The sequence below is a fragment of the Convolutriloba macropyga genome, chromosome 9, assembly GCF_964194025.1.
Source record: "Convolutriloba macropyga chromosome 9, txConMacr16.3, whole genome shotgun sequence".
NCBI lineage: Eukaryota > Metazoa > Xenacoelomorpha > Acoela > Convolutidae > Convolutriloba > Convolutriloba macropyga.
The window spans coordinates 23,371,955-23,612,709 of NC_134476.1; the positions used below are offsets into that span (position 1 = coordinate 23,371,955).

Consider the following 240,755-nt stretch of genomic DNA (forward strand, 5'->3'; position numbering starts at 1 on the left):
CTCCAAACACACCCCATATACTTGTAAAGGCCATTATAATAGTTCCCCTGCTTGCGTATTATGTATATTTGATATTTGGAATTGTCTCGGAAACATCAATACTAATTGTATAATTTCCCTTTATTAAACTAACTTTTAAGTTAGTGCAAATCGCTCAGTTCCATTCTTTAGGCTGCACTCCGCTAACGCAGAGTGCATTCAAATAAAACTTATCAAATAGAGTTAATACTTACCTATTTAATAAGTTTATCACAACAATTAGGCTAAAAGCAACTCGCTACTGATTTTCCCAATTACCGGCCTAAACCCACTGAAGTCATACTTCCGGTTCAATGTCCGGTTATACAGGTTCCTCGTACCCAATTCATCTGTGCTTTGTTTTGCGGCCGTTCCACTGTATTGTGGATGGTTGGAAGCAAAAAGTTTGCGCGTTTGTCATAATACACTGTATGGCTACGAATTGCATAAATTATAACACAACCGTGGCTAAAATTGCATGTATTAAGTGACTATTTTGCAAACCGCAAGGCGGCGAGTTAAAGTGATCCTGTATATGAATATGAGACTACAATACAATACTGTTGTATATAAATTCGCTCCCGCTTACGCAAATGCCTACGACCATACCATGTTGAATGCACCGGTTCTCGTCCGATCACCGAAGTTAAGCAACATTGGGCCTGGTTAGTACTTGGATGGGTGACCGCTTGGGAACACCAGGTGTTGTAGGCTTTTTCTTTTGAGTATTCAAACCTCATAGAATACTTTTATTCGATATTTACACATTTTAGAGCCTCAAAAAGCCTCGGTGATCGAAAAAGTTAAGCCTCATCGAGCGCGGATACTTTTTTGGAAATCGGTAAAAACTTGTCCAAAATGGTTCGCGGTGCCAGTTTTTTTTATTTTATCCCAAACTATGGCTCAAGTGGAGCATGCCCACAAAAAATGAGCCAAATCGGACTAAAATTGACGATTTGGTGACCAAAACAAAGTTCGGTGATCGAAAAAGTTAAGCCTCATCGAGCGCGGATACTTTTTGTAAATGACAATTTCAGCAGTAACCATTGCTCCAAACACACCCCATATACTTGTAAAGGCCATTATAATAGTTCCCCTGCTTGCGTATTATGTATATTTGATATTTGGAATTGTCTCGGAAACATCAATACTAATTGTATAATTTCCCTTTATTAAACTAACTTTTAAGTTAGTGCAAATCGCTCAGTTCCATTCTTTAGGCTGCACTCCGCTAACGCAGAGTGCATTCAAATAAAACTTATCAAATAGAGTTAATACTTACCTATTTAATAAGTTTATCACAACAATTAGGCTAAAAGCAACTCGCTACTGATTTTCCCAATTACCGGCCTAAACCCACTGAAGTCATACTTCCGGTTCAATGTCCGGTTATACAGGTTCCTCGTACCCAATTCATCTGTGCTTTGTTTTGCGGCCGTTCCACTGTATTGTGGATGGTTGGAAGCAAAAAGTTTGCGCGTTTGTCATAATACACTGTATGGCTACGAATTGCATAAATTATAACACAACCGTGGCTAAAATTGCATGTATTAAGTGACTATTTTGCAAACCGCAAGGCGGCGAGTTAAAGTGATCCTGTATATGAATATGAGACTACAATACAATACTGTTGTATATAAATTCGCTCCCGCTTACGCAAATGCCTACGACCATACCATGTTGAATGCACCGGTTCTCGTCCGATCACCGAAGTTAAGCAACATTGGGCCTGGTTAGTACTTGGATGGGTGACCGCTTGGGAACACCAGGTGTTGTAGGCTTTTTCTTTTGAGTATTCAAACCTCATAGAATACTTTTATTCGATATTTACACATTTTAGAGCCTCAAAAAGCCTCGGTGATCGAAAAAGTTAAGCCTCATCGAGCGCGGATACTTTTTTGGAAATCGGTAAAAACTTGTCCAAAATGGTTCGCGGTGCCAGTTTTTTTTATTTTATCCCAAACTATGGCTCAAGTGGAGCATGCCCACAAAAAATGAGCCAAATCGGACTAAAATTGACGATTTGGTGACCAAAACAAAGTTCGGTGATCGAAAAAGTTAAGCCTCATCGAGCGCGGATACTTTTTTGGAAATCGGTAAAAACTTGTCCAAAATGGTTCGCGGTGCCAGTTTTTTTTATTTTATCCCAAACTATGGCTCAAGTGGAGCATGCCCACAAAAAATGAGCCAAATCGGACTAAAATTGACGATTTGGTGACCAAAACAAAGTTCGGTGATCGAAAAAGTTAAGCCTCATCGAGCGCGGATACTTTTTTGGAAATCGGTAAAAACTTGTCCAAAATGGTTCGCGGTGCCAGATTTTTTTATTTTATCCCAAACTATGGCTCAAGTGGAGCATGCCCACAAAAAATGAGCCAAATCGGACTAAAATTGACGATTTGGTGACCAAAACAAAGTTCGGTGATCGAAAAAGTTAAGCCTCATCGAGCGCGGATACTTTTTTGGAAATCGGTAAAAACTTGTCCAAAATGGTTCGCGGTGCCAGATTTTTTTATTTTATCCCAAACTATGGCTCAAGTGGAGCATGCCCACAAAAAATGAGCCAAATCGGACTAAAATTGACGATTTGGTGACTAAAACAAAGTTCGGTGATCGAAAAAGTTAAGCCTCATCGAGCGCGGATACTTTTTTGGAAATCGGTAAAAACTTGTCCAAAATGGTTCGCGGTGCCAGATTTTTTTATTTTATCCCAAACTATGGCTCAAGTGGAGCATGCCCACAAAAAATGAGCCAAATCGGACTAAAATTGACGATTTGGTGACCAAAACAAAGTTCGGTGATCGAAAAAGTTAAGCCTCATCGAGCGCGGATACTTTTTTGGAAATCGGTAAAAACTTGTCCAAAATGGTTCGCGGTGCCAGATTTTTTTATTTTATCCCAAACTATGGCTCAAGTGGAGCATGCCCACAAAAAATGAGCCAAATCGGACTAAAATTGACGATTTGGTGACTAAAACAAAGTTCGGTGATCGAAAAAGTTAAGCCTCATCGAGCGCGGATACTTTTTTGGAAATCGGTAAAAACTTGTCCAAAATGGTTCGCGGTGCCAGATTTTTTTATTTTATCCCAAACTATGGCTCAAGTGGAGCATGCCCACAAAAAATGAGCCAAATCGGACTAAAATTGACGATTTGGTGACCAAAACAAAGTTCGGTGATCGAAAAAGTTAAGCCTCATCGAGCGCGGATACTTTTTTGGAAATCGGTAAAAACTTGTCCAAAATGGTTCGCGGTGCCAGATTTTTTTATTTTATCCCAAACTATGGCTCAAGTGGAGCATGCCCACAAAAAATGAGCCAAATCGGACTAAAATTGACGATTTGGTGACCAAAACAAAGTTCGGTGATCGAAAAAGTTAAGCCTCATCGAGCGCGGATACTTTTTTGGAAATCGGTAAAAACTTGTCCAAAATGGTTCGCGGTGCCAGATTTTTTTATTTTATCCCAAACTATGGCTCAAGTGGAGCATGCCCACAAAAAATGAGCCAAATCGGACTAAAATTGACGATTTGGTGACTAAAACAAAGTTCGGTGATCGAAAAAGTTAAGCCTCATCGAGCGCGGATACTTTTTTGGAAATCGGTAAAAACTTGTCCAAAATGGTTCGCGGTGCCAGATTTTTTTATTTTATCCCAAACTATGGCTCAAGTGGAGCATGCCCACAAAAAATGAGCCAAATCGGACTAAAATTGACGATTTGGTGACCAAAACAAAGTTCGGTGATCGAAAAAGTTAAGCCTCATCGAGCGCGGATACTTTTTTGGAAATCGGTAAAAACTTGTCCAAAATGGTTCGCGGTGCCAGATTTTTTTATTTTATCCCAAACTATGGCTCAAGTGGAGCATGCCCACAAAAAATGAGCCAAATCGGACTAAAATTGACGATTTGGTGACTAAAACAAAGTTCGGTGATCGAAAAAGTTAAGCCTCATCGAGCGCGGATACTTTTTTGGAAATCGGTAAAAACTTGTCCAAAATGGTTCGCGGTGCCAGATTTTTTTATTTTATCCCAAACTATGGCTCAAGTGGAGCATGCCCACAAAAAATGAGCCAAATCGGACTAAAATTGACGATTTGGTGACCAAAACAAAGTTCGGTGATCGAAAAAGTTAAGCCTCATCGAGCGCGGATACTTTTTTGGAAATCGGTAAAAACTTGTCCAAAATGGTTCGCGGTGCCAGATTTTTTTATTTTATCCCAAACTATGGCTCAAGTGGAGCATGCCCACAAAAAATGAGCCAAATCGGACTAAAATTGACGATTTGGTGACCAAAACAAAGTTCGGTGATCGAAAAAGTTAAGCCTCATCGAGCGCGGATACTTTTTTGGAAATCGGTAAAAACTTGTCCAAAATGGTTCGCGGTGCCAGATTTTTTTATTTTATCCCAAACTATGGCTCAAGTGGAGCATGCCCACAAAAAATGAGCCAAATCGGACTAAAATTGACGATTTGGTGACCAAAACAAAGTTCGGTGATCGAAAAAGTTAAGCCTCATCGAGCGCGGATACTTTTTTGGAAATCGGTAAAAACTTGTCCAAAATGGTTCGCGGTGCCAGATTTTTTTATTTTATCCCAAACTATGGCTCAAGTGGAGCATGCCCACAAAAAATGAGCCAAATCGGACTAAAATTGACGATTTGGTGACTAAAACAAAGTTCGGTGATCGAAAAAGTTAAGCCTCATCGAGCGCGGATACTTTTTTGGAAATCGGTAAAAACTTGTCCAAAATGGTTCGCGGTGCCAGATTTTTTTATTTTATCCCAAACTATGGCTCAAGTGGAGCATGCCCACAAAAAATGAGCCAAATCGGACTAAAATTGACGATTTGGTGACCAAAACAAAGTTCGGTGATCGAAAAAGTTAAGCCTCATCGAGCGCGGATACTTTTTTGGAAATCGGTAAAAACTTGTCCAAAATGGTTCGCGGTGCCAGATTTTTTTATTTTATCCCAAACTATGGCTCAAGTGGAGCATGCCCACAAAAAATGAGCCAAATCGGACTAAAATTGACGATTTGGTGACTAAAACAAAGTTCGGTGATCGAAAAAGTTAAGCCTCATCGAGCGCGGATACTTTTTTGGAAATCGGTAAAAACTTGTCCAAAATGGTTCGCGGTGCCAGATTTTTTTATTTTATCCCAAACTATGGCTCAAGTGGAGCATGCCCACAAAAAATGAGCCAAATCGGACTAAAATTGACGATTTGGTGACCAAAACAAAGTTCGGTGATCGAAAAAGTTAAGCCTCATCGAGCGCGGATACTTTTTTGGAAATCGGTAAAAACTTGTCCAAAATGGTTCGCGGTGCCAGATTTTTTTAATTTATCCCAAACTATGGCTCAAGTGGAGCATGCCCACAAAAAATGAGCCAAATCGGACTAAAATTGACGATTTGGTGACTAAAACAAAGTTCGGTGATCGAAAAAGTTAAGCCTCATCGAGCGCGGATACTTTTTTGGAAATCGGTAAAAACTTGTCCAAAATGGTTCGCGGTGCCAGATTTTTTTATTTTATCCCAAACTATGGCTCAAGTGGAGCATGCCCACAAAAAATGAGCCAAATCGGACTAAAATTGACGATTTGGTGACCAAAACAAAGTTCGGTGATCGAAAAAGTTAAGCCTCATCGAGCGCGGATACTTTTTTGGAAATCGGTAAAAACTTGTCCAAAATGGTTCGCGGTGCCAGATTTTTTTATTTTATCCCAAACTATGGCTCAAGTGGAGCATGCCCACAAAAAATGAGCCAAATCGGACTAAAATTGACGATTTGGTGACTAAAACAAAGTTCGGTGATCGAAAAAGTTAAGCCTCATCGAGCGCGGATACTTTTTTGGAAATCGGTAAAAACTTGTCCAAAATGGTTCGCGGTGCCAGATTTTTTTATTTTATCCCAAACTATGGCTCAAGTGGAGCATGCCCACAAAAAATGAGCCAAATCGGACTAAAATTGACGATTTGGTGACCAAAACAAAGTTCGGTGATCGAAAAAGTTAAGCCTCATCGAGCGCGGATACTTTTTTGGAAATCGGTAAAAACTTGTCCAAAATGGTTCGCGGTGCCAGATTTTTTTATTGTATCCCAAACTATGGCTCAAGTGGAGCATGCCCACAAAAAATGAGCCAAATCGGACTAAAATTGACGATTTGGTGACTAAAACAAAGTTCGGTGATCGAAAAAGTTAAGCCTCATCGAGCGCGGATACTTTTTTGGAAATCGGTAAAAACTTGTCCAAAATGGTTCGAGGTGCCAGATTTTTTTATTTTATCCCAAACTATGGCTCAAGTGGAGCATGCCCACAAAAAATGAGCCAAATCGGACTAAAATTGACGATTTGGTGACCAAAACAAAGTTCGGTGATCGAAAAAGTTAAGCCTCATCGAGCGCGGATACTTTTTTGGAAATCGGTAAAAACTTGTCCAAAATGGTTCGCGGTGCCAGATTTTTTTATTTTATCCCAAACTATGGCTCAAGTGGAGCATGCCCACAAAAAATGAGCCAAATCGGACTAAAATTGACGATTTGGTGACCAAAACAAAGTTCGGTGATCGAAAAAGTTAAGCCTCATCGAGCGCGGATACTTTTTTGGAAATCGGTAAAAACTTGTCCAAAATGGTTCGCGGTGCCAGATTTTTTTATTTTATCCCAAACTATGGCTCAAGTGGAGCATGCCCACAAAAAATGAGCCAAATCGGACTAAAATTGACGATTTGGTGACTAAAACAAAGTTCGGTGATCGAAAAAGTTAAGCCTCATCGAGCGCGGATACTTTTTTGGAAATCGGTAAAAACTTGTCCAAAATGGTTCGCGGTGCCAGATTTTTTTATTTTATCCCAAACTATGGCTCAAGTGGAGCATGCCCACAAAAAATGAGCCAAATCGGACTAAAATTGACGATTTGGTGACCAAAACAAAGTTCGGTGATCGAAAAAGTTAAGCCTCATCGAGCGCGGATACTTTTTTGGAAATCGGTAAAAACTTGTCCAAAATGGTTCGCGGTGCCAGATTTTTTTATTTTATCCCAAACTATGGCTCAAGTGGAGCATGCCCACAAAAAATGAGCCAAATCGGACTAAAATTGACGATTTGGTGACTAAAACAAAGTTCGGTGATCGAAAAAGTTAAGCCTCATCGAGCGCGGATACTTTTTTGGAAATCGGTAAAAACTTGTCCAAAATGGTTCGCGGTGCCAGATTTTTTTATTTTATCCCAAACTATGGCTCAAGTGGAGCATGCCCACAAAAAATGAGCCAAATCGGACTAAAATTGACGATTTGGTGACCAAAACAAAGTTCGGTGATCGAAAAAGTTAAGCCTCATCGAGCGCGGATACTTTTTTGGAAATCGGTAAAAACTTGTCCAAAATGGTTCGCGGTGCCAGATTTTTTTAATTTATCCCAAACTATGGCTCAAGTGGAGCATGCCCACAAAAAATGAGCCAAATCGGACTAAAATTGACGATTTGGTGACTAAAACAAAGTTCGGTGATCGAAAAAGTTAAGCCTCATCGAGCGCGGATACTTTTTTGGAAATCGGTAAAAACTTGTCCAAAATGGTTCGCGGTGCCAGATTTTTTTATTTTATCCCAAACTATGGCTCAAGTGGAGCATGCCCACAAAAAATGAGCCAAATCGGACTAAAATTGACGATTTGGTGACCAAAACAAAGTTCGGTGATCGAAAAAGTTAAGCCTCATCGAGCGCGGATACTTTTTTGGAAATCGGTAAAAACTTGTCCAAAATGGTTCGCGGTGCCAGATTTTTTTATTTTATCCCAAACTATGGCTCAAGTGGAGCATGCCCACAAAAAATGAGCCAAATCGGACTAAAATTGACGATTTGGTGACTAAAACAAAGTTCGGTGATCGAAAAAGTTAAGCCTCATCGAGCGCGGATACTTTTTTGGAAATCGGTAAAAACTTGTCCAAAATGGTTCGCGGTGCCAGATTTTTTTATTTTATCCCAAACTATGGCTCAAGTGGAGCATGCCCACAAAAAATGAGCCAAATCGGACTAAAATTGACGATTTGGTGACCAAAACAAAGTTCGGTGATCGAAAAAGTTAAGCCTCATCGAGCGCGGATACTTTTTTGGAAATCGGTAAAAACTTGTCCAAAATGGTTCGCGGTGCCAGATTTTTTTAATTTATCCCAAACTATGGCTCAAGTGGAGCATGCCCACAAAAAATGAGCCAAATCGGACTAAAATTGACGATTTGGTGACTAAAACAAAGTTCGGTGATCGAAAAAGTTAAGCCTCATCGAGCGCGGATACTTTTTGTAAATGACAATTTCAGCGGTAACCATTGCTCCAAACACACCACATATACTTGTAAAGGCCATTATAATAGTTCCCCTGCTTGCGTGTTATGCATATTTGATATTTGGAACTGTCTCGGAAACATCAATACTAATTGTATAATTTCCCTTTATTAAACTAACTTTTAAGTTAGTGCAAATCGCTCAGTTCCATTCTTTAGGCTGCACTCCGCTAACGCAGAGTGCATTCAAATAAAACTTATCAAATAGAGTTAATACTTACCTATTTAATAAGTTTATCACAACAATTAGGCTAAAAGCAACTCGCTACGGATTTTCCCAATTACCGGCCTAAACCCACTGAAGTCATACTTCCGGTTCAATGTCCGGTTATACAGGTTCCTCGTACCCAATTCATCTGTGCTTTGTTCTGCGGCCGTTCCACTGTATTGTGGATGGTTGGAAGCAAAAAGTTTGCGCGTTTGTCATAATACACTGTATGGCTACGAATTGCATAAATTATAACACAACCGTGGCTAAAATTGCATGTATTAAGTGACTATTTTGCAAACCGCAAGGCGGCGAGTTAAAGTGATCCTGTATATGAATATGAGACTACAATACAATACTGTTGTATATAAATTCGCTCCCGCTTACGCAAATGCCTACGACCATACCATGTTGAATGCACCGGTTCTCGTCCGATCACCGAAGTTAAGCAACATTGGGCCTGGTTAGTACTTGGATGGGTGACCGCTTGGGAACACCAGGTGTTGTAGGCTTTTTCTTTTGAGTATTCAAACCTCATAGAATACTTTTATTCGATATTTACACATTTTAGAGCCTCAAAAAGCCTCGGTGATCGAAAAAGTTAAGCCTCATCGAGCGCGGATACTTTTTTGGAAATCGGTAAAAACTTGTCCAAAATGGTTCGCGGTGCCAGTTTTTTTTATTTTATCACAAACTATGGCTCAAGTGGAGCATGCCCACAAAAAATGAGCCAAATCGGACTAAAATTGACGATTTGGTGACCAAAACAAAGTTCGGTGATCGAAAAAGTTAAGCCTCATCGAGCGCGGATACTTTTTTGGAAATCGGTAAAAACTTGTCCAAAATGGTTCGCGGTGCCAGTTTTTTTTATTTTATCCCAAACTATGGCTCAAGTGGAGCATGCCCACAAAAAATGAGCCAAATCGGACTAAAATTGACGATTTGGTGACCAAAACAAAGTTCGGTGATCGAAAAAGTTAAGCCTCATCGAGCGCGGATACTTTTTTGGAAATCGGTAAAAACTTGTCCAAAATGGTTCGCGGTGCCAGTTTTTTTTATTTTATCCCAAACTATGGCTCAAGTGGAGCATGCCCACAAAAAATGAGCCAAATCGGACTAAAATTGACGATTTGGTGACCAAAACAAAGTTCGGTGATCGAAAAAGTTAAGCCTCATCGAGCGCGGATACTTTTTTGGAAATCGGTAAAAACTTGTCCAAAATGGTTCGCAGTGCCAGAGTTTTTTATTTTATCCCAAACTATGGCTCAAGTGGAGCATGCCCACAAAAAATGAGCCAAATCGGACTAAAATTGACGATTTGGTGACCAAAACAAAGTTCGGTGATCGAAAAAGTTAAGCCTCATCGAGCGCGGATACTTTTTTGGAAATCGGTAAAAACTTGTCCAAAATGGTTCGCGGTGCCAGATTTTTTTATTTTATCCCAAACTATGGCTCAAGTGGAGCATGCCCACAAAAAATGAGCCAAATCGGACTAAAATTGACGATTTGGTGACTAAAACAAAGTTCGGTGATCGAAAAAGTTAAGCCTCATCGAGCGCGGATACTTTTTTGGAAATCGGTAAAAACTTGTCCAAAATGGTTCGCGGTGCCAGTTTTTTTTATTTTATCACAAACTATGGCTCAAGTGGAGCATGCCCACAAAAAATGAGCCAAATCGGACTAAAATTGACGATTTGGTGACCAAAACAAAGTTCGGTGATCGAAAAAGTTAAGCCTCATCGAGCGCGGATACTTTTTTGGAAATCGGTAAAAACTTGTCCAAAATGGTTCGCGGTGCCAGTTTTTTTTATTTTATCCCAAACTATGGCTCAAGTGGAGCATGCCCACAAAAAATGAGCCAAATCGGACTAAAATTGACGATTTGGTGACCAAAACAAAGTTCGGTGATCGAAAAAGTTAAGCCTCATCGAGCGCGGATACTTTTTTGGAAATCGGTAAAAACTTGTCCAAAATGGTTCGCGGTGCCAGTTTTTTTTATTTTATCCCAAACTATGGCTCAAGTGGAGCATGCCCACAAAAAATGAGCCAAATCGGACTAAAATTGACGATTTGGTGACCAAAACAAAGTTCGGTGATCGAAAAAGTTAAGCCTCATCGAGCGCGGATACTTTTTTGGAAATCGGTAAAAACTTGTCCAAAATGGTTCGCGGTGCCAGATTTTTTTATTTTATCCCAAACTATGGCTCAAGTGGAGCATGCCCACAAAAAATGAGCCAAATCGGACTAAAATTGACGATTTGGTGACCAAAACAAAGTTCGGTGATCGAAAAAGTTAAGCCTCATCGAGCGCGGATACTTTTTTGGAAATCGGTAAAAACTTGTCCAAAATGGTTCGCGGTGCCAGATTTTTTTATTTTATCCCAAACTATGGCTCAAGTGGAGCATGCCCACAAAAAATGAGCCAAATCGGACTAAAATTGACGATTTGGTGACTAAAACAAAGTTCGGTGATCGAAAAAGTTAAGCCTCATCGAGCGCGGATACTTTTTTGGAAATCGGTAAAAACTTGTCCAAAATGGTTCGCGGTGCCAGTTTTTTTTATTTTATCCCAAGCTATGGCTCAAGTGGAGCATGCCCACAAAAAATGAGCCAAATCGGACTAAAATTGACGATTTGGTGACCAAAACAAAGTTCGGTGATCGAAAAAGTTAAGCCTCATCGAGCGCGGATACTTTTTTGGAAATCGGTAAAAACTTGTCCAAAATGGTTCGCGGTGCCAGATTTTTTTATTTTATCCCAAACTATGGCTCAAGTGGAGCATGCCCACAAAAAATGAGCCAAATCGGACTAAAATTGACGATTTGGTGACTAAAACAAAGTTCGGTGATCGAAAAAGTTAAGCCTCATCGAGCGCGGATACTTTTTTGGAAATCGGTAAAAACTTGTCCAAAATGGTTCGCGGTGCCAGTTTTTTTTATTTTATCCCAAGCTATGGCTCAAGTGGAGCATGCCCACAAAAAATGAGCCAAATCGGACTAAAATTGACGATTTGGTGACCAAAACAAAGTTCGGTGATCGAAAAAGTTAAGCCTCATCGAGCGCGGATACTTTTTTGGAAATCGGTAAAAACTTGTCCAAAATGGTTCGCGGTGCCAGTTTTTTTTATTTTATCCCAAGCTATGGCTCAAGTGGAGCATGCCCACAAAAAATGAGCCAAATCGGACTAAAATTGACGATTTGGTGACCAAAACAAAGTTCGGTGATCGAAAAAGTTAAGCCTCATCGAGCGCGGATACTTTTTTGGAAATCGGTAAAAACTTGTCCAAAATGGTTCGCGGTGCCAGATTTTTTTATTTTATCCCAAACTATGGCTCAAGTGGAGCATGCCCACAAAAAATGAGCCAAATCGGACTAAAATTGACGATTTGGTGACTAAAACAAAGTTCGGTGATCGAAAAAGTTAAGCCTCATCGAGCGCGGATACTTTTTTGGAAATCGGTAAAAACTTGTCCAAAATGGTTCGCGGTGCCAGTTTTTTTTATTTTATCCCAAGCTATGGCTCAAGTGGAGCATGCCCACAAAAAATGAGCCAAATCGGACTAAAATTGACGATTTGGTGACCAAAACAAAGTTCGGTGATCGAAAAAGTTAAGCCTCATCGAGCGCGGATACTTTTTTGGAAATCGGTAAAAACTTGTCCAAAATGGTTCGCGGTGCCAGATTTTTTTATTTTATCCCAAACTATGGCTCAAGTGGAGCATGCCCACAAAAAATGAGCCAAATCGGACTAAAATTGACGATTTGGTGACTAAAACAAAGTTCGGTGATCGAAAAAGTTAAGCCTCATCGAGCGCGGATACTTTTTTGGAAATCGGTAAAAACTTGTCCAAAATGGTTCGCGGTGCCAGTTTTTTTTATTTTATCCCAAGCTATGGCTCAAGTGGAGCATGCCCACAAAAAATGAGCCAAATCGGACTAAAATTGACGATTTGGTGACCAAAACAAAGTTCGGTGATCGAAAAAGTTAAGCCTCATCGAGCGCGGATACTTTTTTAGAAATCGGTAAAAACTTGTCCAAAATGGTTCGCGGTGCCAGATTTTTTTATTTTATCCCAAATTATGGCTCAAGTGGAGCATGCCCACAAAAAATGAGCCAAATCGGACTAAAATTGACGATTTGGTGACCAATACAAAGTTCGGTGATCGAAAAAGTTAAGCCTCATCGAGCGCGGATACTTTTTGTAAATGACAATTTCAGCAGTAACCATTGCTCCAAACACAACCCATATACTTGTAAAGGCCATTATAATAGTTCCCCTGCTTGCGTATTATGTATATTTGATATTTGGAATTGTCTCGGAAACATCAATACTAATTGTATAATTTCCCTTTATTAAACTAACTTTTAAGTTAGTGCAAATCGCTCAGTTCCATTCTTTAGGCTGCACTCCGCTAACGCAGAGTGCATTCAAATAAAACTTATCAAATAGAGTTAATACTTACCTATTTAATAAGTTTATCACAACAATTAGGCTAAAAGCAACTCGCTACTGATTTTCCCAATTACCGGCCTAAACCCACTGAAGTCATACTTCCGGTTCAATGTCCGGTTATACAGGTTCCTCGTACCCAATTCATCTGTGCTTTGTTTTGCGGCCGTTCCACTGTATTGTGGATGGTTGGAAGCAAAAAGTTTGCGCGTTTGTCATAATACACTGTATGGCTACGAATTGCATAAATTATAACACAACCGTGGCTAAAATTGCATGTATCAAGTGACTATTTTGCAAACCGCAAGGCGGCGAGTTAAAGTGATCCTGTATATGAATATGAGACTACAATACAATACTGTTGTATATAAATTCGCTCCCGCTTACGCAAATGCCTACGACCATACCATGTTGAATGCACCGGTTCTCGTCCGATCACCGAAGTTAAGCAACATTGGGCCTGGTTAGTACTTGGATGGGTGACCGCTTGGGAACACCAGGTGTTGTAGGCTTTTTCTTTTGAGTATTCAAACCTCATAGAATACTTTTATTCGATATTTACACATTTTAGAGCCTCAAAAAGCCTCGGTGATCGAAAAAGTTAAGCCTCATCGAGCGCGGATACTTTTTTGGAAATCGGTAAAAACTTGTCCAAAATGGTTCGCGGTGCCAGTTTTTTTTATTTTATCCCAAACTATGGCTCAAGTGGAGCATGCCCACAAAAAATGAGCCAAATCGGACTAAAATTGACGATTTGGTGACCAAAACAAAGTTCGGTGATCGAAAAAGTTAAGCCTCATCGAGCGCGGATACTTTTTTGGAAATCGGTAAAAACTTGTCCAAAATGGTTCGCGGTGCCAGATTTTTTTATTTTATCCCAAACTATGGCTCAAGTGGAGCATGCCCACAAAAAATGAGCCAAATCGGACTAAAATTGACGATTTGGTGACCAAAACAAAGTTCGGTGATCGAAAAAGTTAAGCCTCATCGAGCGCGGATACTTTTTTGGAAATCGGTAAAAACTTGTCCAAAATGGTTCGCGGTGCCAGATTTTTTTATTTTATCCCAAACTATGGCTCAAGTGGAGCATGCCCACAAAAAATGAGCCAAATCGGACTAAAATTGACGATTTGGTGACTAAAACAAAGTTCGGTGATCGAAAAAGTTAAGCCTCATCGAGCGCGGATACTTTTTTGGAAATCGGTAAAAACTTGTCCAAAATGGTTCGCGGTGCCAGTTTTTTTTATTTTATCCCAAGCTATGGCTCAAGTGGAGCATGCCCACAAAAAATGAGCCAAATCGGACTAAAATTGACGATTTGGTGACCAAAACAAGGTTCGGTGATCGAAAAAGTTAAGCCTCATCGAGCGCGGATACTTTTTTGGAAATCGGTAAAAACTTGTCCAAAATGGTTCGCGGTGCCAGATTTTTTTATTTTATCCCAAATTATGGCTCAAGTGGAGCATGCCCACAAAAAATGAGCCAAATCGGACTAAAATTGACGATTTGGTGACCAATACAAAGTTCGGTGATCGAAAAAGTTAAGCCTCATCGAGCGCGGATACTTTTTGTAAATGACAATTTCAGCAGTAACCATTGCTCCAAACACAACCCATATACTTGTAAAGGCCATTATAATAGTTCCCCTGCTTGCGTATTATGTATATTTGATATTTGGAATTGTCTCGGAAACATCAATACTAATTGTATAATTTCCCTTTATTAAACTAACTTTTAAGTTAGTGCAAATCGCTCAGTTCCATTCTTTAGGCTGCACTCCGCTAACGCAGAGTGCATTCAAATAAAACTTATCAAATAGAGTTAATACTTACCTATTTAATAAGTTTATCACAACAATTAGGCTAAAAGCAACTCGCTACTGATTTTCCCAATTACCGGCCTAAACCCACTGAAGTCATACTTCCGGTTCAATGTCCGGTTATACAGGTTCCTCGTACCCAATTCATCTGTGCTTTGTTTTGCGGCCGTTCCACTGTATTGTGGATGGTTGGAAGCAAAAAGTTTGCGCGTTTGTCATAATACACTGTATGGCTACGAATTGCATAAATTATAACACAACCGTGGCTAAAATTGCATGTATCAAGTGACTATTTTGCAAACCGCAAGGCGGCGAGTTAAAGTGATCCTGTATATGAATATGAGACTACAATACAATACTGTTGTATATAAATTCGCTCCCGCTTACGCAAATGCCTACGACCATACCATGTTGAATGCACCGGTTCTCGTCCGATCACCGAAGTTAAGCAACATTGGGCCTGGTTAGTACTTGGATGGGTGACCGCTTGGGAACACCAGGTGTTGTAGGCTTTTTCTTTTGAGTATTCAAACCTCATAGAATACTTTTATTCGATATTTACACATTTTAGAGCCTCAAAAAGCCTCGGTGATCGAAAAAGTTAAGCCTCATCGAGCGCGGATACTTTTTTGGAAATCGGTAAAAACTTGTCCAAAATGGTTCGCGGTGCCAGTTTTTTTTATTTTATCCCAAACTATGGCTCAAGTGGAGCATGCCCACAAAAAATGAGCCAAATCGGACTAAAATTGACGATTTGGTGACCAAAACAAAGTTCGGTGATCGAAAAAGTTAAGCCTCATCGAGCGCGGATACTTTTTTGGAAATCGGTAAAAACTTGTCCAAAATGGTTCGCGGTGCCAGATTTTTTTATTTTATCCCAAACTATGGCTCAAGTGGAGCATGCCCACAAAAAATGAGCCAAATCGGACTAAAATTGACGATTTGGTGACCAAAACAAAGTTCGGTGATCGAAAAAGTTAAGCCTCATCGAGCGCGGATACTTTTTTGGAAATCGGTAAAAACTTGTCCAAAATGGTTCGCGGTGCCAGATTTTTTTATTTTATCCCAAACTATGGCTCAAGTGGAGCATGCCCACAAAAAATGAGCCAAATCGGACTAAAATTGACGATTTGGTGACTAAAACAAAGTTCGGTGATCGAAAAAGTTAAGCCTCATCGAGCGCGGATACTTTTTTGGAAATCGGTAAAAACTTGTCCAAAATGGTTCGCGGTGCCAGTTTTTTTTATTTTATCCCAAGCTATGGCTCAAGTGGAGCATGCCCACAAAAAATGAGCCAAATCGGACTAAAATTGACGATTTGGTGACCAAAACAAAGTTCGGTGATCGAAAAAGTTAAGCCTCATCGAGCGCGGATACTTTTTTGGAAATCGGTAAAAACTTGTCCAAAATGGTTCGCGGTGCCAGATTTTTTTATTTTATCCCAAACTATGGCTCAAGTGGAGCATGCCCACAAAAAATGAGCCAAATCGGACTAAAATTGACGATTTGGTGACCAATACAAAGTTCGGTGATCGAAAAAGTTAAGCCTCATCGAGCGCGGATACTTTTTGTAAATGACAATTTCAGCAGTAACCATTGCTCCAAACACACCCCATATACTTGTAAAGGCCATTATAATAGTTCCCCTGCTTGCGTATTATGTATATTTGATATTTGGAATTGTCTCGGAAACATCAATACTAATTGTATAATTTCCCTTTATTAAACTAACTTTTAAGTTAGTGCAAATCGCTCAGTTCCATTCTTTAGGCTGCACTCCGCTAACGCAGAGTGCATTCAAATAAAACTTATCAAATAGAGTTAATACTTACCTATTTAATAAGTTTATCACAACAATTAGGCTAAAAGCAACTCGCTACTGATTTTCCCAATTACCGGCCTAAACCCACTGAAGTCATACTTCCGGTTCAATGTCCGGTTATACAGGTTCCTCGTACCCAATTCATCTGTGCTTTGTTTTGCGGCCGTTCCACTGTATTGTGGATGGTTGGAAGCAAAAAGTTTGCGCGTTTGTCATAATACACTGTATGGCTACGAATTGCATAAATTATAACACAACCGTGGCTAAAATTGCATGTATCAAGTGACTATTTTGCAAACCGCAAGGCGGCGAGTTAAAGTGATCCTGTATATGAATATGAGACTACAATACAATACTGTTGTATATAAATTCGCTCCCGCTTACGCAAATGCCTACGACCATACCATGTTGAATGCACCGGTTCTCGTCCGATCACCGAAGTTAAGCAACATTGGGCCTGGTTAGTACTTGGATGGGTGACCGCTTGGGAACACCAGGTGTTGTAGGCTTTTTCTTTTGAGTATTCAAACCTCATAGAATACTTTTATTCGATATTTACACATTTTAGAGCCTCAAAAAGCCTCGGTGATCGAAAAAGTTAAGCCTCATCGAGCGCGGATACTTTTTTGGAAATCGGTAAAAACTTGTCCAAAATGGTTCGCGGTGCCAGTTTTTTTTATTTTATCCCAAACTATGGCTCAAGTGGAGCATGCCCACAAAAAATGAGCCAAATCGGACTAAAATTGACGATTTGGTGACCAAAACAAAGTTCGGTGATCGAAAAAGTTAAGCCTCATCGAGCGCGGATACTTTTTTGGAAATCGGTAAAAACTTGTCCAAAATGGTTCGCGGTGCCAGATTTTTTTATTTTATCCCAAACTATGGCTCAAGTGGAGCATGCCCACAAAAAATGAGCCAAATCGGACTAAAATTGACGATTTGGTGACCAAAACAAAGTTCGGTGATCGAAAAAGTTAAGCCTCATCGAGCGCGGATACTTTTTTGGAAATCGGTAAAAACTTGTCCAAAATGGTTCGCGGTGCCAGATTTTTTTATTTTATCCCAAACTATGGCTCAAGTGGAGCATGCCCACAAAAAATGAGCCAAATCGGACTAAAATTGACGATTTGGTGACTAAAACAAAGTTCGGTGATCGAAAAAGTTAAGCCTCATCGAGCGCGGATACTTTTTTGGAAATCGGTAAAAACTTGTCCAAAATGGTTCGCGGTGCCAGTTTTTTTTATTTTATCCCAAGCTATGGCTCAAGTGGAGCATGCCCACAAAAAATGAGCCAAATCGGACTAAAATTGACGATTTGGTGACCAAAACAAAGTTCGGTGATCGAAAAAGTTAAGCCTCATCGAGCGCGGATACTTTTTTGGAAATCGGTAAAAACTTGTCCAAAATGGTTCGCGGTGCCAGATTTTTTTATTTTATCCCAAACTATGGCTCAAGTGGAGCATGCCCACAAAAAATGAGCCAAATCGGACTAAAATTGACGATTTGGTGACTAAAACAAAGTTCGGTGATCGAAAAAGTTAAGCCTCATCGAGCGCGGATACTTTTTTGGAAATCGGTAAAAACTTGTCCAAAATGGTTCGCGGTGCCAGTTTTTTTTATTTTATCCCAAGCTATGGCTCAAGTGGAGCATGCCCACAAAAAATGAGCCAAATCGGACTAAAATTGACGATTTGGTGACCAAAACAAAGTTCGGTGATCGAAAAAGTTAAGCCTCATCGAGCGCGGATACTTTTTTGGAAATCGGTAAAAACTTGTCCAAAATGGTTCGCGGTGCCAGATTTTTTTATTTTATCCCAAGCTATGGCTCAAGTGGAGCATGCCCACAAAAAATGAGCCAAATCGGACTAAAATTGACGATTTGGTGACCAAAACAAAGTTCGGTGATCGAAAAAGTTAAGCCTCATCGAGCGCGGATACTTTTTTGGAAATCGGTAAAAACTTGTCCAAAATGGTTCGCGGTGCCAGATTTTTTTATTTTATCCCAAACTATGGCTCAAGTGGAGCATGCCCACAAAAAATGAGCCAAATCGGACTAAAATTGACGATTTGGTGACCAAAACAAAGTTCGGTGATCGAAAAAGTTAAGCCTCATCGAGCGCGGATACTTTTTTGGAAATCGGTAAAAACTTGTCCAAAATGGTTCGCGGTGCCAGATTTTTTTATTTTATCCCAAACTATGGCTCAAGTGGAGCATGCCCACAAAAAATGAGCCAAATCGGACTAAAATTGACGATTTGGTGACTAAAACAAAGTTCGGTGATCGAAAAAGTTAAGCCTCATCGAGCGCGGATACTTTTTTGGAAATCGGTAAAAACTTGTCCAAAATGGTTCGCGGTGCCAGTTTTTTTTATTTTATCCCAAGCTATGGCTCAAGTGGAGCATGCCCACAAAAAATGAGCCAAATCGGACTAAAATTGACGATTTGGTGACCAAAACAAAGTTCGGTGATCGAAAAAGTTAAGCCTCATCGAGCGCGGATACTTTTTTGGAAATCGGTAAAAACTTGTCCAAAATGGTTCGCGGTGCCAGATTTTTTTATTTTATCCCAAACTATGGCTCAAGTGGAGCATGCCCACAAAAAATGAGCCAAATCGGACTAAAATTGACGATTTGGTGACTAAAACAAAGTTCGGTGATCGAAAAAGTTAAGCCTCATCGAGCGCGGATACTTTTTTGGAAATCGGTAAAAACTTGTCCAAAATGGTTCGCGGTGCCAGTTTTTTTTATTTTATCCCAAGCTATGGCTCAAGTGGAGCATGCCCACAAAAAATGAGCCAAATCGGACTAAAATTGACGATTTGGTGACCAAAACAAAGTTCGGTGATCGAAAAAGTTAAGCCTCATCGAGCGCGGATACTTTTTTGGAAATCGGTAAAAACTTGTCCAAAATGGTTCGCGGTGCCAGATTTTTTTATTTTATCCCAAATTATGGCTCAAGTGGAGCATGCCCACAAAAAATGAGCCAAATCGGACTAAAATTGACGATTTGGTGACCAATACAAAGTTCGGTGATCGAAAAAGTTAAGCCTCATCGAGCGCGGATACTTTTTGTAAATGACAATTTCAGCAGTAACCATTGCTCCAAACACAACCCATATACTTGTAAAGGCCATTATAATAGTTCCCCTGCTTGCGTATTATGTATATTTGATATTTGGAATTGTCTCGGAAACATCAATACTAATTGTATAATTTCCCTTTATTAAACTAACTTTTAAGTTAGTGCAAATCGCTCAGTTCCATTCTTTAGGCTGCACTCCGCTAACGCAGAGTGCATTCAAATAAAACTTATCAAATAGAGTTAATACTTACCTATTTAATAAGTTTATCACAACAATTAGGCTAAAAGCAACTCGCTACTGATTTTCCCAATTACCGGCCTAAACCCACTGAAGTCATACTTCCGGTTCAATGTCCGGTTATACAGGTTCCTCGTACCCAATTCATCTGTGCTTTGTTTTGCGGCCGTTCCACTGTATTGTGGATGGTTGGAAGCAAAAAGTTTGCGCGTTTGTCATAATACACTGTATGGCTACGAATTGCATAAATTATAACACAACCGTGGCTAAAATTGCATGTATCAAGTGACTATTTTGCAAACCGCAAGGCGGCGAGTTAAAGTGATCCTGTATATGAATATGAGACTACAATACAATACTGTTGTATATAAATTCGCTCCCGCTTACGCAAATGCCTACGACCATACCATGTTGAATGCACCGGTTCTCGTCCGATCACCGAAGTTAAGCAACATTGGGCCTGGTTAGTACTTGGATGGGTGACCGCTTGGGAACACCAGGTGTTGTAGGCTTTTTCTTTTGAGTATTCAAACCTCATAGAATACTTTTATTCGATATTTACACATTTTAGAGCCTCAAAAAGCCTCGGTGATCGAAAAAGTTAAGCCTCATCGAGCGCGGATACTTTTTTGGAAATCGGTAAAAACTTGTCCAAAATGGTTCGCGGTGCCAGTTTTTTTTATTTTATCCCAAACTATGGCTCAAGTGGAGCATGCCCACAAAAAATGAGCCAAATCGGACTAAAATTGACGATTTGGTGACCAAAACAAAGTTCGGTGATCGAAAAAGTTAAGCCTCATCGAGCGCGGATACTTTTTTGGAAATCGGTAAAAACTTGTCCAAAATGGTTCGCGGTGCCAGATTTTTTTATTTTATCCCAAACTATGGCTCAAGTGGAGCATGCCCACAAAAAATGAGCCAAATCGGACTAAAATTGACGATTTGGTGACCAAAACAAAGTTCGGTGATCGAAAAAGTTAAGCCTCATCGAGCGCGGATACTTTTTTGGAAATCGGTAAAAACTTGTCCAAAATGGTTCGCGGTGCCAGATTTTTTTATTTTATCCCAAACTATGGCTCAAGTGGAGCATGCCCACAAAAAATGAGCCAAATCGGACTAAAATTGACGATTTGGTGACTAAAACAAAGTTCGGTGATCGAAAAAGTTAAGCCTCATCGAGCGCGGATACTTTTTTGGAAATCGGTAAAAACTTGTCCAAAATGGTTCGCGGTGCCAGTTTTTTTTATTTTATCCCAAGCTATGGCTCAAGTGGAGCATGCCCACAAAAAATGAGCCAAATCGGACTAAAATTGACGATTTGGTGACCAAAACAAAGTTCGGTGATCGAAAAAGTTAAGCCTCATCGAGCGCGGATACTTTTTTGGAAATCGGTAAAAACTTGTCCAAAATGGTTCGCGGTGCCAGATTTTTTTATTTTATCCCAAACTATGGCTCAAGTGGAGCATGCCCACAAAAAATGAGCCAAATCGGACTAAAATTGACGATTTGGTGACTAAAACAAAGTTCGGTGATCGAAAAAGTTAAGCCTCATCGAGCGCGGATACTTTTTTGGAAATCGGTAAAAACTTGTCCAAAATGGTTCGCGGTGCCAGTTTTTTTTATTTTATCCCAAGCTATGGCTCAAGTGGAGCATGCCCACAAAAAATGAGCCAAATCGGACTAAAATTGACGATTTGGTGACCAAAACAAAGTTCGGTGATCGAAAAAGTTAAGCCTCATCGAGCGCGGATACTTTTTTGGAAATCGGTAAAAACTTGTCCAAAATGGTTCGCGGTGCCAGATTTTTTTATTTTATCCCAAGCTATGGCTCAAGTGGAGCATGCCCACAAAAAATGAGCCAAATCGGACTAAAATTGACGATTTGGTGACCAAAACAAAGTTCGGTGATCGAAAAAGTTAAGCCTCATCGAGCGCGGATACTTTTTTGGAAATCGGTAAAAACTTGTCCAAAATGGTTCGCGGTGCCAGATTTTTTTATTTTATCCCAAACTATGGCTCAAGTGGAGCATGCCCACAAAAAATGAGCCAAATCGGACTAAAATTGACGATTTGGTGACCAAAACAAAGTTCGGTGATCGAAAAAGTTAAGCCTCATCGAGCGCGGATACTTTTTTGGAAATCGGTAAAAACTTGTCCAAAATGGTTCGCGGTGCCAGATTTTTTTATTTTATCCCAAACTATGGCTCAAGTGGAGCATGCCCACAAAAAATGAGCCAAATCGGACTAAAATTGACGATTTGGTGACTAAAACAAAGTTCGGTGATCGAAAAAGTTAAGCCTCATCGAGCGCGGATACTTTTTTGGAAATCGGTAAAAACTTGTCCAAAATGGTTCGCGGTGCCAGTTTTTTTTATTTTATCCCAAGCTATGGCTCAAGTGGAGCATGCCCACAAAAAATGAGCCAAATCGGACTAAAATTGACGATTTGGTGACCAAAACAAAGTTCGGTGATCGAAAAAGTTAAGCCTCATCGAGCGCGGATACTTTTTTGGAAATCGGTAAAAACTTGTCCAAAATGGTTCGCGGTGCCAGATTTTTTTATTTTATCCCAAACTATGGCTCAAGTGGAGCATGCCCACAAAAAATGAGCCAAATCGGACTAAAATTGACGATTTGGTGACTAAAACAAAGTTCGGTGATCGAAAAAGTTAAGCCTCATCGAGCGCGGATACTTTTTTGGAAATCGGTAAAAACTTGTCCAAAATGGTTCGCGGTGCCAGTTTTTTTTATTTTATCCCAAGCTATGGCTCAAGTGGAGCATGCCCACAAAAAATGAGCCAAATCGGACTAAAATTGACGATTTGGTGACCAAAACAAAGTTCGGTGATCGAAAAAGTTAAGCCTCATCGAGCGCGGATACTTTTTTGGAAATCGGTAAAAACTTGTCCAAAATGGTTCGCGGTGCCAGATTTTTTTATTTTATCCCAAATTATGGCTCAAGTGGAGCATGCCCACAAAAAATGAGCCAAATCGGACTAAAATTGACGATTTGGTGACCAATACAAAGTTCGGTGATCGAAAAAGTTAAGCCTCATCGAGCGCGGATACTTTTTGTAAATGACAATTTCAGCAGTAACCATTGCTCCAAACACAACCCATATACTTGTAAAGGCCATTATAATAGTTCCCCTGCTTGCGTATTATGTATATTTGATATTTGGAATTGTCTCGGAAACATCAATACTAATTGTATAATTTCCCTTTATTAAACTAACTTTTAAGTTAGTGCAAATCGCTCAGTTCCATTCTTTAGGCTGCACTCCGCTAACGCAGAGTGCATTCAAATAAAACTTATCAAATAGAGTTAATACTTACCTATTTAATAAGTTTATCACAACAATTAGGCTAAAAGCAACTCGCTACTGATTTTCCCAATTACCGGCCTAAACCCACTGAAGTCATACTTCCGGTTCAATGTCCGGTTATACAGGTTCCTCGTACCCAATTCATCTGTGCTTTGTTTTGCGGCCGTTCCACTGTATTGTGGATGGTTGGAAGCAAAAAGTTTGCGCGTTTGTCATAATACACTGTATGGCTACGAATTGCATAAATTATAACACAACCGTGGCTAAAATTGCATGTATTAAGTGACTATTTTGCAAACCGCAAGGCGGCGAGTTAAAGTGATCCTGTATATGAATATGAGACTACAATACAATACTGTTGTATATAAATTCGCTCCCGCTTACGCAAATGCCTACGACCATACCATGTTGAATGCACCGGTTCTCGTCCGATCACCGAAGTTAAGCAACATTGGGCCTGGTTAGTACTTGGATGGGTGACCGCTTGGGAACACCAGGTGTTGTAGGCTTTTTCTTTTGAGTATTCAAACCTCATAGAATACTTTTATTCGATATTTACACATTTTAGAGCCTCAAAAAGCCTCGGTGATCGAAAAAGTTAAGCCTCATCGAGCGCGGATACTTTTTTGGAAATCGGTAAAAACTTGTCCAAAATGGTTCGCGGTGCCAGTTTTTTTTATTTTATCCCAAACTATGGCTCAAGTGGAGCATGCCCACAAAAAATGAGCCAAATCGGACTAAAATTGACGATTTGGTGACCAAAACAAAGTTCGGTGATCGAAGAAGTTAAGCCTCATCGAGCGCGGATACTTTTTTGGAAATCGGTAAAAACTTGTCCAAAATGGTTCGCGGTGCCAGTTTTTTTTATTTTATCCCAAACTATGGCTCAAGTGGAGCATGCCCACAAAAAATGAGCCAAATCGGACTAAAATTGACGATTTGGTGACCAAAACAAAGTTCGGTGATCGAAAAAGTTAAGCCTCATCGAGCGCGGATACTTTTTTGGAAATCGGTAAAAACTTGTCCAAAATGGTTCGCGGTGCCAGATTTTTTTATTTTATCCCAAATTATGGCTCAAGTGGAGCATGCCCACAAAAAATGAGCCAAATCGGACTAAAATTGACGATTTGGTGACCAATACAAAGTTCGGTGATCGAAAAAGTTAAGCCTCATCGAGCGCGGATACTTTTTTGGAAATCGGTAAAAACTTGTCCAAAATGGTTCGCGGTGCCAGTTTTTTTTATTTTATCCCAAACTATGGCTCAAGTGGAGCATGCCCACAAAAAATGAGCCAAATCGGACTAAAATTGACGATTTGGTGACCAAAACAAAGTTCGGTGATCGAAAAAGTTAAGCCTCATCGAGCGCGGATACTTTTTTGGAAATCGGTAAAAACTTGTCCAAAATGGTTCGCGGTGCCAGTTTTTTTTATTTTATCCCAAACTATCCCAAACTTTATTTTATCCCAAAAACTTGTCCAAAATGGTTCGCGGTGCCAGATTTTTTTATTTTATCCCAAATTATGGCTCAAGTGGAGCATGCCCACAAAAAATGAGCCAAATCGGACTAAAATTGACGATTTGGTGACCAAAACAAAGTTCGGTGATCGAAAAAGTTAAGCCTCATCGAGCGCGGATACTTTTTTGGAAATCGGTAAAAACTTGTCCAAAATGGTTCGCGGTGCCAGTTTTTTTTATTTTATCCCAAACTATGGCTCAAGTGGAGCATGCCCACAAAAAATGAGCCAAATCGGACTAAAATTGACGATTTGGTGACCAAAACAAAGTTCGGTGATCGAAAAAGTTAAGCCTCATCGAGCGCGGATACTTTTTTGGAAATCGGTAAAAACTTGTCCAAAATGGTTCGCGGTGCCAGATTTTTTTATTTTATCCCAAATTATGGCTCAAGTGGAGCATGCCCACAAAAAATGAGCCAAATCGGACTAAAATTGACGATTTGGTGACCAAAACAAAGTTCGGTGATCGAAAAAGTTAAGCCTCATCGAGCGCGGATACTTTTTTGGAAATCGGTAAAAACTTGTCCAAAATGGTTCGCGGTGCCAGTTTTTTTTATTTTATCCCAAACTATGGCTCAAGTGGAGCATGCCCACAAAAAATGAGCCAAATCGGACTAAAATTGACGATTTGGTGACCAAAACAAAGTTCGGTGATCGAAAAAGTTAAGCCTCATCGAGCGCGGATACTTTTTTGGAAATCGGTAAAAACTTGTCCAAAATGGTTCGCGGTGCCAGATTTTTTTATTTTATCCCAAATTATGGCTCAAGTGGAGCATGCCCACAAAAAATGAGCCAAATCGGACTAAAATTGACGATTTGGTGACCAATACAAAGTTCGGTGATCGAAAAAGTTAAGCCTCATCGAGCGCGGATACTTTTTGTAAATGACAATTTCAGCGGTAACCATTGCTCCAAACACACCCCATATACTTGTAAAGGCCATTATAATAGTTCCCCTGCTTGCGTGTTATGCATATTTGATATTTGGAACTGTCTCGGAAACATCAATACTAATTGTATAATTTCCCTTTATTAAACTAACTTTTAAGTTTGCGCGTTTGTCATAATACACTGTATGGCTACGAATTGCATAAATTATAACACAACCGTGGCTAAAATTGCATGTATTAAGTGACTATTTTGCAAACCGCAAGGCGGCGAGTTAAAGTGATCCTGTATATGAATATGAGACTACAATACAATACTGTTGTATATAAATTCGCTCCCGCTTACGCAAATGCCTACGACCATACCATGTTGAATGCACCGGTTCTCGTCCGATCACCGAAGTTAAGCAACATTGGGCCTGGTTAGTACTTGGATGGGTGACCGCTTGGGAACACCAGGTGTTGTAGGCTTTTTCTTTTGAGTATTCAAACCTCATAGAATACTTTTATTCGATATTTACACATTTTAGAGCCTCAAAAAGCCTCGGTGATCGAAAAAGTTAAGCCTCATCGAGCGCGGATACTTTTTTGGAAATCGGTAAAAACTTGTCCAAAATGGTTCGCGGTGCCAGTTTTTTTTATTTTATCCCAAACTATGGCTCAAGTGGAGCATGCCCACAAAAAATGAGCCAAATCGGACTAAAATTGACGATTTGGTGACCAAAACAAAGTTCGGTGATCGAAAAAGTTAAGCCTCATCGAGCGCGGATACTTTTTTGGAAATCGGTAAAAACTTGTCCAAAATGGTTCGCGGTGCCAGTTTTTTTTATTTTATCCCAAGCTATGGCTCAAGTGGAGCATGCCCACAAAAAATGAGCCAAATCGGACTAAAATTGACGATTTGGTGACCAAAACAAAGTTCGGTGATCGAAAAAGTTAAGCCTCATCGAGCGCGGATACTTTTTTGGAAATCGGTAAAAACTTGTCCAAAATGGTTCGCGGTGCCAGTTTTTTTTATTTTATCCCAAGCTATGGCTCAAGTGGAGCATGCCCACAAAAAATGAGCCAAATCGGACTAAAATTGACGATTTGGTGACCAAAACAAAGTTCGGTGATCGAAAAAGTTAAGCCTCATCGAGCGCGGATACTTTTTTGGAAATCGGTAAAAACTTGTCCAAAATGGTTCGCGGTGCCAGATTTTTTTATTTTATCCCAAATTATGGCTCAAGTGGAGCATGCCCACAAAAAATGAGCCAAATCGGACTAAAATTGACGATTTGGTGACCAATACAAAGTTCGGTGATCGAAAAAGTTAAGCCTCATCGAGCGCGGATACTTTTTGTAAATGACAATTTCAGCAGTAACCATTGCTCCAAACACACCCCATATACTTGTAAAGGCCATTATAATAGTTCCCCTGCTTGCGTATTATGTATATTTGATATTTGGAATTGTCTCGGAAACATCAATACTAATTGTATAATTTCCCTTTATTAAACTAACTTTTAAGTTAGTGCAAATCGCTCAGTTCCATTCTTTAGGCTGCACTCCGCTAACGCAGAGTGCATTCAAATAAAACTTATCAAATAGAGTTAATACTTACCTATTTAATAAGTTTATCACAACAATTAGGCTAAAAGCAACTCGCTACTGATTTTCCCAATTACCGGCCTAAACCCACTGAAGTCATACTTCCGGTTCAATGTCCGGTTATACAGGTTCCTCGTACCCAATTCATCTGTGCTTTGTTTTGCGGCCGTTCCACTGTATTGTGGATGGTTGGAAGCAAAAAGTTTGCGCGTTTGTCATAATACACTGTATGGCTACGAATTGCATAAATTATAACACAACCGTGGCTAAAATTGCATGTATTAAGTGACTATTTTGCAAACCGCAAGGCGGCGAGTTAAAGTGATCCTGTATATGAATATGAGACTACAATACAATACTGTTGTATATAAATTCGCTCCCGCTTACGCAAATGCCTACGACCATACCATGTTGAATGCACCGGTTCTCGTCCGATCACCGAAGTTAAGCAACATTGGGCCTGGTTAGTACTTGGATGGGTGACCGCTTGGGAACACCAGGTGTTGTAGGCTTTTTCTTTTGAGTATTCAAACCTCATAGAATACTTTTATTCGATATTTACACATTTTAGAGCCTCAAAAAGCCTCGGTGATCGAAAAAGTTAAGCCTCATCGAGCGCGGATACTTTTTTGGAAATCGGTAAAAACTTGTCCAAAATGGTTCGCGGTGCCAGTTTTTTTATTTTATCCCAAACTATGGCTCAAGTGGAGCATGCCCACAAAAAATGAGCCAAATCGGACTAAAATTGACGATTTGGTGACCAAAACAAAGTTCGGTGATCGAAAAAGTTAAGCCTCATCGAGCGCGGATACTTTTTTGGAAATCGGTAAAAACTTGTCCAAAATGGTTCGCGGTGCCAGTTTTTTTTATTTTATCCCAAGCTATGGCTCAAGTGGAGCATGCCCACAAAAAATGAGCCAAATCGGACTAAAATTGACGATTTGGTGACCAAAACAAAGTTCGGTGATCGAAAAAGTTAAGCCTCATCGAGCGCGGATACTTTTTTGGAAATCGGTAAAAACTTGTCCAAAATGGTTCGCGGTGCCAGTTTTTTTTATTTTATCCCAAGCTATGGCTCAAGTGGAGCATGCCCACAAAAAATGAGCCAAATCGGACTAAAATTGACGATTTGGTGACCAAAACAAAGTTCGGTGATCGAAAAAGTTAAGCCTCATCGAGCGCGGATACTTTTTTGGAAATCGGTAAAAACTTGTCCAAAATGGTTCGCGGTGCCAGTTTTTTTTATTTTATCCCAAGCTATGGCTCAAGTGGAGCATGCCCACAAAAAATGAGCCAAATCGGACTAAAATTGACGATTTGGTGACCAAAACAAAGTTCGGTGATCGAAAAAGTTAAGCCTCATCGAGCGCGGATACTTTTTTGGAAATCGGTAAAAACTTGTCCAAAATGGTTCGCGGTGCCAGTTTTTTTTATTTTATCCCAAGCTATGGCTCAAGTGGAGCATGCCCACAAAAAATGAGCCAAATCGGACTAAAATTGACGATTTGGTGACCAAAACAAAGTTCGGTGATCGAAAAAGTTAAGCCTCATCGAGCGCGGATACTTTTTTGGAAATCGGTAAAAACTTGTCCAAAATGGTTCGCGGTGCCAGATTTTTTTATTTTATCCCAAATTATGGCTCAAGTGGAGCATGCCCACAAAAAATGAGCCAAATCGGACTAAAATTGACGATTTGGTGACCAATACAAAGTTCGGTGATCGAAAAAGTTAAGCCTCATCGAGCGCGGATACTTTTTGTAAATGACAATTTCAGCAGTAACCATTGCTCCAAACACACCCCATATACTTGTAAAGGCCATTATAATAGTTCCCTTGCTTGCGTATTATGTATATTTGATATTTGGAATTGTCTCGGAAACATCAATACTAATTGTATAATTTCCCTTTATTAAACTAACTTTTAAGTTAGTGCAAATCGCTCAGTTCCATTCTTTAGGCTGCACTCCGCTAACGCAGAGTGCATTCAAATAAAACTTATCAAATAGAGTTAATACTTACCTATTTAATAAGTTTATCACAACAATTAGGCTAAAAGCAACTCGCTACTGATTTTCCCAATTACCGGCCTAAACCCACTGAAGTCATACTTCCGGTTCAATGTCCGGTTATACAGGTTCCTCGTACCCAATTCATCTGTGCTTTGTTTTGCGGCCGTTCCACTGTATTGTGGATGGTTGGAAGCAAAAAGTTTGCGCGTTTGTCATAATACACTGTATGGCTACGAATTGCATAAATTATAACACAACCGTGGCTAAAATTGCATGTATTAAGTGACTATTTTGCAAACCGCAAGGCGGCGAGTTAAAGTGATCCTGTATATGAATATGAGACTACAATACAATACTGTTGTATATAAATTCGCTCCCGCTTACGCAAATGCCTACGACCATACCATGTTGAATGCACCGGTTCTCGTCCGATCACCGAAGTTAAGCAACATTGGGCCTGGTTAGTACTTGGATGGGTGACCGCTTGGGAACACCAGGTGTTGTAGGCTTTTTCTTTTGAGTATTCAAACCTCATAGAATACTTTTATTCGATATTTACACATTTTAGAGCCTCAAAAAGCCTCGGTGATCGAAAAAGTTAAGCCTCATCGAGCGCGGATACTTTTTTGGAAATCGGTAAAAACTTGTCCAAAATGGTTCGCGGTGCCAGTTTTTTTTATTTTATCCCAAACTATGGCTCAAGTGGAGCATGCCCACAAAAAATGAGCCAAATCGGACTAAAATTGACGATTTGGTGACCAAAACAAAGTTCGGTGATCGAAAAAGTTAAGCCTCATCGAGCGCGGATACTTTTTTGGAAATCGGTAAAAACTTGTCCAAAATGGTTCGCGGTGCCAGTTTTTTTTATTTTATCCCAAGCTATGGCTCAAGTGGAGCATGCCCACAAAAAATGAGCCAAATCGGACTAAAATTGACGATTTGGTGACCAAAACAAAGTTCGGTGATCGAAAAAGTTAAGCCTCATCGAGCGCGGATACTTTTTTGGAAATCGGTAAAAACTTGTCCAAAATGGTTCGCGGTGCCAGATTTTTTTATTTTATCCCAAATTATGGCTCAAGTGGAGCATGCCCACAAAAAATGAGCCAAATCGGACTAAAATTGACGATTTGGTGACTAAAACAAAGTTCGGTGATCGAAAAAGTTAAGCCTCATCGAGCGCGGATACTTTTTGTAAATGACAATTTCAGCAGTAACCATTGCTCCAAACACACCCCATATACTTGTAAAGGCCATTATAATAGTTCCCCTGCTTGCGTATTATGTATATTTGATATTTGGAATTGTCTCGGAAACATCAATACTAATTGTATAATTTCCCTTTATTAAACTAACTTTTAAGTTAGTGCAAATCGCTCAGTTCCATTCTTTAGGCTGCACTCCGCTAACGCAGAGTGCATTCAAATAAAACTTATCAAATAGAGTTAATACTTACCTATTTAATAAGTTTATCACAACAATTAGGCTAAAAGCAACTCGCTACTGATTTTCCCAATTACCGGCCTAAACCCACTGAAGTCATACTTCCGGTTCAATGTCCGGTTATACAGGTTCCTCGTACCCAATTCATCTGTGCTTTGTTTTGCGGCCGTTCCACTGTATTGTGGATGGTTGGAAGCAAAAAGTTTGCGCGTTTGTCATAATACACTGTATGGCTACGAATTGCATAAATTATAACACAACCGTGGCTAAAATTGCATGTATTAAGTGACTATTTTGCAAACCGCAAGGCGGCGAGTTAAAGTGATCCTGTATATGAATATGAGACTACAATACAATACTGTTGTATATAAATTCGCTCCCGCTTACGCAAATGCCTACGACCATACCATGTTGAATGCACCGGTTCTCGTCCGATCACCGAAGTTAAGCAACATTGGGCCTGGTTAGTACTTGGATGGGTGACCGCTTGGGAACACCAGGTGTTGTAGGCTTTTTCTTTTGAGTATTCAAACCTCATAGAATACTTTTATTCGATATTTACACATTTTAGAGCCTCAAAAAGCCTCGGTGATCGAAAAAGTTAAGCCTCATCGAGCGCGGATACTTTTTTGGAAATCGGTAAAAACTTGTCCAAAATGGTTCGCGGTGCCAGTTTTTTTTATTTTATCCCAAACTATGGCTCAAGTGGAGCATGCCCACAAAAAATGAGCCAAATCGGACTAAAATTGACGATTTGGTGACCAAAACAAAGTTCGGTGATCGAAAAAGTCAAGCCTCATCGAGCGCGGATACTTTTTTGGAAATCGGTAAAAACTTGTCCAAAATGGTTCGCGGTGCCAGTTTTTTTTATTTTATCCCAAGCTATGGCTCAAGTGGAGCATGCCCACAAAAAATGAGCCAAATCGGACTAAAATTGACGATTTGGTGACCAAAACAAAGTTCGGTGATCGAAAAAGTTAAGCCTCATCGAGCGCGGATACTTTTTTGGAAATCGGTAAAAACTTGTCCAAAATGGTTCGCGGTGCCAGATTTTTTTATTTTATCCCAAATTATGGCTCAAGTGGAGCATGCCCACAAAAAATGAGCCAAATCGGACTAAAATTGACGATTTGGTGACTAAAACAAAGTTCGGTGATCGAAAAAGTTAAGCCTCATCGAGCGCGGATACTTTTTGTAAATGACAATTTCAGCGGTAACCATTGCTCCAAACACACCCCATATACTTGTAAAGGCCATTATAATAGTTCCCCTGCTTGCGTGTTATGCATATTTGATATTTGGAACTGTCTCGGAAACATCAATACTAATTGTATAATTTCCCTTTATTAAACTAACTTTTAAGTTAGTGCAAATCGCTCAGTTCCATTCTTTAGGCTGCACTCCGCTAACGCAGAGTGCATTCAAATAAAACTTATCAAATAGAGTTAATACTTACCTATTTAATAAGTTTATCACAACAATTAGGCTAAAAGCAACTGGCTACTGATTTTCCCAATTACCGGCCTAAACCCACTGAAGTCATACTTCCGGTTCAATGTCCGGTTATACAGGTTCTTCGTACCCAATTCATCTGTGCTTTGTTTTGCGGCCGTTCCACTGTATTGTGGATGGTTGGAAGCAAAAAGTTTGCGCGTTTGTCATAATACACTGTATGGCTACGAATTGCATAAATTATAACACAACCGTGGCTAAAATTGCATGTATTAAGTGACTATTTTGCAAACCGCAAGGCGGCGAGTTAAAGTGATCCTGTATATGAATATGAGACTACAATACAATACTGTTGTATATAAATTCGCTCCCGCTTACGCAAATGCCTACGACCATACCATGTTGAATGCACCGGTTCTCGTCCGATCACCGAAGTTAAGCAACATTGGGCCTGGTTAGTACTTGGATGGGTGACCGCTTGGGAACACCAGGTGTTGTAGGCTTTTTCTTTTGAGTATTCAAACCTCATAGAATACTTTTATTCGATATTTACACATTTTAGAGCCTCAAAAAGCCTCGGTGATCGAAAAAGTTAAGCCTCATCGAGCGCGGATACTTTTTTGGAAATCGGTAAAAACTTGTCCAAAATGGTTCGCGGTGCCAGTTTTTTTTATTTTATCCCAAACTATGGCTCAAGTGGAGCATGCCCACAAAAAATGAGCCAAATCGGACTAAAATTGACGATTTGGTGACCAAAACAAAGTTCGGTGATCGAAAAAGTTAAGCCTCATCGAGCGCGGATACTTTTTTGGAAATCGGTAAAAACTTGTCCAAAATGGTTCGCGGTGCCAGTTTTTTTTATTTTATCCCAAGCTATGGCTCAAGTGGAGCATGCCCACAAAAAATGAGCCAAATCGGACTAAAATTGACGATTTGGTGACCAAAACAAAGTTCGGTGATCGAAAAAGTTAAGCCTCATCGAGCGCGGATACTTTTTTGGAAATCGGTAAAAACTTGTCCAAAATGGTTCGCGGTGCCAGATTTTTTTATTTTATCCCAAATTATGGCTCAAGTGGAGCATGCCCACAAAAAATGAGCCAAATCGGACTAAAATTGACGATTTGGTGACCAAAACAAAGTTCGGTGATCGAAAAAGTTAAGCCTCATCGAGCGCGGATACTTTTTGTAAATGACAATTTCAGCAGTAACCATTGCTCCAAACACACCCCATATACTTGTAAAGGCCATTATAATAGTTCCCCTGCTTGCGTGTTATGCATATTTGATATTTGGAACTGTCTCGGAAACATCAATACTAATTGTATAATTTCCCTTTATTAAACTAACTTTTAAGTTAGTGCAAATCGCTCAGTTCCATTCTTTAGGCTGCACTCCGCTAACGCAGAGTGCATTCAAATAAAACTTATCAAATAGAGTTAATACTTACCTATTTAATAAGTTTATCACAACAATTAGGCTAAAAGCAACTGGCTACTGATTTTCCCAATTACCGGCCTAAACCCACTGAAGTCATACTTCCGGTTCAATGTCCGGTTATACAGGTTCTTCGTACCCAATTCATCTGTGCTTTGTTTTGCGGCCGTTCCACTGTATTGTGGATGGTTGGAAGCAAAAAGTTTGCGCGTTTGTCATAATACACTGTATGGCTACGAATTGCATAAATTATAACACAACCGTGGCTAAAATTGCATGTATTAAGTGACTATTTTGCAAACCGCAAGGCGGCGAGTTAAAGTGATCCTGTATATGAATATGAGACTACAATACAATACTGTTGTATATAAATTCGCTCCCGCTTACGCAAATGCCTACGACCATACCATGTTGAATGCACCGGTTCTCGTCCGATCACCGAAGTTAAGCAACATTGGGCCTGGTTAGTACTTGGATGGGTGACCGCTTGGGAACACCAGGTGTTGTAGGCTTTTTCTTTTGAGTATTCAAACCTCATAGAATACTTTTATTCGATATTTACACATTTTAGAGCCTCAAAAAGCCTCGGTGATCGAAAAAGTTAAGCCTCATCGAGCGCGGATACTTTTTTGGAAATCGGTAAAAACTTGTCCAAAATGGTTCGCGGTGCCAGTTTTTTTTATTTTATCCCAAACTATGGCTCAAGTGGAGCATGCCCACAAAAAATGAGCCAAATCGGACTAAAATTGACGATTTGGTGACCAAAACAAAGTTCGGTGATCGAAAAAGTCAAGCCTCATCGAGCGCGGATACTTTTTTGGAAATCGGTAAAAACTTGTCCAAAATGGTTCGCGGTGCCAGTTTTTTTTATTTTATCCCAAGCTATGGCTCAAGTGGAGCATGCCCACAAAAAATGAGCCAAATCGGACTAAAATTGACGATTTGGTGACCAAAACAAAGTTCGGTGATCGAAAAAGTTAAGCCTCATCGAGCGCGGATACTTTTTTGGAAATCGGTAAAAACTTGTCCAAAATGGTTCGCGGTGCCAGATTTTTTTATTTTATCCCAAATTATGGCTCAAGTGGAGCATGCCCACAAAAAATGAGCCAAATCGGACTAAAATTGACGATTTGGTGACTAAAACAAAGTTCGGTGATCGAAAAAGTTAAGCCTCATCGAGCGCGGATACTTTTTGTAAATGACAATTTCAGCGGTAACCATTGCTCCAAACACACCCCATATACTTGTAAAGGCCATTATAATAGTTCCCCTGCTTGCGTGTTATGCATATTTGATATTTGGAACTGTCTCGGAAACATCAATACTAATTGTATAATTTCCCTTTATTAAACTAACTTTTAAGTTAGTGCAAATCGCTCAGTTCCATTCTTTAGGCTGCACTCCGCTAACGCAGAGTGCATTCAAATAAAACTTATCAAATAGAGTTAATACTTACCTATTTAATAAGTTTATCACAACAATTAGGCTAAAAGCAACTGGCTACTGATTTTCCCAATTACCGGCCTAAACCCACTGAAGTCATACTTCCGGTTCAATGTCCGGTTATACAGGTTCTTCGTACCCAATTCATCTGTGCTTTGTTTTGCGGCCGTTCCACTGTATTGTGGATGGTTGGAAGCAAAAAGTTTGCGCGTTTGTCATAATACACTGTATGGCTACGAATTGCATAAATTATAACACAACCGTGGCTAAAATTGCATGTATTAAGTGACTATTTTGCAAACCGCAAGGCGGCGAGTTAAAGTGATCCTGTATATGAATATGAGACTACAATACAATACTGTTGTATATAAATTCGCTCCCGCTTACGCAAATGCCTACGACCATACCATGTTGAATGCACCGGTTCTCGTCCGATCACCGAAGTTAAGCAACATTGGGCCTGGTTAGTACTTGGATGGGTGACCGCTTGGGAACACCAGGTGTTGTAGGCTTTTTCTTTTGAGTATTCAAACCTCATAGAATACTTTTATTCGATATTTACACATTTTAGAGCCTCAAAAAGCCTCGGTGATCGAAAAAGTTAAGCCTCATCGAGCGCGGATACTTTTTTGGAAATCGGTAAAAACTTGTCCAAAATGGTTCGCGGTGCCAGTTTTTTTTATTTTATCCCAAACTATGGCTCAAGTGGAGCATGCCCACAAAAAATGAGCCAAATCGGACTAAAATTGACGATTTGGTGACCAAAACAAAGTTCGGTGATCGAAAAAGTTAAGCCTCATCGAGCGCGGATACTTTTTTGGAAATCGGTAAAAACTTGTCCAAAATGGTTCGCGGTGCCAGTTTTTTTTATTTTATCCCAAGCTATGGCTCAAGTGGAGCATGCCCACAAAAAATGAGCCAAATCGGACTAAAATTGACGATTTGGTGACCAAAACAAAGTTCGGTGATCGAAAAAGTTAAGCCTCATCGAGCGCGGATACTTTTTTGGAAATCGGTAAAAACTTGTCCAAAATGGTTCGCGGTGCCAGATTTTTTTATTTTATCCCAAATTATGGCTCAAGTGGAGCATGCCCACAAAAAATGAGCCAAATCGGACTAAAATTGACGATTTGGTGACCAAAACAAAGTTCGGTGATCGAAAAAGTTAAGCCTCATCGAGCGCGGATACTTTTTGTAAATGACAATTTCAGCAGTAACCATTGCTCCAAACACACCCCATATACTTGTAAAGGCCATTATAATAGTTCCCCTGCTTGCGTGTTATGCATATTTGATATTTGGAACTGTCTCGGAAACATCAATACTAATTGTATAATTTCCCTTTATTAAACTAACTTTTAAGTTAGTGCAAATCGCTCAGTTCCATTCTTTAGGCTGCACTCCGCTAACGCAGAGTGCATTCAAATAAAACTTATCAAATAGAGTTAATACTTACCTATTTAATAAGTTTATCACAACAATTAGGCTAAAAGCAACTGGCTACTGATTTTCCCAATTACCGGCCTAAACCCACTGAAGTCATACTTCCGGTTCAATGTCCGGTTATACAGGTTCTTCGTACCCAATTCATCTGTGCTTTGTTTTGCGGCCGTTCCACTGTATTGTGGATGGTTGGAAGCAAAAAGTTTGCGCGTTTGTCATAATACACTGTATGGCTACGAATTGCATAAATTATAACACAACCGTGGCTAAAATTGCATGTATTAAGTGACTATTTTGCAAACCGCAAGGCGGCGAGTTAAAGTGATCCTGTATATGAATATGAGACTACAATACAATACTGTTGTATATAAATTCGCTCCCGCTTACGCAAATGCCTACGACCATACCATGTTGAATGCACCGGTTCTCGTCCGATCACCGAAGTTAAGCAACATTGGGCCTGGTTAGTACTTGGATGGGTGACCGCTTGGGAACACCAGGTGTTGTAGGCTTTTTCTTTTGAGTATTCAAACCTCATAGAATACTTTTATTCGATATTTACACATTTTAGAGCCTCAAAAAGCCTCGGTGATCGAAAAAGTTAAGCCTCATCGAGCGCGGATACTTTTTTGGAAATCGGTAAAAACTTGTCCAAAATGGTTCGCGGTGCCAGTTTTTTTTATTTTATCCCAAACTATGGCTCAAGTGGAGCATGCCCACAAAAAATGAGCCAAATCGGACTAAAATTGACGATTTGGTGACCAAAACAAAGTTCGGTGATCGAAAAAGTTAAGCCTCATCGAGCGCGGATACTTTTTTGGAAATCGGTAAAAACTTGTCCAAAATGGTTCGCGGTGCCAGTTTTTTTTATTTTATCCCAAGCTATGGCTCAAGTGGAGCATGCCCACAAAAAATGAGCCAAATCGGACTAAAATTGACGATTTGGTGACCAAAACAAAGTTCGGTGATCGAAAAAGTTAAGCCTCATCGAGCGCGGATACTTTTTTGGAAATCGGTAAAAACTTGTCCAAAATGGTTCGCGGTGCCAGATTTTTTTATTTTATCCCAAATTATGGCTCAAGTGGAGCATGCCCACAAAAAATGAGCCAAATCGGACTAAAATTGACGATTTGGTGACCAAAACAAAGTTCGGTGATCGAAAAAGTTAAGCCTCATCGAGCGCGGATACTTTTTGTAAATGACAATTTCAGCAGTAACCATTGCTCCAAACACACCCCATATACTTGTAAAGGCCATTATAATAGTTCCCCTGCTTGCGTGTTATGCATATTTGATATTTGGAACTGTCTCGGAAACATCAATACTAATTGTATAATTTCCCTTTATTAAACTAACTTTTAAGTTAGTGCAAATCGCTCAGTTCCATTCTTTAGGCTGCACTCCGCTAACGCAGAGTGCATTCAAATAAAACTTATCAAATAGAGTTAATACTTACCTATTTAATAAGTTTATCACAACAATTAGGCTAAAAGCAACTGGCTACTGATTTTCCCAATTACCGGCCTAAACCCACTGAAGTCATACTTCCGGTTCAATGTCCGGTTATACAGGTTCTTCGTACCCAATTCATCTGTGCTTTGTTTTGCGGCCGTTCCACTGTATTGTGGATGGTTGGAAGCAAAAAGTTTGCGCGTTTGTCATAATACACTGTATGGCTACGAATTGCATAAATTATAACACAACCGTGGCTAAAATTGCATGTATTAAGTGACTATTTTGCAAACCGCAAGGCGGCGAGTTAAAGTGATCCTGTATATGAATATGAGACTACAATACAATACTGTTGTATATAAATTCGCTCCCGCTTACGCAAATGCCTACGACCATACCATGTTGAATGCACCGGTTCTCGTCCGATCACCGAAGTTAAGCAACATTGGGCCTGGTTAGTACTTGGATGGGTGACCGCTTGGGAACACCAGGTGTTGTAGGCTTTTTCTTTTGAGTATTCAAACCTCATAGAATACTTTTATTCGATATTTACACATTTTAGAGCCTCAAAAAGCCTCGGTGATCGAAAAAGTTAAGCCTCATCGAGCGCGGATACTTTTTTGGAAATCGGTAAAAACTTGTCCAAAATGGTTCGCGGTGCCAGTTTTTTTTATTTTATCCCAAACTATGGCTCAAGTGGAGCATGCCCACAAAAAATGAGCCAAATCGGACTAAAATTGACGATTTGGTGACCAAAACAAAGTTCGGTGATCGAAAAAGTTAAGCCTCATCGAGCGCGGATACTTTTTTGGAAATCGGTAAAAACTTGTCCAAAATGGTTCGCGGTGCCAGTTTTTTTTATTTTATCCCAAGCTATGGCTCAAGTGGAGCATGCCCACAAAAAATGAGCCAAATCGGACTAAAATTGACGATTTGGTGACCAAAACAAAGTTCGGTGATCGAAAAAGTTAAGCCTCATCGAGCGCGGATACTTTTTTGGAAATCGGTAAAAACTTGTCCAAAATGGTTCGCGGTGCCAGTTTTTTTTATTTTATCCCAAACTATGGCTCAAGTGGAGCATGCCCACAAAAAATGAGCCAAATCGGACTAAAATTGACGATTTGGTGACCAAAACAAAGTTCGGTGATCGAAAAAGTTAAGCCTCATCGAGCGCGGATACTTTTTTGGAAATCGGTAAAAACTTGTCCAAAATGGTTCGCGGTGCCAGTTTTTTTTATTTTATCCCAAGCTATGGCTCAAGTGGAGCATGCCCACAAAAAATGAGCCAAATCGGACTAAAATTGACGATTTGGTGACCAAAACAAAGTTCGGTGATCGAAAAAGTTAAGCCTCATCGAGCGCGGATACTTTTTTGGAAATCGGTAAAAACTTGTCCAAAATGGTTCGCGGTGCCAGTTTTTTTTATTTTATCCCAAGCTATGGCTCAAGTGGAGCATGCCCACAAAAAATGAGCCAAATCGGACTAAAATTGACGATTTGGTGACCAAAACAAAGTTCGGTGATCGAAAAAGTTAAGCCTCATCGAGCGCGGATACTTTTTTGGAAATCGGTAAAAACTTGTCCAAAATGGTTCGCGGTGCCAGATTTTTTTATTTTATCCCAAATTATGGCTCAAGTGGAGCATGCCCACAAAAAATGAGCCAAATCGGACTAAAATTGACGATTTGGTGACCAAAACAAAGTTCGGTGATCGAAAAAGTTAAGCCTCATCGAGCGCGGATACTTTTTGTAAATGACAATTTCAGCAGTAACCATTGCTCCAAACACACCCCATATACTTGTAAAGGCCATTATAATAGTTCCCCTGCTTGCGTGTTATGCATATTTGATATTTGGAACTGTCTCGGAAACATCAATACTAATTGTATAATTTCCCTTTATTAAACTAACTTTTAAGTTAGTGCAAATCGCTCAGTTCCATTCTTTAGGCTGCACTCCGCTAACGCAGAGTGCATTCAAATAAAACTTATCAAATAGAGTTAATACTTACCTATTTAATAAGTTTATCACAACAATTAGGCTAAAAGCAACTGGCTACTGATTTTCCCAATTACCGGCCTAAACCCACTGAAGTCATACTTCCGGTTCAATGTCCGGTTATACAGGTTCCTCGTACCCAATTCATCTGTGCTTTGTTTTGCGGCCGTTCCACTGTATTGTGGATGGTTGGAAGCAAAAAGTTTGCGCGTTTGTCATAATACACTGTATGGCTACGAATTGCATAAATTATAACACAACCGTGGCTAAAATTGCATGTATTAAGTGACTATTTTGCAAACCGCAAGGCGGCGAGTTAAAGTGATCCTGTATATGAATATGAGACTACAATACAATACTGTTGTATATAAATTCGCTCCCGCTTACGCAAATGCCTACGACCATACCATGTTGAATGCACCGGTTCTCGTCCGATCACCGAAGTTAAGCAACATTGGGCCTGGTTAGTACTTGGATGGGTGACCGCTTGGGAACACCAGGTGTTGTAGGCTTTTTCTTTTGAGTATTCAAACCTCATAGAATACTTTTATTCGATATTTACACATTTTAGAGCCTCAAAAAGCCTCGGTGATCGAAAAAGTTAAGCCTCATCGAGCGCGGATACTTTTTTGGAAATCGGTAAAAACTTGTCCAAAATGGTTCGCGGTGCCAGTTTTTTTTATTTTATCCCAAACTATGGCTCAAGTGGAGCATGCCCACAAAAAATGAGCCAAATCGGACTAAAATTGACGATTTGGTGACCAAAACAAAGTTCGGTGATCGAAAAAGTTAAGCCTCATCGAGCGCGGATACTTTTTTGGAAATCGGTAAAAACTTGTCCAAAATGGTTCGCGGTGCCAGATTTTTTTATTTTATCCCAAATTATGGCTCAAGTGGAGCATGCCCACAAAAAATGAGCCAAATCGGACTAAAATTGACGATTTGGTGACCAAAACAAAGTTCGGTGATCGAAAAAGTTAAGCCTCATCGAGCGCGGATACTTTTTGTAAATGACAATTTCAGCAGTAACCATTGCTCCAAACACACCCCATATACTTGTAAAGGCCATTATAATAGTTCCCCTGCTTGCGTGTTATGCATATTTGATATTTGGAACTGTCTCGGAAACATCAATACTAATTGTATAATTTCCCTTTATTAAACTAACTTTTAAGTTAGTGCAAATCGCTCAGTTCCATTCTTTAGGCTGCACTCCGCTAACGCAGAGTGCATTCAAATAAAACTTATCAAATAGAGTTAATACTTACCTATTTAATAAGTTTATCACAACAATTAGGCTAAAAGCAACTGGCTACTGATTTTCCCAATTACCGGCCTAAACCCACTGAAGTCATACTTCCGGTTCAATGTCCGGTTATACAGGTTCCTCGTACCCAATTCATCTGTGCTTTGTTTTGCGGCCGTTCCACTGTATTGTGGATGGTTGGAAGCAAAAAGTTTGCGCGTTTGTCATAATACACTGTATGGCTACGAATTGCATAAATTATAACACAACCGTGGCTAAAATTGCATGTATTAAGTGACTATTTTGCAAACCGCAAGGCGGCGAGTTAAAGTGATCCTGTATATGAATATGAGACTACAATACAATACTGTTGTATATAAATTCGCTCCCGCTTACGCAAATGCCTACGACCATACCATGTTGAATGCACCGGTTCTCGTCCGATCACCGAAGTTAAGCAACATTGGGCCTGGTTAGTACTTGGATGGGTGACCGCTTGGGAACACCAGGTGTTGTAGGCTTTTTCTTTTGAGTATTCAAACCTCATAGAATACTTTTATTCGATATTTACACATTTTAGAGCCTCAAAAAGCCTCGGTGATCGAAAAAGTTAAGCCTCATCGAGCGCGGATACTTTTTGTAAATGACAATTTCAGCAGTAACCATTGCTCCAAACACACCCCATATACTTGTAAAGGCCATTATAATAGTTCCCCTGCTTGCGTGTTATGCATATTTGATATTTGGAACTGTCTCGGAAACATCAATACTAATTGTATAATTTCCCTTTATTAAACTAACTTTTAAGTTAGTGCAAATCGCTCAGTTCCATTCTTTAGGCTGCACTCCGCTAACGCAGAGTGCATTCAAATAAAACTTATCAAATAGAGTTAATACTTACCTATTTAATAAGTTTATCACAACAATTAGGCTAAAAGCAACTGGCTACTGATTTTCCCAATTACCGGCCTAAACCCACTGAAGTCATACTTCCGGTTCAATGTCCGGTTATACAGGTTCCTCGTACCCAATTCATCTGTGCTTTGTTTTGCGGCCGTTCCACTGTATTGTGGATGGTTGGAAGCAAAAAGTTTGCGCGTTTGTCATAATACACTGTATGGCTACGAATTGCATAAATTATAACACAACCGTGGCTAAAATTGCATGTATTAAGTGACTATTTTGCAAACCGCAAGGCGGCGAGTTAAAGTGATCCTGTATATGAATATGAGACTACAATACAATACTGTTGTATATAAATTCGCTCCCGCTTACGCAAATGCCTACGACCATACCATGTTGAATGCACCGGTTCTCGTCCGATCACCGAAGTTAAGCAACATTGGGCCTGGTTAGTACTTGGATGGGTGACCGCTTGGGAACACCAGGTGTTGTAGGCTTTTTCTTTTGAGTATTCAAACCTCATAGAATACTTTTATTCGATATTTACACATTTTAGAGCCTCAAAAAGCCTCGGTGATCGAAAAAGTTAAGCCTCATCGAGCGCGGATACTTTTTTGGAAATCGGTAAAAACTTGTCCAAAATGGTTCGCGGTGCCAGTTTTTTTTATTTTATCCCAAACTATGGCTCAAGTGGAGCATGCCCACAAAAAATGAGCCAAATCGGACTAAAATTGACGATTTGGTGACCAAAACAAAGTTCGGTGATCGAAAAAGTTAAGCCTCATCGAGCGCGGATACTTTTTTGGAAATCGGTAAAAACTTGTCCAAAATGGTTCGCGGTGCCAGTTTTTTTTATTTTATCCCAAGCTATGGCTCAAGTGGAGCATGCCCACAAAAAATGAGCCAAATCGGACTAAAATTGACGATTTGGTGACCAAAACAAAGTTCGGTGATCGAAAAAGTTAAGCCTCATCGAGCGCGGATACTTTTTTGGAAATCGGTAAAAACTTGTCCAAAATGGTTCGCGGTGCCAGATTTTTTTATTTTATCCCAAATTATGGCTCAAGTGGAGCATGCCCACAAAAAATGAGCCAAATCGGACTAAAATTGACGATTTGGTGACCAAAACAAAGTTCGGTGATCGAAAAAGTTAAGCCTCATCGAGCGCGGATACTTTTTGTAAATGACAATTTCAGCAGTAACCATTGCTCCAAACACACCCCATATACTTGTAAAGGCCATTATAATAGTTCCCCTGCTTGCGTGTTATGCATATTTGATATTTGGAACTGTCTCGGAAACATCAATACTAATTGTATAATTTCCCTTTATTAAACTAACTTTTAAGTTAGTGCAAATCGCTCAGTTCCATTCTTTAGGCTGCACTCCGCTAACGCAGAGTGCATTCAAATAAAACTTATCAAATAGAGTTAATACTTACCTATTTAATAAGTTTATCACAACAATTAGGCTAAAAGCAACTGGCTACTGATTTTCCCAATTACCGGCCTAAACCCACTGAAGTCATACTTCCGGTTCAATGTCCGGTTATACAGGTTCCTCGTACCCAATTCATCTGTGCTTTGTTTTGCGGCCGTTCCACTGTATTGTGGATGGTTGGAAGCAAAAAGTTTGCGCGTTTGTCATAATACACTGTATGGCTACGAATTGCATAAATTATAACACAACCGTGGCTAAAATTGCATGTATTAAGTGACTATTTTGCAAACCGCAAGGCGGCGAGTTAAAGTGATCCTGTATATGAATATGAGACTACAATACAATACTGTTGTATATAAATTCGCTCCCGCTTACGCAAATGCCTACGACCATACCATGTTGAATGCACCGGTTCTCGTCCGATCACCGAAGTTAAGCAACATTGGGCCTGGTTAGTACTTGGATGGGTGACCGCTTGGGAACACCAGGTGTTGTAGGCTTTTTCTTTTGAGTATTCAAACCTCATAGAATACTTTTATTCGATATTTACACATTTTAGAGCCTCAAAAAGCCTCGGTGATCGAAAAAGTTAAGCCTCATCGAGCGCGGATACTTTTTTGGAAATCGGTAAAAACTTGTCCAAAATGGTTCGCGGTGCCAGTTTTTTTTATTTTATCCCAAACTATGGCTCAAGTGGAGCATGCCCACAAAAAATGAGCCAAATCGGACTAAAATTGACGATTTGGTGACCAAAACAAAGTTCGGTGATCGAAAAAGTTAAGCCTCATCGAGCGCGGATACTTTTTTGGAAATCGGTAAAAACTTGTCCAAAATGGTTCGCGGTGCCAGTTTTTTTTATTTTATCCCAAGCTATGGCTCAAGTGGAGCATGCCCACAAAAAATGAGCCAAATCGGACTAAAATTGACGATTTGGTGACCAAAACAAAGTTCGGTGATCGAAAAAGTTAAGCCTCATCGAGCGCGGATACTTTTTTGGAAATCGGTAAAAACTTGTCCAAAATGGTTCGCGGTGCCAGATTTTTTTATTTTATCCCAAATTATGGCTCAAGTGGAGCATGCCCACAAAAAATGAGCCAAATCGGACTAAAATTGACGATTTGGTGACCAAAACAAAGTTCGGTGATCGAAAAAGTTAAGCCTCATCGAGCGCGGATACTTTTTGTAAATGACAATTTCAGCAGTAACCATTGCTCCAAACACACCCCATATACTTGTAAAGGCCATTATAATAGTTCCCCTGCTTGCGTATTATGTATATTTGATATTTGGAATTGTCTCGGAAACATCAATACTAATTGTATAATTTCCCTTTATTAAACTAACTTTTAAGTTAGTGCAAATCGCTCAGTTCCATTCTTTAGGCTGCACTCCGCTAACGCAGAGTGCATTCAAATAAAACTTATCAAATAGAGTTAATACTTACCTATTTAATAAGTTTATCACAACAATTAGGCTAAAAGCAACTCGCTACTGATTTTCCCAATTACCGGCCTAAACCCACTGAAGTCATACTTCCGGTTCAATGTCCGGTTATACAGGTTCCTCGTACCCAATTCATCTGTGCTTTGTTTTGCGGCCGTTCCACTGTATTGTGGATGGTTGGAAGCAAAAAGTTTGCGCGTTTGTCATAATACACTGTATGGCTACGAATTGCATAAATTATAACACAACCGTGGCTAAAATTGCATGTATTAAGTGACTATTTTGCAAACCGCAAGGCGGCGAGTTAAAGTGATCCTGTATATGAATATGAGACTACAATACAATACTGTTGTATATAAATTCGCTCCCGCTTACGCAAATGCCTACGACCATACCATGTTGAATGCACCGGTTCTCGTCCGATCACCGAAGTTAAGCAACATTGGGCCTGGTTAGTACTTGGATGGGTGACCGCTTGGGAACACCAGGTGTTGTAGGCTTTTTCTTTTGAGTATTCAAACCTCATAGAATACTTTTATTCGATATTTACACATTTTAGAGCCTCAAAAAGCCTCGGTGATCGAAAAAGTTAAGCCTCATCGAGCGCGGATACTTTTTTGGAAATCGGTAAAAACTTGTCCAAAATGGTTCGCGGTGCCAGTTTTTTTTATTTTATCCCAAACTATGGCTCAAGTGGAGCATGCCCACAAAAAATGAGCCAAATCGGACTAAAATTGACGATTTGGTGACCAAAACAAAGTTCGGTGATCGAAAAAGTTAAGCCTCATCGAGCGCGGATACTTTTTTGGAAATCGGTAAAAACTTGTCCAAAATGGTTCGCGGTGCCAGTTTTTTTTATTTTATCCCAAGCTATGGCTCAAGTGGAGCATGCCCACAAAAAATGAGCCAAATCGGACTAAAATTGACGATTTGGTGACCAAAACAAAGTTCGGTGATCGAAAAAGTTAAGCCTCATCGAGCGCGGATACTTTTTTGGAAATCGGTAAAAACTTGTCCAAAATGGTTCGCGGTGCCAGTTTTTTTTATTTTATCCCAAGCTATGGCTCAAGTGGAGCATGCCCACAAAAAATGAGCCAAATCGGACTAAAATTGACGATTTGGTGACCAAAACAAAGTTCGGTGATCGAAAAAGTTAAGCCTCATCGAGCGCGGATACTTTTTTGGAAATCGGTAAAAACTTGTCCAAAATGGTTCGCGGTGCCAGTTTTTTTTATTTTATCCCAAGCTATGGCTCAAGTGGAGCATGCCCACAAAAAATGAGCCAAATCGGACTAAAATTGACGATTTGGTGACCAAAACAAAGTTCGGTGATCGAAAAAGTTAAGCCTCATCGAGCGCGGATACTTTTTTGGAAATCGGTAAAAACTTGTCCAAAATGGTTCGCGGTGCCAGATTTTTTTATTTTATCCCAAATTATGGCTCAAGTGGAGCATGCCCACAAAAAATGAGCCAAATCGGACTAAAATTGACGATTTGGTGACCAATACAAAGTTCGGTGATCGAAAAAGTTAAGCCTCATCGAGCGCGGATACTTTTTGTAAATGACAATTTCAGCAGTAACCATTGCTCCAAACACACCCCATATACTTGTAAAGGCCATTATAATAGTTCCCCTGCTTGCGTATTATGTATATTTGATATTTGGAATTGTCTCGGAAACATCAATACTAATTGTATAATTTCCCTTTATTAAACTAACTTTTAAGTTAGTGCAAATCGCTCAGTTCCATTCTTTAGGCTGCACTCCGCTAACGCAGAGTGCATTCAAATAAAACTTATCAAATAGAGTTAATACTTACCTATTTAATAAGTTTATCACAACAATTAGGCTAAAAGCAACTGGCTACTGATTTTCCCAATTACCGGCCTAAACCCACTGAAGTCATACTTCCGGTTCAATGTCCGGTTATACAGGTTCTTCGTACCCAATTCATCTGTGCTTTGTTTTGCGGCCGTTCCACTGTATTGTGGATGGTTGGAAGCAAAAAGTTTGCGCGTTTGTCATAATACACTGTATGGCTACGAATTGCATAAATTATAACACAACCGTGGCTAAAATTGCATGTATTAAGTGACTATTTTGCAAACCGCAAGGCGGCGAGTTAAAGTGATCCTGTATATGAATATGAGACTACAATACAATACTGTTGTATATAAATTCGCTCCCGCTTACGCAAATGCCTACGACCATACCATGTTGAATGCACCGGTTCTCGTCCGATCACCGAAGTTAAGCAACATTGGGCCTGGTTAGTACTTGGATGGGTGACCGCTTGGGAACACCAGGTGTTGTAGGCTTTTTCTTTTGAGTATTCAAACCTCATAGAATACTTTTATTCGATATTTACACATTTTAGAGCCTCAAAAAGCCTCGGTGATCGAAAAAGTTAAGCCTCATCGAGCGCGGATACTTTTTTGGAAATCGGTAAAAACTTGTCCAAAATGGTTCGCGGTGCCAGTTTTTTTTATTTTATCCCAAACTATGGCTCAAGTGGAGCATGCCCACAAAAAATGAGCCAAATCGGACTAAAATTGACGATTTGGTGACCAAAACAAAGTTCGGTGATCGAAAAAGTCAAGCCTCATCGAGCGCGGATACTTTTTTGGAAATCGGTAAAAACTTGTCCAAAATGGTTCGCGGTGCCAGTTTTTTTTATTTTATCCCAAGCTATGGCTCAAGTGGAGCATGCCCACAAAAAATGAGCCAAATCGGACTAAAATTGACGATTTGGTGACCAAAACAAAGTTCGGTGATCGAAAAAGTTAAGCCTCATCGAGCGCGGATACTTTTTTGGAAATCGGTAAAAACTTGTCCAAAATGGTTCGCGGTGCCAGATTTTTTTATTTTATCCCAAATTATGGCTCAAGTGGAGCATGCCCACAAAAAATGAGCCAAATCGGACTAAAATTGACGATTTGGTGACTAAAACAAAGTTCGGTGATCGAAAAAGTTAAGCCTCATCGAGCGCGGATACTTTTTGTAAATGACAATTTCAGCGGTAACCATTGCTCCAAACACACCCCATATACTTGTAAAGGCCATTATAATAGTTCCCCTGCTTGCGTGTTATGCATATTTGATATTTGGAACTGTCTCGGAAACATCAATACTAATTGTATAATTTCCCTTTATTAAACTAACTTTTAAGTTAGTGCAAATCGCTCAGTTCCATTCTTTAGGCTGCACTCCGCTAACGCAGAGTGCATTCAAATAAAACTTATCAAATAGAGTTAATACTTACCTATTTAATAAGTTTATCACAACAATTAGGCTAAAAGCAACTGGCTACTGATTTTCCCAATTACCGGCCTAAACCCACTGAAGTCATACTTCCGGTTCAATGTCCGGTTATACAGGTTCTTCGTACCCAATTCATCTGTGCTTTGTTTTGCGGCCGTTCCACTGTATTGTGGATGGTTGGAAGCAAAAAGTTTGCGCGTTTGTCATAATACACTGTATGGCTACGAATTGCATAAATTATAACACAACCGTGGCTAAAATTGCATGTATTAAGTGACTATTTTGCAAACCGCAAGGCGGCGAGTTAAAGTGATCCTGTATATGAATATGAGACTACAATACAATACTGTTGTATATAAATTCGCTCCCGCTTACGCAAATGCCTACGACCATACCATGTTGAATGCACCGGTTCTCGTCCGATCACCGAAGTTAAGCAACATTGGGCCTGGTTAGTACTTGGATGGGTGACCGCTTGGGAACACCAGGTGTTGTAGGCTTTTTCTTTTGAGTATTCAAACCTCATAGAATACTTTTATTCGATATTTACACATTTTAGAGCCTCAAAAAGCCTCGGTGATCGAAAAAGTTAAGCCTCATCGAGCGCGGATACTTTTTTGGAAATCGGTAAAAACTTGTCCAAAATGGTTCGCGGTGCCAGTTTTTTTTATTTTATCCCAAACTATGGCTCAAGTGGAGCATGCCCACAAAAAATGAGCCAAATCGGACTAAAATTGACGATTTGGTGACCAAAACAAAGTTCGGTGATCGAAAAAGTTAAGCCTCATCGAGCGCGGATACTTTTTTGGAAATCGGTAAAAACTTGTCCAAAATGGTTCGCGGTGCCAGTTTTTTTTATTTTATCCCAAGCTATGGCTCAAGTGGAGCATGCCCACAAAAAATGAGCCAAATCGGACTAAAATTGACGATTTGGTGACCAAAACAAAGTTCGGTGATCGAAAAAGTTAAGCCTCATCGAGCGCGGATACTTTTTTGGAAATCGGTAAAAACTTGTCCAAAATGGTTCGCGGTGCCAGATTTTTTTATTTTATCCCAAATTATGGCTCAAGTGGAGCATGCCCACAAAAAATGAGCCAAATCGGACTAAAATTGACGATTTGGTGACCAAAACAAAGTTCGGTGATCGAAAAAGTTAAGCCTCATCGAGCGCGGATACTTTTTGTAAATGACAATTTCAGCAGTAACCATTGCTCCAAACACACCCCATATACTTGTAAAGGCCATTATAATAGTTCCCCTGCTTGCGTGTTATGCATATTTGATATTTGGAACTGTCTCGGAAACATCAATACTAATTGTATAATTTCCCTTTATTAAACTAACTTTTAAGTTAGTGCAAATCGCTCAGTTCCATTCTTTAGGCTGCACTCCGCTAACGCAGAGTGCATTCAAATAAAACTTATCAAATAGAGTTAATACTTACCTATTTAATAAGTTTATCACAACAATTAGGCTAAAAGCAACTGGCTACTGATTTTCCCAATTACCGGCCTAAACCCACTGAAGTCATACTTCCGGTTCAATGTCCGGTTATACAGGTTCTTCGTACCCAATTCATCTGTGCTTTGTTTTGCGGCCGTTCCACTGTATTGTGGATGGTTGGAAGCAAAAAGTTTGCGCGTTTGTCATAATACACTGTATGGCTACGAATTGCATAAATTATAACACAACCGTGGCTAAAATTGCATGTATTAAGTGACTATTTTGCAAACCGCAAGGCGGCGAGTTAAAGTGATCCTGTATATGAATATGAGACTACAATACAATACTGTTGTATATAAATTCGCTCCCGCTTACGCAAATGCCTACGACCATACCATGTTGAATGCACCGGTTCTCGTCCGATCACCGAAGTTAAGCAACATTGGGCCTGGTTAGTACTTGGATGGGTGACCGCTTGGGAACACCAGGTGTTGTAGGCTTTTTCTTTTGAGTATTCAAACCTCATAGAATACTTTTATTCGATATTTACACATTTTAGAGCCTCAAAAAGCCTCGGTGATCGAAAAAGTTAAGCCTCATCGAGCGCGGATACTTTTTTGGAAATCGGTAAAAACTTGTCCAAAATGGTTCGCGGTGCCAGTTTTTTTTATTTTATCCCAAACTATGGCTCAAGTGGAGCATGCCCACAAAAAATGAGCCAAATCGGACTAAAATTGACGATTTGGTGACCAAAACAAAGTTCGGTGATCGAAAAAGTTAAGCCTCATCGAGCGCGGATACTTTTTTGGAAATCGGTAAAAACTTGTCCAAAATGGTTCGCGGTGCCAGTTTTTTTTATTTTATCCCAAGCTATGGCTCAAGTGGAGCATGCCCACAAAAAATGAGCCAAATCGGACTAAAATTGACGATTTGGTGACCAAAACAAAGTTCGGTGATCGAAAAAGTTAAGCCTCATCGAGCGCGGATACTTTTTTGGAAATCGGTAAAAACTTGTCCAAAATGGTTCGCGGTGCCAGATTTTTTTATTTTATCCCAAATTATGGCTCAAGTGGAGCATGCCCACAAAAAATGAGCCAAATCGGACTAAAATTGACGATTTGGTGACCAAAACAAAGTTCGGTGATCGAAAAAGTTAAGCCTCATCGAGCGCGGATACTTTTTGTAAATGACAATTTCAGCAGTAACCATTGCTCCAAACACACCCCATATACTTGTAAAGGCCATTATAATAGTTCCCCTGCTTGCGTGTTATGCATATTTGATATTTGGAACTGTCTCGGAAACATCAATACTAATTGTATAATTTCCCTTTATTAAACTAACTTTTAAGTTAGTGCAAATCGCTCAGTTCCATTCTTTAGGCTGCACTCCGCTAACGCAGAGTGCATTCAAATAAAACTTATCAAATAGAGTTAATACTTACCTATTTAATAAGTTTATCACAACAATTAGGCTAAAAGCAACTGGCTACTGATTTTCCCAATTACCGGCCTAAACCCACTGAAGTCATACTTCCGGTTCAATGTCCGGTTATACAGGTTCTTCGTACCCAATTCATCTGTGCTTTGTTTTGCGGCCGTTCCACTGTATTGTGGATGGTTGGAAGCAAAAAGTTTGCGCGTTTGTCATAATACACTGTATGGCTACGAATTGCATAAATTATAACACAACCGTGGCTAAAATTGCATGTATTAAGTGACTATTTTGCAAACCGCAAGGCGGCGAGTTAAAGTGATCCTGTATATGAATATGAGACTACAATACAATACTGTTGTATATAAATTCGCTCCCGCTTACGCAAATGCCTACGACCATACCATGTTGAATGCACCGGTTCTCGTCCGATCACCGAAGTTAAGCAACATTGGGCCTGGTTAGTACTTGGATGGGTGACCGCTTGGGAACACCAGGTGTTGTAGGCTTTTTCTTTTGAGTATTCAAACCTCATAGAATACTTTTATTCGATATTTACACATTTTAGAGCCTCAAAAAGCCTCGGTGATCGAAAAAGTTAAGCCTCATCGAGCGCGGATACTTTTTTGGAAATCGGTAAAAACTTGTCCAAAATGGTTCGCGGTGCCAGTTTTTTTTATTTTATCCCAAACTATGGCTCAAGTGGAGCATGCCCACAAAAAATGAGCCAAATCGGACTAAAATTGACGATTTGGTGACCAAAACAAAGTTCGGTGATCGAAAAAGTTAAGCCTCATCGAGCGCGGATACTTTTTTGGAAATCGGTAAAAACTTGTCCAAAATGGTTCGCGGTGCCAGTTTTTTTTATTTTATCCCAAGCTATGGCTCAAGTGGAGCATGCCCACAAAAAATGAGCCAAATCGGACTAAAATTGACGATTTGGTGACCAAAACAAAGTTCGGTGATCGAAAAAGTTAAGCCTCATCGAGCGCGGATACTTTTTTGGAAATCGGTAAAAACTTGTCCAAAATGGTTCGCGGTGCCAGATTTTTTTATTTTATCCCAAATTATGGCTCAAGTGGAGCATGCCCACAAAAAATGAGCCAAATCGGACTAAAATTGACGATTTGGTGACCAAAACAAAGTTCGGTGATCGAAAAAGTTAAGCCTCATCGAGCGCGGATACTTTTTGTAAATGACAATTTCAGCAGTAACCATTGCTCCAAACACACCCCATATACTTGTAAAGGCCATTATAATAGTTCCCCTGCTTGCGTATTATGTATATTTGATATTTGGAATTGTCTCGGAAACATCAATACTAATTGTATAATTTCCCTTTATTAAACTAACTTTTAAGTTAGTGCAAATCGCTCAGTTCCATTCTTTAGGCTGCACTCCGCTAACGCAGAGTGCATTCAAATAAAACTTATCAAATAGAGTTAATACTTACCTATTTAATAAGTTTATCACAACAATTAGGCTAAAAGCAACTCGCTACTGATTTTCCCAATTACCGGCCTAAACCCACTGAAGTCATACTTCCGGTTCAATGTCCGGTTATACAGGTTCCTCGTACCCAATTCATCTGTGCTTTGTTTTGCGGCCGTTCCACTGTATTGTGGATGGTTGGAAGCAAAAAGTTTGCGCGTTTGTCATAATACACTGTATGGCTACGAATTGCATAAATTATAACACAACCGTGGCTAAAATTGCATGTATTAAGTGACTATTTTGCAAACCGCAAGGCGGCGAGTTAAAGTGATCCTGTATATGAATATGAGACTACAATACAATACTGTTGTATATAAATTCGCTCCCGCTTACGCAAATGCCTACGACCATACCATGTTGAATGCACCGGTTCTCGTCCGATCACCGAAGTTAAGCAACATTGGGCCTGGTTAGTACTTGGATGGGTGACCGCTTGGGAACACCAGGTGTTGTAGGCTTTTTCTTTTGAGTATTCAAACCTCATAGAATACTTTTATTCGATATTTACACATTTTAGAGCCTCAAAAAGCCTCGGTGATCGAAAAAGTTAAGCCTCATCGAGCGCGGATACTTTTTTGGAAATCGGTAAAAACTTGTCCAAAATGGTTCGCGGTGCCAGTTTTTTTTATTTTATCCCAAACTATGGCTCAAGTGGAGCATGCCCACAAAAAATGAGCCAAATCGGACTAAAATTGACGATTTGGTGACCAAAACAAAGTTCGGTGATCGAAAAAGTTAAGCCTCATCGAGCGCGGATACTTTTTTGGAAATCGGTAAAAACTTGTCCAAAATGGTTCGCGGTGCCAGTTTTTTTTATTTTATCCCAAGCTATGGCTCAAGTGGAGCATGCCCACAAAAAATGAGCCAAATCGGACTAAAATTGACGATTTGGTGACCAAAACAAAGTTCGGTGATCGAAAAAGTTAAGCCTCATCGAGCGCGGATACTTTTTTGGAAATCGGTAAAAACTTGTCCAAAATGGTTCGCGGTGCCAGTTTTTTTTATTTTATCCCAAGCTATGGCTCAAGTGGAGCATGCCCACAAAAAATGAGCCAAATCGGACTAAAATTGACGATTTGGTGACCAAAACAAAGTTCGGTGATCGAAAAAGTTAAGCCTCATCGAGCGCGGATACTTTTTTGGAAATCGGTAAAAACTTGTCCAAAATGGTTCGCGGTGCCAGTTTTTTTTATTTTATCCCAAGCTATGGCTCAAGTGGAGCATGCCCACAAAAAATGAGCCAAATCGGACTAAAATTGACGATTTGGTGACCAAAACAAAGTTCGGTGATCGAAAAAGTTAAGCCTCATCGAGCGCGGATACTTTTTTGGAAATCGGTAAAAACTTGTCCAAAATGGTTCGCGGTGCCAGATTTTTTTATTTTATCCCAAATTATGGCTCAAGTGGAGCATGCCCACAAAAAATGAGCCAAATCGGACTAAAATTGACGATTTGGTGACCAATACAAAGTTCGGTGATCGAAAAAGTTAAGCCTCATCGAGCGCGGATACTTTTTGTAAATGACAATTTCAGCAGTAACCATTGCTCCAAACACACCCCATATACTTGTAAAGGCCATTATAATAGTTCCCCTGCTTGCGTATTATGTATATTTGATATTTGGAATTGTCTCGGAAACATCAATACTAATTGTATAATTTCCCTTTATTAAACTAACTTTTAAGTTAGTGCAAATCGCTCAGTTCCATTCTTTAGGCTGCACTCCGCTAACGCAGAGTGCATTCAAATAAAACTTATCAAATAGAGTTAATACTTACCTATTTAATAAGTTTATCACAACAATTAGGCTAAAAGCAACTCGCTACTGATTTTCCCAATTACCGGCCTAAACCCACTGAAGTCATACTTCCGGTTCAATGTCCGGTTATACAGGTTCCTCGTACCCAATTCATCTGTGCTTTGTTTTGCGGCCGTTCCACTGTATTGTGGATGGTTGGAAGCAAAAAGTTTGCGCGTTTGTCATAATACACTGTATGGCTACGAATTGCATAAATTATAACACAACCGTGGCTAAAATTGCATGTATTAAGTGACTATTTTGCAAACCGCAAGGCGGCGAGTTAAAGTGATCCTGTATATGAATATGAGACTACAATACAATACTGTTGTATATAAATTCGCTCCCGCTTACGCAAATGCCTACGACCATACCATGTTGAATGCACCGGTTCTCGTCCGATCACCGAAGTTAAGCAACATTGGGCCTGGTTAGTACTTGGATGGGTGACCGCTTGGGAACACCAGGTGTTGTAGGCTTTTTCTTTTGAGTATTCAAACCTCATAGAATACTTTTATTCGATATTTACACATTTTAGAGCCTCAAAAAGCCTCGGTGATCGAAAAAGTTAAGCCTCATCGAGCGCGGATACTTTTTTGGAAATCGGTAAAAACTTGTCCAAAATGGTTCGCGGTGCCAGTTTTTTTTATTTTATCCCAAACTATGGCTCAAGTGGAGCATGCCCACAAAAAATGAGCCAAATCGGACTAAAATTGACGATTTGGTGACCAAAACAAAGTTCGGTGATCGAAAAAGTTAAGCCTCATCGAGCGCGGATACTTTTTTGGAAATCGGTAAAAACTTGTCCAAAATGGTTCGCGGTGCCAGTTTTTTTTATTTTATCCCAAGCTATGGCTCAAGTGGAGCATGCCCACAAAAAATGAGCCAAATCGGACTAAAATTGACGATTTGGTGACCAAAACAAAGTTCGGTGATCGAAAAAGTTAAGCCTCATCGAGCGCGGATACTTTTTTGGAAATCGGTAAAAACTTGTCCAAAATGGTTCGCGGTGCCAGTTTTTTTTATTTTATCCCAAGCTATGGCTCAAGTGGAGCATGCCCACAAAAAATGAGCCAAATCGGACTAAAATTGACGATTTGGTGACCAAAACAAAGTTCGGTGATCGAAAAAGTTAAGCCTCATCGAGCGCGGATACTTTTTTGGAAATCGGTAAAAACTTGTCCAAAATGGTTCGCGGTGCCAGTTTTTTTTATTTTATCCCAAGCTATGGCTCAAGTGGAGCATGCCCACAAAAAATGAGCCAAATCGGACTAAAATTGACGATTTGGTGACCAAAACAAAGTTCGGTGATCGAAAAAGTTAAGCCTCATCGAGCGCGGATACTTTTTTGGAAATCGGTAAAAACTTGTCCAAAATGGTTCGCGGTGCCAGATTTTTTTATTTTATCCCAAATTATGGCTCAAGTGGAGCATGCCCACAAAAAATGAGCCAAATCGGACTAAAATTGACGATTTGGTGACCAATACAAAGTTCGGTGATCGAAAAAGTTAAGCCTCATCGAGCGCGGATACTTTTTGTAAATGACAATTTCAGCAGTAACCATTGCTCCAAACACACCCCATATACTTGTAAAGGCCATTATAATAGTTCCCCTGCTTGCGTATTATGTATATTTGATATTTGGAATTGTCTCGGAAACATCAATACTAATTGTATAATTTCCCTTTATTAAACTAACTTTTAAGTTAGTGCAAATCGCTCAGTTCCATTCTTTAGGCTGCACTCCGCTAACGCAGAGTGCATTCAAATAAAACTTATCAAATAGAGTTAATACTTACCTATTTAATAAGTTTATCACAACAATTAGGCTAAAAGCAACTCGCTACTGATTTTCCCAATTACCGGCCTAAACCCACTGAAGTCATACTTCCGGTTCAATGTCCGGTTATACAGGTTCCTCGTACCCAATTCATCTGTGCTTTGTTTTGCGGCCGTTCCACTGTATTGTGGATGGTTGGAAGCAAAAAGTTTGCGCGTTTGTCATAATACACTGTATGGCTACGAATTGCATAAATTATAACACAACCGTGGCTAAAATTGCATGTATTAAGTGACTATTTTGCAAACCGCAAGGCGGCGAGTTAAAGTGATCCTGTATATGAATATGAGACTACAATACAATACTGTTGTATATAAATTCGCTCCCGCTTACGCAAATGCCTACGACCATACCATGTTGAATGCACCGGTTCTCGTCCGATCACCGAAGTTAAGCAACATTGGGCCTGGTTAGTACTTGGATGGGTGACCGCTTGGGAACACCAGGTGTTGTAGGCTTTTTCTTTTGAGTATTCAAACCTCATAGAATACTTTTATTCGATATTTACACATTTTAGAGCCTCAAAAAGCCTCGGTGATCGAAAAAGTTAAGCCTCATCGAGCGCGGATACTTTTTTGGAAATCGGTAAAAACTTGTCCAAAATGGTTCGCGGTGCCAGTTTTTTTTATTTTATCCCAAACTATGGCTCAAGTGGAGCATGCCCACAAAAAATGAGCCAAATCGGACTAAAATTGACGATTTGGTGACCAAAACAAAGTTCGGTGATCGAAAAAGTTAAGCCTCATCGAGCGCGGATACTTTTTTGGAAATCGGTAAAAACTTGTCCAAAATGGTTCGCGGTGCCAGTTTTTTTTATTTTATCCCAAGCTATGGCTCAAGTGGAGCATGCCCACAAAAAATGAGCCAAATCGGACTAAAATTGACGATTTGGTGACCAAAACAAAGTTCGGTGATCGAAAAAGTTAAGCCTCATCGAGCGCGGATACTTTTTTGGAAATCGGTAAAAACTTGTCCAAAATGGTTCGCGGTGCCAGTTTTTTTTATTTTATCCCAAGCTATGGCTCAAGTGGAGCATGCCCACAAAAAATGAGCCAAATCGGACTAAAATTGACGATTTGGTGACCAAAACAAAGTTCGGTGATCGAAAAAGTTAAGCCTCATCGAGCGCGGATACTTTTTTGGAAATCGGTAAAAACTTGTCCAAAATGGTTCGCGGTGCCAGATTTTTTTATTTTATCCCAAATTATGGCTCAAGTGGAGCATGCCCACAAAAAATGAGCCAAATCGGACTAAAATTGACGATTTGGTGACCAATACAAAGTTCGGTGATCGAAAAAGTTAAGCCTCATCGAGCGCGGATACTTTTTGTAAATGACAATTTCAGCAGTAACCATTGCTCCAAACACACCCCATATACTTGTAAAGGCCATTATAATAGTTCCCCTGCTTGCGTATTATGTATATTTGATATTTGGAATTGTCTCGGAAACATCAATACTAATTGTATAATTTCCCTTTATTAAACTAACTTTTAAGTTAGTGCAAATCGCTCAGTTCCATTCTTTAGGCTGCACTCCGCTAACGCAGAGTGCATTCAAATAAAACTTATCAAATAGAGTTAATACTTACCTATTTAATAAGTTTATCACAACAATTAGGCTAAAAGCAACTCGCTACTGATTTTCCCAATTACCGGCCTAAACCCACTGAAGTCATACTTCCGGTTCAATGTCCGGTTATACAGGTTCCTCGTACCCAATTCATCTGTGCTTTGTTTTGCGGCCGTTCCACTGTATTGTGGATGGTTGGAAGCAAAAAGTTTGCGCGTTTGTCATAATACACTGTATGGCTACGAATTGCATAAATTATAACACAACCGTGGCTAAAATTGCATGTATTAAGTGACTATTTTGCAAACCGCAAGGCGGCGAGTTAAAGTGATCCTGTATATGAATATGAGACTACAATACAATACTGTTGTATATAAATTCGCTCCCGCTTACGCAAATGCCTACGACCATACCATGTTGAATGCACCGGTTCTCGTCCGATCACCGAAGTTAAGCAACATTGGGCCTGGTTAGTACTTGGATGGGTGACCGCTTGGGAACACCAGGTGTTGTAGGCTTTTTCTTTTGAGTATTCAAACCTCATAGAATACTTTTATTCGATATTTACACATTTTAGAGCCTCAAAAAGCCTCGGTGATCGAAAAAGTTAAGCCTCATCGAGCGCGGATACTTTTTTGGAAATCGGTAAAAACTTGTCCAAAATGGTTCGCGGTGCCAGTTTTTTTTATTTTATCCCAAACTATGGCTCAAGTGGAGCATGCCCACAAAAAATGAGCCAAATCGGACTAAAATTGACGATTTGGTGACCAAAACAAAGTTCGGTGATCGAAAAAGTTAAGCCTCATCGAGCGCGGATACTTTTTTGGAAATCGGTAAAAACTTGTCCAAAATGGTTCGCGGTGCCAGTTTTTTTTATTTTATCCCAAGCTATGGCTCAAGTGGAGCATGCCCACAAAAAATGAGCCAAATCGGACTAAAATTGACGATTTGGTGACCAAAACAAAGTTCGGTGATCGAAAAAGTTAAGCCTCATCGAGCGCGGATACTTTTTTGGAAATCGGTAAAAACTTGTCCAAAATGGTTCGCGGTGCCAGTTTTTTTTATTTTATCCCAAGCTATGGCTCAAGTGGAGCATGCCCACAAAAAATGAGCCAAATCGGACTAAAATTGACGATTTGGTGACCAAAACAAAGTTCGGTGATCGAAAAAGTTAAGCCTCATCGAGCGCGGATACTTTTTTGGAAATCGGTAAAAACTTGTCCAAAATGGTTCGCGGTGCCAGATTTTTTTATTTTATCCCAAATTATGGCTCAAGTGGAGCATGCCCACAAAAAATGAGCCAAATCGGACTAAAATTGACGATTTGGTGACCAATACAAAGTTCGGTGATCGAAAAAGTTAAGCCTCATCGAGCGCGGATACTTTTTGTAAATGACAATTTCAGCAGTAACCATTGCTCCAAACACACCCCATATACTTGTAAAGGCCATTATAATAGTTCCCCTGCTTGCGTATTATGTATATTTGATATTTGGAATTGTCTCGGAAACATCAATACTAATTGTATAATTTCCCTTTATTAAACTAACTTTTAAGTTAGTGCAAATCGCTCAGTTCCATTCTTTAGGCTGCACTCCGCTAACGCAGAGTGCATTCAAATAAAACTTATCAAATAGAGTTAATACTTACCTATTTAATAAGTTTATCACAACAATTAGGCTAAAAGCAACTCGCTACTGATTTTCCCAATTACCGGCCTAAACCCACTGAAGTCATACTTCCGGTTCAATGTCCGGTTATACAGGTTCCTCGTACCCAATTCATCTGTGCTTTGTTTTGCGGCCGTTCCACTGTATTGTGGATGGTTGGAAGCAAAAAGTTTGCGCGTTTGTCATAATACACTGTATGGCTACGAATTGCATAAATTATAACACAACCGTGGCTAAAATTGCATGTATTAAGTGACTATTTTGCAAACCGCAAGGCGGCGAGTTAAAGTGATCCTGTATATGAATATGAGACTACAATACAATACTGTTGTATATAAATTCGCTCCCGCTTACGCAAATGCCTACGACCATACCATGTTGAATGCACCGGTTCTCGTCCGATCACCGAAGTTAAGCAACATTGGGCCTGGTTAGTACTTGGATGGGTGACCGCTTGGGAACACCAGGTGTTGTAGGCTTTTTCTTTTGAGTATTCAAACCTCATAGAATACTTTTATTCGATATTTACACATTTTAGAGCCTCAAAAAGCCTCGGTGATCGAAAAAGTTAAGCCTCATCGAGCGCGGATACTTTTTTGGAAATCGGTAAAAACTTGTCCAAAATGGTTCGCGGTGCCAGTTTTTTTTATTTTATCCCAAACTATGGCTCAAGTGGAGCATGCCCACAAAAAATGAGCCAAATCGGACTAAAATTGACGATTTGGTGACCAAAACAAAGTTCGGTGATCGAAAAAGTTAAGCCTCATCGAGCGCGGATACTTTTTTGGAAATCGGTAAAAACTTGTCCAAAATGGTTCGCGGTGCCAGTTTTTTTTATTTTATCCCAAGCTATGGCTCAAGTGGAGCATGCCCACAAAAAATGAGCCAAATCGGACTAAAATTGACGATTTGGTGACCAAAACAAAGTTCGGTGATCGAAAAAGTTAAGCCTCATCGAGCGCGGATACTTTTTTGGAAATCGGTAAAAACTTGTCCAAAATGGTTCGCGGTGCCAGTTTTTTTTATTTTATCCCAAGCTATGGCTCAAGTGGAGCATGCCCACAAAAAATGAGCCAAATCGGACTAAAATTGACGATTTGGTGACCAAAACAAAGTTCGGTGATCGAAAAAGTTAAGCCTCATCGAGCGCGGATACTTTTTTGGAAATCGGTAAAAACTTGTCCAAAATGGTTCGCGGTGCCAGATTTTTTTATTTTATCCCAAATTATGGCTCAAGTGGAGCATGCCCACAAAAAATGAGCCAAATCGGACTAAAATTGACGATTTGGTGACCAATACAAAGTTCGGTGATCGAAAAAGTTAAGCCTCATCGAGCGCGGATACTTTTTGTAAATGACAATTTCAGCAGTAACCATTGCTCCAAACACACCCCATATACTTGTAAAGGCCATTATAATAGTTCCCCTGCTTGCGTATTATGTATATTTGATATTTGGAATTGTCTCGGAAACATCAATACTAATTGTATAATTTCCCTTTATTAAACTAACTTTTAAGTTAGTGCAAATCGCTCAGTTCCATTCTTTAGGCTGCACTCCGCTAACGCAGAGTGCATTCAAATAAAACTTATCAAATAGAGTTAATACTTACCTATTTAATAAGTTTATCACAACAATTAGGCTAAAAGCAACTCGCTACTGATTTTCCCAATTACCGGCCTAAACCCACTGAAGTCATACTTCCGGTTCAATGTCCGGTTATACAGGTTCCTCGTACCCAATTCATCTGTGCTTTGTTTTGCGGCCGTTCCACTGTATTGTGGATGGTTGGAAGCAAAAAGTTTGCGCGTTTGTCATAATACACTGTATGGCTACGAATTGCATAAATTATAACACAACCGTGGCTAAAATTGCATGTATTAAGTGACTATTTTGCAAACCGCAAGGCGGCGAGTTAAAGTGATCCTGTATATGAATATGAGACTACAATACAATACTGTTGTATATAAATTCGCTCCCGCTTACGCAAATGCCTACGACCATACCATGTTGAATGCACCGGTTCTCGTCCGATCACCGAAGTTAAGCAACATTGGGCCTGGTTAGTACTTGGATGGGTGACCGCTTGGGAACACCAGGTGTTGTAGGCTTTTTCTTTTGAGTATTCAAACCTCATAGAATACTTTTATTCGATATTTACACATTTTAGAGCCTCAAAAAGCCTCGGTGATCGAAAAAGTTAAGCCTCATCGAGCGCGGATACTTTTTTGGAAATCGGTAAAAACTTGTCCAAAATGGTTCGCGGTGCCAGTTTTTTTTATTTTATCCCAAACTATGGCTCAAGTGGAGCATGCCCACAAAAAATGAGCCAAATCGGACTAAAATTGACGATTTGGTGACCAAAACAAAGTTCGGTGATCGAAAAAGTTAAGCCTCATCGAGCGCGGATACTTTTTTGGAAATCGGTAAAAACTTGTCCAAAATGGTTCGCGGTGCCAGTTTTTTTTATTTTATCCCAAGCTATGGCTCAAGTGGAGCATGCCCACAAAAAATGAGCCAAATCGGACTAAAATTGACGATTTGGTGACCAAAACAAAGTTCGGTGATCGAAAAAGTTAAGCCTCATCGAGCGCGGATACTTTTTTGGAAATCGGTAAAAACTTGTCCAAAATGGTTCGCGGTGCCAGTTTTTTTTATTTTATCCCAAGCTATGGCTCAAGTGGAGCATGCCCACAAAAAATGAGCCAAATCGGACTAAAATTGACGATTTGGTGACCAAAACAAAGTTCGGTGATCGAAAAAGTTAAGCCTCATCGAGCGCGGATACTTTTTTGGAAATCGGTAAAAACTTGTCCAAAATGGTTCGCGGTGCCAGATTTTTTTATTTTATCCCAAATTATGGCTCAAGTGGAGCATGCCCACAAAAAATGAGCCAAATCGGACTAAAATTGACGATTTGGTGACCAATACAAAGTTCGGTGATCGAAAAAGTTAAGCCTCATCGAGCGCGGATACTTTTTGTAAATGACAATTTCAGCAGTAACCATTGCTCCAAACACACCCCATATACTTGTAAAGGCCATTATAATAGTTCCCCTGCTTGCGTATTATGTATATTTGATATTTGGAATTGTCTCGGAAACATCAATACTAATTGTATAATTTCCCTTTATTAAACTAACTTTTAAGTTAGTGCAAATCGCTCAGTTCCATTCTTTAGGCTGCACTCCGCTAACGCAGAGTGCATTCAAATAAAACTTATCAAATAGAGTTAATACTTACCTATTTAATAAGTTTATCACAACAATTAGGCTAAAAGCAACTCGCTACTGATTTTCCCAATTACCGGCCTAAACCCACTGAAGTCATACTTCCGGTTCAATGTCCGGTTATACAGGTTCCTCGTACCCAATTCATCTGTGCTTTGTTTTGCGGCCGTTCCACTGTATTGTGGATGGTTGGAAGCAAAAAGTTTGCGCGTTTGTCATAATACACTGTATGGCTACGAATTGCATAAATTATAACACAACCGTGGCTAAAATTGCATGTATTAAGTGACTATTTTGCAAACCGCAAGGCGGCGAGTTAAAGTGATCCTGTATATGAATATGAGACTACAATACAATACTGTTGTATATAAATTCGCTCCCGCTTACGCAAATGCCTACGACCATACCATGTTGAATGCACCGGTTCTCGTCCGATCACCGAAGTTAAGCAACATTGGGCCTGGTTAGTACTTGGATGGGTGACCGCTTGGGAACACCAGGTGTTGTAGGCTTTTTCTTTTGAGTATTCAAACCTCATAGAATACTTTTATTCGATATTTACACATTTTAGAGCCTCAAAAAGCCTCGGTGATCGAAAAAGTTAAGCCTCATCGAGCGCGGATACTTTTTTGGAAATCGGTAAAAACTTGTCCAAAATGGTTCGCGGTGCCAGTTTTTTTTATTTTATCCCAAACTATGGCTCAAGTGGAGCATGCCCACAAAAAATGAGCCAAATCGGACTAAAATTGACGATTTGGTGACCAAAACAAAGTTCGGTGATCGAAAAAGTTAAGCCTCATCGAGCGCGGATACTTTTTGTAAATGACAATTTCAGCAGTAACCATTGCTCCAAACACACCCCATATACTTGTAAAGGCCATTATAATAGTTCCCCTGCTTGCGTATTATGTATATTTGATATTTGGAATTGTCTCGGAAACATCAATACTAATTGTATAATTTCCCTTTATTAAACTAACTTTTAAGTTAGTGCAAATCGCTCAGTTCCATTCTTTAGGCTGCACTCCGCTAACGCAGAGTGCATTCAAATAAAACTTATCAAATAGAGTTAATACTTACCTATTTAATAAGTTTATCACAACAATTAGGCTAAAAGCAACTCGCTACTGATTTTCCCAATTACCGGCCTAAACCCACTGAAGTCATACTTCCGGTTCAATGTCCGGTTATACAGGTTCCTCGTACCCAATTCATCTGTGCTTTGTTTTGCGGCCGTTCCACTGTATTGTGGATGGTTGGAAGCAAAAAGTTTGCGCGTTTGTCATAATACACTGTATGGCTACGAATTGCATAAATTATAACACAACCGTGGCTAAAATTGCATGTATTAAGTGACTATTTTGCAAACCGCAAGGCGGCGAGTTAAAGTGATCCTGTATATGAATATGAGACTACAATACAATACTGTTGTATATAAATTCGCTCCCGCTTACGCAAATGCCTACGACCATACCATGTTGAATGCACCGGTTCTCGTCCGATCACCGAAGTTAAGCAACATTGGGCCTGGTTAGTACTTGGATGGGTGACCGCTTGGGAACACCAGGTGTTGTAGGCTTTTTCTTTTGAGTATTCAAACCTCATAGAATACTTTTATTCGATATTTACACATTTTAGAGCCTCAAAAAGCCTCGGTGATCGAAAAAGTTAAGCCTCATCGAGCGCGGATACTTTTTTGGAAATCGGTAAAAACTTGTCCAAAATGGTTCGCGGTGCCAGTTTTTTTTATTTTATCCCAAACTATGGCTCAAGTGGAGCATGCCCACAAAAAATGAGCCAAATCGGACTAAAATTGACGATTTGGTGACCAAAACAAAGTTCGGTGATCGAAAAAGTTAAGCCTCATCGAGCGCGGATACTTTTTTGGAAATCGGTAAAAACTTGTCCAAAATGGTTCGCGGTGCCAGTTTTTTTTATTTTATCCCAAGCTATGGCTCAAGTGGAGCATGCCCACAAAAAATGAGCCAAATCGGACTAAAATTGACGATTTGGTGACCAAAACAAAGGTCGGTGATCGAAAAAGTTAAGCCTCATCGAGCGCGGATACTTTTTTGGAAATCGGTAAAAACTTGTCCAAAATGGTTCGCGGTGCCAGTTTTTTTTATTTTATCCCAAGCTATGGCTCAAGTGGAGCATGCCCACAAAAAATGAGCCAAATCGGACTAAAATTGACGATTTGGTGACCAAAACAAAGGTCGGTGATCGAAAAAGTTAAGCCTCATCGAGCGCGGATACTTTTTTGGAAATCGGTAAAAACTTGTCCAAAATGGTTCGCGGTGCCAGATTTTTTTATTTTATCCCAAATTATGGCTCAAGTGGAGCATGCCCACAAAAAATGAGCCAAATCGGACTAAAATTGACGATTTGGTGACCAATACAAAGTTCGGTGATCGAAAAAGTTAAGCCTCATCGAGCGCGGATACTTTTTGTAAATGACAATTTCAGCAGTAACCATTGCTCCAAACACACCCCATATACTTGTAAAGGCCATTATAATAGTTCCCCTGCTTGCGTATTATGTATATTTGATATTTGGAATTGTCTCGGAAACATCAATACTAATTGTATAATTTCCCTTTATTAAACTAACTTTTAAGTTAGTGCAAATCGCTCAGTTCCATTCTTTAGGCTGCACTCCGCTAACGCAGAGTGCATTCAAATAAAACTTATCAAATAGAGTTAATACTTACCTATTTAATAAGTTTATCACAACAATTAGGCTAAAAGCAACTCGCTACTGATTTTCCCAATTACCGGCCTAAACCCACTGAAGTCATACTTCCGGTTCAATGTCCGGTTATACAGGTTCCTCGTACCCAATTCATCTGTGCTTTGTTTTGCGGCCGTTCCACTGTATTGTGGATGGTTGGAAGCAAAAAGTTTGCGCGTTTGTCATAATACACTGTATGGCTACGAATTGCATAAATTATAACACAACCGTGGCTAAAATTGCATGTATTAAGTGACTATTTTGCAAACCGCAAGGCGGCGAGTTAAAGTGATCCTGTATATGAATATGAGACTACAATACAATACTGTTGTATATAAATTCGCTCCCGCTTACGCAAATGCCTACGACCATACCATGTTGAATGCACCGGTTCTCGTCCGATCACCGAAGTTAAGCAACATTGGGCCTGGTTAGTACTTGGATGGGTGACCGCTTGGGAACACCAGGTGTTGTAGGCTTTTTCTTTTGAGTATTCAAACCTCATAGAATACTTTTATTCGATATTTACACATTTTAGAGCCTCAAAAAGCCTCGGTGATCGAAAAAGTTAAGCCTCATCGAGCGCGGATACTTTTTTGGAAATCGGTAAAAACTTGTCCAAAATGGTTCGCGGTGCCAGTTTTTTTTATTTTATCCCAAACTATGGCTCAAGTGGAGCATGCCCACAAAAAATGAGCCAAATCGGACTAAAATTGACGATTTGGTGACCAAAACAAAGTTCGGTGATCGAAAAAGTTAAGCCTCATCGAGCGCGGATACTTTTTTGGAAATCGGTAAAAACTTGTCCAAAATGGTTCGCGGTGCCAGTTTTTTTTATTTTATCCCAAGCTATGGCTCAAGTGGAGCATGCCCACAAAAAATGAGCCAAATCGGACTAAAATTGACGATTTGGTGACCAAAACAAAGGTCGGTGATCGAAAAAGTTAAGCCTCATCGAGCGCGGATACTTTTTTGGAAATCGGTAAAAACTTGTCCAAAATGGTTCGCGGTGCCAGTTTTTTTTATTTTATCCCAAGCTATGGCTCAAGTGGAGCATGCCCACAAAAAATGAGCCAAATCGGACTAAAATTGACGATTTGGTGACCAAAACAAAGGTCGGTGATCGAAAAAGTTAAGCCTCATCGAGCGCGGATACTTTTTTGGAAATCGGTAAAAACTTGTCCAAAATGGTTCGCGGTGCCAGTTTTTTTTATTTTATCCCAAGCTATGGCTCAAGTGGAGCATGCCCACAAAAAATGAGCCAAATCGGACTAAAATTGACGATTTGGTGACTAAAACAAAGTTCGGTGATCGAAAAAGTTAAGCCTCATCGAGCGCGGATACTTTTTGTAAATGACAATTTCAGCGGTAACCATTGCTCCAAACACACCCCATATACTTGTAAAGGCCATTATAATAGTTCCCCTGCTTGCGTGTTATGCATATTTGATATTTGGAACTGTCTCGGAAACATCAATACTAATTGTATAATTTCCCTTTATTAAACTAACTTTTAACTTAGTGCAAATCGCTCAGTTCCATTCTTTAGGCTGCACTCCGCTAACGCAGAGTGCATTCAAATAAAACTTATCAAATAGAGTTAATACTTACCTATTTAATAAGTTTATCACAACAATTAGGCTAAAAGCAACTCGCTACTGATTTTCCCAATTACCGGCCTAAACCCACTGAAGTCATACTTCCGTTTCAATGTCCGGTTATACAGGTTCCTCGTACCCAATTCATCTGTGCTTTGTTTTGCGGCCGTTCCACTGTATTGTGGATGGTTGGAAGCAAAAAGTTTGCGCGTTTGTCATAATACACTGTATGGCTACGAATTGCATAAATTATAACACAACCGTGGCTAAAATTGCATGTATTAAGTGACTATTTTGCAAACCGCAAGGCGGCGAGTTAAAGTGATCCTGTATATGAATATGAGACTACAATACAATACTGTTGTATATAAATTCGCTCCCGCTTACGCAAATGCCTACGACCATACCATGTTGAATGCACCGGTTCTCGTCCGATCACCGAAGTTAAGCAACATTGGGCCTGGTTAGTACTTGGATGGGTGACCGCTTGGGAACACCAGGTGTTGTAGGCTTTTTCTTTTGAGTATTCAAACCTCATAGAATACTTTTATTCGATATTTACACATTTTAGAGCCTCAAAAAGCCTCGGTGATCGAAAAAGTTAAGCCTCATCGAGCGCGGATACTTTTTTGGAAATCGGTAAAAACTTGTCCAAAATGGTTCGCGGTGCCAGTTTTTTTTATTTTATCCCAAACTATGGCTCAAGTGGAGCATGCCCACAAAAAATGAGCCAAATCGGACTAAAATTGACGATTTGGTGACCAAAACAAAGTTCGGTGATCGAAAAAGTTAAGCCTCATCGAGCGCGGATACTTTTTTGGAAATCGGTAAAAACTTGTCCAAAATGGTTCGCGGTGCCAGTTTTTTTTATTTTATCCCAAGCTATGGCTCAAGTGGAGCATGCCCACAAAAAATGAGCCAAATCGGACTAAAATTGACGATTTGGTGACCAAAACAAAGGTCGGTGATCGAAAAAGTTAAGCCTCATCGAGCGCGGATACTTTTTTGGAAATCGGTAAAAACTTGTCCAAAATGGTTCGCGGTGCCAGTTTTTTTTATTTTATCCCAAGCTATGGCTCAAGTGGAGCATGCCCACAAAAAATGAGCCAAATCGGACTAAAATTGACGATTTGGTGACCAAAACAAAGGTCGGTGATCGAAAAAGTTAAGCCTCATCGAGCGCGGATACTTTTTTGGAAATCGGTAAAAACTTGTCCAAAATGGTTCGCGGTGCCAGTTTTTTTTATTTTATCCCAAGCTATGGCTCAAGTGGAGCATGCCCACAAAAAATGAGCCAAATCGGACTAAAATTGACGATTTGGTGACCAAAACAAAGTTCGGTGATCGAAAAAGTTAAGCCTCATCGAGCGCGGATACTTTTTTGGAAATCGGTAAAAACTTGTCCAAAATGGTTCGCGGTGCCAGATTTTTTTATTTTATCCCAAATTATGGCTCAAGTGGAGCATGCCCACAAAAAATGAGCCAAATCGGACTAAAATTGACGATTTGGTGACCAATACAAAGTTCGGTGATCGAAAAAGTTAAGCCTCATCGAGCGCGGATACTTTTTGTAAATGACAATTTCAGCAGTAACCATTGCTCCAAACACACCCCATATACTTGTAAAGGCCATTATAATAGTTCCCCTGCTTGCGTATTATGTATATTTGATATTTGGAATTGTCTCGGAAACATCAATACTAATTGTATAATTTCCCTTTATTAAACTAACTTTTAAGTTAGTGCAAATCGCTCAGTTCCATTCTTTAGGCTGCACTCCGCTAACGCAGAGTGCATTCAAATAAAACTTATCAAATAGAGTTAATACTTACCTATTTAATAAGTTTATCACAACAATTAGGCTAAAAGCAACTCGCTACTGATTTTCCCAATTACCGGCCTAAACCCACTGAAGTCATACTTCCGGTTCAATGTCCGGTTATACAGGTTCCTCGTACCCAATTCATCTGTGCTTTGTTTTGCGGCCGTTCCACTGTATTGTGGATGGTTGGAAGCAAAAAGTTTGCGCGTTTGTCATAATACACTGTATGGCTACGAATTGCATAAATTATAACACAACCGTGGCTAAAATTGCATGTATTAAGTGACTATTTTGCAAACCGCAAGGCGGCGAGTTAAAGTGATCCTGTATATGAATATGAGACTACAATACAATACTGTTGTATATAAATTCGCTCCCGCTTACGCAAATGCCTACGACCATACCATGTTGAATGCACCGGTTCTCGTCCGATCACCGAAGTTAAGCAACATTGGGCCTGGTTAGTACTTGGATGGGTGACCGCTTGGGAACACCAGGTGTTGTAGGCTTTTTCTTTTGAGTATTCAAACCTCATAGAATACTTTTATTCGATATTTACACATTTTAGAGCCTCAAAAAGCCTCGGTGATCGAAAAAGTTAAGCCTCATCGAGCGCGGATACTTTTTTGGAAATCGGTAAAAACTTGTCCAAAATGGTTCGCGGTGCCAGTTTTTTTTATTTTATCCCAAACTATGGCTCAAGTGGAGCATGCCCACAAAAAATGAGCCAAATCGGACTAAAATTGACGATTTGGTGACCAAAACAAAGTTCGGTGATCGAAAAAGTTAAGCCTCATCGAGCGCGGATACTTTTTTGGAAATCGGTAAAAACTTGTCCAAAATGGTTCGCGGTGCCAGTTTTTTTTATTTTATCCCAAGCTATGGCTCAAGTGGAGCATGCCCACAAAAAATGAGCCAAATCGGACTAAAATTGACGATTTGGTGACCAAAACAAAGTTCGGTGATCGAAAAAGTTAAGCCTCATCGAGCGCGGATACTTTTTTGGAAATCGGTAAAAACTTGTCCAAAATGGTTCGCGGTGCCAGTTTTTTTTATTTTATCCCAAGCTATGGCTCAAGTGGAGCATGCCCACAAAAAATGAGCCAAATCGGACTAAAATTGACGATTTGGTGACCAAAACAAAGTTCGGTGATCGAAAAAGTTAAGCCTCATCGAGCGCGGATACTTTTTTGGAAATCGGTAAAAACTTGTCCAAAATGGTTCGCGGTGCCAGATTTTTTTATTTTATCCCAAATTATGGCTCAAGTGGAGCATGCCCACAAAAAATGAGCCAAATCGGACTAAAATTGACGATTTGGTGACCAATACAAAGTTCGGTGATCGAAAAAGTTAAGCCTCATCGAGCGCGGATACTTTTTGTAAATGACAATTTCAGCAGTAACCATTGCTCCAAACACACCCCATATACTTGTAAAGGCCATTATAATAGTTCCCCTGCTTGCGTATTATGTATATTTGATATTTGGAATTGTCTCGGAAACATCAATACTAATTGTATAATTTCCCTTTATTAAACTAACTTTTAAGTTAGTGCAAATCGCTCAGTTCCATTCTTTAGGCTGCACTCCGCTAACGCAGAGTGCATTCAAATAAAACTTATCAAATAGAGTTAATACTTACCTATTTAATAAGTTTATCACAACAATTAGGCTAAAAGCAACTCGCTACTGATTTTCCCAATTACCGGCCTAAACCCACTGAAGTCATACTTCCGGTTCAATGTCCGGTTATACAGGTTCCTCGTACCCAATTCATCTGTGCTTTGTTTTGCGGCCGTTCCACTGTATTGTGGATGGTTGGAAGCAAAAAGTTTGCGCGTTTGTCATAATACACTGTATGGCTACGAATTGCATAAATTATAACACAACCGTGGCTAAAATTGCATGTATTAAGTGACTATTTTGCAAACCGCAAGGCGGCGAGTTAAAGTGATCCTGTATATGAATATGAGACTACAATACAATACTGTTGTATATAAATTCGCTCCCGCTTACGCAAATGCCTACGACCATACCATGTTGAATGCACCGGTTCTCGTCCGATCACCGAAGTTAAGCAACATTGGGCCTGGTTAGTACTTGGATGGGTGACCGCTTGGGAACACCAGGTGTTGTAGGCTTTTTCTTTTGAGTATTCAAACCTCATAGAATACTTTTATTCGATATTTACACATTTTAGAGCCTCAAAAAGCCTCGGTGATCGAAAAAGTTAAGCCTCATCGAGCGCGGATACTTTTTTGGAAATCGGTAAAAACTTGTCCAAAATGGTTCGCGGTGCCAGTTTTTTTTATTTTATCCCAAACTATGGCTCAAGTGGAGCATGCCCACAAAAAATGAGCCAAATCGGACTAAAATTGACGATTTGGTGACCAAAACAAAGTTCGGTGATCGAAAAAGTTAAGCCTCATCGAGCGCGGATACTTTTTTGGAAATCGGTAAAAACTTGTCCAAAATGGTTCGCGGTGCCAGTTTTTTTTATTTTATCCCAAGCTATGGCTCAAGTGGAGCATGCCCACAAAAAATGAGCCAAATCGGACTAAAATTGACGATTTGGTGACCAAAACAAAGTTCGGTGATCGAAAAAGTTAAGCCTCATCGAGCGCGGATACTTTTTTGGAAATCGGTAAAAACTTGTCCAAAATGGTTCGCGGTGCCAGTTTTTTTTATTTTATCCCAAGCTATGGCTCAAGTGGAGCATGCCCACAAAAAATGAGCCAAATCGGACTAAAATTGACGATTTGGTGACCAAAACAAAGTTCGGTGATCGAAAAAGTTAAGCCTCATCGAGCGCGGATACTTTTTTGGAAATCGGTAAAAACTTGTCCAAAATGGTTCGCGGTGCCAGATTTTTTTATTTTATCCCAAATTATGGCTCAAGTGGAGCATGCCCACAAAAAATGAGCCAAATCGGACTAAAATTGACGATTTGGTGACCAATACAAAGTTCGGTGATCGAAAAAGTTAAGCCTCATCGAGCGCGGATACTTTTTGTAAATGACAATTTCAGCAGTAACCATTGCTCCAAACACACCCCATATACTTGTAAAGGCCATTATAATAGTTCCCCTGCTTGCGTATTATGTATATTTGATATTTGGAATTGTCTCGGAAACATCAATACTAATTGTATAATTTCCCTTTATTAAACTAACTTTTAAGTTAGTGCAAATCGCTCAGTTCCATTCTTTAGGCTGCACTCCGCTAACGCAGAGTGCATTCAAATAAAACTTATCAAATAGAGTTAATACTTACCTATTTAATAAGTTTATCACAACAATTAGGCTAAAAGCAACTCGCTACTGATTTTCCCAATTACCGGCCTAAACCCACTGAAGTCATACTTCCGGTTCAATGTCCGGTTATACAGGTTCCTCGTACCCAATTCATCTGTGCTTTGTTTTGCGGCCGTTCCACTGTATTGTGGATGGTTGGAAGCAAAAAGTTTGCGCGTTTGTCATAATACACTGTATGGCTACGAATTGCATAAATTATAACACAACCGTGGCTAAAATTGCATGTATTAAGTGACTATTTTGCAAACCGCAAGGCGGCGAGTTAAAGTGATCCTGTATATGAATATGAGACTACAATACAATACTGTTGTATATAAATTCGCTCCCGCTTACGCAAATGCCTACGACCATACCATGTTGAATGCACCGGTTCTCGTCCGATCACCGAAGTTAAGCAACATTGGGCCTGGTTAGTACTTGGATGGGTGACCGCTTGGGAACACCAGGTGTTGTAGGCTTTTTCTTTTGAGTATTCAAACCTCATAGAATACTTTTATTCGATATTTACACATTTTAGAGCCTCAAAAAGCCTCGGTGATCGAAAAAGTTAAGCCTCATCGAGCGCGGATACTTTTTTGGAAATCGGTAAAAACTTGTCCAAAATGGTTCGCGGTGCCAGTTTTTTTTATTTTATCCCAAATTATGGCTCAAGTGGAGCATGCCCACAAAAAATGAGCCAAATCGGACTAAAATTGACGATTTGGTGACCAAAACAAAGTTCGGTGATCGAAAAAGTTAAGCCTCATCGAGCGCGGATACTTTTTGTAAATGACAATTTCAGCAGTAACCATTGCTCCAAACACACCCCATATACTTGTAAAGGCCATTATAATAGTTCCCCTGCTTGCGTATTATGTATATTTGATATTTGGAATTGTCTCGGAAACATCAATACTAATTGTATAATTTCCCTTTATTAAACTAACTTTTAAGTTAGTGCAAATCGCTCAGTTCCATTCTTTAGGCTGCACTCCGCTAACGCAGAGTGCATTCAAATAAAACTTATCAAATAGAGTTAATACTTACCTATTTAATAAGTTTATCACAACAATTAGGCTAAAAGCAACTCGCTACTGATTTTCCCAATTACCGGCCTAAACCCACTGAAGTCATACTTCCGGTTCAATGTCCGGTTATACAGGTTCCTCGTACCCAATTCATCTGTGCTTTGTTTTGCGGCCGTTCCACTGTATTGTGGATGGTTGGAAGCAAAAAGTTTGCGCGTTTGTCATAATACACTGTATGGCTACGAATTGCATAAATTATAACACAACCGTGGCTAAAATTGCATGTATTAAGTGACTATTTTGCAAACCGCAAGGCGGCGAGTTAAAGTGATCCTGTATATGAATATGAGACTACAATACAATACTGTTGTATATAAATTCGCTCCCGCTTACGCAAATGCCTACGACCATACCATGTTGAATGCACCGGTTCTCGTCCGATCACCGAAGTTAAGCAACATTGGGCCTGGTTAGTACTTGGATGGGTGACCGCTTGGGAACACCAGGTGTTGTAGGCTTTTTCTTTTGAGTATTCAAACCTCATAGAATACTTTTATTCGATATTTACACATTTTAGAGCCTCAAAAAGCCTCGGTGATCGAAAAAGTTAAGCCTCATCGAGCGCGGATACTTTTTTGGAAATCGGTAAAAACTTGTCCAAAATGGTTCGCGGTGCCAGTTTTTTTTATTTTATCCCAAACTATGGCTCAAGTGGAGCATGCCCACAAAAAATGAGCCAAATCGGACTAAAATAGACGATTTGGTGACCAAAACAAAGTTCGGTGATCGAAAAAGTTAAGCCTCATCGAGCGCGGATACTTTTTTGGAAATCGGTAAAAACTTGTCCAAAATGGTTCGCGGTGCCAGTTTTTTTTATTTTATCCCAAGCTATGGCTCAAGTGGAGCATGCCCACAAAAAATGAGCCAAATCGGACTAAAATTGACGATTTGGTGACCAAAACAAAGTTCGGTGATCGAAAAAGTTAAGCCTCATCGAGCGCGGATACTTTTTTGGAAATCGGTAAAAACTTGTCCAAAATGGTTCGCGGTGCCAGTTTTTTTTATTTTATCTCAAGCTATGGCTCAAGTGGAGCATGCCCACAAAAAATGAGCCAAATCGGACTAAAATTGACGATTTGGTGACCAAAACAAAGTTCGGTGATCGAAAAAGTTAAGCCTCATCGAGCGCGGATACTTTTTTGGAAATCGGTAAAAACTTGTCCAAAATGGTTCGCGGTGCCAGTTTTTTTTATTTTATCCCAAGCTATGGCTCAAGTGGAGCATGCCCACAAAAAATGAGCCAAATCGGACTAAAATTGACGATTTGGTGACCAAAACAAAGTTCGGTGATCGAAAAAGTTAAGCCTCATCGAGCGCGGATACTTTTTTGGAAATCGGTAAAAACTTGTCCAAAATGGTTCGCGGTGCCAGTTTTTTTTATTTTATCCCAAGCTATGGCTCAAGTGGAGCATGCCCACAAAAAATGAGCCAAATCGGACTAAAATTGACGATTTGGTGACCAAAACAAAGTTCGGTGATCGAAAAAGTTAAGCCTCATCGAGCGCGGATACTTTTTTGGAAATCGGTAAAAACTTGTCCAAAATGGTTCGCGGTGCCAGTTTTTTTTATTTTATCCCAAGCTATGGCTCAAGTGGAGCATGCCCACAAAAAATGAGCCAAATCGGACTAAAATTGACGATTTGGTGACCAAAACAAAGTTCGGTGATCGAAAAAGTTAAGCCTCATCGAGCGCGGATACTTTTTTGGAAATCGGTAAAAACTTGTCCAAAATGGTTCGCGGTGCCAGTTTTTTTTATTTTATCCCAAGCTATGGCTCAAGTGGAGCATGCCCACAAAAAATGAGCCAAATCGGACTAAAATTGACGATTTGGTGACCAAAACAAAGTTCGGTGATCGAAAAAGTTAAGCCTCATCGAGCGCGGATACTTTTTTGGAAATCGGTAAAAACTTGTCCAAAATGGTTCGCGGTGCCAGTTTTTTTTATTTTATCCCAAGCTATGGCTCAAGTGGAGCATGCCCACAAAAAATGAGCCAAATCGGACTAAAATTGACGATTTGGTGACCAAAACAAAGTTCGGTGATCGAAAAAGTTAAGCCTCATCGAGCGCGGATACTTTTTTGGAAATCGGTAAAAACTTGTCCAAAATGGTTCGCGGTGCCAGTTTTTTTTATTTTATCTCAAGCTATGGCTCAAGTGGAGCATGCCCACAAAAAATGAGCCAAATCGGACTAAAATTGACGATTTGGTGACCAAAACAAAGTTCGGTGATCGAAAAAGTTAAGCCTCATCGAGCGCGGATACTTTTTTGGAAATCGGTAAAAACTTGTCCAAAATGGTTCGCGGTGCCAGTTTTTTTTATTTTATCCCAAGCTATGGCTCAAGTGGAGCATGCCCACAAAAAATGAGCCAAATCGGACTAAAATTGACGATTTGGTGACCAAAACAAAGTTCGGTGATCGAAAAAGTTAAGCCTCATCGAGCGCGGATACTTTTTTGGAAATCGGTAAAAACTTGTCCAAAATGGTTCGCGGTGCCAGTTTTTTTTATTTTATCCCAAGCTATGGCTCAAGTGGAGCATGCCCACAAAAAATGAGCCAAATCGGACTAAAATTGACGATTTGGTGACCAAAACAAAGTTCGGTGATCGAAAAAGTTAAGCCTCATCGAGCGCGGATACTTTTTTGGAAATCGGTAAAAACTTGTCCAAAATGGTTCGCGGTGCCAGTTTTTTTTATTTTATCCCAAGCTATGGCTCAAGTGGAGCATGCCCACAAAAAATGAGCCAAATCGGACTAAAATTGACGATTTGGTGACCAAAACAAAGTTCGGTGATCGAAAAAGTTAAGCCTCATCGAGCGCGGATACTTTTTTGGAAATCGGTAAAAACTTGTCCAAAATGGTTCGCGGTGCCAGTTTTTTTTATTTTATCCCAAGCTATGGCTCAAGTGGAGCATGCCCACAAAAAATGAGCCAAATCGGACTAAAATTGACGATTTGGTGACCAAAACAAAGTTCGGTGATCGAAAAAGTTAAGCCTCATCGAGCGCGGATACTTTTTTGGAAATCGGTAAAAACTTGTCCAAAATGGTTCGCGGTGCCAGTTTTTTTTATTTTATCCCAAGCTATGGCTCAAGTGGAGCATGCCCACAAAAAATGAGCCAAATCGGACTAAAATTGACGATTTGGTGACCAAAACAAAGTTCGGTGATCGAAAAAGTTAAGCCTCATCGAGCGCGGATACTTTTTTGGAAATCGGTAAAAACTTGTCCAAAATGGTTCGCGGTGCCAGATTTTTTTATTTTATCCCAAATTATGGCTCAAGTGGAGCATGCCCACAAAAAATGAGCCAAATCGGACTAAAATTGACGATTTGGTGACCAAAACAAAGTTCGGTGATCGAAAAAGTTAAGCCTCATCGAGCGCGGATACTTTTTTGGAAATCGGTAAAAACTTGTCCAAAATGGTTCGCGGTGCCAGTTTTTTTTATTTTATCCCAAGCTATGGCTCAAGTGGAGCATGCCCACAAAAAATGAGCCAAATCGGACTAAAATTGACGATTTGGTGACCAAAACAAAGTTCGGTGATCGAAAAAGTTAAGCCTCATCGAGCGCGGATACTTTTTTGGAAATCGGTAAAAACTTGTCCAAAATGGTTCGCGGTGCCAGTTTTTTTTATTTTATCTCAAGCTATGGCTCAAGTGGAGCATGCCCACAAAAAATGAGCCAAATCGGACTAAAATTGACGATTTGGTGACCAAAACAAAGTTCGGTGATCGAAAAAGTTAAGCCTCATCGAGCGCGGATACTTTTTTGGAAATCGGTAAAAACTTGTCCAAAATGGTTCGCGGTGCCAGTTTTTTTTATTTTATCCCAAGCTATGGCTCAAGTGGAGCATGCCCACAAAAAATGAGCCAAATCGGACTAAAATTGACGATTTGGTGACCAAAACAAAGTTCGGTGATCGAAAAAGTTAAGCCTCATCGAGCGCGGATACTTTTTTGGAAATCGGTAAAAACTTGTCCAAAATGGTTCGCGGTGCCAGTTTTTTTTATTTTATCCCAAGCTATGGCTCAAGTGGAGCATGCCCACAAAAAATGAGCCAAATCGGACTAAAATTGACGATTTGGTGACCAAAACAAAGTTCGGTGATCGAAAAAGTTAAGCCTCATCGAGCGCGGATACTTTTTTGGAAATCGGTAAAAACTTGTCCAAAATGGTTCGCGGTGCCAGTTTTTTTTATTTTATCTCAAGCTATGGCTCAAGTGGAGCATGCCCACAAAAAATGAGCCAAATCGGACTAAAATTGACGATTTGGTGACCAAAACAAAGTTCGGTGATCGAAAAAGTTAAGCCTCATCGAGCGCGGATACTTTTTTGGAAATCGGTAAAAACTTGTCCAAAATGGTTCGCGGTGCCAGTTTTTTTTATTTTATCCCAAGCTATGGCTCAAGTGGAGCATGCCCACAAAAAATGAGCCAAATCGGACTAAAATTGACGATTTGGTGACCAAAACAAAGTTCGGTGATCGAAAAAGTTAAGCCTCATCGAGCGCGGATACTTTTTTGGAAATCGGTAAAAACTTGTCCAAAATGGTTCGCGGTGCCAGTTTTTTTTATTTTATCCCAAGCTATGGCTCAAGTGGAGCATGCCCACAAAAAATGAGCCAAATCGGACTAAAATTGACGATTTGGTGACCAAAACAAAGTTCGGTGATCGAAAAAGTTAAGCCTCATCGAGCGCGGATACTTTTTTGGAAATCGGTAAAAACTTGTCCAAAATGGTTCGCGGTGCCAGTTTTTTTTATTTTATCCCAAGCTATGGCTCAAGTGGAGCATGCCCACAAAAAATGAGCCAAATCGGACTAAAATTGACGATTTGGTGACCAAAACAAAGTTCGGTGATCGAAAAAGTTAAGCCTCATCGAGCGCGGATACTTTTTTGGAAATCGGTAAAAACTTGTCCAAAATGGTTCGCGGTGCCAGTTTTTTTTATTTTATCCCAAGCTATGGCTCAAGTGGAGCATGCCCACAAAAAATGAGCCAAATCGGACTAAAATTGACGATTTGGTGACCAAAACAAAGTTCGGTGATCGAAAAAGTTAAGCCTCATCGAGCGCGGATACTTTTTTGGAAATCGGTAAAAACTTGTCCAAAATGGTTCGCGGTGCCAGTTTTTTTTATTTTATCCCAAGCTATGGCTCAAGTGGAGCATGCCCACAAAAAATGAGCCAAATCGGACTAAAATTGACGATTTGGTGACCAAAACAAAGTTCGGTGATCGAAAAAGTTAAGCCTCATCGAGCGCGGATACTTTTTTGGAAATCGGTAAAAACTTGTCCAAAATGGTTCGCGGTGCCAGATTTTTTTATTTTATCCCAAATTATGGCTCAAGTGGAGCATGCCCACAAAAAATGAGCCAAATCGGACTAAAATTGACGATTTGGTGACCAAAACAAAGTTCGGTGATCGAAAAAGTTAAGCCTCATCGAGCGCGGATACTTTTTTGGAAATCGGTAAAAACTTGTCCAAAATGGTTCGCGGTGCCAGTTTTTTTTATTTTATCCCAAGCTATGGCTCAAGTGGAGCATGCCCACAAAAAATGAGCCAAATCGGACTAAAATTGACGATTTGGTGACCAAAACAAAGTTCGGTGATCGAAAAAGTTAAGCCTCATCGAGCGCGGATACTTTTTTGGAAATCGGTAAAAACTTGTCCAAAATGGTTCGCGGTGCCAGTTTTTTTTATTTTATCTCAAGCTATGGCTCAAGTGGAGCATGCCCACAAAAAATGAGCCAAATCGGACTAAAATTGACGATTTGGTGACCAAAACAAAGTTCGGTGATCGAAAAAGTTAAGCCTCATCGAGCGCGGATACTTTTTTGGAAATCGGTAAAAACTTGTCCAAAATGGTTCGCGGTGCCAGTTTTTTTTATTTTATCCCAAGCTATGGCTCAAGTGGAGCATGCCCACAAAAAATGAGCCAAATCGGACTAAAATTGACGATTTGGTGACCAAAACAAAGTTCGGTGATCGAAAAAGTTAAGCCTCATCGAGCGCGGATACTTTTTTGGAAATCGGTAAAAACTTGTCCAAAATGGTTCGCGGTGCCAGTTTTTTTTATTTTATCCCAAGCTATGGCTCAAGTGGAGCATGCCCACAAAAAATGAGCCAAATCGGACTAAAATTGACGATTTGGTGACCAAAACAAAGTTCGGTGATCGAAAAAGTTAAGCCTCATCGAGCGCGGATACTTTTTTGGAAATCGGTAAAAACTTGTCCAAAATGGTTCGCGGTGCCAGTTTTTTTTATTTTATCCCAAGCTATGGCTCAAGTGGAGCATGCCCACAAAAAATGAGCCAAATCGGACTAAAATTGACGATTTGGTGACCAAAACAAAGTTCGGTGATCGAAAAAGTTAAGCCTCATCGAGCGCGGATACTTTTTTGGAAATCGGTAAAAACTTGTCCAAAATGGTTCGCGGTGCCAGTTTTTTTTATTTTATCCCAAGCTATGGCTCAAGTGGAGCATGCCCACAAAAAATGAGCCAAATCGGACTAAAATTGACGATTTGGTGACCAAAACAAAGTTCGGTGATCGAAAAAGTTAAGCCTCATCGAGCGCGGATACTTTTTTGGAAATCGGTAAAAACTTGTCCAAAATGGTTCGCGGTGCCAGTTTTTTTTATTTTATCCCAAGCTATGGCTCAAGTGGAGCATGCCCACAAAAAATGAGCCAAATCGGACTAAAATTGACGATTTGGTGACCAAAACAAAGTTCGGTGATCGAAAAAGTTAAGCCTCATCGAGCGCGGATACTTTTTTGGAAATCGGTAAAAACTTGTCCAAAATGGTTCGCGGTGCCAGATTTTTTTATTTTATCCCAAATTATGGCTCAAGTGGAGCATGCCCACAAAAAATGAGCCAAATCGGACTAAAATTGACGATTTGGTGACCAATACAAAGTTCGGTGATCGAAAAAGTTAAGCCTCATCGAGCGCGGATACTTTTTGTAAATGACAATTTCAGCAGTAACCATTGCTCCAAACACACCCCATATACTTGTAAAGGCCATTATAATAGTTCCCCTGCTTGCGTGTTATGCATATTTGATATTTGGAACTGTCTCGGAAACATCAATACTAATTGTATAATTTCCCTTTATTAAACTAACTTTTAAGTTAGTGCAAATCGCTCAGTTCCATTCTTTAGGCTGCACTCCGCTAACGCAGAGTGCATTCAAATAAAACTTATCAAATAGAGTTAATACTTACCTATTTAATAAGTTTATCACAACAATTAGGCTAAAAGCAACTCGCTACTGATTTTCCCAATTACCGGCCTAAACCCACTGAAGTCATACTTCCGGTTCAATGTCCGGTTATACAGGTTCCTCGTACCCAATTCATCTGTGCTTTGTTTTGCGGCCGTTCCACTGTATTGTGGATGGTTGGAAGCAAAAAGTTTGCGCGTTTGTCATAATACACTGTATGGCTACGAATTGCATAAATTATAACACAACCGTGGCTAAAATTGCATGTATTAAGTGACTATTTTGCAAACCGCAAGGCGGCGAGTTAAAGTGATCCTGTATATGAATATGAGACTACAATACAATACTGTTGTATATAAATTCGCTCCCGCTTACGCAAATGCCTACGACCATACCATGTTGAATGCACCGGTTCTCGTCCGATCACCGAAGTTAAGCAACATTGGGCCTGGTTAGTACTTGGATGGGTGACCGCTTGGGAACACCAGGTGTTGTAGGCTTTTTCTTTTGAGTATTCAAACCTCATAGAATACTTTTATTCGATATTTACACATTTTAGAGCCTCAAAAAGCCTCGGTGATCGAAAAAGTTAAGCCTCATCGAGCGCGGATACTTTTTTGGAAATCGGTAAAAACTTGTCCAAAATGGTTCGCGGTGCCAGTTTTTTTTATTTTATCCCAAACTATGGCTCAAGTGGAGCATGCCCACAAAAAATGAGCCAAATCGGACTAAAATTGACGATTTGGTGACCAAAACAAAGTTCGGTGATCGAAAAAGTTAAGCCTCATCGAGCGCGGATACTTTTTTGGAAATCGGTAAAAACTTGTCCAAAATGGTTCGCGGTGCCAGTTTTTTTTATTTTATCCCAAGCTATGGCTCAAGTGGAGCATGCCCACAAAAAATGAGCCAAATCGGACTAAAATTGACGATTTGGTGACCAAAACAAAGTTCGGTGATCGAAAAAGTTAAGCCTCATCGAGCGCGGATACTTTTTTGGAAATCGGTAAAAACTTGTCCAAAATGGTTCGCGGTGCCAGTTTTTTTTATTTTATCCCAAGCTATGGCTCAAGTGGAGCATGCCCACAAAAAATGAGCCAAATCGGACTAAAATTGACGATTTGGTGACCAAAACAAAGTTCGGTGATCGAAAAAGTTAAGCCTCATCGAGCGCGGATACTTTTTTGGAAATCGGTAAAAACTTGTCCAAAATGGTTCGCGGTGCCAGATTTTTTTATTTTATCCCAAATTATGGCTCAAGTGGAGCATGCCCACAAAAAATGAGCCAAATCGGACTAAAATTGACGATTTGGTGACCAAAACAAAGTTCGGTGATCGAAAAAGTTAAGCCTCATCGAGCGCGGATACTTTTTGTAAATGACAATTTCAGCAGTAACCATTGCTCCAAACACACCCCATATACTTGTAAAGGCCATTATAATAGTTCCCCTGCTTGCGTATTATGTATATTTGATATTTGGAATTGTCTCGGAAACATCAATACTAATTGTATAATTTCCCTTTATTAAACTAACTTTTAAGTTAGTGCAAATCGCTCAGTTCCATTCTTTAGGCTGCACTCCGCTAACGCACAGTGCATTCAAATAAAACTTATCAAATAGAGTTAATACTTACCTATTTAATAAGTTTATCACAACAATTAGGCTAAAAGCAACTCGCTACTGATTTTCCCAATTACCGGCCTAAACCCACTGAAGTCATACTTCCGGTTCAATGTCCGGTTATACAGGTTCCTCGTACCCAATTCATCTGTGCTTTGTTTTGCGGCCGTTCCACTGTATTGTGGATGGTTGGAAGCAAAAAGTTTGCGCGTTTGTCATAATACACTGTATGGCTACGAATTGCATAAATTATAACACAACCGTGGCTAAAATTGCATGTATTAAGTGACTATTTTGCAAACCGCAAGGCGGCGAGTTAAAGTGATCCTGTATATGAATATGAGACTACAATACAATACTGTTGTATATAAATTCGCTCCCGCTTACGCAAATGCCTACGACCATACCATGTTGAATGCACCGGTTCTCGTCCGATCACCGAAGTTAAGCAACATTGGGCCTGGTTAGTACTTGGATGGGTGACCGCTTGGGAACACCAGGTGTTGTAGGCTTTTTCTTTTGAGTATTCAAACCTCATAGAATACTTTTATTCGATATTTACACATTTTAGAGCCTCAAAAAGCCTCGGTGATCGAAAAAGTTAAGCCTCATCGAGCGCGGATACTTTTTTGGAAATCGGTAAAAACTTGTCCAAAATGGTTCGCGGTGCCAGTTTTTTTTATTTTATCCCAAACTATGGCTCAAGTGGAGCATGCCCACAAAAAATGAGCCAAATCGGACTAAAATTGACGATTTGGTGACCAAAACAAAGTTCGGTGATCGAAAAAGTTAAGCCTCATCGAGCGCGGATACTTTTTTGGAAATCGGTAAAAACTTGTCCAAAATGGTTCGCGGTGCCAGTTTTTTTTATTTTATCCCAAGCTATGGCTCAAGTGGAGCATGCCCACAAAAAATGAGCCAAATCGGACTAAAATTGACGATTTGGTGACCAAAACAAAGTTCGGTGATCGAAAAAGTTAAGCCTCATCGAGCGCGGATACTTTTTTGGAAATCGGTAAAAACTTGTCCAAAATGGTTCGCGGTGCCAGTTTTTTTTATTTTATCCCAAGCTATGGCTCAAGTGGAGCATGCCCACAAAAAATGAGCCAAATCGGACTAAAATTGACGATTTGGTGACCAAAACAAAGTTCGGTGATCGAAAAAGTTAAGCCTCATCGAGCGCGGATACTTTTTTGGAAATCGGTAAAAACTTGTCCAAAATGGTTCGCGGTGCCAGATTTTTTTATTTTATCCCAAATTATGGCTCAAGTGGAGCATGCCCACAAAAAATGAGCCAAATCGGACTAAAATTGACGATTTGGTGACCAAAACAAAGTTCGGTGATCGAAAAAGTTAAGCCTCATCGAGCGCGGATACTTTTTGTAAATGACAATTTCAGCAGTAACCATTGCTCCAAACACACCCCATATACTTGTAAAGGCCATTATAATAGTTCCCCTGCTTGCGTATTATGTATATTTGATATTTGGAATTGTCTCGGAAACATCAATACTAATTGTATAATTTCCCTTTATTAAACTAACTTTTAAGTTAGTGCAAATCGCTCAGTTCCATTCTTTAGGCTGCACTCCGCTAACGCAGAGTGCATTCAAATAAAACTTATCAAATAGAGTTAATACTTACCTATTTAATAAGTTTATCACAACAATTAGGCTAAAAGCAACTGGCTACTGATTTTCCCAATTACCGGCCTAAACCCACTGAAGTCATACTTCCGGTTCAATGTCCGGTTATACAGGTTCCTCGTACCCAATTCATCTGTGCTTTGTTTTGCGGCCGTTCCACTGTATTGTGGATGGTTGGAAGCAAAAAGTTTGCGCGTTTGTCATAATACACTGTATGGCTACGAATTGCATAAATTATAACACAACCGTGGCTAAAATTGCATGTATTAAGTGACTATTTTGCAAACCGCAAGGCGGCGAGTTAAAGTGATCCTGTATATGAATATGAGACTACAATACAATACTGTTGTATATAAATTCGCTCCCGCTTACGCAAATGCCTACGACCATACCATGTTGAATGCACCGGTTCTCGTCCGATCACCGAAGTTAAGCAACATTGGGCCTGGTTAGTACTTGGATGGGTGACCGCTTGGGAACACCAGGTGTTGTAGGCTTTTTCTTTTGAGTATTCAAACCTCATAGAATACTTTTATTCGATATTTACACATTTTAGAGCCTCAAAAAGCCTCGGTGATCGAAAAAGTTAAGCCTCATCGAGCGCGGATACTTTTTTGGAAATCGGTAAAAACTTGTCCAAAATGGTTCGCGGTGCCAGTTTTTTTTATTTTATCCCAAACTATGGCTCAAGTGGAGCATGCCCACAAAAAATGAGCCAAATCGGACTAAAATTGACGATTTGGTGACCAAAACAAAGTTCGGTGATCGAAAAAGTTAAGCCTCATCGAGCGCGGATACTTTTTTGGAAATCGGTAAAAACTTGTCCAAAATGGTTCGCGGTGCCAGTTTTTTTTATTTTATCCCAAACTATGGCTCAAGTGGAGCATGCCCACAAAAAATGAGCCAAATCGGACTAAAATTGACGATTTGGTGACCAAAACAAAGTTCGGTGATCGAAAAAGTTAAGCCTCATCGAGCGCGGATACTTTTTTGGAAATCGGTAAAAACTTGTCCAAAATGGTTCGCGGTGCCAGTTTTTTTTATTTTATCCCAAGCTATGGCTCAAGTGGAGCATGCCCACAAAAAATGAGCCAAATCGGACTAAAATTGACGATTTGGTGACCAAAACAAAGTTCGGTGATCGAAAAAGTTAAGCCTCATCGAGCGCGGATACTTTTTTGGAAATCGGTAAAAACTTGTCCAAAATGGTTCGCGGTGCCAGTTTTTTTTATTTTATCCCAAGCTATGGCTCAAGTGGAGCATGCCCACAAAAAATGAGCCAAATCGGACTAAAATTGACGATTTGGTGACCAAAACAAAGTTCGGTGATCGAAAAAGTTAAGCCTCATCGAGCGCGGATACTTTTTTGGAAATCGGTAAAAACTTGTCCAAAATGGTTCGCGGTGCCAGTTTTTTTTATTTTATCCCAAGCTATGGCTCAAGTGGAGCATGCCCACAAAAAATGAGCCAAATCGGACTAAAATTGACGATTTGGTGACCAAAACAAAGTTCGGTGATCGAAAAAGTTAAGCCTCATCGAGCGCGGATACTTTTTTGGAAATCGGTAAAAACTTGTCCAAAATGGTTCGCGGTGCCAGATTTTTTTATTTTATCCCAAATTATGGCTCAAGTGGAGCATGCCCACAAAAAATGAGCCAAATCGGACTAAAATTGACGATTTGGTGACCAAAACAAAGTTCGGTGATCGAAAAAGTTAAGCCTCATCGAGCGCGGATACTTTTTGTAAATGACAATTTCAGCAGTAACCATTGCTCCAAACACACCCCATATACTTGTAAAGGCCATTATAATAGTTCCCCTGCTTGCGTATTATGTATATTTGATATTTGGAATTGTCTCGGAAACATCAATACTAATTGTATAATTTCCCTTTATTAAACTAACTTTTAAGTTAGTGCAAATCGCTCAGTTCCATTCTTTAGGCTGCACTCCGCTAACGCAGAGTGCATTCAAATAAAACTTATCAAATAGAGTTAATACTTACCTATTTAATAAGTTTATCACAACAATTAGGCTAAAAGCAACTGGCTACTGATTTTCCCAATTACCGGCCTAAACCCACTGAAGTCATACTTCCGGTTCAATGTCCGGTTATACAGGTTCCTCGTACCCAATTCATCTGTGCTTTGTTTTGCGGCCGTTCCACTGTATTGTGGATGGTTGGAAGCAAAAAGTTTGCGCGTTTGTCATAATACACTGTATGGCTACGAATTGCATAAATTATAACACAACCGTGGCTAAAATTGCATGTATTAAGTGACTATTTTGCAAACCGCAAGGCGGCGAGTTAAAGTGATCCTGTATATGAATATGAGACTACAATACAATACTGTTGTATATAAATTCGCTCCCGCTTACGCAAATGCCTACGACCATACCATGTTGAATGCACCGGTTCTCGTCCGATCACCGAAGTTAAGCAACATTGGGCCTGGTTAGTACTTGGATGGGTGACCGCTTGGGAACACCAGGTGTTGTAGGCTTTTTCTTTTGAGTATTCAAACCTCATAGAATACTTTTATTCGATATTTACACATTTTAGAGCCTCAAAAAGCCTCGGTGATCGAAAAAGTTAAGCCTCATCGAGCGCGGATACTTTTTTGGAAATCGGTAAAAACTTGTCCAAAATGGTTCGCGGTGCCAGTTTTTTTTATTTTATCCCAAACTATGGCTCAAGTGGAGCATGCCCACAAAAAATGAGCCAAATCGGACTAAAATTGACGATTTGGTGACCAAAACAAAGTTCGGTGATCGAAAAAGTTAAGCCTCATCGAGCGCGGATACTTTTTTGGAAATCGGTAAAAACTTGTCCAAAATGGTTCGCGGTGCCAGTTTTTTTTATTTTATCCCAAACTATGGCTCAAGTGGAGCATGCCCACAAAAAATGAGCCAAATCGGACTAAAATTGACGATTTGGTGACCAAAACAAAGTTCGGTGATCGAAAAAGTTAAGCCTCATCGAGCGCGGATACTTTTTTGGAAATCGGTAAAAACTTGTCCAAAATGGTTCGCGGTGCCAGTTTTTTTTATTTTATCCCAAGCTATGGCTCAAGTGGAGCATGCCCACAAAAAATGAGCCAAATCGGACTAAAATTGACGATTTGGTGACCAAAACAAAGTTCGGTGATCGAAAAAGTTAAGCCTCATCGAGCGCGGATACTTTTTTGGAAATCGGTAAAAACTTGTCCAAAATGGTTCGCGGTGCCAGTTTTTTTTATTTTATCCCAAGCTATGGCTCAAGTGGAGCATGCCCACAAAAAATGAGCCAAATCGGACTAAAATTGACGATTTGGTGACCAAAACAAAGTTCGGTGATCGAAAAAGTTAAGCCTCATCGAGCGCGGATACTTTTTTGGAAATCGGTAAAAACTTGTCCAAAATGGTTCGCGGTGCCAGATTTTTTTATTTTATCCCAAATTATGGCTCAAGTGGAGCATGCCCACAAAAAATGAGCCAAATCGGACTAAAATTGACGATTTGGTGACCAATACAAAGTTCGGTGATCGAAAAAGTTAAGCCTCATCGAGCGCGGATACTTTTTGTAAATGACAATTTCAGCAGTAACCATTGCTCCAAACACACCCCATATACTTGTAAAGGCCATTATAATAGTTCCCCTGCTTGCGTATTATGTATATTTGATATTTGGAATTGTCTCGGAAACATCAATACTAATTGTATAATTTCCCTTTATTAAACTAACTTTTAAGTTAGTGCAAATCGCTCAGTTCCATTCTTTAGGCTGCACTCCGCTAACGCAGAGTGCATTCAAATAAAACTTATCAAATAGAGTTAATACTTACCTATTTAATAAGTTTATCACAACAATTAGGCTAAAAGCAACTCGCTACTGATTTTCCCAATTACCGGCCTAAACCCACTGAAGTCATACTTCCGGTTCAATGTCCGGTTATACAGGTTCCTCGTACCCAATTCATCTGTGCTTTGTTTTGCGGCCGTTCCACTGTATTGTGGATGGTTGGAAGCAAAAAGTTTGCGCGTTTGTCATAATACACTGTATGGCTACGAATTGCATAAATTATAACACAACCGTGGCTAAAATTGCATGTATTAAGTGACTATTTTGCAAACCGCAAGGCGGCGAGTTAAAGTGATCCTGTATATGAATATGAGACTACAATACAATACTGTTGTATATAAATTCGCTCCCGCTTACGCAAATGCCTACGACCATACCATGTTGAATGCACCGGTTCTCGTCCGATCACCGAAGTTAAGCAACATTGGGCCTGGTTAGTACTTGGATGGGTGACCGCTTGGGAACACCAGGTGTTGTAGGCTTTTTCTTTTGAGTATTCAAACCTCATAGAATACTTTTATTCGATATTTACACATTTTAGAGCCTCAAAAAGCCTCGGTGATCGAAAAAGTTAAGCCTCATCGAGCGCGGATACTTTTTTGGAAATCGGTAAAAACTTGTCCAAAATGGTTCGCGGTGCCAGTTTTTTTTATTTTATCCCAAACTATGGCTCAAGTGGAGCATGCCCACAAAAAATGAGCCAAATCGGACTAAAATTGACGATTTGGTGACCAAAACAAAGTTCGGTGATCGAAAAAGTTAAGCCTCATCGAGCGCGGATACTTTTTTGGAAATCGGTAAAAACTTGTCCAAAATGGTTCGCGGTGCCAGTTTTTTTTATTTTATCCCAAGCTATGGCTCAAGTGGAGCATGCCCACAAAAAATGAGCCAAATCGGACTAAAATTGACGATTTGGTGACCAAAACAAAGTTCGGTGATCGAAAAAGTTAAGCCTCATCGAGCGCGGATACTTTTTTGGAAATCGGTAAAAACTTGTCCAAAATGGTTCGCGGTGCCAGTTTTTTTTATTTTATCCCAAGCTATGGCTCAAGTGGAGCATGCCCACAAAAAATGAGCCAAATCGGACTAAAATTGACGATTTGGTGACCAAAACAAAGTTCGGTGATCGAAAAAGTTAAGCCTCATCGAGCGCGGATACTTTTTGTAAATGACAATTTCAGCAGTAACCATTGCTCCAAACACACCCCATATACTTGTAAAGGCCATTATAATAGTTCCCCTGCTTGCGTATTATGTATATTTGATATTTGGAACTGTCTCGGAAACATCAATACTAATTGTATAATTTCCCTTTATTAAACTAACTTTTAAGTTAGTGCAAATCGCTCAGTTCCATTCTTTAGGCTGCACTCCGCTAACGCAGAGTTCATTCAAATAAAACTTATCAAATAGAGTTAATACTTACCTATTTAATAAGTTTATCACAACAATTAGGCTAAAAGCAACTCGCTACTGATTTTCCCAATTACCGGCCTAAACCCACTAAAGTCATACTTCCGGTTCAATGTCCGGTTATACAGGTTCCTCGTACCCAATTCATCTGTGCTTTGTTTTGCGGCCGTTCCACTGTATTGTGGATGGTTGGAAGCAAAAAGTTTGCGCGTTTGTCATAATACACTGTATGGCTACGAATTGCATAAATTATAACACAACCGTGGCTAAAATTGCATGTATTAAGTGACTATTTTGCAAACCGCAAGGCGGCGAGTTAAAGTGATCCTGTATATGAATATGAGACTACAATACAATACTGTTGTATATAAATTCGCTCCCGCTTACGCAAATGCCTACGACCATACCATGTTGAATGCACCGGTTCTCGTCCGATCACCGAAGTTAAGCAACATTGGGCCTGGTTAGTACTTGGATGGGTGACCGCTTGGGAACACCAGGTGTTGTAGGCTTTTTCTTTTGAGTATTCAAACCTCATAGAATACTTTTATTCGATATTTACACATTTTAGAGCCTCAAAAAGCCTCGGTGATCGAAAAAGTTAAGCCTCATCGAGCGCGGATACTTTTTTGGAAATCGGTAAAAACTTGTCCAAAATGGTTCGCGGTGCCAGTTTTTTTTATTTTATCCCAAACTATGGCTCAAGTGGAGCATGCCCACAAAAAATGAGCCAAATCGGACTAAAATTGACGATTTGGTGACCAAAACAAAGTTCGGTGATCGAAAAAGTTAAGCCTCATCGAGCGCGGATACTTTTTTGGAAATCGGTAAAAACTTGTCCAAAATGGTTCGCGGTGCCAGTTTTTTTTATTTTATCCCAAGCTATGGCTCAAGTGGAGCATGCCCACAAAAAATGAGCCAAATCGGACTAAAATTGACGATTTGGTGACCAAAACAAAGTTCGGTGATCGAAAAAGTTAAGCCTCATCGAGCGCGGATACTTTTTTGGAAATCGGTAAAAACTTGTCCAAAATGGTTCGCGGTGCCAGTTTTTTTTATTTTATCCCAAGCTATGGCTCAAGTGGAGCATGCCCACAAAAAATGAGCCAAATCGGACTAAAATTGACGATTTGGTGACCAAAACAAAGTTCGGTGATCGAAAAAGTTAAGCCTCATCGAGCGCGGATACTTTTTGTAAATGACAATTTCAGCAGTAACCATTGCTCCAAACACACCCCATATACTTGTAAAGGCCATTATAATAGTTCCCCTGCTTGCGTATTATGTATATTTGATATTTGGAACTGTCTCGGAAACATCAATACTAATTGTATAATTTCCCTTTATTAAACTAACTTTTAAGTTAGTGCAAATCGCTCAGTTCCATTCTTTAGGCTGCACTCCGCTAACGCAGAGTTCATTCAAATAAAACTTATCAAATAGAGTTAATACTTACCTATTTAATAAGTTTATCACAACAATTAGGCTAAAAGCAACTCGCTACTGATTTTCCCAATTACCGGCCTAAACCCACTAAAGTCATACTTCCGGTTCAATGTCCGGTTATACAGGTTCCTCGTACCCAATTCATCTGTGCTTTGTTTTGCGGCCGTTCCACTGTATTGTGGATGGTTGGAAGCAAAAAGTTTGCGCGTTTGTCATAATACACTGTATGGCTACGAATTGCATAAATTATAACACAACCGTGGCTAAAATTGCATGTATTAAGTGACTATTTTGCAAACCGCAAGGCGGCGAGTTAAAGTGATCCTGTATATGAATATGAGACTACAATACAATACTGTTGTATATAAATTCGCTCCCGCTTACGCAAATGCCTACGACCATACCATGTTGAATGCACCGGTTCTCGTCCGATCACCGAAGTTAAGCAACATTGGGCCTGGTTAGTACTTGGATGGGTGACCGCTTGGGAACACCAGGTGTTGTAGGCTTTTTCTTTTGAGTATTCAAACCTCATAGAATACTTTTATTCGATATTTACACATTTTAGAGCCTCAAAAAGCCTCGGTGATCGAAAAAGTTAAGCCTCATCGAGCGCGGATACTTTTTTGGAAATCGGTAAAAACTTGTCCAAAATGGTTCGCGGTGCCAGTTTTTTTTATTTTATCCCAAACTATGGCTCAAGTGGAGCATGCCCACAAAAAATGAGCCAAATCGGACTAAAATTGACGATTTGGTGACCAAAACAAAGTTCGGTGATCGAAAAAGTTAAGCCTCATCGAGCGCGGATACTTTTTTGGAAATCGGTAAAAACTTGTCCAAAATGGTTCGCGGTGCCAGTTTTTTTTATTTTATCCCAAGCTATGGCTCAAGTGGAGCATGCCCACAAAAAATGAGCCAAATCGGACTAAAATTGACGATTTGGTGACCAAAACAAAGTTCGGTGATCGAAAAAGTTAAGCCTCATCGAGCGCGGATACTTTTTTGGAAATCGGTAAAAACTTGTCCAAAATGGTTCGCGGTGCCAGTTTTTTTTATTTTATCCCAAGCTATGGCTCAAGTGGAGCATGCCCACAAAAAATGAGCCAAATCGGACTAAAATTGACGATTTGGTGACCAAAACAAAGTTCGGTGATCGAAAAAGTTAAGCCTCATCGAGCGCGGATACTTTTTTGGAAATCGGTAAAAACTTGTCCAAAATGGTTCGCGGTGCCAGATTTTTTTATTTTATCCCAAATTATGGCTCAAGTGGAGCATGCCCACAAAAAATGAGCCAAATCGGACTAAAATTGACGATTTGGTGACCAATACAAAGTTCGGTGATCGAAAAAGTTAAGCCTCATCGAGCGCGGATACTTTTTGTAAATGACAATTTCAGCAGTAACCATTGCTCCAAACACACCCCATATACTTGTAAAGGCCATTATAATAGTTCCCCTGCTTGCGTATTATGTATATTTGATATTTGGAATTGTCTCGGAAACATCAATACTAATTGTATAATTTCCCTTTATTAAACTAACTTTTAAGTTAGTGCAAATCGCTCAGTTCCATTCTTTAGGCTGCACTCCGCTAACGCAGAGTGCATTCAAATAAAACTTATCAAATAGAGTTAATACTTACCTATTTAATAAGTTTATCACAACAATTAGGCTAAAAGCAACTCGCTACTGATTTTCCCAATTACCGGCCTAAACCCACTGAAGTCATACTTCCGGTTCAATGTCCGGTTATACAGGTTCCTCGTACCCAATTCATCTGTGCTTTGTTTTGCGGCCGTTCCACTGTATTGTGGATGGTTGGAAGCAAAAAGTTTGCGCGTTTGTCATAATACACTGTATGGCTACGAATTGCATAAATTATAACACAACCGTGGCTAAAATTGCATGTATTAAGTGACTATTTTGCAAACCGCAAGGCGGCGAGTTAAAGTGATCCTGTATATGAATATGAGACTACAATACGATACTGTTGTATATAAATTCGCTCCCGCTTACGCAAATGCCTACGACCATACCATGTTGAATGCACCGGTTCTCGTCCGATCACCGAAGTTAAGCAACATTGGGCCTGGTTAGTACTTGGATGGGTGACCGCTTGGGAACACCAGGTGTTGTAGGCTTTTTCTTTTGAGTATTCAAACCTCATAGAATACTTTTATTCGATATTTACACATTTTAGAGCCTCAAAAAGCCTCGGTGATCGAAAAAGTTAAGCCTCATCGAGCGCGGATACTTTTTTGGAAATCGGTAAAAACTTGTCCAAAATGGTTCGCGGTGCCAGTTTTTTTTATTTTATCCCAAACTATGGCTCAAGTGGAGCATGCCCACAAAAAATGAGCCAAATCGGACTAAAATTGACGATTTGGTGACCAAAACAAAGTTCGGTGATCGAAAAAGTTATACAGGTCCAAGTTATACAAACTATGGCTCAAGTGGAGCATGCCCACAAAAAATGAGCCAAATCGGACTAAAATTGACGATTTGGTGACCAAAACAAAGTTCGGTGATCGAAAAAGTTAAGCCTCATCGAGCGCGGATACTTTTTTGGAAATCGGTAAAAACTTGTCCAAAATGGTTCGCGGTGCCAGTTTTTTTTATTTTATCCCAAGCTATGGCTCAAGTGGAGCATGCCCACAAAAAATGAGCCAAATCGGACTAAAATTGACGATTTGGTGACCAAAACAAAGTTCGGTGATCGAAAAAGTTAAGCCTCATCGAGCGCGGATACTTTTTTGGAAATCGGTAAAAACTTGTCCAAAATGGTTCGCGGTGCCAGTTTTTTTTATTTTATCCCAAGCTATGGCTCAAGTGGAGCATGCCCACAAAAAATGAGCCAAATCGGACTAAAATTGACGATTTGGTGACCAAAACAAAGTTCGGTGATCGAAAAAGTTAAGCCTCATCGAGCGCGGATACTTTTTGTAAATGACAATTTCAGCAGTAACCATTGCTCCAAACACACCCCATATACTTGTAAAGGCCATTATAATAGTTCCCCTGCTTGCGTATTATGTATATTTGATATTTGGAATTGTCTCGGAAACATCAATACTAATTGTATAATTTCCCTTTATTAAACTAACTTTTAAGTTAGTGCAAATCGCTCAGTTCCATTCTTTAGGCTGCACTCCGCTAACGCAGAGTGCATTCAAATAAAACTTATCAAATAGAGTTAATACTTACCTATTTAATAAGTTTATCACAACAATTAGGCTAAAAGCAACTCGCTACTGATTTTCCCAATTACCGGCCTAAACCCACTGAAGTCATACTTCCGGTTCAATGTCCGGTTATACAGGTTCCTCGTACCCAATTCATCTGTGCTTTGTTTTGCGGCCGTTCCACTGTATTGTGGATGGTTGGAAGCAAAAAGTTTGCGCGTTTGTCATAATACACTGTATGGCTACGAATTGCATAAATTATAACACAACCGTGGCTAAAATTGCATGTATTAAGTGACTATTTTGCAAACCGCAAGGCGGCGAGTTAAAGTGATCCTGTATATGAATATGAGACTACAATACAATACTGTTGTATATAAATTCGCTCCCGCTTACGCAAATGCCTACGACCATACCATGTTGAATGCACCGGTTCTCGTCCGATCACCGAAGTTAAGCAACATTGGGCCTGGTTAGTACTTGGATGGGTGACCGCTTGGGAACACCAGGTGTTGTAGGCTTTTTCTTTTGAGTATTCAAACCTCATAGAATACTTTTATTCGATATTTACACATTTTAGAGCCTCAAAAAGCCTCGGTGATCGAAAAAGTTAAGCCTCATCGAGCGCGGATACTTTTTTGGAAATCGGTAAAAACTTGTCCAAAATGGTTCGCGGTGCCAGTTTTTTTTATTTTATCCCAAACTATGGCTCAAGTGGAGCATGCCCACAAAAAATGAGCCAAATCGGACTAAAATTGACGATTTGGTGACCAAAACAAAGTTCGGTGATCGAAAAAGTTAAGCCTCATCGAGCGCGGATACTTTTTTGGAAATCGGTAAAAACTTGTCCAAAATGGTTCGCGGTGCCAGTTTTTTTTATTTTATCCCAAGCTATGGCTCAAGTGGAGCATGCCCACAAAAAATGAGCCAAATCGGACTAAAATTGACGATTTGGTGACCAAAACAAAGTTCGGTGATCGAAAAAGTTAAGCCTCATCGAGCGCGGATACTTTTTTGGAAATCGGTAAAAACTTGTCCAAAATGGTTCGCGGTGCCAGTTTTTTTTATTTTATCCCAAGCTATGGCTCAAGTGGAGCATGCCCACAAAAAATGAGCCAAATCGGACTAAAATTGACGATTTGGTGACCAAAACAAAGTTCGGTGATCGAAAAAGTTAAGCCTCATCGAGCGCGGATACTTTTTTGGAAATCGGTAAAAACTTGTCCAAAATGGTTCGCGGTGCCAGATTTTTTTATTTTATCCCAAATTATGGCTCAAGTGGAGCATGCCCACAAAAAATGAGCCAAATCGGACTAAAATTGACGATTTGGTGACCAATACAAAGTTCGGTGATCGAAAAAGTTAAGCCTCATCGAGCGCGGATACTTTTTGTAAATGACAATTTCAGCAGTAACCATTGCTCCAAACACACCCCATATACTTGTAAAGGCCATTATAATAGTTCCCCTGCTTGCGTATTATGTATATTTGATATTTGGAATTGTCTCGGAAACATCAATACTAATTGTATAATTTCCCTTTATTAAACTAACTTTTAAGTTAGTGCAAATCGCTCAGTTCCATTCTTTAGGCTGCACTCCGCTAACGCAGAGTGCATTCAAATAAAACTTATCAAATAGAGTTAATACTTACCTATTTAATAAGTTTATCACAACAATTAGGCTAAAAGCAACTCGCTACTGATTTTCCCAATTACCGGCCTAAACCCACTGAAGTCATACTTCCGGTTCAATGTCCGGTTATACAGGTTCCTCGTACCCAATTCATCTGTGCTTTGTTTTGCGGCCGTTCCACTGTATTGTGGATGGTTGGAAGCAAAAAGTTTGCGCGTTTGTCATAATACACTGTATGGCTACGAATTGCATAAATTATAACACAACCGTGGCTAAAATTGCATGTATTAAGTGACTATTTTGCAAACCGCAAGGCGGCGAGTTAAAGTGATCCTGTATATGAATATGAGACTACAATACAATACTGTTGTATATAAATTCGCTCCCGCTTACGCAAATGCCTACGACCATACCATGTTGAATGCACCGGTTCTCGTCCGATCACCGAAGTTAAGCAACATTGGGCCTGGTTAGTACTTGGATGGGTGACCGCTTGGGAACACCAGGTGTTGTAGGCTTTTTCTTTTGAGTATTCAAACCTCATAGAATACTTTTATTCGATATTTACACATTTTAGAGCCTCAAAAAGCCTCGGTGATCGAAAAAGTTAAGCCTCATCGAGCGCGGATACTTTTTTGGAAATCGGTAAAAACTTGTCCAAAATGGTTCGCGGTGCCAGTTTTTTTTATTTTATCCCAAACTATGGCTCAAGTGGAGCATGCCCACAAAAAATGAGCCAAATCGGACTAAAATTGACGATTTGGTGACCAAAACAAAGTTCGGTGATCGAAAAAGTTAAGCCTCATCGAGCGCGGATACTTTTTTGGAAATCGGTAAAAACTTGTCCAAAATGGTTCGCGGTGCCAGATTTTTTTATTTTATCCCAAATTATGGCTCAAGTGGAGCATGCCCACAAAAAATGAGCCAAATCGGACTAAAATTGACGATTTGGTGACCAATACAAAGTTCGGTGATCGAAAAAGTTAAGCCTCATCGAGCGCGGATACTTTTTGTAAATGACAATTTCAGCAGTAACCATTGCTCCAAACACACCCCATATACTTGTAAAGGCCATTATAATAGTTCCCCTGCTTGCGTATTATGTATATTTGATATTTGGAATTGTCTCGGAAACATCAATACTAATTGTATAATTTCCCTTTATTAAACTAACTTTTAAGTTAGTGCAAATCGCTCAGTTCCATTCTTTAGGCTGCACTCCGCTAACGCAGAGTGCATTCAAATAAAACTTATCAAATAGAGTTAATACTTACCTATTTAATAAGTTTATCACAACAATTAGGCTAAAAGCAACTCGCTACTGATTTTCCCAATTACCGGCCTAAACCCACTGAAGTCATACTTCCGGTTCAATGTCCGGTTATACAGGTTCCTCGTACCCAATTCATCTGTGCTTTGTTTTGCGGCCGTTCCACTGTATTGTGGATGGTTGGAAGCAAAAAGTTTGCGCGTTTGTCATAATACACTGTATGGCTACGAATTGCATAAATTATAACACAACCGTGGCTAAAATTGCATGTATTAAGTGACTATTTTGCAAACCGCAAGGCGGCGAGTTAAAGTGATCCTGTATATGAATATGAGACTACAATACAATACTGTTGTATATAAATTCGCTCCCGCTTACGCAAATGCCTACGACCATACCATGTTGAATGCACCGGTTCTCGTCCGATCACCGAAGTTAAGCAACATTGGGCCTGGTTAGTACTTGGATGGGTGACCGCTTGGGAACACCAGGTGTTGTAGGCTTTTTCTTTTGAGTATTCAAACCTCATAGAATACTTTTATTCGATATTTACACATTTTAGAGCCTCAAAAAGCCTCGGTGATCGAAAAAGTTAAGCCTCATCGAGCGCGGATACTTTTTTGGAAATCGGTAAAAACTTGTCCAAAATGGTTCGCGGTGCCAGTTTTTTTTATTTTATCCCAAACTATGGCTCAAGTGGAGCATGCCCACAAAAAATGAGCCAAATCGGACTAAAATTGACGATTTGGTGACCAAAACAAAGTTCGGTGATCGAAAAAGTTAAGCCTCATCGAGCGCGGATACTTTTTTGGAAATCGGTAAAAACTTGTCCAAAATGGTTCGCGGTGCCAGATTTTTTTATTTTATCCCAAATTATGGCTCAAGTGGAGCATGCCCACAAAAAATGAGCCAAATCGGACTAAAATTGACGATTTGGTGACCAATACAAAGTTCGGTGATCGAAAAAGTTAAGCCTCATCGAGCGCGGATACTTTTTGTAAATGACAATTTCAGCAGTAACCATTGCTCCAAACACACCCCATATACTTGTAAAGGCCATTATAATAGTTCCCCTGCTTGCGTATTATGTATATTTGATATTTGGAATTGTCTCGGAAACATCAATACTAATTGTATAATTTCCCTTTATTAAACTAACTTTTAAGTTAGTGCAAATCGCTCAGTTCCATTCTTTAGGCTGCACTCCGCTAACGCAGAGTGCATTCAAATAAAACTTATCAAATAGAGTTAATACTTACCTATTTAATAAGTTTATCACAACAATTAGGCTAAAAGCAACTGGCTACTGATTTTCCCAATTACCAACCTAAACCCACTGAAGTCATACTTCCGGTTCAATGTCCGGTTATACAGGTTCCTCGTACCCAATTCATCTGTGCTTTGTTTTGCGGCCGTTCCACTGTATTGTGGATGGTTGGAAGCAAAAAGTTTGCGCGTTTGTCATAATACACTGTATGGCTACGAATTGCATAAATTATAACACAACCGTGGCTAAAATTGCATGTATTAAGTGACTATTTTGCAAACCGCAAGGCGGCGAGTTAAAGTGATCCTGTATATGAATATGAGACTACAATACAATACTGTTGTATATAAATTCGCTCCCGCTTACGCAAATGCCTACGACCATACCATGTTGAATGCACCGGTTCTCGTCCGATCACCGAAGTTAAGCAACATTGGGCCTGGTTAGTACTTGGATGGGTGACCGCTTGGGAACACCAGGTGTTGTAGGCTTTTTCTTTTGAGTATTCAAACCTCATAGAATACTTTTATTCGATATTTACACATTTTAGAGCCTCAAAAAGCCTCGGTGATCGAAAAAGTTAAGCCTCATCGAGCGCGGATACTTTTTTGGAAATCGGTAAAAACTTGTCCAAAATGGTTCGCGGTGCCAGTTTTTTTTATTTTATCCCAAACTATGGCTCAAGTGGAGCATGCCCACAAAAAATGAGCCAAATCGGACTAAAATTGACGATTTGGTGACCAAAACAAAGTTCGGTGATCGAAAAAGTTAAGCCTCATCGAGCGCGGATACTTTTTTGGAAATCGGTAAAAACTTGTCCAAAATGGTTTGCGGTGCCAGTTTTTTTTATTTTATCCCAAGCTATGGCTCAAGTGGAGCATGCCCACAAAAAATGAGCCAAATCGGACTAAAATTGACGATTTGGTGACCAAAACAAAGTTCGGTGATCGAAAAAGTTAAGCCTCATCGAGCGCGGATACTTTTTTGGAAATCGGTAAAAACTTGTCCAAAATGGTTCGCGGTGCCAGTTTTTTTATTTTATCCCAAATTATGGCTCAAGTGGAGCATGCCCACAAAAAATGAGCCAAATCGGACTAAAATTGACGATTTGGTGACCAAAACAAAGTTCGGTGATCGAAAAAGTTAAGCCTCATCGAGCGCGGATACTTTTTTGGAAATCGGTAAAAACTTGTCCAAAATGGTTCGCGGTGCCAGATTTTTTTATTTTATCCCAAATTATGGCTCAAGTGGAGCATGCCCACAAAAAATGAGCCAAATCGGACTAAAATTGACGATTTGGTGACCAAAACAAAGTTCGGTGATCGAAAAAGTTAAGCCTCATCGAGCGCGGATACTTTTTTGGAAATCGGTAAAAACTTGTCCAAAATGGTTTGCGGTGCCAGTTTTTTTTATTTTATCCCAAGCTATGGCTCAAGTGGAGCATGCCCACAAAAAATGAGCCAAATCGGACTAAAATTGACGATTTGGTGACCAAAACAAAGTTCGGTGATCGAAAAAGTTAAGCCTCATCGAGCGCGGATACTTTTTTGGAAATCGGTAAAAACTTGTCCAAAATGGTTCGCGGTGCCAGTTTTTTTATTTTATCCCAAGCTATGGCTCAAGTGGAGCATGCCCACAAAAAATGAGCCAAATCGGACTAAAATTGACGATTTGGTGACCAAAACAAAGTTCGGTGATCGAAAAAGTTAAGCCTCATCGAGCGCGGATACTTTTTTGGAAATCGGTAGAAACTTGTCCAAAATGGTTCGCGGTGCCAGATTTTTTTATTTTATCCCAAATTATGGCTCAAGTGGAGCATGCCCACAAAAAATGAGCCAAATCGGACTAAAATTGACGATTTGGTGACCAAAACAAAGTTCGGTGATCGAAAAAGTTAAGCCTCATCGAGCGCGGATACTTTTTTGGAAATCGGTAAAAACTTGTCCAAAATGGTTCGCGGTGCCAGTTTTTTTTATTTTATCCCAAGCTATGGCTCAAGTGGAGCATGCCCACAAAAAATGAGCCAAATCGGACTAAAATTGACGATTTGGTGACCAAAACAAAGTTCGGTGATCGAAAAAGTTAAGCCTCATCGAGCGCGGATACTTTTTTGGAAATCGGTAAAAACTTGTCCAAAATGGTTCGCGGTGCCAGATTTTTTTATTTTATCCCAAATTATGGCTCAAGTGGAGCATGCCCACAAAAAATGAGCCAAATCGGACTAAAATTGACGATTTGGTGACCAAAACAAAGTTCGGTGATCGAAAAAGTTAAGCCTCATCGAGCGCGGATACTTTTTGTAAATGACAATTTCAGCAGTAACCATTGCTCCAAACACACCCCATATACTTGTAAAGGCCATTATAATAGTTCCCCTGCTTGCGTATTATGTATATTTGATATTTGGAATTGTCTCGGAAACATCAATACTAATTGTATAATTTCCCTTTATTAAACTAACTTTTAAGTTAGTGCAAATCGCTCAGTTCCATTCTTTAGGCTGCACTCCGCTAACGCAGAGTGCATTCAAATAAAACTTATCAAATAGAGTTAATACTTACCTATTTAATAAGTTTATCACAACAATTAGGCTAAAAGCAACTGGCTACTGATTTTCCCAATTACCAACCTAAACCCACTGAAGTCATACTTCCGGTTCAATGTCCGGTTATACAGGTTCCTCGTACCCAATTCATCTGTGCTTTGTTTTGCGGCCGTTCCACTGTATTGTGGATGGTTGGAAGCAAAAAGTTTGCGCGTTTGTCATAATACACTGTATGGCTACGAATTGCATAAATTATAACACAACCGTGGCTAAAATTGCATGTATTAAGTGACTATTTTGCAAACCGCAAGGCGGCGAGTTAAAGTGATCCTGTATATGAATATGAGACTACAATACAATACTGTTGTATATAAATTCGCTCCCGCTTACGCAAATGCCTACGACCATACCATGTTGAATGCACCGGTTCTCGTCCGATCACCGAAGTTAAGCAACATTGGGCCTGGTTAGTACTTGGATGGGTGACCGCTTGGGAACACCAGGTGTTGTAGGCTTTTTCTTTTGAGTATTCAAACCTCATAGAATACTTTTATTCGATATTTACACATTTTAGAGCCTCAAAAAGCCTCGGTGATCGAAAAAGTTAAGCCTCATCGAGCGCGGATACTTTTTTGGAAATCGGTAAAAACTTGTCCAAAATGGTTCGCGGTGCCAGTTTTTTTTATTTTATCCCAAGCTATGGCTCAAGTGGAGCATGCCCACAAAAAATGAGCCAAATCGGACTAAAATTGACGATTTGGTGACCAAAACAAAGTTCGGTGATCGAAAAAGTTAAGCCTCATCGAGCGCGGATACTTTTTTGGAAATCGGTAAAAACTTGTCCAAAATGGTTCGCGGTGCCAGTTTTTTTTATTTTATCCCAAGCTATGGCTCAAGTGGAGCATGCCCACAAAAAATGAGCCAAATCGGACTAAAATTGACGATTTGGTGACCAAAACAAAGTTCGGTGATCGAAAAAGTTAAGCCTCATCGAGCGCGGATACTTTTTTGGAAATCGGTAAAAACTTGTCCAAAATGGTTCGCGGTGCCAGTTTTTTTTATTTTATCCCAAGCTATGGCTCAAGTGGAGCATGCCCACAAAAAATGAGCCAAATCGGACTAAAATTGACGATTTGGTGACCAATACAAAGTTCGGTGATCGAAAAAGTTAAGCCTCATCGAGCGCGGATACTTTTTGTAAATGACAATTTCAGCAGTAACCATTGCTCCAAACACACCCCATATACTTGTAAAGGCCATTATAATAGTTCCCCTGCTTGCGTATTATGTATATTTGATATTTGGAATTGTCTCGGAAACATCAATACTAATTGTATAATTTCCCTTTATTAAACTAACTTTTAAGTTAGTGCAAATCGCTCAGTTCCATTCTTTAGGCTGCACTCCGCTAACGCAGAGTGCATTCAAATAAAACTTATCAAATAGAGTTAATACTTACCTATTTAATAAGTTTATCACAACAATTAGGCTAAAAGCAACTGGCTACTGATTTTCCCAATTACCAACCTAAACCCACTGAAGTCATACTTCCGGTTCAATGTCCGGTTATACAGGTTCCTCGTACCCAATTCATCTGTGCTTTGTTTTGCGGCCGTTCCACTGTATTGTGGATGGTTGGAAGCAAAAAGTTTGCGCGTTTGTCATAATACACTGTATGGCTACGAATTGCATAAATTATAACACAACCGTGGCTAAAATTGCATGTATTAAGTGACTATTTTGCAAACCGCAAGGCGGCGAGTTAAAGTGATCCTGTATATGAATATGAGACTACAATACAATACTGTTGTATATAAATTCGCTCCCGCTTACGCAAATGCCTACGACCATACCATGTTGAATGCACCGGTTCTCGTCCGATCACCGAAGTTAAGCAACATTGGGCCTGGTTAGTACTTGGATGGGTGACCGCTTGGGAACACCAGGTGTTGTAGGCTTTTTCTTTTGAGTATTCAAACCTCATAGAATACTTTTATTCGATATTTACACATTTTAGAGCCTCAAAAAGCCTCGGTGATCGAAAAAGTTAAGCCTCATCGAGCGCGGATACTTTTTTGGAAATCGGTAAAAACTTGTCCAAAATGGTTCGCGGTGCCAGTTTTTTTTATTTTATCCCAAGCTATGGCTCAAGTGGAGCATGCCCACAAAAAATGAGCCAAATCGGACTAAAATTGACGATTTGGTGACCAAAACAAAGTTCGGTGATCGAAAAAGTTAAGCCTCATCGAGCGCGGATACTTTTTTGGAAATCGGTAAAAACTTGTCCAAAATGGTTCGCGGTGCCAGTTTTTTTTATTTTATCCCAAGCTATGGCTCAAGTGGAGCATGCCCACAAAAAATGAGCCAAATCGGACTAAAATTGACGATTTGGTGACCAAAACAAAGTTCGGTGATCGAAAAAGTTAAGCCTCATCGAGCGCGGATACTTTTTTGGAAATCGGTAAAAACTTGTCCAAAATGGTTCGCGGTGCCAGTTTTTTTTATTTTATCCCAAGCTATGGCTCAAGTGGAGCATGCCCACAAAAAATGAGCCAAATCGGACTAAAATTGACGATTTGGTGACCAATACAAAGTTCGGTGATCGAAAAAGTTAAGCCTCATCGAGCGCGGATACTTTTTGTAAATGACAATTTCAGCAGTAACCATTGCTCCAAACACACCCCATATACTTGTAAAGGCCATTATAATAGTTCCCCTGCTTGCGTATTATGTATATTTGATATTTGGAATTGTCTCGGAAACATCAATACTAATTGTATAATTTCCCTTTATTAAACTAACTTTTAAGTTAGTGCAAATCGCTCAGTTCCATTCTTTAGGCTGCACTCCGCTAACGCAGAGTGCATTCAAATAAAACTTATCAAATAGAGTTAATACTTACCTATTTAATAAGTTTATCACAACAATTAGGCTAAAAGCAACTGGCTACTGATTTTCCCAATTACCAACCTAAACCCACTGAAGTCATACTTCCGGTTCAATGTCCGGTTATACAGGTTCCTCGTACCCAATTCATCTGTGCTTTGTTTTGCGGCCGTTCCACTGTATTGTGGATGGTTGGAAGCAAAAAGTTTGCGCGTTTGTCATAATACACTGTATGGCTACGAATTGCATAAATTATAACACAACCGTGGCTAAAATTGCATGTATTAAGTGACTATTTTGCAAACCGCAAGGCGGCGAGTTAAAGTGATCCTGTATATGAATATGAGACTACAATACAATACTGTTGTATATAAATTCGCTCCCGCTTACGCAAATGCCTACGACCATACCATGTTGAATGCACCGGTTCTCGTCCGATCACCGAAGTTAAGCAACATTGGGCCTGGTTAGTACTTGGATGGGTGACCGCTTGGGAACACCAGGTGTTGTAGGCTTTTTCTTTTGAGTATTCAAACCTCATAGAATACTTTTATTCGATATTTACACATTTTAGAGCCTCAAAAAGCCTCGGTGATCGAAAAAGTTAAGCCTCATCGAGCGCGGATACTTTTTTGGAAATCGGTAAAAACTTGTCCAAAATGGTTCGCGGTGCCAGTTTTTTTTATTTTATCCCAAACTATGGCTCAAGTGGAGCATGCCCACAAAAAATGAGCCAAATCGGACTAAAATTGACGATTTGGTGACCAAAACAAAGTTCGGTGATCGAAAAAGTTAAGCCTCATCGAGCGCGGATACTTTTTTGGAAATCGGTAAAAACTTGTCCAAAATGGTTCGCGGTGCCAGTTTTTTTTATTTTATCCCAAGCTATGGCTCAAGTGGAGCATGCCCACAAAAAATGAGCCAAATCGGACTAAAATTGACGATTTGGTGACCAAAACAAAGTTCGGTGATCGAAAAAGTTAAGCCTCATCGAGCGCGGATACTTTTTTGGAAATCGGTAAAAACTTGTCCAAAATGGTTCGCGGTGCCAGTTTTTTTTATTTTATCCCAAGCTATGGCTCAAGTGGAGCATGCCCACAAAAAATGAGCCAAATCGGACTAAAATTGACGATTTGGTGACCAAAACAAAGTTCGGTGATCGAAAAAGTTAAGCCTCATCGAGCGCGGATACTTTTTTGGAAATCGGTAAAAACTTGTCCAAAATGGTTCGCGGTGCCAGATTTTTTTATTTTATCCCAAATTATGGCTCAAGTGGAGCATGCCCACAAAAAATGAGCCAAATCGGACTAAAATTGACGATTTGGTGACCAAAACAAAGTTCGGTGATCGAAAAAGTTAAGCCTCATCGAGCGCGGATACTTTTTGTAAATGACAATTTCAGCAGTAACCATTGCTCCAAACACACCCCATATACTTGTAAAGGCCATTATAATAGTTCCCCTGCTTGCGTATTATGTATATTTGATATTTGGAATTGTCTCGGAAACATCAATACTAATTGTATAATTTCCCTTTATTAAACTAACTTTTAAGTTAGTGCAAATCGCTCAGTTCCATTCTTTAGGCTGCACTCCGCTAACGCAGAGTGCATTCAAATAAAACTTATCAAATAGAGTTAATACTTACCTATTTAATAAGTTTATCACAACAATTAGGCTAAAAGCAACTGGCTACTGATTTTCCCAATTACCGGCCTAAACCCACTGAAGTCATACTTCCGGTTCAATGTCCGGTTATACAGGTTCCTCGTACCCAATTCATCTGTGCTTTGTTTTGCGGCCGTTCCACTGTATTGTGGATGGTTGGAAGCAAAAAGTTTGCGCGTTTGTCATAATACACTGTATGGCTACGAATTGCATAAATTATAACACAACCGTGGCTAAAATTGCATGTATTAAGTGACTATTTTGCAAACCGCAAGGCGGCGAGTTAAAGTGATCCTGTATATGAATATGAGACTACAATACAATACTGTTGTATATAAATTCGCTCCCGCTTACGCAAATGCCTACGACCATACCATGTTGAATGCACCGGTTCTCGTCCGATCACCGAAGTTAAGCAACATTGGGCCTGGTTAGTACTTGGATGGGTGACCGCTTGGGAACACCAGGTGTTGTAGGCTTTTTCTTTTGAGTATTCAAACCTCATAGAATACTTTTATTCGATATTTACACATTTTAGAGCCTCAAAAAGCCTCGGTGATCGAAAAAGTTAAGCCTCATCGAGCGCGGATACTTTTTTGGAAATCGGTAAAAACTTGTCCAAAATGGTTCGCGGTGCCAGTTTTTTTTATTTTATCCCAAACTATGGCTCAAGTGGAGCATGCCCACAAAAAATGAGCCAAATCGGACTAAAATTGACGATTTGGTGACCAAAACAAAGTTCGGTGATCGAAAAAGTTAAGCCTCATCGAGCGCGGATACTTTTTTGGAAATCGGTAAAAACTTGTCCAAAATGGTTCGCGGTGCCAGTTTTTTTTATTTTATCCCAAGCTATGGCTCAAGTGGAGCATGCCCACAAAAAATGAGCCAAATCGGACTAAAATTGACGATTTGGTGACCAAAACAAAGTTCGGTGATCGAAAAAGTTAAGCCTCATCGAGCGCGGATACTTTTTTGGAAATCGGTAAAAACTTGTCCAAAATGGTTCGCGGTGCCAGATTTTTTTATTTTATCCCAAATTATGGCTCAAGTGGAGCATGCCCACAAAAAATGAGCCAAATCGGACTAAAATTGACGATTTGGTGACCAATACAAAGTTCGGTGATCGAAAAAGTTAAGCCTCATCGAGCGCGGATACTTTTTGTAAATGACAATTTCAGCAGTAACCATTGCTCCAAACACACCCCATATACTTGTAAAGGCCATTATAATAGTTCCCCTGCTTGCGTGTTATGCATATTTGATATTTGGAACTGTCTCGGAAACATCAATACTAATTGTATAATTTCCCTTTATTAAACTAAATTTTTTGGATACTTTTTTGGAAATCGGTAAAAACTTGTCCAAAATGGTTCGCGGTGCCAGTTTTTTTTATTTTATCCCAAACTATGGCTCAAGTGGAGCATGCCCACAAAAAATGAGCCAAATCGGACTAAAATTGACGATTTGGTGACCAAAACAAAGTTCGGTGATCGAAAAAGTTAAGCCTCATCGAGCGCGGATACTTTTTTGGAAATCGGTAAAAACTTGTCCAAAATGGTTCGCGGTGCCAGTTTTTTTTATTTTATCCCAAGCTATGGCTCAAGTGGAGCATGCCCACAAAAAATGAGCCAAATCGGACTAAAATTGACGATTTGGTGACCAAAACAAAGTTCGGTGATCGAAAAAGTTAAGCCTCATCGAGCGCGGATACTTTTTTGGAAATCGGTAAAAACTTGTCCAAAATGGTTCGCGGTGCCAGATTTTTTTATTTTATCCCAAATTATGGCTCAAGTGGAGCATGCCCACAAAAAATGAGCCAAATCGGACTAAAATTGACGATTTGGTGACCAATACAAAGTTCGGTGATCGAAAAAGTTAAGCCTCATCGAGCGCGGATACTTTTTGTAAATGACAATTTCAGCAGTAACCATTGCTCCAAACACACCCCATATACTTGTAAAGGCCATTATAATAGTTCCCCTGCTTGCGTGTTATGCATATTTGATATTTGGAACTGTCTCGGAAACATCAATACTAATTGTATAATTTCCCTTTATTAAACTAACTTTTAAGTTAGTGCAAATCGCTCAGTTCCATTCTTTAGGCTGCACTCCGCTAACGCAGAGTGCATTCAAATAAAACTTATCAAATAGAGTTAATACTTACCTATTTAATAAGTTTATCACAACAATTAGGCTAAAAGCAACTGGCTACTGATTTTCCCAATTACCAACCTAAACCCACTGAAGTCATACTTCCGGTTCAATGTCCGGTTATACAGGTTCCTCGTACCCAATTCATCTGTGCTTTGTTTTGCGGCCGTTCCACTGTATTGTGGATGGTTGGAAGCAAAAAGTTTGCGCGTTTGTCATAATACACTGTATGGCTACGAATTGCATAAATTATAACACAACCGTGGCTAAAATTGCATGTATTAAGTGACTATTTTGCAAACCGCAAGGCGGCGAGTTAAAGTGATCCTGTATATGAATATGAGACTACAATACAATACTGTTGTATATAAATTCGCTCCCGCTTACGCAAATGCCTACGACCATACCATGTTGAATGCACCGGTTCTCGTCCGATCACCGAAGTTAAGCAACATTGGGCCTGGTTAGTACTTGGATGGGTGACCGCTTGGGAACACCAGGTGTTGTAGGCTTTTTCTTTTGAGTATTCAAACCTCATAGAATACTTTTATTCGATATTTACACATTTTAGAGCCTCAAAAAGCCTCGGTGATCGAAAAAGTTAAGCCTCATCGAGCGCGGATACTTTTTTGGAAATCGGTAAAAACTTGTCCAAAATGGTTCGCGGTGCCAGTTTTTTTTATTTTATCCCAAACTATGGCTCAAGTGGAGCATGCCCACAAAAAATGAGCCAAATCGGACTAAAATTGACGATTTGGTGACCAAAACAAAGTTCGGTGATCGAAAAAGTTAAGCCTCATCGAGCGCGGATACTTTTTTGGAAATCGGTAAAAACTTGTCCAAAATGGTTCGCGGTGCCAGTTTTTTTTATTTTATCCCAAGCTATGGCTCAAGTGGAGCATGCCCACAAAAAATGAGCCAAATCGGACTAAAATTGACGATTTGGTGACCAAAACAAAGTTCGGTGATCGAAAAAGTTAAGCCTCATCGAGCGCGGATACTTTTTTGGAAATCGGTAAAAACTTGTCCAAAATGGTTCGCGGTGCCAGTTTTTTTTATTTTATCCCAAGCTATGGCTCAAGTGGAGCATGCCCACAAAAAATGAGCCAAATCGGACTAAAATTGACGATTTGGTGACCAAAACAAAGTTCGGTGATCGAAAAAGTTAAGCCTCATCGAGCGCGGATACTTTTTTGGAAATCGGTAAAAACTTGTCCAAAATGGTTCGCGGTGCCAGTTTTTTTTATTTTATCCCAAGCTATGGCTCAAGTGGAGCATGCCCACAAAAAATGAGCCAAATCGGACTAAAATTGACGATTTGGTGACCAATACAAAGTTCGGTGATCGAAAAAGTTAAGCCTCATCGAGCGCGGATACTTTTTGTAAATGACAATTTCAGCAGTAACCATTGCTCCAAACACACCCCATATACTTGTAAAGGCCATTATAATAGTTCCCCTGCTTGCGTGTTATGCATATTTGATATTTGGAACTGTCTCGGAAACATCAATACTAATTGTATAATTTCCCTTTATTAAACTAACTTTTAAGTTAGTGCAAATCGCTCAGTTCCATTCTTTAGGCTGCACTCCGCTAACGCAGAGTGCATTCAAATAAAACTTATCAAATAGAGTTAATACTTACCTATTTAATAAGTTTATCACAACAATTAGGCTAAAAGCAACTGGCTACTGATTTTCCCAATTACCAACCTAAACCCACTGAAGTCATACTTCCGGTTCAATGTCCGGTTATACAGGTTCCTCGTACCCAATTCATCTGTGCTTTGTTTTGCGGCCGTTCCACTGTATTGTGGATGGTTGGAAGCAAAAAGTTTGCGCGTTTGTCATAATACACTGTATGGCTACGAATTGCATAAATTATAACACAACCGTGGCTAAAATTGCATGTATTAAGTGACTATTTTGCAAACCGCAAGGCGGCGAGTTAAAGTGATCCTGTATATGAATATGAGACTACAATACAATACTGTTGTATATAAATTCGCTCCCGCTTACGCAAATGCCTACGACCATACCATGTTGAATGCACCGGTTCTCGTCCGATCACCGAAGTTAAGCAACATTGGGCCTGGTTAGTACTTGGATGGGTGACCGCTTGGGAACACCAGGTGTTGTAGGCTTTTTCTTTTGAGTATTCAAACCTCATAGAATACTTTTATTCGATATTTACACATTTTAGAGCCTCAAAAAGCCTCGGTGATCGAAAAAGTTAAGCCTCATCGAGCGCGGATACTTTTTTGGAAATCGGTAAAAACTTGTCCAAAATGGTTCGCGGTGCCAGTTTTTTTTATTTTATCCCAAACTATGGCTCAAGTGGAGCATGCCCACAAAAAATGAGCCAAATCGGACTAAAATTGACGATTTGGTGACCAAAACAAAGTTCGGTGATCGAAAAAGTTAAGCCTCATCGAGCGCGGATACTTTTTTGGAAATCGGTAAAAACTTGTCCAAAATGGTTCGCGGTGCCAGATTTTTTTATTTTATCCCAAACTATGGCTCAAGTGGAGCATGCCCACAAAAAATGAGCCAAATCGGACTAAAATTGACGATTTGGTGACCAAAACAAAGTTCGGTGATCGAAAAAGTTAAGCCTCATCGAGCGCGGATACTTTTTTGGAAATCGGTAAAAACTTGTCCAAAATGGTTCGCGGTGCCAGTTTTTTTTATTTTATCCCAAGCTATGGCTCAAGTGGAGCATGCCCACAAAAAATGAGCCAAATCGGACTAAAATTGACGATTTGGTGACCAAAACAAAGTTCGGTGATCGAAAAAGTTAAGCCTCATCGAGCGCGGATACTTTTTTGGAAATCGGTAAAAACTTGTCCAAAATGGTTCGCGGTGCCAGTTTTTTTTATTTTATCCCAAGCTATGGCTCAAGTGGAGCATGCCCACAAAAAATGAGCCAAATCGGACTAAAATTGACGATTTGGTGACCAAAACAAAGTTCGGTGATCGAAAAAGTTAAGCCTCATCGAGCGCGGATACTTTTTTGGAAATCGGTAAAAACTTGTCCAAAATGGTTCGCGGTGCCAGATTTTTTTATTTTATCCCAAATTATGGCTCAAGTGGAGCATGCCCACAAAAAATGAGCCAAATCGGACTAAAATTGACGATTTGGTGACCAAAACAAAGTTCGGTGATCGAAAAAGTTAAGCCTCATCGAGCGCGGATACTTTTTGTAAATGACAATTTCAGCAGTAACCATTGCTCCAAACACACCCCATATACTTGTAAAGGCCATTATAATAGTTCCCCTGCTTGCGTATTATGTATATTTGATATTTGGAATTGTCTCGGAAACATCAATACTAATTGTATAATTTCCCTTTATTAAACTAACTTTTAAGTTAGTGCAAATCGCTCAGTTCCATTCTTTAGGCTGCACTCCGCTAACGCAGAGTGCATTCAAATAAAACTTATCAAATAGAGTTAATACTTACCTATTTAATAAGTTTATCACAACAATTAGGCTAAAAGCAACTGGCTACTGATTTTCCCAATTACCGGCCTAAACCCACTGAAGTCATACTTCCGGTTCAATGTCCGGTTATACAGGTTCCTCGTACCCAATTCATCTGTGCTTTGTTTTGCGGCCGTTCCACTGTATTGTGGATGGTTGGAAGCAAAAAGTTTGCGCGTTTGTCATAATACACTGTATGGCTACGAATTGCATAAATTATAACACAACCGTGGCTAAAATTGCATGTATTAAGTGACTATTTTGCAAACCGCAAGGCGGCGAGTTAAAGTGATCCTGTATATGAATATGAGACTACAATACAATACTGTTGTATATAAATTCGCTCCCGCTTACGCAAATGCCTACGACCATACCATGTTGAATGCACCGGTTCTCGTCCGATCACCGAAGTTAAGCAACATTGGGCCTGGTTAGTACTTGGATGGGTGACCGCTTGGGAACACCAGGTGTTGTAGGCTTTTTCTTTTGAGTATTCAAACCTCATAGAATACTTTTATTCGATATTTACACATTTTAGAGCCTCAAAAAGCCTCGGTGATCGAAAAAGTTAAGCCTCATCGAGCGCGGATACTTTTTTGGAAATCGGTAAAAACTTGTCCAAAATGGTTCGCGGTGCCAGTTTTTTTTATTTTATCCCAAACTATGGCTCAAGTGGAGCATGCCCACAAAAAATGAGCCAAATCGGACTAAAATTGACGATTTGGTGACCAAAACAAAGTTCGGTGATCGAAAAAGTTAAGCCTCATCGAGCGCGGATACTTTTTTGGAAATCGGTAAAAACTTGTCCAAAATGGTTCGCGGTGCCAGTTTTTTTTATTTTATCCCAAGCTATGGCTCAAGTGGAGCATGCCCACAAAAAATGAGCCAAATCGGACTAAAATTGACGATTTGGTGACCAAAACAAAGTTCGGTGATCGAAAAAGTTAAGCCTCATCGAGCGCGGATACTTTTTTGGAAATCGGTAAAAACTTGTCCAAAATGGTTCGCGGTGCCAGATTTTTTTATTTTATCCCAAATTATGGCTCAAGTGGAGCATGCCCACAAAAAATGAGCCAAATCGGACTAAAATTGACGATTTGGTGACCAATACAAAGTTCGGTGATCGAAAAAGTTAAGCCTCATCGAGCGCGGATACTTTTTGTAAATGACAATTTCAGCAGTAACCATTGCTCCAAACACACCCCATATACTTGTAAAGGCCATTATAATAGTTCCCCTGCTTGCGTGTTATGCATATTTGATATTTGGAACTGTCTCGGAAACATCAATACTAATTGTATAATTTCCCTTTATTAAACTAACTTTTAAGTTAGTGCAAATCGCTCAGTTCCATTCTTTAGGCTGCACTCCGCTAACGCAGAGTGCATTCAAATAAAACTTATCAAATAGAGTTAATACTTACCTATTTAATAAGTTTATCACAACAATTAGGCTAAAAGCAACTGGCTACTGATTTTCCCAATTACCAACCTAAACCCACTGAAGTCATACTTCCGGTTCAATGTCCGGTTATACAGGTTCCTCGTACCCAATTCATCTGTGCTTTGTTTTGCGGCCGTTCCACTGTATTGTGGATGGTTGGAAGCAAAAAGTTTGCGCGTTTGTCATAATACACTGTATGGCTACGAATTGCATAAATTATAACACAACCGTGGCTAAAATTGCATGTATTAAGTGACTATTTTGCAAACCGCAAGGCGGCGAGTTAAAGTGATCCTGTATTTGAATATGAGACTACAATACAATACTGTTGTATATAAATTCGCTCCCGCTTACGCAAATGCCTACGACCATACCATGTTGAATGCACCGGTTCTCGTCCGATCACCGAAGTTAAGCAACATTGGGCCTGGTTAGTACTTGGATGGGTGACCGCTTGGGAACACCAGGTGTTGTAGGCTTTTTCTTTTGAGTATTCAAACCTCATAGAATACTTTTATTCGATATTTACACATTTTAGAGCCTCAAAAAGCCTCGGTGATCGAAAAAGTTAAGCCTCATCGAGCGCGGATACTTTTTTGGAAATCGGTAAAAACTTGTCCAAAATGGTTCGCGGTGCCAGTTTTTTTTATTTTATCCCAAACTATGGCTCAAGTGGAGCATGCCCACAAAAAATGAGCCAAATCGGACTAAAATTGACGATTTGGTGACCAAAACAAAGTTCGGTGATCGAAAAAGTTAAGCCTCATCGAGCGCGGATACTTTTTTGGAAATCGGTAAAAACTTGTCCAAAATGGTTCGCGGTGCCAGTTTTTTTTATTTTATCCCAAGCTATGGCTCAAGTGGAGCATGCCCACAAAAAATGAGCCAAATCGGACTAAAATTGACGATTTGGTGACCAAAACAAAGTTCGGTGATCGAAAAAGTTAAGCCTCATCGAGCGCGGATACTTTTTTGGAAATCGGTAAAAACTTGTCCAAAATGGTTCGCGGTGCCAGATTTTTTTATTTTATCCCAAATTATGGCTCAAGTGGAGCATGCCCACAAAAAATGAGCCAAATCGGACTAAAATTGACGATTTGGTGACCAATACAAAGTTCGGTGATCGAAAAAGTTAAGCCTCATCGAGCGCGGATACTTTTTGTAAATGACAATTTCAGCAGTAACCATTGCTCCAAACACACCCCATATACTTGTAAAGGCCATTATAATAGTTCCCCTGCTTGCGTGTTATGCATATTTGATATTTGGAACTGTCTCGGAAACATCAATACTAATTGTATAATTTCCCTTTATTAAACTAACTTTTAAGTTAGTGCAAATCGCTCAGTTCCATTCTTTAGGCTGCACTCCGCTAACGCAGAGTGCATTCAAATAAAACTTATCAAATAGAGTTAATACTTACCTATTTAATAAGTTTATCACAACAATTAGGCTAAAAGCAACTGGCTACTGATTTTCCCAATTACCAACCTAAACCCACTGAAGTCATACTTCCGGTTCAATGTCCGGTTATACAGGTTCCTCGTACCCAATTCATCTGTGCTTTGTTTTGCGGCCGTTCCACTGTATTGTGGATGGTTGGAAGCAAAAAGTTTGCGCGTTTGTCATAATACACTGTATGGCTACGAATTGCATAAATTATAACACAACCGTGGCTAAAATTGCATGTATTAAGTGACTATTTTGCAAACCGCAAGGCGGCGAGTTAAAGTGATCCTGTATATGAATATGAGACTACAATACAATACTGTTGTATATAAATTCGCTCCCGCTTACGCAAATGCCTACGACCATACCATGTTGAATGCACCGGTTCTCGTCCGATCACCGAAGTTAAGCAACATTGGGCCTGGTTAGTACTTGGATGGGTGACCGCTTGGGAACACCAGGTGTTGTAGGCTTTTTCTTTTGAGTATTCAAACCTCATAGAATACTTTTATTCGATATTTACACATTTTAGAGCCTCAAAAAGCCTCGGTGATCGAAAAAGTTAAGCCTCATCGAGCGCGGATACTTTTTTGGAAATCGGTAAAAACTTGTCCAAAATGGTTCGCGGTGCCAGTTTTTTTTATTTTATCCCAAACTATGGCTCAAGTGGAGCATGCCCACAAAAAATGAGCCAAATCGGACTAAAATTGACGATTTGGTGACCAAAACAAAGTTCGGTGATCGAAAAAGTTAAGCCTCATCGAGCGCGGATACTTTTTTGGAAATCGGTAAAAACTTGTCCAAAATGGTTCGCGGTGCCAGTTTTTTTTATTTTATCCCAAGCTATGGCTCAAGTGGAGCATGCCCACAAAAAATGAGCCAAATCGGACTAAAATTGACGATTTGGTGACCAAAACAAAGTTCGGTGATCGAAAAAGTTAAGCCTCATCGAGCGCGGATACTTTTTTGGAAATCGGTAAAAACTTGTCCAAAATGGTTCGCGGTGCCAGATTTTTTTATTTTATCCCAAATTATGGCTCAAGTGGAGCATGCCCACAAAAAATGAGCCAAATCGGACTAAAATTGACGATTTGGTGACCAAAACAAAGTTCGGTGATCGAAAAAGTTAAGCCTCATCGAGCGCGGATACTTTTTGTAAATGACAATTTCAGCAGTAACCATTGCTCCAAACACACCCCATATACTTGTAAAGGCCATTATAATAGTTCCCCTGCTTGCGTGTTATGCATATTTGATATTTGGAACTGTCTCGGAAACATCAATACTAATTGTATAATTTCCCTTTATTAAACTAACTTTTAAGTTAGTGCAAATCGCTCAGTTCCATTCTTTAGGCTGCACTCCGCTAACGCAGAGTGCATTCAAATAAAACTTATCAAATAGAGTTAATACTTACCTATTTAATAAGTTTATCACAACAATTAGGCTAAAAGCAACTGGCTACTGATTTTCCCAATTACCAACCTAAACCCACTGAAGTCATACTTCCGGTTCAATGTCCGGTTATACAGGTTCCTCGTACCCAATTCATCTGTGCTTTGTTTTGCGGCCGTTCCACTGTATTGTGGATGGTTGGAAGCAAAAAGTTTGCGCGTTTGTCATAATACACTGTATGGCTACGAATTGCATAAATTATAACACAACCGTGGCTAAAATTGCATGTATTAAGTGACTATTTTGCAAACCGCAAGGCGGCGAGTTAAAGTGATCCTGTATATGAATATGAGACTACAATACAATACTGTTGTATATAAATTCGCTCCCGCTTACGCAAATGCCTACGACCATACCATGTTGAATGCACCGGTTCTCGTCCGATCACCGAAGTTAAGCAACATTGGGCCTGGTTAGTACTTGGATGGGTGACCGCTTGGGAACACCAGGTGTTGTAGGCTTTTTCTTTTGAGTATTCAAACCTCATAGAATACTTTTATTCGATATTTACACATTTTAGAGCCTCAAAAAGCCTCGGTGATCGAAAAAGTTAAGCCTCATCGAGCGCGGATACTTTTTTGGAAATCGGTAAAAACTTGTCCAAAATGGTTCGCGGTGCCAGTTTTTTTTATTTTATCCCAAACTATGGCTCAAGTGGAGCATGCCCACAAAAAATGAGCCAAATCGGACTAAAATTGACGATTTGGTGACCAAAACAAAGTTCGGTGATCGAAAAAGTTAAGCCTCATCGAGCGCGGATACTTTTTTGGAAATCGGTAAAAACTTGTCCAAAATGGTTCGCGGTGCCAGTTTTTTTTATTTTATCCCAAGCTATGGCTCAAGTGGAGCATGCCCACAAAAAATGAGCCAAATCGGACTAAAATTGACGATTTGGTGACCAAAACAAAGTTCGGTGATCGAAAAAGTTAAGCCTCATCGAGCGCGGATACTTTTTTGGAAATCGGTAAAAACTTGTCCAAAATGGTTCGCGGTGCCAGATTTTTTTATTTTATCCCAAATTATGGCTCAAGTGGAGCATGCCCACAAAAAATGAGCCAAATCGGACTAAAATTGACGATTTGGTGACCAATACAAAGTTCGGTGATCGAAAAAGTTAAGCCTCATCGAGCGCGGATACTTTTTGTAAATGACAATTTCAGCAGTAACCATTGCTCCAAACACACCCCATATACTTGTAAAGGCCATTATAATAGTTCCCCTGCTTGCGTGTTATGCATATTTGATATTTGGAACTGTCTCGGAAACATCAATACTAATTGTATAATTTCCCTTTATTAAACTAACTTTTAAGTTAGTGCAAATCGCTCAGTTCCATTCTTTAGGCTGCACTCCGCTAACGCAGAGTGCATTCAAATAAAACTTATCAAATAGAGTTAATACTTACCTATTTAATAAGTTTATCACAACAATTAGGCTAAAAGCAACTGGCTACTGATTTTCCCAATTACCAACCTAAACCCACTGAAGTCATACTTCCGGTTCAATGTCCGGTTATACAGGTTCCTCGTACCCAATTCATCTGTGCTTTGTTTTGCGGCCGTTCCACTGTATTGTGGATGGTTGGAAGCAAAAAGTTTGCGCGTTTGTCATAATACACTGTATGGCTACGAATTGCATAAATTATAACACAACCGTGGCTAAAATTGCATGTATTAAGTGACTATTTTGCAAACCGCAAGGCGGCGAGTTAAAGTGATCCTGTATATGAATATGAGACTACAATACAATACTGTTGTATATAAATTCGCTCCCGCTTACGCAAATGCCTACGACCATACCATGTTGAATGCACCGGTTCTCGTCCGATCACCGAAGTTAAGCAACATTGGGCCTGGTTAGTACTTGGATGGGTGACCGCTTGGGAACACCAGGTGTTGTAGGCTTTTTCTTTTGAGTATTCAAACCTCATAGAATACTTTTATTCGATATTTACACATTTTAGAGCCTCAAAAAGCCTCGGTGATCGAAAAAGTTAAGCCTCATCGAGCGCGGATACTTTTTTGGAAATCGGTAAAAACTTGTCCAAAATGGTTCGCGGTGCCAGTTTTTTTTATTTTATCCCAAACTATGGCTCAAGTGGAGCATGCCCACAAAAAATGAGCCAAATCGGACTAAAATTGACGATTTGGTGACCAAAACAAAGTTCGGTGATCGAAAAAGTTAAGCCTCATCGAGCGCGGATACTTTTTTGGAAATCGGTAAAAACTTGTCCAAAATGGTTCGCGGTGCCAGTTTTTTTTATTTTATCCCAAGCTATGGCTCAAGTGGAGCATGCCCACAAAAAATGAGCCAAATCGGACTAAAATTGACGATTTGGTGACCAAAACAAAGTTCGGTGATCGAAAAAGTTAAGCCTCATCGAGCGCGGATACTTTTTTGGAAATCGGTAAAAACTTGTCCAAAATGGTTCGCGGTGCCAGATTTTTTTATTTTATCCCAAATTATGGCTCAAGTGGAGCATGCCCACAAAAAATGAGCCAAATCGGACTAAAATTGACGATTTGGTGACCAATACAAAGTTCGGTGATCGAAAAAGTTAAGCCTCATCGAGCGCGGATACTTTTTGTAAATGACAATTTCAGCAGTAACCATTGCTCCAAACACACCCCATATACTTGTAAAGGCCATTATAATAGTTCCCCTGCTTGCGTGTTATGCATATTTGATATTTGGAACTGTCTCGGAAACATCAATACTAATTGTATAATTTCCCTTTATTAAACTAACTTTTAAGTTAGTGCAAATCGCTCAGTTCCATTCTTTAGGCTGCACTCCGCTAACGCAGAGTGCATTCAAATAAAACTTATCAAATAGAGTTAATACTTACCTATTTAATAAGTTTATCACAACAATTAGGCTAAAAGCAACTGGCTACTGATTTTCCCAATTACCAACCTAAACCCACTGAAGTCATACTTCCGGTTCAATGTCCGGTTATACAGGTTCCTCGTACCCAATTCATCTGTGCTTTGTTTTGCGGCCGTTCCACTGTATTGTGGATGGTTGGAAGCAAAAAGTTTGCGCGTTTGTCATAATACACTGTATGGCTACGAATTGCATAAATTATAACACAACCGTGGCTAAAATTGCATGTATTAAGTGACTATTTTGCAAACCGCAAGGCGGCGAGTTAAAGTGATCCTGTATATGAATATGAGACTACAATACAATACTGTTGTATATAAATTCGCTCCCGCTTACGCAAATGCCTACGACCATACCATGTTGAATGCACCGGTTCTCGTCCGATCACCGAAGTTAAGCAACATTGGGCCTGGTTAGTACTTGGATGGGTGACCGCTTGGGAACACCAGGTGTTGTAGGCTTTTTCTTTTGAGTATTCAAACCTCATAGAATACTTTTATTCGATATTTACACATTTTAGAGCCTCAAAAAGCCTCGGTGATCGAAAAAGTTAAGCCTCATCGAGCGCGGATACTTTTTTGGAAATCGGTAAAAACTTGTCCAAAATGGTTCGCGGTGCCAGTTTTTTTTATTTTATCCCAAACTATGGCTCAAGTGGAGCATGCCCACAAAAAATGAGCCAAATCGGACTAAAATTGACGATTTGGTGACCAAAACAAAGTTCGGTGATCGAAAAAGTTAAGCCTCATCGAGCGCGGATACTTTTTTGGAAATCGGTAAAAACTTGTCCAAAATGGTTCGCGGTGCCAGTTTTTTTTATTTTATCCCAAGCTATGGCTCAAGTGGAGCATGCCCACAAAAAATGAGCCAAATCGGACTAAAATTGACGATTTGGTGACCAAAACAAAGTTCGGTGATCGAAAAAGTTAAGCCTCATCGAGCGCGGATACTTTTTTGGAAATCGGTAAAAACTTGTCCAAAATGGTTCGCGGTGCCAGATTTTTTTATTTTATCCCAAATTATGGCTCAAGTGGAGCATGCCCACAAAAAATGAGCCAAATCGGACTAAAATTGACGATTTGGTGACCAATACAAAGTTCGGTGATCGAAAAAGTTAAGCCTCATCGAGCGCGGATACTTTTTGTAAATGACAATTTCAGCAGTAACCATTGCTCCAAACACACCCCATATACTTGTAAAGGCCATTATAATAGTTCCCCTGCTTGCGTGTTATGCATATTTGATATTTGGAACTGTCTCGGAAACATCAATACTAATTGTATAATTTCCCTTTATTAAACTAACTTTTAAGTTAGTGCAAATCGCTCAGTTCCATTCTTTAGGCTGCACTCCGCTAACGCAGAGTGCATTCAAATAAAACTTATCAAATAGAGTTAATACTTACCTATTTAATAAGTTTATCACAACAATTAGGCTAAAAGCAACTGGCTACTGATTTTCCCAATTACCAACCTAAACCCACTGAAGTCATACTTCCGGTTCAATGTCCGGTTATACAGGTTCCTCGTACCCAATTCATCTGTGCTTTGTTTTGCGGCCGTTCCACTGTATTGTGGATGGTTGGAAGCAAAAAGTTTGCGCGTTTGTCATAATACACTGTATGGCTACGAATTGCATAAATTATAACACAACCGTGGCTAAAATTGCATGTATTAAGTGACTATTTTGCAAACCGCAAGGCGGCGAGTTAAAGTGATCCTGTATATGAATATGAGACTACAATACAATACTGTTGTATATAAATTCGCTCCCGCTTACGCAAATGCCTACGACCATACCATGTTGAATGCACCGGTTCTCGTCCGATCACCGAAGTTAAGCAACATTGGGCCTGGTTAGTACTTGGATGGGTGACCGCTTGGGAACACCAGGTGTTGTAGGCTTTTTCTTTTGAGTATTCAAACCTCATAGAATACTTTTATTCGATATTTACACATTTTAGAGCCTCAAAAAGCCTCGGTGATCGAAAAAGTTAAGCCTCATCGAGCGCGGATACTTTTTTGGAAATCGGTAAAAACTTGTCCAAAATGGTTCGCGGTGCCAGTTTTTTTTATTTTATCCCAAACTATGGCTCAAGTGGAGCATGCCCACAAAAAATGAGCCAAATCGGACTAAAATTGACGATTTGGTGACCAAAACAAAGTTCGGTGATCGAAAAAGTTAAGCCTCATCGAGCGCGGATACTTTTTTGGAAATCGGTAAAAACTTGTCCAAAATGGTTCGCGGTGCCAGTTTTTTTTATTTTATCCCAAGCTATGGCTCAAGTGGAGCATGCCCACAAAAAATGAGCCAAATCGGACTAAAATTGACGATTTGGTGACCAAAACAAAGTTCGGTGATCGAAAAAGTTAAGCCTCATCGAGCGCGGATACTTTTTTGGAAATCGGTAAAAACTTGTCCAAAATGGTTCGCGGTGCCAGATTTTTTTATTTTATCCCAAATTATGGCTCAAGTGGAGCATGCCCACAAAAAATGAGCCAAATCGGACTAAAATTGACGATTTGGTGACCAATACAAAGTTCGGTGATCGAAAAAGTTAAGCCTCATCGAGCGCGGATACTTTTTGTAAATGACAATTTCAGCAGTAACCATTGCTCCAAACACACCCCATATACTTGTAAAGGCCATTATAATAGTTCCCCTGCTTGCGTGTTATGCATATTTGATATTTGGAACTGTCTCGGAAACATCAATACTAATTGTATAATTTCCCTTTATTAAACTAACTTTTAAGTTAGTGCAAATCGCTCAGTTCCATTCTTTAGGCTGCACTCCGCTAACGCAGAGTGCATTCAAATAAAACTTATCAAATAGAGTTAATACTTACCTATTTAATAAGTTTATCACAACAATTAGGCTAAAAGCAACTGGCTACTGATTTTCCCAATTACCAACCTAAACCCACTGAAGTCATACTTCCGGTTCAATGTCCGGTTATACAGGTTCCTCGTACCCAATTCATCTGTGCTTTGTTTTGCGGCCGTTCCACTGTATTGTGGATGGTTGGAAGCAAAAAGTTTGCGCGTTTGTCATAATACACTGTATGGCTACGAATTGCATAAATTATAACACAACCGTGGCTAAAATTGCATGTATTAAGTGACTATTTTGCAAACCGCAAGGCGGCGAGTTAAAGTGATCCTGTATATGAATATGAGACTACAATACAATACTGTTGTATATAAATTCGCTCCCGCTTACGCAAATGCCTACGACCATACCATGTTGAATGCACCGGTTCTCGTCCGATCACCGAAGTTAAGCAACATTGGGCCTGGTTAGTACTTGGATGGGTGACCGCTTGGGAACACCAGGTGTTGTAGGCTTTTTCTTTTGAGTATTCAAACCTCATAGAATACTTTTATTCGATATTTACACATTTTAGAGCCTCAAAAAGCCTCGGTGATCGAAAAAGTTAAGCCTCATCGAGCGCGGATACTTTTTTGGAAATCGGTAAAAACTTGTCCAAAATGGTTCGCGGTGCCAGTTTTTTTTATTTTATCCCAAACTATGGCTCAAGTGGAGCATGCCCACAAAAAATGAGCCAAATCGGACTAAAATTGACGATTTGGTGACCAAAACAAAGTTCGGTGATCGAAAAAGTTAAGCCTCATCGAGCGCGGATACTTTTTTGGAAATCGGTAAAAACTTGTCCAAAATGGTTCGCGGTGCCAGTTTTTTTTATTTTATCCCAAGCTATGGCTCAAGTGGAGCATGCCCACAAAAAATGAGCCAAATCGGACTAAAATTGACGATTTGGTGACCAAAACAAAGTTCGGTGATCGAAAAAGTTAAGCCTCATCGAGCGCGGATACTTTTTTGGAAATCGGTAAAAACTTGTCCAAAATGGTTCGCGGTGCCAGATTTTTTTATTTTATCCCAAATTATGGCTCAAGTGGAGCATGCCCACAAAAAATGAGCCAAATCGGACTAAAATTGACGATTTGGTGACCAAAACAAAGTTCGGTGATCGAAAAAGTTAAGCCTCATCGAGCGCGGATACTTTTTGTAAATGACAATTTCAGCAGTAACCATTGCTCCAAACACACCCCATATACTTGTAAAGGCCATTATAATAGTTCCCCTGCTTGCGTGTTATGCATATTTGATATTTGGAACTGTCTCGGAAACATCAATACTAATTGTATAATTTCCCTTTATTAAACTAACTTTTAAGTTAGTGCAAATCGCTCAGTTCCATTCTTTAGGCTGCACTCCGCTAACGCAGAGTGCATTCAAATAAAACTTATCAAATAGAGTTAATACTTACCTATTTAATAAGTTTATCACAACAATTAGGCTAAAAGCAACTGGCTACTGATTTTCCCAATTACCAACCTAAACCCACTGAAGTCATACTTCCGGTTCAATGTCCGGTTATACAGGTTCCTCGTACCCAATTCATCTGTGCTTTGTTTTGCGGCCGTTCCACTGTATTGTGGATGGTTGGAAGCAAAAAGTTTGCGCGTTTGTCATAATACACTGTATGGCTACGAATTGCATAAATTATAACACAACCGTGGCTAAAATTGCATGTATTAAGTGACTATTTTGCAAACCGCAAGGCGGCGAGTTAAAGTGATCCTGTATATGAATATGAGACTACAATACAATACTGTTGTATATAAATTCGCTCCCGCTTACGCAAATGCCTACGACCATACCATGTTGAATGCACCGGTTCTCGTCCGATCACCGAAGTTAAGCAACATTGGGCCTGGTTAGTACTTGGATGGGTGACCGCTTGGGAACACCAGGTGTTGTAGGCTTTTTCTTTTGAGTATTCAAACCTCATAGAATACTTTTATTCGATATTTACACATTTTAGAGCCTCAAAAAGCCTCGGTGATCGAAAAAGTTAAGCCTCATCGAGCGCGGATACTTTTTTGGAAATCGGTAAAAACTTGTCCAAAATGGTTCGCGGTGCCAGTTTTTTTTATTTTATCCCAAACTATGGCTCAAGTGGAGCATGCCCACAAAAAATGAGCCAAATCGGACTAAAATTGACGATTTGGTGACCAAAACAAAGTTCGGTGATCGAAAAAGTTAAGCCTCATCGAGCGCGGATACTTTTTTGGAAATCGGTAAAAACTTGTCCAAAATGGTTCGCGGTGCCAGTTTTTTTTATTTTATCCCAAGCTATGGCTCAAGTGGAGCATGCCCACAAAAAATGAGCCAAATCGGACTAAAATTGACGATTTGGTGACCAAAACAAAGTTCGGTGATCGAAAAAGTTAAGCCTCATCGAGCGCGGATACTTTTTTGGAAATCGGTAAAAACTTGTCCAAAATGGTTCGCGGTGCCAGATTTTTTTATTTTATCCCAAATTATGGCTCAAGTGGAGCATGCCCACAAAAAATGAGCCAAATCGGACTAAAATTGACGATTTGGTGACCAAAACAAAGTTCGGTGATCGAAAAAGTTAAGCCTCATCGAGCGCGGATACTTTTTTGGAAATCGGTAAAAACTTGTCCAAAATGGTTCGCGGTGCCAGTTTTTTTTATTTTATCCCAAGCTATGGCTCAAGTGGAGCATGCCCACAAAAAATGAGCCAAATCGGACTAAAATTGACGATTTGGTGACCAAAACAAAGTTCGGTGATCGAAAAAGTTAAGCCTCATCGAGCGCGGATACTTTTTTGGAAATCGGTAAAAACTTGTCCAAAATGGTTCGCGGTGCCAGATTTTTTTATTTTATCCCAAATTATGGCTCAAGTGGAGCATGCCCACAAAAAATGAGCCAAATCGGACTAAAATTGACGATTTGGTGACCAAAACAAAGTTCGGTGATCGAAAAAGTTAAGCCTCATCGAGCGCGGATACTTTTTTGGAAATCGGTAAAAACTTGTCCAAAATGGTTCGCGGTGCCAGATTTTTTTATTTTATCCCAAATTATGGCTCAAGTGGAGCATGCCCACAAAAAATGAGCCAAATCGGACTAAAATTGACGATTTGGTGACCAAAACAAAGTTCGGTGATCGAAAAAGTTAAGCCTCATCGAGCGCGGATACTTTTTTGGAAATCGGTAAAAACTTGTCCAAAATGGTTCGCGGTGCCAGATTTTTTTATTTTATCCCAAATTATGGCTCAAGTGGAGCATGCCCACAAAAAATGAGCCAAATCGGACTAAAATTGACGATTTGGTGACCAAAACAAAGTTCGGTGATCGAAAAAGTTAAGCCTCATCGAGCGCGGATACTTTTTTGGAAATCGGTAAAAACTTGTCCAAAATGGTTCGCGGTGCCAGTTTTTTTTATTTTATCCCAAGCTATGGCTCAAGTGGAGCATGCCCACAAAAAATGAGCCAAATCGGACTAAAATTGACGATTTGGTGACCAAAACAAAGTTCGGTGATCGAAAAAGTTAAGCCTCATCGAGCGCGGATACTTTTTTGGAAATCGGTAAAAACTTGTCCAAAATGGTTCGCGGTGCCAGTTTTTTTTATTTTATCCCAAGCTATGGCTCAAGTGGAGCATGCCCACAAAAAATGAGCCAAATCGGACTAAAATTGACGATTTGGTGACCAAAACAAAGTTCGGTGATCGAAAAAGTTAAGCCTCATCGAGCGCGGATACTTTTTTGGAAATCGGTAAAAACTTGTCCAAAATGGTTCGCGGTGCCAGATTTTTTTATTTTATCCCAAATTATGGCTCAAGTGGAGCATGCCCACAAAAAATGAGCCAAATCGGACTAAAATTGACGATTTGGTGACCAAAACAAAGTTCGGTGATCGAAAAAGTTAAGCCTCATCGAGCGCGGATACTTTTTGTAAATGACAATTTCAGCAGTAACCATTGCTCCAAACACACCCCATATACTTGTAAAGGCCATTATAATAGTTCCCCTGCTTGCGTGTTATGCATATTTGATATTTGGAACTGTCTCGGAAACATCAATACTAATTGTATAATTTCCCTTTATTAAACTAACTTTTAAAGTTAGTGCAAATCGCTCAGTTCCATTCTTTAGGCTGCACTCCGCTAACGCAGAGTGCATTCAAATAAAACTTATCAAATAGAGTTAATACTTACCTATTTAATAAGTTTATCACAACAATTAGGCTAAAAGCAACTGGCTACTGATTTTCCCAATTACCAACCTAAACCCACTGAAGTCATACTTCCGGTTCAATGTCCGGTTATACAGGTTCCTCGTACCCAATTCATCTGTGCTTTGTTTTGCGGCCGTTCCACTGTATTGTGGATGGTTGGAAGCAAAAAGTTTGCGCGTTTGTCATAATACACTGTATGGCTACGAATTGCATAAATTATAACACAACCGTGGCTAAAATTGCATGTATTAAGTGACTATTTTGCAAACCGCAAGGCGGCGAGTTAAAGTGATCCTGTATATGAATATGAGACTACAATACAATACTGTTGTATATAAATTCGCTCCCGCTTACGCAAATGCCTACGACCATACCATGTTGAATGCACCGGTTCTCGTCCGATCACCGAAGTTAAGCAACATTGGGCCTGGTTAGTACTTGGATGGGTGACCGCTTGGGAACACCAGGTGTTGTAGGCTTTTTCTTTTGAGTATTCAAACCTCATAGAATACTTTTATTCGATATTTACACATTTTAGAGCCTCAAAAAGCCTCGGTGATCGAAAAAGTTAAGCCTCATCGAGCGCGGATACTTTTTTGGAAATCGGTAAAAACTTGTCCAAAATGGTTCGCGGTGCCAGTTTTTTTTATTTTATCCCAAACTATGGCTCAAGTGGAGCATGCCCACAAAAAATGAGCCAAATCGGACTAAAATTGACGATTTGGTGACCAAAACAAAGTTCGGTGATCGAAAAAGTTAAGCCTCATCGAGCGCGGATACTTTTTTGGAAATCGGTAAAAACTTGTCCAAAATGGTTCGCGGTGCCAGTTTTTTTTATTTTATCCCAAGCTATGGCTCAAGTGGAGCATGCCCACAAAAAATGAGCCAAATCGGACTAAAATTGACGATTTGGTGACCAAAACAAAGTTCGGTGATCGAAAAAGTTAAGCCTCATCGAGCGCGGATACTTTTTTGGAAATCGGTAAAAACTTGTCCAAAATGGTTCGCGGTGCCAGATTTTTTTATTTTATCCCAAATTATGGCTCAAGTGGAGCATGCCCACAAAAAATGAGCCAAATCGGACTAAAATTGACGATTTGGTGACCAAAACAAAGTTCGGTGATCGAAAAAGTTAAGCCTCATCGAGCGCGGATACTTTTTTGGAAATCGGTAAAAACTTGTCCAAAATGGTTCGCGGTGCCAGTTTTTTTTATTTTATCCCAAGCTATGGCTCAAGTGGAGCATGCCCACAAAAAATGAGCCAAATCGGACTAAAATTGACGATTTGGTGACCAAAACAAAGTTCGGTGATCGAAAAAGTTAAGCCTCATCGAGCGCGGATACTTTTTTGGAAATCGGTAAAAACTTGTCCAAAATGGTTCGCGGTGCCAGATTTTTTTATTTTATCCCAAATTATGGCTCAAGTGGAGCATGCCCACAAAAAATGAGCCAAATCGGACTAAAATTGACGATTTGGTGACCAAAACAAAGTTCGGTGATCGAAAAAGTTAAGCCTCATCGAGCGCGGATACTTTTTTGGAAATCGGTAAAAACTTGTCCAAAATGGTTCGCGGTGCCAGATTTTTTTATTTTATCCCAAATTATGGCTCAAGTGGAGCATGCCCACAAAAAATGAGCCAAATCGGACTAAAATTGACGATTTGGTGACCAAAACAAAGTTCGGTGATCGAAAAAGTTAAGCCTCATCGAGCGCGGATACTTTTTTGGAAATCGGTAAAAACTTGTCCAAAATGGTTCGCGGTGCCAGATTTTTTTATTTTATCCCAAATTATGGCTCAAGTGGAGCATGCCCACAAAAAATGAGCCAAATCGGACTAAAATTGACGATTTGGTGACCAAAACAAAGTTCGGTGATCGAAAAAGTTAAGCCTCATCGAGCGCGGATACTTTTTTGGAAATCGGTAAAAACTTGTCCAAAATGGTTCGCGGTGCCAGTTTTTTTTATTTTATCCCAAGCTATGGCTCAAGTGGAGCATGCCCACAAAAAATGAGCCAAATCGGACTAAAATTGACGATTTGGTGACCAAAACAAAGTTCGGTGATCGAAAAAGTTAAGCCTCATCGAGCGCGGATACTTTTTTGGAAATCGGTAAAAACTTGTCCAAAATGGTTCGCGGTGCCAGATTTTTTTATTTTATCCCAAATTATGGCTCAAGTGGAGCATGCCCACAAAAAATGAGCCAAATCGGACTAAAATTGACGATTTGGTGACCAAAACAAAGTTCGGTGATCGAAAAAGTTAAGCCTCATCGAGCGCGGATACTTTTTTGGAAATCGGTAAAAACTTGTCCAAAATGGTTCGCGGTGCCAGATTTTTTTATTTTATCCCAAATTATGGCTCAAGTGGAGCATGCCCACAAAAAATGAGCCAAATCGGACTAAAATTGACGATTTGGTGACCAAAACAAAGTTCGGTGATCGAAAAAGTTAAGCCTCATCGAGCGCGGATACTTTTTGTAAATGACAATTTCAGCAGTAACCATTGCTCCAAACACACCCCATATACTTGTAAAGGCCATTATAATAGTTCCCCTGCTTGCGTGTTATGCATATTTGATATTTGGAACTGTCTCGGAAACATCAATACTAATTGTATAATTTCCCTTTATTAAACTAACTTTTAAGTTAGTGCAAATCGCTCAGTTCCATTCTTTAGGCTGCACTCCGCTAACGCAGAGTGCATTCAAATAAAACTTATCAAATAGAGTTAATACTTACCTATTTAATAAGTTTATCACAACAATTAGGCTAAAAGCAACTGGCTACTGATTTTCCCAATTACCAACCTAAACCCACTGAAGTCATACTTCCGGTTCAATGTCCGGTTATACAGGTTCCTCGTACCCAATTCATCTGTGCTTTGTTTTGCGGCCGTTCCACTGTATTGTGGATGGTTGGAAGCAAAAAGTTTGCGCGTTTGTCATAATACACTGTATGGCTACGAATTGCATAAATTATAACACAACCGTGGCTAAAATTGCATGTATTAAGTGACTATTTTGCAAACCGCAAGGCGGCGAGTTAAAGTGATCCTGTATATGAATATGAGACTACAATACAATACTGTTGTATATAAATTCGCTCCCGCTTACGCAAATGCCTACGACCATACCATGTTGAATGCACCGGTTCTCGTCCGATCACCGAAGTTAAGCAACATTGGGCCTGGTTAGTACTTGGATGGGTGACCGCTTGGGAACACCAGGTGTTGTAGGCTTTTTCTTTTGAGTATTCAAACCTCATAGAATACTTTTATTCGATATTTACACATTTTAGAGCCTCAAAAAGCCTCGGTGATCGAAAAAGTTAAGCCTCATCGAGCGCGGATACTTTTTTGGAAATCGGTAAAAACTTGTCCAAAATGGTTCGCGGTGCCAGTTTTTTTTATTTTATCCCAAACTATGGCTCAAGTGGAGCATGCCCACAAAAAATGAGCCAAATCGGACTAAAATTGACGATTTGGTGACCAAAACAAAGTTCGGTGATCGAAAAAGTTAAGCCTCATCGAGCGCGGATACTTTTTTGGAAATCGGTAAAAACTTGTCCAAAATGGTTCGCGGTGCCAGTTTTTTTTATTTTATCCCAAGCTATGGCTCAAGTGGAGCATGCCCACAAAAAATGAGCCAAATCGGACTAAAATTGACGATTTGGTGACCAAAACAAAGTTCGGTGATCGAAAAAGTTAAGCCTCATCGAGCGCGGATACTTTTTTGGAAATCGGTAAAAACTTGTCCAAAATGGTTCGCGGTGCCAGATTTTTTTATTTTATCCCAAATTATGGCTCAAGTGGAGCATGCCCACAAAAAATGAGCCAAATCGGACTAAAATTGACGATTTGGTGACCAAAACAAAGTTCGGTGATCGAAAAAGTTAAGCCTCATCGAGCGCGGATACTTTTTTGGAAATCGGTAAAAACTTGTCCAAAATGGTTCGCGGTGCCAGTTTTTTTTATTTTATCCCAAGCTATGGCTCAAGTGGAGCATGCCCACAAAAAATGAGCCAAATCGGACTAAAATTGACGATTTGGTGACCAAAACAAAGTTCGGTGATCGAAAAAGTTAAGCCTCATCGAGCGCGGATACTTTTTTGGAAATCGGTAAAAACTTGTCCAAAATGGTTCGCGGTGCCAGATTTTTTTATTTTATCCCAAATTATGGCTCAAGTGGAGCATGCCCACAAAAAATGAGCCAAATCGGACTAAAATTGACGATTTGGTGACCAAAACAAAGTTCGGTGATCGAAAAAGTTAAGCCTCATCGAGCGCGGATACTTTTTTGGAAATCGGTAAAAACTTGTCCAAAATGGTTCGCGGTGCCAGTTTTTTTTATTTTATCCCAAGCTATGGCTCAAGTGGAGCATGCCCACAAAAAATGAGCCAAATCGGACTAAAATTGACGATTTGGTGACCAAAACAAAGTTCGGTGATCGAAAAAGTTAAGCCTCATCGAGCGCGGATACTTTTTTGGAAATCGGTAAAAACTTGTCCAAAATGGTTCGCGGTGCCAGATTTTTTTATTTTATCCCAAATTATGGCTCAAGTGGAGCATGCCCACAAAAAATGAGCCAAATCGGACTAAAATTGACGATTTGGTGACCAAAACAAAGTTCGGTGATCGAAAAAGTTAAGCCTCATCGAGCGCGGATACTTTTTGTAAATGACAATTTCAGCAGTAACCATTGCTCCAAACACACCCCATATACTTGTAAAGGCCATTATAATAGTTCCCCTGCTTGCGTGTTATGCATATTTGATATTTGGAACTGTCTCGGAAACATCAATACTAATTGTATAATTTCCCTTTATTAAACTAACTTTTAAGTTAGTGCAAATCGCTCAGTTCCATTCTTTAGGCTGCACTCCGCTAACGCAGAGTGCATTCAAATAAAACTTATCAAATAGAGTTAATACTTACCTATTTAATAAGTTTATCACAACAATTAGGCTAAAAGCAACTGGCTACTGATTTTCCCAATTACCAACCTAAACCCACTGAAGTCATACTTCCGGTTCAATGTCCGGTTATACAGGTTCCTCGTACCCAATTCATCTGTGCTTTGTTTTGCGGCCGTTCCACTGTATTGTGGATGGTTGGAAGCAAAAAGTTTGCGCGTTTGTCATAATACACTGTATGGCTACGAATTGCATAAATTATAACACAACCGTGGCTAAAATTGCATGTATTAAGTGACTATTTTGCAAACCGCAAGGCGGCGAGTTAAAGTGATCCTGTATATGAATATGAGACTACAATACAATACTGTTGTATATAAATTCGCTCCCGCTTACGCAAATGCCTACGACCATACCATGTTGAATGCACCGGTTCTCGTCCGATCACCGAAGTTAAGCAACATTGGGCCTGGTTAGTACTTGGATGGGTGACCGCTTGGGAACACCAGGTGTTGTAGGCTTTTTCTTTTGAGTATTCAAACCTCATAGAATACTTTTATTCGATATTTACACATTTTAGAGCCTCAAAAAGCCTCGGTGATCGAAAAAGTTAAGCCTCATCGAGCGCGGATACTTTTTTGGAAATCGGTAAAAACTTGTCCAAAATGGTTCGCGGTGCCAGTTTTTTTTATTTTATCCCAAACTATGGCTCAAGTGGAGCATGCCCACAAAAAATGAGCCAAATCGGACTAAAATTGACGATTTGGTGACCAAAACAAAGTTCGGTGATCGAAAAAGTTAAGCCTCATCGAGCGCGGATACTTTTTTGGAAATCGGTAAAAACTTGTCCAAAATGGTTCGCGGTGCCAGTTTTTTTTATTTTATCCCAAGCTATGGCTCAAGTGGAGCATGCCCACAAAAAATGAGCCAAATCGGACTAAAATTGACGATTTGGTGACCAAAACAAAGTTCGGTGATCGAAAAAGTTAAGCCTCATCGAGCGCGGATACTTTTTTGGAAATCGGTAAAAACTTGTCCAAAATGGTTCGCGGTGCCAGATTTTTTTATTTTATCCCAAATTATGGCTCAAGTGGAGCATGCCCACAAAAAATGAGCCAAATCGGACTAAAATTGACGATTTGGTGACCAAAACAAAGTTCGGTGATCGAAAAAGTTAAGCCTCATCGAGCGCGGATACTTTTTTGGAAATCGGTAAAAACTTGTCCAAAATGGTTCGCGGTGCCAGTTTTTTTTATTTTATCCCAAGCTATGGCTCAAGTGGAGCATGCCCACAAAAAATGAGCCAAATCGGACTAAAATTGACGATTTGGTGACCAAAACAAAGTTCGGTGATCGAAAAAGTTAAGCCTCATCGAGCGCGGATACTTTTTTGGAAATCGGTAAAAACTTGTCCAAAATGGTTCGCGGTGCCAGATTTTTTTATTTTATCCCAAATTATGGCTCAAGTGGAGCATGCCCACAAAAAATGAGCCAAATCGGACTAAAATTGACGATTTGGTGACCAAAACAAAGTTCGGTGATCGAAAAAGTTAAGCCTCATCGAGCGCGGATACTTTTTGTAAATGACAATTTCAGCAGTAACCATTGCTCCAAACACACCCCATATACTTGTAAAGGCCATTATAATAGTTCCCCTGCTTGCGTGTTATGCATATTTGATATTTGGAACTGTCTCGGAAACATCAATACTAATTGTATAATTTCCCTTTATTAAACTAACTTTTAAGTTAGTGCAAATCGCTCAGTTCCATTCTTTAGGCTGCACTCCGCTAACGCAGAGTGCATTCAAATAAAACTTATCAAATAGAGTTAATACTTACCTATTTAATAAGTTTATCACAACAATTAGGCTAAAAGCAACTGGCTACTGATTTTCCCAATTACCAACCTAAACCCACTGAAGTCATACTTCCGGTTCAATGTCCGGTTATACAGGTTCCTCGTACCCAATTCATCTGTGCTTTGTTTTGCGGCCGTTCCACTGTATTGTGGATGGTTGGAAGCAAAAAGTTTGCGCGTTTGTCATAATACACTGTATGGCTACGAATTGCATAAATTATAACACAACCGTGGCTAAAATTGCATGTATTAAGTGACTATTTTGCAAACCGCAAGGCGGCGAGTTAAAGTGATCCTGTATATGAATATGAGACTACAATACAATACTGTTGTATATAAATTCGCTCCCGCTTACGCAAATGCCTACGACCATACCATGTTGAATGCACCGGTTCTCGTCCGATCACCGAAGTTAAGCAACATTGGGCCTGGTTAGTACTTGGATGGGTGACCGCTTGGGAACACCAGGTGTTGTAGGCTTTTTCTTTTGAGTATTCAAACCTCATAGAATACTTTTATTCGATATTTACACATTTTAGAGCCTCAAAAAGCCTCGGTGATCGAAAAAGTTAAGCCTCATCGAGCGCGGATACTTTTTTGGAAATCGGTAAAAACTTGTCCAAAATGGTTCGCGGTGCCAGTTTTTTTTATTTTATCCCAAACTATGGCTCAAGTGGAGCATGCCCACAAAAAATGAGCCAAATCGGACTAAAATTGACGATTTGGTGACCAAAACAAAGTTCGGTGATCGAAAAAGTTAAGCCTCATCGAGCGCGGATACTTTTTTGGAAATCGGTAAAAACTTGTCCAAAATGGTTCGCGGTGCCAGTTTTTTTTATTTTATCCCAAGCTATGGCTCAAGTGGAGCATGCCCACAAAAAATGAGCCAAATCGGACTAAAATTGACGATTTGGTGACCAAAACAAAGTTCGGTGATCGAAAAAGTTAAGCCTCATCGAGCGCGGATACTTTTTTGGAAATCGGTAAAAACTTGTCCAAAATGGTTCGCGGTGCCAGATTTTTTTATTTTATCCCAAATTATGGCTCAAGTGGAGCATGCCCACAAAAAATGAGCCAAATCGGACTAAAATTGACGATTTGGTGACCAAAACAAAGTTCGGTGATCGAAAAAGTTAAGCCTCATCGAGCGCGGATACTTTTTGTAAATGACAATTTCAGCAGTAACCATTGCTCCAAACACACCCCATATACTTGTAAAGGCCATTATAATAGTTCCCCTGCTTGCGTGTTATGCATATTTGATATTTGGAACTGTCTCGGAAACATCAATACTAATTGTATAATTTCCCTTTATTAAACTAACTTTTAAGTTAGTGCAAATCGCTCAGTTCCATTCTTTAGGCTGCACTCCGCTAACGCAGAGTGCATTCAAATAAAACTTATCAAATAGAGTTAATACTTACCTATTTAATAAGTTTATCACAACAATTAGGCTAAAAGCAACTGGCTACTGATTTTCCCAATTACCAACCTAAACCCACTGAAGTCATACTTCCGGTTCAATGTCCGGTTATACAGGTTCCTCGTACCCAATTCATCTGTGCTTTGTTTTGCGGCCGTTCCACTGTATTGTGGATGGTTGGAAGCAAAAAGTTTGCGCGTTTGTCATAATACACTGTATGGCTACGAATTGCATAAATTATAACACAACCGTGGCTAAAATTGCATGTATTAAGTGACTATTTTGCAAACCGCAAGGCGGCGAGTTAAAGTGATCCTGTATATGAATATGAGACTACAATACAATACTGTTGTATATAAATTCGCTCCCGCTTACGCAAATGCCTACGACCATACCATGTTGAATGCACCGGTTCTCGTCCGATCACCGAAGTTAAGCAACATTGGGCCTGGTTAGTACTTGGATGGGTGACCGCTTGGGAACACCAGGTGTTGTAGGCTTTTTCTTTTGAGTATTCAAACCTCATAGAATACTTTTATTCGATATTTACACATTTTAGAGCCTCAAAAAGCCTCGGTGATCGAAAAAGTTAAGCCTCATCGAGCGCGGATACTTTTTTGGAAATCGGTAAAAACTTGTCCAAAATGGTTCGCGGTGCCAGTTTTTTTTATTTTATCCCAAACTATGGCTCAAGTGGAGCATGCCCACAAAAAATGAGCCAAATCGGACTAAAATTGACGATTTGGTGACCAAAACAAAGTTCGGTGATCGAAAAAGTTAAGCCTCATCGAGCGCGGATACTTTTTTGGAAATCGGTAAAAACTTGTCCAAAATGGTTCGCGGTGCCAGTTTTTTTTATTTTATCCCAAGCTATGGCTCAAGTGGAGCATGCCCACAAAAAATGAGCCAAATCGGACTAAAATTGACGATTTGGTGACCAAAACAAAGTTCGGTGATCGAAAAAGTTAAGCCTCATCGAGCGCGGATACTTTTTTGGAAATCGGTAAAAACTTGTCCAAAATGGTTCGCGGTGCCAGATTTTTTTATTTTATCCCAAATTATGGCTCAAGTGGAGCATGCCCACAAAAAATGAGCCAAATCGGACTAAAATTGACGATTTGGTGACCAAAACAAAGTTCGGTGATCGAAAAAGTTAAGCCTCATCGAGCGCGGATACTTTTTTGGAAATCGGTAAAAACTTGTCCAAAATGGTTCGCGGTGCCAGTTTTTTTTATTTTATCCCAAGCTATGGCTCAAGTGGAGCATGCCCACAAAAAATGAGCCAAATCGGACTAAAATTGACGATTTGGTGACCAAAACAAAGTTCGGTGATCGAAAAAGTTAAGCCTCATCGAGCGCGGATACTTTTTTGGAAATCGGTAAAAACTTGTCCAAAATGGTTCGCGGTGCCAGATTTTTTTATTTTATCCCAAATTATGGCTCAAGTGGAGCATGCCCACAAAAAATGAGCCAAATCGGACTAAAATTGACGATTTGGTGACCAAAACAAAGTTCGGTGATCGAAAAAGTTAAGCCTCATCGAGCGCGGATACTTTTTGTAAATGACAATTTCAGCAGTAACCATTGCTCCAAACACACCCCATATACTTGTAAAGGCCATTATAATAGTTCCCCTGCTTGCGTGTTATGCATATTTGATATTTGGAACTGTCTCGGAAACATCAATACTAATTGTATAATTTCCCTTTATTAAACTAACTTTTAAGTTAGTGCAAATCGCTCAGTTCCATTCTTTAGGCTGCACTCCGCTAACGCAGAGTGCATTCAAATAAAACTTATCAAATAGAGTTAATACTTACCTATTTAATAAGTTTATCACAACAATTAGGCTAAAAGCAACTGGCTACTGATTTTCCCAATTACCAACCTAAACCCACTGAAGTCATACTTCCGGTTCAATGTCCGGTTATACAGGTTCCTCGTACCCAATTCATCTGTGCTTTGTTTTGCGGCCGTTCCACTGTATTGTGGATGGTTGGAAGCAAAAAGTTTGCGCGTTTGTCATAATACACTGTATGGCTACGAATTGCATAAATTATAACACAACCGTGGCTAAAATTGCATGTATTAAGTGACTATTTTGCAAACCGCAAGGCGGCGAGTTAAAGTGATCCTGTATATGAATATGAGACTACAATACAATACTGTTGTATATAAATTCGCTCCCGCTTACGCAAATGCCTACGACCATACCATGTTGAATGCACCGGTTCTCGTCCGATCACCGAAGTTAAGCAACATTGGGCCTGGTTAGTACTTGGATGGGTGACCGCTTGGGAACACCAGGTGTTGTAGGCTTTTTCTTTTGAGTATTCAAACCTCATAGAATACTTTTATTCGATATTTACACATTTTAGAGCCTCAAAAAGCCTCGGTGATCGAAAAAGTTAAGCCTCATCGAGCGCGGATACTTTTTTGGAAATCGGTAAAAACTTGTCCAAAATGGTTCGCGGTGCCAGTTTTTTTTATTTTATCCCAAACTATGGCTCAAGTGGAGCATGCCCACAAAAAATGAGCCAAATCGGACTAAAATTGACGATTTGGTGACCAAAACAAAGTTCGGTGATCGAAAAAGTTAAGCCTCATCGAGCGCGGATACTTTTTTGGAAATCGGTAAAAACTTGTCCAAAATGGTTCGCGGTGCCAGTTTTTTTTATTTTATCCCAAGCTATGGCTCAAGTGGAGCATGCCCACAAAAAATGAGCCAAATCGGACTAAAATTGACGATTTGGTGACCAAAACAAAGTTCGGTGATCGAAAAAGTTAAGCCTCATCGAGCGCGGATACTTTTTTGGAAATCGGTAAAAACTTGTCCAAAATGGTTCGCGGTGCCAGATTTTTTTATTTTATCCCAAATTATGGCTCAAGTGGAGCATGCCCACAAAAAATGAGCCAAATCGGACTAAAATTGACGATTTGGTGACCAAAACAAAGTTCGGTGATCGAAAAAGTTAAGCCTCATCGAGCGCGGATACTTTTTTGGAAATCGGTAAAAACTTGTCCAAAATGGTTCGCGGTGCCAGTTTTTTTTATTTTATCCCAAGCTATGGCTCAAGTGGAGCATGCCCACAAAAAATGAGCCAAATCGGACTAAAATTGACGATTTGGTGACCAAAACAAAGTTCGGTGATCGAAAAAGTTAAGCCTCATCGAGCGCGGATACTTTTTTGGAAATCGGTAAAAACTTGTCCAAAATGGTTCGCGGTGCCAGATTTTTTTATTTTATCCCAAATTATGGCTCAAGTGGAGCATGCCCACAAAAAATGAGCCAAATCGGACTAAAATTGACGATTTGGTGACCAAAACAAAGTTCGGTGATCGAAAAAGTTAAGCCTCATCGAGCGCGGATACTTTTTGTAAATGACAATTTCAGCAGTAACCATTGCTCCAAACACACCCCATATACTTGTAAAGGCCATTATAATAGTTCCCCTGCTTGCGTGTTATGCATATTTGATATTTGGAACTGTCTCGGAAACATCAATACTAATTGTATAATTTCCCTTTATTAAACTAACTTTTAAGTTAGTGCAAATCGCTCAGTTCCATTCTTTAGGCTGCACTCCGCTAACGCAGAGTGCATTCAAATAAAACTTATCAAATAGAGTTAATACTTACCTATTTAATAAGTTTATCACAACAATTAGGCTAAAAGCAACTGGCTACTGATTTTCCCAATTACCAACCTAAACCCACTGAAGTCATACTTCCGGTTCAATGTCCGGTTATACAGGTTCCTCGTACCCAATTCATCTGTGCTTTGTTTTGCGGCCGTTCCACTGTATTGTGGATGGTTGGAAGCAAAAAGTTTGCGCGTTTGTCATAATACACTGTATGGCTACGAATTGCATAAATTATAACACAACCGTGGCTAAAATTGCATGTATTAAGTGACTATTTTGCAAACCGCAAGGCGGCGAGTTAAAGTGATCCTGTATATGAATATGAGACTACAATACAATACTGTTGTATATAAATTCGCTCCCGCTTACGCAAATGCCTACGACCATACCATGTTGAATGCACCGGTTCTCGTCCGATCACCGAAGTTAAGCAACATTGGGCCTGGTTAGTACTTGGATGGGTGACCGCTTGGGAACACCAGGTGTTGTAGGCTTTTTCTTTTGAGTATTCAAACCTCATAGAATACTTTTATTCGATATTTACACATTTTAGAGCCTCAAAAAGCCTCGGTGATCGAAAAAGTTAAGCCTCATCGAGCGCGGATACTTTTTTGGAAATCGGTAAAAACTTGTCCAAAATGGTTCGCGGTGCCAGTTTTTTTTATTTTATCCCAAACTATGGCTCAAGTGGAGCATGCCCACAAAAAATGAGCCAAATCGGACTAAAATTGACGATTTGGTGACCAAAACAAAGTTCGGTGATCGAAAAAGTTAAGCCTCATCGAGCGCGGATACTTTTTTGGAAATCGGTAAAAACTTGTCCAAAATGGTTCGCGGTGCCAGTTTTTTTTATTTTATCCCAAGCTATGGCTCAAGTGGAGCATGCCCACAAAAAATGAGCCAAATCGGACTAAAATTGACGATTTGGTGACCAAAACAAAGTTCGGTGATCGAAAAAGTTAAGCCTCATCGAGCGCGGATACTTTTTTGGAAATCGGTAAAAACTTGTCCAAAATGGTTCGCGGTGCCAGATTTTTTTATTTTATCCCAAATTATGGCTCAAGTGGAGCATGCCCACAAAAAATGAGCCAAATCGGACTAAAATTGACGATTTGGTGACCAAAACAAAGTTCGGTGATCGAAAAAGTTAAGCCTCATCGAGCGCGGATACTTTTTTGGAAATCGGTAAAAACTTGTCCAAAATGGTTCGCGGTGCCAGTTTTTTTTATTTTATCCCAAGCTATGGCTCAAGTGGAGCATGCCCACAAAAAATGAGCCAAATCGGACTAAAATTGACGATTTGGTGACCAAAACAAAGTTCGGTGATCGAAAAAGTTAAGCCTCATCGAGCGCGGATACTTTTTTGGAAATCGGTAAAAACTTGTCCAAAATGGTTCGCGGTGCCAGATTTTTTTATTTTATCCCAAATTATGGCTCAAGTGGAGCATGCCCACAAAAAATGAGCCAAATCGGACTAAAATTGACGATTTGGTGACCAAAACAAAGTTCGGTGATCGAAAAAGTTAAGCCTCATCGAGCGCGGATACTTTTTGTAAATGACAATTTCAGCAGTAACCATTGCTCCAAACACACCCCATATACTTGTAAAGGCCATTATAATAGTTCCCCTGCTTGCGTGTTATGCATATTTGATATTTGGAACTGTCTCGGAAACATCAATACTAATTGTATAATTTCCCTTTATTAAACTAACTTTTAAGTTAGTGCAAATCGCTCAGTTCCATTCTTTAGGCTGCACTCCGCTAACGCAGAGTGCATTCAAATAAAACTTATCAAATAGAGTTAATACTTACCTATTTAATAAGTTTATCACAACAATTAGGCTAAAAGCAACTGGCTACTGATTTTCCCAATTACCAACCTAAACCCACTGAAGTCATACTTCCGGTTCAATGTCCGGTTATACAGGTTCCTCGTACCCAATTCATCTGTGCTTTGTTTTGCGGCCGTTCCACTGTATTGTGGATGGTTGGAAGCAAAAAGTTTGCGCGTTTGTCATAATACACTGTATGGCTACGAATTGCATAAATTATAACACAACCGTGGCTAAAATTGCATGTATTAAGTGACTATTTTGCAAACCGCAAGGCGGCGAGTTAAAGTGATCCTGTATATGAATATGAGACTACAATACAATACTGTTGTATATAAATTCGCTCCCGCTTACGCAAATGCCTACGACCATACCATGTTGAATGCACCGGTTCTCGTCCGATCACCGAAGTTAAGCAACATTGGGCCTGGTTAGTACTTGGATGGGTGACCGCTTGGGAACACCAGGTGTTGTAGGCTTTTTCTTTTGAGTATTCAAACCTCATAGAATACTTTTATTCGATATTTACACATTTTAGAGCCTCAAAAAGCCTCGGTGATCGAAAAAGTTAAGCCTCATCGAGCGCGGATACTTTTTTGGAAATCGGTAAAAACTTGTCCAAAATGGTTCGCGGTGCCAGTTTTTTTTATTTTATCCCAAACTATGGCTCAAGTGGAGCATGCCCACAAAAAATGAGCCAAATCGGACTAAAATTGACGATTTGGTGACCAAAACAAAGTTCGGTGATCGAAAAAGTTAAGCCTCATCGAGCGCGGATACTTTTTTGGAAATCGGTAAAAACTTGTCCAAAATGGTTCGCGGTGCCAGTTTTTTTTATTTTATCCCAAGCTATGGCTCAAGTGGAGCATGCCCACAAAAAATGAGCCAAATCGGACTAAAATTGACGATTTGGTGACCAAAACAAAGTTCGGTGATCGAAAAAGTTAAGCCTCATCGAGCGCGGATACTTTTTTGGAAATCGGTAAAAACTTGTCCAAAATGGTTCGCGGTGCCAGATTTTTTTATTTTATCCCAAATTATGGCTCAAGTGGAGCATGCCCACAAAAAATGAGCCAAATCGGACTAAAATTGACGATTTGGTGACCAAAACAAAGTTCGGTGATCGAAAAAGTTAAGCCTCATCGAGCGCGGATACTTTTTTGGAAATCGGTAAAAACTTGTCCAAAATGGTTCGCGGTGCCAGTTTTTTTTATTTTATCCCAAGCTATGGCTCAAGTGGAGCATGCCCACAAAAAATGAGCCAAATCGGACTAAAATTGACGATTTGGTGACCAAAACAAAGTTCGGTGATCGAAAAAGTTAAGCCTCATCGAGCGCGGATACTTTTTTGGAAATCGGTAAAAACTTGTCCAAAATGGTTCGCGGTGCCAGATTTTTTTATTTTATCCCAAATTATGGCTCAAGTGGAGCATGCCCACAAAAAATGAGCCAAATCGGACTAAAATTGACGATTTGGTGACCAAAACAAAGTTCGGTGATCGAAAAAGTTAAGCCTCATCGAGCGCGGATACTTTTTGTAAATGACAATTTCAGCAGTAACCATTGCTCCAAACACACCCCATATACTTGTAAAGGCCATTATAATAGTTCCCCTGCTTGCGTGTTATGCATATTTGATATTTGGAACTGTCTCGGAAACATCAATACTAATTGTATAATTTCCCTTTATTAAACTAACTTTTAAGTTAGTGCAAATCGCTCAGTTCCATTCTTTAGGCTGCACTCCGCTAACGCAGAGTGCATTCAAATAAAACTTATCAAATAGAGTTAATACTTACCTATTTAATAAGTTTATCACAACAATTAGGCTAAAAGCAACTGGCTACTGATTTTCCCAATTACCAACCTAAACCCACTGAAGTCATACTTCCGGTTCAATGTCCGGTTATACAGGTTCCTCGTACCCAATTCATCTGTGCTTTGTTTTGCGGCCGTTCCACTGTATTGTGGATGGTTGGAAGCAAAAAGTTTGCGCGTTTGTCATAATACACTGTATGGCTACGAATTGCATAAATTATAACACAACCGTGGCTAAAATTGCATGTATTAAGTGACTATTTTGCAAACCGCAAGGCGGCGAGTTAAAGTGATCCTGTATATGAATATGAGACTACAATACAATACTGTTGTATATAAATTCGCTCCCGCTTACGCAAATGCCTACGACCATACCATGTTGAATGCACCGGTTCTCGTCCGATCACCGAAGTTAAGCAACATTGGGCCTGGTTAGTACTTGGATGGGTGACCGCTTGGGAACACCAGGTGTTGTAGGCTTTTTCTTTTGAGTATTCAAACCTCATAGAATACTTTTATTCGATATTTACACATTTTAGAGCCTCAAAAAGCCTCGGTGATCGAAAAAGTTAAGCCTCATCGAGCGCGGATACTTTTTTGGAAATCGGTAAAAACTTGTCCAAAATGGTTCGCGGTGCCAGTTTTTTTTATTTTATCCCAAACTATGGCTCAAGTGGAGCATGCCCACAAAAAATGAGCCAAATCGGACTAAAATTGACGATTTGGTGACCAAAACAAAGTTCGGTGATCGAAAAAGTTAAGCCTCATCGAGCGCGGATACTTTTTTGGAAATCGGTAAAAACTTGTCCAAAATGGTTCGCGGTGCCAGTTTTTTTTATTTTATCCCAAGCTATGGCTCAAGTGGAGCATGCCCACAAAAAATGAGCCAAATCGGACTAAAATTGACGATTTGGTGACCAAAACAAAGTTCGGTGATCGAAAAAGTTAAGCCTCATCGAGCGCGGATACTTTTTTGGAAATCGGTAAAAACTTGTCCAAAATGGTTCGCGGTGCCAGATTTTTTTATTTTATCCCAAACTATGGCTCAAGTGGAGCATGCCCACAAAAAATGAGCCAAATCGGACTAAAATTGACGATTTGGTGACCAAAACAAAGTTCGGTGATCGAAAAAGTTAAGCCTCATCGAGCGCGGATACTTTTTTGGAAATCGGTAAAAACTTGTCCAAAATGGTTCGCGGTGCCAGTTTTTTTTATTTTATCCCAAGCTATGGCTCAAGTGGAGCATGCCCACAAAAAATGAGCCAAATCGGACTAAAATTGACGATTTGGTGACCAAAACAAAGTTCGGTGATCGAAAAAGTTAAGCCTCATCGAGCGCGGATACTTTTTTGGAAATCGGTAAAAACTTGTCCAAAATGGTTCGCGGTGCCAGATTTTTTTATTTTATCCCAAACTATGGCTCAAGTGGAGCATGCCCACAAAAAATGAGCCAAATCGGACTAAAATTGACGATTTGGTGACCAAAACAAAGTTCGGTGATCGAAAAAGTTAAGCCTCATCGAGCGCGGATACTTTTTTGGAAATCGGTAAAAACTTGTCCAAAATGGTTCGCGGTGCCAGTTTTTTTTATTTTATCCCAAGCTATGGCTCAAGTGGAGCATGCCCACAAAAAATGAGCCAAATCGGACTAAAATTGACGATTTGGTGACCAAAACAAAGTTCGGTGATCGAAAAAGTTAAGCCTCATCGAGCGCGGATACTTTTTTGGAAATCGGTAAAAACTTGTCCAAAATGGTTCGCGGTGCCAGATTTTTTTATTTTATCCCAAATTATGGCTCAAGTGGAGCATGCCCACAAAAAATGAGCCAAATCGGACTAAAATTGACGATTTGGTGACCAAAACAAAGTTCGGTGATCGAAAAAGTTAAGCCTCATCGAGCGCGGATACTTTTTTGGAAATCGGTAAAAACTTGTCCAAAATGGTTCGCGGTGCCAGTTTTTTTTATTTTATCCCAAGCTATGGCTCAAGTGGAGCATGCCCACAAAAAATGAGCCAAATCGGACTAAAATTGACGATTTGGTGACCAAAACAAAGTTCGGTGATCGAAAAAGTTAAGCCTCATCGAGCGCGGATACTTTTTTGGAAATCGGTAAAAACTTGTCCAAAATGGTTCGCGGTGCCAGATTTTTTTATTTTATCCCAAATTATGGCTCAAGTGGAGCATGCCCACAAAAAATGAGCCAAATCGGACTAAAATTGACGATTTGGTGACCAAAACAAAGTTCGGTGATCGAAAAAGTTAAGCCTCATCGAGCGCGGATACTTTTTGTAAATGACAATTTCAGCAGTAACCATTGCTCCAAACACACCCCATATACTTGTAAAGGCCATTATAATAGTTCCCCTGCTTGCGTGTTATGCATATTTGATATTTGGAACTGTCTCGGAAACATCAATACTAATTGTATAATTTCCCTTTATTAAACTAACTTTTAAGTTAGTGCAAATCGCTCAGTTCCATTCTTTAGGCTGCACTCCGCTAACGCAGAGTGCATTCAAATAAAACTTATCAAATAGAGTTAATACTTACCTATTTAATAAGTTTATCACAACAATTAGGCTAAAAGCAACTGGCTACTGATTTTCCCAATTACCAACCTAAACCCACTGAAGTCATACTTCCGGTTCAATGTCCGGTTATACAGGTTCCTCGTACCCAATTCATCTGTGCTTTGTTTTGCGGCCGTTCCACTGTATTGTGGATGGTTGGAAGCAAAAAGTTTGCGCGTTTGTCATAATACACTGTATGGCTACGAATTGCATAAATTATAACACAACCGTGGCTAAAATTGCATGTATTAAGTGACTATTTTGCAAACCGCAAGGCGGCGAGTTAAAGTGATCCTGTATATGAATATGAGACTACAATACAATACTGTTGTATATAAATTCGCTCCCGCTTACGCAAATGCCTACGACCATACCATGTTGAATGCACCGGTTCTCGTCCGATCACCGAAGTTAAGCAACATTGGGCCTGGTTAGTACTTGGATGGGTGACCGCTTGGGAACACCAGGTGTTGTAGGCTTTTTCTTTTGAGTATTCAAACCTCATAGAATACTTTTATTCGATATTTACACATTTTAGAGCCTCAAAAAGCCTCGGTGATCGAAAAAGTTAAGCCTCATCGAGCGCGGATACTTTTTTGGAAATCGGTAAAAACTTGTCCAAAATGGTTCGCGGTGCCAGTTTTTTTTATTTTATCCCAAACTATGGCTCAAGTGGAGCATGCCCACAAAAAATGAGCCAAATCGGACTAAAATTGACGATTTGGTGACCAAAACAAAGTTCGGTGATCGAAAAAGTTAAGCCTCATCGAGCGCGGATACTTTTTTGGAAATCGGTAAAAACTTGTCCAAAATGGTTCGCGGTGCCAGTTTTTTTTATTTTATCCCAAGCTATGGCTCAAGTGGAGCATGCCCACAAAAAATGAGCCAAATCGGACTAAAATTGACGATTTGGTGACCAAAACAAAGTTCGGTGATCGAAAAAGTTAAGCCTCATCGAGCGCGGATACTTTTTTGGAAATCGGTAAAAACTTGTCCAAAATGGTTCGCGGTGCCAGATTTTTTTATTTTATCCCAAATTATGGCTCAAGTGGAGCATGCCCACAAAAAATGAGCCAAATCGGACTAAAATTGACGATTTGGTGACCAAAACAAAGTTCGGTGATCGAAAAAGTTAAGCCTCATCGAGCGCGGATACTTTTTTGGAAATCGGTAAAAACTTGTCCAAAATGGTTCGCGGTGCCAGTTTTTTTTATTTTATCCCAAGCTATGGCTCAAGTGGAGCATGCCCACAAAAAATGAGCCAAATCGGACTAAAATTGACGATTTGGTGACCAAAACAAAGTTCGGTGATCGAAAAAGTTAAGCCTCATCGAGCGCGGATACTTTTTTGGAAATCGGTAAAAACTTGTCCAAAATGGTTCGCGGTGCCAGATTTTTTTATTTTATCCCAAATTATGGCTCAAGTGGAGCATGCCCACAAAAAATGAGCCAAATCGGACTAAAATTGACGATTTGGTGACCAAAACAAAGTTCGGTGATCGAAAAAGTTAAGCCTCATCGAGCGCGGATACTTTTTGTAAATGACAATTTCAGCAGTAACCATTGCTCCAAACACACCCCATATACTTGTAAAGGCCATTATAATAGTTCCCCTGCTTGCGTGTTATGCATATTTGATATTTGGAACTGTCTCGGAAACATCAATACTAATTGTATAATTTCCCTTTATTAAACTAACTTTTAAGTTAGTGCAAATCGCTCAGTTCCATTCTTTAGGCTGCACTCCGCTAACGCAGAGTGCATTCAAATAAAACTTATCAAATAGAGTTAATACTTACCTATTTAATAAGTTTATCACAACAATTAGGCTAAAAGCAACTGGCTACTGATTTTCCCAATTACCAACCTAAACCCACTGAAGTCATACTTCCGGTTCAATGTCCGGTTATACAGGTTCCTCGTACCCAATTCATCTGTGCTTTGTTTTGCGGCCGTTCCACTGTATTGTGGATGGTTGGAAGCAAAAAGTTTGCGCGTTTGTCATAATACACTGTATGGCTACGAATTGCATAAATTATAACACAACCGTGGCTAAAATTGCATGTATTAAGTGACTATTTTGCAAACCGCAAGGCGGCGAGTTAAAGTGATCCTGTATATGAATATGAGACTACAATACAATACTGTTGTATATAAATTCGCTCCCGCTTACGCAAATGCCTACGACCATACCATGTTGAATGCACCGGTTCTCGTCCGATCACCGAAGTTAAGCAACATTGGGCCTGGTTAGTACTTGGATGGGTGACCGCTTGGGAACACCAGGTGTTGTAGGCTTTTTCTTTTGAGTATTCAAACCTCATAGAATACTTTTATTCGATATTTACACATTTTAGAGCCTCAAAAAGCCTCGGTGATCGAAAAAGTTAAGCCTCATCGAGCGCGGATACTTTTTTGGAAATCGGTAAAAACTTGTCCAAAATGGTTCGCGGTGCCAGTTTTTTTTATTTTATCCCAAACTATGGCTCAAGTGGAGCATGCCCACAAAAAATGAGCCAAATCGGACTAAAATTGACGATTTGGTGACCAAAACAAAGTTCGGTGATCGAAAAAGTTAAGCCTCATCGAGCGCGGATACTTTTTTGGAAATCGGTAAAAACTTGTCCAAAATGGTTCGCGGTGCCAGTTTTTTTTATTTTATCCCAAGCTATGGCTCAAGTGGAGCATGCCCACAAAAAATGAGCCAAATCGGACTAAAATTGACGATTTGGTGACCAAAACAAAGTTCGGTGATCGAAAAAGTTAAGCCTCATCGAGCGCGGATACTTTTTTGGAAATCGGTAAAAACTTGTCCAAAATGGTTCGCGGTGCCAGATTTTTTTATTTTATCCCAAACTATGGCTCAAGTGGAGCATGCCCACAAAAAATGAGCCAAATCGGACTAAAATTGACGATTTGGTGACCAAAACAAAGTTCGGTGATCGAAAAAGTTAAGCCTCATCGAGCGCGGATACTTTTTTGGAAATCGGTAAAAACTTGTCCAAAATGGTTCGCGGTGCCAGTTTTTTTTATTTTATCCCAAGCTATGGCTCAAGTGGAGCATGCCCACAAAAAATGAGCCAAATCGGACTAAAATTGACGATTTGGTGACCAAAACAAAGTTCGGTGATCGAAAAAGTTAAGCCTCATCGAGCGCGGATACTTTTTTGGAAATCGGTAAAAACTTGTCCAAAATGGTTCGCGGTGCCAGATTTTTTTATTTTATCCCAAACTATGGCTCAAGTGGAGCATGCCCACAAAAAATGAGCCAAATCGGACTAAAATTGACGATTTGGTGACCAAAACAAAGTTCGGTGATCGAAAAAGTTAAGCCTCATCGAGCGCGGATACTTTTTGTAAATGACAATTTCAGCAGTAACCATTGCTCCAAACACACCCCATATACTTGTAAAGGCCATTATAATAGTTCCCCTGCTTGCGTATTATGTATATTTGATATTTGGAACTGTCTCAGAAACATCAATACTAATTGTATAATTTCCTTTTATTAAACTAACTTTTAAGTTAGTGCAAATCGCTCAGTTCCATTCTTTAGGCTGCACTCCGCTAACGCAGAGTGCATTCAAATAAAACTTATCAAATAGAGTTAATACTTACCTATTTAATAAGTTTATCACAACAATTAGGCTAAAAGCAACTGGCTACTGATTTTCCCAATTACCAACCTAAACCCACTGAAGTCATACTTCCGGTTCAATGTCCGGTTATACAGGTTCCTCGTACCCAATTCATCTGTGCTTTGTTTTGCGGCCGTTCCACTGTATTGTGGATGGTTGGAAGCAAAAAGTTTGCGCGTTTGTCATAATACACTGTATGGCTACGAATTGCATAAATTATAACACAACCGTGGCTAAAATTGCATGTATTAAGTGACTATTTTGCAAACCGCAAGGCGGCGAGTTAAAGTGATCCTGTATATGAATATGAGACTACAATACAATACTGTTGTATATAAATTCGCTCCCGCTTACGCAAATGCCTACGACCATACCATGTTGAATGCACCGGTTCTCGTCCGATCACCGAAGTTAAGCAACATTGGGCCTGGTTAGTACTTGGATGGGTGACCGCTTGGGAACACCAGGTGTTGTAGGCTTTTTCTTTTGAGTATTCAAACCTCATAGAATACTTTTATTCGATATTTACACATTTTAGAGCCTCAAAAAGCCTCGGTGATCGAAAAAGTTAAGCCTCATCGAGCGCGGATACTTTTTTGGAAATCGGTAAAAACTTGTCCAAAATGGTTCGCGGTGCCAGTTTTTTTTATTTTATCCCAAACTATGGCTCAAGTGGAGCATGCCCACAAAAAATGAGCCAAATCGGACTAAAATTGACGATTTGGTGACCAAAACAAAGTTCGGTGATCGAAAAAGTTAAGCCTCATCGAGCGCGGATACTTTTTTGGAAATCGGTAAAAACTTGTCCAAAATGGTTCGCGGTGCCAGTTTTTTTTATTTTATCCCAAGCTATGGCTCAAGTGGAGCATGCCCACAAAAAATGAGCCAAATCGGACTAAAATTGACGATTTGGTGACCAAAACAAAGTTCGGTGATCGAAAAAGTTAAGCCTCATCGAGCGCGGATACTTTTTTGGAAATCGGTAAAAACTTGTCCAAAATGGTTCGCGGTGCCAGATTTTTTTATTTTATCCCAAACTATGGCTCAAGTGGAGCATGCCCACAAAAAATGAGCCAAATCGGACTAAAATTGACGATTTGGTGACCAAAACAAAGTTCGGTGATCGAAAAAGTTAAGCCTCATCGAGCGCGGATACTTTTTTGGAAATCGGTAAAAACTTGTCCAAAATGGTTCGCGGTGCCAGTTTTTTTTATTTTATCCCAAGCTATGGCTCAAGTGGAGCATGCCCACAAAAAATGAGCCAAATCGGACTAAAATTGACGATTTGGTGACCAAAACAAAGTTCGGTGATCGAAAAAGTTAAGCCTCATCGAGCGCGGATACTTTTTTGGAAATCGGTAAAAACTTGTCCAAAATGGTTCGCGGTGCCAGATTTTTTTATTTTATCCCAAACTATGGCTCAAGTGGAGCATGCCCACAAAAAATGAGCCAAATCGGACTAAAATTGACGATTTGGTGACCAAAACAAAGTTCGGTGATCGAAAAAGTTAAGCCTCATCGAGCGCGGATACTTTTTTGGAAATCGGTAAAAACTTGTCCAAAATGGTTCGCGGTGCCAGTTTTTTTTATTTTATCCCAAGCTATGGCTCAAGTGGAGCATGCCCACAAAAAATGAGCCAAATCGGACTAAAATTGACGATTTGGTGACCAAAACAAAGTTCGGTGATCGAAAAAGTTAAGCCTCATCGAGCGCGGATACTTTTTTGGAAATCGGTAAAAACTTGTCCAAAATGGTTCGCGGTGCCAGATTTTTTTATTTTATCCCAAACTATGGCTCAAGTGGAGCATGCCCACAAAAAATGAGCCAAATCGGACTAAAATTGACGATTTGGTGACCAAAACAAAGTTCGGTGATCGAAAAAGTTAAGCCTCATCGAGCGCGGATACTTTTTTGGAAATCGGTAAAAACTTGTCCAAAATGGTTCGCGGTGCCAGTTTTTTTTATTTTATCCCAAGCTATGGCTCAAGTGGAGCATGCCCACAAAAAATGAGCCAAATCGGACTAAAATTGACGATTTGGTGACCAAAACAAAGTTCGGTGATCGAAAAAGTTAAGCCTCATCGAGCGCGGATACTTTTTTGGAAATCGGTAAAAACTTGTCCAAAATGGTTCGCGGTGCCAGATTTTTTTATTTTATCCCAAACTATGGCTCAAGTGGAGCATGCCCACAAAAAATGAGCCAAATCGGACTAAAATTGACGATTTGGTGACCAAAACAAAGTTCGGTGATCGAAAAAGTTAAGCCTCATCGAGCGCGGATACTTTTTTGGAAATCGGTAAAAACTTGTCCAAAATGGTTCGCGGTGCCAGTTTTTTTTATTTTATCCCAAGCTATGGCTCAAGTGGAGCATGCCCACAAAAAATGAGCCAAATCGGACTAAAATTGACGATTTGGTGACCAAAACAAAGTTCGGTGATCGAAAAAGTTAAGCCTCATCGAGCGCGGATACTTTTTTGGAAATCGGTAAAAACTTGTCCAAAATGGTTCGCGGTGCCAGATTTTTTTATTTTATCCCAAACTATGGCTCAAGTGGAGCATGCCCACAAAAAATGAGCCAAATCGGACTAAAATTGACGATTTGGTGACCAAAACAAAGTTCGGTGATCGAAAAAGTTAAGCCTCATCGAGCGCGGATACTTTTTTGGAAATCGGTAAAAACTTGTCCAAAATGGTTCGCGGTGCCAGTTTTTTTTATTTTATCCCAAGCTATGGCTCAAGTGGAGCATGCCCACAAAAAATGAGCCAAATCGGACTAAAATTGACGATTTGGTGACCAAAACAAAGTTCGGTGATCGAAAAAGTTAAGCCTCATCGAGCGCGGATACTTTTTTGGAAATCGGTAAAAACTTGTCCAAAATGGTTCGCGGTGCCAGATTTTTTTATTTTATCCCAAACTATGGCTCAAGTGGAGCATGCCCACAAAAAATGAGCCAAATCGGACTAAAATTGACGATTTGGTGACCAAAACAAAGTTCGGTGATCGAAAAAGTTAAGCCTCATCGAGCGCGGATACTTTTTTGGAAATCGGTAAAAACTTGTCCAAAATGGTTCGCGGTGCCAGTTTTTTTTATTTTATCCCAAGCTATGGCTCAAGTGGAGCATGCCCACAAAAAATGAGCCAAATCGGACTAAAATTGACGATTTGGTGACCAAAACAAAGTTCGGTGATCGAAAAAGTTAAGCCTCATCGAGCGCGGATACTTTTTTGGAAATCGGTAAAAACTTGTCCAAAATGGTTCGCGGTGCCAGATTTTTTTATTTTATCCCAAACTATGGCTCAAGTGGAGCATGCCCACAAAAAATGAGCCAAATCGGACTAAAATTGACGATTTGGTGACCAAAACAAAGTTCGGTGATCGAAAAAGTTAAGCCTCATCGAGCGCGGATACTTTTTTGGAAATCGGTAAAAACTTGTCCAAAATGGTTCGCGGTGCCAGTTTTTTTTATTTTATCCCAAGCTATGGCTCAAGTGGAGCATGCCCACAAAAAATGAGCCAAATCGGACTAAAATTGACGATTTGGTGACCAAAACAAAGTTCGGTGATCGAAAAAGTTAAGCCTCATCGAGCGCGGATACTTTTTTGGAAATCGGTAAAAACTTGTCCAAAATGGTTCGCGGTGCCAGATTTTTTTATTTTATCCCAAACTATGGCTCAAGTGGAGCATGCCCACAAAAAATGAGCCAAATCGGACTAAAATTGACGATTTGGTGACCAAAACAAAGTTCGGTGATCGAAAAAGTTAAGCCTCATCGAGCGCGGATACTTTTTTGGAAATCGGTAAAAACTTGTCCAAAATGGTTCGCGGTGCCAGATTTTTTTATTTTATCCCAAACTATGGCTCAAGTGGAGCATGCCCACAAAAAATGAGCCAAATCGGACTAAAATTGACGATTTGGTGACCAAAACAAAGTTCGGTGATCGAAAAAGTTAAGCCTCATCGAGCGCGGATACTTTTTTGGAAATCGGTAAAAACTTGTCCAAAATGGTTCGCGGTGCCAGATTTTTTTATTTTATCCCAAACTATGGCTCAAGTGGAGCATGCCCACAAAAAATGAGCCAAATCGGACTAAAATTGACGATTTGGTGACCAAAACAAAGTTCGGTGATCGAAAAAGTTAAGCCTCATCGAGCGCGGATACTTTTTTGGAAATCGGTAAAAACTTGTCCAAAATGGTTCGCGGTGCCAGTTTTTTTTATTTTATCCCAAGCTATGGCTCAAGTGGAGCATGCCCACAAAAAATGAGCCAAATCGGACTAAAATTGACGATTTGGTGACCAAAACAAAGTTCGGTGATCGAAAAAGTTAAGCCTCATCGAGCGCGGATACTTTTTTGGAAATCGGTAAAAACTTGTCCAAAATGGTTCGCGGTGCCAGATTTTTTTATTTTATCCCAAATTATGGCTCAAGTGGAGCATGCCCACAAAAAATGAGCCAAATCGGACTAAAATTGACGATTTGGTGACCAAAACAAAGTTCGGTGATCGAAAAAGTTAAGCCTCATCGAGCGCGGATACTTTTTTGGAAATCGGTAAAAACTTGTCCAAAATGGTTCGCGGTGCCAGTTTTTTTTATTTTATCCCAAGCTATGGCTCAAGTGGAGCATGCCCACAAAAAATGAGCCAAATCGGACTAAAATTGACGATTTGGTGACCAAAACAAAGTTCGGTGATCGAAAAAGTTAAGCCTCATCGAGCGCGGATACTTTTTTGGAAATCGGTAAAAACTTGTCCAAAATGGTTCGCGGTGCCAGATTTTTTTATTTTATCCCAAATTATGGCTCAAGTGGAGCATGCCCACAAAAAATGAGCCAAATCGGACTAAAATTGACGATTTGGTGACCAAAACAAAGTTCGGTGATCGAAAAAGTTAAGCCTCATCGAGCGCGGATACTTTTTGTAAATGACAATTTCAGCAGTAACCATTGCTCCAAACACACCCCATATACTTGTAAAGGCCATTATAATAGTTCCCCTGCTTGCGTGTTATGCATATTTGATATTTGGAACTGTCTCGGAAACATCAATACTAATTGTATAATTTCCCTTTATTAAACTAACTTTTAAGTTAGTGCAAATCGCTCAGTTCCATTCTTTAGGCTGCACTCCGCTAACGCAGAGTGCATTCAAATAAAACTTATCAAATAGAGTTAATACTTACCTATTTAATAAGTTTATCACAACAATTAGGCTAAAAGCAACTGGCTACTGATTTTCCCAATTACCAACCTAAACCCACTGAAGTCATACTTCCGGTTCAATGTCCGGTTATACAGGTTCCTCGTACCCAATTCATCTGTGCTTTGTTTTGCGGCCGTTCCACTGTATTGTGGATGGTTGGAAGCAAAAAGTTTGCGCGTTTGTCATAATACACTGTATGGCTACGAATTGCATAAATTATAACACAACCGTGGCTAAAATTGCATGTATTAAGTGACTATTTTGCAAACCGCAAGGCGGCGAGTTAAAGTGATCCTGTATATGAATATGAGACTACAATACAATACTGTTGTATATAAATTCGCTCCCGCTTACGCAAATGCCTACGACCATACCATGTTGAATGCACCGGTTCTCGTCCGATCACCGAAGTTAAGCAACATTGGGCCTGGTTAGTACTTGGATGGGTGACCGCTTGGGAACACCAGGTGTTGTAGGCTTTTTCTTTTGAGTATTCAAACCTCATAGAATACTTTTATTCGATATTTACACATTTTAGAGCCTCAAAAAGCCTCGGTGATCGAAAAAGTTAAGCCTCATCGAGCGCGGATACTTTTTTGGAAATCGGTAAAAACTTGTCCAAAATGGTTCGCGGTGCCAGTTTTTTTTATTTTATCCCAAACTATGGCTCAAGTGGAGCATGCCCACAAAAAATGAGCCAAATCGGACTAAAATTGACGATTTGGTGACCAAAACAAAGTTCGGTGATCGAAAAAGTTAAGCCTCATCGAGCGCGGATACTTTTTTGGAAATCGGTAAAAACTTGTCCAAAATGGTTCGCGGTGCCAGTTTTTTTTATTTTATCCCAAGCTATGGCTCAAGTGGAGCATGCCCACAAAAAATGAGCCAAATCGGACTAAAATTGACGATTTGGTGACCAAAACAAAGTTCGGTGATCGAAAAAGTTAAGCCTCATCGAGCGCGGATACTTTTTTGGAAATCGGTAAAAACTTGTCCAAAATGGTTCGCGGTGCCAGATTTTTTTATTTTATCCCAAACTATGGCTCAAGTGGAGCATGCCCACAAAAAATGAGCCAAATCGGACTAAAATTGACGATTTGGTGACCAAAACAAAGTTCGGTGATCGAAAAAGTTAAGCCTCATCGAGCGCGGATACTTTTTTGGAAATCGGTAAAAACTTGTCCAAAATGGTTCGCGGTGCCAGTTTTTTTTATTTTATCCCAAGCTATGGCTCAAGTGGAGCATGCCCACAAAAAATGAGCCAAATCGGACTAAAATTGACGATTTGGTGACCAAAACAAAGTTCGGTGATCGAAAAAGTTAAGCCTCATCGAGCGCGGATACTTTTTTGGAAATCGGTAAAAACTTGTCCAAAATGGTTCGCGGTGCCAGATTTTTTTATTTTATCCCAAACTATGGCTCAAGTGGAGCATGCCCACAAAAAATGAGCCAAATCGGACTAAAATTGACGATTTGGTGACCAAAACAAAGTTCGGTGATCGAAAAAGTTAAGCCTCATCGAGCGCGGATACTTTTTTGGAAATCGGTAAAAACTTGTCCAAAATGGTTCGCGGTGCCAGTTTTTTTTATTTTATCCCAAGCTATGGCTCAAGTGGAGCATGCCCACAAAAAATGAGCCAAATCGGACTAAAATTGACGATTTGGTGACCAAAACAAAGTTCGGTGATCGAAAAAGTTAAGCCTCATCGAGCGCGGATACTTTTTTGGAAATCGGTAAAAACTTGTCCAAAATGGTTCGCGGTGCCAGATTTTTTTATTTTATCCCAAACTATGGCTCAAGTGGAGCATGCCCACAAAAAATGAGCCAAATCGGACTAAAATTGACGATTTGGTGACCAAAACAAAGTTCGGTGATCGAAAAAGTTAAGCCTCATCGAGCGCGGATACTTTTTTGGAAATCGGTAAAAACTTGTCCAAAATGGTTCGCGGTGCCAGTTTTTTTTATTTTATCCCAAGCTATGGCTCAAGTGGAGCATGCCCACAAAAAATGAGCCAAATCGGACTAAAATTGACGATTTGGTGACCAAAACAAAGTTCGGTGATCGAAAAAGTTAAGCCTCATCGAGCGCGGATACTTTTTTGGAAATCGGTAAAAACTTGTCCAAAATGGTTCGCGGTGCCAGATTTTTTTATTTTATCCCAAACTATGGCTCAAGTGGAGCATGCCCACAAAAAATGAGCCAAATCGGACTAAAATTGACGATTTGGTGACCAAAACAAAGTTCGGTGATCGAAAAAGTTAAGCCTCATCGAGCGCGGATACTTTTTTGGAAATCGGTAAAAACTTGTCCAAAATGGTTCGCGGTGCCAGTTTTTTTTATTTTATCCCAAGCTATGGCTCAAGTGGAGCATGCCCACAAAAAATGAGCCAAATCGGACTAAAATTGACGATTTGGTGACCAAAACAAAGTTCGGTGATCGAAAAAGTTAAGCCTCATCGAGCGCGGATACTTTTTTGGAAATCGGTAAAAACTTGTCCAAAATGGTTCGCGGTGCCAGATTTTTTTATTTTATCCCAAACTATGGCTCAAGTGGAGCATGCCCACAAAAAATGAGCCAAATCGGACTAAAATTGACGATTTGGTGACCAAAACAAAGTTCGGTGATCGAAAAAGTTAAGCCTCATCGAGCGCGGATACTTTTTTGGAAATCGGTAAAAACTTGTCCAAAATGGTTCGCGGTGCCAGATTTTTTTATTTTATCCCAAACTATGGCTCAAGTGGAGCATGCCCACAAAAAATGAGCCAAATCGGACTAAAATTGACGATTTGGTGACCAAAACAAAGTTCGGTGATCGAAAAAGTTAAGCCTCATCGAGCGCGGATACTTTTTTGGAAATCGGTAAAAACTTGTCCAAAATGGTTCGCGGTGCCAGATTTTTTTATTTTATCCCAAACTATGGCTCAAGTGGAGCATGCCCACAAAAAATGAGCCAAATCGGACTAAAATTGACGATTTGGTGACCAAAACAAAGTTCGGTGATCGAAAAAGTTAAGCCTCATCGAGCGCGGATACTTTTTTGGAAATCGGTAAAAACTTGTCCAAAATGGTTCGCGGTGCCAGTTTTTTTTATTTTATCCCAAGCTATGGCTCAAGTGGAGCATGCCCACAAAAAATGAGCCAAATCGGACTAAAATTGACGATTTGGTGACCAAAACAAAGTTCGGTGATCGAAAAAGTTAAGCCTCATCGAGCGCGGATACTTTTTTGGAAATCGGTAAAAACTTGTCCAAAATGGTTCGCGGTGCCAGATTTTTTTATTTTATCCCAAACTATGGCTCAAGTGGAGCATGCCCACAAAAAATGAGCCAAATCGGACTAAAATTGACGATTTGGTGACCAAAACAAAGTTCGGTGATCGAAAAAGTTAAGCCTCATCGAGCGCGGATACTTTTTTGGAAATCGGTAAAAACTTGTCCAAAATGGTTCGCGGTGCCAGATTTTTTTATTTTATCCCAAACTATGGCTCAAGTGGAGCATGCCCACAAAAAATGAGCCAAATCGGACTAAAATTGACGATTTGGTGACCAAAACAAAGTTCGGTGATCGAAAAAGTTAAGCCTCATCGAGCGCGGATACTTTTTTGGAAATCGGTAAAAACTTGTCCAAAATGGTTCGCGGTGCCAGTTTTTTTTATTTTATGCCAAGCTATGGCTCAAGTGGAGCATGCCCACAAAAAATGAGCCAAATCGGACTAAAATTGACGATTTGGTGACCAAAACAAAGTTCGGTGATCGAAAAAGTTAAGCCTCATCGAGCGCGGATACTTTTTTGGAAATCGGTAAAAACTTGTCCAAAATGGTTCGCGGTGCCAGATTTTTTTATTTTATCCCAAACTATGGCTCAAGTGGAGCATGCCCACAAAAAATGAGCCAAATCGGACTAAAATTGACGATTTGGTGACCAAAACAAAGTTCGGTGATCGAAAAAGTTAAGCCTCATCGAGCGCGGATACTTTTTTGGAAATCGGTAAAAACTTGTCCAAAATGGTTCGCGGTGCCAGTTTTTTTTATTTTATCCCAAGCTATGGCTCAAGTGGAGCATGCCCACAAAAAATGAGCCAAATCGGACTAAAATTGACGATTTGGTGACCAAAACAAAGTTCGGTGATCGAAAAAGTTAAGCCTCATCGAGCGCGGATACTTTTTTGGAAATCGGTAAAAACTTGTCCAAAATGGTTCGCGGTGCCAGATTTTTTTATTTTATCCCAAACTATGGCTCAAGTGGAGCATGCCCACAAAAAATGAGCCAAATCGGACTAAAATTGACGATTTGGTGACCAAAACAAAGTTCGGTGATCGAAAAAGTTAAGCCTCATCGAGCGCGGATACTTTTTTGGAAATCGGTAAAAACTTGTCCAAAATGGTTCGCGGTGCCAGTTTTTTTTATTTTATCCCAAGCTATGGCTCAAGTGGAGCATGCCCACAAAAAATGAGCCAAATCGGACTAAAATTGACGATTTGGTGACCAAAACAAAGTTCGGTGATCGAAAAAGTTAAGCCTCATCGAGCGCGGATACTTTTTTGGAAATCGGTAAAAACTTGTCCAAAATGGTTCGCGGTGCCAGATTTTTTTATTTTATCCCAAACTATGGCTCAAGTGGAGCATGCCCACAAAAAATGAGCCAAATCGGACTAAAATTGACGATTTGGTGACCAAAACAAAGTTCGGTGATCGAAAAAGTTAAGCCTCATCGAGCGCGGATACTTTTTTGGAAATCGGTAAAAACTTGTCCAAAATGGTTCGCGGTGCCAGTTTTTTTTATTTTATCCCAAGCTATGGCTCAAGTGGAGCATGCCCACAAAAAATGAGCCAAATCGGACTAAAATTGACGATTTGGTGACCAAAACAAAGTTCGGTGATCGAAAAAGTTAAGCCTCATCGAGCGCGGATACTTTTTTGGAAATCGGTAAAAACTTGTCCAAAATGGTTCGCGGTGCCAGATTTTTTTATTTTATCCCAAACTATGGCTCAAGTGGAGCATGCCCACAAAAAATGAGCCAAATCGGACTAAAATTGACGATTTGGTGACCAAAACAAAGTTCGGTGATCGAAAAAGTTAAGCCTCATCGAGCGCGGATACTTTTTTGGAAATCGGTAAAAACTTGTCCAAAATGGTTCGCGGTGCCAGTTTTTTTTATTTTATCCCAAGCTATGGCTCAAGTGGAGCATGCCCACAAAAAATGAGCCAAATCGGACTAAAATTGACGATTTGGTGACCAAAACAAAGTTCGGTGATCGAAAAAGTTAAGCCTCATCGAGCGCGGATACTTTTTTGGAAATCGGTAAAAACTTGTCCAAAATGGTTCGCGGTGCCAGATTTTTTTATTTTATCCCAAACTATGGCTCAAGTGGAGCATGCCCACAAAAAATGAGCCAAATCGGACTAAAATTGACGATTTGGTGACCAAAACAAAGTTCGGTGATCGAAAAAGTTAAGCCTCATCGAGCGCGGATACTTTTTTGGAAATCGGTAAAAACTTGTCCAAAATGGTTCGCGGTGCCAGATTTTTTTATTTTATCCCAAACTATGGCTCAAGTGGAGCATGCCCACAAAAAATGAGCCAAATCGGACTAAAATTGACGATTTGGTGACCAAAACAAAGTTCGGTGATCGAAAAAGTTAAGCCTCATCGAGCGCGGATACTTTTTTGGAAATCGGTAAAAACTTGTCCAAAATGGTTCGCGGTGCCAGATTTTTTTATTTTATCCCAAACTATGGCTCAAGTGGAGCATGCCCACAAAAAATGAGCCAAATCGGACTAAAATTGACGATTTGGTGACCAAAACAAAGTTCGGTGATCGAAAAAGTTAAGCCTCATCGAGCGCGGATACTTTTTTGGAAATCGGTAAAAACTTGTCCAAAATGGTTCGCGGTGCCAGTTTTTTTTATTTTATCCCAAGCTATGGCTCAAGTGGAGCATGCCCACAAAAAATGAGCCAAATCGGACTAAAATTGACGATTTGGTGACCAAAACAAAGTTCGGTGATCGAAAAAGTTAAGCCTCATCGAGCGCGGATACTTTTTTGGAAATCGGTAAAAACTTGTCCAAAATGGTTCGCGGTGCCAGATTTTTTTATTTTATCCCAAACTATGGCTCAAGTGGAGCATGCCCACAAAAAATGAGCCAAATCGGACTAAAATTGACGATTTGGTGACCAAAACAAAGTTCGGTGATCGAAAAAGTTAAGCCTCATCGAGCGCGGATACTTTTTTGGAAATCGGTAAAAACTTGTCCAAAATGGTTCGCGGTGCCAGATTTTTTTATTTTATCCCAAACTATGGCTCAAGTGGAGCATGCCCACAAAAAATGAGCCAAATCGGACTAAAATTGACGATTTGGTGACCAAAACAAAGTTCGGTGATCGAAAAAGTTAAGCCTCATCGAGCGCGGATACTTTTTTGGAAATCGGTAAAAACTTGTCCAAAATGGTTCGCGGTGCCAGATTTTTTTATTTTATCCCAAACTATGGCTCAAGTGGAGCATGCCCACAAAAAATGAGCCAAATCGGACTAAAATTGACGATTTGGTGACCAAAACAAAGTTCGGTGATCGAAAAAGTTAAGCCTCATCGAGCGCGGATACTTTTTTGGAAATCGGTAAAAACTTGTCCAAAATGGTTCGCGGTGCCAGATTTTTTTATTTTATCCCAAACTATGGCTCAAGTGGAGCATGCCCACAAAAAATGAGCCAAATCGGACTAAAATTGACGATTTGGTGACCAAAACAAAGTTCGGTGATCGAAAAAGTTAAGCCTCATCGAGCGCGGATACTTTTTGTAAATGACAATTTCAGCAGTAACCATTGCTCCAAACACACCCCATATACTTGTAAAGGCCATTATAATAGTTCCCCTGCTTGCGTATTATGTATATTTGATATTTGGAATTGTCTCGGAAACATCAATACTAATTGTATAATTTCCCTTTATTAAACTAACTTTTAAGTTAGTGCAAATCGCTCAGTTCCATTCTTTAGGCTGCACTCCGCTAACGCAGAGTGCATTCAAATAAAACTTATCAAATAGAGTTAATACTTACCTATTTAATAAGTTTATCACAACAATTAGGCTAAAAGCAACTGGCTACTGATTTTCCCAATTACCAACCTAAACCCACTGAAGTCATACTTCCGGTTCAATGTCCGGTTATACAGGTTCCTCGTACCCAATTCATCTGTGCTTTGTTTTGCGGCCGTTCCACTGTATTGTGGATGGTTGGAAGCAAAAAGTTTGCGCGTTTGTCATAATACACTGTATGGCTACGAATTGCATAAATTATAACACAACCGTGGCTAAAATTGCATGTATTAAGTGACTATTTTGCAAACCGCAAGGCGGCGAGTTAAAGTGATCCTGTATATGAATATGAGACTACAATACAATACTGTTGTATATAAATTCGCTCCCGCTTACGCAAATGCCTACGACCATACCATGTTGAATGCACCGGTTCTCGTCCGATCACCGAAGTTAAGCAACATTGGGCCTGGTTAGTACTTGGATGGGTGACCGCTTGGGAACACCAGGTGTTGTAGGCTTTTTCTTTTGAGTATTCAAACCTCATAGAATACTTTTATTCGATATTTACACATTTTAGAGCCTCAAAAAGCCTCGGTGATCGAAAAAGTTAAGCCTCATCGAGCGCGGATACTTTTTTGGAAATCGGTAAAAACTTGTCCAAAATGGTTCGCGGTGCCAGTTTTTTTTATTTTATCCCAAACTATGGCTCAAGTGGAGCATGCCCACAAAAAATGAGCCAAATCGGACTAAAATTGACGATTTGGTGACCAAAACAAAGTTCGGTGATCGAAAAAGTTAAGCCTCATCGAGCGCGGATACTTTTTTGGAAATCGGTAAAAACTTGTCCAAAATGGTTCGCGGTGCCAGTTTTTTTTATTTTATCCCAAACTATGGCTCAAGTGGAGCATGCCCACAAAAAATGAGCCAAATCGGACTAAAATTGACGATTTGGTGACCAAAACAAAGTTCGGTGATCGAAAAAGTTAAGCCTCATCGAGCGCGGATACTTTTTTGGAAATCGGTAAAAACTTGTCCAAAATGGTTCGCGGTGCCAGATTTTTTTATTTTATCCCAAACTATGGCTCAAGTGGAGCATGCCCACAAAAAATGAGCCAAATCGGACTAAAATTGACGATTTGGTGACCAAAACAAAGTTCGGTGATCGAAAAAGTTAAGCCTCATCGAGCGCGGATACTTTTTTGGAAATCGGTAAAAACTTGTCCAAAATGGTTCGCGGTGCCAGTTTTTTTTATTTTATCCCAAGCTATGGCTCAAGTGGAGCATGCCCACAAAAAATGAGCCAAATCGGACTAAAATTGACGATTTGGTGACCAAAACAAAGTTCGGTGATCGAAAAAGTTAAGCCTCATCGAGCGCGGATACTTTTTTGGAAATCGGTAAAAACTTGTCCAAAATGGTTCGCGGTGCCAGATTTTTTTATTTTATCCCAAACTATGGCTCAAGTGGAGCATGCCCACAAAAAATGAGCCAAATCGGACTAAAATTGACGATTTGGTGACCAAAACAAAGTTCGGTGATCGAAAAAGTTAAGCCTCATCGAGCGCGGATACTTTTTTGGAAATCGGTAAAAACTTGTCCAAAATGGTTCGCGGTGCCAGATTTTTTTATTTTATCCCAAATTATGGCTCAAGTGGAGCATGCCCACAAAAAATGAGCCAAATCGGACTAAAATTGACGATTTGGTGACCAATACAAAGTTCGGTGATCGAAAAAGTTAAGCCTCATCGAGCGCGGATACTTTTTGTAAATGACAATTTCAGCAGTAACCATTGCTCCAAACACACCCCATATACTTGTAAAGGCCATTATAATAGTTCCCCTGCTTGCGTATTATGTATATTTGATATTTGGAATTGTCTCGGAAACATCAATACTAATTGTATAATTTCCCTTTATTAAACTAACTTTTAAGTTAGTGCAAATCGCTCAGTTCCATTCTTTAGGCTGCACTCCGCTAACGCAGAGTGCATTCAAATAAAACTTATCAAATAGAGTTAATACTTACCTATTTAATAAGTTTATCACAACAATTAGGCTAAAAGCAACTCGCTACTGATTTTCCCAATTACCGGCCTAAACCCACTGAAGTCATACTTCCGGTTCAATGTCCGGTTATACAGGTTCCTCGTACCCAATTCATCTGTGCTTTGTTTTGCGGCCGTTCCACTGTATTGTGGATGGTTGGAAGCAAAAAGTTTGCGCGTTTGTCATAATACACTGTATGGCTACGAATTGCATAAATTATAACACAACCGTGGCTAAAATTGCATGTATTAAGTGACTATTTTGCAAACCGCAAGGCGGCGAGTTAAAGTGATCCTGTATATGAATATGAGACTACAATACAATACTGTTGTATATAAATTCGCTCCCGCTTACGCAAATGCCTACGACCATACCATGTTGAATGCACCGGTTCTCGTCCGATCACCGAAGTTAAGCAACATTGGGCCTGGTTAGTACTTGGATGGGTGACCGCTTGGGAACACCAGGTGTTGTAGGCTTTTTCTTTTGAGTATTCAAACCTCATAGAATACTTTTATTCGATATTTACACATTTTAGAGCCTCAAAAAGCCTCGGTGATCGAAAAAGTTAAGCCTCATCGAGCGCGGATACTTTTTTGGAAATCGGTAAAAACTTGTCCAAAATGGTTCGCGGTGCCAGTTTTTTTTATTTTATCCCAAACTATGGCTCAAGTGGAGCATGCCCACAAAAAATGAGCCAAATCGGACTAAAATTGACGATTTGGTGACCAGAACAAAGTTCGGTGATCGAAAAAGTTAAGCCTCATCGAGCGCGGATACTTTTTTGGAAATCGGTAAAAACTTGTCCAAAATGGTTCGCGGTGCCAGTTTTTTTTTATTTTATCCCAAACTATGGCTCAAGTGGAGCATGCCCACAAAAAATGAGCCAAATCGGACTAAAATTGACGATTTGGTGACCAAAACAAAGTTCGGTGATCGAAAAAGTTAAGCCTCATCGAGCGCGGATACTTTTTTGGAAATCGGTAAAAACTTGTCCAAAATGGTTCGCGGTGCCAGATTTTTTTATTTTATCCCAAATTATGGCTCAAGTGGAGCATGCCCACAAAAAATGAGCCAAATCGGACTAAAATTGACGATTTGGTGACCAAAACAAAGTTCGGTGATCGAAAAAGTTAAGCCTCATCGAGCGCGGATACTTTTTTGGAAATCGGTAAAAACTTGTCCAAAATGGTTCGCGGTGCCAGTTTTTTTTATTTTATCCCAAATTATGGCTCAAGTGCAGCATGCCCACAAAAAATGAGCCAAATCGGACTAAAATTGACGATTTGGTGACCAAAACAAAGTTCGGTGATCGAAAAAGTTAAGCCTCATCGAGCGCGGATACTTTTTTGGAAATCGGTAAAAACTTGTCCAAAATGGTTCGCGGTGCCAGATTTTTTTATTTTATCCCAAATTATGGCTCAAGTGGAGCATGCCCACAAAAAATGAGCCAAATCGGACTAAAATTGACGATTTGGTGACCAATACAAAGTTCGGTGATCGAAAAAGTTAAGCCTCATCGAGCGCGGATACTTTTTGTAAATGACAATTTCAGCAGTAACCATTGCTCCAAACACACCCCATATACTTGTAAAGGCCATTATAATAGTTCCCCTGCTTGCGTATTATGTATATTTGATATTTGGAATTGTCTCGGAAACATCAATACTAATTGTATAATTTCCCTTTATTAAACTAACTTTTAAGTTAGTGCAAATCGCTCAGTTCCATTCTTTAGGCTGCACTCCGCTAACGCAGAGTGCATTCAAATAAAACTTATCAAATAGAGTTAATACTTACCTATTTAATGAGTTTATCACAACAATTAGGCTAAAAGCAACTCGCTACTGATTTTCCCAATTACCGGCCTAAACCCACTGAAGTCATACTTCCGGTTCAATGTCCGGTTATACAGGTTCCTCGTACCCAATTCATCTGTGCTTTGTTTTGCGGCCGTTCCACTGTATTGTGGATGGTTGGAAGCAAAAAGTTTGCGCGTTTGTCATAATACACTGTATGGCTACGAATTGCATAAATTATAACACAACCGTGGCTAAAATTGCATGTATTAAGTGACTATTTTGCAAACCGCAAGGCGGCGAGTTAAAGTGATCCTGTATATGAATATGAGACTACAATACAATACTGTTGTATATAAATTCGCTCCCGCTTACGCAAATGCCTACGACCATACCATGTTGAATGCACCGGTTCTCGTCCGATCACCGAAGTTAAGCAACATTGGGCCTGGTTAGTACTTGGATGGGTGACCGCTTGGGAACACCAGGTGTTGTAGGCTTTTTCTTTTGAGTATTCAAACCTCATAGAATACTTTTATTCGATATTTACACATTTTAGAGCCTCAAAAAGCCTCGGTGATCGAAAAAGTTAAGCCTCATCGAGCGCGGATACTTTTTTGGAAATCGGTAAAAACTTGTCCAAAATGGTTCGCGGTGCCAGTTTTTTTTATTTTATCCCAAACTATGGCTCAAGTGGAGCATGCCCACAAAAAATGAGCCAAATCGGACTAAAATTGACGATTTGGTGACCAAAACAAAGTTCGGTGATCGAAAAAGTTAAGCCTCATCGAGCGCGGATACTTTTTTGGAAATCGGTAAAAACTTGTCCAAAATGGTTCGCGGTGCCAGTTTTTTTTATTTTATCCCAAACTATGGCTCAAGTGGAGCATGCCCACAAAAAATGAGCCAAATCGGACTAAAATTGACGATTTGGTGACCAAAACAAAGTTCGGTGATCGAAAAAGTTAAGCCTCATCGAGCGCGGATACTTTTTTGGAAATCGGTAAAAACTTGTCCAAAATGGTTCGCGGTGCCAGATTTTTTTATTTTATCCCAAACTATGGCTCAAGTGGAGCATGCCCACAAAAAATGAGCCAAATCGGACTAAAATTGACGATTTGGTGACCAAAACAAAGTTCGGTGATCGAAAAAGTTAAGCCTCATCGAGCGCGGATACTTTTTTGGAAATCGGTAAAAACTTGTCCAAAATGGTTCGCGGTGCCAGTTTTTTTTATTTTATCCCAAGCTATGGCTCAAGTGGAGCATGCCCACAAAAAATGAGCCAAATCGGACTAAAATTGACGATTTGGTGACCAAAACAAAGTTCGGTGATCGAAAAAGTTAAGCCTCATCGAGCGCGGATACTTTTTTGGAAATCGGTAAAAACTTGTCCAAAATGGTTCGCGGTGCCAGATTTTTTTATTTTATCCCAAACTATGGCTCAAGTGGAGCATGCCCACAAAAAATGAGCCAAATCGGACTAAAATTGACGATTTGGTGACCAAAACAAAGTTCGGTGATCGAAAAAGTTAAGCCTCATCGAGCGCGGATACTTTTTTGGAAATCGGTAAAAACTTGTCCAAAATGGTTCGCGGTGCCAGATTTTTTTATTTTATCCCAAATTATGGCTCAAGTGGAGCATGCCCACAAAAAATGAGCCAAATCGGACTAAAATTGACGATTTGGTGACCAATACAAAGTTCGGTGATCGAAAAAGTTAAGCCTCATCGAGCGCGGATACTTTTTGTAAATGACAATTTCAGCAGTAACCATTGCTCCAAACACACCCCATATACTTGTAAAGGCCATTATAATAGTTCCCCTGCTTGCGTATTATGTATATTTGATATTTGGAATTGTCTCGGAAACATCAATACTAATTGTATAATTTCCCTTTATTAAACTAACTTTTAAGTTAGTGCAAATCGCTCAGTTCCATTCTTTAGGCTGCACTCCGCTAACGCAGAGTGCATTCAAATAAAACTTATCAAATAGAGTTAATACTTACCTATTTAATAAGTTTATCACAACAATTAGGCTAAAAGCAACTCGCTACTGATTTTCCCAATTACCGGCCTAAACCCACTGAAGTCATACTTCCGGTTCAATGTCCGGTTATACAGGTTCCTCGTACCCAATTCATCTGTGCTTTGTTTTGCGGCCGTTCCACTGTATTGTGGATGGTTGGAAGCAAAAAGTTTGCGCGTTTGTCATAATACACTGTATGGCTACGAATTGCATAAATTATAACACAACCGTGGCTAAAATTGCATGTATTAAGTGACTATTTTGCAAACCGCAAGGCGGCGAGTTAAAGTGATCCTGTATATGAATATGAGACTACAATACAATACTGTTGTATATAAATTCGCTCCCGCTTACGCAAATGCCTACGACCATACCATGTTGAATGCACCGGTTCTCGTCCGATCACCGAAGTTAAGCAACATTGGGCCTGGTTAGTACTTGGATGGGTGACCGCTTGGGAACACCAGGTGTTGTAGGCTTTTTCTTTTGAGTATTCAAACCTCATAGAATACTTTTATTCGATATTTACACATTTTAGAGCCTCAAAAAGCCTCGGTGATCGAAAAAGTTAAGCCTCATCGAGCGCGGATACTTTTTTGGAAATCGGTAAAAACTTGTCCAAAATGGTTCGCGGTGCCAGTTTTTTTTATTTTATCCCAAACTATGGCTCAAGTGGAGCATGCCCACAAAAAATGAGCCAAATCGGACTAAAATTGACGATTTGGTGACCAGAACAAAGTTCGGTGATCGAAAAAGTTAAGCCTCATCGAGCGCGGATACTTTTTTGGAAATCGGTAAAAACTTGTCCAAAATGGTTCGCGGTGCCAGTTTTTTTTTATTTTATCCCAAACTATGGCTCAAGTGGAGCATGCCCACAAAAAATGAGCCAAATCGGACTAAAATTGACGATTTGGTGACCAAAACAAAGTTCGGTGATCGAAAAAGTTAAGCCTCATCGAGCGCGGATACTTTTTTGGAAATCGGTAAAAACTTGTCCAAAATGGTTCGCGGTGCCAGATTTTTTTATTTTATCCCAAATTATGGCTCAAGTGGAGCATGCCCACAAAAAATGAGCCAAATCGGACTAAAATTGACGATTTGGTGACCAAAACAAAGTTCGGTGATCGAAAAAGTTAAGCCTCATCGAGCGCGGATACTTTTTTGGAAATCGGTAAAAACTTGTCCAAAATGGTTCGCGGTGCCAGTTTTTTTTATTTTATCCCAAATTATGGCTCAAGTGCAGCATGCCCACAAAAAATGAGCCAAATCGGACTAAAATTGACGATTTGGTGACCAAAACAAAGTTCGGTGATCGAAAAAGTTAAGCCTCATCGAGCGCGGATACTTTTTTGGAAATCGGTAAAAACTTGTCCAAAATGGTTCGCGGTGCCAGATTTTTTTATTTTATCCCAAATTATGGCTCAAGTGGAGCATGCCCACAAAAAATGAGCCAAATCGGACTAAAATTGACGATTTGGTGACCAATACAAAGTTCGGTGATCGAAAAAGTTAAGCCTCATCGAGCGCGGATACTTTTTGTAAATGACAATTTCAGCAGTAACCATTGCTCCAAACACACCCCATATACTTGTAAAGGCCATTATAATAGTTCCCCTGCTTGCGTATTATGTATATTTGATATTTGGAATTGTCTCGGAAACATCAATACTAATTGTATAATTTCCCTTTATTAAACTAACTTTTAAGTTAGTGCAAATCGCTCAGTTCCATTCTTTAGGCTGCACTCCGCTAACGCAGAGTGCATTCAAATAAAACTTATCAAATAGAGTTAATACTTACCTATTTAATAAGTTTATCACAACAATTAGGCTAAAAGCAACTCGCTACTGATTTTCCCAATTACCGGCCTAAACCCACTGAAGTCATACTTCCGGTTCAATGTCCGGTTATACAGGTTCCTCGTACCCAATTCATCTGTGCTTTGTTTTGCGGCCGTTCCACTGTATTGTGGATGGTTGGAAGCAAAAAGTTTGCGCGTTTGTCATAATACACTGTATGGCTACGAATTGCATAAATTATAACACAACCGTGGCTAAAATTGCATGTATTAAGTGACTATTTTGCAAACCGCAAGGCGGCGAGTTAAAGTGATCCTGTATATGAATATGAGACTACAATACAATACTGTTGTATATAAATTCGCTCCCGCTTACGCAAATGCCTACGACCATACCATGTTGAATGCACCGGTTCTCGTCCGATCACCGAAGTTAAGCAACATTGGGCCTGGTTAGTACTTGGATGGGTGACCGCTTGGGAACACCAGGTGTTGTAGGCTTTTTCTTTTGAGTATTCAAACCTCATAGAATACTTTTATTCGATATTTACACATTTTAGAGCCTCAAAAAGCCTCGGTGATCGAAAAAGTTAAGCCTCATCGAGCGCGGATACTTTTTTGGAAATCGGTAAAAACTTGTCCAAAATGGTTCGCGGTGCCAGTTTTTTTTTATTTTATCCCAAACTATGGCTCAAGTGGAGCATGCCCTCAAAAAATGAGCCAAATCGGACTAAAATTGACGATTTGGTGACCAAAACAAAGTTCGGTGATCGAAAAAGTTAAGCCTCATCGAGCGCGGATACTTTTTTGGAAATCGGTAAAAACTTGTCCAAAATGGTTCGCGGTGCCAGATTTTTTTATTTTATCCCAAATTATGGCTCAAGTGGAGCATGCCCACAAAAAATGAGCCAAATCGGACTAAAATTGACGATTTGGTGACCAATACAAAGTTCGGTGATCGAAAAAGTTAAGCCTCATCGAGCGCGGATACTTTTTGTAAATGACAATTTCAGCAGTAACCATTGCTCCAAACACACCCCATATACTTGTAAAGGCCATTATAATAGTTCCCCTGCTTGCGTATTATGTATATTTGATATTTGGAACTGTCTCGGAAACATCAATACTAATTGTATAATTTCCCTTTATTAAACTAACTTTTAAGTTAGTGCAAATCGCTCAGTTCCATTCTTTAGGCTGCACTCCGCTAACGCAGAGTGCATTCAAATAAAACTTATCAAATAGAGTTAATACTTACCTATTTAATAAGTTTATCACAACAATTAGGCTAAAAGCAACTCGCTACTGATTTTCCCAATTACCGGCCTAAACCCACTGAAGTCATACTTCCGGTTCAATGTCCGGTTATACAGGTTCCTCGTACCCAATTCATCTGTGCTTTGTTTTGCGGCCGTTCCACTGTATTGTGGATGGTTGGAAGCAAAAAGTTTGCGCGTTTGTCATAATACACTGTATGGCTACGAATTGCATAAATTATAACACAACCGTGGCTAAAATTGCATGTATTAAGTGACTATTTTGCAAACCGCAAGGCGGCGAGTTAAAGTGATCCTGTATATGAATATGAGACTACAATACAATACTGTTGTATATAAATTCGCTCCCGCTTACGCAAATGCCTACGACCATACCATGTTGAATGCACCGGTTCTCGTCCGATCACCGAAGTTAAGCAACATTGGGCCTGGTTAGTACTTGGATGGGTGACCGCTTGGGAACACCAGGTGTTGTAGGCTTTTTCTTTTGAGTATTCAAACCTCATAGAATACTTTTATTCGATATTTACACATTTTAGAGCCTCAAAAAGCCTCGGTGATCGAAAAAGTTAAGCCTCATCGAGCGCGGATACTTTTTTGGAAATCGGTAAAAACTTGTCCAAAATGGTTCGCGGTGCCAGTTTTTTTTTATTTTATCCCAAACTATGGCTCAAGTGGAGCATGCCCTCAAAAAATGAGCCAAATCGGACTAAAATTGACGATTTGGTGACCAAAACAAAGTTCGGTGATCGAAAAAGTTAAGCCTCATCGAGCGCGGATACTTTTTTGGAAATCGGTAAAAACTTGTCCAAAATGGTTCGCGGTGCCAGATTTTTTTATTTTATCCCAAATTATGGCTCAAGTGGAGCATGCCCACAAAAAATGAGCCAAATCGGACTAAAATTGACGATTTGGTGACCAATACAAAGTTCGGTGATCGAAAAAGTTAAGCCTCATCGAGCGCGGATACTTTTTGTAAATGACAATTTCAGCAGTAACCATTGCTCCAAACACACCCCATATACTTGTAAAGGCCATTATAATAGTTCCCCTGCTTGCGTATTATGTATATTTGATATTTGGAACTGTCTCGGAAACATCAATACTAATTGTATAATTTCCCTTTATTAAACTAACTTTTAAGTTAGTGCAAATCGCTCAGTTCCATTCTTTAGGCTGCACTCCGCTAACGCAGAGTGCATTCAAATAAAACTTATCAAATAGAGTTAATACTTACCTATTTAATAAGTTTATCACAACAATTAGGCTAAAAGCAACTCGCTACTGATTTTCCCAATTACCGGCCTAAACCCACTGAAGTCATACTTCCGGTTCAATGTCCGGTTATACAGGTTCCTCGTACCCAATTCATCTGTGCTTTGTTTTGCGGCCGTTCCACTGTATTGTGGATGGTTGGAAGCAAAAAGTTTGCGCGTTTGTCATAATACACTGTATGGCTACGAATTGCATAAATTATAACACAACCGTGGCTAAAATTGCATGTATTAAGTGACTATTTTGCAAACCGCAAGGCGGCGAGTTAAAGTGATCCTGTATATGAATATGAGACTACAATACAATACTGTTGTATATAAATTCGCTCCCGCTTACGCAAATGCCTACGACCATACCATGTTGAATGCACCGGTTCTCGTCCGATCACCGAAGTTAAGCAACATTGGGCCTGGTTAGTACTTGGATGGGTGACCGCTTGGGAACACCAGGTGTTGTAGGCTTTTTCTTTTGAGTATTCAAACCTCATAGAATACTTTTATTCGATATTTACACATTTTAGAGCCTCAAAAAGCCTCGGTGATCGAAAAAGTTAAGCCTCATCGAGCGCGGATACTTTTTTGGAAATCGGTAAAAACTTGTCCAAAATGGTCCGCGGTGCCAGTTTTTTTTTATTTTATCCCAAACTATGGCTCAAGTGGAGCATGCCCACAAAAAATGAGCCAAATCGGACTAAAATTGACGATTTGGTGACCAATACAAAGTTCGGTGATCGAAAAAGTTAAGCCTCATCGAGCGCGGATACTTTTTGTAAATGACAATTTCAGCAGTAACCATTGCTCCAAACACACCCCATATACTTGTAAAGGCCATTATAATAGTTCCCCTGCTTGCGTATTATGTATATTTGATATTTGGAACTGTCTCGGAAACATCAATACTAATTGTATAATTTCCCTTTATTAAACTAACTTTTAAGTTAGTGCAAATCGCTCAGTTCCATTCTTTAGGCTGCACTCCGCTAACGCAGAGTGCATTCAAATAAAACTTATCAAATAGAGTTAATACTTACCTATTTAATAAGTTTATCACAACAATTAGGCTAAAAGCAACTCGCTACTGATTTTCCCAATTACCGGCCTAAACCCACTGAAGTCATACTTCCGGTTCAATGTCCGGTTATACAGGTTCCTCGTACCCAATTCATCTGTGCTTTGTTTTGCGGCCGTTCCACTGTATTGTGGATGGTTGGAAGCAAAAAGTTTGCGCGTTTGTCATAATACACTGTATGGCTACGAATTGCATAAATTATAACACAACCGTGGCTAAAATTGCATGTATTAAGTGACTATTTTGCAAACCGCAAGGCGGCGAGTTAAAGTGATCCTGTATATGAATATGAGACTACAATACAATACTGTTGTATATAAATTCGCTCCCGCTTACGCAAATGCCTACGACCATACCATGTTGAATGCACCGGTTCTCGTCCGATCACCGAAGTTAAGCAACATTGGGCCTGGTTAGTACTTGGATGGGCGACCGCTTGGGAACACCAGGTGTTGTAGGCTTTTTCTTTTGAGTATTCAAACCTCATAGAATACTTTTATTCGATATTTACACATTTTAGAGCCTCAAAAAGCCTCGGTGATCGAAAAAGTTAAGCCTCATCGAGCGCGGATACTTTTTTGGAAATCGGTAAAAACTTGTCCAAAATGGTTCGCGGTGCCAGTTTTTTTTTATTTTATCCCAAACTATGGCTCAAGTGGAGCATGCCCTCAAAAAATGAGCCAAATCGGACTAAAATTGACGATTTGGTGACCAAAACAAAGTTCGGTGATCGAAAAAGTTAAGCCTCATCGAGCGCGGATACTTTTTTGGAAATCGGTAAAAACTTGTCCAAAATGGTTCGCGGTGCCAGTTTTTTTTTATTTTATCCCAAACTATGGCTCAAGTGGAGCATGCCCTCAAAAAATGAGCCAAATCGGACTAAAATTGACGATTTGGTGACCAATACAAAGTTCGGTGATCGAAAAAGTTAAGCCTCATCGAGCGCGGATACTTTTTGTAAATGACAATTTCAGCAGTAACCATTGCTCCAAACACACCCCATATACTTGTAAAGGCCATTATAATAGTTCCCCTGCTTGCGTATTATGTATATTTGATATTTGGAATTGTCTCGGAAACATCAATACTAATTGTATAATTTCCCTTTATTAAACTAACTTTTAAGTTAGTGCAAATCGCTCAGTTCCATTCTTTAGGCTGCACTCCGCTAACGCAGAGTGCATTCAAATAAAACTTATCAAATAGAGTTAATACTTACCTATTTAATAAGTTTATCACAACAATTAGGCTAAAAGCAACTCGCTACTGATTTTCCCAATTACCGGCCTAAACCCACTGAAGTCATACTTCCGGTTCAATGTCCGGTTATACAGGTTCCTCGTACCCAATTCATCTGTGCTTTGTTTTGCGGCCGTTCCACTGTATTGTGGATGGTTGGAAGCAAAAAGTTTGCGCGTTTGTCATAATACACTGTATGGCTACGAATTGCATAAATTATAACACAACCGTGGCTAAAATTGCATGTATTAAGTGACTATTTTGCAAACCGCAAGGCGGCGAGTTAAAGTGATCCTGTATATGAATATGAGACTACAATACAATACTGTTGTATATAAATTCGCTCCCGCTTACGCAAATGCCTACGACCATACCATGTTGAATGCACCGGTTCTCGTCCGATCACCGAAGTTAAGCAACATTGGGCCTGGTTAGTACTTGGATGGGTGACCGCTTGGGAACACCAGGTGTTGTAGGCTTTTTCTTTTGAGTATTCAAACCTCATAGAATACTTTTATTCGATATTTACACATTTTAGAGCCTCAAAAAGCCTCGGTGATCGAAAAAGTTAAGCCTCATCGAGCGCGGATACTTTTTTGGAAATCGGTAAAAACTTGTCCAAAATGGTTCGCGGTGCCAGTTTTTTTTTATTTTATCCCAAACTATGGCTCAAGTGGAGCATGCCCTCAAAAAATGAGCCAAATCGGACTAAAATTGACGATTTGGTGACCAAAACAAAGTTCGGTGATCGAAAAAGTTAAGCCTCATCGAGCGCGGATACTTTTTTGGAAATCGGTAAAAACTTGTCCAAAATGGTTCGCGGTGCCAGATTTTTTTATTTTATCCCAAATTATGGCTCAAGTGGAGCATGCCCACAAAAAATGAGCCAAATCGGACTAAAATTGACGATTTGGTGACCAATACAAAGTTCGGTGATCGAAAAAGTTAAGCCTCATCGAGCGCGGATACTTTTTGTAAATGACAATTTCAGCAGTAACCATTGCTCCAAACACACCCCATATACTTGTAAAGGCCATTATAATAGTTCCCCTGCTTGCGTATTATGTATATTTGATATTTGGAATTGTCTCGGAAACATCAATACTAATTGTATAATTTCCCTTTATTAAACTAACTTTTAAGTTAGTGCAAATCGCTCAGTTCCATTCTTTAGGCTGCACTCCGCTAACGCAGAGTGCATTCAAATAAAACTTATCAAATAGAGTTAATACTTACCTATTTAATAAGTTTATCACAACAATTAGGCTAAAAGCAACTCGCTACTGATTTTCCCAATTACCGGCCTAAACCCACTGAAGTCATACTTCCGGTTCAATGTCCGGTTATACAGGTTCCTCGTACCCAATTCATCTGTGCTTTGTTTTGCGGCCGTTCCACTGTATTGTGGATGGTTGGAAGCAAAAAGTTTGCGCGTTTGTCATAATACACTGTATGGCTACGAATTGCATAAATTATAACACAACCGTGGCTAAAATTGCATGTATTAAGTGACTATTTTGCAAACCGCAAGGCGGCGAGTTAAAGTGATCCTGTATATGAATATGAGACTACAATACAATACTGTTGTATATAAATTCGCTCCCGCTTACGCAAATGCCTACGACCATACCATGTTGAATGCACCGGTTCTCGTCCGATCACCGAAGTTAAGCAACATTGGGCCTGGTTAGTACTTGGATGGGTGACCGCTTGGGAACACCAGGTGTTGTAGGCTTTTTCTTTTGAGTATTCAAACCTCATAGAATACTTTTATTCGATATTTACACATTTTAGAGCCTCAAAAAGCCTCGGTGATCGAAAAAGTTAAGCCTCATCGAGCGCGGATACTTTTTTGGAAATCGGTAAAAACTTGTCCAAAATGGTTCGCGGTGCCAGTTTTTTTTTATTTTATCCCAAACTATGGCTCAAGTGGAGCATGCCCTCAAAAAATGAGCCAAATCGGACTAAAATTGACGATTTGGTGACCAAAACAAAGTTCGGTGATCGAAAAAGTTAAGCCTCATCGAGCGCGGATACTTTTTTGGAAATCGGTAAAAACTTGTCCAAAATGGTCCGCGGTGCCAGTTTTTTTTTATTTTATCCCAAACTATGGCTCAAGTGGAGCATGCCCACAAAAAATGAGCCAAATCGGACTAAAATTGACGATTTGGTGACCAATACAAAGTTCGGTGATCGAAAAAGTTAAGCCTCATCGAGCGCGGATACTTTTTGTAAATGACAATTTCAGCAGTAACCATTGCTCCAAACACACCCCATATACTTGTAAAGGCCATTATAATAGTTCCCCTGCTTGCGTATTATGTATATTTGATATTTGGAACTGTCTCGGAAACATCAATACTAATTGTATAATTTCCCTTTATTAAACTAACTTTTAAGTTAGTGCAAATCGCTCAGTTCCATTCTTTAGGCTGCACTCCGCTAACGCAGAGTGCATTCAAATAAAACTTATCAAATAGAGTTAATACTTACCTATTTAATAAGTTTATCACAACAATTAGGCTAAAAGCAACTCGCTACTGATTTTCCCAATTACCGGCCTAAACCCACTGAAGTCATACTTCCGGTTCAATGTCCGGTTATACAGGTTCCTCGTACCCAATTCATCTGTGCTTTGTTTTGCGGCCGTTCCACTGTATTGTGGATGGTTGGAAGCAAAAAGTTTGCGCGTTTGTCATAATACACTGTATGGCTACGAATTGCATAAATTATAACACAACCGTGGCTAAAATTGCATGTATTAAGTGACTATTTTGCAAACCGCAAGGCGGCGAGTTAAAGTGATCCTGTATATGAATATGAGACTACAATACAATACTGTTGTATATAAATTCGCTCCCGCTTACGCAAATGCCTACGACCATACCATGTTGAATGCACCGGTTCTCGTCCGATCACCGAAGTTAAGCAACATTGGGCCTGGTTAGTACTTGGATGGGTGACCGCTTGGGAACACCAGGTGTTGTAGGCTTTTTCTTTTGAGTATTCAAACCTCATAGAATACTTTTATTCGATATTTACACATTTTAGAGCCTCAAAAAGCCTCGGTGATCGAAAAAGTTAAGCCTCATCGAGCGCGGATACTTTTTTGGAAATCGGTAAAAACTTGTCCAAAATGGTTCGCGGTGCCAGTTTTTTTTTATTTTATCCCAAACTATGGCTCAAGTGGAGCATGCCCTCAAAAAATGAGCCAAATCGGACTAAAATTGACGATTTGGTGACCAAAACAAAGTTCGGTGATCGAAAAAGTTAAGCCTCATCGAGCGCGGATACTTTTTTGGAAATCGGTAAAAACTTGTCCAAAATGGTTCGCGGTGCCAGTTTTTTTTTATTTTATCCCAAATTATGGCTCAAGTGGAGCATGCCCACAAAAATGAGCCAAATCGGACTAAAATTGACGATTTGGTGACCACAACAAAGTTCGGTGATCGAAAAAGTTAAGCCTCATCGAGCGCGGATACTTTTTTGGAAATCGGTAAAAACTTGTCCAAAATGGTTCGCGGTGCCAGTTTTTTTTATTTTATCCCAAACTATGGCTCAAGTGGAGCATGCCCACAAAAAATGAGCCAAATCGGACTAAAATTGACGATTTGGTGACCAAAACAAAGTTCGGTGATCGAAAAAGTTAAGCCTCATCGAGCGCGGATACTTTTTTGGAAATCGGTAAAAACTTGTCCAAAATGGTTCGCGGTGCCAGATTTTTTTATTTTATCCCAAATTATGGCTCAAGTGCAGCATGCCCACAAAAAATGAGCCAAATCGGACTAAAATTGACGATTTGGTGACCAAAACAAAGTTCGGTGATCGAAAAAGTTAAGCCTCATCGAGCGCGGATACTTTTTTGGAAATCGGTAAAAACTTGTCCAAAATGGTTCGCGGTGCCAGTTTTTTTTATTTTATCCCAAATTATGGCTCAAGTGCAGCATGCCCACAAAAAATGAGCCAAATCGGACTAAAATTGACGATTTGGTGACCAAAACAAAGTTCGGTGATCGAAAAAGTTAAGCCTCATCGAGCGCGGATACTTTTTTGGAAATCGGTAAAAACTTGTCCAAAATGGTTCGCGGTGCCAGATTTTTTTATTTTATCCCAAATTATGGCTCAAGTGGAGCATGCCCACAAAAAATGAGCCAAATCGGACTAAAATTGACGATTTGGTGACCAATACAAAGTTCGGTGATCGAAAAAGTTAAGCCTCATCGAGCGCGGATACTTTTTGTAAATGACAATTTCAGCAGTAACCATTGCTCCAAACACACCCCATATACTTGTAAAGGCCATTATAATAGTTCCCCTGCTTGCGTATTATGCATATTTGATATTTGGAACTGTCTCGGAAACATCAATACTAATTGTATAATTTCCCTTAATTAAACTAACTTTTAAGTTAGTGCAAATCGCTCAGTTCCATTCTTTAGGCTGCAGTCCGCTAACGCAGAGTGCATGCAAATAAAACTTATCAAATAGAGTTAATACTTACCTATTTAATAAGTTTATCACAACAATTAGGCTTCAAAAATTTATTACAAGTTAATCATATTAACAATGCAGTATACAGTTTATAAATAATTAATCAATATTTACAATAAAGTACAGTTTAGTCATATAACTACTCTCCTCTTCTGCCCAGGATGAAATTAATTTAGCAAATAAGAATTTTAGACCTAGCGTATTTCTATCTTCAATTAGCTTGTTTATATCAGTCATGGGTAGTTTTGATCTAATCGTTTCATCAGTTGAACATTCGTAGAATAGGTGTTTAAACGTTTCAAATTCTTTTTCACACGAGTAGCATAATGGGTGGGTTGTAATTTTGTTCAACCATTTTTTTGGTTTCTCCGAGTAACTGTTCAAAAATAGCAGATAGAGGACGTTTTTATCTAGCGGTGTCAATGTTTTTATTTTCCAAATGTTTTTCACGAAGGTAAGCAATGTATTTGAAAACTCCTGATCTATTGAGTCACAAAAGGCTCGAATTCTTTCCTCAATTCTCCCATTAACTTCTGAGTGCGCTGTTAAAATATGATGGAGTTTTGCCTGCGACATGTTTGTAATGTCGATAGTCTTATTCAAATAATCTATAGTGCAGCTATCCTTTGTAATTGACATCTTGGAAAGCCCTATCTCTTTTGCAAATTTTAGAAAATCTTTGTAAAGTTTGGATTTGAGAATCGTTGCTATATTGTTAATAGTTTTAGCTGTTTTCGCCAGATCTATCAGTTTACAGGCCAATATTTGTGTTTTCAAATTGTTAAAACCAACGCCGCCTTTCTTAGTAGAATAATAAAGCAGATTTTTGTTCAGAGAATGTTTTTGTTTATTCCACAAGGAATGAATCATCATCATTTCTACTTCGTCTATGAATGTCTTTTTAAGGTCTATGTGTCGAAACTGGTAAATCAGCTTACTTCGCACAAACGTTGAAATATTAATGCATCTGGCACGTAATGTCATCGATTTTAGGCTATATTTTGAGCTTTCAGAGGCAATTCTTCTTAAGTTTGCTTTTGCATGAGCTTTGTTTTCATTTAATTTAATCACTATTCCTAAAATTTTTAATTCATCTACCTTTGTTATGGTTAGATCGTTTTCGCCTTTCATAAGCACTTTGGTTTTTTGTAAATTGAGTTGAAGTCCAGATGCGTAGTTGAAACTCTCAACTTCATCTAAAACTTGTTTTATGCACGCAGTTTGGGTAAAAACTGTGATGTCATCAGCGTATGCAATTAGCTTTAACTTTTGATTTGTTTTTATCTTAGTGTTTCTACGCATAGATTGAAGAAGCGGCTCTATACCTAGAATGAAGAGGAGAGCAGAAAGTGGACAACCTTGCTTAATACCGTTCTCAATTTGAATGAAACTTGAGAGCTGATCATTGACTTCAATACATGCTTTAGTCTCTCTATACAAGCTTTCAATTGTTTTCGTCAGTATGAGAGGGCAGCCTATCTCATTTAATAGTTTCAAAAAGTAATCTCTGCCAAGTCTATCGAACGCTTTACTGAAATCAATAGAGATCATGCAGTTTGATCTGCCTAACTTTTCCTTAGCCAGACGAGCTAGCAGGATAGCCGTATTGATACTGCGGTTTGGGAGGTAAGCAAATTGGTGTTTCTTTATAAGAGTATTCAAAGGCTTTCTGAGTCTAGACGCTAGAACATGTGATAAAATTTTAAGATCGGTATTAAGCAAGCTTATCGGTCTGAAGTTGTCAACAGTACACAGTGAGTTAAGTTTAGGTAGCATCTTTATAATAGAGATGCAAAACGAACCAGGCACTTTTTCTTTTTCAGCTATTGAGTTAAAGAGCTTAGTGAGTTCTGGAGCAAAGAGGTCAATGTTTCTTTTGTATAAGTCAGATGTAAAACCATCAGATCCCGGTGCGCTGTGGCTATTAAGTTTCTGAATAGCAGATCTAACCTCTTGTTCTTTAAATTCATCTGACTTGAAATGCTTTTTCGCTTTCACGATTAGTTTGTTATTAGTTTTAGAAAAGTGTTTGATGATTTTGTTTTGCATCTCTATCTTATCAGACTTTTGAGCTTCTTTCCCATATAGGTTACTATAGTATTCTGTAAATGAGTCTATTATTTCATCTATATCCTCTGTTACTTCACCGTTACTATTTATAATTGCGGAAATGCTCTTATTTTTGTTAAAGTCCTTTAAGAGATTTTTGAGAGCCTTTGGGTCTCCACAATTCAGATCTAGATAGAAGTTTTTTATTGAATGAAATGACGCCTTCAAGCGTTCGGTTTGGGCTGTTCGCGTGTTATCATTCTCAAAGCTTTGTTTCAATAAATCTCTTCTCTTTTTTTCATCTCTTAGGTCAAGATACCTTAGACAATCTCTTAGCTTAGCTTTGAAGATATCATAATTGTTTGTTAGTCCTCTTTCATTGAAATTTTGCACAACATTTGTAATTAATCTGAAAATCTCTTGAGAATTTTTGGGATCATTGATAATGTTGTATCCTAACTTCCAGCGCTTTTGTACGTAACATGGATCTTGGTTTTCTGTGAATGTGTCTAATTGTAGAATGTAATGATCGCTTATAAGTGTTTTAATGGTTGCGACGCTTTCAACTAAATCGATTTCGTTACTGAATATGTAGTCAATGCGAGATTCTTCATTAGTTTTCTTTTCAAAATGTGTTTTAAGTCTTTTTTTGTGTTGTTTGAAAACATCAAAGCATCCCATTGAATTAAAGCTATCGCTAATTTGTTGATGTCTTTTCAGTCTTCTGTCTCCCGCCCTAACCTTAGATGTAGCATCAATTGGATCAATTGCATTAAAGTCTCCTCCTATCCATATTGTGAAGTCGTTCGCAAAATTTTCGACAATTTGGGCAAAGGATAAAATTATATCTGTACTTAGGTGTGAAGGGTTCAGGTATATTGTTCCAAAAACTTCTTTTGTTAAATTATGCTTTATTAAGATAAATGAAGCGTTTTTTCCTATTAGTTCAATTGTCCAATTATATGGTACAAGTAAAAGGAGCCCACCCGATTTATTGACCGATGGTTCAATAATGAATTGCATTTTGTAACGAGTTAGAACGGCTTGATGTTTCGAACTTAGTCTTTCTATTTTTGTTTCCTGAAGTGCGATTACACATTTGTTTTCTTTTATTTTGTTCTTAAATTGGGAAAGAAGCTCTAACAATTTTAAGTGGGATCCTAAACCCCGACAATTAAACGAAATAAAGCTAGCCATAATTTCAACATAAATAAAATATAGGTGAGGTTATCTTATGAAATTGATGGATGGTCTTGCTCAGTTTGCTTAGCTCTTTCGTTTATATTCTTATCAGGTTTACTAGGTTTCCGCAGAACCTCGTATCTGCTAGGAGCCTCTATAGGTGAGATGTGGTTGTTGTCTCTTTTTGCTCCTCGTCGTCCGGTCGCCGCTTGCTTCCAAAACTCGGCCTCAGGAGTGCTGAAGGCTTCGCTTTCGTCAATTGTGAGGGGATTTTGGGGGGACTCTTCGCAGGGGTTCGATTCCCGGCTTGGTGATCTCTGCTCGCGCTGGTTCGATTCTCGGCTTGGTACTCTTTGGCTTGTGGTACTTTGGTGGTTCAATTCTCGCCTTGGCGAATTTTGTTCATTTGATTTTGTGCGTTGTTTTGTCTCTTGGTTAGCCGCTTTTTTGGATTTGTTTAGTCTGCACCAAGCTATATCGTGACCTATGTGCGGTTTATTCTCTGCTTCACAAAACGTGCAGCTATGCAGCGCTGGCGTGTGAGCGTTGAAAGGTATATCTAACCATTCAAATCGCCTTTCTCCGCTAGCGGACTTGAATGACCATTCGCGTAATTCGTTTTCGCTTGTTTCGTTCACAACAATTAGGCTAAATTAGGCTATAATCACAACAATTAGGCTAAAAGCAACTCGCTACTGATTTTCCCAAGTACCGGCCTAAACCCACTGAAGTCATACTTCCGGTTCAATGTCCGGTTATACAGGTTCCTCGTACCCAATTCATCTGTGCTTTGTTTTGCGGCCGTTCCACTGTATTGTGGATGGTTGGAAGCAAAAAGTTTGCGCGTTTGTCATAATACACTGTATGGCTACGAATTGCATAAATTATAACACAACCGTGGCTAAAATTGCATGTATTAAGTGACTATTTTGCAAACCGCAAGGCGGCGAGTTAAAGTGATCCTGTATATGAATATGAGACTACAATACAATACTGTTGTATATAAATTCGCTCCCGCTTACGCAAATGCCTACGACCATACCATGTTGAATGCACCGGTTCTCGTCCGATCACCGAAGTTAAGCAACATTGGGCCTGGTTAGTACTTGGATGGGTGACCGCTTGGGAACACCAGGTGTTGTAGGCTTTTTCTTTTGAGTATTCAAACCTCATAGAATACTTTTATTCGATATTTACACATTTTAGAGCCTCAAAAAGCCTCGGTGATCGAAAAAGTTAAGCCTCATCGAGCGCGGATACTTTTTTGGAAATCGGTAAAAACTTGTCCAAAATGGTTCGCGGTGCCAGTTTTTTTTATTTTATCCCAAACTATGGCTCAAGTGGAGCATGCCCTCAAAAAATGAGCCAAATCGGACTAAAATTGACGATTTGGTGACCAAAACAAAGTTCGGTGATCGAAAAAGTTAAGCCTCATCGAGCGCGGATACTTTTTTGGAAATCGGTAAAAACTTGTCCAAAATGGTTCGCGGTGCCAGTTTTTTTTATTTTATCCCAAACTATGGCTCAAGTGGAGCATGCCCACAAAAAATGAGCCAAATCGGACTAAAATTGACGATTTGGTGACCAAAACAAAGTTCGGTGATCGAAAAAGTTAAGCCTCATCGAGCGCGGATACTTTTTTGGAAATCGGTAAAAACTTGTCCAAAATGGTTCGCGGTGCCAGATTTTTTTATTTTATCCCAAATTATGGCTCAAGTGGAGCATGCCCACAAAAAATGAGCCAAATCGGACTAAAATTGACGATTTGGTGACCAGAACAAAGTTCGGTGATCGAAAAAGTTAAGCCTCATCGAGCGCGGATACTTTTTTGGAAATCGGTAAAAACTTGTCCAAAATGGTTCGCGGTGCCAGTTTTTTTTTTTTTATCCCAAACTATGGCTCAAGTGGAGCATGCCCACAAAAAATGAGCCAAATCGGACTAAAATTGACGATTTGGTGACCAAAACAAAGTTCGGTGATCGAAAAAGTTAAGCCTCATCGAGCGCGGATACTTTTTTGGAAATCGGTAAAAACTTGTCCAAAATGGTTCGCGGTGCCAGATTTTTTTATTTTATCCCAAATTATGGCTCAAGTGCAGCATGCCCACAAAAAATGAGCCAAATCGGACTAAAATTGACGATTTGGTGACCAAAACAAAGTTCGGTGATCGAAAAAGTTAAGCCTCATCGAGCGCGGATACTTTTTTGGAAATCGGTAAAAACTTGTCCAAAATGGTTCGCGGTGCCAGATTTTTTTATTTTATCCCAAATTATGGCTCAAGTGGAGCATGCCCACAAAAAATGAGCCAAATCGGACTAAAATTGACGATTTGGTGACCAGAACAAAGTTCGGTGATCGAAAAAGTTAAGCCTCATCGAGCGCGGATACTTTTTTGGAAATCGGTAAAAACTTGTCCAAAATGGTTCGCGGTGCCAGTTTTTTTTTTTTTATCCCAAACTATGGCTCAAGTGGAGCATGCCCACAAAAAATGAGCCAAATCGGACTAAAATTGACGATTTGGTGACCAAAACAAAGTTCGGTGATCGAAAAAGTTAAGCCTCATCGAGCGCGGATACTTTTTTGGAAATCGGTAAAAACTTGTCCAAAATGGTTCGCGGTGCCAGATTTTTTTATTTTATCCCAAATTATGGCTCAAGTGCAGCATGCCCACAAAAAATGAGCCAAATCGGACTAAAATTGACGATTTGGTGACCAAAACAAAGTTCGGTGATCGAAAAAGTTAAGCCTCATCGAGCGCGGATACTTTTTTGGAAATCGGTAAAAACTTGTCCAAAATGGTTCGCGGTGCCAGATTTTTTTATTTTATCCCAAATTATGGCTCAAGTGGAGCATGCCCACAAAAAATGAGCCAAATCGGACTAAAATTGACGATTTGGTGACCAATACAAAGTTCGGTGATCGAAAAAGTTAAGCCTCATCGAGCGCGGATACTTTTTGTAAATGACAATTTCAGCAGTAACCATTGCTCCAAACACACCCCATATACTTGTAAAGGCCATTATAATAGTTCCCCTGCTTGCGTATTATGCATATTTGATATTTGGAACTGTCTCGGAAACATCAATACTAATTGTATAATTTCCCTTAATTAAACTAACTTTTAAGTTAGTGCAAATCGCTCAGTTCCATTCTTTAGGCTGCACTCCGCTAACGCAGAGTGCATTCAAATAAAACTTATCAAATAGAGTTAATACTTACCTATTTAATAAGTTTATCACAACAATTAGGCTAAAAGCAACTCGCTACTGATTTTCCCAATTACCGGCCTAAACCCACTGAAGTCATACTTCCGGTTCAATGTCCGGTTATACAGGTTCCTCGTACCCAATTCATCTGTGCTTTGTTTTGCGGCCGTTCCACTGTATTGTGGATGGTTGGAAGCAAAAAGTTTGCGCGTTTGTCATAATACACTGTATGGCTACGAATTGCATAAATTATAACACAACCGTGGCTAAAATTGCATGTATTAAGTGACTATTTTGCAAACCGCAAGGCGGCGAGTTAAAGTGATCCTGTATATGAATATGAGACTACAATACAATACTGTTGTATATAAATTCGCTCCCGCTTACGCAAATGCCTACGACCATACCATGTTGAATGCACCGGTTCTCGTCCGATCACCGAAGTTAAGCAACATTGGGCCTGGTTAGTACTTGGATGGGTGACCGCTTGGGAACACCAGGTGTTGTAGGCTTTTTCTTTTGAGTATTCAAACCTCATAGAATACTTTTATTCGATATTTACACATTTTAGAGCCTCAAAAAGCCTCGGTGATCGAAAAAGTTAAGCCTCATCGAGCGCGGATACTTTTTTGGAAATCGGTAAAAACTTGTCCAAAATGGTTCGCGGTGCCAGTTTTTTTTTATTTTATCCCAAACTATGGCTCAAGTGGAGCATGCCCACAAAAAATGAGCCAAATCGGACTAAAATTGACGATTTGGTGACCAGAACAAAGTTCGGTGATCGAAAAAGTTAAGCCTCATCGAGCGCGGATACTTTTTTGGAAATCGGTAAAAACTTGTCCAAAATGGTTCGCGGTGCCAGTTTTTTTTTATTTTATCCCAAACTATGGCTCAAGTGGAGCATGCCCACAAAAAATGAGCCAAATCGGACTAAAATTGACGATTTGGTGACCAAAACAAAGTTCGGTGATCGAAAAAGTTAAGCCTCATCGAGCGCGGATACTTTTTTGGAAATCGGTAAAAACTTGTCCAAAATGGTTCGCGGTGCCAGATTTTTTTATTTTATCCCAAATTATGGCTCAAGTGCAGCATGCCCACAAAAAATGAGCCAAATCGGACTAAAATTGACGATTTGGTGACCAAAACAAAGTTCGGTGATCGAAAAAGTTAAGCCTCATCGAGCGCGGATACTTTTTTGGAAATCGGTAAAAACTTGTCCAAAATGGTTCGCGGTGCCAGTTTTTTTTTATTTTATCCCAAACTATGGCTCAAGTGGAGCATGCCCACAAAAAATGAGCCAAATCGGACTAAAATTGACGATTTGGTGACCAGAACAAAGTTCGGTGATCGAAAAAGTTAAGCCTCATCGAGCGCGGATACTTTTTTGGAAATCGGTAAAAACTTGTCCAAAATGGTTCGCGGTGCCAGTTTTTTTTATTTTATCCCAAACTATGGCTCAAGTGGAGCATGCCCACAAAAAATGAGCCAAATCGGACTAAAATTGACGATTTGGTGACCAAAACAAAGTTCGGTGATCGAAAAAGTTAAGCCTCATCGAGCGCGGATACTTTTTTGGAAATCGGTAAAAACTTGTCCAAAATGGTTCGCGGTGCCAGATTTTTTTATTTTATCCCAAATTATGGCTCAAGTGCAGCATGCCCACAAAAAATGAGCCAAATCGGACTAAAATTGACGATTTGGTGACCAAAACAAAGTTCGGTGATCGAAAAAGTTAAGCCTCATCGAGCGCGGATACTTTTTTGGAAATCGGTAAAAACTTGTCCAAAATGGTTCGCGGTGCCAGTTTTTTTTATTTTATCCCAAATTATGGCTCAAGTGCAGCATGCCCACAAAAAATGAGCCAAATCGGACTAAAATTGACGATTTGGTGACCAAAACAAAGTTCGGTGATCGAAAAAGTTAAGCCTCATCGAGCGCGGATACTTTTTTGGAAATCGGTAAAAACTTGTCCAAAATGGTTCGCGGTGCCAGATTTTTTTATTTTATCCCAAATTATGGCTCAAGTGGAGCATGCCCACAAAAAATGAGCCAAATCGGACTAAAATTGACGATTTGGTGACCAATACAAAGTTCGGTGATCGAAAAAGTTAAGCCTCATCGAGCGCGGATACTTTTTGTAAATGACAATTTCAGCAGTAACCATTGCTCCAAACACACCCCATATACTTGTAAAGGCCATTATAATAGTTCCCCTGCTTGCGTATTATGTATATTTGATATTTGGAACTGTCTCGGAAACATCAATACTAATTGTATAATTTCCCTTTATTAAACTAACTTTTAAGTTAGTGCAAATCGCTCAGTTCCATTCTTTAGGCTGCACTCCGCTAACGCAGAGTGCATTCAAATAAAACTTATCAAATAGAGTTAATACTTACCTATTTAATAAGTTTATCACAACAATTAGGCTAAAAGCAACTCGCTACTGATTTTCCCAATTACCGGCCTAAACCCACTGAAGTCATACTTCCGGTTCAATGTCCGGTTATACAGGTTCCTCGTACCCAATTCATCTGTGCTTTGTTTTGCGGCCGTTCCACTGTATTGTGGATGGTTGGAAGCAAAAAGTTTGCGCGTTTGTCATAATACACTGTATGGCTACGAATTGCATAAATTATAACACAACCGTGGCTAAAATTGCATGTATTAAGTGACTATTTTGCAAACCGCAAGGCGGCGAGTTAAAGTGATCCTGTATATGAATATGAGACTACAATACAATACTGTTGTATATAAATTCGCTCCCGCTTACGCAAATGCCTACGACCATACCATGTTGAATGCACCGGTTCTCGTCCGATCACCGAAGTTAAGCAACATTGGGCCTGGTTAGTACTTGGATGGGTGACCGCTTGGGAACACCAGGTGTTGTAGGCTTTTTCTTTTGAGTATTCAAACCTCATAGAATACTTTTATTCGATATTTACACATTTTAGAGCCTCAAAAAGCCTCGGTGATCGAAAAAGTTAAGCCTCATCGAGCGCGGATACTTTTTTGGAAATCGGTAAAAACTTGTCCAAAATGGTTCGCGGTGCCAGTTTTTTTTATTTTATCCCAAATTATGGCTCAAGTGGAGCATGCCCACAAAAAATGAGCCAAATCGGACTAAAATTGACGATTTGGTGACCAGAACAAAGTTCGGTGATCGAAAAAGTTAAGCCTCATCGAGCGCGGATACTTTTTTGGAAATCGGTAAAAACTTGTCCAAAATGGTTCGCGGTGCCAGCTTTTTTTATTTTATCCCAAACTATGGCTCAAGTGGAGCATGCCCACAAAAAATGAGCCAAATCGGACTAAAATTGACGATTTGGTGACCAAAACAAAGTTCGGTGATCGAAAAAGTTAAGCCTCATCGAGCGCGGATACTTTTTTGGAAATCGGTAAAAACTTGTCCAAAATGGTTCGCGGTGCCAGATTTTTTTATTTTATCCCAAATTATGGCTCAAGTGCAGCATGCCCACAAAAAATGAGCCAAATCGGACTAAAATTGACGATTTGGTGACCAAAACAAAGTTCGGTGATCGAAAAAGTTAAGCCTCATCGAGCGCGGATACTTTTTTGGAAATCGGTAAAAACTTGTCCAAAATGGTTCGCGGTGCCAGTTTTTTTTATTTTATCCCAAATTATGGCTCAAGTGCAGCATGCCCACAAAAAATGAGCCAAATCGGACTAAAATTGACGATTTGGTGACCAAAACAAAGTTCGGTGATCGAAAAAGTTAAGCCTCATCGAGCGCTGATACTTTTTTGGAAATCGGTAAAAACTTGTCCAAAATGGTTCGCGGTGCCAGATTTTTTTATTTTATCACAAATTATGGCTCAAGTGGAGCATGCCCACAAAAAATGAGCCAAATCGGACTAAAATTGACGATTTGGTGACCAATACAAAGTTCGGTGATCGAAAAAGTTAAGCCTCATCGAGCGCGGATACTTTTTGTAAATGACAATTTCAGCAGTAACCATTGCTCCAAACACACCCCATATACTTGTAAAGGCCATTATAATAGTTCCCCTGCTTGCGTATTATGTATATTTGATATTTGGAATTGTCTCGGAAACATCAATACTAATTGTATAATTTCCCTTTATTAAACTAACTTTTAAGTTAGTGCAAATCGCTCAGTTCCATTCTTTAGGCTGCACTCCGCTAACGCAGAGTGCATTCAAATAAAACTTATCAAATAGAGTTAATACTTACCTATTTAATAAGTTTATCACAACAATTAGGCTAAAAGCAACTCGCTACTGATTTTCCCAATTACCGGCCTAAACCCACTGAAGTCATACTTCCGGTTCAATGTCCGGTTATACAGGTTCCTCGTACCCAATTCATCTGTGCTTTGTTTTGCGGCCGTTCCACTGTATTGTGGATGGTTGGAAGCAAAAAGTTTGCGCGTTTGTCATAATACACTGTATGGCTACGAATTGCATAAATTATAACACAACCGTGGCTAAAATTGCATGTATTAAGTGACTATTTTGCAAACCGCAAGGCGGCGAGTTAAAGTGATCCTGTATATGAATATGAGACTACAATACAATACTGTTGTATATAAATTCGCTCCCGCTTACGCAAATGCCTACGACCATACCATGTTGAATGCACCGGTTCTCGTCCGATCACCGAAGTTAAGCAACATTGGGCCTGGTTAGTACTTGGATGGGTGACCGCTTGGGAACACCAGGTGTTGTAGGCTTTTTCTTTTGAGTATTCAAACCTCATAGAATACTTTTATTCGATATTTACACATTTTAGAGCCTCAAAAAGCCTCGGTGATCGAAAAAGTTAAGCCTCATCGAGCGCGGATACTTTTTGTAAATGACAATTTCAGCAGTAACCATTGCTCCAAACACACCCCATATACTTGTAAAGGCCATTATAATAGTTCCCCTGCTTGCGTATTATGTATATTTGATATTTGGAATTGTCTCGGAAACATCAATACTAATTGTATAATTTCCCTTTATTAAACTAACTTTTAAGTTAGTGCAAATCGCTCAGTTCCATTCTTTAGGCTGCACTCCGCTAACGCAGAGTGCATTCAAATAAAACTTATCAAATAGAGTTAATACTTACCTATTTAATAAGTTTATCACAACAATTAGGCTAAAAGCAACTCGCTACTGATTTTCCCAATTACCGGCCTAAACCCACTGAAGTCATACTTCCGGTTCAATGTCCGGTTATACAGGTTCCTCGTACCCAATTCATCTGTGCTTTGTTTTGCGGCCGTTCCACTGTATTGTGGATGGTTGGAAGCAAAAAGTTTGCGCGTTTGTCATAATACACTGTATGGCTACGAATTGCATAAATTATAACACAACCGTGGCTAAAATTGCATGTATTAAGTGACTATTTTGCAAACCGCAAGGCGGCGAGTTAAAGTGATCCTGTATATGAATATGAGACTACAATACAATACTGTTGTATATAAATTCGCTCCCGCTTACGCAAATGCCTACGACCATACCATGTTGAATGCACCGGTTCTCGTCCGATCACCGAAGTTAAGCAACATTGGGCCTGGTTAGTACTTGGATGGGTGACCGCTTGGGAACACCAGGTGTTGTAGGCTTTTTCTTTTGAGTATTCAAACCTCATAGAATACTTTTATTCGATATTTACACATTTTAGAGCCTCAAAAAGCCTCGGTGATCGAAAAAGTTAAGCCTCATCGAGCGCGGATACTTTTTTGGAAATCGGTAAAAACTTGTCCAAAATGGTTCGCGGTGCCAGATTTTTTTTATTTTATCCCAAATTATGGCTCAAGTGCAGCATGCCCACAAAAAATGAGCCAAATCGGACTAAAATTGACGATTTGGTGACCAAAACAAAGTTCGGTGATCGAAAAAGTTAAGCCTCATCGAGCGCGGATACTTTTTTGGAAATCGGTAAAAACTTGTCCAAACTGGTTCGCGGTGCCAGATTTTTTTATTTTATCCCAAACTATGGCTCAAGTGGAGCATGCCCACAAAAAATGAGCCAAATCGGACTAAAATTGACGATTTGGTGACCAAAACAAAGTTCGGTGATCGAAAAAGTTAAGCCTCATCGAGCGCGGATACTTTTTTGGAAATCGGTAAAAACTTGTCCAAAATGGTTCGCGGTGCCAGATTTTTTTATTTTATCCCAAATTATGGCTCAAGTGGAGCATGCCCACAAAAAATGAGCCAAATCGGACTAAAATTGACGATTTGGTGACCAAAACAAAGTTCGGTGATCGAAAAAGTTAAGCCTCATCGAGCGCGGATACTTTTTTGGAAATCGGTAAAAACTTGTCCAAAATGGTTCGCGGTGCCAGATTTTTTTATTTTATCCCAAATTATGGCTCAAGTGGAGCATGCCCACAGAAAATGAGCCAAATCGGACTAAAATTGACGATTTGGTGACCAATACAAAGTTCGGTGATCGAAAAAGTTAAGCCTCATCGAGCGCGGATACTTTTTTGGAAATCGGTAAAAACTTGTCCAAACTGGTTCGCGGTGCCAGATTTTTTTATTTTATCCCAAACTATGGCTCAAGTGGAGCATGCCCACAAAAAATGAGCCAAATCGGACTAAAATTGACGATTTGGTGACCAAAACAAAGTTCGGTGATCGAAAAAGTTAAGCCTCATCGAGCGCGGATACTTTTTTGGAAATCGGTAAAAACTTGTCCAAAATGGTTCGCGGTGCCAGATTTTTTTATTTTATCCCAAATTATGGCTCAAGTGGAGCATGCCCACAAAAAATGAGCCAAATCGGACTAAAATTGACGATTTGGTGACCAAAACAAAGTTCGGTGATCGAAAAAGTTAAGCCTCATCGAGCGCGGATACTTTTTTGGAAATCGGTAAAAACTTGTCCAAAATGGTTCGCGGTGCCAGATTTTTTTATTTTATCCCAAATTATGGCTCAAGTGGAGCATGCCCACAGAAAATGAGCCAAATCGGACTAAAATTGACGATTTGGTGACCAATACAAAGTTCGGTGATCGAAAAAGTTAAGCCTCATCGAGCGCGGATACTTTTTGTAAATGACAATTTCAGCAGTAACCATTGCTCCAAACACACCCCATATACTTGTAAAGGCCATTATAATAGTTCCCCTGCTTGCGTATTATGTATATTTGATATTTGGAATTGTCTCGGAAACATCAATACTAATTGTATAATTTCCCTTTATTAAACTAACTTTTAAGTTAGTGCAAATCGCTCAGTTCCATTCTTTAGGCTGCACTCCGCTAACGCAGAGTGCATTCAAATAAAACTTATCAAATAGAGTTAATACTTACCTATTTAATAAGTTTATCACAACAATTAGGCTAAAAGCAACTCGCTACTGATTTTCCCAATTACCGGCCTAAACCCACTGAAGTCATACTTCCGGTTCAATGTCCGGTTATACAGGTTCCTCGTACCCAATTCATCTGTGCTTTGTTTTGCGGCCGTTCCACTGTATTGTGGATGGTTGGAAGCAAAAAGTTTGCGCGTTTGTCATAATACACTGTATGGCTACGAATTGCATAAATTATAACACAACCGTGGCTAAAATTGCATGTATTAAGTGACTATTTTGCAAACCGCAAGGCGGCGAGTTAAAGTGATCCTGTATATGAATATGAGACTACAATACAATACTGTTGTATATAAATTCGCTCCCGCTTACGCAAATGCCTACGACCATACCATGTTGAATGCACCGGTTCTCGTCCGATCACCGAAGTTAAGCAACATTGGGCCTGGTTAGTACTTGGATGGGTGACCGCTTGGGAACACCAGGTGTTGTAGGCTTTTTCTTTTGAGTATTCAAACCTCATAGAATACTTTTATTCGATATTTACACATTTTAGAGCCTCAAAAAGCCTCGGTGATCGAAAAAGTTAAGCCTCATCGAGCGCGGATACTTTTTGTAAATGACAATTTCAGCAGTAACCATTGCTCCAAACACACCCCATATACTTGTAAAGGCCATTATAATAGTTCCCCTGCTTGCGTATTATGTTTATTTGATATTTGGAATTGTCTCGGAAACATCAATACTAATTGTATAATTTCCCTTTATTAAACTAACTTTTAAGTTAGTGCAAATCGCTCAGTTCCATTCTTTAGGCTGCACTCCGCTAACGCAGAGTGCATTCAAATAAAACTTATCAAATAGAGTTAATACTTACCTATTTAATAAGTTTATCACAACAATTAGGCTAAAAGCAACTCGCTACTGATTTTCCCAATTACCGGCCTAAACCCACTGAAGTCATACTTCCGGTTCAATGTCCGGTTATACAGGTTCCTCGTACCCAATTCATCTGTGCTTTGTTTTGCGGCCGTTCCACTGTATTGTGGATGGTTGGAAGCAAAAAGTTTGCGCGTTTGTCATAATACACTGTATGGCTACGAATTGCATAAATTATAACACAACCGTGGCTAAAATTGCATGTATTAAGTGACTATTTTGCAAACCGCAAGGCGGCGAGTTAAAGTGATCCTGTATATGAATATGAGACTACAATACAATACTGTTGTATATAAATTCGCTCCCGCTTACGCAAATGCCTACGACCATACCATGTTGAATGCACCGGTTCTCGTCCGATCACCGAAGTTAAGCAACATTGGGCCTGGTTAGTACTTGGATGGGTGACCGCTTGGGAACACCAGGTGTTGTAGGCTTTTTCTTTTGAGTATTCAAACCTCATAGAATACTTTTATTCGATATTTACACATTTTAGAGCCTCAAAAAGCCTCGGTGATCGAAAAAGTTAAGCCTCATCGAGCGCGGATACTTTTTTGGAAATCGGTAAAAACTTGTCCAAAATGGTTCGCGGTGCCAGTTTTTTTTATTTTATCCCAAATTATGGCTCAAGTGGAGCATGCCCACAAAAAATGAGCCAAATCGGACTAAAATTGACGATTTGGTGACCAAAACAAAGTTCGGTGATCGAAAAAGTTAAGCCTCATCGAGCGCGGATACTTTTTTGGAAATCGGTAAAAACTTGTCCAAAATGGTTCGCGGTGCCAGATTTTTTTATTTTATCCCAAATTATGGCTCAAGTGGAGCATGCCCACAAAAAATGAGCCAAATCGGACTAAAATTGACGATTTGGTGACCAAAACAAAGTTCGGTGATCGAAAAAGTTAAGCCTCATCGAGCGCGGATACTTTTTTGGAAATCGGTAAAAACTTGTCCAAAATGGTTCGCGGTGCCAGATTTTTTTATTTTATCCCAAATTATGGCTCAAGTGGAGCATGCCCACAGAAAATGAGCCAAATCGGACTAAAATTGACGATTTGGTGACCAATACAAAGTTCGGTGATCGAAAAAGTTAAGCCTCATCGAGCGCGGATACTTTTTGTAAATGACAATTTCAGCAGTAACCATTGCTCCAAACACACCCCATATACTTGTAAAGGCCATTATAATAGTTCCCCTGCTTGCGTATTATGTATATTTGATATTTGGAATTGTCTCGGAAACATCAATACTAATTGTATAATTTCCCTTTATTAAACTAACTTTTAAGTTAGTGCAAATCGCTCAGTTCCATTCTTTAGGCTGCACTCCGCTAACGCAGAGTGCATTCAAATAAAACTTATCAAATAGAGTTAATACTTACCTATTTAATAAGTTTATCACAACAATTAGGCTAAAAGCAACTCGCTACTGATTTTCCCAATTACCGGCCTAAACCCACTGAAGTCATACTTCCGGTTCAATGTCCGGTTATACAGGTTCCTCGTACCCAATTCATCTGTGCTTTGTTTTGCGGCCGTTCCACTGTATTGTGGATGGTTGGAAGCAAAAAGTTTGCGCGTTTGTCATAATACACTGTATGGCTACGAATTGCATAAATTATAACACAACCGTGGCTAAAATTGCATGTATTAAGTGACTATTTTGCAAACCGCAAGGCGGCGAGTTAAAGTGATCCTGTATATGAATATGAGACTACAATACAATACTGTTGTATATAAATTCGCTCCCGCTTACGCAAATGCCTACGACCATACCATGTTGAATGCACCGGTTCTCGTCCGATCACCGAAGTTAAGCAACATTTGGCCTGGTTAGTACTTGGATGGGTGACCGCTTGGGAACACCAGGTGTTGTAGGCTTTTTCTTTTGAGTATTCAAACCTCATAGAATACTTTTATTCGATATTTACACATTTTAGAGCCTCAAAAAGCCTCGGTGATCGAAAAAGTTAAGCCTCATCGAGCGCGGATACTTTTTTGGAAATCGGTAAAAACTTGTCCAAAATGGTTCGCAGTGCCAGATTTTTTTATTTTATCTCAAATTATGGCTCAAGTGGAGCATGCCAACAAAAAATGAGCCAAATTGGACTAAAATTGACGATTTGGTGACCAAAACAAAGTTCGGTGATCGAAAAAGTTAAGCCTCATCGAGCGCGGATACTTTTTTGGAAATCGGTAAAAACTTGTCCAAAATGGTTCGCGGTGCCAGATTTTTTTCTTTTATCCCAAATTATGGCTCAAGTGGAGCATGCCCACAAAAAATGAGCCAAATCGGACTAAAATTGACGATTTGGTGACCAAAACAAAGTTCGGTGATCGAAAAAGTTAAGCCTCATCGAGCGCGGATACTTTTTTGGAAATCGGTAAAAACTTGTCCAAAATGGTTCGCGGTGCCAGATTTTTTTATTTTATCCCAAATTATGGCTCAAGTGGAGCATGCCCACAAAAAATGAGCCAAATCGGACTAAAATTGACGATTTGGTGACCAATACAAAGTTCGGTGATCGAAAAAGTTAAGCCTCATCGAGCGCGGATACTTTTTGTAAATGACAATTTCAGCAGTAACCATTGCTCCAAACACACCCCATATACTTGTAAAGGCCATTATAATAGTTCCCCTGCTTGCGTATTATGTATATTTGATATTTGGAACTGTCTCGGAAACATCAATACTAATTGTATAATTTCCCTTCATTAAACTAACTTTTAAGTTAGTGCAAATCGCTCAGTTCCATTCTTTAGGCTGCACTCCGCTAACGCAGAGTGCATTCAAATAAAACTTATCAAATAGAGTTAATACTTACCTATTTAATAAGTTTATCACAACAATTAGGCTAAAAGCAACTCGCTACTGATTTTCCCAATTACCGGCCTAAACCCACTGAAGTCATACTTCCGGTTCAATGTCCGGTTATACAGGTTCCTCGTACCCAATTCATCTGTGCTTTGTTTTGCGGCCGTTCCACTGTATTGTGGATGGTTGGAAGCAAAAAGTTTGCGCGTTTGTCATAATACACTGTATGGCTACGAATTGCATAAATGATAACACAACCGTGGCTAAAATTGCATGTATTAAGTGACTATTTTGCAAACCGCAAGGCGGCGAGTTAAAGTGATCCTGTATATGAATATGAGACTACAATACAATACTGTTGTATATAAATTCGCTCCCGCTTACGCAAATGCCTACGACCATACGATGTTGAATGCACCGGTTCTCGTCCGATCACCGAAGTTAAGCAACATTGGGCCTGGTTAGTACTTGGATGGGTGACCGCTTGGGAACACCAGATGTTGTAGGCTTTTTCTTTTGAGTATTCAAACCTCATAGAATACTTTTATTCGATATTTACACATTTTAGAGCCTCAAAAAGCCTCGGTGATCGAAAAAGTTAAGCCTCATCGAGCGCGGATACTTTTTTGGAAATCGGTAAAAACTTGTCCAAAATGGTTCGCGGTGCCAGTTTTTTTTATTTTATCCCAAACTATGGCTCAAGTGGAGCATGCCCACAAAAAATGAGCCAAATCGGACTAAAATTGACGATTTGGTGACCAAATCAAAGTTCGGTGATCGAAAAAGTTAAGCCTCATCGAGCGCGGATACTTTTTTGGAAATCGGTAAAAACTTGTCCAAAATGGTTCGCGGTGCCAGATTTTTTTATTTTATCCCAAATTATGGCTCAAGTGGAGCATGCCCACAAAAAATGAGCCAAATCGGACTAAAATTGACGATTTGGTGACCAAAACAAAGTTCGGTGATCGAAAAAGTTAAGCCTCATCGAGCGCGGATACTTTTTTGGAAATCGGTAAAAACTTGTCCAAAATGGTTCGCGGTGCCAGATTTTTTTATTTTATCCCAAATTATGGCTCAAGTGGAGCATGCCCACAAAAAATGAGCCAAATCGGACTAAAATTGACGATTTGGTGACCAATACAAAGTTCGGTGATCGAAAAAGTTAAGCCTCATCGAGCGCGGATACTTTTTGTAAATGACAATTTCAGCAGTAACCATTGCTCCAAACACACCCCATATACTTGTAAAGGCTATTATAATAGTTCCCCTGCTTGCGTATTATGTATATTTGATATTTGGAATTGTCTCGGAAACATCAATACTAATTGTATAATTTCCCTTTATTAAACTAAATTTTAAGTTCCATTCTTTAGGCTGCACTCCGCTAACGCAGAGTGCATTCAAATAAAACTTATCAAATAGAGTTAATACTTACCTATTTAATAAGTTTATCACAACAATTAGGCTTTTAAATAATAAATTCAGATGCTATTATTTACAGTTGTTATTTACAATGATGTTGAAATAATTCAGCAGGTTTCATTGATGAATCGTTACAGTTGGTATTTACAAGGAAAATTTATCAGATTTCATTGTTGAAGCTTTACAAATTAAGTACAAAATTCAAATAGTTTTTTGTTTGTTCAGGGGTTTCTTGCCAGGATCCATTTAGAACACTTGCCGTAAATCTAAGAGTTTCAACTTTCATATTTACAAAGACGTCGCGCCAACTATTCAGCCTTAGGGTACTTCTCGCTCCAGATAATTGTTCGCATTTGAGAACTAAATGTTCCGATGTTTCAAACTCTTTTTCGCAATAGCTGCAAATTGGTGACTCTGAAAAATTTTTCATCCATCTAATCTGTTTGTCAACAAGACAATTGAAGGCAAGGCGATATAAAAGATTTTGTTGTTGTGGCAAAAGTTTGTAAAATTTCCAGATATTTTTGCTAAAGAGAGTTAATTCTTTCGTTGAACAATTGTACTTTATGACGGATTTGTTTAAGCGGTCCTCGATAAAACTTGTTGGAAAAACTTGAGCAATGATATACCAGTAAATCTCACTTGTTCTTAAGGCTTTCTCAAGTCTCAGGGAAGTTTCGATGTTGTTCTTAAACAGAAGGATACTGTTGTCAGTTTGAGAGACTTTGAGCTTTAAAGATTTTAACAAAATTGTTAAGTCATTTGGAAAGGAAACATCGTTCTCGTTTGATGAGTTAATTTCGTCTATCAGTTTTGCTGAGATTATTTTTGATGTAATATGTGGAAGAGAGATACCGCCCACAGCAACAGATTGGTAAAGAACTTCACTGCTAATTTCCATTTTGTCACCAGTTTTTTGTAGATTGTTGATGAGTTTTTGAACATTCGTCAGAATATTTACTGTTGTGTCCGTGTGTCTTGAATAATACAGGAACTTTGGAAGGATAAAAGTTTCAATGATTTGTCTCTTGGCTTTTAAAGTTTTCGATCGAGAAATGAAGCGCATGTAAATGGCAATTTGTGTTTTGATGAGATCAAGTAAGTTTGTTGATGATTTATCAGTAAAGAATTTAATGCCCAGGATTTTTGTTACACGTACAGTTTTATAGAAAGCTATGTCTCTCGTTGACAGGATCTCACTCTTTTTGACGTTGATTTCTAGTTGAGTGCAATCGCAAAAATCTTTGACAGTGTCAAATAGTCCTTCAATCGATGATATGCGTATTGAGCAAGTAATGTCGTCTGCATAAGCCACTGTTTTTGAGCTGGTGAATCCTTTAATATGTGGTGAGTTGTCTATACAGCAAAGCAAGGGCTCAACAGCAAGTATGAAAAGTAAAGCTGAAAGGGGACAACCTTGCCTAACTCCGCGTTGTAGTACAATTGTTTTGGAAAGGTAGCCATTGATTTCAATAATTGCTTTTGTTTCATTGTAAACTGTTCTGATGGCAGATTTTGTGTATTGGTCAATGCCAATTTTATCGAGAAGGGCGAAGATGTAATCTCTGTCTACTTTGTCAAAAGCTTTTGAAAAATCCAGATTCACAAGGCATTTGCTGTTATTTAGTTGCTTATGGGCTTTTCGAACTTTATTTAATGCTATATGGATTTGTCTTTTGCTCAAGTATGCATGCTGATGTTGGCCTATTATGTCTTCAAGATCTATTATGATTCTGGCAGATAGAATGTGTGATAGAATTTTGAGGTCAGTGTTCAGCAAGCTTATAGGTCTAAATTCATCAACAGTTCTCGGATTATCAGTTTTAGGCAGAAGTTTTAAGATTGCAATATTTTGGCTTTCAGGGACTTTTTCAGTTCGAACAATATTGTTGAAAACGCTTTGTAGCAATGGGGCCATTTCTCTCTTAAAAATCTTGTAAAAGTTTGAGGTTATTCCATCCGAACCCGGTGAGCTCTTTGCATTGAGTTTGTGAATTGCTTTCAATACTTCATCTATGGTGATTTCATTTACATCATTTGTTGCTTCGTTTTTGCGCTCGTTCAAATGGTCAAGAAAAATCTCAAAAGAGCCTTTTTTCTTGCTTTTGTAAAGCTGTGAAAAATGGTTTTCAAAGACTTTGATGATTTCTTCCTGATTTGTTGTAACACTTGCACCAACCCTAAGTGAAGTAATATTGTTCGTGTTGTTTTTTTGCTTTGCCCAAGTTTTCAAGTCTTTCGCGTTTCCAAGTTCGCATGATTGGGTCAGTTTCTTGAAGTGGATGAACTGATCTTTTTGTTTGTTGTTGTCATACGCATTTATTTTCGAGACTGTATCATTATATCGTTTTAAAATTTTTTCATTGGAGTCATGATTTTGTATTTGTTCTCTCAGCCTTTTCTCTTCGGCCAGGATGTTTTTCATTTGCGAGCTTAAGATTTTTGATTTATTTATAGCTAAGGCTTGGCAGACATCACGTATGTGGCACTTCAGCTCTTCATAACTTTCATGTGTCAAACAGTTCGTTCCAAATGCTTCTATTTCTGTTTTGATGTACTCTTTGTTTGGAAACAAAATAGCATCATTCATTTTCCAAAAGCTTTGGCCTCGTTCTTTTTCTTCGCTTTTGTTGCTTAGTTCTAACAGCATGTGATCTGAGAAATTGCTCCGATGTACTTTCATTTCGCTGTACTGGGTTTGGTTTGTAAAAAAATAGTCTATTCGTGAAAAAGACGATGTTCTTTTGTCATAGTGTGTGAAATCAAGTACGTCCAGTTCTACCGCTGCATCAAATAGTAGAGCATGCTCTGTAACCGTTTGGAGCTTTACAAATCGCTTAACTCTATCGTCTACGCTTCGAAGAGCAGTTGATGTGTTTCGCGAATCATGACTGAAAGCATTAAAATCCCCTGCTAAAACAATAGATCGTTCCGTGTTGAGTTTCGAGAGATTTGAGCTTAATTGCTTCAACTTTTCACAATAGGAGCTTGTATTCAGATATACATTGAATACAGTTAGATTGAGTTCCGTAAAATTAATTCCAGAGTGATCTCGTGATTGCAGTGTTTGATTATCAGTTTTTAGTTCTTCACTCCAAACTGTAACTAAACCTCCACTGCAGTTTATTGCAGGCACTAGATGATAGCGTAATTTGTATTGCTCAAGAACTGTTTCGTGTGAACGAGATAGAGCTGGAATTTTCGATTCTTGGATACACAAAATGAATAAAGTTCCGCTAGCTAATTTGTAGCATTTTTCGATTATTGCGAAGAATTTTTTCGGGCTCTTAAGGCCACATGAATTCAAACAGAAAACTTTGTGCTCAATCATTTTTGTTTTGTTCGAACTGATTTTTCTTCTTAATCCACTGATCGTTCAAGAAGTGTTTTGCGATTTGCGCGTTTTGTTGTTTTTGTGCTTCACTAAGTGGCCTTTTGGCGCCTGGTCTGTACTGTTTGAGAACAGCACTATTATCAAGCTCTAAAGATTGAAACTTCTCTGTATTGGGATAGGCGGAATCATTACATTCAGCGTTTTGTATGTTGGTTCAGGTTTTGTCAGCGTTTTCTGTTTCTTGTTCTATGACTAGCATTTTCTGTTGTGCCACTACAAATTTCTTCTGTATAAGTTTCTTCCACTTCCTCTTCATCTATGGTCAAGTTGCAAGAGGAGGTGTCACTGATTATTTCAGTTTCGGGAACTTTATGAAAATTTGTTGGTTTTTGCTTTTCAGCACGATTATTCTTTGTTTCTTTGTTTATGTTTTGCACATTTTTGATTCTTTGTAGCTGGTTTTGCCATAAGTAGCACCAATCTTTATGGTGTCCCCGATACTGTAGTTTGCTTTCTTCACAGTAACTGCAGTTATGTAATGAGGGAGCATGGAACTTGATCTCTAAGCTGTTCCATTCTTTGAATTCTGCGATCCGATTTTCATATGACCAAGTTTTTAATCTTTCCTCTTCAGTTGCGTTTTTCACTGTCACACTCAGTGTTGCATAACCATTGAAGATGAGATCGCCTCCTATGTTGTCTTCCATCCGAATAATTGCGGGGCTATGTTCTATTCCCTCTGGAAGATCTATTAGTTTCAGGGCTTCAGTGTCTGTGCAAACATAAGGGAGATTACTGAATTTGATATTGTATCTTCTAGGATAGAATGATTTTTCTGTGTTGAGGAAATGTTTGCCCATAGGAAAAACGGTTTTGCCTAGTAAATTTAGGCCTCTGGATCTAATCGAATGGTATTGCTTTTTGACAGTTGGTGGTGAAACAACAGTCAGCGAATGAAGTCTTTTGTCTCTTATGTATGCGAATGTTTTGCTGATAGTTATTTGATTTCGTGCTTCTTGCGGGAATTCGTGCAGAATTGATTTAGCACACTGAAGATAGGCGTTGTTCAAAGAATCTGTGTTTGAAATAATTGATTTCGTAAAAGGAGGAATAATTTGCATGATCTGGAATTCGCTTGAGTTGGTTTCTTTCGACAAGCCTTTTTGAGTGATTGAAGAATACATATTTTGGTTTTCGCTGGGAGTAGGCGTAATCAACGAGGGGATAGTGTTCTCCCCCATAGGGGAAAACTTAATTGTTTGAAGACGAAGACTTATGAAAAGTAGATTGTGACAAACGAAAGGTTTCTCAAATAAAAATTAGTGTTTTGGAAAACTCAGAAGTTAACTTAATAAGAACTCTAAGCGCTCTACAGTAAAGGAGAGAGCAACTTAAAAAGAGGAACTTAAAAAGCTAAAGCTAAGGAGGAAAGGGATTTAAAAGAAATTTTGAAGAGTAAAATTAGGAGAAAAAGGTAAAAGAAAAGCCAGGATTTTAAATCTTAGTGAAAAAGCAGCTTTTAGTGAAAAATCTCTTTTTATAAAAGACTCACTCCCAAAGGACTTTCCTGCACAAAGTGGAGTACTTGCTTGTGGCTTTCCTATCACACTTTGAGGTACTGATCCGAAAGTGACATTAATAGCGGTTTAATCATCATGGACAACAATTAGGCTAAAAGCAACTCGCTACTGATTTTCCCAATTACCGGCCTAAACCCACTGAAGTCATACTTCCGGTTCAATGTCCGGTTATACAGGTTCCTCGTACCCAATTCATCTGTGCCTTGTTTTGCGGCCGTTCCACTGTATTGTGGATGGTTGGAAGCAAAAAGTTTGCGCGTTTGTCATAATACACTGTATGGCTACGAATTGCATAAATTATAACACAACCGTGGCTAAAATTGCATGTATTAAGTGACTATTTTGCAAACCGCAAGGCGGCGAGTTAAAGTGATCCTGTATATGAATATGAGACTACAATACAATACTGTTGTATATAAATTCGCTCCCGCTTACGCAAATGCCTACGACCATACCATGTTGAATGCACCGGTTCTCGTCCGATCACCGAAGTTAAGCAACATTGGGCCTGGTTAGTACTTGGATGGGTGACCGCTTGGGAACACCAGGTGTTGTAGGCTTTTTCTTTTGAGTATTCAAACCTCATAGAATACTTTTATTCGATATTTACACATTTTAGAGCCTCAAAAAGCCTCGGTGATCGAAAAAGTTAAGCCTCATCGAGCGCGGATACTTTTTTGTAAATCGGTAAAAACTTGTCCAAAATGGTTCGCGGTGCCAGATTTTTTTATTTTATCCCAAACTATGGCTCAAGTGGAGCATGCCCACAAAAAATGAGCCAAATCGGACTAAAATTGACGATTTGGTGACCAAAACAATGTTCAGTGATCGAAAAAGTTAAGCCTCATCGAGCGCGGATACTTTTTTGGAAATCGGTAAAAACTTGTCGAAAATGGTTCGCGGTGCCAGATTTTTTTATTTTATCCCAAATTATGGCTCAAGTGTAGCATGCCCACAAAAAATGAGCCAAATCGGACTAAAATTGACGATTTGGTGACCAATACAAAGTTCGGTGATCGAAAAAGTTAAGCCTCATCGAGCGCGGATACTTTTTGTAAATGACAATTTCAGCAGAAACCATTGCTCCAAACACACCCCATATACTTGTAAAGGCCATTATAATAGTTCCCCTGCTTGCGTATTATGTATATTTGATATTTGGAATTGTCTCGGAAACATCAATACTAATTGTATAATTTCCCTTTATTAAACTAACTTTTCAGTTAGTGCAAATCGCTCAGTTCCATTCTTTAGGCTGCACTCCGCTAACGCAGAGTGCATTCAAATAAAACTTATCAAATAGAGTTAATACTTACCTATTTAATAAGTTTATCACAACAATTAGGCTAAAAGCAACTCGCTACTGATTTTCCCAATTACCGGCCTAAACCCACTGAAGTCATACTTCCGGTTCAATGTCCGGTTATACAGGTTCCTCGTACCCAATTCATCTGTGCTTTGTTTTGCGGCCGTTCCACTTTATTGTGGATGGTTGGAAGCAAAAAGTTTGCGCGTTTGTCATAATACACTGTATGGCTACGAATTGCATAAATTATAACACAACCGTGGCTAAAATTGCATGTATTAAGTGACTATTTTGCAAACCGCAAGGCGGCAAGTTAAAGTGATCCTGTATATGAATATGAGACTACAATACAATACTGTTGTATATAAATTCGCTCCCGCTTACGCAAATGCCTACGACCATACCATGTTGAATGCACCGGTTCTCGTCCGATCACCGAAGTTAAGCAACATTGGGCCTGGTTAGTACTTGGATGGGTGACCGCTTGGGAACACCAGGTGTTGTAGGCTTTTTCTTTTGAGTATTCAAACCTCATAGAATACTTTTATTCGATATTTACACATTTTAGAGCCTCAAAAAGCCTCGGTGATCGAAAAAGTTAAGCCTCATCGAGCGCGGATACTTTTTTGGAAATCGGTAAAAATTTGTCCAAAATGGTTCGCGGTGCCAGATTTTTTTTATTTTATCCCAAACTATGGCTCAAGTGGAGCATGCCCACAAAAAATGAGCCAAATCGGACTAAAATTGACGATTTGGTGACCAAAACAAAGTTCGGTGATCGAAAAAGTTAAGCCTCATCGAGCGCGGATACTTTTTTGGAAATCGGTAAAAACTTGTCCAAAATGGTTCGCGGTGCCAGATTTTTTTATTTTATCCCAAATTATGGCTCAAGTGGAGCATGCCCACAAAAAATGAGCTAAATCGGACTAAAATTGACGATTTGGTGACCAATACAAAGTTCGGTGATCGAAAAAGTTAAGCCTCATCGAGCGCGGATACTTTTTGTAAATGACAATTTCAGCAGTAACCATTGCTCCAAACACACCCCATATACTTGTAAAGGCCATTATAATAGTTCCCCTGCTTGCGTATTATGTATATTTGATATTTGGAATTGTCTCGGAAACATCAATACTAATTGTATAATTTCCCTTTATTAAACTAACTTTTAAGTTAGTGCAAATCGCTCGGTTCCATTCTTTAGGCTGCACTCCGCTAACGCAGAGTGCATTCAAATAAAACTTATCAAATAGAGTTAATACTTACCTATTTAATAAGTTTATCACAACAATTAGGCTAAAAGCAACTCGCTACTGATTTTCCCAATTACCGGCCTAAACCCACTGAAGTCATACTTCCGGTTCAATGTCCGGTTATACAGGTTCCTCGTACCCAATTCATCTGTGCTTTGTTTTGCGGCCGTTCCACTGTATTGTGGATGGTTGGAAGCAAAAAGTTTGCGCGTTTGTCATAATACACTGTATGGCTACGAATTGCATAAATTATAACACAACCGTGGCTAAAATTGCATGTATTAAGTGACTATTTTGCAAACCGCAAGGCGGCGAGTTACAGTGATCCTGTATATGAATATGAGACTACAATACAATACTGTTGTATATAAATTCGCTCCCGCTTACGCAAATGCCTACGACCATACCATGTTGAATGCACCGGTTCTCGTCCGATCACCGAAGTTAAGCAACATTGGGCCTGGTTAGTACTTGGATGGGTGACCGCTTGGGAACACCAGGTGTTGTAGGCTTTTTCTTTTGAGTATTCAAACCTCATAGAATACTTTTATTCGATATTTACACATTTTAGAGCCTCAAAAAGCCTCGGTGATCGAAAAAGTTAAGCCTCATCGAGCGCGGATACTTTTTTGGAAATCGGTAAAAACTTGTCCAAAATGGTTCGCGGTGCCAGTTTTTTTCATTTTATCCCAAACTATGGCTCAAGTGGAGCATGCCCACAAAAAATGAGCCTAATCGGACTAAAATTGACGATTTGGTGACCAATACAAAGTTCGGTGATCGAAAAAGTTAAGCCTCATCGAGCGCGGATACTTTTTTGGAAATCGGTAAAAACTTGTCCAAAATGGTTCGCGGTGCCAGATTTTTTTATTTTATCACAAACTATGACTCAAGTGGAGCATGCCCACAAAAAATGAGCCAAATCGGACTAAAATTGACGATTTGGTGACCAAAACAACGTTCGGTGATCGAAAAAGTTAAGCCTCATCGAGCGCGGATACTTTTTTGGAAATCGGTAAAAACTTGTCCAAAATGGTTCGCGGTGCCAGATTTTTTTATTTTATCCCAAACTATGGCTCATGTGGAGCATGCCCACAAAAAATGAGCCAAATCGGACTAAAATTGACGATTTGGTGACCAATACAAAGTTCGGTGATCGAAAAAGTTAAGCCTCATCGAGCGCGGATACTTTTTTGGAAATCGGTAAAAACTTGTCCAAAATGGTTGGCGGTGCCAGATTTTTTTATTTTATCCCAAATTATGGCTCAAGTGGAGCATGCCCACAAAAAATGAGCCAGATCGGACTAAAATTGACGATTTGGTGACCAAAACAAAGTTCGGTGATCGAAAAAGTTAAGCCTCATCGAGCGCGGATACTTTTTTGGAAATCGGTAAAAACTTGTCCAAAATGGTTCGCGGTGCCAGATTTTTTTTTTTTATCCCAAACTATGGCTCAAGTGGAGCATGCCCACAAAAAATGAGCCAAACCGGACTAAAATTGACGATTTGGTGACTAAAACAAAGTTCGGTGATCGAAAAAGTTAAGCCTCATCGAGCGCGGATACTTTTTTGGAAATCGGTAAAAACTTGTCCAAAATGGTTCGCGGTGCCAGATTTTTTTATTTTATCCCAAACTATGGCTCAAGTGGAGCATGCCCACAAAAAATGAGCCAAATCGGACTAAAATTGACGATTTGGTGACCAAAACAAAGTTCGGTGATCGAAAAAGTTAAGCCTCATCGAGCGCGGATACTTTTTTGGAAATTGGTAAAAACTTGTCCAAAATGGTTCGCGGTGCCAGTTTTTTTCATTTTATCCCAAACTATGGCTCAAGTGGAGCATGCCCACAAAAAATGAGCCTAATCGGACTAAAATTGACGATTTGGTGACCAATACAAAGTTCGGTGATCGAAAAAGTTAAGCCTCATCGAGCGCGGATACTTTTTTGGAAATCGGTAAAAACTTGTCCAAAATGGTTCGCGGTGCCAGATTTTTTTATTTTATCACAAACTATGACTCAAGTGGAGCATGCCCACAAAAAATGAGCCAAATCGGACTAAAATTGACGATTTGGTGACCAAAACAATGTTCGGTGATCGAAAAAGTTAAGCCTCATCGAGCGCGGATACTTTTTTGGAAATCGGTAAAAACTTGTCCAAAATGGTTCGCGGTGCCAGATTTTTTTATTTTATCCCAAACTATGGCTCATGTGGAGCATGCCCACAAAAAATGAGCCAAATCGGACTAAAATTGACGATTTGGTGACCAATACAAAGTTCGGTGATCGAAAAAGTTAAGAATCATCGAGCGCGGATACTTTTTTGGAAATCGGTAAAAACTTGTCCAAAATGGTTGGCGGTGCCAGATTTTTTTATTTTATCCCAAACTATGGCTCAAGTGGAGCATGCCCACAAAAAATGAGCCAGATCGGACTAAAATTGACGATTTGGTGACCAAAACAAAGTTCGGTGATCGAAAAAGTTAAGCCTCATCGAGCGCGGATACTTTTTTGGAAATCGGTAAAAACTTGTCCAAAATGGTTCGCGGTGCCAGATTTTTTTATTTTATCCCAAACTATGGCTCAAGTGGAGCATGCCCACAAAAAAAAATCGGACTAAAATGAGCTAAATCGGACTAAAATTGACGATTTGGTGACCAAAACAAAGTTCGGTGATCGAAAAAGTTAAGCCTCATCGAGCGCGGATACTTTTTTGGAAATTGGTAAAAACTTGTCCAAAATGGTTCGCGGTGCCAGATTTTTTTATTTTATCCCAAATTATGGCTCAAGTGGAGCATGCCCACAAAAAATGAGCCAAATCGGACTAAAATTGACGATTTGGTGACTAAAACAAAGTTCGGTGATCGAAAAAGTTAAGCCTCATCGAGCGCGGATACTTTTTTGGAAATCGGTAAAAACTTGTCCAAAATGGTTCGCGGTGCCAGATTTTTTTATTTTATCCCAAATTATGGCTCAAGTGGAGCATGCCCACAAAAAAAAATCGGACTAAAATGAGCTAAATCGGACTAAAATTGACGATTTGGTGACCAAAACAAAGTTCGGTGATCGAAAAAGTTAAGCCTCATCGAGCGCGGATACTTTTTTGGAAATTGGTAAAAACTTGTCCAAAATGGTTCGCGGTGCCAGATTTTTTTATTTTATCCCAAATTATGGCTCAAGTGGAGCATGCCCACAAAAAATGAGCCAAATCGGACTAAAATTGACGATTTGGTGACCAAAACAAAGTTCGGTGATCGAAAAAGTTAAGCCTCATCGAGCGCGGATACTTTTTTGGAAATTGGTAAAAACTTGTCCAAAATGGTTCGCGGTGCCAGATTTTTTTATTTTATCCCAAACTATGGCTCAAGTGGAGCATGCGCACAAAAAATGAGCCAAATCGGACTAAAATTGACGATTTGGTGACCAAAACAAAGTTCGGTGATCGAAAAAGTTAAGCCTCATCGAGCGCGGATACTTTTTTGGAAATCGGTAAAAATTTGTCCAAAATGGTTCGCGGTGCCAGATTTTTTTTATTTTATCCCAAACTATGGCTCAAGTGGAGCATGCCCACCAAAAATGAGCCAAATCGGACTAAAATTGACGATTTGGTGACCAAAACAAAGTTCGGTGATCGAAAAAGTTAAGCCTCATCGAGCGCGGATACTTTTTTGGAAATCGGTAAAAATTTGTCCAAAATGGTTCGCGGTGCCAGATTTTTTTTATTTTATCCCAAACTATGGCTCAAGTGGAGCATGCCCACAAAAAATGAGCCAAATCGGACTAAAATTGACGATTTGGTGACCAAAACAAAGTTCGGTGATCGAAAAAGTTAAGCCTCATCGAGCGCGGATACTTTTTTGGAAATCGGTAAAAACTTGTCCAAAATTGTTCGCGGTGCCAGATTTTTTTAATTTATCCCAAACTATGGCTCAAGTGGAGCATGCCCACAAAAAATGAGCCAAACCGGACCCAAATTGACGATTTGGTGACTAAAACAAAGTTCGGTGATCGAAAAAGTTAAGCCTCATCGAGCGCGGATACTTTTTTGGAAATCGGTAAAAACTTGTCCAAAATGGTTCGCGGTGCCAGATTTTTTTATTTTATCCCAAACTATGGCTCAAGTGGAGCATGCCCACAAAAAATGAGCCAAATCGGACTAAAATTGACGATTTGGTGACCAAAACAAAGTTCGGTGATCGAAAAAGTTAAGCCTCATCGAGCGCGGATACTTTTTTGGAAATTGGTAAAAACTTGTCCAAAATGGTTCGCGGTGCCAGATTTTTTTATTTTATCCCAAACTATGGCTCAAGTGGAGCATGCCCACAAAAAATGAGCCAAATCGGACTAAAATTGACGATTTGGTGACCAAAACAAAGTTCGGTGATCGAAAAAGTTAAGCCTCATCGAGCGCGGATACTTTTTTGGAAATCGGTAAAAATTTGTCCAAAATGGTTCGCGGTGCCAGATTTTTTTAATTTATCCCAAACTATGGCTCAAGTGGAGCATGCCCACAAAAAATGAGCCAAATCGGACTAAAATTGACGATTTGGTGACCAAAACAAAGTTCGGTGATCGAAAAAGTTAAGCCTCATCGAGCGCGGATACTTTTTTGGAAATCGGTAAAAACTTGTCCAAAATGGTTCGCGGTGCCAGATTTTTTTATTTTATCCCAAACTATGGCTCAAGTGGAGCATGCCCACAAAAAATGAGCCAAACCGGACTAAAATTGACGATTTGGTGACTAAAACAAAGTTCGGTGATCGAAAAAGTTAAGCCTCATCGAGCGCGGATACTTTTTTGGAAATCGGTAAAAACTTGTCCAAAATGGTTCGCGGTGCCAGATTTTTTTATTTTATCCCAAACTATGGCTCCAGTGGAGCATGCCCACAAAAAATGAGCCAAATCGGACTAAAATTGACGATTTGGTGACCAAAACAAAGTTCGGTGATCGAAAAAGTTAAGCCTCATCGAGCGCGGATACTTTTTTGGAAATTGGTAAAAACTTGTCCAAAATGGTTCGCGGTGCCAGATTTTTTTATTTTATCCCAAACTATGGCTCAAGTGGAGCATGCCCACAAAAAATGAGCCAAATCGGACTAAAATTGACGATTTGGTGACCAAAACAAAGTTCGGTGATCGAAAAAGTTAAGCCTCATCGAGCGCGGATACTTTTTTGGAAATCGGTAAAAACTTGTCCAAAATGGTTCGCGGTGCCAGATTTTTTCTATTTTATCCCAAACTATGGCTCAAGTGGAGCATGCCCACAAAAAATGAGCCAAATCGGACTAAAATTGATGATTTGGTGACCAAAACAAAGTTCGGTGATCGAAAAAGTTAAGCCTCATCGAGCGCGGATACTTTTTTGGGAAATCGGTAAAAACTTGTCCAAAATGGTTCGCGGTGCCAGATTTTTTTAATTTATCCCAAACTATGGCTCAAGTGGAGCATGCCCACAAAAAATGAGCCAAATCGGACTAAAATTGACGATTTGGTGACCAAAACAAAGTTCGGTGATCGAAAAAGTTAAGCCTCATCGAGCGCGGATACTTTTTTGGAAATCGGTAAAAACTTGTCCAAAATGGTTCGCGGTGCCAGATTTTTTTATTTTATCCCAAATTATGGCTCAAGTGGAGCATGCCCACAAAAAATGAGCTAAATCGGACTAAAATTGACGATTTGGTGACCAATACAAAGTTCGGTGATCGAAAAAGTTAAGCCTCATCGAGCGCGGATACTTTTTGTAAATGACAATTTCAGCAGTAACCATTGCTCCAAACACACCCCATATACTTGTAAAGGCCATTATAATAGTTCCCCTGCTTGCGTATTATGTATATTTGATATTTGGAACTGTCTCGGAAACATCAATACTAATTGTATAATTTCCCTTTATTAAACTAACTTTTAAGTTAGTGCAAATCGCTCAGTTCCATTCTTTAGGCTGCACTCCGCTAACGCAGAGTGCATTCAAATAAAACTTATCAAATAGAGTTAATACTTACCTATTTAATAAGGTTATCACAACAATTAGGCTAAAAGCAACTCGCTACTGATTTTCCCAATTACCGGCCTAAACCCACTGAAGTCATACTTCCGGTTCAATGTCCGGTTATACAGGTTCCTCGTACCCAATTCATCTGTGCTTTGTTTTGCGGCCGTTCCACTGTATTGTGGATGGTTGGAAGCAAAGAGTTTGCGAGTTTGTCATAATACACTGTATGGCTACGAATTGCATAAATTATAACACAACCGTGGCTAAAATTGCATGTATTAAGTGACTATTTTGCAAACCGCAAGGCGGCGAGTTAAAGTGATCCTGTATATGAATATGAGACTACAATACAATACTGTTGTATATAAATTCGCTCCCGCTTACGCAAATGCCTACGACCATACCATGTTGAATGCACCGGTTCTCGTCCGATCACCGAAGTTAAGCAACATTGGGCCTGGTTAGTACTTGGATGGGTGACCGCTTGGGAACACCAGGTGTTGTAGGCTTTTTCTTTTGAGTATTCAAACCTCATAGAATACTTTTATTCGATATTTACACATTTTAGAGCCTCAAAAAGCCTCGGTGATCGAAAAAGTTAAGCCTCATCGAGCGCGGATACTTTTTTGGAAATCGGTAAAAACTTGTCCAAAATGGTTCGCGGTGCCAGTTTTTTTTATTTTATCCCAAACTATGGCTCAAGTGGAGCATGCCCACAAAAAATGAGCCAAATCGGACTAAAATTGACGATTTGGTGACCAATACAAAGTTCGGTGATCGAAAAAGTTAAGCCTCATCGAGCGCGGATACTTTTTGTAAATGACAATTTCAGCAGTAACCATTGCTCCAAACACACCCCATATACTTGTAAAGGCCATTATAATAGTTCCCCTGCTTGCGTATTATGTATATTTGATATTTGGAACTGTCTCGGAAACATCAATACTAATTGTATAATTTCCCTTTATTAAACTAACTTTTAAGTTAGTGCAAATCGCTCAGTTCCATTCTTTAGGCTGCACTCCGCTAACGCAGAGTGCATTCAAATAAAACTTATCAAATAGAGTTAATACTTACCTATTTAATAAGTTTATCACAACAATTAGGCTAAAAGCAACTCGCTACTGATTTTCCCAATTACCGGCCTAAACCCACTGAAGTCATACTTCCGGTTCAATGTCCGGTTATACAGGTTCCTCGTACCCAATTCATCTGTGCTTTGTTTTGCGGCCGTTCCACTGTATTGTGGATGGTTGGAAGCAAAAAGTTTGCGCGTTTGTCATAATACACTGTATGGCTACGAATTGCATAAATTATAACACAACCGTGGCTAAAATTGCATGTATTAAGTGACTATTTTGCAAACCGCAAGGCGGCGAGTTAAAGTGATCCTGTATATGAATATGAGACTACAATACAATACTGTTGTATATAAATTCGCTCCCGCTTACGCAAATGCCTACGACCATACCATGTTGAATGCACCGGTTCTCGTCCGATCACCGAAGTTAAGCAACATTGGGCCTGATTAGTACTTGGATGGGTGACCGCTTGGGAACACCAGGTGTTGTAGGCTTTTTCTTTTGAGTATTCAAACCTCATAGAATACTTTTATTCGATATTTACACATTTTAGAGCCTCAAAAAGCCTCGGTGATCGAAAAAGTTAAGCCTCATCGAGCGCGGATACTTTTTTGGAAATCGGTAAAAACTTGTCCAAAATGGTTCGCGGTGCCAGTTTTTTTTATTTTATCCCAAACTATGGCTCAAGTGGAGCATGCCCACAAAAAAATGAGCCAAATCGGACTAAAATTGACGATTTGGTGACCAATACAAAGTTCGGTGATCGAAAAAGTTAAGCCTCATCGAGCGCGGATACTTTTTGTAAATGACAATTTCAGCAGTAACCATTGCTCCAAACACACCCCATATACTTGTAAAGGCCATTATAATAGTTCCCCTGCTTGCGTATTATGTATATTTGATATTTGGAACTGTCTCAGAAACATCAATACTAATTGTATAATTTCCTTTTATTAAACTAACTTTTAAGTTAGTGCAAATCGCTCAGTTCCATTCTTTAGGCTGCACTCCGCTAACGCAGAGTGCATTCAAATAAAACTTATCAAATAGAGTTAATACTTACCTATTTAATAAGTTTATCACAACAATTAGGCTAAAAGCAACTCGCTACTGATTTTCCCAATTACCGGCCTAAACCCACTGAAGTCATACTTCCGGTTCAATGTCCGGTTATACAGGTTCCTCGTACCCAATTCATCTGTGCTTTGTTTTGCGGCCGTTCCACTGTATTGTGGATGGTTGGAAGCAAAAAGTTTGCGCGTTTGTCATAATACACTGTATGGCTACGAATTGCATAAATTATAACACAACCGTGGCTAAAATTGCATGTATTAAGTGACTATTTTGCAAACCGCAAGGCGGCGAGTTAAAGTGATCCTGTATATGAATATGAGACTACAATACAATACTGTTGTATATAAATTCGCTCCCGCTTACGCAAATGCCTACGACCATACCATGTTGAATGCACCGGTTCTCGTCCGATCACCGAAGTTAAGCAACATTGGGCCTGGTTAGTACTTGGATGGGTGACCGCTTGGGAACACCAGGTGTTGTAGGCTTTTTCTTTTGAGTATTCAAACCTCATAGAATACTTTTATTCGATATTTACACATTTTAGAGCCTCAAAAAGCCTCGGTGATCGAAAAAGTTAAGCCTCATCGAGCGCGGATACTTTTTTGGAAATCGGTAAAAACTTGTCCAAAATGGTTCGCGGTGCCAGTTTTTTTTATTTTATCCCAAACTATGGCTCAAGTGGAGCATGCCCACAGAAAATGAGCCAAATCGGACTAAAATTGACGATTTGGTGACCAATACAAAGTTCAGTGATCGAAAAAGTTAAGCCTCATCGAGCGCGGATACTTTTTGTAAATGACAATTTCAGCAGTAACCATTGCTCCAAACACACCCCATATACTTGTAAAGGCCATTATAATAGTTCCCCTGCTTGCGTATTATGTATATTTGATATTTGGAACTGTCTCGGAAACATCAATACTAATTGTATAATTTCCCTTTATTAAACTAACTTTTAAGTTAGTGCAAATCGCTCAGTTCCATTCTTTAGGCTGCACTCCGCTAACGCAGAGTGCATTCAAATAAAACTTATCAAATAGAGTTAATACTTACCTATTTAATAAGTTTATCACAACAATTAGGCTAAAAGCAACTCGCTACTGATTTTCCCAATTACCGGCCTAAACCCACTGAAGTCATACTTCCGGTTCAATGTCCGGTTATACAGGTTCCTCGTACCCAATTCATCTGTGCTTTGTTTTGCGGCCGTTCCACTGTATTGTGGATGGTTGGAAGCAAAAAGTTTGCGCGTTTGTCATAATACACTGTATGGCTACGAATTGCATAAATTATAACACAACCGTGGCTAAAATTGCATGTATTAAGTGACTATTTTGCAAACCGCAAGGCGGCGAGTTAAAGTGATCCTGTATATGAATATGAGACTACAATACAATACTGTTGTATATAACTTCGCTCCCGCTTACGCAAATGCCTACGACCATACCATGTTGAATGCACCGGTTCTCGTCCGATCACCGAAGTTAAGCAACATTGGGCCTGGTTAGTACTTGGATGGGTGACCGCTTGGGAACACCAGGTGTTGTAGGCTTTTTCTTTTGAGTATTCAAACCTCATAGAATACTTTTATTCGATATTTACACATTTTAGAGCCTCAAAAAGCCTCGGTGATCGAAAAAGTTAAGCCTCATCGAGCGCGGATACTTTTTTGGAAATCGGTAAAAACTTGTCCAAAATGGTTCGCGGTGCCAGTTTTTTTTATTTTATCCCAAACTATGGCTCAAGTGGAGCATGCCCACAGAAAATGAGCCAAATCGGACTAAAATTGACGATTTGGTGACCAATACAAAGTTCGGTGATCGAAAAAGTTAAGCCTCATCGAGCGCGGATACTTTTTGTAAATGACAATTTCAGCAGTAACCATTGCTCCAAACACACCCCATATACTTGTAAAGGCCATTATAATAGTTCCCCTGCTTGCGTATTATGTATATTTGATATTTGGAACTGTCTCGGAAACATCAATACTAATTGTATAATTTCCCTTTATTAAACTAACTTTTAAGTTAGTGCAAATCGCTCAGTTCCATTCAAATAAAACTTATCAAATAGAGTTAATACTTACCTATTTAATAAGTTTATCACAACAATTAGGCTAAAAGCAACTCGCTACTGATTTTCCCAATTACCGGCCTAAACCCACTGAAGTCATACTTCCGGTTCAATGTCCGGTTATACAGGTTCCTCGTACCCAATTCATCTGTGCTTTGTTTTGCGGCCGTTCCACTGTATGGTGGATGGTTGGAAGCAAAAAGTTTGCGCGTTTGTCATAATACACTGTATGGCTACGAATTGCATAAATTATAACACAACCGTGGCTAAAATTGCATGTATTAAGTGACTATTTTGCAAACCGCAAGGCGGCGAGTTAAAGTGATCCTGTATATGAATATGAGACTACAATACAATACTGTTGTATATAAATTCGCTCCCGCTTACGCAAATGCCTACGACCATACCATGTTGAATGCACCGGTTCTCGTCCGATCACCGAAGTTAAGCAACATTGGGCCTGGTTAGTACTTGGATGGGTGACCGCTTGGGAACACCAGGTGTTGTAGGCTTTTTCTTTTGAGTATTCAAACCTCATAGAATACTTTTATTCGATATTTACACATTTTAGAGCCTCAAAAAGCCTCGGTGATCGAAAAAGTTAAGCCTCATCGAGCGCGGATACTTTTTTGGAAATCGGTAAAAACTTGTCCAAAATGGTTCGCGGTGCCAGTTTTTTTTATTTTATCCCAAACTATGGCTCAAGTGGAGCATGCCCACAGAAAATGAGCCAAATCGGACTAAAATTGACGATTTGGTGACCAATACAAAGTTCGGTGATCGAAAAAGTTAAGCCTCATCGAGCGCGGATACTTTTTGTAAATGACAATTTCAGCAGTAACCATTGCTCCAAACACACCCCATATACTTGTAAAGGCCATTATAATAGTTCCCCTGCTTGCGTATTATGTATATTTGATATTTGGAACTGTCTCGGAAACATCAATACTAATTGTATAATTTCCCTTTATTAAACTAACTTTTAAGTTAGTGCAAATCGCTCAGTTCCATTCAAATAAAACTTATCAAATAGAGTTAATACTTACCTATTTAATAAGTTTATCACAACAATTAGGCTAAAAGCAACTCGCTACTGATTTTCCCAATTACCGGCCTAAACCCACTGAAGTCATACTTCCGGTTCAATGTCCGGTTATACAGGTTCCTCGTACCCAATTCATCTGTGCTTTGTTTTGCGGCCGTTCCACTGTATTGTGGATGGTTGGAAGCAAAAAGTTTGCGCGTTTGTCATAATACACTGTATGGCTACGAATTGCATAAATTATAACACAACCGTGGCTAAAATTGCATGTATTAAGTGACTATTTTGCAAACCGCAAGGCGGCGAGTTAAAGTGATCCTGTATATGAATATGAGACTACAATACAATACTGTTGTATATAAATTCGCTCCCGCTTACGCAAATGCCTACGACCATACCATGTTGAATGCACCGGTTCTCGTCCGATCACCGAAGTTAAGCAACATTGGGCCTGGTTAGTACTTGGATGGGTGACCGCTTGGGAACACCAGGTGTTGTAGGCTTTTTCTTTTGAGTATTCAAACCTCATAGAATACTTTTATTCGATATTTACACATTTTAGAGCCTCAAAAAGCCTCGGTGATCGAAAAAGTTAAGCCTCATCGAGCGCGGATACTTTTTTGGAAATCGGTAAAAACTTGTCCAAAATGGTTCGCGGTGCCAGTTTTTTTTATTTTATCCCAAACTATGGCTCAAGTGGAGCATGCCCACAAAAAATGAGCCAAATCGGACTAAAATTGACGATTTGGTGACCAATACAAAGTTCGGTGATTGAAAAAGTTAAGCCTCATCGAGCGCGGATACTTTTTGTAAATGACAATTTCAGCAGTAACCATTGCTCCAAACACACCCCATATTATTGTAAAGGCCATTATAATAGTTCCCCTGCTTGCGTATTATGTATATTTGATATTTGGAACTGTCTCGGAAACATCAATACTAATTGTATAATTTCCCTTTATTAAATTAACTTTTAAGTTAGTGCAAATCGCTCAGTTCCATTCTTTAGGCTGCACTCCGCTAACGCAGAGTGCATTCAAATAAAACGTATCAAATAGAGTTAATACTTACCTATTTAATAAGTTTATCACAACAATTAGGCTAAAAGCAACTCGCTACTGATTTTCCCAATTACCGGCCTAAACCCACTGAAGTCATACTTCCGGTTCAATGTCCGGTTATACAGGTTCCTCGTACCCAATTCATCTGTGCTTTGTTTTGCGGCCGTTCCACTGTATTGTGGATGGTTGGAAGCAAAAAGTTTGCGCGTTTGTCATAATACACTGTATGGCTACGAATTGCATAAATTATAACACAACCGTGGCTAAAATTGCATGTATTAAGTGACTATTTTGCAAACCGCAAGGCGGCGAGTTAAAGTGATCCTGTATATGAATATGAGACTACAATACAATACTGTTGTATATAAATTCGCTCCCGCTTACGCAAATGCCTACGACCATACCATGTTGAATGCACCGGTTCTCGTCCGATCACCGAAGTTAAGCAACATTGGGCCTGATTAGTACTTGGATGGGTGACCGCTTGGGAACACCAGGTGTTGTAGGCTTTTTCTTTTGAGTATTCAAACCTCATAGAATACTTTTATTCGATATTTACACATTTTAGAGCCTCAAAAAGCCTCGGTGATCGAAAAAGTTAAGCCTCATCGAGCGCGGATACTTTTTTGGAAATCGGTAAAAACTTGTCCAAAATGGTTCGCGGTGCCAGTTTTTTTTATTTTATCCCAAACTATGGCTCAAGTGGAGCATGCCCACAAAAAATGAGCCAAATCGGAATAAAATTGACGATTTGGTGACCAATACAAAGTTCGGTGATCGAAAAAGTTAAGCCTCATCGAGCGCGGATACTTTTTGTAAATGACAATTTCAGCAGTAACCATTGCTCCAAACACACCCCATATACTTGTAAAGGCCATTATAATAGTTCCCCTGCTTGCGTATTATGTATATTTGATATTTGGAACTGTCTCGGAAACATCAATACTAATTGTATAATTTCCCTTTATTAAACTAACTTTTAAGTTAGTGCAAATCGCTCAGTTCCATTCTTTAGGCTGCACTCCGCTAACGCAGAGTTCATTCAAATAAAACTTATCAAATAGAGTTAATACTTACCTATTTAATAAGTTTATCACAACAATTAGGCTAAAAGCAACTCGCTACTGATTTTCCCAATTACCGGCCTAAACCCACTAAAGTCATACTTCCGGTTCAATGTCCGGTTATACAGGTTCCTCGTACCCAATTCATCTGTGCTTTGTTTTGCGGCCGTTCCACTGTATTGTGGATGGTTGGAAGCAAAAAGTTTGCGCGTTTGTCATAATACACTGTATGGCTACGAATTGCATAAATTATAACACAACCGTGGCTAAAATTGCATGTATTAAGTGACTATTTTGCAAACCGCAAGGCGGCGAGTTAAAGTGATCCTGTATATGAATATGAGACTACAATACAATACTGTTGTATATAAATTCGCTCCCGCTTACGCAAATGCCTACGACCATACCATGTTGAATGCACCGGTTCTCGTCCGATCACCGAAGTTAAGCAACATTGGGCCTGGTTAGTACTTGGATGGGTGACCGCTTGGGAACACCAGGTGTTGTAGGCTTTTTCTTTTGAGTATTCAAACCTCATAGAATACTTTTATTCGATATTTACACATTTTAGAGCCTCAAAAAGCCTCGGTGATCGAAAAAGTTAAGCCTCATCGAGCGCGGATACTTTTTTGGAAATCGGTAAAAACTTGTCCAAAATGGTTCGCGGTGCCAGTTTTTTTATTTTATCCCAAACTATGGCTCAAGTGGAGCATGCCCACAAAAAATGAGCCAAATCGGACCAAAATTGACGATTTGGTGACCAAAACAAAGTTCGGTGATCGAAAAAGTTAAGCCTCATCGAGCGCGGATACTTTTTTGGAAATCGGTAAAAACTTGTCCAAAATGGTTCGCGGTGCCAGATTTTTTTATTTTATCCCAAACTATGGCTCAAGTGGAGCATGCCCACAAAAAATGAGCCCAATCGGACTAAAATTGACGATTTGGTGACCAATACAAAGTTCGGTGATCGAAAAAGTTAAGCCTCATCGAGCGCGGATACTTTTTTGGAAATCGGTAAAAACTTGTCCAAAATGGTTCGCGGTGCCAGATTTTTTTATTTTATCCCAAACTATGACTCAAGTGGAGCATGCCCACAAAAAATGAGCCAAATCGGACTAAAATTGACGATTTGGTGACCAAAACAAAGTTCGGTGATCGAAAAAGTTAAGCCTCATCGAGCGCGGATACTTTTTTGGAAATCGGTAAAAAATTGTCCAAAATGGTTCGCAGTGCCAGTTTTTTTTATTTTATCCCAAACTATGGCTCAAGTGGAGCATGCCCACAAAAAATGAGCCAAATCGGACTAAAATTGACGATTTGGTGACCAATACAAAGTTCGGTGATCGAAAAAGTTAAGCCTCATCGAGCGCGGATACTTTTTTGGAAATCGGTAAAAACTTGTCCAAAATGGTTTGCGGTGCCAGTTTTTTTTATTTTATCCCAAACTATGGCTCAAGTGGAGCATGCCCACAAAAAATGAGCCAAATCGGACTAAAATTGACGATTTGGTGACCAATACAAAGTTCGGTGATTGAAAAAGTTAAGCCTCATCGAGCGCGGATACTTTTTTGGAAATCGGTAAAAACTTGTCCAAAATGGTTCGCGGTGCCAGATTTTTTTATTTTATCCCAAACTATGACTCAAGTGGAGCATGCCCACAAAAAATGAGCCAAATCGGACTAAAATTGACGATTTGGTGACCAAAACAAAGTTCGGTGATCGAAAAAGTTAAGCCTCATCGAGCGCGGATACTTTTTTGGAAATCGGTAAAAAATTGTCCAAAATGGTTCGCGGTGCCAGTTTTTTTTATTTTATCCCAAACTATGGCTCAAGTGGAGCATGCCCACAAAAAATGAGCCAAATCGGACTAAAATTGACGATTTGGTGACCAATACAAAGTTCGGTGATCGAAAAAGTTAAGCCTCATCGAGCGCGGATACTTTTTTGGAAATCGGTAAAAACTTGTCCAAAATGGTTCGCGGTGCCAGTTTTTTTTATTTTATCCCAAACTATGGCTCAAGTGGAGCATGCCCACAAAAAATGAGCCAAATCGGACTAAAATTGACGATTTGGTGACCAATACAAAGTTCGGTGATCGAAAAAGTTAAGCCTCATCGAGCGCGGATACTTTTTTGGAAATCGGTAAAAACTTGTCCAAAATGGTTCGCGGTGCCAGATTTTTTTATTTTATCCCAAACTATGACTCAAGTGGAGCATGCCCACAAAAAATGAGCCAAATCGGACTAAAATTGACGATTTGGTGACCAAAACAAAGTTCGGTGATCGAAAAAGTTAAGCCTCATCGAGCGCGGATACTTTTTTGGAAATCGGTAAAAACTTGTCCAAAATGGTTCGCGGTGCCAGATTTTTTTATTTTATCCCAAACTATGGCTCAAGTGGAGCATGCCCACAAAAAATGAGCCCAATCGGACTAAAATTGACGATTTGGTGACCAATACAAAGTTCGGTGATCGAAAAAGTTAAGCCTCATCGAGCGCGGATACTTTTTTGGAAATCGGTAAAAACTTGTCCAAAATGGTTCGCGGTGCCAGATTTTTTTATTTTATCCCAAACTATGACTCAAGTGGAGCATGCCCACAAAAAATGAGCCAAATCGGACTACAATTGACGATTTGGTGACCAATACAAAGTTCGGTGATCGAAAAAGTTAAGCCTCATCGAGCGCGGATACTTTTTTGGAAATCGGTAAAAACTTGTCCAAAATGGTTCGCGGTGCCAGATTTTTTTATTTTATCCCAAACTATGGCTCAAGTGGAGCATGCCCACAAAAAATGAGCCAAATCGGACTAAAATTGACGATTTGGTGACCAAAACAAAGTTCGGTGATCGAAAAAGTTAAGCCTCATCGAGCGCGGATACTTTTTTGGAAATCGGTAAAAACTTGTCCAGAATGGTTCGCGGTGCCAGATTTTTTTATTTTATCCCAAACTATGGCTCAAGTGGAGCATGCCCACAAAAAATGAGCCAAATCGGACTAAAATTGACGATTTGGTGACCAAAACAAAGTTCGGTGATCGAAAAAGTTAAGCCTCATCGAGCGCGGATACCTTTTTGGAAATCGGTAAAAACTTGTCCAAAATGGTTCGCGGTGCCAGATTTTTTTTATTTTATCCCAAACTATGGCTCAAGTGGAGCATGCTCACAAAAAATGAGCCAAATCGGACTAAAATTGACGATTTGGTGACCAAAACAAAGTTCGGTGATCGAAAAAGTTAAGCCTCATCGAGCGCGGATACTTTTTTGGAAATCGGTAAAAACTTGTCCAAAATGGTTCGCGGTGCCAGATTTTTTTATTTTATCCCAAACTATAGCTCAAGTGGAGCATGCCCACAAAAAATGAGCCAAATCGGACTAAAATTGACGATTTGGTGACCAAAACAAAGTTCGGTGATCGAAAAAGTTAAGCCTCATCGAGCGCGGATACTTTTTTGGAAATCGGTAAAAACTTGTCCAAAATGGTTCGCGGTGCCAGATTTTTTTATTTTATCCCAAATTATGGCTCAGGTGGAGCATGCCCACAAAAAATGAGCTAAATCGGACTAAAATTCACGATTTGGTGACCAATACAAAGTTCGGTGATCGAAAAAGTTAAGCCTCATCGAGCGCGGATACTTTTTTGGAAATCGGTAAAAACTTGTCCAAAATGGTTCGCGGTGCCAGATTTTTTTATTTTATCCCTAACTATGGCTCAAGTGGAGCATGCCCACAAAAAATGAGCCAAATCGGACTAAAATTGACGATTTGGTGACCAAAACAAAGTTCGGTGATCGAAAAAGTTAAGCCTCATCGAGCGCGGATACTTTTTTGGAAATCGGTAAAACTTGTCCAAAATGGTTCGCGGTGCCAGATTTTTTTATTTTGTCCCAAACTATGGCTCAAGTGGAGCATGCCCACAAAAAATGAGCCAAATCGGACTAAAATTGACGATTTGGTGACCAAAACAAAGTTCGGTGATCGAAAAAGTTAAGCCTCATCGAGCGCGGATACTTTTTTGGAAATCGGTAAAAACTTGTCCAAAATGGTTCGCGGTGCCAGATTTTTTTATTTTATCCCAAATTATGGCTCAAGTGGAGCATGCCCACAAAAAATGAGCTAAATCGGACTAAAATTGACGATTTGGTGACCAATACAAAGTTCGGTGATCGAAAAAGTTAAGCCTCATCGAGCGCGGATACTTTTTGTAAATGACAATTTCAGCAGTAACCATTGCTCCAAACACACCCCATATACTTGTAAAGGCCATTATAATAGTTCCCCTGCTTGCGTATTATGTATATTTGATATTTGGAACTGTCTCGGAAACATCAATACTAATTGTATAATTTCCCTTTATTAAACTAACTTTTCAGTTAGTGCAAATCGCTCAGTTCCATTCTTTAGGCTGCACTCCGCTAACGCAGAGTGCATTCAAATAAAACGTATCAAATAGAGTTAATACTTACCTATTTAATAAGTTTATCACAACAATTAGGCTTTTAAATAATAAATTCAGATGCTATTATTTACAGTTGTTATTTACAATGATGTTGAAATAATTCAGCAGGTTTCATTGATGAATCGTTACAGTTGGTATTTACAAGGAAAATTTATCAGATTTCAATGTTGAAGCTTTACAAATTAAGCACAAAATTCAAATAGTTTTTTGTTTGTTCAGGGGTTTCTTGCCAGGATCCATTTAGAACACTTGCCGTAAATCTAAGAGTTTCAACTTTCATATTTACAAAGACGTCGCGCCAACTATTCAGCCTTAGGGTACTTCTCGCTCCAGATAATTGTTTTGAGAACTAAATGTTCCGATGTTTCAAACTCTTTTTCGCAATAGCTGCAAATTGGTGACTCTTAATAATTTTTCATCCATCTAATCTGTTTGTCAACAAGACAATTGAAGGCAAGGCGATATAAAAGATTTTGTCGTTGTGGCAAAAGTTTGTAAAATTTCCAGATATTTTTGCTAAAGAGAGTTAATTCTTTCGTTGAACAATTGTAATTTATGACGGATTTGTTTAAGCGGTCCTCGATAAAACTTGTTGGAAAAACTTGAGCAATGATATACCAGTAAATCTCACTTGTTCTTAAGGCTTTGTCAAGTCTCAGGGAAGTTTCGATGTTGTTCTTAAACAGGATACTGTTGTCAGTTTGAGAGACTTTGAGCTTTAAAGATTTTAACAAAATTGTTAAGTCATTTGGAAAGGAAACATCGTTCTCGTTTGATGAGTTAATTTCGTCTATCAGTTTTGCTGAGATTATTTTTGATGTAATATGTGGAAGAGAGATACCGCCCACAGCAACAGATTGGTAAAGAACTTCACTTCTAATTTCCATTTTGTCACCAGTTTTTAGTAGATTGTTGATGAGTTTTTGAACATTCGTCAGAATATTTACTGTTGTGTCCGTGTGTCTTGAATAATACAGGAACTTTGGAAGGATAAAAGTTTCAATGATTTGTCTCTTGGCTCTTAAAGTTTTCGATCGAGAAATGAAGCGCATGTAAATGGCAATTTGTGTTTTGATGAGATCAAGTAAGTTTGTTGATGATTTATCAGTAAAGAATTTAATGCCCAGGATTTTTGTTACACGTACAGTTTTATAGAAAGCTATGTCTCTCGTTGACAGGATCTCACTCTTTTTGACGTTGATTTCTAGTTGAGTGCAATCGCAAAAATCTTTGACAGTGTCAAATAGTCCTTCAATCGATGATATGCGTATTGAGCAAGTAATGTCGTCTGCATAAGCCACTGTTTTTGAGCTGGTGAATCCTTTAATATGTGGTGAGTTGTCTATACAGCAAAGCAAGGGCTCAACAGCAAGTATGAAAAGTAAAGCTGAAAGGGGACAACCTTGCCTAACTCCGCGTTGTAGTACAATTGTCTTGGAAAGGTAGCCATTGATTTCAATAATTGCTTTCGTTTCATTGTAAACTGTTCTGATGGCAGATTTTGTGTATTGGTCAATGCCATTTTTATCGAGAAGGGCGAAGATGTAATCTCTGTCTACTTTGTCAAAAGCTTTTGAAAAATCCAGATTCACAAGGCATTTGCTGTTATTTAGTTGCTTATGGGCTTTTCGAACTTTATTTAATGCTATATGGATTTGTCTTTTGCTCAAGTATGCATGCTGATGTTGGCCTATTATGTCTTCAAGATCTATTATGATTCTGGCAGATAGAATATGTGATAGAATTTTGAGGTCAGTGTTCAGCAAGCTTATAGGTCTAAATTCATCAACAGTTCTCGGATTATCAGTTTTAGGCAGAAGTTTTAAGATTGCAATATTTTGGCTTTCAGGGACTTTTTCAGTTCGAACAATATTGTTGAAAACGCTTTGTAGCAATGGGGCCATTTCTCTCTTAAAAATCTTGTAAAAGTTTGAGGTTATTCCATCCGAACCCGGTGAGCTCTTTGCATTGAGTTTGTGAATTGCTTTCAATACTTCATCTATGGTGATTTCATTTACATCATTTGTTGCTTCGTTTTTGCGCTCGTTCAAATGGTCAAGAAAAATCTCAAAAGAGCCTTTTTTCTTGCTTTTGTAAAGCTGTGAAAAGTGGTTTTCAAAGACTTAAATGATTTCTTCCTGATTTGTTGTAACACTTGCACCAACCCTAAGTGAAGTAATATTGTTCGTGTTGTTTTTTTGCTTTGCCCAAGTTTTCAAGTCTTTCGCGTTTCCAAGTTCGCATGATTGGGTCAATTTCTTGAAGTGGATGAACTGATCTTTTTGTTTGTTGTTGTCATACGTATTTATTTTCGAGACTGTATCATTATATCGTTTTAAAATTTTTTCATTGGAGTCATGATTTTGTATTTGTTCTCTCAGCCTTTTCTCTTCGGCCAGTATGTTTTTCATTTGCGAGCTTAAGATTTTTGATTTATTAATAGCTAAGGCTTGGCAGACATCACGTATGTGGCACTTCAGCTCTTCATAACTTTCATGTGTCAAACAGTTCGTTCCAAATGCTTCTATTTCTGTTTTGATGTACTCTTTGTTTGGAAACAAAATAGCATCGTTCATTTTCCAAAAGCTTTGGCCTCGTTCTTTTTCTTCGCTTTTGTTGCTTAGTTCTAACAGCATGTGATCTGAGAAATTGCTCCGATGTACTTTCATTTTGCTGTACTGGGTTTGGTTTGTAAAAAAATAGTCTATTCGTGAAAAAGACGATGTTCTTTTGTCATAGTGTGTGAAATCAAGTACGTCCAGTTCTACCGCTTCATCAAATAGTAGAGCATGCTCTGTAACCGTTTGGAGTTTTACAAATCGCTTAACTCTATCGTCTACGCTTCGAAGAGCAGTTGATGTGTTTCGCGAATCATGACTGAAAGCATTAAAATCCCCTGCTAAAACAATAGATCGTACCGTGTTGAGTTTCGAGAGATTTGAGCTTAATTGCTTCAACTTTTCACAATAGAAGCTTGTATTCAGATATACATTGAATACAGTTAGATTGAGTTCCGTAAAATTAATTCCAGAGTGATCTCGTGATTGCAGTATTTGATTATCAGTTTTTAGTTCTTCACTCCAAACTGTAACTAAACCTCCACTGCAGTTTATTGCAGGCACTAGATGATAGCGTAATTTGTATTGCTCAAGAACTGTTTCGTGTGAACGAGATTGAGCTGAAATTTTCGATTCTTGGTTACACAAAATGAATAAAGTTCCGCTAGCTAATTTGTAGCATTTTTCGATTATTGCGAAGAATTTTTTCGGGCTCTTAAGGCCACATGAATTCAAACAGAAAACTTTGTGCTCAATCATTTTTGTTTTGTTCGAACTGATTTTTCTTCTTAATCCACTGATCGTTCAAGAAGTGTTTTGCGATTTGCGCGTTTTGTTGTTTTTGTGTTTCACTAAGTGGCCTTTTGGCGCCTGGTCTGTACTGTTTGAGAACAGCACTATTATCAAGCTCTAAAGATTGAAACTTCTCTGTATTAAGATAGGCGGAATCATTACATTCAGCGTTTTGTATGTTGGTTGAGGTTTTGTCAGCGTTTTCTGTTTCTTGTTCTATGACTGTAGCATTTTCTGTTGTGCCACTACAAATTTCTTCTGTATAAGTTTCTTCCACTTCCTCTTCATCTATGGTCAAGTTGCAAGAGGAGGTGTCACTGATTGTTTCAGTTTCGGGAGCTTTATGAAAATTTGTTGGTTTCTGCTTTTCAGCACGATTATTCTTTGTTTCTTTGTTTATGTTTTGCACATTTTTGATTCTTTGTAGCTGGTTTTGCCATAAGTAGCACCAATCTTTATGGTGTCCCCGATACTGTAGTTTGCTTTGTTCACAGTAACTGCAGTTATGTAATGAGGGAGCATGGAACTTGATCTCTAAGCTGTTCCATTCTTTGAATTCTGCGATCCGATTTTCATATGACCAAGTTTTTAATCTTTCCTCTTCAGTTGCGTTTTTCACTGTCACACTCAGTGTTGCATAACCATTGAAGATGAGATCGCCTCCTATGTTGTCTTTCATTCGAATAATTGCGGGGCTATGTTCTATTCCCTCTGGAAGATAAAAATAGTAGACAAAACACAAATAAAAATTAGTGTTTTGGAAAACTCAGAAGTTAACTTAATAAGAACTCTAAGCGCTCTACAGTAAAGGAGAGAGCAACTTAAAAAGAGGAACTTAAAAAGCTAAAGCTAAGGAGGAAAGGGATTTAAAAGAAATTTTGAAGAGTAAAATTAGGAGAAAAAGGTAAAAGAAAAAGCCAGGATTTTACATCTTAGTGAAAAAGCAGCTTTTAGTGAAAAATCTCTTTTTATAAAAGACTCACTCCCAAAGGACTTTCCTGCACAAAGTGGAGTACTTGCTTGTACTGCACAACAATTAGGCTAAAAGCAACTCGCTACTGATTTTCCCAATTACCGGCCTAAACCCACTGAAGTCATACTTCCGGTTCAATGTCCGGTTATACAGGTTCCTCGTACCCAATTCATCTGTGCTTTGTTTTGCGGCCGTTCCACTGTATTGTGGATGGTTGGAAGCAAAAAGTTTGCGCGTTTGTCATAATACACTGTATGGCTACGAATTGCATAAATTATAACACAACCGTGGCTAAAATTGCATGTATTAAGTGACTATTTTGCAAACCGCAAGGCGGCGAGTTAAAGTGATCCTGTATATGAATATGAGACTACAATACAATACTGTTGTATATAAATTCGCTCCCGCTTACGCAAATGCCTACGACCATACCATGTTGAATGCACCGGTTCTCGTCCGATCACCGAAGTTAAGCAACATTGGGCCTGGTTAGTACTTGGATGGGTGACCGCTTGGGAACACCAGGTGTTGTAGGCTTTTTCTTTTGAGTATTCAAACCTCATAGAATACTTTTATTCGATATTTACACATTTTAGAGCCTCAAAAAACCTCGGTGATCGAAAAAGTTAAGCCTCATCGAGCGCGGATACTTTTTTGGAAATCGGTAAAAACTTGTCCAAAATGGTTCGCGGTGCCAGATTTTTTTATTTTATCCCAAACTATGGCTCAAGTGGAGCATGCCCACAAAAAATGAGCCAAATCGGACTAAAATTGACGATTTGGTGACCAAAACAAGGTTCGGTGATCGAAAAAGTTAAGCCTCATCGAGCGCGGATACTTTTTTGGAAATTGGTAAAAACTTGTCCAAAATGGTTCGCGGTGCCAGATTTTTTTATTTTATCCCAAACTATGGCTCAAGTGGAGCATGCCCACAAAAAATGAGCCAAATCGGACTAAAATTGACGATTTGGTGACCAAAACAAAGTTCGGTGATCGAAAAAGTTAAGCCTCATCGAGCGCGGATACTTTTTTGGAAATCGGTAAAAACTTGTCCAAAATGGTTCGCGGTGCCAGATTTTTTTTATTTTATCCCAAACTATGGCTCAAGTGGAGCATGCCCACAAAAAATGAGCCAAATCGGACTAAAATTGACGATTTGGTGACCAAAACAAAGTTCGGTGATCGAAAAAGTTAAGCCTCACCGAGCGCGGATACTTTTTTCGAAATCGGTAAAAACTTGTCCAAAATGGTTCGCGGTGCCAGATTTTTTTATTTTATCCCAAACTATGGCTCAAGTGGAGCATGCCCACAAAAAATGAGCCAAATCGGACTAAAATTGACGATTTGGTGACCAAAACAAAGTTCGGTGATCGAAAAAGTTAAGCCTCATCGAGCGCGGATACTTTTTTGGAAATTGGTAAAAACTTGTCCAAAATGGTTCGCGGTGCCAGATTTTTTTATTTTATCCCAAACTATGGCTCAAGTGGAGCATGCCCACAAAAATTGAGCCAAATCGGACTAAAATTGACGATTTGGTGACCAAAACAAAGTTCGGTGATCGAAAAAGTTAAGCCTCATCGAGCGCGGATACTTTTTTGAAAATCGGTAAAAACTTGTCCAAAATGGTTCGCGGTGCCAGATTTTTTTATTTTATCCCAAACTATGGCTCAAGTGGAGCATGCCCACAAAAAATGAGCCAAATCGGACTAAAATTGACGATTTGGTGACCAAAACAAAGTTCGGTGATCGAAAAAGTTAAGCCTCATCGAGCGCGGATACTTTTTTGGAAATCGGTAAAAACTTGTCCAAAATGGTTCGCGGTGCCAGATTTTTTTATTTTATCCCAAATTATGGCTCAAGTGGAGCATGCCCACAAAAAAAAATCGGACTAAAATGAGCTAAATCGGACTAAAATTGACGATTTGGTGACCAAAACAAAGTTCGGTGATCGAAAAAGTTAAGCCTCATCGAGCGCGGATACTTTTTTGGAAATTGGTAAAAACTTGTCCAAAATGGTTCGCGGTGCCAGATTTTTTTATTTTATCCCAAATTATGGCTCAAGTGGAGCATGCCCACAAAAATTGAGCCAAATCGGACTAAAATTGACGATTTGGTGACCAAAACAAAGTTCGGTGATCGAAAAAGTTAAGCCTCATCGAGCGCGGATACTTTTTTGGAAATCGGTAAAAACTTGTCCAAAATGGTTCGCGGTGCCAGATTTTTTTATTTTATCACAAACTATGGCTCAAGTGGAGCATGCCCACAAAAAATGAGCCAAATCGGACTAAAATTGACAATTTGGTGACCAAAACAAAGTTCGGTGATCGAAAAAGTTAAGCCTCATCGAGCGCGGATACTTTTTTGGAAATCGGTAAAAACTTGTCCAAAATGGTTCGCGGTGCCAGATTTTTTTATTTTATCCCAAATTATGGCTCAAGTGGAGCATGCCCACAAAAAATGAGCTAAATCGGACTAAAATTGACGACTTGGTGACCAATACAAAGTTCGGTGATCGAAAAAGTTAAGCCTCATTGAGCGCGGATACTTTTTGTAAATGACAATTTCAGCAGTAACCATTGCTCCAAACACACCCCATATACTTGTAAAGGCCATTATAATAGTTCCCCTGCTTGCGTATTATGTATATTTGATATTTGGAACTGTCTCGGAAACATCAATACTAATTGTATAATTTCCCTTCATTAAACTAACCTTTAAGTTAGTGCAAATCGCTCAGTTCTTTAGGCTGCACTCCGCTAACGCAGAGTGCATTCAAATGAAACTTATCAAATAGAGTTAATACTTACCTATTTAATAAGTTTATCACAACAATTAGGCTAAAAGCAACTCGCTACTGATTTTCCCAATTACCGGCCTAAACCCACTGAAGTCATACTTCCGGTTCAATGTCCGGTTATACAGGTTCCTCGTACCCAATTCATCTGTGCTTTGTTTTGCGGCCGTTCCACTGTATTGTGGATGGTTGGAAGCAAAAAGTTTGCGCGTTTGTCATAATACACTGTATGGCTACGAATTGCATAAATTATAACACAACCGTGGCTAAAATTGCATGTATTAAGTGACTATTTTGCAAACCGCAAGGCGGCGAGTTAAAGTGATCCTGTATATGAATATGAGACTACAATACAATACTGTTGTATATAAATTCGCTCCCGCTTACGCAAATGCCTACGACCATACCATGTTGAATGCACCGGTTCTCGTCCGATCACCGAAGTTAAGCAACATTGGGCCTGGTTAGTACTTGGATGGGTGACCGCTTGGGAACACCAGGTGTTGTAGGCTTTTTCTTTTGAGTATTCAAACCTCATAGAATACTTTTATTCGATATTTACACATTTTAGAGCCTCAAAAAGCCTCGGTGATCGAAAAAGTTAAGCCTCATCGAGCGCGGATACTTTTTTGGAAATCGGTTAAAACTTGTCCAAAATGGATCGCGGTGCCAGTTTTTTTTATTTTATCCCAAACTATAGCTCAAGTGGAGCATGCCCACAAAAAATGAGCCAAATCGGACAAAAATTGACGATTTGGTGACCAATACAAAGTTCGGTGATCGAAAAAGTTAAGCCTCATCGAGCGCGGATACTTTTTTGGAAATCGGTAAAAACTTGTCCAAAATGGTTCGCGGTGCCAGATTTTTTTATTTTATCCCAAACTATGGCTCAAGTGGAGCATGCTCACAAAAAATGAGCCAAATCGGACTAAAATTGACGATTTGGTGACCAAAACAAAGTTCGGTGATCGAAAAAGTTAAGCCTCATCGAGCGCGGATACTTTTTTGGAAATCGGTAAAAACTTGTCCAAAATGGTTCGCGGTGCCAGATTTTTTTATTTTATCCCAAATTATGGCTCAAGTGGAGCATGCCCACAAAAAATGAGCTAAATCGGACTAAAATTGACGATTTGGTGACCAATACAAAGTTCGGTGATCGAAAAAGTTAAGCCTCATCGAGCGCGGATACTTTTTTGGAAATTGGTAAAAACTTGTCCAAAATGGTTCGCGGTGCCAAATTTTTTTATTTTATCCCAAACTATGGCTCAAGTGGAGCATGCCCACAAAAAATGAGCCAAATCGGACTAAAATTGACGATTTGGTGACCAAAACAAAGTTCGGTGATCGAAAAAGTTAAGCCTCATCGAGCGCGGATACTTTTTCGGAAATCGGTAAAAACTTGTCCAAAATGGTTCGCGGTGCCAGATTTTTTTATTTTATCCCAAACTATGGCTCAAGTGGAGCATGCCCACAAAAAATGAGCCAAATCGGACTAAAATTGACGATTTGGTGACCAAAACAAAGTTCGGTGATCGAAAAAGTTAAGCCTCATCGAGCGCGGATACTTTTTTGGAAATTGGTAAAAACTTGTCCAAAATGGTTCGCGGTGCCAGATTTTTTTATTTTATCCCAAACTATGGCTCAAGTGGAGCATGCCCACAAAAAATGAGCCAAATCGGACTAAAATTGACGATTTGGTGACCAATACAAAGTTCGGTGATCGAAAAAGTTAAGCCTCATCGAGCGCGGATACTTTTTTGGAAATCGGTAAAAACTTGTCCAAAATGGTTCGCGGTGCCAGATTTTTTTATTTTATCCCAAACTATGGCTCAAGTGGAGCATGCCCACAAAAATGAGCCAAATCTGACTAAAATTGACGATTTGGTGACCAAAACAAAGTTCGGTGATCGAAAAAGTTAAGCCTCATCGAGCGCGGATACTTTTTTGGAAATCGGTAAAAACTTGTCCAAAATGGTTCGCGGTGCCAGATTTTTTTATTTTATCCCAAACTATGGCTCAAGTGGAGCATGCCCACAAAAAATGAGCCAAATCGGACTAAAATTGACGATTTGGTGACCAAAACAAAGTTCGGTGATCGGAAAAGTTAAGCCTAATCGAGCGCGGATACTTTTTTGGAAATTGGTAAAAACTTGTCCAAAATGGTTCGCGGTGCCAGATTTTTTTATTTTATCCCAAACTATGGCTCAAGTGGAGCATGCCCACAAAAAATGAGCCAAATCGGACTAAAATTGACGATTTGGTGACCAAAACAAAGTTCGGTGATCGAAAAAGTTAAGCCTCATCGAGCGCGGATACTTTTTTGGAAATTGGTAGAAACTTGTCCAAAATGGTTCGCGGTGCCAGATTTTTTTATTTTATCCCAAACTATGGCTCAAGTGGAGCATGCCCACAAAAAATGAGCCAAATCGGACTAAAATTGACGATTTGGTGACCAAAACAAAGTTCGGTGATCGAAAAAGTTAAGCCTCATCGGGCGCGGATACTTTTTTGGAAATCGGTAAAAACTTGTCCAAAATGGTTCGCGGTGCCAGATTTTTTTATTTTATACCAAACTATGGCTCAAGTGGAGCATGCCCACAAAAAATGAGCCAAATCGGACTAAAATTGACGATTTGGTGACCAATACAAAGTTCGGTGATCGAAAAAGTTAAGCCTCATCGAGCGCGGATACTTTTTTTGGAAATCGGTAAAAACTTGTCCAAAATGGTTCGCGGTGCCAGATTTTTTTATTTTATCCCAAACTATGGCTCAAGTGGAGCATGCCCACAAAAAATGAGCCAAATCGGACTAAAAGTGACGATTTGGTGACCAAAACAAAGTTCGGTGATCGAAAAAGTTAAGCCTCATCGAGCGCGGATGCTTTTTTGGAAATCGGTAAAAACTTGTCCAAAATGGTTCGCGGTGCCAGATTTTTTTATTTTATACCAAACTATGGCTCAAGTGGAGCATGCCCACAAAAAATGAGCCAAATCGGACTAAAATTGACGATTTGGTGACCAATACAAAGTTCGGTGATCGAAAAAGTTAAGCCTCATCGAGCGCGGATACTTTTTTGGAAATCGGTAAAAACTTGTCCAAAATGGTTCGCGGTGCCAGATTTTTTTATTTTATCCCAAACTATGGCTCAAGTGGAGCATGCCCACAAAAAATGAGCCAAATCGGACTAAAATTGACGATTTGGTGACCAAAACAAAGTTCGGTGATCGAAAAAGTTAAGCCTCATCGAGCGCGGATACTTTTTTGGAAATCGGTAAAAACTTGTCCAAAATGGTTCGCGGTGCCAGATTTTTTTATTTTATCCCAAACTATGGCTCAAGTGGAGCATGCCCACAAAAAATGAGCCAAATTGGACTAAAATTGACGATTTGGTGACCAAAACAAAGTTCGGTGATCGAAAAAGTTAAGCCTCATCGAGCGCGGATACTTTTTTGGAAATCGGTAAAAACTTGTCCAAAATGGTTCGCGGTGCCAGATTTTTTTATTTTATCCCAAATTATGGCTCAAGTGGAGCATGCCCACAAAAAATGAGCTAAATCGGACTAAAATTGACGATTTGGTGACCAAAACAAAGTTCGGTGATCGAAAAAGTTAAGCCTCATCGAGCGCGGATACTTTTTTGGAAATCGGTAAAAACTTGTCCAAAATGGTTCGCGGTGCCAGATTTTTTTATTTTATCCCAAACTATGGCTCAAGTGGAGCATGCCCACAAAAAATGAGCCAAATCGGACTAAAATTGACGATTTGGTGACCAAAACAAAGTTCGGTGATCGAAAAAGTTAAGCCTCATCGAGCGCGGATACTTTTTTGGAAATTGGTAAAAACTTGTCCAAAATGGTTCGCGGTGCCAGATTTTTTTACTTTATCCCAAACTATGGCTCAAGTGGAGCATGCCCACAAAAAATGAGCCAAATCGGACTAAAATTGACGATTTGGTGACCAAAACAAAGTTCGGTGATCAAAAAAGTTAAGCCTCATCGAGCGCGGAAACTTTTTTGGAAATTGGTAAAAACTTGTCCAAAATGGTTCGCGGTGCCAGATTTTTTTATTTTATACCAAACTATGGCTCAAGTGGAGCATGCCCACAAAAAATGAGCCAAATCGGACTAAAATTGACGATTTGGTGACCAATACAAAGTTCGGTGATCGAAAAAGTTAAGCCTCATCGAGCGCGGATACTTTTTTGGAAATCGGTAAAAACTTGTCCAAAATGGTTCGCGGTGCCAGATTTTTTTATTTTATACCAAACTATGGCTCAAGTGGAGCATGCCCACAAAAAATGAGCCAAATCGGACTAAAATTGACGATTTGGTGACCAAAACAAAGTTCGGTGATCGAAAAAGTTAAGCCTCATCGAGCGCGGATACTTTTTTGGAAATCGGTAAAAACTTGTCCAAAATGGTTCGCGGTGCCAGATTTTTTTATTTTATCCCAAATTATGGCTCAAGTGGAGCATGCCCACAAAAAATGAGCCAAATCGGACTAAAATTGACGATTTGGTGACCAAAACAAAGTTCGGTGATCGAAAAAGTTAAGCCTCATCGAGCGCGGATACTTTTTTGGAAATCGGTCAAAACTTGTCCAAAATGGTTCGCGGTGCCAGATTTTTTTATTTTATCCCAAATTATGGCTCAAATGGAGCATGCCAACAAAAAATGAGCTAAATCGGACTAAAATTGACGATTTGGTGACCAATACAAAGTTCGGTGATCGAAAAAGTTAAGCCTCATCGAGCGCGGATACTTTTTGTAAATGACAATTTCAGCAGTAACCATTGCTCCAAACACACCCCATATACTTGTAAAGGCCATTATAATAGTTCCCCTGCTTGCGTATTATGTATATTTGATATTTGGAACTGTCTCGGAAACATCAATACTAATTGTATAATTTCCCTTTATTGAACTAACTTTTACGTTAGTGCAAATCGCTCAGTTCCATTCTTTAGGCTACACTCCGCTAACGCAGAGTGCATTCAAATAAAACTTATCAAATAGAGTTAATACTTACCTATTTAATAAGTTTATCACAACAATTAGGCTAAAAGCAACTCGCTACTGATTTTCCCAATTACCGGCCTAAACCCACTGAAGTCATACTTCCGGTTCAATGTCCGGTTATACAGGTTCCTCGTACCCAATTCATCTGTGCTTTGTTTTGCGGCCGTTCCACTGTATTGTGGATGGTTGGAAGCAAAAAGTTTGCGCGTTTGTCATAATACACTGTATGGCTACGAATTGCATAAATTATAACACAACCGTGGCTAAAATTGCATGTATTAAGTGACTATTTTGCAAACCGCAAGGCGGCGAGTTAAAGTGATCCTGTATATGAATATGAGACTACAATACAATACTGTTGTATATAAATTCGCTCCCGCTTACGCAAATGCCTACGACCATACCATGTTGAATGCACCGGTTCTCGTCCGATCACCGAAGTTAAGCAACATTGGGCCTGGTTAGTACTTGGATGGGTGACCGCTTGGGAACACCAGGTGTTGTAGGCTTTTTCTTTTGAGTATTCAAACCTCATAGAATACTTTTATTCGATATTTACACATTTTAGAGCCTCAAAAAGCCTCGGTGATCGAAAAAGTTAAGCCTCATCGAGCGCGGATACTTTTTTGGAAATCGGTAAAAACTTGTCCAAAATGGTTCGCGGTGCCAGATTTTTTTATTTTATCGCAAATTATGGCTCAAGTGGAGCATGCCCACAAAAAATGAGCTAAATCGGACTAAAATTGACGATTTGGTGACCAAAACAAAGTTCGGTGATCGAAAAAGTTAAGCCTCATCGAGCGCGGATACTTTTTTGGAAATTGGTAAAAACTTGTCCAAAATGGTTCGCGGTGCCAGATTTTTTTATTTTATCCCAAACTATGGCTCAAGTGGAGCATGCCCACAAAAAATGAGCCAAATCGGACTAAAATTGACGATTTGGTGACCAAAACAAAGTTCGGTGATCGAAAAAGTTAAGCCTCATCGAGCGCGGATACTTTTTTGGAAATCGGTAAAAACTTGTCCAAAATGGTTCGCGGTGCCAGATTTTTTTATTTTATACCAAACTATGGCTCAAGTGGAGCATGCCCACAAAAAATGAGCCAAATCGGACTAAAATTGACGATTTGGTGACCAATACAAAGTTCGGTGATCGAAAAAGTTAAGCCTCATCGGGCGCGGATACTTTTTTGGAAATCGGTAAAAACTTGTCCAAGATGGTTCGCGGTGCCAGATTTTTTTATTTTATCCCAAACTATGGCTCAAGTGGAGCATGCCCACAAAAAATGAGCCAAATCGGACTTAAATTGACGATTTGGTGACCAAAACAAAGTTCGGTGATCGAAAAAGTTAAGCCTCATCGAGCGCGGATACTTTTTTGGAAATCGGTAAAAACTTGTCCAAAATGGTTCGCGGTGCCAGATTTTTTTACTTTATCCCAAATTATGGCTCAAGTGGAGCATGCCCACAAAAAATGAGCTAAATCGGACTAAAATTGACGATTTGGTGACCAAAACAAAGTTCGGTGATCGAAAAAGTTAAGCCTCATCGAGCGCGGATACTTTTTTGGAAATTGGTAAAAACTTGTCCAAAATGGTTCGCGGTGCCAGATTTTTTTATTTTATCCCAAACTATGGCTCAAGTGGAGCATGCCCACAAAAAATGAGCCAAATCGGACTAAAATTGACGATTTGGTGACCAAAACAAAGTTCGGTGATCGAAAAAGTTAAGCCTCATCGAGCGCGGATACTTTTTTGGAAATCGGTAAAAACTTGTCCAAAATGGTTCGCGGTGCCAGAGTTTTTTATTTTATCGCAAACTATGGCTCAAGTGGAGCATGCCCACAAAAAATGAGCCAAATCGGACTAAAATTGACGATTTGGTGACCAATACAAAGTTCGGTGATCGAAAAAGTTAAGCCTCATCGAGCGCGGATACTTTTTTGGAAATCGGTAAAAACTTGTCCAAAATGGTTCGCGGTGCCAGATTTTTTTAATTTATCCCAAATTATGGCTCAAGTGGAGCATGCCCACAAAAAATGAGCTAAATCGGACTAAAATTGACGATTTGGTGACCAAAACAAAGTTCGGTGATCGAAAAAGTTAAGCCTCATCGAGCGCGGATACTTTTTTGGAAATTGGTAAAAACTTGTCCAAAATGGTTCGCGGTGCCAGATTTTTTTATTTTATCCCAAACTATGGCTCAAGTGGAGCATGCCCAAAAAAAATGAGCCAAATCGGACTAAAATTGACGATTTGGTGACCAAAACAAAGTTCGGTGATCGAAAAAGTTAAGCCTCATCGAGCGCGGATACTTTTTTGGAAATCGGTAAAAACTTGTCCAAAATGGTTCGCGGTGCCAGATTTTTTTTATTTTATACCAAACTATGGCTCAAGTGGAGCATGCCCACAAAAAATGAGCCAAATCGGACTAAAATTGACGATTTGGTGACCAATACAAAGTTCGGTGATCGAAAAAGTTAAGCCTCATCGAGCGCGGATACTTTTTTGGAAATCGGTAAAAACTTGTCCAAAATGGTTCGCGGTGCCAGATTTTTTTATTTTATCCCAAACTATGGCTCAAGTGGAGCATGCCCACAAAAAATGAGCTAAATCGGACTAAAATTGACGATTTGGTGACCAAAACAAAGTTCGGTGATCGAAAAAGTTAAGCCTCATCGAGCGCGGATACTTTTTTGGAAATTGGTAAAAACTTGTCCAAAATGGTTCGCGGTGCCAGATTTTTTTATTTTATCCCAAACTATGGCTCAAGTGGAGCATGCCCAAAAAAAATGAGCCAAATCGGACTAAAATTGACGATTTGGTGACCAAAACAAAGTTCGGTGATCGAAAAAGTTAAGCCTCATCGAGCGCGGATACTTTTTTGGAAATCGGTAAAAACTTGTCCAAAATGGTTCGCGGTGCCAGATTTTTTTTATTTTATACCAAACTATGGCTCAAGTGGAGCATGCCCACAAAAAATCAGCCAAATCGGACTAAAATTGACGTTTTGGTGACCAATACAAAGTTCGGTGATCGAAAAAGTTAAGCCTCATCGAGCGCGGATACTTTTTTGGAAATCGGTAAAAACTTGTCCAAAATGGTTCGCGGTGCCAGATTTTTTTATTTTATCCCAAACTATGGCTCAAGTGGAGCATGCCCACAAAAAATGAGCCAAATCGGACTAAAATTGACGATTTGGTGACCAAAACAAAGTTCGGTGATCGAAAAAGTTAAGCCTCATCGAGCGCGGATACTTTTTTGGAAATCGGTAAAAACTTGTCCAAAATGGTTCGCGGTGCCAGATTTTTTTACTTTATCCCAAATTATGGCTCAAGTGGAGCATGCCCACAAAAAATGAGCTAAATCGGACTAAAATTGACGATTTGGTGACCAAAACAAAGTTCGGTGAAAAGGTGATCGAAAAAGTTAAGCCTCATCGAGCGCGGATACTTTTTTGGAAATTGGTAAAAACTTGTCCAAAATGGTTCGCGGTGCCAGATTTTTTTATTTTATCCCAAACTATGGCTCAAGTGGAGCATGCCCACAAAAAATGAGCCAAATCGGACTAAAATTGACGATTTGGTGACCAAAACAAAGTTCGGTGATCGAAAAAGTTAAGCCTCATCGAGCGCGGATACTTTTTTGGAAATCGGTAAAAACTTGTCCAAAATGGTTCGCGGTGCCAGAGTTTTTTATTTTATCGCAAACTATGGCTCAAGTGGAGCATGCCCACAAAAAATGAGCCAAATCGGACTAAAATTGACGATTTGGTGACCAATACAAAGTTCGGTGATCGAAAAAGTTAAGCCTCATCGAGCGCGGATACTTTTTTGGAAATCGGTAAAAAACTTGTCCAAAATGGTTCGCGGTGCCAGATTTTTTTATTTTATCCCAAACTATGGCTCAAGTGGAGCATGCCCACAAAAAATGAGCCAAATCGGACTAAAATTGACGATTTGGTGACCAAAACAAAGTTCGGTGATCGAAAAAGTTAAGCCTCATCGAGCGCGGATACTTTTTTGGAAATCGGTAAAACTTGTCCAAAATGGTTCGCGGTGCCAGATTTTTTTATTTTATCCCAAATTATGGCTCAAGTGGAGCATGCCCACAAAAAATGAGCTAAATCGGACCAAAATTGACGATTTGGTGACCAAAACAATGTTCGGTGATCGAAAAAGTTAAGCCTCATCGAGCGCGGATACTTTTTTGGAAATTGGTAAAAACTTGTCCAAAATGGTTCGCGGTGCCAGATTTTTTTATTTTATCCCAAACTATGGCTCAAGTGGAGCATGCCCAAAAAAAATGAGCCAAATCGGACTAAAATTGACGATTTGGTGACCAAAACAAAGTTCGGTGATCGAAAAAGTTAAGCCTCATCGAGCGCGGATACTTTTTTGGAAATCGGTAAAAACTTGTCCAAAATGGTTCGCGGTGCCAGATTTTTTTTATTTTATACCAAACTATGGCTCAAGTGGAGCATGCCCACAAAAAATGAGCCAAATCGGACTAAAATTGACGATTTGGTGACCAATACAATGTTCGGTGATCGAAAAAGTTAAGCCTCATCGAGCGCGGATACTTTTTTGGAAATCGGTAAAAACTTGTCCAAAATGGTTCGCGGTGCCAGATTTTTTTATTTTATCCCAAATTATGGCTCAAGTGGAGCATGCCCACAAAAAATGAGCTAAATCGGACTAAAATTGACGATTTGGTGACCAAAACAAAGTTCGGTGATCGAAAAAGTTAAGCCTCATCGAGCGCGGATACTTTTTTGGAAATTGGTAAAAACTTGTCCAAAATGGTTCGCGGTGCCAGATTTTTTTATTTTTTCCCAAACTATGGCTCAAGTGGAGCATGCCCACAAAAAATGAGCCAAATCGGACTAAAATTGACGATTTGGTGACCAAAACAAAGTTCGGTGATCGAAAAAGTTAAGCCTCATCGAGCGCGGATACTTTTTTGGAAATCGGTAAAAACTTGTCCAAAATGGTTCGCGGTGCCAGACTTTTTTTATTTTATACCAAACTATGGCTCAAGTGGAGCATGCCCACAAAAAATGAGCCAAATCGGACTAAAATTGACGATTTGGTGACCAATACAAAGTTCGGTGATCGAAAAAGTTAAGCCTCATCGAGCGCGGATACTTTTTTGGAAATCGGTAAAAACTTGTCCAAAATGGTTCGCGGTGCCAGATTTTTTTATTTTATCCCAAACTATGGCTCAAGTGGAGCATGCCCACAAAAAATGAGCCAAATCGGACTAAAATTGACGATTTGGTGACCAAAACAAAGTTCGGTGATCGAAAAAGTTAAGCCTCATCGAGCGCGGATACTTTTTTGGAAATCGGTAAAAACTTGTCCAAAATGGTTCGCGGTGCCAGATTTTTTTATTTTATCCCAAACTATGGCTCAAGTGGAGCATGCCCACAAAAAATGAGCCAAATCGGACTAAAATTGACGATTTGGTGACCAAAACAAAGTTCGGTGATCGAAAAAGTTAAGCCTCATCGAGCGCGGATACTTTTTTGGAAATCGGTAAAAACCCTTAGGGTACTTCTCGCTCCAGATAATTGTTCGCATTTGAGAATTAAATGTTCCGATGTTTCAAACTCTTTCCCGCAATAGCTGCAAATTGGTGACTCTGAAAAATTTTTCATCCATCTAATCTGTTTGTCAACAAGACAATTGAAGGCAAGGCGATATAAAAGATTTTGTTGTTGTTGCAAAAGTTTGTAAAATTTCCAGATATTTTTGCTAAAGAGAGTTAATTCTTTCGTTGAACAATTATACTTTATGACGGATTTGTTTAAGCGGTCCTCGATAAAACTTGTTGGAAAAACTTGAGCAATGATATACAAGTAAATCTCACTTGTTCTTAAGGCTTTGTTAAGTCTCAGGGAAGTTTCGATGTTGTTCTTATACAGAAGGATACTGTTGTCAGTTTGAGAGACTTTGAGCTTTAAAGATTTTAACAAAATTGTTAAGTCATTTGGAAAGGAAACATCGTTCTCGTTTGATGAGTTAATTTCGTCTATCAGTTTTGCTGAGATTATTTTTGATGTAATATGTGGAAGAGAGATACCGCCCACAGCAACAGATTGGTAAAGAACTTCACTTCTAATTTCCATTTTGTCACCAGTTTTTAGTAGATTGTTGATGAGTTTTTGAACATTCGTCAGAATATTTACTGTTGTGTCCGTGTGTCTTGAATAATACAGGAACTTTGGAAGGATAAAAGTTTCAATGATTTGTCTCTTGGCTCTTAAAGTTTTCGATCGAGAAATGAAGCGCATGTAAATGGCAATTTGTGTTTTGATGAGATCAAGTAAGTTTGTTGATGATTTATCAGTAAAGAATTTAATGCCCAGGATTTTTGTTACACGTACAGTTTTATAGAAAGCTATGTCTCTCGTTGACAGGATCTCACTCTTTTTGACGTTGATTTCTAGTTGAGTGCAATCGCAAAAATCTTTGACAGTGTCAAATAGTCCTTCAATCGATGATATGCGTATTGAGCAAGTAATGTCGTCTGCATAAGCCACTGTTTTTGAGCTGGTGAATCCTTTAATATGTGGTGAGTTGTCTATACAGCAAAGCAAGGGCTCAACAGCAAGTATGAAAAGTAAAGCTGAAAGGGGACAACCTTGCCTAACTCCGCGTTGTAGTACAATTGTTTTGGAAAGGTAGCCATTGATTTCAATAATTGCTTTCGTTTCATTGTAAACTGTTCTGATGGCAGATTTTGTGTATTGGTCAATGCCAATTTTATCGAGAAGGGCGAAGATGTAATCTCTGTCTACTTTGTCAAAAGCTTTTGAAAAATCCAGATTCACAAGGCATTTGCTGTTATTTAGTTGCTTATGGGCTTTTCGAACTTTATTTAATGCTATATGGATTTGTCTTTTGCTCAAGTATGCATGCTGATGTTGGCCTATTATGTCTTCAAGATCTATTATGATTCTGGCAGATAGAATGTGTGATAGAATTTTGAGGTCAGTGTTCAGCAAGCTTATAGGTCTAAATTCATCAACAGTTCTCGGATTATCAGTTTTAGGCAGAAGTTTTAAGATTGCAATATTTTGGCTTTCAGGGACTTTTTCAGTTCGAACAATATTGTTGAAAACGCTTTGTAGCAATGGGGCCATTTCTCTCTTAAAAATCTTGTAAAAGTTTGAGGTTATTCCATCCGAACCCGGTGAGCTCTTTGCATTGAGTTTGTTAATTGCTTTCAATACTTCATCTATGGTGATTTCATTTACATCATTTGTTGCTTCGTTTTTGCGCTCGTTCAAATGGTCAAGAAAAATCTCAAAAGAGCCTTTTTCTTGCTTTTGTAAAGCTGTGAAAAATGGTTTTCAAAGACTTTGATGATTTCTTCCTGATTTGTTGTAACACTTGCACCAACCCTAAGTGAAGTAATATTGTTCGTGTTGTTTTTTTGCTTTGCCCAAGTTTTCAAGTCTTTCGCGTTTCCAAGTTCGCATGATTGGGTCAGTTTCTTGAAATGGATGAACTGATCTTTTTGTTTGTTGTTGTCATACGCATTTATTTTCGAGACTGTATCATTATATCGTTTTAAAATTTTTTCATTGGAGTCATGATTTTGTATTTGTTCTCTCAGCCTTTTCTCTTCGGCCAGGATGTTTTTCAATTGCGAGCTTAAGATTTTTGATTTATTAATAGCTAAGGCTTGGCAGACATCACGTATGTGGCACTTCAGCTCTTCATAATTTTCATGTGTCAAACAGTTCATTCCAAAGGCTTCTATTTCTGTTTTGATGTACTCTTTGTTTGGAAATAAAATAGCATCGTTCATTTTCCAAAAGCTTTGGCCTCGTTCTTTTTCTTCGCTTTTGTTGCTTAGTTCTAACAGCATGTGATCTGAGAAATTGCTCCGATGTACTTTCATTTCGCTGTACTGGGTTTGGTTTGTAAAAAAATAGTCTATTCGTGAAAAAGACGATGTTCTTTTGTCATAGTGTGTGAAATCAAGTACGTCCAGTTCTACCGCTGCATCAAATAGTAGAGCATGCTCTGTAACCGTTTGGAGCTTTACAAATCGCTTAACTCTATCGTCTACGCTTCGAAGAGCAGTTGATGTGTTTCGCGAATCATGACTGAAAGCATTAAAATCCCCTGCTAAAACAATAGATCGTTCCGTGTTGAGTTTCGAGAGATTTGAGCTTAATTGCTTCAACTTTTCACAATAGGAGCTTGTATTCAGATATACATTGAATACAGTTAGATTGAGTTCCGTAAAATTAATTCCAGAGTGATCTCGTGATTGCAGTATTTGATTATCAGTTTTGTTCTTCACTCCAAACTGTAACTAAACCTCCACTGCAGTTTATTGCAGGCACTAGATGATAGCGTAATTTGTATTGCTCAAGAACTGTTTCGTGTGAACGAGATAGAGCTGGAATTTTCGATTCTTGGATACACAAAATGAATAAAGTTCCGCTAGCTAATTTGTAGCATTTTTCGATTATTGCGAAGAATTTTTTCGGGCTCTTAAGGCCACATGAATTCAAACAGAAAACTTTGTGCTCAATCATTTTTGTTTTGTTCGAACTGATT

At 39.5% G+C, this 240,755-nt stretch overlaps 114 non-coding genes across 114 annotated transcripts; all 114 read left to right on the top strand.

The window, feature by feature from the left end:
* The first annotated feature begins 613 nt into the window (after nucleotides 1–613).
* Nucleotides 614–732, top strand: LOC142346351 (5S ribosomal RNA). The gene has a single exon (XR_012759414.1). It is a non-coding gene; the product is annotated as a 5S ribosomal RNA (ribosomal RNA).
* A 948-nt stretch (nucleotides 733–1,680) lies between these two features.
* LOC142346363 (5S ribosomal RNA) lies at nucleotides 1,681–1,799 on the top strand. Its single transcript, XR_012759425.1, has one exon. It is a non-coding gene; the product is annotated as a 5S ribosomal RNA (ribosomal RNA).
* Nucleotides 1,800–8,951: 7,152 nt separating this feature from the next.
* On the top strand, nucleotides 8,952–9,070 carry LOC142346374 (5S ribosomal RNA). Its single transcript, XR_012759436.1, has one exon. It is a non-coding gene; the product is annotated as a 5S ribosomal RNA (ribosomal RNA).
* A 4,332-nt stretch (nucleotides 9,071–13,402) lies between these two features.
* Nucleotides 13,403–13,521, top strand: LOC142346386 (5S ribosomal RNA). Its single transcript, XR_012759448.1, has one exon. It is a non-coding gene; the product is annotated as a 5S ribosomal RNA (ribosomal RNA).
* A 1,700-nt stretch (nucleotides 13,522–15,221) lies between these two features.
* LOC142346397 (5S ribosomal RNA) lies at nucleotides 15,222–15,340 on the top strand. The gene has a single exon (XR_012759459.1). It is a non-coding gene; the product is annotated as a 5S ribosomal RNA (ribosomal RNA).
* A 1,700-nt stretch (nucleotides 15,341–17,040) lies between these two features.
* LOC142346408 (5S ribosomal RNA) lies at nucleotides 17,041–17,159 on the top strand. The gene has a single exon (XR_012759470.1). It is a non-coding gene; the product is annotated as a 5S ribosomal RNA (ribosomal RNA).
* A 3,204-nt stretch (nucleotides 17,160–20,363) lies between these two features.
* LOC142346420 (5S ribosomal RNA) lies at nucleotides 20,364–20,482 on the top strand. The gene has a single exon (XR_012759481.1). It is a non-coding gene; the product is annotated as a 5S ribosomal RNA (ribosomal RNA).
* Nucleotides 20,483–23,686: 3,204 nt separating this feature from the next.
* On the top strand, nucleotides 23,687–23,805 carry LOC142346431 (5S ribosomal RNA). The gene has a single exon (XR_012759492.1). It is a non-coding gene; the product is annotated as a 5S ribosomal RNA (ribosomal RNA).
* Nucleotides 23,806–26,051: 2,246 nt separating this feature from the next.
* LOC142346443 (5S ribosomal RNA) lies at nucleotides 26,052–26,170 on the top strand. The gene has a single exon (XR_012759503.1). It is a non-coding gene; the product is annotated as a 5S ribosomal RNA (ribosomal RNA).
* Nucleotides 26,171–27,682: 1,512 nt separating this feature from the next.
* Nucleotides 27,683–27,801, top strand: LOC142346455 (5S ribosomal RNA). Its single transcript, XR_012759514.1, has one exon. It is a non-coding gene; the product is annotated as a 5S ribosomal RNA (ribosomal RNA).
* Nucleotides 27,802–29,688: 1,887 nt separating this feature from the next.
* Nucleotides 29,689–29,807, top strand: LOC142346466 (5S ribosomal RNA). The gene has a single exon (XR_012759525.1). It is a non-coding gene; the product is annotated as a 5S ribosomal RNA (ribosomal RNA).
* A 1,324-nt stretch (nucleotides 29,808–31,131) lies between these two features.
* LOC142346478 (5S ribosomal RNA) lies at nucleotides 31,132–31,250 on the top strand. The gene has a single exon (XR_012759536.1). It is a non-coding gene; the product is annotated as a 5S ribosomal RNA (ribosomal RNA).
* A 1,324-nt stretch (nucleotides 31,251–32,574) lies between these two features.
* Nucleotides 32,575–32,693, top strand: LOC142346489 (5S ribosomal RNA). Its single transcript, XR_012759547.1, has one exon. It is a non-coding gene; the product is annotated as a 5S ribosomal RNA (ribosomal RNA).
* A 1,324-nt stretch (nucleotides 32,694–34,017) lies between these two features.
* Nucleotides 34,018–34,136, top strand: LOC142346501 (5S ribosomal RNA). The gene has a single exon (XR_012759559.1). It is a non-coding gene; the product is annotated as a 5S ribosomal RNA (ribosomal RNA).
* Nucleotides 34,137–35,460: 1,324 nt separating this feature from the next.
* On the top strand, nucleotides 35,461–35,579 carry LOC142346514 (5S ribosomal RNA). The gene has a single exon (XR_012759570.1). It is a non-coding gene; the product is annotated as a 5S ribosomal RNA (ribosomal RNA).
* Nucleotides 35,580–36,903: 1,324 nt separating this feature from the next.
* LOC142346526 (5S ribosomal RNA) lies at nucleotides 36,904–37,022 on the top strand. Its single transcript, XR_012759581.1, has one exon. It is a non-coding gene; the product is annotated as a 5S ribosomal RNA (ribosomal RNA).
* A 1,324-nt stretch (nucleotides 37,023–38,346) lies between these two features.
* Nucleotides 38,347–38,465, top strand: LOC142346538 (5S ribosomal RNA). Its single transcript, XR_012759592.1, has one exon. It is a non-coding gene; the product is annotated as a 5S ribosomal RNA (ribosomal RNA).
* A 1,888-nt stretch (nucleotides 38,466–40,353) lies between these two features.
* Nucleotides 40,354–40,472, top strand: LOC142346549 (5S ribosomal RNA). Its single transcript, XR_012759603.1, has one exon. It is a non-coding gene; the product is annotated as a 5S ribosomal RNA (ribosomal RNA).
* Nucleotides 40,473–41,608: 1,136 nt separating this feature from the next.
* On the top strand, nucleotides 41,609–41,727 carry LOC142346561 (5S ribosomal RNA). Its single transcript, XR_012759614.1, has one exon. It is a non-coding gene; the product is annotated as a 5S ribosomal RNA (ribosomal RNA).
* Nucleotides 41,728–42,487: 760 nt separating this feature from the next.
* Nucleotides 42,488–42,606, top strand: LOC142346573 (5S ribosomal RNA). Its single transcript, XR_012759625.1, has one exon. It is a non-coding gene; the product is annotated as a 5S ribosomal RNA (ribosomal RNA).
* A 1,324-nt stretch (nucleotides 42,607–43,930) lies between these two features.
* On the top strand, nucleotides 43,931–44,049 carry LOC142346585 (5S ribosomal RNA). The gene has a single exon (XR_012759636.1). It is a non-coding gene; the product is annotated as a 5S ribosomal RNA (ribosomal RNA).
* A 1,324-nt stretch (nucleotides 44,050–45,373) lies between these two features.
* LOC142346596 (5S ribosomal RNA) lies at nucleotides 45,374–45,492 on the top strand. The gene has a single exon (XR_012759647.1). It is a non-coding gene; the product is annotated as a 5S ribosomal RNA (ribosomal RNA).
* A 1,700-nt stretch (nucleotides 45,493–47,192) lies between these two features.
* On the top strand, nucleotides 47,193–47,311 carry LOC142346608 (5S ribosomal RNA). Its single transcript, XR_012759658.1, has one exon. It is a non-coding gene; the product is annotated as a 5S ribosomal RNA (ribosomal RNA).
* Nucleotides 47,312–48,635: 1,324 nt separating this feature from the next.
* Nucleotides 48,636–48,754, top strand: LOC142346621 (5S ribosomal RNA). The gene has a single exon (XR_012759670.1). It is a non-coding gene; the product is annotated as a 5S ribosomal RNA (ribosomal RNA).
* A 1,324-nt stretch (nucleotides 48,755–50,078) lies between these two features.
* Nucleotides 50,079–50,197, top strand: LOC142346633 (5S ribosomal RNA). The gene has a single exon (XR_012759681.1). It is a non-coding gene; the product is annotated as a 5S ribosomal RNA (ribosomal RNA).
* Nucleotides 50,198–51,521: 1,324 nt separating this feature from the next.
* Nucleotides 51,522–51,640, top strand: LOC142346644 (5S ribosomal RNA). The gene has a single exon (XR_012759692.1). It is a non-coding gene; the product is annotated as a 5S ribosomal RNA (ribosomal RNA).
* A 1,324-nt stretch (nucleotides 51,641–52,964) lies between these two features.
* Nucleotides 52,965–53,083, top strand: LOC142346656 (5S ribosomal RNA). The gene has a single exon (XR_012759704.1). It is a non-coding gene; the product is annotated as a 5S ribosomal RNA (ribosomal RNA).
* A 1,700-nt stretch (nucleotides 53,084–54,783) lies between these two features.
* Nucleotides 54,784–54,902, top strand: LOC142346668 (5S ribosomal RNA). Its single transcript, XR_012759716.1, has one exon. It is a non-coding gene; the product is annotated as a 5S ribosomal RNA (ribosomal RNA).
* A 1,700-nt stretch (nucleotides 54,903–56,602) lies between these two features.
* On the top strand, nucleotides 56,603–56,721 carry LOC142346680 (5S ribosomal RNA). Its single transcript, XR_012759727.1, has one exon. It is a non-coding gene; the product is annotated as a 5S ribosomal RNA (ribosomal RNA).
* A 1,512-nt stretch (nucleotides 56,722–58,233) lies between these two features.
* On the top strand, nucleotides 58,234–58,352 carry LOC142346692 (5S ribosomal RNA). Its single transcript, XR_012759738.1, has one exon. It is a non-coding gene; the product is annotated as a 5S ribosomal RNA (ribosomal RNA).
* A 1,512-nt stretch (nucleotides 58,353–59,864) lies between these two features.
* Nucleotides 59,865–59,983, top strand: LOC142346703 (5S ribosomal RNA). Its single transcript, XR_012759749.1, has one exon. It is a non-coding gene; the product is annotated as a 5S ribosomal RNA (ribosomal RNA).
* Nucleotides 59,984–61,495: 1,512 nt separating this feature from the next.
* Nucleotides 61,496–61,614, top strand: LOC142346715 (5S ribosomal RNA). Its single transcript, XR_012759760.1, has one exon. It is a non-coding gene; the product is annotated as a 5S ribosomal RNA (ribosomal RNA).
* A 1,512-nt stretch (nucleotides 61,615–63,126) lies between these two features.
* Nucleotides 63,127–63,245, top strand: LOC142346726 (5S ribosomal RNA). Its single transcript, XR_012759771.1, has one exon. It is a non-coding gene; the product is annotated as a 5S ribosomal RNA (ribosomal RNA).
* A 948-nt stretch (nucleotides 63,246–64,193) lies between these two features.
* LOC142346738 (5S ribosomal RNA) lies at nucleotides 64,194–64,312 on the top strand. Its single transcript, XR_012759783.1, has one exon. It is a non-coding gene; the product is annotated as a 5S ribosomal RNA (ribosomal RNA).
* Nucleotides 64,313–65,824: 1,512 nt separating this feature from the next.
* Nucleotides 65,825–65,943, top strand: LOC142346749 (5S ribosomal RNA). The gene has a single exon (XR_012759794.1). It is a non-coding gene; the product is annotated as a 5S ribosomal RNA (ribosomal RNA).
* A 1,512-nt stretch (nucleotides 65,944–67,455) lies between these two features.
* Nucleotides 67,456–67,574, top strand: LOC142346760 (5S ribosomal RNA). The gene has a single exon (XR_012759805.1). It is a non-coding gene; the product is annotated as a 5S ribosomal RNA (ribosomal RNA).
* Nucleotides 67,575–69,274: 1,700 nt separating this feature from the next.
* Nucleotides 69,275–69,393, top strand: LOC142346771 (5S ribosomal RNA). The gene has a single exon (XR_012759816.1). It is a non-coding gene; the product is annotated as a 5S ribosomal RNA (ribosomal RNA).
* Nucleotides 69,394–70,905: 1,512 nt separating this feature from the next.
* Nucleotides 70,906–71,024, top strand: LOC142346783 (5S ribosomal RNA). The gene has a single exon (XR_012759827.1). It is a non-coding gene; the product is annotated as a 5S ribosomal RNA (ribosomal RNA).
* A 1,512-nt stretch (nucleotides 71,025–72,536) lies between these two features.
* On the top strand, nucleotides 72,537–72,655 carry LOC142346795 (5S ribosomal RNA). Its single transcript, XR_012759838.1, has one exon. It is a non-coding gene; the product is annotated as a 5S ribosomal RNA (ribosomal RNA).
* A 948-nt stretch (nucleotides 72,656–73,603) lies between these two features.
* Nucleotides 73,604–73,722, top strand: LOC142346807 (5S ribosomal RNA). Its single transcript, XR_012759849.1, has one exon. It is a non-coding gene; the product is annotated as a 5S ribosomal RNA (ribosomal RNA).
* A 7,152-nt stretch (nucleotides 73,723–80,874) lies between these two features.
* On the top strand, nucleotides 80,875–80,993 carry LOC142346818 (5S ribosomal RNA). Its single transcript, XR_012759860.1, has one exon. It is a non-coding gene; the product is annotated as a 5S ribosomal RNA (ribosomal RNA).
* Nucleotides 80,994–82,505: 1,512 nt separating this feature from the next.
* On the top strand, nucleotides 82,506–82,624 carry LOC142346830 (5S ribosomal RNA). The gene has a single exon (XR_012759871.1). It is a non-coding gene; the product is annotated as a 5S ribosomal RNA (ribosomal RNA).
* Nucleotides 82,625–84,136: 1,512 nt separating this feature from the next.
* Nucleotides 84,137–84,255, top strand: LOC142346843 (5S ribosomal RNA). The gene has a single exon (XR_012759882.1). It is a non-coding gene; the product is annotated as a 5S ribosomal RNA (ribosomal RNA).
* A 1,888-nt stretch (nucleotides 84,256–86,143) lies between these two features.
* On the top strand, nucleotides 86,144–86,262 carry LOC142346856 (5S ribosomal RNA). Its single transcript, XR_012759894.1, has one exon. It is a non-coding gene; the product is annotated as a 5S ribosomal RNA (ribosomal RNA).
* A 1,700-nt stretch (nucleotides 86,263–87,962) lies between these two features.
* Nucleotides 87,963–88,081, top strand: LOC142346867 (5S ribosomal RNA). Its single transcript, XR_012759905.1, has one exon. It is a non-coding gene; the product is annotated as a 5S ribosomal RNA (ribosomal RNA).
* A 1,324-nt stretch (nucleotides 88,082–89,405) lies between these two features.
* On the top strand, nucleotides 89,406–89,524 carry LOC142346879 (5S ribosomal RNA). Its single transcript, XR_012759916.1, has one exon. It is a non-coding gene; the product is annotated as a 5S ribosomal RNA (ribosomal RNA).
* Nucleotides 89,525–90,848: 1,324 nt separating this feature from the next.
* On the top strand, nucleotides 90,849–90,967 carry LOC142346891 (5S ribosomal RNA). The gene has a single exon (XR_012759927.1). It is a non-coding gene; the product is annotated as a 5S ribosomal RNA (ribosomal RNA).
* A 1,512-nt stretch (nucleotides 90,968–92,479) lies between these two features.
* On the top strand, nucleotides 92,480–92,598 carry LOC142346903 (5S ribosomal RNA). The gene has a single exon (XR_012759938.1). It is a non-coding gene; the product is annotated as a 5S ribosomal RNA (ribosomal RNA).
* Nucleotides 92,599–94,041: 1,443 nt separating this feature from the next.
* Nucleotides 94,042–94,160, top strand: LOC142346914 (5S ribosomal RNA). The gene has a single exon (XR_012759949.1). It is a non-coding gene; the product is annotated as a 5S ribosomal RNA (ribosomal RNA).
* Nucleotides 94,161–95,672: 1,512 nt separating this feature from the next.
* Nucleotides 95,673–95,791, top strand: LOC142346926 (5S ribosomal RNA). The gene has a single exon (XR_012759960.1). It is a non-coding gene; the product is annotated as a 5S ribosomal RNA (ribosomal RNA).
* Nucleotides 95,792–96,927: 1,136 nt separating this feature from the next.
* Nucleotides 96,928–97,046, top strand: LOC142346937 (5S ribosomal RNA). The gene has a single exon (XR_012759971.1). It is a non-coding gene; the product is annotated as a 5S ribosomal RNA (ribosomal RNA).
* A 1,136-nt stretch (nucleotides 97,047–98,182) lies between these two features.
* On the top strand, nucleotides 98,183–98,301 carry LOC142346949 (5S ribosomal RNA). The gene has a single exon (XR_012759982.1). It is a non-coding gene; the product is annotated as a 5S ribosomal RNA (ribosomal RNA).
* A 2,450-nt stretch (nucleotides 98,302–100,751) lies between these two features.
* On the top strand, nucleotides 100,752–100,870 carry LOC142346961 (5S ribosomal RNA). The gene has a single exon (XR_012759993.1). It is a non-coding gene; the product is annotated as a 5S ribosomal RNA (ribosomal RNA).
* Nucleotides 100,871–102,194: 1,324 nt separating this feature from the next.
* On the top strand, nucleotides 102,195–102,313 carry LOC142346973 (5S ribosomal RNA). Its single transcript, XR_012760005.1, has one exon. It is a non-coding gene; the product is annotated as a 5S ribosomal RNA (ribosomal RNA).
* A 1,324-nt stretch (nucleotides 102,314–103,637) lies between these two features.
* On the top strand, nucleotides 103,638–103,756 carry LOC142346985 (5S ribosomal RNA). Its single transcript, XR_012760016.1, has one exon. It is a non-coding gene; the product is annotated as a 5S ribosomal RNA (ribosomal RNA).
* Nucleotides 103,757–105,268: 1,512 nt separating this feature from the next.
* On the top strand, nucleotides 105,269–105,387 carry LOC142346998 (5S ribosomal RNA). Its single transcript, XR_012760027.1, has one exon. It is a non-coding gene; the product is annotated as a 5S ribosomal RNA (ribosomal RNA).
* Nucleotides 105,388–107,454: 2,067 nt separating this feature from the next.
* LOC142347010 (5S ribosomal RNA) lies at nucleotides 107,455–107,573 on the top strand. Its single transcript, XR_012760038.1, has one exon. It is a non-coding gene; the product is annotated as a 5S ribosomal RNA (ribosomal RNA).
* Nucleotides 107,574–109,085: 1,512 nt separating this feature from the next.
* LOC142347021 (5S ribosomal RNA) lies at nucleotides 109,086–109,204 on the top strand. Its single transcript, XR_012760049.1, has one exon. It is a non-coding gene; the product is annotated as a 5S ribosomal RNA (ribosomal RNA).
* A 1,700-nt stretch (nucleotides 109,205–110,904) lies between these two features.
* On the top strand, nucleotides 110,905–111,023 carry LOC142347033 (5S ribosomal RNA). The gene has a single exon (XR_012760060.1). It is a non-coding gene; the product is annotated as a 5S ribosomal RNA (ribosomal RNA).
* A 1,324-nt stretch (nucleotides 111,024–112,347) lies between these two features.
* LOC142347045 (5S ribosomal RNA) lies at nucleotides 112,348–112,466 on the top strand. Its single transcript, XR_012760071.1, has one exon. It is a non-coding gene; the product is annotated as a 5S ribosomal RNA (ribosomal RNA).
* A 1,324-nt stretch (nucleotides 112,467–113,790) lies between these two features.
* Nucleotides 113,791–113,909, top strand: LOC142347057 (5S ribosomal RNA). The gene has a single exon (XR_012760082.1). It is a non-coding gene; the product is annotated as a 5S ribosomal RNA (ribosomal RNA).
* Nucleotides 113,910–115,233: 1,324 nt separating this feature from the next.
* Nucleotides 115,234–115,352, top strand: LOC142347068 (5S ribosomal RNA). The gene has a single exon (XR_012760093.1). It is a non-coding gene; the product is annotated as a 5S ribosomal RNA (ribosomal RNA).
* Nucleotides 115,353–116,676: 1,324 nt separating this feature from the next.
* On the top strand, nucleotides 116,677–116,795 carry LOC142347080 (5S ribosomal RNA). Its single transcript, XR_012760104.1, has one exon. It is a non-coding gene; the product is annotated as a 5S ribosomal RNA (ribosomal RNA).
* Nucleotides 116,796–118,119: 1,324 nt separating this feature from the next.
* On the top strand, nucleotides 118,120–118,238 carry LOC142347093 (5S ribosomal RNA). Its single transcript, XR_012760116.1, has one exon. It is a non-coding gene; the product is annotated as a 5S ribosomal RNA (ribosomal RNA).
* Nucleotides 118,239–119,562: 1,324 nt separating this feature from the next.
* On the top strand, nucleotides 119,563–119,681 carry LOC142347105 (5S ribosomal RNA). The gene has a single exon (XR_012760127.1). It is a non-coding gene; the product is annotated as a 5S ribosomal RNA (ribosomal RNA).
* A 1,324-nt stretch (nucleotides 119,682–121,005) lies between these two features.
* LOC142347116 (5S ribosomal RNA) lies at nucleotides 121,006–121,124 on the top strand. The gene has a single exon (XR_012760138.1). It is a non-coding gene; the product is annotated as a 5S ribosomal RNA (ribosomal RNA).
* A 1,324-nt stretch (nucleotides 121,125–122,448) lies between these two features.
* LOC142347128 (5S ribosomal RNA) lies at nucleotides 122,449–122,567 on the top strand. Its single transcript, XR_012760149.1, has one exon. It is a non-coding gene; the product is annotated as a 5S ribosomal RNA (ribosomal RNA).
* A 2,641-nt stretch (nucleotides 122,568–125,208) lies between these two features.
* On the top strand, nucleotides 125,209–125,327 carry LOC142347140 (5S ribosomal RNA). Its single transcript, XR_012760160.1, has one exon. It is a non-coding gene; the product is annotated as a 5S ribosomal RNA (ribosomal RNA).
* A 2,640-nt stretch (nucleotides 125,328–127,967) lies between these two features.
* Nucleotides 127,968–128,086, top strand: LOC142347151 (5S ribosomal RNA). The gene has a single exon (XR_012760171.1). It is a non-coding gene; the product is annotated as a 5S ribosomal RNA (ribosomal RNA).
* A 2,076-nt stretch (nucleotides 128,087–130,162) lies between these two features.
* LOC142347164 (5S ribosomal RNA) lies at nucleotides 130,163–130,281 on the top strand. The gene has a single exon (XR_012760182.1). It is a non-coding gene; the product is annotated as a 5S ribosomal RNA (ribosomal RNA).
* A 1,700-nt stretch (nucleotides 130,282–131,981) lies between these two features.
* LOC142347176 (5S ribosomal RNA) lies at nucleotides 131,982–132,100 on the top strand. The gene has a single exon (XR_012760193.1). It is a non-coding gene; the product is annotated as a 5S ribosomal RNA (ribosomal RNA).
* Nucleotides 132,101–133,424: 1,324 nt separating this feature from the next.
* Nucleotides 133,425–133,543, top strand: LOC142347188 (5S ribosomal RNA). The gene has a single exon (XR_012760204.1). It is a non-coding gene; the product is annotated as a 5S ribosomal RNA (ribosomal RNA).
* Nucleotides 133,544–135,243: 1,700 nt separating this feature from the next.
* On the top strand, nucleotides 135,244–135,362 carry LOC142347199 (5S ribosomal RNA). Its single transcript, XR_012760215.1, has one exon. It is a non-coding gene; the product is annotated as a 5S ribosomal RNA (ribosomal RNA).
* A 1,700-nt stretch (nucleotides 135,363–137,062) lies between these two features.
* LOC142347212 (5S ribosomal RNA) lies at nucleotides 137,063–137,181 on the top strand. The gene has a single exon (XR_012760227.1). It is a non-coding gene; the product is annotated as a 5S ribosomal RNA (ribosomal RNA).
* Nucleotides 137,182–138,881: 1,700 nt separating this feature from the next.
* Nucleotides 138,882–139,000, top strand: LOC142347224 (5S ribosomal RNA). Its single transcript, XR_012760238.1, has one exon. It is a non-coding gene; the product is annotated as a 5S ribosomal RNA (ribosomal RNA).
* Nucleotides 139,001–140,700: 1,700 nt separating this feature from the next.
* LOC142347236 (5S ribosomal RNA) lies at nucleotides 140,701–140,819 on the top strand. Its single transcript, XR_012760249.1, has one exon. It is a non-coding gene; the product is annotated as a 5S ribosomal RNA (ribosomal RNA).
* A 2,452-nt stretch (nucleotides 140,820–143,271) lies between these two features.
* On the top strand, nucleotides 143,272–143,390 carry LOC142347247 (5S ribosomal RNA). The gene has a single exon (XR_012760260.1). It is a non-coding gene; the product is annotated as a 5S ribosomal RNA (ribosomal RNA).
* A 1,700-nt stretch (nucleotides 143,391–145,090) lies between these two features.
* Nucleotides 145,091–145,209, top strand: LOC142347259 (5S ribosomal RNA). The gene has a single exon (XR_012760271.1). It is a non-coding gene; the product is annotated as a 5S ribosomal RNA (ribosomal RNA).
* A 1,700-nt stretch (nucleotides 145,210–146,909) lies between these two features.
* Nucleotides 146,910–147,028, top strand: LOC142347271 (5S ribosomal RNA). Its single transcript, XR_012760282.1, has one exon. It is a non-coding gene; the product is annotated as a 5S ribosomal RNA (ribosomal RNA).
* Nucleotides 147,029–152,112: 5,084 nt separating this feature from the next.
* Nucleotides 152,113–152,231, top strand: LOC142347283 (5S ribosomal RNA). The gene has a single exon (XR_012760293.1). It is a non-coding gene; the product is annotated as a 5S ribosomal RNA (ribosomal RNA).
* Nucleotides 152,232–159,195: 6,964 nt separating this feature from the next.
* On the top strand, nucleotides 159,196–159,314 carry LOC142347293 (5S ribosomal RNA). The gene has a single exon (XR_012760294.1). It is a non-coding gene; the product is annotated as a 5S ribosomal RNA (ribosomal RNA).
* A 1,888-nt stretch (nucleotides 159,315–161,202) lies between these two features.
* Nucleotides 161,203–161,321, top strand: LOC142347294 (5S ribosomal RNA). Its single transcript, XR_012760295.1, has one exon. It is a non-coding gene; the product is annotated as a 5S ribosomal RNA (ribosomal RNA).
* Nucleotides 161,322–163,022: 1,701 nt separating this feature from the next.
* On the top strand, nucleotides 163,023–163,141 carry LOC142347295 (5S ribosomal RNA). Its single transcript, XR_012760296.1, has one exon. It is a non-coding gene; the product is annotated as a 5S ribosomal RNA (ribosomal RNA).
* Nucleotides 163,142–165,029: 1,888 nt separating this feature from the next.
* LOC142347299 (5S ribosomal RNA) lies at nucleotides 165,030–165,148 on the top strand. The gene has a single exon (XR_012760298.1). It is a non-coding gene; the product is annotated as a 5S ribosomal RNA (ribosomal RNA).
* A 1,701-nt stretch (nucleotides 165,149–166,849) lies between these two features.
* Nucleotides 166,850–166,968, top strand: LOC142347300 (5S ribosomal RNA). Its single transcript, XR_012760299.1, has one exon. It is a non-coding gene; the product is annotated as a 5S ribosomal RNA (ribosomal RNA).
* A 1,137-nt stretch (nucleotides 166,969–168,105) lies between these two features.
* LOC142347301 (5S ribosomal RNA) lies at nucleotides 168,106–168,224 on the top strand. Its single transcript, XR_012760300.1, has one exon. It is a non-coding gene; the product is annotated as a 5S ribosomal RNA (ribosomal RNA).
* A 1,137-nt stretch (nucleotides 168,225–169,361) lies between these two features.
* LOC142347302 (5S ribosomal RNA) lies at nucleotides 169,362–169,480 on the top strand. Its single transcript, XR_012760301.1, has one exon. It is a non-coding gene; the product is annotated as a 5S ribosomal RNA (ribosomal RNA).
* Nucleotides 169,481–170,429: 949 nt separating this feature from the next.
* Nucleotides 170,430–170,548, top strand: LOC142346927 (5S ribosomal RNA). The gene has a single exon (XR_012759961.1). It is a non-coding gene; the product is annotated as a 5S ribosomal RNA (ribosomal RNA).
* A 1,138-nt stretch (nucleotides 170,549–171,686) lies between these two features.
* On the top strand, nucleotides 171,687–171,805 carry LOC142347303 (5S ribosomal RNA). Its single transcript, XR_012760302.1, has one exon. It is a non-coding gene; the product is annotated as a 5S ribosomal RNA (ribosomal RNA).
* A 1,137-nt stretch (nucleotides 171,806–172,942) lies between these two features.
* LOC142347304 (5S ribosomal RNA) lies at nucleotides 172,943–173,061 on the top strand. Its single transcript, XR_012760303.1, has one exon. It is a non-coding gene; the product is annotated as a 5S ribosomal RNA (ribosomal RNA).
* A 1,138-nt stretch (nucleotides 173,062–174,199) lies between these two features.
* On the top strand, nucleotides 174,200–174,318 carry LOC142347305 (5S ribosomal RNA). Its single transcript, XR_012760304.1, has one exon. It is a non-coding gene; the product is annotated as a 5S ribosomal RNA (ribosomal RNA).
* A 5,758-nt stretch (nucleotides 174,319–180,076) lies between these two features.
* Nucleotides 180,077–180,195, top strand: LOC142347306 (5S ribosomal RNA). Its single transcript, XR_012760305.1, has one exon. It is a non-coding gene; the product is annotated as a 5S ribosomal RNA (ribosomal RNA).
* A 2,452-nt stretch (nucleotides 180,196–182,647) lies between these two features.
* On the top strand, nucleotides 182,648–182,766 carry LOC142347307 (5S ribosomal RNA). The gene has a single exon (XR_012760306.1). It is a non-coding gene; the product is annotated as a 5S ribosomal RNA (ribosomal RNA).
* A 2,267-nt stretch (nucleotides 182,767–185,033) lies between these two features.
* On the top strand, nucleotides 185,034–185,152 carry LOC142347308 (5S ribosomal RNA). The gene has a single exon (XR_012760307.1). It is a non-coding gene; the product is annotated as a 5S ribosomal RNA (ribosomal RNA).
* A 1,700-nt stretch (nucleotides 185,153–186,852) lies between these two features.
* Nucleotides 186,853–186,971, top strand: LOC142347310 (5S ribosomal RNA). The gene has a single exon (XR_012760309.1). It is a non-coding gene; the product is annotated as a 5S ribosomal RNA (ribosomal RNA).
* Nucleotides 186,972–187,731: 760 nt separating this feature from the next.
* LOC142347311 (5S ribosomal RNA) lies at nucleotides 187,732–187,850 on the top strand. The gene has a single exon (XR_012760310.1). It is a non-coding gene; the product is annotated as a 5S ribosomal RNA (ribosomal RNA).
* Nucleotides 187,851–189,927: 2,077 nt separating this feature from the next.
* Nucleotides 189,928–190,046, top strand: LOC142347312 (5S ribosomal RNA). Its single transcript, XR_012760311.1, has one exon. It is a non-coding gene; the product is annotated as a 5S ribosomal RNA (ribosomal RNA).
* A 760-nt stretch (nucleotides 190,047–190,806) lies between these two features.
* On the top strand, nucleotides 190,807–190,925 carry LOC142347315 (5S ribosomal RNA). Its single transcript, XR_012760312.1, has one exon. It is a non-coding gene; the product is annotated as a 5S ribosomal RNA (ribosomal RNA).
* A 1,324-nt stretch (nucleotides 190,926–192,249) lies between these two features.
* Nucleotides 192,250–192,368, top strand: LOC142347138 (5S ribosomal RNA). Its single transcript, XR_012760158.1, has one exon. It is a non-coding gene; the product is annotated as a 5S ribosomal RNA (ribosomal RNA).
* A 1,324-nt stretch (nucleotides 192,369–193,692) lies between these two features.
* Nucleotides 193,693–193,811, top strand: LOC142347245 (5S ribosomal RNA). Its single transcript, XR_012760258.1, has one exon. It is a non-coding gene; the product is annotated as a 5S ribosomal RNA (ribosomal RNA).
* Nucleotides 193,812–200,079: 6,268 nt separating this feature from the next.
* Nucleotides 200,080–200,198, top strand: LOC142347316 (5S ribosomal RNA). The gene has a single exon (XR_012760313.1). It is a non-coding gene; the product is annotated as a 5S ribosomal RNA (ribosomal RNA).
* Nucleotides 200,199–201,334: 1,136 nt separating this feature from the next.
* LOC142347318 (5S ribosomal RNA) lies at nucleotides 201,335–201,453 on the top strand. The gene has a single exon (XR_012760315.1). It is a non-coding gene; the product is annotated as a 5S ribosomal RNA (ribosomal RNA).
* Nucleotides 201,454–202,590: 1,137 nt separating this feature from the next.
* LOC142347319 (5S ribosomal RNA) lies at nucleotides 202,591–202,709 on the top strand. Its single transcript, XR_012760316.1, has one exon. It is a non-coding gene; the product is annotated as a 5S ribosomal RNA (ribosomal RNA).
* A 5,868-nt stretch (nucleotides 202,710–208,577) lies between these two features.
* Nucleotides 208,578–208,696, top strand: LOC142347320 (5S ribosomal RNA). The gene has a single exon (XR_012760317.1). It is a non-coding gene; the product is annotated as a 5S ribosomal RNA (ribosomal RNA).
* Nucleotides 208,697–209,644: 948 nt separating this feature from the next.
* Nucleotides 209,645–209,763, top strand: LOC142346896 (5S ribosomal RNA). Its single transcript, XR_012759932.1, has one exon. It is a non-coding gene; the product is annotated as a 5S ribosomal RNA (ribosomal RNA).
* Nucleotides 209,764–210,712: 949 nt separating this feature from the next.
* LOC142347321 (5S ribosomal RNA) lies at nucleotides 210,713–210,831 on the top strand. Its single transcript, XR_012760318.1, has one exon. It is a non-coding gene; the product is annotated as a 5S ribosomal RNA (ribosomal RNA).
* Nucleotides 210,832–211,779: 948 nt separating this feature from the next.
* On the top strand, nucleotides 211,780–211,898 carry LOC142347322 (5S ribosomal RNA). Its single transcript, XR_012760319.1, has one exon. It is a non-coding gene; the product is annotated as a 5S ribosomal RNA (ribosomal RNA).
* Nucleotides 211,899–212,812: 914 nt separating this feature from the next.
* On the top strand, nucleotides 212,813–212,931 carry LOC142347324 (5S ribosomal RNA). Its single transcript, XR_012760321.1, has one exon. It is a non-coding gene; the product is annotated as a 5S ribosomal RNA (ribosomal RNA).
* A 914-nt stretch (nucleotides 212,932–213,845) lies between these two features.
* On the top strand, nucleotides 213,846–213,964 carry LOC142347325 (5S ribosomal RNA). Its single transcript, XR_012760322.1, has one exon. It is a non-coding gene; the product is annotated as a 5S ribosomal RNA (ribosomal RNA).
* A 948-nt stretch (nucleotides 213,965–214,912) lies between these two features.
* LOC142346897 (5S ribosomal RNA) lies at nucleotides 214,913–215,031 on the top strand. Its single transcript, XR_012759933.1, has one exon. It is a non-coding gene; the product is annotated as a 5S ribosomal RNA (ribosomal RNA).
* Nucleotides 215,032–215,979: 948 nt separating this feature from the next.
* On the top strand, nucleotides 215,980–216,098 carry LOC142347326 (5S ribosomal RNA). Its single transcript, XR_012760323.1, has one exon. It is a non-coding gene; the product is annotated as a 5S ribosomal RNA (ribosomal RNA).
* An 8,685-nt stretch (nucleotides 216,099–224,783) lies between these two features.
* LOC142347327 (5S ribosomal RNA) lies at nucleotides 224,784–224,902 on the top strand. The gene has a single exon (XR_012760324.1). It is a non-coding gene; the product is annotated as a 5S ribosomal RNA (ribosomal RNA).
* A 2,650-nt stretch (nucleotides 224,903–227,552) lies between these two features.
* Nucleotides 227,553–227,671, top strand: LOC142347328 (5S ribosomal RNA). The gene has a single exon (XR_012760325.1). It is a non-coding gene; the product is annotated as a 5S ribosomal RNA (ribosomal RNA).
* Nucleotides 227,672–232,567: 4,896 nt separating this feature from the next.
* Nucleotides 232,568–232,686, top strand: LOC142347329 (5S ribosomal RNA). Its single transcript, XR_012760326.1, has one exon. It is a non-coding gene; the product is annotated as a 5S ribosomal RNA (ribosomal RNA).
* Nucleotides 232,687–240,755: the final 8,069 nt, after the last annotated feature.